At 39.9% G+C, this 220,206-nt stretch overlaps 1 protein-coding gene and 1 long non-coding RNA gene across 2 annotated transcripts; one reads left to right on the top strand and one right to left on the bottom strand.

Annotated features, from left to right (window-relative positions):
- The first annotated feature begins 5,776 nt into the window (after window positions 1-5,776).
- On the top strand, window positions 5,777-190,975 carry ADAM12 (ADAM metallopeptidase domain 12). The gene is made up of 23 exons (XM_075026605.1): window positions 5,777-6,013; window positions 22,991-23,124; window positions 53,164-53,237; window positions 109,199-109,277; window positions 112,770-112,846; window positions 124,379-124,562; window positions 128,947-129,012; window positions 129,922-129,993; window positions 131,731-131,900; window positions 133,103-133,187; window positions 138,408-138,556; window positions 157,557-157,734; window positions 162,570-162,659; window positions 164,069-164,264; window positions 171,718-171,826; window positions 171,932-172,130; window positions 174,597-174,674; window positions 176,698-176,806; window positions 180,464-180,599; window positions 181,237-181,345; window positions 181,806-181,988; window positions 188,160-188,287; window positions 189,579-190,975. The coding sequence occupies exons 1-23, from the start codon at window positions 5,896-5,898 to the stop codon at window positions 189,637-189,639; spliced, it is 2,784 nt and encodes a 927-aa protein (XP_074882706.1). The 5' UTR covers window positions 5,777-5,895; the 3' UTR covers window positions 189,640-190,975.
- LOC142030434 (uncharacterized) lies at window positions 185,144-192,003 on the bottom strand. Its single transcript, XR_012650191.1, has 3 exons — window positions 191,927-192,003; window positions 186,104-186,188; window positions 185,144-185,235 (listed from the first exon to the last, which is right to left on the bottom strand). It is a non-coding gene; the product is annotated as an uncharacterized LOC142030434 (long non-coding RNA).
- Between the last annotated feature and the right edge of the window lie 28,203 nt (window positions 192,004-220,206).

The following is a 220,206-nucleotide window of genomic DNA, read 5'->3' as shown; positions in this document are numbered from 1 at the left end:
ATGACCGAGGGTTTATGCTACAGGAAAAGAATGTAACCAGGGACCGTGTGAGGTTTGGGTTTTTGTGTTTTAACTGCTGAAGAATTTAGGGGGTTGCTGTTGTTGTTGTTAAGGTCCTGTATCCTTGGAGCGGTGGGTTTCTTTGTTTGCTCTTGCTTGAGCTCCTCCTGGCTTTTTCACCCTTGGCCCTGTTACAGCAGCCTGCAACAGTCTCTGTGTCGTTTCCCTATAAAGTAGTATATCGAGCTTAATCAGCATTAAAGCAGAGCTTACTCCCCTGCTTTGTTAGAGGAAAGGAGCTGTTTTCCAAAATGATGTTGCAGTGGAGTGGTAGGATGAACTGGACAGAGCAGGCAGGGGGAGAGGAATGTGATGAGCATGTACCACTCGCCATCAGCCCTGCTATCCTTCCTCCAGGTAGAAAAGATGCTGGCAAGCTGTGATCTCCGAACACGGCTTCTTGGAAGGGGCTTGTTCCCTCAGATTACGGTTCATCCCTGAGACAGAGCGAAAATACTGCATCTCATTTATTAAATGTATAAATAACTTCAGGATGACTGGGTCAATTTTACGTCTCTCTGAATATAATAGCGCTTTATCGTTCAAACAAGGTAGGGGTTGGTTTAGTTTCTTCTCTATCAAAAAAAAAGGTATCCAGAAACATTTCAATTTGGGAGTTCTGCGTTCCATGATGAAATTAATTCAGTATTATATCCTGTCAATCAGCTGTAGCAGTTCAAGGTTCTCTACCAGTACAAAGGACCATGTTATTTCAAATAGCTCACAGATAGGTCTCAGAAAGAAACAGTCTCCACTCAACAAAAACCCAACTTTATAAGCGTGTCCCTTGCATGTGTGCAACAAGGAGACAAACTATGTAAATCCTTGGTTCCCAAAGTCAGGAGAAGTCTATCGCCCTACTTAAACTGAGCTCAGCTCCAGCTGCACTGCCTAATTCAAACTTTGGGACAGAAATGTCGGATGAATTTGATATTGTGGTACCTTTAGGACAGGAAAAGAAAAAGGTCATAACCAAAGCAGGGAACTGCAAGGGGAGTGGAGGGGAAGGTAGGACTATATTTATTGGTAACAGAAAGGTAAGATTGCTGACCTTGCACTGCATTTTATGGGCTTAACGACTTGGTTTGGACTCGCCGTGCCGCTCAGGACAGCGTGCCGGCCGGCTCGGCACAGCGTGCTGGAGCGTACGCTCGCTAAAGAGACGGAGGATGGGAACTTGCCCTCGTAGACTAGGAAATCTATAGAATGCAACTTCTCTCAAGTATGTGCAGTAAACAATATTTACAGCCAGTATTTTATTTCAGTGTGCAGAGTTGACGGATGCTATTCTCGGGAGCATGCTATTTTATATCTGAGTGTTGTGACAGAGGTCTATAGCAAAGCTCTGTGGCTAAAGGTCACGCTGTATTATGCTATATCTATGCCTGTTAATTATAGAGGACTGTAATCTGCCACTGCAGTCACAGTTCAGCAGGATCTTGATTTTGCAGAGAGTTAATGAAGTGAGGGAGGACTGGAGACACAAAGTCTCAGCAGCTGACTAGGGGACACACAGATTTCAAAGGGAAAAGCTTTTTTGTTTTGTTTTGTTTACTCTAAGAAGCAAAAACTTCAGCCTGGAGGCCCCAAAACTGGAGATCCCTGTAGCTAAGCCCAGACAAGTCTTCATGCATTTTGGCACATATGGGAATAAAAGGACTTGGATTTCTGGATAATACTCGATGCTGTGATTACAGTGAGGTTCCCTGGATATCCAAAAGGAGATCATGGAGATCTGGGAAGATGTGAGAGCAGCGTTACAGAGGTGCTTTCTCCCCACCAGAACCTCTTATCTTGAAATTGTTCAGCTATCTGAGGCGGTTTATCCTCTCTTCATTTAACTCAGGCTGTAACACAGCGATGCAATTCCTGCTCTAGCAAAGAAGGGTAGCAGACATAGCTTTTCCTCTTTTCCTTTTCTTATACTCCATACCCTACAGCATACCATGATTCATCTCACAAGTGCCATATAGTTTGTTACAGTGCCTTCCATCTAATGTCACAAAAGCATACAGTATCATAGTCTGGAGGTTTTAAGCTTAATATATGTTCTCTCTACTCCTCTTTTTCTTTTCTTTTTTTTTTTTTCCCCCCATATTGTCTCCATCAGTCACTAATTCCTTCTCAAAACTCCTTCTTTAACCAAGGGGAAACTAATGGAAGTTGATGTTTCCCTCAGCACATCGTCCTCCTTTCTGGTGTCTGTACTAACCCATATGTCAAGCTTGTTTCAGGGTAAGTTATTCCACACTGCTCTCTTCTGTATCATTCTCTTCTGAATTGACCTTTTCAGTGCCATGTGAACTAAAGCTCCTGCATGAATTAGTAATTTGATTAACTAGAGTCCAAGCCAGTCATACAGTCAAATATTAACTGTTAAAAATCACAAGTGCTCTTTCCGTCAAATTATTTTCATATGTAAATGCAAACTGAATATTAAGCTACTTCAACTTGACCTATTAAAGTGACACAGTGACACAAGTCAGAGGCAGGTATAAGAGTTGGAGACAAAAGGATGCGTAGCTGTAGCCCCGCTTTGTGAGTGACAAGAGGTAACGATTAATGCAGGACACATTCCTGAGCACCCTGTAAGCATTATCAATTCTCAGCGTCCTGCTGAAAGAGGCATGTTAAATGTTTCCAAACCACTTCGCGGGGAAGTGGGGGTGCTGCAGTTGAAAGACGTGCCCGAAGAGGGGTCCTGATAGGATCTCAGAGATCCTTGTCACTTCATTCCTTCAGCTTTCCTCCAGCCACAGGTGACCCAGAGCCGCGGGGTGAGATATTTCATCCGCGCATTTCAAAGTGCAGAGATGCTACAGCAGTGGGGTCTGTGCTCTTCAGTTTGTAGCTAGTGGTTGGCTCGCTTTCCCTGCAGAGACTGAGGCTTAAAGCCAAGTGCAAACCAAGCTACCAGCGTGTGCCACCCTCTCTCTATAGTAATAGAGAAGAAACAGCAAAGTGTTAGGTTTCCCTTTCCCAAGGAGATAAAAATTAAGAGCAAAAAGACCATTTAGCTGTTCATGTGCTGTTTCTATTGCAGGGTAGCCCTAAACTAGTGTAGGGTGGAGTGCATGCTTTGGAAAGAAAAGCTACTCGTAGTTGAAGTAAAGAAAAACTAAATACATAGAGTAAGGAGGATAAGGAGGATCAAAATGGGGGTGGGGGGAGAAGCATAAAGAAGCAGTAGCAACAGATACAAAGGTGAAGAAAACCCCAGAAGCAGTGAGACACCTCCACACAACACCCCCTACCCACCCCCCCATTCCTCTCCCCCCTGGCAGAGCTAAAGAACAAAGCTGGGAAGGGTGGATGGAGAGCCATCGCCCGCGGGAACGCGGGAATAACCTGGAGAATCGGGATTGTGGCCCCCTTTGAAGCAGCCACACAACCTGGATGCAATTTTCATTTCCTGCAGGGAAACTCAGCCTTGTTCTTCTGAAGTGGATAAAGCAAGCCTCGTAAAACTAATTGTGGGAGGTGGTTTGACATGAGAAATTAAAAGTCAAGGTTTGGCCTCTCTTATGCATATAGTAGTGAAGCAGGGGCACTTCAGATTATTTTCCCTTTTCCTTGAGGAAATCTTTTTTCCCAAAGATTTTTGAAACTGCTGTGAAATTGCACTGTTGTTGTAGCCAAAGGTAACTAATTCAGCAACATTCCTATGTGGATACTGTTAATAAAATATTTGGGGCTCTTTTGTGATAAACTATCAATTTATCAACTTCAAGCCCGTAAAATTAGTGTGGTTAAATGCAAGTGTTCTTTTCTGGTTAAGTTGGGGGGAGGAGGAGGAACTCTGATAATATCTAGTTCATTCATGCTAGTGAATGACCAAGATATAATTGGCTCCACATTCCCTGTTAGCAAATATTGTTACTCAAAATAAAAATACTACCATTTATGTGAAAAGCCGTATAGGATTACCAAAACTCCATTTAGAAGTCTTTAGTTCCCTTTGACTGAATTTTTTAATGGGGAAAATACTTTCAAAGAACAAAGATGTCTACATGGCTTTTACGGTGGCCTTCCACAAACGAGTCTTCTGTTTTAATTTTAACATTTTTAACCAATGTGCTGTGTGGAGCACGTATGTCTTTAATGAGATAGTCGATAGAGTTCATTAGTTTATATTTTAAGGGATGAAATTTTGCTGACTATAGCTGTTAAAATGTACTTGATAATGGCTGAGCAGGGAGAAATTAGCATTTGGGTATTTAACGCTATACATAGGATAATCCCCCACTGCTCGCAAGGATATGAGATTTCCTGGGAAGGGGCATGGTGAAGAAAACGCATACTGCAAGGTGAGACTTGAGGGGTAAAATGTAGAGAGAGTTCGAAACTCAGAGCAACTGGCGCTGAGTCCATGGGTCTAGTTTTGGGTGGAGGGGTAAAGGGAGAAAATGTTCTTTTTAACTGTGAAGCATCCCATAAGAGGCCTTTCTGCATGTGCTTCCCGATCCCAGCTCTTTTCCAGGTTTATTTGTGCTGAGACGACCTGACATCACCACTGTGACCCTGGGGATGCGAGTGTCCCACCGGGCTGTTCAGAGACACTGTCAACGGCACGAAGCAGGCACAGTGCAGGGCACCCGCTTGGGAAGAGCAGCATTTTGCACCCCTTGAATTTCTGCTGGCTCATTTATCCTCCGAGCTGGGGAAAGGCATAGTCGGGATCACCGTGACCGGCTACCAGCCTCTGCTCCAGAACAGACCCAAATCCATAGTTCCAAATTCAATTTTTTAAGTGGGATTGCATGGCTGTTGTGCGTGCCGGCGTGCGGACGCATATTAGGCCAGTTTTGCCAACTGTTTCATGCACAAAGAACATGGGGCCAGTCTGCAGAATTAAGTATTGATATCCAAATGGTGAGATTTGGGAAGGATCTTAATAAATTAAAAATAAAACCGCACAATATAAGTCCGTGAGGATTTACAGGATCAGGTTCTTTCTTTCTACTGCTCTGCAGCATTCTGTGCAACATGTAGGCATTGTATGTATTTCAGTGGTAGGTTAAGGAATAGATGATCTGTATTTGGTTATTCTCCCAGACAGTCAGTAATAATAATTTGAATGAGGAAGATTTTAAAAAATGCATCTGGCAACTCGGTGGGTGTGTTGTGTTTTTTTTATTTTTTTCTTAAAAAAAAAAAAACCAAAAACCAACCCAACAATATAAAATAAGTCGGAGGCACCAGAAACAACTCTGAAATAATTATGAAACCAATAAATACTCCCCGAGCTCTAACGTACGCAGATGACTTTCCAGAGGCAGCAGCCAGGGCTGCGTGTGCAGCAAAAAAATGGGGGAAACCTTGGCAGAGGAGGGGGGGGGAGAGATTCCCAAGCCCTCCCCCCCCCCCCGACCCCTCCGTCCCTGCGCGGTGCTCGGCGCTGCCTGCGCGGCGGCGGGCGGTAGGACCCCGCGGAGCTCATTTGTTCCACGCTAAAGGAGCGCGGCGAGCGCAAGCCAGCACGGACGGGCTGCTCGGTTATTGCAACGGTCAACGGAATTTTCCTTGCCAAAAAAAGGAAAAAAAAAACCCAAAACAAAAAACAACAACCAAAAAACAACCCCCACCACCAGCCCAAACCTCTTTAAGAAAAAAAAAAAACAAACTTTTTTTTTTTTTTTTTTTTTTCCCCTAAGAAAGCAAAGCCCAACTCATCAGCAGCTCATGCAGGAGGAGCAGGAGGGGTTTTGGAGTTAACTGCATGCAGGAAATCTCTCACATCCTGAGTCCCAGCTCGCTCCTCTCTGTAACTGTATATTATGGTGCTGCTCTCCAGCCCCAGCTGATGAAAGTTTGTCTCCCTCAGTCTGGGCTAAGATGTCAAAGCGTCTCCATGCAGAGCAGCAGCGCTTCCCTCCTCCGCACCCCCCAGCCCAGATTTCCATGCTGCTGCTGAGCCTCAGCTGGCTCTTTTTAGCATCCCCCAGAGCTCAAGGTAAGTTAGCGAGATCTAAAAAGAGCTTCTTTTTTTTTTTTTCTTTTTTAAATTTAATTTCATTTTTTTTTCCTGCAATACCTCCTCACCCCACGCTCCATTTTAAGGGCACCAGCAGCAGAGAAACGCTTTTTTTCCACCAAGCCAGCGCACCCAGCAGCGGCCCCCGCTCCCCCCCCGCCGCTGACTTTGCGCCCCCCGCCGCGTTTCTCCCGCACCCCCCGTCCCCGCTTCGCTCCGCCGTTGCGCGGGGGGGGGGGGAAATCTCGGCGTCCCGGCACCGGGCTGGGACCGCGTAACTCCCGCTCCTCTGCGCGGAGTGAGGATTTCCAAGCCTTTCCCGGGAAAAAACTCAGGTTTGCAGCCCCCGGCACCCCCCCCGCCAGCCCCAACCCCACTCGTGTCCGTGCTCCGGGGGGTGCCCTGGGGGGGGTCCCCGCTGCGGGGGGGGGAGCAGATATCCCCTAAAAAACACCCCCCCCCCTTGGGCTGAGGCTGAATTCAGGGTTTGAGACGATTCTCAGAGTTTGGATTCTTGTTTTCGGCTGGGAATAATTGCCCGAAAAAAGCCAAATACTGATGGTAAAAGCGTTCCTGGTGGGTAAAAGTTGAGTCGCCGCTACGTTCATTCAAAGGGAAGGCAAGTCAGGGATCGGTGGCTTCAGTTTTAGGGATGTTTTGCGGTACTGGCTCTGTGCTCTCCGTGTTACAGATGGGGGAACAGCCTAGAAAAAGGGACTTGTCTCTTTGTACAGCGAGGCTGGGGCTTATTCAGGAATCACTGGAGGGCCCAGGCCCTGTCCTCTTCATTAAGCGGCAGCTGACAGCGCATATTTTATGCGAGAGAGGGAGGGAGATTCTCCTGTGTAAATATATGTAACGGCGCTGAAGAGTACGCGTGTCCCTATGTGTTACTACAAACTCTTGTCTTGAGTCTTTTTTTTTTTTTTTTTTCATTGTAACTTTAAACTTTGTAAATGTTTGCTTGGCTCCAAATTTATGCACAGCAACTTTCACTGGGACTTTGGCTTTGGACTTGCTAAGAGAAAGATAGAGATATACTTTATCATGTTAGCCAGCACGTTGAAATCCTAGGGTAGATGGAGCAAGCTGTTGCATTTAATTGAGCACCTAGGATTTATGCTAATGAATTAACAGGAGTCGAAGCTTTGCTTTGCCCTTTGTGAGGGGGTCTTAATTTCTCTTTGTCAATGTTTGTATTTACACCAAATCTGCATACTGGGGATCAAAGCTGCAGAAATCCTTAGGTAGGTGAAGAGAACTAGGTCCCCAGTTCCCTGGTGGCTGTTCCCTTTGCGTGGGCGGAGGGTGGGCTGGTTTGGGTGGAGGCACCACGTCCCCCTCCTCTGAGGGTGGGAGCCACCGGGGCTGGCCAGGTCCCTCCACATCTCGGAGGTGTGCTAGGAGAGGGTAAACTTGAGTCCGCATCCAGGAAAATTTGAGATAAGATGCTTCAGGCATTCACGTACGACAGAAATGAAGAAATGAACATACCTCGAAGTAGTTGTCCCTGCAATAAAATAAGAGGGCAGGCTGTAGGTGGGTTAGATCTAGCACAGAGATGAGAGAGCGGAATGGTACGTGGGGGTGGAAATCCCGTTACCTGTGTTTGGGGATTCCCTGAGAGCCAAGCTGAAGCTCTGAGGTTACGTTTGCACTGAGGGATTAAGCTCTTTGTAAAGTTTGCGTCAGCTGCTCATCTTTATGGTGCCCGTCTTCAGATGTCTAAGCTTGAGCAACAGCGGTACTTGCTGACCCTCGCAGCTCAGCTGGATTTTGGGTTCGCTTTGCTACATCTTTCCTACCCCTTTCCATAATGCGCGTACAACTTGCTCTTTTGCATCTGCAGCCAGTGTGCTCAGCGAGCATCCTCTCCTTTAATTCCTTTTTTTTTTTTTTTTCCTGTGGAAGTAGAGAACAGCTTTAGCTTTGCCAGAGCATGTGCTGCTTTCTTGGTCGCAGAGGTGCTGAAAGTTATAGCCGTGTGCTTCTAGACCCAGCAAAGCTGCCCGGTGACGAAAAGTCCTCCTAGCTGTGCTGGCACGCGTCTCGACCGGGCGTTTTGAAGCTTTGCAACTTCTACCTCAGCTGGCTTTACTGCTGCGACTGCTCTGGGCCCGGTGTTAGTGATTTGAGGTGCTGCCAGGACATCCTAATTTTTACATAAACACTTGCTTAGTGATTAAGACGGGAGTTTAAGTTATGATATGCCCTGAAAACCGGTTTTGAAACGTGGCAAGAGGCATGCATAATGTGGGACTGCCCTAGTAGCAACTCTGATGTTAAACAGAAGTTATCAGGTTATGAGCTAGACAACTTAAAAGCAGCCTTGCCGCTCACTTTTAGTTTCCTTTCCAATTTTTATGGTTTTACAATTGCCTTTTCCCATTTCCAGTGTTGCTAGCTCTTGGTTGCTGGCTAAGTACCTCACGGACAAAAAGGAAAATTAGCTGAAGTTGCAGCCTCAACGGAGGCTTTCCTATGTTGGTGGAGGATAATATCTAGTAGGATAAGCTCTGATCTTACAGATTTAGTCAAATGCCTTAAAGTCTGTATCTGTATAAGCTTTTTGCAGAGTCAAGGCCTTCCTGTATCTGCAGGGCAGACAATGAAAGTGATGGTGTATAAAGGTAAACTCCAAATTAGTGTGCGTGTAGAAACTCTTAAATCTCTTTTGGATATTAGGTGTTAGCTAGAAGAACAGCAGAAAAAAACAAAATCCTAAAATTGCTATTGAAAATTCTGTACCTTCTATTAAAATAACTTTTCTGTCAGATTTCAGTTTTGTTACTGATTGCAACTGCATTGGCTGTAATGGAGATAAATTACAGAAGAAGAAATCGTTCCTTGTGTCTCGCTTCAAACCCGATCTCTCCAACGCATTCCGTGTTTTAGAGCTCGCTTTCAAATATTGTCTTCTTTCAAACTGTTCCAGCGTTTGTGGCAGATATTTACGGTCTGTGCATAATCACCTTCTTGTCTGACGATTATCCCTATCAGGTCCCCTGCAGATAGCCTGGCATGAGCTGTCACTGTCCATGGGGCTCCACAGATCCATGCCAAAATCCACCAGCTGAGGATATTTTGCCCACTCTTCAAATCACGTTCGCACCATTAACTCTCCCACTCGCTGGGGAGCTGCCGGGTTGCTCGCTGGTGTTTTGTCGGGCATCTCATGCCTTGCTTTCCTTGAGATTTTTGGAAAGGTCGCCAGCCAGCCTCAAAGAGCATCCTTGAACTAATGATTGACAGGCTACGTTTTGGGCGGCTTTTCATCCTGCTTGCGGCGCAGAGGCTGCCCCGGTGGCACTTCTCTGGTGACACGGGAGCGACTGCGGCGGCTCAGGGCTGTGTTTATCTGTTACTTCCACTGAGGCTGTCAGCTGCTACCGCTGCTATTGATCATGAAATTCTGGTTTTTTAAAAGGCTGAATTCACGCAAAGGCTTTTTTGGTCCTCCACCAGCCTTGTTCAGACCTCGCACATCCTAATCCTGACAGATTTATCACCGGCGGTCCCTACGTTTCTAACATATCTCACGCTGCCAGTGCAAATCACCCGAGGAGTCCAGCTGGGCAATTAGCATTCGCGTGCATCCTTTTGGGCAGCACCGTTTGCACTCCGGGGCTGCGGCGTTGCATGCGAATGGCGAGCAGCAAGCTGCGTTTGCCAAGCAGGCAGCAGGATACGGCTGGTGTGGGATGGAGGAGCAAACCCCCGCGCGTGTGTCCAGGGTGTTTTAACCCAGCTTCCACGGAGGGTGCTGCCAAACCTCCTGTCCAAGAACCTGACTTTTGGAGACTGCGTGTTTGAGGGTTGACGAGGTGGGTTTTCCGTCGACTTTCGATGTGAGAACTGTTGTAAACCAAGAAGCGACAGTTCTAGGGTGTTTGCAGATAGGTCTGAAATCCCATTACGTTTGTATGGCCAGGCTCTGCTACACCAGCAGGCTCTCCCCAGCTCCGTATCTCACGCAGCATCCAGTCCTGCTAGGGATGCCAGGCCCTTCATGCTAGTCATATTGGAGGGATTTTTTATTTAATCCTGTTTTTTTCTGATGGCTTTTTTTCCTCTACAAGTTCTTGTGGTTTACTCCACATCATCTCAGATGTTGCTCTTCCTGTTGCATGCGCATTGTACATACGTTTCAAGCAGGTTTTCCGATTACTGCTAGGACAAAAGCACATAATCTCCAAAACTTTATGGCACTAAAGACCTTAATCACACCTGCAGAGGCTTCTCGTAGGCCCTGCTGTCTCCAGGGCAAATCTATGACAAACTAAATTAATAATCCAAGCCTTGAGTAAGTCTGTTAGAGGGTTGCAGTTGATTCTTGATAGGACGGTGCAGTCCAAAAGGACAATCCCTTTTGTTTCTGGCTAACACAGAGCAAAGTGCTTCAATTGTACTAAATCTTTACCTTTTTGATAAAAGGGTCACACCAACTGAGAAAAGGTGTTGTTTCTTAGGAGAGCCCTGCTCCAGGATGTTGACCCTTCTCTTTTTAGTTGATATCGAGTGTGATGTCGGCATCGGTGACAAGAAAGTGACTTGATGAACTGCATCATCTAATCAGAAATGCTGACTCCTCTGCTAAAACACTTCATGTTGTTTCATTAATTTTTTACACCCCATATAAATTAGTTTGCTGTTTTCCATGACTTGGAGCTAGGATGACAAATATTTGGTTAGATTGAGGGTGGGGGATTGTCCATTCACAAGGTCAACATGATGAAACCATTGATTAGATGAACACATTCTTTCTTGTCCAAAATATATGATCTAATAAGGGAAGAAATGAAATGTTTCATGACCTGTTAACCATGCTGGATGATAAACAGCAAGACATAAAAAGCTGGATGCAGAATTTGGCACAAAAGAATCTTTAACTAGTTTATTTTGAGACGTTTGTTAAGAGGAATTTTGTCAGTCCCTGTAAATTTAGTCTAATAGTACATGTCATATGCATTAAGTGAAAAACCTTCTTCTGACAATGGTGAAATTTCGCTGTTTTCTTACTTCTATTTAATGTGTTCTAATTCTGAAAACAGCTCATCAAGCAAGAGAAATAAACCTCATGTGTGACTGCTTACCTTTGAAAGAATAAATTAGAATATAAACTTCACCGAATCCAAGTGTTTACAGGATTTCATTTTGATATAGGCATGTAAATAAAAAAAATTAAAAGAATAAAAAACCTGGACTTTGTCATAATGCTACATTTAATAAGGTGAGCACGTGGGCCTGAGCGTGCGTGGAGCTCAGCATCCCCAGTATCTTTATTCAGCAGCACTGTCTGTGTGCAGCGATGGTAGTGTGCTGAAGATCCTCTGTTGCTTCAAGGATTAGAAAACGTGAGGAGGAGAACTATTCAGTCCAGGTTATTTAAGTCTATATTGCATCCCTTTTCTGCCATTGAGAGCACTGCAGTGACAGAGCCACAGCTGAGAATAAAATGTGGCCTCTGCAGCTTCTAGGGAAGGATACAGCATCTCACTTCTGATCCGTGTTCCTTTTTGAATTGGAAGGCATAAAACTGTATCCAGGTTAAAAACCGCTCTTGCATTTTGACAGGGTTTTTAAAGCATGAGGTAAGCATTCCAAGTGAAAGAGTATTTATTTCTTCATCTATTGCCTCTTAAGTGAGGAAAATGCACCCCACTGAAGATACACTTTGGGTAAATACTTGTGGTTGAGGGGAAAGGGCAGGGTCATTGCAGAAGGAATCTTCACACTTTAGAAAGAAGGAGCTTGTCTATTTATTTTGTGTCGTGTACGTTCCTTGTCTGTGGGTCTGATCCTCAGCTGGGATCAGTACAACCTGGTGCTGATGTTCTGTGCTATTCATTTAAAATCTGCTTGACAGGATCAGAGGCTAGATGAGCAAAGCTGTGTTAGTGACCCGGGGAGATATCTTGCCCTGAGGAAACAATAAAAATAAATGTTCATTGCTCCTGTAGCTTATCTCCTGAAGAAGCCTGTGAAAGTCAGGAGTTATGGACCGATCCAGTGCTGATGGTGATATTTGTTGTAAGGTCGCACACATAAACCTGAGCAGGATAGGTGGCTTCAAGAACATTAAGTAACTCTAAGTTTTCTGTTCATTCACGTTTCAAAAAATAGGAGGGCAAACTTCAGTGACAGCTTATGTTAGTACAGGTGCAGTTAATTTTTCTTTTTCTGCTGTTGTGTAATGCGAGTAGCAGGTATTCCCCATACAAACAAAAATGCATGATGGATGATTAACTCCCCAGCCCAGTAGCTCATTTGCTAGGCTTGGGAAAGAACTACAAATCATTTCCCATGCACATTTACCTAAATTAATACTGAAATTTGCTTCAGCTGGATTTGCTGTGTTTTCGGTGTGATTTCCCAGAGAAAGTCTGAATGAAGGATTTGTGTGCATGTGACGAGCACAACTCAAACTCCCACTCAATAGTTTTTTTCACCGATGATTGTATACGGGAAGGAACATCCCTCAATACAGCTATGCTAAGGGTTCCTTGTACTCAGTGAGGGAGGCTAGTAAATCATTGGGGAAAAGGATTGTACTGTACCTTTTAAAAGACCGAGAGGAAATTGTATTTTGGGGAGTAATTTTGAGTTTTGTTCAGTGGAAAGCGGCCTTTCTCGAGGATTTGAGGGGCGGAGCTGGAGACAAACTCTGGATCTGGATGTCCGTGTACTTATGTGGACTCACTGCTAAAAAGTGAATATATTCTGTACTTTTTTCTTTGACATTGGAGCTCTATGGATTAGTTGTGTCTGTGCTTGTAAAGCACAGGTTACTTTTTCTCTTCCTGAGTAAGTGTTTTTCTTAGGTGCTGCCTTGCTGATGCTGGCTGAGTTTATAATCCACAAGAGGATCTCTGGGACTGGGATCCTTTGGGGAAGGAGCAGCTGTTTAGAAAGAACCAGATGTGCCCCAGTAGTGCCTATGCTAGGACGATGCTGGGGTGATGCTGGGTTAAGATGAGACATTCCTTCACTATGGCATCCTGGAAATACCTGTGGGAAAGACATTGTGAAACCCTCGGTATTTTTCACCTGTTATTAGTCCTGTCCTGCTAGTTTTCACGAGAAACATTGGTGCAGTCATTCTCTGTGGTGTGCATCAGGACTTGGAAAAGAAGCAAGCTTCATACAGGCTCTGCTGCAAGAGGACAGAAGTTCTCCAAAGCCCTTATGTCGCTTACTTTTCAAAGCTACTTTGGGTTTGAATCTTGCATTTACAACTCGCCCTCTTCTGTGAACTCCAAGCACTGAGCTGTTCCATGGGGGGAACCTCTCAATATGTACCCATGACCTGGTGTGCCGAAATGCCCTCCGGTTCAATGCTTCGCAGCTTTATTTCTCTCATATTTTGAAATGTTCTCTTCTAGGAAAAAAAGACAATGTTGTCTTTGGACTGGCCCTGAATAGTAATTCTTCAGTCAAACATAACAACATCACAAATGAGGCCGGGCAGCTGTTTCCCAACTATAGTATATGTATATATTCTATACACGTAATAAAGCTTGGTTTTCACTATTTGAAATGTTCTGCAGTTTCCCTGCCCCCTCCTGCAGTCAATGGCAAATGTTGTTCTCAAAACTCCACTTGTCACATTTTGTTCTCGAGAACAGGGAGGATATTGAGATATACTGGCTTCTTTCCTTGAGTGCATTTCAATATGTATTTTGTATAATGAGAGCCCAAATCCTTCTCACATTACTTATGCTTTAATCACACTGTGCTCTCCCAAGATTGCTTTAATCGCATTTGCATCAGCAGGAGTAACTCTGTACGATAAGCAATATTTCATCTGCAAACAGAGGGGACCGATCTCGGGCGTGTGATGAGGAAGGAACTGGCTGTCCTGGATTTGTTACAGCGCAGCTCTCTAGCAAAGAACCGTGTAGCATCCTGATTCGGGAAATAGATATTCAAGAATTAGAATGAACAAAAGCTATTTTTACAGTTTTCTTGAGGACCTGTCAAGTGTGATAGTTTCCTTTTAATTTTCTAGTAAATGGCTTTTTGGCATGTGTTAACTCCCAAGAAGCGCGATGCTGCCTAGTGCAGCAGACATCATTTTGTACTTTAGCCATGACATTACCGTATATGAGAACTGAAAAGTTATATAGATATTACACCAATATATAAACCATGTGTGTTAGAAAGACAAGTTCAGTTTTGAAATATTTGACTTAGCTATGCTTTTCACTTTCAATCTGTGCCAAACATGTGCTTGAATGACTGATGGAGTCATATGGTTCCCTGAATAAAGCACTTTATTGTGCGCAGACTTAGAGCCTTCCAACAGTTGTATTACAGAAGCTTGAAGATTAAGATGATCCAACTGCTTAGGGGGTATGTTCCACAATGAACATTTTATTTTTCTTCTTTTCCCCCTCTCTCTCTATTTTTTGCCTTAAAATGTGTCATTAGTTTGTTCAGCTGGTCGCACAGTGACACTGACCGCAGAGCCTTTGGTGGAGAAGAACAGCAAGTTACCTTCAAATTTAAGCTTTCACTCCCATGTCCATATTAAAATGTTGAACACATGACTTTTTCCATGGAGTTTATGGGATTTTGTGGGGGAGGGGTGGGAGGGCTGTTTCCTGTCGCAGATTATTTCATCAGCAGAATTAGATTTAGGAAGGGAATAACTCATGCAAGAACAAGTGATGACAGGAGATAGTTCTTAGAATTATAAAACTGAAATATTAAAAAGCATGTTTTTGATGCTGTTTAGTTAAAGGGGATCAGTGTGTCTCAAACTCCTCTTTCTCATCCGAGCAGTCAGGGCTCGTGAAGCTGCTTAGTGTGAAAGATCAAGTGGACGCGCTGCAAAGTTGTACACAGATCAGTTCAAAGTTGACAGACCTGTCAAGCTGGAGAAAGGATCTTTTTCCATTAGAAGCAGAAAGAACAGAAAATTAAATTCAGAAATGCGTGGAGTGGTCTTGCTGCTGCCTGTCCTCAGGCTCATCAAAGACCTTTGCTGACTTTTGATGTTTTAAAAATTTTGTACGAGTAGTAATTTTGCAATGTGAAGGAAAAGACAAGATTCGAGCTTAAGAAGATCCATGGAATTAGTTGCTTTCCAAAAGTTACTTGTGCTTAAATGCCTGAGGTCTTGGGTTTGGGAATGGGGGAGGAGTGAGAAACAAGTAAAACTTTGTGTTTAGTTAGGTGGCTTGCCTTTTTTTTTTTTTTTTTTTTTACAAAAGAATTATTTTCCAGGCAGGCCATGAAAGGACTAACTTTACTAGATTTTGTAGAAAGACTCAATGATGTACTGCTTAGATGTGCAAAGGTTAGTTGGAAAAATAATTTATGATTTTGAACTAATAAAAACTTTACTGCAGGAGATAAGATTTTTATTTTATGCACAGTCAAATCTTGCCCAGACTTTTGTGCTTACACACAGATGAGGGCAGATTCTGGCATGTTATGTGCTGTCTTTTTTAAAGCTGTGTAAATGCTGTCAGTGGGATAATGGGATGTACCTTATCAGTGTGGTGGAGTTTCTGATTTTTGTCCCTTCTTTTGAGAGGGTGTCTGTGTTTTCAGCTGGTGGTTAGTGTAAAATTTAAGATGGATGGATGGTTGACTTTAAGGCAAGCTATTGCTTATTTGATCCTATGCAAGTTACTGGGCTTTCTTTCTTTAACCATTATGCACTGGAAATTGTGTACTGCTTTATTTTGCAGCATTTTCATATTTCTTATCAGATATTATTATATTTTGCTTTTTTGTTGTATTAATAAGTGGCAGTTTACTATTTTTCCTGTCAAATAGAATGGGTACCATTCTAGAAGGTGGTTTCAGCAAGATCTCTGCCTGGATAATGTTTAGCTTGGGTAATGTTTTGGCTTTTGCTAGAAGATGGAGTGAAATAGAGGACTGGAAGCACACGTCCCCACTCCTTGGCCAGATAGTTGGATAGTTGACACCTTTTTTTTTTTTTTTTTTTTTTGGCATGATATAGTCTGAGTCCTAATGTTAACAATTTCCATTTAAAGCAAGTTGATGTTTAATTTTTTTTCCCTTGATACACAAGAGCTGGATGCGATCCTCTTTGCTCAGAAGTTCTATACTGCAATCCTATCTAACTCTATGTACAGCCGCTTTATAATCTTTCCACCTGTAAATACATCAGCACTGGCAAGATAAATACCAAGAGGTATATAAAGCTAAAGGACAACCATGGGTCCTGTCATCTTTGGTTTTCTAGATTATGCAAAACAATTCTTTTAGTTCCTTTCTTGTAGTTCAGTCTTTCCACTTCCCTGCTCACCCTGGCAGCCTTTCCAATCCACCAGCTCCAGGCTGAATTAATCTTTCATGAATGTAGGTGAGGAGAAATGCCCGTGGTATTCCAGATGCGCTTCTATCGCTTACTCTCAGGAGTAACTTCAATATCTGATATTCACTGGAAAAAACCTCTTTTGACTCATTGTTCCAGGACTGTCTTTGCTTCATGTGACATCAGTGTTACACTGAATAGCATGTATGGGTCTTTCTGGTGTCGTTTGCCTTTGAAGATTGCTGCTTAGAGCAGAAAACTTACTAGTCCCTAAGGGTACGACCCTCCATTCTGTGCTACTTGGCTTCAGCCCTTTGCTCCAGCCTGCAAGTTATTGGATTCTTTTGTAATATTCCTGTCCTTCTCTGTGCAGACATCGTCTCCTAACTTGGAGCACTGGATTTCAGGAGGACGCTCGGGCACATCGAGTAAAGGTTGCTGACAGAAATGCTAAAACTGATCCTAATACGTTTTCTTGCTGAACTTTGATGGAAACCTTCCGTTACCTGGTTGGTTAGCGATGTGCTTGGTGGGTAGTCTCTACTCCTTACCCAGTTTCACCCCCTTCTTAAATTTCCTAAGTTCACCCCCATCTTGAAGGGCAAATGCTTGGTCCTCCTCTCTCAGTGTGTAAGCTTGATCATTTTGGATTAAAACGTTCTGCTTTGAGTCTGGAGGTGATAAAAGAATTGTCCCGACTAAGACATGAGAAAAAAGTGACCGACGAGGGGGATAAAGCTCTTTCCCATCTGATGGGCATCCCTGCCAGCAGTAGTGGTTCTATTGGGATTCCTGCCCAGCTCGCTGGGGCTGGTGGCACAGAGCAGACCCGACCCAAGGTATCCTGGGCTATGGGGAAGCTGTCTGGCAGCAAAACTAATTGCCGATGGTCCAGTGAGTGCTGGATGCAGCCACGTATATTGCCCTTCCTCCGTAGGAAGGAACCATCCAAATGACCTGTCCGAATCGTGGATCCCACTGACTGTGAACTAAGCTGAGGAAGCTGAAGACAACGAGGAGGGAAATGGATAAAGTACGCCCTTTCTGTCTTCCACGGCGTTGCCAAAGCCCTGCGATACTGAGCAGTGCCGTTAGCTGTTTTCAGTTTGCAGGAAGATTACTCAGTTCTATTATTCCTTTCTATCCTAAGATTATTCCAGTGCATTCGTGTTTTTTTGCAGAGGAAAAAGTAGACAGGCTGTGACTTACAATTTCGAGCCCATTTGTAATATGAAAGGTAATATAATGATAATATAATTTAATTTAATTTAGCCTTCTTTAGTCCGCCGCTAGTGTTATTTTCCTAACTCGGCAGTAACTGCAGCGGGTGACGTGAAGGGTGTCTGGGCGCGATGTGCCGGGGAGAGGGCTGTGGTCGGGGCTGGAGATGGGCACCCCGCGGCGTCGCTGGGGCTGGGGCCATCGGCCCTGGACTGGGCTTTAGTGGGGTGCTGGGGCTGTAAGAGCCCTTGGGTGCCTCGGGACCCTAAAAGAATCATGTTAACGTGGGTGGGACAAGATGTGCGGATGGGACTCCCGGAAGGCGCACATCCACAGTGGGAAGGAAGCACAGCATCATGTGTTGGCTTTGTTGTAAATCTGTAGTTCAGAGATGGATGGTATTCATAAAACTCCCCCAGGTCTGACTCCTCTTTCCTGTGCCGTGCCACGGGAGCAAAACCAGCACTAGCAGGACAGCAGGGATGTGCAGCTGGGGGGTCATTTTCTTTTTTTTCCTTCCACTTCAGCCTATTTTATCCAGATCCACTCAGTATTGAGAGCATTCACCTTTTTGTTTATCATAAGGACAAATAAATTGCACTGCCTGGCTAAAAGCTTATTAATTTTAAGTAAATGCAAATCTGAAGTGTGTCTGGGCTTCTTCAGGAGGCAGCAGCCATTAAACAAAGATGTCACGTTGCATGCTTGGAGTTTATTTTGCACGGAGCTTGGAGGAACTGAAATACAAAGCAAAAAGATGAGAATTATTTTTAACTTCCTTGCCAACAAGTCCTTGTATGATACTGTGCAAAGAAGAAAAGTTGTAGAAGTACATGGCAGATGAAAAATATTTAAGCCGCACAAAAGTCACTGACAGATAACATCTACTCATCTCACCATTTGTACAAAGTATCTTTTATATTACTGAAAAAAAAAAAAAAGAATAAAGGGCGCTACATCAGCTTGTGGGCTGCTTGTGGATCAAAAGCGTTACCTTCAGTGCAGGCTGAAAATAGAAAACAGATAGACACAACTGTGAAGTTTTTCATGTGAAAAAGTGGGAGGCGAGCTTGCGTCAGGAAGAACTGGACAGAATTTCACTGAAATGGAAAATAAGTAGGTGAGTAAGTAGGTGCATGTGACACAAAAGATAGGAAACCTGGGTCTAATAAAAGTTTCTGGTAATACAGATGGCCTGATTTTCTTCCCCTCTCATGACACGTTACCAAAATTTAAATTCTCTGATTTCAATTATTACACTATTTATATTGCTGTAATACCAAGAGTCCCCGTAGAGAAGAGGCCTCATTATTAATGTAATGCAAACAACTCTAATGGTTCCAGCTTCAAAGAAATCATAATGAAAATGGGTAAAGGAGATGAAGAGTGGCAGAGAGGAAATACCAGCACGTCTACGCACATGAAGAACTGCAGCACTGGGAGCTCGCGGGATGTGATCAAGGTGATGGAAACCCTTCGTTAGGGCAGATGTCCAGTCCCATCCCGTCACGTTCCTCTCGCGGTGCCCCTCGGATGCTCTTTGGGAGGGCTGGGCTTACGCTCAGAGATAGGTGGCCCGAAACCAGCAGAAGAAAACTGGGAGCGTATTTGGTTCGGCCATTGTGCGAGAGGCTGGGTGAAGTATCCCTCACTGGGGTAAATTCTGCGGTGTTTCCGACTTTGTCCGAGGCGAGGGCTGTGCGTGCCGAAGGTTCCCAGCAGCCTTTATACGTACCCAGAAGCCCACACCGCTGCTCTGGGGCTGCACATCTGTTTGTCCCATTTTTATAAAGTTCCCTGCACACTTCAACTTCAGTTTCTATGCCTGTGGGTTTTCGGCCTGAATCTCTTACGGTTTTTGTGGTTTTTTTTTTTCTCCTGACTTAGAGTCTTCCTCTACGCATGTCTCTTAAGTCTGTGTCCCGTTGTTCGGTGAGGCTCAGTGGCCCTTTAGATGCCAACATCTTTCCCATCTCAGATGGATACGTGTGGGTTGCTCTTTGTTGGCTGTGATCCCTTATTTTCTGCAACGAGTTCTTTGAAGCTTTGCAATCAGCTGCAGAATCCTATTTAAAGGATTTACCTTTTTATCTTCCCCCTACTTTTATATTTAAAGACTTATCTAGAGTTTACCTGCCAGTTATACAGGTTTCTTCATTTTGTAGTCTTTCAGAAATATACACAGGATTTAAATATAATGATGTTAAATCAGAAAAAACGTCATTATTTGATTTACAAAAGAAACTGTGATGTGCATATATCACACTGAGGACAGTTGGGAGTTAAGCAAGTGCATAACATTAAGCATGTGCCCAAGTGCTCCTCAGCATGAGGCCCCGTGACTGGCTTGCAGTGCTTTCTCTGCCTTCTGCAGGAAGCTGTGATTTTTATCACACCCAATAATTTAAATAAAAACATTCAGATAAGCAGCAAAATATTTGGCTGAAGGAAAGCAACTAGACAGAAATTGATCTCGTGTTTTATAAATACTATGGCTTCAGAAGAGTTTGCAAACCCTAAAGCTTGTCTGTTTTGTTTCCCCCAAATAAATTATCTTTTCCAATAAAGATATAACTGCTGCCTATAAACCTGTCTTGATGTCTGTCTCCAGACTATCAACACTTCTGCACAATATGCATTTTCAGTGTGCAGATAAATAAGCATGTGTGTAAGATTAAATTTGCTCATTGTAACCTTGCTTTGTTATGCACAGCAAGCATCACTTTGTCGTGATGGAACAGAAGTAGGAATGGCAAAGCTGATCCGCACTTTGTGTAGATATCGTTCCCTTTTCCCATGATATTTTTATAGCAGTTGCACTTTCTGTACCATGCCATGTAATGAGGGAATAACACATCTGCGCACAAATGCTGATCCCTCCTCCTCCCCTTTTTTTTCTGTTTTGGGTAATGTTGTGATGTTAATGCTTTTCAGAATTAATAAGAAAGGCAACTTGCACATGTAGGAATACCAGAATGACTTTGATGTTTCCTGATATCTAGCTGCAGCTCCGTGGTGTAAGACTGTGTGGAAGAGATGTAGACAGTGCATCTGTGGGAGGAAAAGTACGCTCATAGGCTTTCTTAAAACTTAGATCTCATGAAACTTTCAGAATGCAAATCCTAGAAAATAATAGAAGGGCCTGAGTCATTTAATTCATATAGCTGAGACTGCTCTAGTGAGCCAAGAAAAAAAAAAAAGAGGGCTAGAGCCAAACTTTTCTCATTTCTCTGAGATATGCTTCATAAATTTCTGTTCTGTGCAGGGAGCTTCATGCCTGATAATCAGAATAAAGAGCTGTGAGGTTCTGTCTAGACCCTCCTAGGCAGATGAGATGGTATCTCATACACTTCCACAGGGGTGAACCCCATCGTGTGCAGGATTTGGAGCATCCCTTTCAAGGGCTGCCACTGCGTCCTCCCAGACCTCTGGCACTTGGGCTTGGGCTGCGCTGAGGGTGGGTTGAGAACCCTTTCTCTACAGGAACACCCGTATAACAGGCAACTTTCCTCTCCCCAATATGCTTTACCTTTTTGTCTTGGTCTTTTTTTGGTGTCTTAGGGAAAGTGTCATATTTTTAAAAGCATGCTGGAAAATACTGAACTTGTCTTCCTCTCATGTCGGCTTAACCGTAATGACTGCATAGATGTTTTTAAATTCATTCTAACGGTGACTAAATTGGGGTCAAAACATAGCTCTTGGTCCTCAGGTGACCAAAGGTGTTAGGTGACCAAAGAGGGTAGGTCAGGTTGCTGGGATGGCAGTACCGAGCACTGGGCGGTGTGGGCAGCTCTGACCCTACCACTCTTCTCCCACTCCCACGCATAGTTCAGCCCTGAGCCACGGTTTAGGTGCTAAAACGCTGCCCCGTCGCCTTCCCTCTGCACCTCCTAGCACAAAGGCAATAGGGAGAAGGAGGAAGAAAGGTAACGCTGGACTTTCTCCACCTTAATGGATGGATACCTCTCTAGAGCAGCAGCGAAGACAGAGGTGTCATCCTCGTGGGGTCCCAGCGCACCAGAAAGTTCAGTGTGATGGTAGGTCCAGAGCGTGGCGAATCCCACTGGCATTTTGGCTGTCCCACGGCACCTGGAGCCATCCCTATCTTCTCTTTAAGATTTATTCTCAATACCATTTCCAGCTCTTGTACTATGATACTGGGTTTTAGAACTCCGCTTTGACAGGCGCAATACCATTAGTATGTTTAGTGAGAGGAAAAACACTCGATAAATGTTGCATGCAAATAGCTTTTTGACATTGTAGTATGAATTGAAGTCATCTGACTGTGTGGGAGTAGAGCATTAATTCAATGAGAGTTTATATTCTCTTCCAGACTTTTTTTTTTTCTCACTAATGAGAATGTGCATCCTTGATGTTATGGGGTTCTCGGTACTTTGTGACCTTGTTGCATGTCCGTATAGAAATGCTGAGGCTGCTACGTAAATATCCAGTTTTTTGTTGTACACAGTTCAGACTAGTTAAAATGGAGTACAACCTTACATATCTGTGGTTAGCAGAGTAAGATGGTGCTTGGGGGATAAGAAGTGTTTGGGGGATAATAAAATACCGAGGATTAAACATGGTAAATCTGCTGCGTACAATAAACCTGGAGCTTTCAGGAACCCCAGACGGGGTTGCTACGTGACTATGCCGTGACTCCAACTCGCAAAGTGTGAGGACCAGCTGACCCCATCACAGAAATGGGAAGGACGTAAGGGAAAATCTGGGGTCACCCCCTGCCCTTAGGGAGCCCGTGTCATGCAGCTGCAGGGTTTGCTCAGGGAGAGCAGGGCTCCCGTAACACTCCCGGGGGCACTGTCTCCCCCTCCTACCACCTCCGATTTGAGTCTGATCCAGTGCGATGGGGAGAAGAAGGATTGGGGAGTAGAATGATCAAGGCTAATTTCTTACCTTAATTATGGAAAAATAGTCCTGATAAAGTATTATCTCTTTCAAATCCCTGCAGCTTGCTTACCCTCTTAATGATGGCACTGAAAAGATAGCCACCTACTGCATTCCCCCCGTTATCATCTTCAATGGAAAACAAAATCCAAACTCTAATATGGTTATCAATTTAACACTTTAAATAGCGGTGCCGATACCTCTCCAAATTTTTTTATTTAAGTCTTGCATCCCAAGTCTTTAGCTTTGTATCCTGGTATCTCTACTCCTCATGTGCAGCCTTTGTCTTCTGCTGCTACAGAAGTGCACCATCTAATCAACAGTGGAAATCACCTCGACACCTCTCTCCCAGAACCCCAGCTCTCTTAGAAATTTGTGTAGGTTTTGACACCAACAGCGCGATCCCACAATGTTTTAATGTTTAATTCTTTTCCTGAACTATTTCCTTTTGAAATATGCTGCCAGGTCCCTTAAATAACAAGGTTCATGTTGTCAGATGCTGTTCCCGACTAACACAAAGTGCTTCTCCCTGTCCCTAGGCGAGAATGTGGACAGCAAATTGGAGTCCTCCAGACAGCAGATGCCAAAGGACCAGTCAAAAGATTATGAGATAACAGTTCCCTTCCTTTTGAATGGAGAACAGTGGAGACCAGTAAATGGCATTTATTCAAAGGTTAGTCTTCATTTTGCCTATTATTTTATTGTAAGATGTGTAACAACTGGAAGGTGTTAGAGGAAAGTAAATGCACAGTGGGGTTTTTTTGTATTTTTGTACAGTCTGTCTAAAATTGTTACTTACCTAATTTAAGAAAATGGATAAAGTCTTTGCTTGAAATGAATACCTTTCTACTGTAAAGTGACATTCTTATTTCTGATGGCATAAATGGAAGCTTGAAGTGAAATATTTTTTTTTAAAGAGGCTAACATCCATTGCTTGAGATTGTATCACACGCAACAGCAAAACAGCCCCAAAACTGAGGGAGAGGCAAGTATAACAAGCACGTTTGTTTGATTAAATACAGTCTGACAGCAAGAACTTTAAGGAAAAGTGTAAATAATGTTGCTTTCTTGACTGCAGCCTGAGGCATTACCTGGACCCATCGTGGGAGATGGCCCCCAAATGCAATGGAGGGCAAGTCTCCCTTCACACTTTGCTTTCCTTTTGCCTAACAAGGGGATAATCTGTCACTGTTCTGACTAAACTGGGATTGTTACTCCCTCTTGACAGGCTCTGATAAGCTTTCCTCTTTTTTTTTTCCCCTCAGACATTGGCTGATAATACAGGTAGCTGATTTTAGGAGAAAAGGGCTGTTTTCTGTCTCCTTGGTCTCCTGCTTGAAGTATGAAGACAGGTTGTTGTTGTTGTTTATCACCAAAGGTATCATGGGAATCTCTTACCCAACCTTTTTAACTCAGGTCCTGTTTTGTTCCAGCTTACTTTTTGTATTGTTCTTTTAATTGTCAGAATGAGGAGAAAAAAGTTAAATTTTTAAATAGTTTAAAAAAACACACAACCAAGCAAAAAACATCACACACAAACAATGCAAACAGCCCAGACAACCCATTAGAAACAGCTTTATTTACTGCATTGGAAAGTGTTTCATGGAGAAATCCTACTTGACTACTGCCACCGTTTGCAGGACACATTTTTGAATCATGCTGCTGATTGACAGAAGTAGGTGTGAAAAGAGATTTCAAAACAAGGGATCTGACTTTAAAAAAAAAAACATTGTCTGGATTAAAATTTTCCTTCCTTTTTCTTTTTCCCTTCCTAAATGGGAAAGAAGGGCCAGTTCTAGGTTTGAATATCTGCAGTGATGAAAGGGATATCATTGTGGGTGTATAATGGCTTATCTTAGAGAGATAACACAGATGGCTTGGTCCTAGATGTATGTGCAACTCTATTTTTAGATCATTTAATTAGAAACAGGCATTCTCCATATAGAGTTCTTTTAGCTACTCACTGTAGCTTTCTGAAAGACTTACAACAGAGTATCTTTATGTGAGTAATGATAATGTGATTTATATCATTAATTTGTTTCCCAGAATTGCTTTCAGTTTAAGATGAACATTAGAAAAGATTTGTGGTTTGGTAGAAAGATCCACGTGCTGTATCAGCACTTTTTTTCTTTGAATACTTCTTTTCCATGGAAACTGTTATGAATTAAATACACAAAAGTGCAGATCAGGCTGTGGGAAGAACAACAGCATTAAACTGGTAGAGGAGAAGAGTAATGAATAGCTTGTCACATAAATATTGATCAAAAGAACAAAAGTTAAATACTGTTGTATTTGACGGTTAAATAGGACCTATTTTTCTTCAACTCATTTCCAAGTGTTCCTCTGTTTTATTTTAATTTTATATGAAGTAAAAAAAAAGTATGAAGTACTGTGTACTTGTAACCAGGGGAATGGTATTGCAATAGAATACATAGTAAAATAAATAATGTGGTGGTTATAAAAATGCCAAAGTATTAAAGTTATTTGTGTATAGATAATTGCCTCGCAATGATAGTCCCATTCTCCAATCCATTGATCGTAAATACTCCTGCTTAACAATTAGTCCCTGAGAAACCCTGCTAGTCATTTTGTGCAGCCTACTCTTTCTTTTCCATCCTGAAGATAAAGCTGTCCTTTTATTTACCCCAGGAGTCACTGCAGTATCTGTTGGAATATCTCGTTCAGAATCTGTCAGGAGTTATTATTAAGCTAATGACTTTCTTGTTGAGGGCTGTCTATGCAGTACACTGTGCAGAACAGAAGCAAAAAAGCTGAAACTAGTCACACTGTCTGGTAGCACAAACACACAGGCCTGCTATTTCAGCAGCAATAAAATTACATTTACGGAGAAGAAAAAAATAAAAAAGTTACTTAACTTTAACCTGGTTTTACTTTAATACAGTTAGGGTGTACTTTTTCCAGGACATCTAACGATTTACGTACTTCCTAAGAATTACAGTTCAAATAAATGGTAAGAAAAATCCAATTTTAAAATCAGACATGTAATCAAATTATATTTAAAGAATTTGGGTTTCCCTAAGTATAAATGTAGGGTTTTGTTTCTGGAGAGAACCTATCATTTACCGGACAGTTCAATTTTCTCCCCACCCTCCCCACCACAGGTCAAAGCTCTAAGAGACTAAGACCAGGATCTCATTGTGGTAATATGATTTCAGAAATGCTGTTGCTTCTTTCTTGTTTAAAAAGGTGCATATGCTCATGCGAACACTTTATATAGTGAAGCACATGTAAAAAATAAAATATGTATACTTAAGAGACGTTACTATGGAAATGCATGTATGTTTTTGCAACTGTACGATGCTGATCATTGAGTTAGTATTTGTTAACATTTCTCTTGGCATCCTTTGTTGCATTCAGAAAACTTAGATCATTTTCAGTTGGAATATTTCAATGGTGCCCAGTTACATTCTTTTATTAACTGCATATAATATTCTGTTGCTAATCCTGAAAATGCTGCTAAAATTAGTGGCTACTATTTTGAGTACCCGGCTGTTGCTAGTCAGGACTACTGATGAGTAACTGTATTTGTGGGTGTGTGACAGCGAAATCAGGACCCTGAAGTGTTGTGCAACGTTGCTCTGTGCTTTCAAACAATAGCTGCCCATATTCGGTGCAGATGTGATTTCTGTCTTCGCTGAAATTTTGTGGGCATTATAGAATGTGTTGATAGGTCATTATACATTACAGCTCCGGTTCTCCTTCCACTTCTCTTTTTCATTTGTTCATCACTTTGCATTCTGTGTCGATTTTTTTTCACCAGTGCTTGGTTTAAACCCAAGAGGGTTGGGTTCTATTTTTCTTAGATTTTTTTCTAAGGCTTGAACAAAATTGTTTCATTTTTATATTATTCAAGTGCAGGAAAAAGACTCTTTTCCCCGCATGTTTCCAGCTAAATATTTTTCTTCAAACTTGGCTTGGGACTTGCAAATCAAGCCAAGTTTGATGAGAGTTGGGTAAGTGATGTTTTAGTACACAGAACACTTTAGGGAAGATTTTTAGAAGACCATCTGTTTGGCTTCAGCTTTTATCCTCACACCCTGTTAGGGACACACACTGGTTAATGTGTGCCAGATCCCTGCATCGCAGGAGCTGTAGGTCAGGTAACGTTGGTGGTGTTAGACCGGAGCCTGAAGCACGTGCCTTCTCTTGGAGAGACAAGCGCTAGGCAGGAAGCATTTCACATGGGCATTAAGGGTTTCTTGGCTCCATTTCTACGCTGAAAAGGTTGTAACTGTGGGGAAACGCTGCCTGCCAGAGACCATCCAGGGCAGACATGACATAGCGGGAATGCTGGGGGGGATCCCAGCGTGGCATTGCGCTAAGCTGACATTCATTCTCCCGGAGTGACACGCTCATTAATGAAGTTGGCTTGGTACCCGGGGTTTAGTCCAGGTCTTAAAATGCATTAAGTTTCTGGGAAATTGAAAGCGTTTTGTGCATACATGATATGATCAATTATGCAAGTAAACACAGAGTCCTCAGGTTGTGGCATCTGTCACTCAGGTGTGGGGTTTTTCTCTAGTCCTGGCTGTGCTGGCATCTGTAATGCCACGCCTTGGCACCTACAAGGACTCAGATAGAAACATGAGGCTGATCAAGTGCTTTGAAAGATTTAATCCTCTTTGGGTTCTAAAAGCGTACGAGCAAGTTAGGTGCAACTCTTCTCACTGGATGATGCTTTGCCTCTTTTAATGCTAATGCACATACTTTTGTAATTCCAATCTCTGTATCCGAGTGCAATATTAAAGTGCTCCATACGTAGGTGTATGCTCCAGTCAGGCTACGATTGCCATTCGTAAAGACAAATTTGAATGTAGCTGAACCTGGGCAGCTATTGAAGGACCTGTAGCCAGGCAGATGGGGCTCAGCACGGTTTCCCAAGAGCCACATGAGAAGCTGGAAAGCCCCGAAATGCTTCAGGTTGCTTTGAGTTTGCAAGTTGCCAGTCCAAATTGCTTTCAAATGGTGCAGAGAATTTTGGCTTTTAACATTAAATTTGGGTGATGTATAGAGGACAAGGAGCAAATCTTGCTCTGTAACTTCTTAAAAATAATTAACCATGAGAAAATAGATGTACACAACATACCTGTCAATGGGTTAGACCCTTCATCCACGTGAACCATAGTGAGTCTCACTTGACTCTTTTAAAGTACTGCCACCGACCTCAATGTATAAAAAGTATATTGGAAAAGCAACCACTGCCCCACCTTGCTGAGAGTTAGAGCTCTTGTTTGGTGGCAGATGCTGGATGGCTTTCCACACACCAGGAGATTCGGATCTGTTGCTGTTGGGGTTAGAGACAAGCGAAGGAAAAGAAAGATGCTCATGGTGGGCAGACCTGCAGAGGGTTCCCTGATTAAGAACACCTATGACTCCAACACCGATGACTTTTAAATCCAAATAAATCAGAAATTTGTTTCCCCTGGGGGGAAGGGGGGACTGGATTCAGAAAACATTAAAACTGCTGCACCAACTTTAAGATTTCAAGGCCAGATTCTGAGCTAGTGTAAATCAGTTTCCTTCTTTTGGCTGGGCTGGTATAAATCAGGTTTGCAAATCAAAATCTTAAAGAAGTGTTTTCAAAAAAAGGAGAAAAGAAAGATGAGAAGACAGTTCCTTTTCCTGTAGCACACTCTTTTTTTCTTTCTTGGTGTTATGTTATACTTTGAATATAAACTTTAGCAATGAAATGCAAAGATAAAGATGAAGGCCAGCTATAAATATATACTTAGACCATATTTCTTCTGTTTTTTAACTGTACGCTTGTCACAGCTCAAAAGATTCTGCATGTAAGGTGGCAGAAGATTACCATTTTTTACTGCTTAGCATGCATTGCATCTCACTGAGCTTGCAAAGAAGTAGCTTTTGCATTTCTGCCCGCCTCATTCGTGAAGTATTGTGTTATGGATTGCGTTCATAAACAAACATCAGACTCTTGATTATCTGTATGTCATTCTGGACAATGATTGCTTGAATCTCAATGTGAAGTTCTCCACTATCTGTAAAAGTATCGTGTGCTCTGACAGTTGTTAGTTATCTTTATGGTTCTCCAGATTTATCAAATGTATCAGATATTACACTGATTCTTTTCAACTTTTTGCAGTTTTTTTCATGCCTTCAAAGTAAGGGCCTAATTCAACAGCTATTGAAATAGGGATTTTTGCTATCAGAACAAAAAATCATTGGGAGGAACAAGAAATAACTTTAAATTTATTAAAAAGTCACAGGGATAATGCTGGAGATTCAAGAACATACTCGAAGCTGCCAGGCGGGGATGAGCCTTACCCATTTGATGCTATCTTTATGCTCTTGCATTACTGCATTTCTCTTGCAAACTGGCAGAATAGGCACAGTCTATCATAGTCCAGTCTATCATCCGGAGCTAGGGTGTGCACGCCAGCTTCAGTATTGTTGTGAAGTTATTGGTGCAGCCATTAGAAAGACCCCAATTTAACAAGATCTCGGTGGCGGTTCACATTTCCCCTCTTTGCTGCACCTCTCGGCATTCTCGCGTGACTCTGAGATAGGATTTGATGCATGGAGTACAGCTGAGAGGCCTGCTATGTCACATAATTAATTTAGTGCTCAGTGTTTTCAAGAGCAAACCCATTCAAGTTTATTTCATAACTGGCATAGCCTTCGTGCAAGTGATAATTGTTTATATTCCCTTCAACAGAGCCTCCTGCTGTTCTTTTTCATTTGAAATAATTACCAAAGTTTAGACTTCCAGACAATTGTATTAAGAGGAATCATACAGCGCTGCTTAAACAAGTCTTTGAAGACCAAGAGGACAGCTTTCATAGCTCTTTTACATAGTTGTTTTACATATCTTAAGAGAGAGAGGCATAAACAGAATTTATAGTCCTCTCCATATTTTTATGACTCATGAGTATCAAATATAAGAGGCAGAGCTGTGCATGCTGTTAAGGCTGTGTCATCAGCTGGGAATGTAGCTTGGCACAGACAGCCTCAGCGGTGTGAGAAACTGCACTAATCCTCGATAAAATTCTCTGGGAGATCTGCTCCTTGAGCCTTTAATTAGTAACCTGGTAGTCATTAATTTAATAGCCTAGTAAACAATCTGTTATTTCTTTTGCTTTTTATTATACCTATACCCCTGCCTTGTAAGGCCACTGTGAGGGCTAATTAGTTCAAATATGCTCTATTATTTAATAACTCTTCTCCATTTGTTTAATTCTGAAATAGCATAACTTTTTCGTGGAAGCTGTTAGGAAAGGGAGTGTGTCACCTCCTCTGGTACTCGGTTGAATTTCTGTTGACTGTGCTAGTAGGGCTGGATTGCTTCACTGGGTGAGCAAAAGCAGCTTAAAGCCATCCCTCCCACCTTGTCTTGTGCAAGAGGAGGTCCTCACGGCAGAAGACACGTTCCCTTCTTCTCAGCCAGCCCCATACCTGTGTTTAACCAATCGATCAATCTGATGATTTCATTTATGAAGTTTTGTAGAAATGTCAGTAGGTGTATCCTGGTTCTAGGGACTTGCTGGATCTTACATAGCGACTGCAGGCTTGAGAAATTCCTGGAGTTGGGACCACCAATAAAAACTTTGTGTTGGTGATTGAGTAGGGGAAATTCTTTTCTCTGTCTGCACTGAATCAGTGCCCTAGTTTCAACTAGATATACTAGTATTCATTTCCTGCCTGAAATGCTTGGGCATACTGGGAAGTGTTAAGCAATTGGGATTCATCCCAGAAAACGGCCCATTTCATTTTTAGCTTAAGTGATACAGTGTGTTAAGTTTGTAAAGTTTTGTGCGATAGTTTATGCACGATATAAATAGCGGATATTATTGAGCGAGATTGCTATTTCAATAAACAGAAAATGTAGAGTTTTATATTAACCATCCACCAGACGGTCCCCCCCCCCGCCTTCCCTTAGCATCTTGGAGCCCTCAATAGGGTGAAAGTCCCTTTCATGAGCTTGTATCACGCTGAGCTGCTGGGAGGAATTTTGTCATACTTGGCCAGTAAAGATTGCCAGTGATATAATAGTCTTGGGCGAGCTCTGTCTCCCCGTACCACCCGGCCTCCCTCTGCCAGCAATTGTGTAGGATGGGATTCTGCAGAAGTGCTTTGTTGCATTTGCTGCCTGCGACCCACCGGCTATGAGGTAGTGTCTCAGATTTGAGCTTGAGGAATCCGTTCATGTGTTCCTCTGTAAGGTGATGGGGCTGAAGCGATGTTCTTTGACATGAGTTTGCAGACTGGTATTTAAAAAAAAAACACAACAAAAACACCCAAACAAGCAGATCATTCTTTCTGTAATAAAATGGAAAAGATATTTTGATCTTAATGATGCGATTAATGCTAGCAACCCTTTAACGTGATATTAAAACCTAAAACTAAGTTCTTGCAATTATGCAGCATTATGCTGGGTTTGTAAAGTGCTTGTACGGAGGCATTTCCATATTGAATTAATTTAGCTTATACTTGGCTATTTCATGTCTCTTGCAACAGATCTTGCAAGCGTAAGGTATGAATTTCAGTGTTGGATTAAAATAATACTTTGCTTTCCAGCTATGAACATGTGATCATTTTTTTTACAGGCAAAAAGAGAATCTCCCTTGTTCTTAATTCTTATTGTGATTGCCTCGAGTCAAACTGAACACAACGCAATTCCTATGGCAGGGGAGCGTTCGGCTCCGGCAAGGAGTCGTTTGAGGGCTTGCAGGTAACAGCAGAAGCACTTGGGGCCCCTCCAAGGACTAAAGTCCTCTGAGCAGGGCAAGACCGTGGAAACTAAGAGCTGCTGACATACGCTGTGATGAAGGCCCTTATCTCGGGAAGCCATAGTAAATTGAATTGTACTCAGTGTATGTTTCAGGGATGAAGAGGTAAATTTAGCTGGTCGATCCACTGAGTCCTATTGTTAACAAGCCTGACGCCTTTGTTGTTGAATTATAATTCTATTTCAATATGATTTACTCAAACCCCAGTTGATTTACCTCTTCTATAGGACTACTTCTCATTTCTCAGAATTCTAATGAGAAATCGTAGAGGTTATATGCAGTTTAAAGCTTGATAAGAAAAAAATAATTAGGATTGATTTAATAAGCTTTTTTTTAAATGCAAAAGTAATATCTTGACAATAAAAGGGTTTCAAAGTGTTGCTATTTTTCTAGAAATAAAATGACTGCCAAAAAATCTGCCAATTGTTTTTGAAAAGCTCATGTAGATGAGGAAAAAATGATCTGTATCATTTTGATATCATAGCAGAATGTTTGTGTTCCATTTGTCTCTTGAGGAAATTGTGTGTCCCTTTTGTGCACTGTCTTTCCTCAAGGACACGGTTTTAAAGTATAATTGAGCTTTCGAAGCTTAATTTAACAAAACGATTGCAATTTATGGCATTGTAGATGCAGTGGAGTGATGAAGCTTAGTGAGACTGGAGAAGAAATGCATTCGGTGATAATTTGTGCGACGCGTTTCCAGTTGTATGATGCGTGGCGGGGATGCTGCCAGAGTCTGCCGGCGTTTTGCTGGACTTGATCTCATCCCTGTCCCGCAAGGATGTGCCGGTGGTATTTCTGGTCAGTGTAACGACGAATCTGCTAGCGATGCTGGTGGCACTGGAGTATGTGTCTGCTCACCCTGATGCAGCAGTTAGACACACGCGGTCGCTTTGACCGGGACGCTGAATCCAAGGAAGGGTCTTGTCGCCTCTCGTTGCTCCTCAGCAAACCAGAATGCATAAAGCCCTGTTTAGGTTGGATTTTGTCATTGCCTTTTCATCCTCCGCCTCAAGTCCCAGGACACTAATATGTTGTTTCCTCTGAAGTTTGAATCACTCTCAGGAAATGAAGTGCTCGTAGGTCCTGCCCTCATTCCTTGGCCCTTACTGTGTCTCCTGTCTTAGGATCAACTTTATTTTGCTTCTGCTGAATGAATTTGGTCCCCTTTCCTCTTCTGGCCATCTCCCTCCACCAGGATCGACTGGGCAGTTTCTTGGCAGGCTTCATCTCCTCGTTTGCTCCTTCTCTCCCCACTGACCGCATCCTTTGAGGAGCGCTTCAGCAGACCCGCGCAAAAATGGTCTTTTTGGGGCGAACCTGCCAAACCCTTCCCAGCCAGTCATCACCGTCTGGAGTGATTTGCCTTCTTCTGAGGTGGCAGCATTTTACATTGTGTGTTTAAAGTGAAGTTTATGGATAATTTTAATATTCAGGGGAATTGTATTTGTTACCTGAGCCACTTAAATGGGCAAAGGAGCAACTGTTTTTAGTCAGAGCTGCTGCCTAGCTAGGGGAGGGTCAGATCTTCATTGAGATGCCTAATTTTTGCACGTTGTTGGATGCTATTTTCTGGCACACTTCATTGGCATGAGTGATGGAGATGGCAGGCTCCTTTGGGCAGCAATCTTGGATGAAATCCTACACTGGTGTCTCTCAGATGACATTATTTACTTTAGTTTCACCCATTCCATCATCTTTCGCTAGATGTTTTCGCATTGAGTACAGCTTGTACTGAAAAAGAAATGCTGCTGAAGGAGGTCTGCTTCAACTCCTGGCAAGTGGTGATGAGACAAAAGCTCTTAGATGTGTTAATCTAAACAGCCAGAGTATCCCTGCCCCAGAAAGGACTGTTTCCTTGGCAGGTACTGAATCTGCCGTTTTCAAAGGAGAGGGGAGTTTCTGGAAACGAATCTGTTGCGGGAAAGGCCAATAAGAGGAACTGTGTCATTTTGTCCTCAAAGCAACTTCTAGCATATTACTCCTTCAACATTGCACACTCCCTTCTGCCTACGCTGACACGGTCAGGGTGCGTTTTCAGCAGCAGAAGAAAAAGTGGGATCCCTAAATCGAGTATCTCCAACAGAAACTGCCTTTCTCTTGGTTTCAACAGACAGAAACATTGTCTAAACCAGACTTTTTTTGGCATTTACTGGCATTACTAAGAAAGAGTTGGCAAGGAAAGCTGGCAGGAGGAGATGAGTTGGATAAGCTTTAAAGATTTTTTTTTTTTCTATAAAATGAATATCCAGAAGCTGTGTAAATGTATTTTTTCAGTTTAAAAAGTGTATAGAAGGACAACATATACGCATTTTTGACTGAAATAACATCTAAGCTGGCTGTGCCCTCCAAATTCTTTTCCCTCAATTAAAAAAGATGGGGGGGGGGGGGGGGGAGAAAAGACAAAACAAAACAACACCTCAGGAAATCCCTAGAATGTTTATTTGGGAACAGACCAGCCTGTTACAGTCATTAGTTTGCAAAGGTATTTCTGTTACAGTCAGAGGGCAAAGTGAATTTTAACCTTTTATTGCCAAGAGATGTCATGTTTGTTAGTGAAGTAGCTATTGAGATACATTGAAGCATGTAAATTACTGTGAATAAGTGAGTGGCATGTGTAAGAAACAAAACCAAACCCGCAAAGTACGCCCTGCAGAGAGAAATTAAAATCAGCTTAAATGCCCATAATTAAACATAAATTACTGTATTTCATACTTTACTGAGTTTCTATTTTTTACTTTAACGTTTCTGGTTGTAAAAGGCTTCAGTTGCAACAAAAAGATATTTCAGAATATTGACCTCCTTTTTTCATTGCAAGTTTAGTGCAGAATTGCTTACTGCCATAGTATGTTGATTATAAAGGAAAAAAGGGAATAGGGCTGGGCTGGTTTAAACTGTGATCTGTGGGAGCCCTCCAGACCAAAGTGGTTGTTTCCCAGGATCCCCATAGGAGGGAGAGAGGAAAGGAAACCGCTAGTCCATGGAGACCAAGCATCAAGAGCCTGGGAACACTGCAAGTTGCAGAGGGCAAATTTAAGATACGGGTAGAAACAGTTGGGGGTTTTTTGAGATGGAAACCTAAATTGTTTTCTTTGTACAGTCAAACATCTCCCCTTTTATTGTCTTGCCCTTTTCCATCTATAAAATGGGAATAAAGTTTAATCCGAGCCGTGGGACATCAATTCGAGTTTGGTATTGGCCTTTTCAGATTAGAAGCGTTATTTGTGCTCTTGCTGTACAACTTTTAGGGAGCAAGGATTTGCTGCTCTGGGGGTAAGAGGGATGTCTTGCATGTGTGGATAAATCACGCATGTGTTGTCAGAACAAGGGAACAAATATTTTCAAGATTTTAGTTCTCAAAGAATTAAAGAGGAGGAGTGTTTGCAATGCTGCGTACATGGATTTTCACTGTTGCAATCTTGGAGGCACTTTAAGAGCAGCTTGTAAGTACTATGAAGAACATTAATTGGGATTTTTATAGTGTGTGATGAGCCATATTGATCTCCCAAGTTTAGCGTGATCACCTTTCTTTGAAGGAGATTAACACTGACGTGAAAACATTTTATTTTAAACAACATTTTGAGAAATAGTATATTAGTGTATTTTGTATTTTTCTTTCATGGGTACATTTTTACTGCTCTCAAAAATGCAAGTTAATCATCAAGCATCAATTTATTTTTAAAATTGAATTTATTAGTTTTTAACACACTTCCATCCATCTTTTTATTAACTAATTTAAAAAGAAATCTCTATGTGTAGAATTGAAATCAACTCTATTTTCAGCCTTCAGAGAATTAGTATTTAGCCATTTCTCCAAATCTGTGTGTTTGAGATGGACAGAATGACAGCTAGCTTTGTGCCATTTCTTTAAAAGAGATTCCTGAGGCCTCCCCACCGCATTGCTGAATTTCTCAGTAGGTATATCTGCATCTGTATCAATATAGTAGGTATATCGATATCTATATTGCTATCTATATCTAAATCATCTGTATCTACACATACATACAGATACTCTGTTTCCAACCTTGTCTCAGAATTCAGCTCTTAAATCATGGTTTGAAAATTTTTTGTGACAATATGTGAGGAAAAAATGGCTGAATAAGGTTACAGCAAGATTGTGTGTTGAAATCAAACCATAAAACCAAGTATTTGAGAGGGAAGATATATACCATCAAGTGAAATTCCTATCAATGTTTCCGCTTTGCTAGGACGTGTTATTAGGAAGGAATTACATTTAGAAGCAGCAAGCTTGTCAGTGTGTCCTTGTAACATACTTGCCAATGTCATGGACTTCATACATGTAGATAGTGTCATTCTAATTTTAGGACTAGCCAGTGGGGGAAAAAAAAAAAGCATATTGTAAAAAAAAAAACCAAAAAACAAAACAGTATTCAGTCATTGGAAGTGTGGATATTTTCTGTGTCATCATTAAAGAGCTTAAAAATTGCAACAGGATCAGCTGCCACAGACATTTTTGGTGATGTATGTGAAATAAGTGCCTTGTGGGGCTCCTCCATTATTGTATGTTAGAGTTGAACAGTATTTCCTATAATTCTAATAATATGGGGCAAGTAACAGAGGGAAATTGAATTTATTTTTTTTTCCACAGAAAAATAACAATAATTCTTTACAGCCTTCAGTACTAAACAATTTAGATGAAGAGTCAAGTCTCTGCTTCAGGTCTTCAAAGGCAATGTTGGTTTGTTTTTCCAGCAAAATCTTTATCTTTCTCAGTGAAAGACGAATCACTATATCAGTGGTGAAACACAAAGCTGTGTCTCGCCAAGGTATATTACTTAAGCTAAATGCGAATTCTTACAATCAAGCCAAATGATTTGGAAATACCAGGGTATGCTTTGTTTTTTCAGCAGCCACCATGCCATTTTACATTTTGACATTCTATATTTTTATATTTTATGTGTATATTTTCTTGTCATAGCAGTGAGAGTTTCAAAAGTTCCTCAAGAGCAATAGTGAAACTACTTTCATGGTCTGTTCTTTTGGTGTGCTGTCTGGCACCTGACAGTCTACCGTGAGTTAGTGAGAAATTTATTCAGCATAAAATAAAGTCATACAGCAATTTATTGCTGTCTTTACCTACCCCACAAAATCATTCCTCTGCATCTCTTGGAATGTACAAATTTGCGTCTTCAATTTTAGGGAGCTGTATCTTGTCTGTTGATGCAATGTCACCGTCACAGCCTTAATACATGGAAAGGAAATAACTTTATTTCCCACGTATTTAGCCTAAGGTAAAGTTTGTATGTGCAAGGGATTCTTATCTGTGAATTTTGATTTGCAAACTAAAATTTGATTGAGTTGGGGGGGGTGCAGTTGATACACCTTCTTTATCAAAGGTATCATGAAATTTAGGGTTTTTTAAAAACAGTCTCTATGTAAAAGCAAATAACTGTTGTCTGAGGGAATAGTGCAGCGTCCCTCAGCTAAGGCAGTCCAGAGTCCGTTGCTCAGGCGTCCCTCAGGGGACAAGTACACACGTGGCATCTTTGCTCTGCCTAATTCTTTGTTCAAGTGTAAGCAGTTCATTCAGTCCTTGAGTGTTATTTTCTTGTGCATCTCGATGAGTTGTCCACCTGAGTTCCTCTCTGAACCTCTTCAGTCTTCTGGGGAGCAGGACTTCTCGTTTAAGCTTTGTGATAAGGCTCTAAACTGCTTCTTCCCACGTCATCTCGGGCAATCAGCACAGTAGGGGGAACCCCCGCAGAGCCCTTCTCTATTTATACGTTGATAAGCCTGGGTGAAAATTTCCAAAAAGACTATATATACTTTTAAACCTGCCAGAAGACTCTGGCTTGTTCCTGTGCTTCAAAGTCCCGCTCTAACTGTACTGTGTTTGCTGACACTTGGTGATACAACGTGGTGGTACCCGTATCTGGCAAACACTCGCTATTTATAGAGACACTAATGAACCTTTCCAGAAGCCTTCCTCTTTGCGTTCTGTTAACTTGTATGACTCAAGAGTACAAACCCCAGAAGTCTGGTGCAATATGTCATGTTTTAACAGGCAAAGTTTCATGCACTCGTGTTGTTGAATTTCATTTAAATATGCAACACGGTGCAGCATTAAGACTTTTTTTTTTTTTTTTTTTTTTTAAAGGGCTGTAAAGGAGTGGTAATTCAGTAGTTTAGGTGCATACCTCAATGAAAGGTTGGACTTCTCGCTTTCTGAAAAAAAAAAAAAAAAAGTGTTGAATGGCTCAAGCGCAAGAGTGGGGTTCAACTAATAATCTGGTGGTTGGAGTACTCATGAGTGTGGGCAGGAGGCTGTGGATGGGGATCAGACCACTGAGGCACTGAACCTCACTGGAGACCGCAGCTCTGGAGACTGTATGTGTTTCATACTAGATCCTCATGGAATGATTGCCGGGAAGGAGAACGGCCATTAAAATAAACGAGGGGAGAACGCAGGAAGGAGAGCAGAGAGTGGTTGGAGGTGTGAAACCGTGGCCCACGGTGGGGACCCAAGAACTGGGACTGTCAGTCGAGGGAGGAAGAGGCTGGGAGGAGACATGATAAATCTTCCAGTATGTAAACGGCTGCAGGAAAGTAAGAGGGAGTAATTAGTTTCTGTGTCACTGTTAGATATGCTCCCTGTCTCGCAGGGACAAGAAGAATGGCCTTACAAGGCAGCAAGTAAGAGCTCAGTAATGAAGATAATGAGAAAAGGATGTATTTACATGCATATAGTGAGGAAGGGAAGCTTTGAAGTCTCTCAGAGTGCGCTTGATTTTCAGAAAAGCCAGAGAAACAGCTGCTAATGAGAGAGGTAGAATTGATCCTGACATGGGGCAGGAACCTCTGAGGTCCCATAAGCCCCATTTCCTATGATTTGATGTACAGTGGAGACCATTATTTCTCCTTTATAAAGACCTGCTTCGCAAACTTTTGCCATCTCTACTTTTCAAAGTATAAGATTATTTTTTTAATTCTGAGTTTTTGAATACCTAAAACTTCAGAGGGAACACTTGGATTTCTTGCCTAAGACTTTGTTGCCCCATAGCTTTTCTTTCTCTTCTAATTTTTAGTTTTGCACAACTGAGAATCTGACTCTAAATAATACATAGACAACTAAAACATTAACTATAATCTTGTCTCAGCTGGGCAAAGAGAAAATGCCCTCACAGAAGTTGAGCCTTTTGTTTGTTCTTTTAAATTTTATTATTAATTCAAGGATGGACACTGAAATCACGGAGGCGGATCAGGATGCTATGGAGATTGGGATATTTATAACCTGAAGAGGTTTGGTTTAGGGAAGAAGTAGTTACGGCTCTGGAAGGACTTGTTAAATTTTGTGCTGTGCTGCAGAGTTCCCATGTAATCATGGACAAATCAATTAGCTTTTCCGTGCTGTAGTTGCTCACCTGCAAATGGAGATAGTGGCACATCTCTGCCTCAGATGTGCTTGTCTGCAGCAGTGAGAGAGGCTCTTGTGAAAATGCAAGATGGTTTTAGCAAACAGTAGTAGACAGCCTGAGGAAATCCTTTCTTTGAGGAATTTTGGAGGCTCAAGAAGGAGATGTATAAGCCATTCTGTTGAGACAGGTTATGAAAAAAGACAGTGTCCATGTGAACTGTTGACTGTGTCCTGTAGTAGCACTTTCCTTATTGCCTCTTTCCAAAGTGTATGCTATAAAATGTTGTAAACAAACCTTGCATGGGGAGATTAATCTTTTGAAAGCTGGGTGAAGTCCCTTCTGTATCTTTTTCTGGATTTTATGGAAAACTTATTACACAAAAATAATCAGGCCTCACCAGAGACCCTTCCATGGCTTTCTGGGAGTCTAGTGCCATAAACAGTGTTGGGTGGCAGCAGCAGACTGGGATCTGTGTCATCTGTTACTTTGAGAAGCATCAAAGCTTCAAAAGATTTTCAGGAAGGAGGAGGGGAGGAGAGGATTTAACTGCCGTGCATCATAAATAGACCAAATCCTGAGATGACAATTTCAACTGTTTACAATAAGCATGAAGTAATTCAAAACATATTCTGGGACATTCGGGTAGCAAAGTCCTGGTAGATCACTTGGGCTGTGTTGCAGAGCTGTCTTATTTTTAATTGGCAGTGAACAGAGACATGGTGATGGATCTGGGGTTTTTTTGGTGTTTGGTTTTTTTTAAGGATCATCTGAATGAAAACATGTTCTGTCCAGAGCTGGTTGTGAGTCTTTTTTTTTTTTCCTTTCAGTACCTTTTCTGCAGTTTTGTGTCAGTAGCTATGAAGGAAGTAGACGGGATGCAGAGCGTGATGTGTTTGGGGCAGATAATGCTGTGGTTGGCCTATTGTTAGAAATTTTCAGGTGTTCAACAGATTTTTTCACTCAGTGTTCCTCAGTAATATATCTCTTTTGTGGTTACCCACTCTTCCCAATGCTAAGCTGGAAAATATGATTTTTCTGTTTCCATTTTATCTTTCCTTTTTTTTTTTTTCCTTCCCAAAAAGGATAGTTGGTTTGTAGGTCTAGGTCTAAAAGGAAGGCTCCCCTGTGTCTAAAAGCGAGAATTTTCCCTCAGAAGACAATAAATCTCCAAAGCTGATGGGAATTCAACAGCATATGGCACACAATTCATCTAGTGCAAATACCTAAATACTCTCTGTATCATAGCCCATCCCTGGGGAAACTCTTGTATTTAAATTTCTATTGGGGTCTAGTCCTGGGGGAAAAAATTCTCTGAAACTGAAATAAGAAACAGAGAATTTGAGATTATCACCAACATTTAAATCAGTGTGTTGTCAGAGCTTTACTGTGTTTGCTCAGGCAAAACCACATAAAACAGACTTGTCTCAGGCAATCTTTATTATTCTGTCTTACCTGTGCTAATCCACTGGCTTCTGCTTTTGGGGAAGGCATGCAAAATAGAGCAGGACTCATACCAGTAATGGAGTGACAAGAAGAGAGGGAAACATTGTAAAAACATGCTGGAATGATATGTTAACATAAAAGCAACTGAAAGCTGTCCAGAAAGGCAGATAGACAGTCTTCTCCCGTGATGGGATGCTCTGGTAGCCTGGGGTTTGCACAGGCAGATCCTGGGAAGAGGTTCAAGATCTTGGAAGATCTTGAAATAGAGTTTGCAGCATATAACTCCACTTGCTCCTCATCTTTCAGCTGCATAAACAACTGCTGCTTTCCTCCATACTTTCAAAGCTACCTAGATAAGGTCTATTCTCCCACAGTCCGTATGGGTATTTGACTCCAGCATCCACTAGCTGAACTGAAAAATATTCTTGCTTGTTCTGTTTTGCTGCATTGGTCCATGAGACGGAAGTTGGGTAATTGGAACATTTGACGAGCCTTCTGCAAAATTTTCGTTTTTCTGTTTTCTAACCCTGTGCAGTCAGTTCAGCAAAGAAACAGGAATATTTTTGTTCCTTTACAATGTATGGTAGAGCAGCTGAAGGTGACAGCGGACTTTTCTTTATGCTTTTATCACACGTTGCAAATGCCTTTGAGATGTTTCTTTCTTTGTTATCTCAAAATACTGTGCTATATTGATTTTTGTTTTTTTCTCTAAGGGGCTGAAAATTTCAGCACTAAACCTGAAGCCAACTGAAATAATTGATTATCTGTTTTTACCTCCTCTTCAGTTATTTACCTCATGCCCTTCAATGGAGAAAGGGTGTGCTATTTCTAGACAATTTAGTGTAAAGCAGATCTTTGCTGAGCTTTAATATCAGTTTCTACAACCTCGATACAGGGGTTATTTTTTAGACCCACAAGTTTATCTGATATGTCATGAGAGAGCTTGTTCTAGAAATATCATTTTATAGCTTGTTCTTACTGAACCTATGAGTAAGAAGAAATGAGACAGATTTTCTATAAGCTCAGTTAGCAATTGAAAATACTTCAGCAAATTATCTACAGGAGGAATTAGATGCATATTGGCCTTCTATAATCTAGTTAGATATCTTTTAATATGCATTTTATAATTAATAGATACATTTTGTTTACAAGTTTTTGTTTATATATTAACGACAGTGGCATTTTCATTTGTGCTTTGTCTTTGCCTTTGTGGCAGGAATTAATGCTGGTCATTAAAACTTTAAACCTCTGGGTATCATTCAGAATAAAACATATGTTTTTGTTCTAGGGAGTACTTTCTTAGATAAGTTTTCTGAGCTTTCCACACTACTTTTTGTCATTTATTTTCTATGAGAATGTAAATGTATAGATGGGGTATCTGTAAGTCTCTTTCTAATTAAGCAGAAAAATGTGAGATGCTGCCCACAGGTTTGCAATATCATTTGCTTTACTAGGAAATCTTCAGATCCTTCTTTCTCTTAGGGCACATTCCAGAATATAAAAATGATTCATGTGTCTTGGAAGTACAGCTTTGGAAAGTTTGTCAAGTTATCTTGAGTAGCCCAAGAGTGGGGTGAAATCGCCCCTTCCATTAGTTTAAAAAGTATTAATATTTTATCTGTCTTTGTATAACTCATTCATCATCTTCAAAAGATCATCAGAGACAAATTACAGTTTGAAAGACTGGAAATTAGATACCGACTCCTCACTTCTGGTTTGCATTCCAGTATTTGTGATGCAAAAGGGAACTTGAATCCAGAAGCACATCTGTGATTGCAATAACAAATTAGCGAAGAAGATTTAATCTGAGCCACATAATATGAAAAGATGTTTAGAGAGAATGAAGTCTGAGCTCAGAGATCTTGGCACAGGCCTGGTGCAGTGGAGCACTGTGATTAGAGGGGAGCGGGAGGGATCTGAAAGTGAAGAACAGCATGTGAATTAAGCCAAATAATTAAGTGATTTAAGCATTAATCTAGCCAACCCTCCGAGTTCATTCAGAGAAGCAAAACATATATCATTGCTTCTCTGGAGATTGTTGCATTGTCAAGGATTCGGTTCAGCCAGGACATTTAGACCTAGCCTTTACTTGCATTAAAAAAAATTCTTAAATTTCTCATTGTCTGAAACTGATTGTATCTTTTTGCCTTTCAATAAGTTTCATTTAGTTGCAATTACTCTGGCTTCAAAATCTTGAAATCAAATGAATTAATGAAAATGGAAAATCAGAACTCTTTCCTAATTAAGAACTGAGCTTTTCAAGGAATATGAAAGGATCTAATTTAGAGAAAGATGTTTGGAGAGCATGAAATGTGGCTTGAAGGAGATACATGTGCATTTAATATAATTTACTGAGCCCAGCCAGATTTGTATTGACGGGAAACAAAAAGCATCTGAAATCCTCTTTCAGAGATAGAATAATTTATGGGCTTTCTTGAAGCATTCTGAGTTGACTTTCAGTTCAGTGAAATGGGTGGCCATCTCAGTTTGCTTCTCGGTGGACACAGTCACTACTGTATTTTTCATTATTTCTTTCCACGTTACTTAGCTGAACCACGGAAATACTGGGAGGGAGCTGACTATGGTTTTCGTTTTTGCTCTTCAACGGCTTTGTAACCCTTCTGTATGGATGTGCAGAAACCTCCATCCCGGGACTGTTGCAGTCGCAGGGGGCTCTGAGGATGCAGGTGACGCTGAAGGGACATAAGGAGTGGGCAGGTGGCTCAGATAATGTCTCTAATGGGCACGGTTCAGAATGGACTTAATTTGCTATTGGCCCTGAGACACAGTTCTCTTGACCTGCTGCTTCCCCAGCACACACAAATCTGTTGTGCAGACAGTCCCCGTGCAGAATCCGTGGAGCTCATCTGCTTGCGTCCTCCTCAGCATGCCAGACAACTCCCACTGTGGAGAACATATTCAGATATGATCTGGAGGACGTGTCATTTCTTATCATTGGGAACTTAGAAGTAATTATCATCATAATTCTTATCTCCCACAGCGCACAGCACATTGTGGGTTCCCCGCAAATGTACGCTGCAATAATTACGTGCACAGAAGAAGAGATGTTTCTGAAGAGGGTCATGTTTGCTGCTCAGCTCCAGTTCTGCTGTAACACAGTGGATGTGTGAGTGGTAAAATGTAGAGCTATGAGATGGGAATACTCACAGAAAGCGTAGCAGGAAAAAGGGAATAAGGTGCGTAAAATATAATGACAGTGGGTAGCCAGTTGACCTGCAGTCTTTGACACAGTCCACGCTTGACCTTGATTTTTTGAGTACATGGGAAGAATATGATGTTGTAATCAAACTTGTAGTAAAAGGAGGTCACAGTCCCCAGTGTCCTTACAAGAGCAGGAATTTTACTTTTAAAACTATGCGTAGTTTTAAACCCAAATGGGTTCTACTAAATTTACACGGCATAGCCCTCAAAGAAGTTTACGTACGTTTTAAATTGGCAAATATCAACAGCTGTTCATTCACATTATAATTACCCAAATTGCAAAGGACCGTCTGCAATGAGTTCTGTTCAACAACTAAGACTACCCAGACCCACTGCAATTGCTTCCTAGCTGCCAGCTCTATTAAGTTTTGTTTTGTAACACTTTACTATGGAACAGACATGTTTGTTTTCTTTGCACAGCCTTCCACGAAGCATTGTTTAAGCAGCACATAATGTATTCCAACAATGAGGTACGTTTTGCTCCCATCTGTTTGATAGCAAAATGAACAGTTGTGATTCATACGTACAGTGTAAATACTGTATAATGACTATGGGTTTACTTTGAGCAAATTCCAGGTTATTTCATTCCTGTGCCAGGTTTTAGTCCATTTTTGAGTCAGGGAAGAATTTCTGATGTTGGGTCTGAACTTTTCAGGTGTTAAACATCCCGCTAACAGAGTGACCCACCATCGTCCAGAGGTGTTAGTAAAAGGCTGCCACGAGCAGACCTGACAGGGCGGCAGATACCGCGAGAATGAGCTGCCACGTGCTCCTCGGGCCCCCAAAGCTGTGTGGTATCTAGTTGCCTTTTCTGAATATAAGGCCACGCAGACACTCCCCCAGAGACTTACAGGGCTGTGGGTATTTCTATTTTAACCTTTTTGGGCAACACAGTAAGGAAAAACAATGTAGGGAAGGATTTTATTATTTTTTTTTTAACCACTCTTTTAACCAGACTCTTCAACAAGTTTTTTTTTTACTATTAAAAAGACCTTTATATTTGCAGGTCTTTCAAAAAGCTAAAATCTGCATAGGTGCAACCAACCTTCCGGCTGACCTCTTCGGCGAGGTCATGGTGTGTCAGAGGACAGGCAGGGCACGGTCTTTCCAGTTTAGGGAACGGGTTGCGATAGCAAACAACACACCCCTCCATCAAACTTGGATTAAAAAGCACTACTGCTCTTGACCTGCTTCCAAGCTAAGCGCCTACCAATCGTACTGACGGTCTGGGTGGGAAGTCCTGTGCTCCATGAAGTCAGAAGCTCCATTCAGTACCTGAATGACAAAATTGGGTGGCCTTGGATGGATTTGTGGACGTAGTCCTTCAAAGGGATGGCAGGCAGCACCTTAGGCAGGGGTCTGTTTGGGATACATCGCAATAAGTGAGAGCTGGCTAAAAGCATACATATTTTTTTATTATTTTTATTAGTTGTTCTTAATACAAAATTGAGTTCACAGTTTGGTGCAGTCATTTCCATTCGGTCAAAACCATATGTTGTTGCATTTTCCTTTCTTCTTTCCTTTGTGATTCGCGAATCTAACGAATGACCCGCTCCCAGATGCGGAACAGACTCCTTGCAGGTCATCAGGCAGGCAGGGAAGTGTAATAAATACACACCGAGTGTTGGTTTATGTTGGTTTGCATCCACCCTGCTGCAAAGATACAGGAAGGGCTTCAAGACCTCGCGTTGGCTGGTTTGTGTTACAGCACGCATCCTTCTCCCAAACCACATCCTGAGACAGAGGACAGCGGAGCTCGCTCCCGATCGGCTTTTTCAAAGCGTTGGCAACACCAGTCCCCTTTTTCATAATTCACTCGTGTTTGTTCTCTGAACTTGTTTTTAGGAATCTTTGAAAGATTTTTGTTTCAAAGTTTGTCCTGAAAAGGGAGTATTGATTTTGACCTATTTTTAACCAATATAGTTGAGCAGATAATTGGATAGCTGCTTTGAAAACCAAGGCTGCCCTATTTGCAGTGCTTAGATTTAATTAAAAAGAAAGGAAGAACACATTTTACATTTCTCTTTTTAATGTGTAAAGTTAGGAATTTTCTGTTAATCCCTGTTTAGCTGGCCAAGTGCACCTAAACGTGTTTTAGTGCAACTTCAGTGCCTGATAATGAAAATACGGTGTAAACGTTGAATTCAGCTTTCATGCCTGACTTTTTACTGACACCAAATAAATTCATAGCATAACAACCCAGCCTCAGAAGATACAGATTTCTCTAAAACATCAAACTGGTTATTTTGGATTTGCTCCTGAAATATTTGATCCATAATGTTATGGCATTTTGAACATGTTTTAGGTAGGTTATTCTTTAATTTAAAAAAAATATAAATCAGGAATACCTCACAAAAAGGATGTAGCTAAATTGTAAGAATGCTTTCCCTTTCCCAGAGTAGTCATTAGGTTTGTATTTCTGCATGGAATCCAGGAAACTGTGCGCTAGAGCTGTGTAGTTTTATTGATTTTGGTCTGGCACAATTAACTTCTCAGTTTCCTCTTTCTTGAGCATTGTTTGCTTGAAATTTTAACTCTGGATAGGGATCCTGGGACACCAACAGTGAGCAAGGAACTGTTAGTTTAAATAGTCCTTTATAGAGATTCATAGGAGCTTCAGCAGATGTTGCCAAATAACCTGATGGCCAGAGGCTGGGACTGCCAGTGGTATAGAGGCAGTGCACCAAAACTTTTTTTTTTTTTTGGTCCATTTTAATTGAAAATCTTTTTGGCTTATGAAGAGAAGTCTGCTAAAGTTGGGTCATTCCCAAGGTTGTCCCGTTACTCCTATTTTATGCGTGTCACATGAGCTCCATGGGGAGGTTTTCTATTCCTGTAAGGAAGCCAGGGAAGGGGCAGAAGAGCTGCTGCCACTGCTCTGTCCCTGCTTTAGGACCTCATGTGTGATGGTTTTTGTTATGTCGTGTGGTGGTTGCATAGAGCTGACTGGCAGGGTAGGATGCAGGAAAAGAAAGAGGGTGGAAAAGCATGAGTACCTCCAAGCCGCAGATTGACTTGCTATATGCCGAGGTAAGAAAAAGGGAAAAAAAAAAAAAAAAAAAAAGAAAAGAAATTTAGATTAGAATTATACCTTCCTTTTAGAAGAATCTTGCATCTATTTGTACAGTCAGCAAGACAGAAAAGAGTATGATCATGCTGTTTTCAAAGAATCACTTCATTTTAAAGTTGAGAACCAACTTGGAAGTTCTTTGGTTTCCTACATTATTGGAGTGGCTCAGCCAATTTGTTAAGGGGCTGTGATTCTTTGCTACACCATTAAAAAAAAAAACCTGCAAAACACTCTGTTCTCTTTGTTGCTACTCATTATATACAGCCACAGGGATACATGCTTGTCATTTGACAGTAAGGAAAGCACAGCTGAATTCACTGCCCTCAGGAACTTGCAAAACAATATGAATTAAATGTTTATACTTTTCAAGTCCGCATGAAATATCACTTGGTTTTGGAGGTGTTTGCAAGAAACATCTTGTGTTCGCTTCTAAACTAAAGCCAAAAGAAAAGGAAGAAATACTTATTGATTTAAAAGCAATGCATGCAATTTATAGTATTCATTGCCGAATGTAATTATCTTAAATGTATATACTTTGTAGACAGCTTGCATTTGTTGGATTAAATTCCAGTTATCATGGTAAGATTCCCTAGGTGGCTTTATTTCTTATAGATTTCCCAGCTTTTCCCTCTTTGTGTATTACAGATAGTAGAGGAGTAATATCAGCCCAAAGATCTGATACCTATAAACATACCTTTCGGCTTGTGAAGGCACCAACACAGAACGTCAGTCCGAGATAAAGAAGGGGGAAAAAGGTATTTTCATACAGATATCAGAAAATGGCATAGAATTTATCCCTACTGGAAATAATGTACTCTTTCCTAGTTACGCAATTTCTAATTCCTGATGTTAGCTCTTCAGGTACAAGAAAAAGCATCTAGATTTGTGTGGAATGTAACTATCTGATCTATCTCAAAAGTCCTTCGTCTCCAAAGCTATGCTTAAGAGATAACATAAACTTCTGACCCTCACTTTTTTGTGTTGGAATTTCTGTTTTCAGGACCATAGAGGAGAAAGTAAGTGGGTCTTATCCTTAGAGTAAATGCTGGTGGTTTTGCAGAGTTTAAGAACCTGGATTAAAAAATACCCCCAAATTATCCCCTGGTAGAGTAGTACTTTGACTATCATATCATGGAGTCTGGTTTGACGTGTGTTAAAGCCAGAGGAAACCAGTTAACCGAAAGGCAGCAGTCCTCGTTGGCTGTCTTTGGCCTTTTGTGAGTGGGTAATTTCTGCATGGATGGGCTATGTATTTAGTTTCATTCTGGATACCAGCTGAAGTTTCAGAAACATACTCTGGTTTCTCCATGTTATAACACCTTGTATAACACCACCGTGTTAAGCTACCATCCACAGCCACGTACATATCAGAGCCAGGCTGGCTCTGTGGTAGCTGGTCAAAATAAATGACGCTTGACTCTTGCATCTTTATGTTCTTTATGCATCCTGTGCGAAAATTATACTGTGTTCCCATGGTCTTCCACAGGGTTGACAAGCTTTGTGCAAGGCTGGAGTGGCTTCCAGGTTCTCTTCTCCTGCGCTTGTCAGTGATGATGTGATTTCTCTTACTTCAAACTAAAGGCTAGGCAACTAATTATTAAATGTGACAGTCTATGAGGTTTTGCTGCCTTTTCATTTTTGCTCCACATTGAATGTCGGGACCCTTGTTGCATACAACTAGTTGCACTCTATAGTTCTCCTTATAATTATTTTTTCCCTTACCATCTTGCCAGTTTTGACTCATTTTTGACTAGGAGTGTCCCACCAGAGAGCTGTCAGGACAGTTCATGCAAACCGTGGCCTGGCACGTGACAGGCACGTCGTGGGTGTTGATCAGCTTGACCACATGTGCAAACTTGGCCCTGTCGCAAGGTTGGCTTTAGCAAAGTTAATAGCAGCTCTGGAGGGACTGGAAACCATTTTGTTGGATTAAACAAACCTGCCTATTTCAGTCTACCATGTTAGGATATAATTTAAAACTTTGAAACCAGAGAAGCAAAATCCTCCCTTTTTGTTCTATTTCTTGTGCTGATCTCTATTCTCAAATACTGGATTTGGACATCTGATACAGCTGAAAATGCATTTCTCTTTCCAAATGAATGAATGCTGCTGTTTTGAGTTTATTTACACTCTTTCCCTTGTCTATAGATATTTCCTTTTATTTCTATTATGTAATTGCTAGAATATTTTTTTTATTTAAGTCTGTACATGCTAGTCTAACTCATGTATCTTAATCCAATAAAATCCTTCCTCTCTTATAGTGAGGAAGCTGCAAAGATATATGCATTAGGACTGTCCACTTCATCAGTTTTATGTCTCTTCACATGTAATAAGAAATGACTTGAAGTATTCTATCCCAATCTCAGTAGTCAGTATCAAGGGAAAAGCTCACAGCACTGCAGTGTGATCACAGTGCGTGCCAACTCCACAGCCCAAAGGAAGAGATGATCCAGCAATGATTAAGACTTTTTCCTAGATTACTGTGCAGAAAAATATGCTCAGTGACAACTGCTTTATATTCACAGTCCAGAATGGGCATCCCACCAAGGTGAACAAATCTACTCCAAATGGATAGCTACTAGTATTTCAGGCATAACAACTGATTTTTTTTAATTTTTTTTTTTGATGCTATCATACCATTATTATTAGAAAGTAGTCCCTGAAAGTATGAGGAGTTCAAAATCTGCTACTGACACTCTGTCTGGGTATTCATGGTGATGTGATAAAACATGAGCAGCTAAAGGAAAAAAAGGTGTTATTGCTATTTTTGAACCACTGTTCTGGTAATGCCTTGATGCCTTCACCAGAAGGAAAGTGCCTATTTGCTCAAATCTGTGTTTAGGAAGCATGCCTTTAAATCAGTTTATGTCTAAGTAGACAAAGACAGGAGGATGAAAACTATTGCTACGTCTGTTTTGCAGAGGGAGGTTGGAGGAAAGAGGTAGAAGGGGTAAGTGAAGCACAAAAAGAGTCGAGGTGTGACAGGTTGGCTCAACTGGAGGGTTTGGCTGTTTCCCATAATGAAACGCAGTTGTCCCAGCCAAGACGTAAGTCCATGGTGGAGCTGGGCTCCCAACACCGTCTCCAGGTTCACGGGGGAAGCCCTTCATCCCCAAACCATCCTTTCTTTTCTCTTTCTATATGAAGATCTGGAGATCAATGGGATTTAAAAGGGCGGGAAAAAAAATTAATAGTGCTTGAAAAAGATGTACTAGTTAAACTAGTTTTACCAGTGCATAGTGATTTTAATTCCATTGTAAGAAAACAAAAGAACTTTTCTGACTCAGAAATAGGCTACTGTCGCACCAGCTTCCAGTTGTTCAGGTAGTGCTTTATTCTTTTTTTTTTTAATCTGCTTTATCAGAGAGAATTCTTGCTTGGCCTTAACTTATTGTTTCACTGATTTCCTTCAGAATATTAAGTTTCACTAATGCCAGTTCAAACCAACATCCCTGAGCAAGCAAACAAGTGAGGAGCAAATTAATGGGGGAAATACTTTTCCTTCTCTGGTGATATAATTTGATGTAGATTTTGAAAGTAAATCCTCTAAATAAGAGGGGAAGGTTACAGAGAGTACTACTTCAATCATCCTGAAGTCAGTATTGCCTCTTAGGATGTCAGAGAACAGTTTGCATGCATTGATGAAATCTCTTATGCCACAAAAAACATTGCCAAAAGGAAAGCAGCAAATTGTAGTTTAAGAGTGGAAAGAACTAGAAAGCATAAGTCTACAGAGAAAAGGTAGAACCATACAAAATTATTCATTATGGTTTAAATAATGCTGCTTTCCTAAGGTTCACTTTACCTTCACATTTGATAATTTTAAAGGGATCAATGTGGGAATAAGTTGTGGTATCAGCATGGAAATTATTTTTTGTGGTTCTTAAGAAAGGCTTATAACAAGTGGTTCTTTCTGAAATGTTCTGAGCAGAAGAGTATGTGCTCTCACAGCGTGCTTTTTCAATTATTCTAAGCAGAAAATATAAAACAGCGATCTAATATCTGTATAGTAATTCCCATTTCATCTTGCAACTCAGTTTTGAAAATATTGATTGTAAGGGGAGAGTATTACGGTGCTTCATGAGATTCAAAATGAGCTTTTAAGGTCTGGTAGCAGAACAGTGCAAATACTTTAGGGGAGACTCCACCACCGCTGCAAAAGAAGTAAAGTAAAAGATCTGAGTTCATGTCACAAGTGTATACATTAAAAAAAGGGGAAAAAACCCCAAACAAAAACCCCACAAACCTAAACCGCCCTTTCTGAATGATATTTATATTTCTTTCACATTAGAAATGTATCATTTTAAGTGCTTATGTGTTTCCAATCACTATACCACCTGAGCAATGTGTAATTTTTACTGTATTTATGCTTATGACTGCCAGTCAGAATAAGAAAAAGTATAGTTTCATCTCTTCCCAAATGGCAAACAAGGAAATGAGCCATTCATTTGAAAGAAAAATCTATGTTAAAGCAAGAATCTGAACCTGGGTCTCATGCAGTGCAGTCCACCACCCGAACTGGGGACATTGTTGTGCTCGATAATAAGAAGTTTCAGCTTTAGGAATTCTGTGAGAGATGTTTTTGTCTTGTAACAGTCTGTTTTATTTTGCAGCTGCTTTTTTAACTTTAGGACTCACTAACATCAATTGACTGTCAAATAAGTACCACTGTGAACTCATGAATAAACATAGTTATCATTTACATATTAGCAGAGGGCCTTTAGCTGAAAAGGATCCATTTGTGCTACTGCAATATCTTAATTATTTATTGTGTTATATCGTAATTAATTGTATTTTACTCTCTCAAAACTCTATAGTATGTACATCTTACAGGGTTTGGAACCAATGCACTAATATTAAAGTGGTAATCAACACTGCTTCTAAATATTCATGCCAATAAATGACTCCCATGTGTTTGCTGAATGCCAAGGATAGTCTGAAGCATTTATTTAGCATTCTAGTGGGATCTAGTTTCTGCAAAGTTCACATAGATGCAGAATTTCAATATCGTAACTGTTTTGCGTGGGGAGAGGGAAAACATGTTTGAATTTGCACAAGCAGTGGGGCAGGACACTCAGAAGAAAGCAATGGCATCTCGCTCACAATCTGTGCTTAATAATGTCTGAGAGCACTGGGGAGTTGTCAGCTATTTTGTATTATAACAAAATTACAATATTGTTTAGTCTACGACAGCCTCCTCATAATTTCACTTTTTAATAAACTTCTACAATTTTCCAAATCATTTAAAAATCATTGCATTTCATGGGCGGGGTGCTCTGACTGGCACGCAGCCGGGACTTCATCAAGGCACTGCTGTAGCAATCACAGAGTCAGACACATTTCTCAATAAATCAATTAAATACTATAACCCTAAAATTATCCTGCTTCAGTACTGCAATTGGCTGACATAAATCTTCAGAAAAGCATATTGAGTGTACAGAGGAACAACTGATTTATTGAGCTACTGTCAGAATTTCAAAACAAGGAAATAGTGTCTCACAATCCAGTAAGTTTGTTTAATGAAAAGTAAGTTAAGTGTAAACAGTCTTAAAATATATGAGAGTCCAGCCTTTTGGATTAAGAGTAACTAGCATATCGTAAGCTGTGCTTTCTCCTTTGAAGTACAGTTTCAAGAGCCTGGATGGGTGCGCTGCCCCTTTCTGCAAACGACTGTTTGAGCCTCCGCTCCATCCCACCTCCAAGGGAGAAAGGATCGCCAGACCTTTCCGATGCTCTTTCACAGCTGCCCAAAACCCCGGTGGCTTTACCTTTGGATGCTTGAGATGAAAAAGAACTTGTTTTATAATCAGGGGGACGGCAATATGAAGATTGCACGCAGTTGTGATGGTGCTGAAAATGCAATCCAGATGTCCTGATCCCTGCTCCGTGCGGGAGTGCAATTGGGATTTCCGTGTGCTCTGCTGTTGATGTCTTGTTTAGAAAATTCTCTTATATACTTGTATATGTACAAATACTTTGTCTATTATTCTCACAGAGATGCTGGATGATACTGTTGACCATATTCCTAATTGCTTCAACACCAATTCTTTTTTTTTTATAGCTAAAACTTAATTATTCCTTATGAAAAGCATAAAATACATATTAAAATATTTAGCTGTTTGTAGGCAAAAACGTAGTTCAGCATGACTGTACTTTATGTTTAGTTTCCATGATGGTCTTAGAACACATGTGCAGTTCTACGTGTGAATATTTAGCGTATTCAGCCTGAAGGGAGAAAGCATTTCTGTTAGAGCCACCCTGCTGACTGTGATCACAGCACTGCAGGTCTGCTCTTAATGCAGGAGGTATTGGCTTTGAACGTGGATATCTTAAACTGAAAATGGACGTGCAAGCCCAAACCTGATTATCTGTACCTCACTTTAAAAAATAGTTCAGCAAGATCGAGCATTAATAAGAGATTATATTAGTGTTTAATGTAGTTATGCTATTATACAGAGAGGAAAAAGAGAAAATTCAAAACTGTATCAGATGTCTCCTGGAACTGATGTGTATGTACTGCATCGCTGCGCTTATCTTCGCAGGCAAGATGCACTCCGACGTGCAAAGTTGCAAGCGATGCAATTGCTTAAGGGCACCCCGTGGGGTCCAGCAGAGCCGGGTGTGAAATCCTGCGGCCGCCTCTCCGCGTTTGTTCGCGCTCGGCTGCGGCTCGAGGGCTGCGACGCCACAAACGCTTCTCCTTGTAGCTGCTTGCTTCTCCCAACAGGGCCTGATCCTGCAACGGCAGACACATGTCCAGCTCCCCGGCGGAGCGCGGTGCAGGACGGTGGGTTTTGGGTTTGGACTCAGCCAACTCTGTTTTCCTTTTTCAGAATCACCCAGCACTGCTGCAGTTTGTAATACAAGCTGAGAGTAAACATCTAGTCATCAATCTGGAGAGGAATGAGTAAGTACCCTTGTTGCATGTTCACTTTGTACTGGAGGTTCTCAGAGAAGGGTTATAATTATAAAATTGGTAGTTTAAAAGTAACCTGGAGCCAAGTCTGCTACTGGTCCTTCGTGGAACAGGCCCCGAACAAGAGAGTTTTGGTCCAGTTTGGAATGTGTGTGTTTGCACACTGCTTATGTGTGTGCAATAGAATCTCAGTGGTCATCTGCATTGATGTGAGACTGAAAATGGACCTGTTGCCTCTCAGTGTTTTCCTGTTGATCGTTATTTTTATTTGATTTGGGTTCGTCCTCCTTTCCTGTGGTAAGCCCTTTTATTTACAGTGATGTGCAAAATCCTACAGTCTTTGGAACGTTTTTGGGGGGACTCCTCCCTCCTAACGCTGCCTGTGGCCGTGGTTGCCTCCGTGCGGTGGCCGTTGGCGTCTGCTCAGGGAAGATGAGTCGAGCATTTGGGCTTAACCCCTGCTGGACTTGTGAAGAGGAGCTCTCTGGCTTTGCTGGCAAGGGGCTGATGATGGGATGTTGGTGCAGTTCATGAGGTAATCAAAGCGGAGCTTGAACCCTCGTTTGTGGGTTGTAAATATTGCATCTTCTTCCATGGGCTCTTGACAACTCCTGCTCACGTCCGTAAGCTTTCGGAGAGGGATACCAGGGGCTGCTGTAGAGAGGATCCCATGGGCAGAAACCCAGCAGAGTTTTTACAAAGGGGTACAGACCCATACAGAGATGAAGTTACTTCTCTGGAAGTACATGACAAATGGAACCCAAGTCATCAAAGTCTTAGTCTGCCTTCTCAACTCTCCAACCGCTTTTCCTCTAAAAGCATCTCAGGGATGTATTGTGGGAACCCAGATCAGGACAACTACGTGCTGCTTGTCAAAGGAAACCCAAGGATCACTCTCAACCCAGGGAAAACTTTTTATAAATCTTAGCAAGGATCTCTGTGTTCTGTAGGTTTCCCTGCTGTGAAATAAAAGCAGCAGAGGTATTTTTTTACTGTAATAGAGATACCATAGACGTAAGCGGTACAGCCTTATGTGTTAAGGGGAAGGAATGTGCATGTGAAAGCAAAAGTCCGAGGGAGGCCGGGTACATGCTGCCTCAGGCTGGTGATGGACAACTTCAATGGAAAACGATGGGGCACCTCTTTAGTCCTCTGTAGTAAAACAACACAAAACGCTTTTTATTTCCAGTCATTTGGATGAACCCTAACATTACCCAGCTGTAATAAAATCCACTTCACTTTATTATTCAACATCAGGCCCAAATCTTGAGGGTTTTTTTTACGTTATTTTTAATGCTCCTTAGTTGTTCATTTCCTATCCTTGAAGGGTATGTAGATCCCCCATGCATAGGTTGCTCTGTTTCAGTAACTAGAGGAGGATTTAACTCCTTTTGTAAACAGGGATTTAACTTTATATTCTCTTAATCTTTGTCAAAGGGTGTGCCTTCCTTCAGGAATGGGAAGTATGCAGCAATTGAGGAAACTATTTACATTCCATGTCAGCGATTAAAAGAACATAAAACTGCTAATACAGGCCTTGCTGAACATACCAGACTCTCTGTACCTGTAGTAAAGTCAGATTTAGAAAATTGTAAGATGCAATCTCCACCTCTTTTAGAAGTAGGACATGAAAGTACAGTAAATTAACTCTATGAGCATCTGTCTGACTAACCAGATTTAGAGATGTTGAGATCTGCTTCTTGAGAAATACAGTGTTTATCAATTATTATTTTTTAGTTTACCTACCTCTATGGTGGTGTATCCACCAGAAGATTTGCATTCTACAAGAGTTGCGTATGGTGTTAACAACATGAGGTTCCTCATCTTAGCAGGAGCTTCTACGTAGCATACGGGGCAGTTCATAGATCCCAAACCACAGAAGAAGTCAGTCATGCTTTTGCAAAATCATTTCTCCCTTTTCTCCAGTATTACTGACTTCGATTTTCAGAAGAAATAATGGTCTGAGTGTTGCAAGTCCATGCAGAAGTTGCATCGGGGGGTGTGTGTGTAGGTCTATTTGTTACCTGTTTCTGTAAATTACACAGTGCATCAGTCGGGACGACTGGTCTGTGCCCCCCAGGGCAAACAATCTCAAGGCCTCTGCATTTGTCTGTGGAAATTTTTGATTGCATTTCTTCTGCCTGTAATGATGGTTTGGGGTGTGTTGTCGCTGGCGTGGAGAGGCAAATGGCAGCAGAGGAGGTGAGGCGTTTGAGGCACGAAGCAAGCAGCGTGGACGCGTTGCCGCTTCCAAGGGGTCCTGCAGGTTCATGGAGTGAAAAATAATGTCCAGGAGAGAAATGAGAGAATGCATTTCTGCTAAGCAGAGAATGGGGAATAACAGCTGGTGGCAGTGGGCCAGATTGGTAGATTATGGACTCCAGAGGTGCGAGAAGGTCCTTGCATACCTGGAGAAGGTTTCCACACTGCAGCTCCTGCCCGTGAGTCTCCAGGGCTGCAGAGAGGACCAGCAGACATACATACAGACCCTGTCTCCTCCAGCCTGCTCCATCTTCCTGAGGTTGGCATGAAACATGCAGCTCAAATGCCTTGAAGGCATTGATGCTCAGCATTGGAGCAGCCATTAAATCGGCATGCTTTAGGTAGAAGTAGAGCGCTAAACACAAACATCTTTTCCTGACTAGTAAGTGACAACACATATCTGATGTGTGTGCTGTTATTTTACTGTAGTTTCATGTAAAGTATGTTATTCCTTGGAGAATGGTGGGGGTGGAGGTGGATGGGACCCCTAAATTACATAATTTCTGCATTGGGTTATGCAAAAAAAAACTGGATGTGATTTTCCATGGTTAGTAGAAACAGCTGCTTTGAGTAGTCTTGACATTAAACTCCATTTATTGAAAACCTTAGAGATTTTCCAAACCTTGAGTTGTATTTCAAAACATGATTCAGATGCATTAGGCAACCCCAAGTGGGGACTGATGTGTTAAACCATCTGTTATCTATGGAAATATTTAATGTCAGTTTGGTGCTTTCTGATATTTAGACTCAGCAAGATGTGTTCATATGTACTGGGCAAGATGTTAAAAGTTAGTTCTGGAAGAGTTACTGGTACCTAACTTCACAGCTTAGGGTTTAAAATCTTCTCTATGGTTTCCAGCTGTTAAGATTACTTTTGTACATATTCATTAAACGCTTTAGTGATTAATTTTCAGGCATCGCACATTTGGAATTGCAAAAACAAAATGATTTGCTGTGAATTCAATCTGTCAATCATAGAAAACCTGTTAGCGAGCTTATGTTGCAAGTACATTTCTTACCATGATTTAGTTGCAAAATATGATTGCACTCTTGAGAACCTTAAGCTCTGTAGTACCTTAAATGTTTTAGAAACACTTGTCATTTCCAGAGATTTCCAGAATCAGCAAATCATCAATCAGCTGCAAAATAAACCACTCTGCAGAGCAGCTGACTGTACTGGTGTGCATTACATCAATAATACTGATGCACTTCTGTTGTGCAAGGGACAGTAATGTATGCACATATAAATTCCTTTAAAGTTGATTGCAGCACGTGGGTCTTAGAGGAAAGTAGGCTTACTATTGTGTAAATGAAACAAAACCCCTGTAAGATTAAATCTGAGTTGGAGAGTGGAACGGTATGTGACTACTGGCTGTTTTTCTGCAACTGGAAACATTTTACACTCTGTCAGAAATAGGTCTGTATACAGCAAAGTACTTAAGTGTTCTTTTAACTTTAAACATATGAGTAATCCAGGTAAAGTCAGTGGAATTACTTATTTTCAAAATTAATTTCATGCTTAAATGATTTGCTGACAAAGGTCGTAATTATGAATGTCAAAGAAATATAACTTTGAACAGATGTTAGAGAGCTTTTTCAGTGCTGACTCCTGTGTATACCTGAGTCTATGGCAGAGAAAGATAAAAAGCTGAGGTAAGTCGAGAGCATGTGAAGGCACGTATGGAGGTAGGATGGCTTTGCCCTCAGGACATCGGCAGCGTCTCAGGTGTGTCCCGGATGGTTTCCTTCTGCTGGGACTTCACTGGCCAGCTTTGCAGAGGGAGCAGTGAGGGTGCGATCGGTGCGGTTGTGGCTGACGGGCCATTGGCAGCGTCCAGGGGAACGTGGAAATGAAGAAAGAAAAAGCTCAAGTATTTTAGAGAAGCAGAGTTCGCTATTCAGTTCCCCATAACTTTACGCTCTTTTTCCTTGGGATTGTAACACAGCCTTTAAGAAAGCAGTATATAAAAGGGAATAGATGAGGTTAGATTGCTGCCTTTTATTCTCTCAGTAAAAATTCTGCTATTTTATCAGCAGGCAAAATCTACCCCAGGCCATGGTATAAGTCCCCATCTTATCCTTTAAATCCCCTAGGATTCCAGAGATCTCCAGAAGTTTAGAGCATCTCTGACCATCCCCCTTGCACATTTACCATGTCTACGTGGAGACACTGTACCAGGGATGTATTGGGATGTAATGGTCCAGTATTGGAGGTGACTTTGAATGCTTAGCTCCAGGACAGAGGAGGTTCCAGCAGTATTCCCTCAGTCTGAAAAGCAGGCAGTAGGCATCTTCATGCATAGTGCTGATGTGACCTGTTCCAATGAGGCTTTAATGCTCAGAAATCTTCTGTACTCTTTTTTGGTTAAAAAAAAAATAGTAGTGCGCTCTTCTTTTCTGCCTGACCTTTCTGAATAGGAGCACTGATTTGTGTGCAAGTGACATTCTAGCTGGATTAATTTAGCAGGGAAACAACCCATTTCCAGTGCCAGAGAAAATAGCTGACAAAATTTGTTAATGAATTGACATGCTTATATACAGTCAATGGCTTGAAATACAGATAGAGGAAACAAATCTAAACAAACAAATACCAAATGGAGAAATGGGACCTCTCAGAATATACTTGCTATTATAATTCTGTGCTGTAACTTAGCCAAAAAAACTGTGACCCCTGACTGTTTTATCTGCAAATGCTGGAGCTGGCAGATGTACTGCGGCATTTCAGCATGAGCTGACAGTTGGGATTTTGCTTTAATTGAAGCAAAAGTTTCATTTTAATGGCAGTAACAATTTTTCCCTTCCATAATGGCAATAGTCAAATGGTCTAGACCGCACTGAAATGTGAAGAATCAGCTCTCGCAGCTACAGTAATGCTGATATCAATCCGTGGCTCTAAAGGTACAGGTGGTTGATGTAGCTTTGTGGTATAAGGATGGCATATTTAGTGTGGGCGTTGAGACACCGAGATTTGTTCTGGAATTGAGAGAGTATTAGCGTAGGTTGGTATTAGCAGCGGTAGTTGAGACTGTGTGGTTGGGGCTACGTTTGGCTGTGTCGGTTTGGAGCTGTGTGTTGGAGTGAAAGGGTTCAGCTCCAGCAGGAGAGAAACTGCTGCTTTCTTGATCTGTTTTTCCTCTCCTTACATAAACACGCCAACAGAAAGGAACAATGAGAGAAGGTATTTATATGCTGATACAATACGCTGGCAGCGGAGAGGATAAAAAGACTGGAATTTCTATTCCGGAGTCCTTCCTGTGGCCGAATGTCATAATCTCTACCACAGCCAAATTTCTCCTCCCGTGCCCCATAAAACAGGGGGGCAGTGGGGCTGTGCCAAGCGCCCTGGAGAGCAGAGAGGACTGTGTCCCCTTCGCAAACCCCGGGTCTGGGGGAGGACGTGGGGTCAGGAGAGCCAGTGCTGCTCTGCCCCTGCCCTGCAGCCGTGGCACGCGTGAAGGACCGGGGCACTGAACCCCTTTCCCAGGTGGGAAAACTGAGATATGGGGAAGTTTAACGTTAGCTGTATGTACCGCAGAACTACAAATGCTGTTCGTATAGCGTGCAAAAAAAATTACTGCCTGATGGGTAGGACGGGTACTGTTTTCTCTGCACAAATGTTTTCCTGAGAATAGTAGTTTCCAGAGCTGCATCAGTCGACAGCTTTGAACCAAGTTAACACAAGGTTTTGCTTGTTCAGTGTCTGTCAGTCAGAGCAACCCTAGAGCTGTACCTTCCAATTAAATACATAACAGTAATGGAGAGGGAAATAGACTTGCTGGTGCAACAAATTTCATAAAGAAGTGCCTGTGCTCTCTACATATATCGCAGCAGTGGAATGTTAGATTTTTCAGAACTGTGTTTTAATCTCCCTTTGTACTGCGGAATGTGAGGTTTTCAGCATTTCATTTTGACATTGCTCAGCAGAGAGGTCGGGGAGGAGAGCTGGCTATCAGAAGGCAATAGGAATGTGCGCTCCCTCCCTCCCGCGGGTGGGCTGGAGTCAGCTCGATGGCAATGATAACGAACGCACAAGCGAAACGCAATCATCTAGGACCGTAAAACAAATAATTAGGGGAGAGACGAGAGAGAAAAAACAACTTTCTGGGAAGCTCGTCACCTCCCGCTGATAGTCATATGCCAGCCCACGTGGCGCAGAAGCGTTCTGCGCCCGAGGAGCGATGGCCTCGCAGCCAACACCGCGACGTTCTGCAGGTTGGCAGGCGAAGGACGGGTGCGTCCAGCTGGACCCCGGCTTTGCTCGCAAACCTCCTGGGTGTTCCTCACGTGTTCCTGCTGTCTGCTCCGAGGGCAGGTTTCAGATTGCTTTGGTTTGTTGGGGTTTTTTTTTAAAATTTGTTTCTAACAAGAGCGAGCAGCGTTTCGATAGCAGCAAAGGGGAAGCACGGAATTCTGCTTTGCACCGTCACGTGCCCAGTCATTACCCGGGATTTACGGTCTCCTTTTCAGAACACATGTAAAGATACCAGGCCAAAACCAAGAGGATTCTCCTGCTTTCAGAAACATTTGTGGATATTGCTTTCTGGCTTCTGAAACACAGGGAGGACTGTAAATGAGTTTTCAAGTCAAAATTGAGGCTGAACCTGCTTTTAATTAATTTTCTATTAGATATTTTCACTTTGATGCTCAGTCCCAGGGGTCCAGTGTCTTTGAATAAGAGCAGGTATGTGACAGTACGTCCAGTGTCTCTAGAATTTGTCTTCTTTTTGCATCTAGTGGCATTTTGCTGGCACACGCTTGATTCCTAGGATCTGAAATTCTCCTGAAGGCTTTGCAGAGAGAAGGACAGTGTTGCCTTCATAAAATTCTATAGGGAAAGATGCCAGCTATTTAATTTGCTTATAGTGTTCAATGTTTCATGTATTTATTTTTAGAGGGTTAGTAAGTACGGAGTACACTGAAGTACAGTTCCTCAGATGAATTCTCCATTATTTTATGTTGCATGTGGAAGTGAAGTATTCAAAAGGAACAATTCGGTTCTGCTCATAATCCCTGTCTGGGAACCTGATCAGCATCCCCACCAGGCATGGGGCTGGGCACAGCACGTGCATTCCCAAAGCACAAACTACCCATCTGCGAGGAAGAGGTACACTTTATTGTTTCCCTAAAATACCGATATTTTAATATGGTGGACTATCTGTATGTCAGATTGCTGCTGCTATTGGCACCTGTTTGTATGGTGGTGCATTCGGGAAATCATCCCTTCCCTGAGTTCGCACGCCTAGGATTTTAGCTGGGTGGTGGATGTAACAGAAGGGAGATAGCAGGAGGAGGGTGACCCGTGTCCTGGCAATACATGTCCATGTCAGTACAAGTGGGGGGAAAAAAAAAAAAAAAAAAAAGATGCAGGTATTTGAAGTTCTTTTTAACATTCTTTTTTGTTGTGATACTTAAGATACATATCCTCAAGATTTTCTGCTCCATCATAAGTTTAAAAAAAACCAAAACAGAAACACAAAAACCCAACAAAACAAACCCCAAACCAAGCCCCTGATAATATTGTCACAGTCATGGTAAAATCCAAAGGTTTGGCAGCTTTGCCATGCTGTGGGCATGGAGTTTAGATACATGAAGGTCCAAGAAGACTTTTTTTTCTTCCCCCGCACTCTATCCCAAGTGATTTGTGTTTTGAGATCCTGGGACATGGTTTTACATCCCTGTAACCTTAAAAGAACAAACCTTTATGAAGCACTGAGTGCAGGAATTTTTTTAAGGGGCTAAAGAGAAATTAGTCATCCTGGTCTTGTGAAGAGTTCATACCTTAGTTTCTTTTAAAAATCTCAGTCAGGAATTGAGTGCAGCAATGGCCACATAATTTTTAGTCTAATCTGGCTCTCTTTTTCCTTTTTTCTTTTTTCCTTCTCTCTTTTTTCTTCTTTTTTTCCTCTTTTCCCTTTTTGCTGTTTTTTGCCCTTTTTTGCCCTTTTTCAAAACTCCTTTGAGAGGGATTTCCAGGTGTATATGAATTTCCATAGACAAAGTGAGGCAGTCTTCAGCATTTCATGCTTTTCTGTTCTGTCAGGGGTGCAAGTAAGGAGACCGGTGTACACAGACCCCCGGTCTAAAAATATTTGTGTCCTCCTGTCTCACAAAATATGGGGAATGAGGAGGGGCAGCGGGAGGAAGAAATTAATGCCCCGCATCGACAGGAGAAGAGTATGATCCCTGGATGTTTCTTTGGGCAGAATCTGATTCAACATCACTGATGTAACGGTTTCTTTTACATTTTTTGAGAGAGGCGTATGTGACTCAGGCAGCAGGCATGTCTGCAGAGCTGCTTGCTGCAACAGCTGTTTCTCTGCATTTACTTATGGAAGGTTTTCCTCCTCCAAAAAAAAAAAATGGAAAAGAAAAGAAAAGGATAGAAAAAGAAGAAGAAGAAAAAAAAGAAATTAAGAAAGAAGAGAGAAAAAGCCAGATGCAAGGTACTTAAGGACAAGAATCTTCTGTATAGGGCTGGATTCAGAGGAGAAGCAGATACTTTCCTGGACGCTAAATTTGAGGCTCTTTCCAGAAAATGTCAGTTCCTGTCCAAGTGACAGAGCAGTTTCTCAGGGCTGCAGAGGATGGCAGAAAGCACTGCCGAAGAAATCAATACCCGCTCGCAAAGCGCGGTGGGGTGGGAGCACGCGGCCGGGAGGTGCTCCCGTCGCATCCAGCTCTGGTAGCCCCCGGCCAAGTCAGCTCACCTCCCCTCCGCCGGCTGCCCAGCTGGGAAATAGGACTCACGGTATTTATTTATTTCATTTCCTTCGAGCGGAGCCTTGAGGATTAATTTGTTCACATTTTGAAGATGAAAAGCAGCATATGAGCACTAAGTGTGGCAATATCGGCCAAGAGGGATGATTCAAAAAGCAGAGTCTATATGAAGAGTCTGAGTGTGGAGGAAATACATATATGGAAACATAAGCTTGGCAATAGGGCACTCTTTTTTCCCCCTCTTTGATGTCTGGCCTCAGTAATCCAGACAGATTCCTTCAAGAAATTGGTCCAATTTATTTCTGTGCTTTTATCTTACTACCTGCTACTTGTTCATTTGAAGTAGCTATGAAAAAAAATTGAGTACCTGGCTGTGTGTAGAAGTATGCTTTTTGTATGAATAAGGTAATTTGAGTACACTGTAATACTCCCCCTAAATGGGACTGTTCTTGGCAATTTATGCTTCCCGAGTCCTCTCGGGATGAGGGCAGAGCTTGCCTGTTCCTTCATCTGACCCACATATTTGCACTCTCTCAGTGTTGTTTAGTCCAGTAAAAGCACACTGTCCTCTTCCTATCTGATGCTCTTTTTCCCCCCCAAGGAAAAAAAAAAGAGTTATGTGCAGTTACAGCTCTAGTTACGGTTCAGTTTCAGTGCAGTCTCTATCACATTACGTATTTTATCTGACTAGCATTCTGGTATCTGTGTTTTGCTAGTGATTATGTATAAAATGATCATATCTTATTACAGTTCTTCTGTCAAAAGAAAGAAGAAGAGGAAGTATGTATCTCCTGCTCTCTGATCAAAATAAGTAAACTTTTGGCTTCAGAAAAGTTGCATATGACATTTAGAAATCAGTTAAAGCAGGCTTCCTAGTCAAACTTCATCAGAAATACATATATGCAGCCCACTCTGACTTCAGGGAAATGGTTGCTTATTTACATGAGAAAAGAATTTGATAGATATGAATGTTATTTTTATTCTGGATATTAGAAAAAGGAAAAAAAAAACCTGAATGGGAATTAGGAGATGGAAGTAGAGATATTTTTTACAACTTAGCCTTTGCTACATCTCTGAAAACCATGGCAATAACAGGTTTCTTTACATTACATACAGTCCCTCACATATAGCCTAGAATTTTTGTCTGTTTCCCTCTGTCACTTGTATTGATGCGGTTTACAGACAGGTTCTGCATTTTCTCCTCGACATAGGTCCTTGCTTGCACTTTGTGCTCTCCATCTCTTCCCATTCCAAGCGATAGGTAAAGCGAACTCCACATTCTCCTCCCCACCCCCCAAAATCATTTATTCTTGTTATAATTTAATACTAAGGCAGTAAATGCCTTATCAGTTTTGAAACAGCGGTCTGGATAATTCCAAGCAGATGTGTCCCTTTCTTTAATCACAACATCAGTTATTTCTTGGTCAGTCTTGATTAGCTGATTCTTACATAATGAGAAAGTATAGTTAATGGCCACTTATATGTGGGTTGAACACGCTGAAAAGAACAGCTTAGCCCCTTGAGAACAAGAGGCTGATGAGCCAGTAAAATCAAGCTAAATGGAATGAGTCTTCATTATGAGTCATTAGAAAAGATGACGCTTTGGCTAACAGATGAAATATCTTTGATGAAGACCAGTTGTAAAAGCACAACTTAATGCTTAATAAATGTATTGGGGTGACTCATAAATTCAACATACACATTTGTTTCTTTGCAGTACGTGTCAAGTCCGGTGCAATACTGTTTCCTGTATTAGATGTGTCCCCTGGCTGGATATGGGCTTTAAAAAAGACACTCTCACAATCACTGGATGAAAGATGACTGTACGATAACTTGGCAGAGGATTCAAAATGAAAATAAGAGTGTGCAGACCCACTGCATTTGGCTGGAAAATGGGCAAATCTCCCCTTACGGACTGGCTAGTGCCTGTTAGGTGTATCATAATTTGATTAGATTTGAAACTAATCTAGTTGGAGATTGGATTGGGATGGATTGGATTGGATTGGTGGGAGCTACAGTAGTTTAACTTGTTCCACAGACCCATTGGATAGCTTATGCAGTTTTAGTTGGACAAATAAAAATCTAATTTATGAAACAGCAGGGGTTTTGAATGCTACACAAGAAATGAGAAATGGAATATATCTCTTACCCCTACATAAACAGCAAACCTCCCCCACCACCCCCCCCAATACAAAGTAGATAATGTCACATTACTCGCTGGGCGATAGTGTTGAGGTAGCGTAAAAAATGGCAATGAATGTAACATAAATGCTTCCAAAACAAAACCTTTGGAGAGGAGAGGAGGGAATGTGATAGGAAATTTTTTTGGTTTTGTTAAAGAAGCGGGTAGCTATTAGTGTCTTCTGAAAATAAAGCAATCAAAAGCAAGTAGCTACTATTTTCACTTGCATTTGGGTTGAAGAATAGCACAATCTTTGTTCATAGAGGAGTTGTATCATCTTTAAAAGCCTTCATCACTTTATTTTGTGGATGTAAATTGTGGCAAATTAACGTCTTTCCAAATTATTGTGGGGCTAATGCTCAAGTAGGGCATGCATTTGACTCTTTGAACTCAGAGGCATAGTGATTTGGTATAATGATCTTTTTTAAAAAAAAACCAAAGCAGTTCTTGTTAAAATATTTTTATTTAGTAGCACCTGTTTGACCTTTTTAATAATAAGTGCTGTTATTTTCAGAAAAAAAATATAGATTTTTGTATAAATTTAGAGGAGTATCCATCAAAATTGCAAGCAACAGTTCCTTGAGAGGAGTCACAGATGCCTGAGTGTAAAGATGGGTTTATCTTGACGAAGTTTGCCCAAGCTGTTCTGCAAGAAACAAACATTTTCCCTTAGCTTAGCAATTCCTGGAAGAACAATACTCACCGTCGTCTACGCAGCATCATAGGGACTGCTTTATTTTTCGTTTTCCAGGGGGTGAATTAATTTGTTTCATTTCCACGCCTCCTAATAATTTAATTCAGATCAATGGTGCAGTCCCAAAGACTTTCAGTCCCTCTTGCTACAGCAAGACTGACATTGTTATGGACCCAAATCCTTCTAATAATAGGAAGAGACATGCTTGCATCTTCAATTTTCTGCCGGTGCTTGCGGTGCCAGCGCAGTGCCTTCTCCTCCCCTCGCTGCTGGATGTGCCCCACGGGCAGCATCACTGCCCCACCAGTGAGCCCCAAGGTGTCGGCGTCCAGTGGTGAGTCACTGGGAGCAAAAGGGCCAGCAGCAGATATATATTTTTAATAAGTAATGAATTCACTTAGTAGGAAAGGGCAGAGTAGAGAATGAATTGTTTAACAGATTAATGTGAATGTCTTTTATATTTTATAAACCTCTTAAGTCCCTGGTGTGCTGAGCCAGGTTTTGTTTATGTACATGGAAACATGAAATCTTTTCCAGTCCCTGTGCAAATAACACAGAATTGGACTTCATTACATTGGCTAATTTAACAAGTCCTAGGAGGCTTTTTGTTACTCAGTAATAGAGGAGGAGCCACAAACCCCAGAACTGCTGCACCAGCACAATCTCTTCGAATGAAATAATCTTCCTTGCTTTCTAAGCACTCCGTGAAGAGTTTGCCTGCGAGGCCTGAGTTCACAACGAACAAAGATTTGGGGCGAAACCCAGGTTTTCTCCGGGGCTACCTGAACTGCTGAGCAGCGGGCAAGAACTCTGGTGGCAAGTTCCAGCCCGGGTTCCTCCTGCAGCATACTCTCGTATTAGTTTCCCAAGAACTAGTTGGAAGCATCCAATTTTGGTGAAGCTATGAGCTTTAATGAAGGGTTTGAAGAGCTTTTCTTTATAATGAAAAGCATTAACATTTTAAATCTGGGAATTTATTTATCTCTCATAACTGGTGGATAATCATGTGGTGCTGAGGAGTGAAGCATTTTAAACTGCTGATATTATTGCTGCTATGCCCGTTAAATAGAACTAATGCAAGCATTGCATAAATATTTTAATAGCTTTTTACAGTGTTTCTTTAGAAAATGTTTAAAGAGCCACCTAATGTCAGACAGAGATACTTCCTATGTAAACCCTTGTTAATTCTCTTTTAATGGCTTTATTAACATTATTTAATTGAATATTGATACATTTAGCAGCCCTTTAAGCCTCCTATTTTATTGAAGTTTTACACTCACATATTGATAGGTAGCACAATGTAAGAGCACTGATTAATTGCATCTTTGCTTAATTCTATTTGAACTAGTTCAACATGAAAGATGAAAAGTAGGTACGGGAGAGCTCTCTTTTTTATCAACTTCATGTATTTTATATGTGTAGTTTGTACCACTTAATTTAGGTTCATTTTGATTCCCAGTATGCCCAGTTAGCAGGAGCATGATCACACTCTCAGAGCTCGGGGGGGTCTAAATATCTTACTCTGTGAAATGTTCTGTCTTTTATCTCTTCTGGTATGAATAATTTACTTGTTGGTACAGCTTCAGAAGTGACTCCTCTTCTGCAAAAGCATATATATTTTACTGGAGAAAGTGAGTATTACAGTGATATTAGCTTTCTCCTTGGAAACTGTCCTTACAATATTAGAAGTCTGCAGAGAGGTGGATGCCTTGTCTTGTGTTACTTGGCTTAATAGCCAGCTGCTTTTCTTGTATACTTCCACAAGAAGCACTGGCATTACCATACATATTTAATCCTAACATGGTTGCTTTTCTCATCTCAAATGTTCTTTGTTACTTCTTTATACATGTTTTTTACAAAGTTCAAGCAAGGTGAAAATCACTTCAAGAGCAGAGGGACTGTGGGAGATCATGTAGTGTACCGAAACCACGTCTCTAGGGCTTTTGCTGTTGTCGGATTTTTGCACAGGTTTTCTGCGCTGGGGTGAAATCTGTAGGGTTTCCTAACATTTACTCACCCATTGTTAAGACAGTTAGAGGTGGAGCATTTTTATTAAATTAGTTTTTCTTGCTTATTTTCATTCACACAGTCAGCTGAAACCATAACACCCCTTGCGTTTGAGCAGTCTTACCGGGTAGGTTTTGAATGGTCTGTCAATGTCTGAGAGTTAAAACAGAGCAGGATGTGACCTTCCCTATTTTCAGTTCAGCAGGAAAACTTTCTCACTTCTGGCAGTAGAACTGAAAGGAGAAAATCCCTCTTTTGTTGGCTTTCCCATACTCCTCTTATTAAAGGAAAAGCATGGCTTTTCCATACAGGTAGACTGTGGGGAGAGCATTCAGCCTGCAGCACAACATGTTTTGCAAGAGACTCATGTCCTGAGATCTGATCTCAACTCTATGGATTTTGTCACGTTTCCTGAAGACGGTGCAAGGGCAGGTATGTCTGTAAAAATTCAGCAGGTGATAACTGAAATCCCCAAGAGCTGGAGATCCTACAAGATTCCAAAATTTTGCGTTACTGTATATTTTTTGAGAAATCCATTTGTTTTGGTGATTACGGTCTACAACCTGAGCTCTTCCTTACCTTAAAAATGGAGTTAATCTTAATTCCAGCCAGATGCAATTTCTTCCTCCTTACTTTATCTGAAGGGATCACCTAAAAGACTGCTACTGCTTGTGACAGTTGCCTTGAGCAGTACTCTGACACTGCCGTGGGGTTGTAAAACACGGTGTAGCGCTTGTGCGTTATTAGAAGCGTTGGAGGAGGAATACGAGAAAGGACTTGTGCGTAGGTTACACACGAGTTGGAGTACCAAATTCTAAGCAAATGCGTAAGATGGGAATGTGGGATATAGGCAGTCTCTTTAGCTGTGATTATAACTTCATACCAATACCAAAATGAAACCGCTGCCACTGGGGCTGAGGTTCTTCATTGATAGTCACTGCTCAGGAATGCCATCCTTGGCTCATGTGTGAAATATTGGATTCACGGTGCGGTGGCACAGGGAAAAATTGTTCTGATGGTGAAAGAAACAATCTAAAATTTAGCTTTTGCGTACTAAAGCGTTTGGGTATTTTCACTTTGGGCAGTGTAAAGCACATAGGGAGTAACTGAACAGAAATGCGTCTCCATTTGGATATAAATCAATAATTCACTTTAGACATGGGCTGGATCAGAATCCAGTTAACTCTTCTGGAGCTCTGCATTGTTAGCAGAAATATATTTGGCAGAAGTTAACTAATGGGAATATCAGACACAGAGCAGAAACTCATTAAATGAGACTGTCATGTTCTTTGTTTAATGGTGCAGTTGAGCAAAGGTAGAGAAACAATGTGGTGGAGTAGTGACGAAAGAGTCTGAGGGAGGAACTGGATGTAGACAGAGAGCAAAATTGATATGGGTAAGTCTTTTGTGGAAGAAGGAGTAGGACTTTTACCATCATTGATGATTTAGGGGAAAAGGGGAGAAATGGAGAGCCCTTTGGTAAAGGTTTAGCACTGAAATGTAGAGGTCAGTAGGAAAAAAACCCTTGATACTATTGACATGATAAAAGGGGGGAAAAAAGAGTATGTGAAAGAGAGCTGAAGGTAGTAGAGAAGTTGTGATTAACAGTCTGGAAGATCGAAGAGGCAGTGCTGGTAGCATGAGGGTAAGGAATCTGAGCAGATTCAGTCACTCCGAATGTGGATGGATTTGCTGATGTCACGAGATGACAGAATTAACGCACCTAGCTTTCACACAGGCATGAAATCATGCCATGAGGTGATTCCCGAGAAGGCATGAGAGAAGGCTGTGATTGCAACCTGGTTTAGGTAACACAGCATATATGCTATGGGGTTCTCCATCCTGGACGCCACTTCTAGCTGTTCACGGCAGGCCAAGGAGAGCTGGAGAGGCAGATGTATGTTTTGTGTAGGTGATGGCAGCAAAAAGAGGCTCGGATAAGCTCTATGCATAGGAATTTTCTACGGAAAAGCTTTCTTGCGCAGCAAGGTTGCACAGGAACTGCCGTTAATGAAAACAAGAGTCACTGTGGTGAGCCCTGGAAGTCAGGAGATCACCTATGCACCCAGCTGGTCTGCCGAGACTTGTTTTGGTTTTCACTCCTGGAGGGATTCTGAGAACAGAATTTATTAGGAAGGGATTATTGCAATCCAGAGATAAGGAAAAATTAAGATAATACCTCAGTCCGAGCAAAGGAAGAATGTCAAGTATGTGATTGACAGTGCAACTATTGATAGGACCAAAATATGCAAATTACTTTAACCCTGGAAGTTGCCCACGAGGTACAAGGTAGAGTGCCCAGCTGGTATTGGAAGAGGATGTTGGGAAACTGTCTTTCCCCTTAGGAAATTATGTCAGGAATGAAGTATAAGGAAACCGACACGATGTGATAATTCCTGACTAAAAATTGTACGGATAGAATAGGTTAGGTCAAGGGGACACATTACTCATTTAAGGTCATCTTAATTTGTAAAGCTGTAATAGTGTCAACCATGAGCAGTTCCTGTGTGTTCTCCATTTCATTACTTTCAGTTGCCTAAATGAAAAGATGTTTTCAAAGAAGAGAAGAGGTAGAGAGAAAGAGAACAGGTAGCAACGGGGGAGAACAAATTGGTCACAGGGTACGTTCTTTGCTTTACAAAACTTATGTAAAGAGAAAACTGCTGGAAAATATGTGATAGCAGAGAAGTAAAATGAAAACTAATAACTTAAGAGACTTGAAAATATGCTGATTCTATACTAATGTGTAATTTTTAATTTTCTCTGGGGTCTTGAAGAAACAATTTTATTGACACCAGAATTGGCTGTCTGATTTTGATTGTTGAAGCTTATACAGAACAGGAAGCAATCCTGTTTTCTATAGGAAAATAGAAAACCCTATATTTAGGAGGGATGGAAACATAGGATTCAGAAGCATGGGGTTTTCTCAAATGGAGCACAGACAGAAGGCTTTGCATCCACTAGCAAATGAACAAACACTTGAGAACGGTGTTGAGGTGAGGTCCAGTCAAGGAAAAATTAGGAGGTTTTGGGCTTAGAAAGAAGCTTAGGATGTGACTTAAGTTTAAGTACTAAAATAACCCACTTTGGAGCTTGGGTACATTTGTGCTTTGTATCAGCTGCACGCGTTTGGTTCAGAGGAGAATGGGAACTCCACTCAGACATGCTTAGAGAAGAGCTAATGTAGTCTTCAGATATTTTAGTGAAAGTCAATTCTAATTTATTTCTGTGTATTACTAATGTCATTGCATGAATCATTGCAAAAGATATGGAGATGAGAATCAAAAAAAAAGTTAAATTGGAAAGGCCTAGTATTTTTCATACCTTGTCAGTTATGACATTTAATCTTAATTGTGTCTGAATTTGACTGATTTTCCAATTGCCTGAGTTTAGCAAGAGTTATGTTGTTGCTAGGACACAGCTACTTCATGTGATACATCTATCTTCAAAGTAGAAGAAAGATTTCAAAGACTGATTCTTATATTTACACTCACAAGTATATTTTATGCAGCAGTATCCTAAATGCAGAAGGACCATAACACCCTTATTCTGAAATAAAGGCATCAAGCAGTGGTTAAGGAATGTTTCATTTTTTAATCTCTCCATGGATAAATAGGAAAGAGGAGCGTGCTCTACCCTTGTTCTTGTTTCCTGTGATTCCTTAGTCATGGTTTGTTTATCATTTTCATGTTCTCAGTAGTGAATTTGATTTGTTCTGTTTCTGTTCTGTTGCATGTCAAAGGTACCCTAGTACCATTCATTTCTGCCACTGATTTGTTTCCTCCTTTTGAAAATTATTCATTAATTGTTAAGAACAGTCGCAGATACTGTGCTGGTTCCGCATTCCCTCGCAAGGTATCTCTGAATTTCTTTTTTTATTATTGTCATGGCATAGGGGAATTCACTGTATGTGTTCATACGGACCCTGAATCATACATGTAGTAATTCTGTTCTATATAACAGGTACTAATTACATAGGGGTGACTTCCAAGGCCAACTTTTGTAACATTTTTATGGAAAGATTTGAGACTGTGATTTTTCAGTGGGCCTGAATGAACTGAACACCTGTGTCAGCAGCAGCAAGTTCATTTCTGACTTTCTTACCCCTGAAAGGCCACAGTGAAATTTCTGTAATGATGTAGAATAACACCTGTGAGGTCACTGTCATGTTTGATTCACGTCCCTAAAGCCCACAGAAGCTCTGCAGGCAGCTTAGATGTAGAATTGCTCCCTGAAACTATATTAAATGAACCTCTATACTGTTAATTGGTTTGAACTATTTATATCTCTGACCCAACCGTTACAGCATGTCACAGCTCAGGATGCATTTCAAGAACCAATACTTTGCTCTTGGTGACCTGACAGTTTTCTTTTTAATCCTGAGAGACAAGTAGCATGGAAATAGACTCATTAAGACTCATCTATTAATTAGAAGTCTTCCAGATTATGGCTATGTTTGGGTCCAAGTAAGTTCACACCACAGCCTGGCCACAGGATGAACTAGCTCAGTCACATTTATGATCACTACACAGTTAGTAAATACATAGGATGGCAGCATGGTTACAGGAGCAGGGCTGGGAGATTTGGCTTCCAATTTTTCTGTTCTGAAGACAGGTATTTCTGGAAAAGTCCTCTAGATCCTATTTTTAGTCCTGAGAAAATACTTTGAAGGAAATCATTTAGCCATTCAGTCAGGAAGGAGGAGTAGGTAGTGTCATTAGTACAACAAAAATGGGATAGCTGGACAAAACCCTCAAGTTAACAAATTAATCATAGAGTGTATGAGGCTCCAAAATAATCATGAATTTGAACTGAATACGGCACACATTTTTACCTAGGAAATAAAAGGGCCATTTTAAAGCATGTTAAAACATTTAATGTCCTGACTTTATAGAGCATTTATTTCAGAACTGCTAAAACTTCTGCTTGATATCAGCTTTTTTGTTGGAACTTACTGTTTCAGCATGGCAACACAGTGCAAGGCCAAGGCCATAGCAATGTGTTATGAGAACAGTTAGAATGTCATTCATCTTCAGAGTTCATGAAAAACTGAAAGAAGTTTGAAATTTATGATAGTAGAAGACAATGACTATTTTACTAGGGCCATTTAGGACTGTCATTTGCATGAAATTAAAGATGGTCTCTTATAAATTTATGTATGAAGTTCTGACAATCCACATCATTTTAGAGACAAAGATTTAGAATGTGATACTGGAATAACATTTGGTAGATATATTGCTAGATCAAAGTCTGTTGATATTAATATGAAATCTCAGTTTTCTTTATCTTTTACAAGGGATTTTTTTTTTTTTTTTTTTTTCTTTCCTGAAGCAGTCTCCAGTAATCAGTGGTTCAACAGGACTTTAGCATGCCCTGTGCAGGGAAGGGTAGGACACTCTTTTAGCACTCTTTGCTGCTTGATGTGTTTAAAAGGTTTCTCCAAATGTGCCCATTTGAGGTGAGAATTCAGTGCAGGGAAAAAGCTTCTTTATCCAATATGAAAGCTCAATATGCCAGAAGAACAGATAGACATTTAATGATGTACAGAGAAGCTCTTGTGCTTTGAGGGTGGAGTAGCATGTAGGACCATAATACAAATTCAGATGCCATGAAAGAATGTAAGCAGTAATGTTGTATGCCAGAAAAAAATAAATGGATGATGTTCTACTAATAAAATATGCTCATGTTATCACCCTTGGCTAGAATTACTAACTTAGCTTGGGTTTTGTATTAATTATTGAAAATTGTGTGTCTTGTGCTCCCCAGAAGAGTGCTTTATTATTACAAATACAGCTGACGTCTTGCAGCTGCCAGCACCTTTCTTAAACAAATTCCATCTTCTTACTTCTTCTGTGTTTTAATGTATGCATCAGCTTGCCAGAATGACACTGTGTTAGACAGCATGACAGGGGCAGGCAAAGTAAGTAGCGTAAGTTAGGCAAAGCTGAAAAATAAGAGCAAGGGAACCGGTAGAGTAGATCTGTCATTGACATAAAATCAATGGCCCTACACCAATTTATCTGAGCTATGTTGATTTACAGTAGCTGGTGATCTCGTACAACAGGTAGTAGAAAAAGCTTATTAGAGCAGATGTAATGACCTAGCATTCATCGTTAGGTTAATGATTAATTGACCTAATGCTCATCTTTGGTTAATAAATTTATAATCATGATTTCCAGAGGTGTCCATGATATCATTCATGGCCCGTAGCCATGATAGGCAGTGTCCTCCTGGCTGAGACCTCTCAGTATGATTGCTCTCTCCAAGTGTCTATGGCTACTGACGTGGTCTACATTTGAAGACCTTTGCATCATGCTGTGGTCAGTAAAATGTGCTCTAGACATCTAGTTTCACTCCTATAGCAATTAAAAACACAATAAATCATAGGATGTTTACACAATGTAACTATCTCTATAGTTACGGAATGTAAATATAATGAATGATTTCCAGAACATCTGGATGGACACGGATAATGATATGCAACCGTAAACTATTTGGATGCGACTGTAACTTATCTGGATGCAACTGTACTTAATTTAGGATTAATATTATATCTAGATGGTCGTCTGTAGAAATATTGTTTGAACGTAGTATTTTTTATTTTAAGAATGTCTATTTATTTTGATAGTCAGTAGCAGAGGATTTCCTCTATAATATGGAGTAGATGAGCAAGTACAAACGTCTCCAGGTAATTTAGCTGTCTGGGTGTTTTCAGCTAGCAAAACTGTTGCTGATGGAGGGATCTAAGACAGTGGCAACACCTTTGATCTCTCCTGCTGTCCTCCTGTGGCACAGGAGTTTTATGGCTGCTGGGCTTCTTTTCTGAAGGCTTTTGTTGTATTATGAGATTCTGGGAATTTTTCAACCTGAGATGAATGGAGCTGATGTTATATACACCCTTCCAAAGTGAACATTTATTACCAGGTCATTCCTTCTTGTCCTGCATTCCTGTGATTCTTTTGCAAACTATTATGTCATGTGATTTTTATCAAGCAACAACATAATTTAGTCATTTGAGGGTGGAAATGTGAAATCAGGGACCCAGGATATTGGGGGAACCTTTGTGGCCTGTTGAATTTTAATGCTATCTGAGCATATAAAAGTTAGGCTCCCTGAAAGCAAAGCTACAATCCAGTTTTAATATATAATGAGGAGGCCTTACCTGCTGAATAGAAAATATTACTTTATCAGGTACAAATTATCTATAGATGGTGCTTTAAAGATACTGCCAATATTAACATTTTGGTTTTTCAACTCATCTTGAACTTAACTTTCCAGAATGACATTTAAGACCTCAACTTATACTGCAAGAAAACGTGCATGCAAGATTTGATTGATATTCCAGTATGGATCAGTGCTAATGATGTTAACATAGGAAGATAAGTCAGAAAAAAAGTTAAATTATTTTTGTTTTTGTTCTTGTGTTCGTGCAAGCCTTGTGTAGTGCAGTGACTGATTTCTTCAGGGGAAAACTATCTTTGAACATAGTGTTGGATCAGTTCCCTGCAATCTGTCTAAGTCAAGCTTTCAATATAATTTTCAAGCATGTTTCTTTGAAGAAAATATTTGACCTAGTAGATCATCATATTTCACTGTCACAATTATCATTCCCTTGATAATTAGCCATGTTTATCCAATTTTAGATGTTCTCTTGTGCTGTTCCTCACTGGTAGGAAGCTGATGCTTTGGAAATGCAGTTCTGGCAGGGCATTATGGGACCTGGAAGGACAGAACTCCAGTTTATGTCTACCTGCCTTTCTCCAGAGGCCTTTTCTAGGGTTGACCAAGTGGAATGATGAATTGTCCTTAGTCCAGGACCATTCCCTTCCTGGGGACCACATGGGCACAGAGTGGGGAATCCAACCTACGCGCATACGGTGGGCAGTAAATCAGAGCCTTGCAGGGAGGGCTGGTCCTTCTCTGTGCCGGTGAAGTCTGTAATTAGAGCGGGGACTGGGGTGTACGGCATTACCGAAAGGACATGGGAATCGGCATGTCACTGCGTATCAGCGATGGGACGAGCCAGGCCAGAATGGAAAACTTCCATGAAGGCTTTGGAAATAGGGGCCTGATCTCCATGACGGTTTTGTTATGGCTTAGGGAGATTCAGCAATTGTGTGTGGTTGCCAATCTAAAGTGGTTTGGATTCCAGTGTTTTAATTTGTTCCCTGAGCTGAAAAGTTTGTATAACATAGCTGTAGCTGAACTCTCAAGCATGCGAAAAGGCATAGCGTGAAAAAGGCTTGGAAGAAGACCCAGCTGTTTAACAACCCGTCCGAATCATCAGCTGTGAATCCTTTCGTTTGCCTACAGAGGAAATAATATCAGATTAATAAATGAAGCATTCAGGGTCTGGGCTGGGAGGTATGTAGGATCGAATAACACATATTCTAGGCAAAGACAAACTCAGACTGTAAATGCAGCTAAGAAACCCTCTGAGTCTGAACAGTGCGGGCTGTGTTATAACCTGATTTGGTCAGGGAATTAGGAATTGATCCTTTTAGGGACTGACACTGAATTGTTGACACTCGTATGTGTCCTCCAGCAGCTTTTACGTCTACGTGAGACTTGTTACACTGCACTCTAAAATATCTTAATCTAAAACTCTATTAATGTTGGGCTCTTTTTTTTTTTTTTTTTTTTTAAAGGAAACTTGTTACAGTGAGATGGTCTGAAAGACTGGGACAACAGCAAAGATGCATTTGCCATTTTTTTGCAAGCATCACAGTTAAACTCTTATGCTGTAAAGATTGCACAAAACCCCAGCTAGGGCAGTAAAACTGACTTTCCTGGTTTGCTCGTGGAGATTCAGAATTATTCCTCTTTCTCTGGGGATCACAAGGAATCAGTGACAGAATACAAAGGCTGTGCATGAGATTTTCCAGTACTGACCTACTTCTTCTCTCGTTAAAATCACTTTGAGTTTTACCATTGACTTTTCAGGCAGAGTCAGGCCAATCATGTGTGCTAATGAAACTGCTTTCCAAAAAGCTTCTTCAGTAGTTGTGTCCAATCGTTCCAAGCCATGGGTCACAATACGATTTCAAAAAGACTGAGGAGCCCGTCAGCATTGTGAAACATATTTCCTGGCGCTGGGTGCCTCAAATGTGCATCTCGTAGGCTGTGGCAAGAAGGAGAAACCACAGAGAGGGCCCATTTCAGAAGAATCTGCTTGTGCATTTGCCTCTGTGGTCTCCCTCTTCAGGTCTGGTGGAGCAAAAGCATTGTGAGGAGGAACCTGGCAGGAATACGGAGGGGTGCTGCAGTTACCCCAGTGCCCTACACAGGGGTTGCATAAGACAGGCAGCCTCAGAGAATTCATTGCTTTACGATTTCTATCCTGTGAGCTTTAAACATTTAGGAAGAAAATCCCCCCCCCCTTTTTTTTTTTATTAATTCTTTTGTAATTTGCACCATAGCTCAGTGTTTCACACTACCTGGACGCTTGGCAGCCAAGAGAGCTCTGCCAGAGGAGCTCAGGCATAATGAAAAGGATTTTCTTTGGGGTTCAATGCATATCCTTAAGAAGAAGCTTTACCTGAGTCAGGTTTTTCTCAAGTATCTAGAGGAAATGCTGAATAAGCATAACAGCCTAACTGGATAGAAGCCCAATTTTCCTAATATTAAGGGTAGAATCAGAGCCAAGGATTTGGTTTTGGTCTAAATGAACTCCAGGATATAAAGCCGAGACCAAAAGAAAAACACAATTTTAAACTGTATGCTTTAAAGTTAATGAATAGTTACACTGTCTGGAACGCTACACAGGAAATAAAAATGCTGGGGGTTTTTTTGCTTTTTATTTGGGGGGGGTGTTTTTTTCTTGCACAATTTGGTAGTCGGAGATCTATAAAAGGAAGAATTGTGCATTCAGATAATTTAGGGAGATAATTTTTTTTTTTCAAAGGAAAAAAAGATTATCTGTCCAAAAATTTTTGTGATGAGCCTGTGAAAGCCTGAGAAAGCAGCAGCAGTGTGCCCTCCAGTGACAGGAGCTGCTACAGCAGTGAGAATGACTCTCTTGCAAGCTCTCTGGGGACTTTGCTGCACAGGGAAGCTCGGAAAGTTAAGATGAATTAATCAAAAATACAAAGTTAATACAGGCTAAGTGAAAATATCTACCTTCCACTCTCACCACCCCCCCTTCAGCAGATGCTATCATTCAGATGTGAAGTGCCCTTAATTTGCTCTAATCTTCAGACCTTTGGACATTCATAGAATTGTTTTTGGCTTGTAGACTAAAATACACCAGAAAAAGAATGCAGTTTCCACATACATAAGTAGCTGTCAGTTGCAATAATTTTATATACTTTGACGAATAGTCTTGCAGGAACAAGGAGCTTTGTGCCCTGTGGTACACAAGACCTTGGTTTTGCAACTGGATTCCAGAAGGAAGCCCACTGGTTTGGGACAGGGAGCTGCGACGGAGGGTGTTGGGCATACTGCTCTTCATTGCGCTGGAATTTCTCCAAAGACTGGGCCCTGAAAGAAAATAGGCTGGCTTGCAAGAGAGGAGAGAAAATGTGGCATTTCCACTGTCCTCAGGGCAAAACACTTGTGCTGGGGGGAAACCAAAAAGACCATTGCAAATGCAGGGGTTTGTGTGAAGTTCTGCAGTGTTTGGTGGTTGCTCTAGCACCTCCAACCTGATGTTTGTTGGTGGGGGACGGATGTTTCTTGCGTGGCATACTGCTGCCTTGGTTTTACTTTTCTGCATCGAGGCAGTGTTGTCAACTTGACTGGTTTTACGGTGAGTGTCACGGCTGTGTCTTCATTTAGGATTTCAGCACTTGCGTGCCCTAAGGGCATCCCCAAAAGACGGGCATTCAAAAGGTAAATAGAGGTGCGTTTATGTAAATATGTAGTGACTTCAAAACTGAATCTTGTCCTTCTGCATGGAGGGGATATAACCACCGAGATGACAGGTCAGAGTGGGCAAATTTTTCTGGCCCCTCTTTTGTTGTTTGAAGTGTAGGTATTGATGCAAGACTCCCTTGCCCTGCCTTTCTGTTTTTCTCATGCACATACAACTGTATGCAGAGAGAGAGAGAAATCCCAGAACAAATGGGAAACCAAGAAAGGAGAATGAAATCAAGAAAGCGTAACAAAAGGCAGTGGTTTTTAAGAGTCGTGTTTTGTTGATCTGGTTGATGTGAGCAGAGATTTATGAGGTTGTTTGAGCAAAAGTTGAATTGTCTGTCATCTCACACTGCTGAATAATCATATTGCACACAAGGTCTGCCTTAGACACAGGAAGAGGGAAATCCTTGCTCTCCAGTGAAGTGAACTGATCATATGGAGAACTGCTGTAATTGAACGAGATCTTGATTTAATAAAATATTATTAGTAGTGACACTACTTTACATTGTCATGGCAACTCTTTGGAGTGGCACTCAAAGTAGTTGCCAGGTGGGAATCACTGACTTTTTAACTATTATTTCGTGGCTTTTTTTCTGCTCTACTTTTTCAGAAGGGGAAAAGTACAAAAAGACCTCAGCTTACAAGTACAAAAAGACCTCAGCTTACATAGACTTAAGCAATTACCTTTTGCACAAAAAGAGATATTTTGATAAAAAACATATTTTGATGAGATCACTGTAATACATCAACTTCTTAACTAATATTTTTAGAGCTTTAGAGTGCAGCTGTTTGCATGTTGTTTCCATACCTCATGTAATTTTGAACAGGAATAGTTGGTTTACAGAGTAGAAGAAATAGTTGGTTTGCAATAACTATGTCATTGAAGAGCAGATGCAAGTACACAAAACCACCTTGGGTTCTCAGATGGTGGGAATAATAGGGTTCCCTTCACTTAAACACTTCTTAAAGAATTAAATAATTTGATTTTTAAAGTATGTCCTACAGTGTGCAAGTTCTCTTTGGTGTCTATAATTGGCCTACTTTTTAATGAGAGTCTTCTATGATAAAGAAATAATGCTCAGAGATACTGATGGAAAGCTGTGTAGGACTCTTTGTTTAGTTTGTTTAGCACCAAGGAAAAAACTATTTCACATGTAGCCCAGGTTCCTTGACTTTATTTTCAAAGTAATAATTAGTGATAGTAGACTAACACAAGCAAATTTCTGTAAAGCAGAAAAAAAGTCAGTATTTTGCTCTATTCCAGTCCACAGTACCATATCCTGTTCCAAGCCTGCAGCTTGTGCAAACCCTGAATATGTGAATGATGTTGATTTCAGCGGTACTTTTCCCACACTCATAGGTATGCACACAAGTATCTAGTTGGAGAAGGCAGGCCTAATATGAAAAAAATTTCTGTGCACTCTTCCACAACCAGATTGGTTGATGACATCAGCAGGTACGACCTGCAAAGCTCAGAGAAGTTCAGCTTGTGCATATCTGTGTGCTTAATACACCTTATATTATTTAATTCCTGATCTGATTTCTTAATTTCTGCAGTCTGAATCGTATAGGCAGATCTTTATTCTTTGTAATCTTACCGTGTCGATCAAATTTTGGGTTGCTTTCAAGGTGTGTAGGTGAGGGCATGGAAGTGGAGGCATCTGCATGCACCTATTATGGATCTAAAATCTTAAAACTTACTTGGCACTGGTGAATGCATTTCATTAAGGAAGAGGAATTCCGTTGCAGTGGCAGTTCAAAAGCAAAATTATTCATTTCTGTATTTGCTTTAAATTGATGGAGCCACAGTAAAGTTCTCTCATTTTATTTCAAAAAATATGCAACTCTGTTTAAATGGATGCTAAAAGAAAAATATAAAACTATGAATAAAAAATGTACCAGACATGATAGGGCTAGTAATTCCTGATTAGAAATCACTGCTACAGTTGTTACTGTTGTAGATCAAATTTACAGCTGTCTGAAGGTGTTACATTTAGAATAGTCTCATTTGGAAATCATTATCAAACTTTGAATACACTTTAGGGGGTTTGCCTTTTTTTTTTTTTTTTTTTTTTTTTTTTTTTTTTACCTTATTTACAATCAGCATGTTGAAACAGTTCCTATTTCTGTTTTTCTTGTTTACTTCCTATTTAGTCATTAGGGCTGCAGACTTTTAAAAGCAAATTTATTCATTACAGGGGAGGACCATGCATAATATAGAATTCATGCTATTTATCAAAGCCTGAAAAATAATTACGGAATTTGTGCATGAAGGAATAGAATTTACACATGTTAGTAGGATGATATTGTTGTTTATCCACCAGAAAAAAATTGTTTGCCTGAGGCCAAAAAAGTGTAATATTTTGCAAGACTCACTTATCAGAAGCCTCCTAACTTTGTATGAATTCTTATATGGATTTAACTGCGAGCTATGCTCTTCTCTGAAAGAAAACAAAATAAAAATAAAGTAAGAGCCTTCGGTAATTTTTTTCAGTGGTTTTGAGGTATTCAGCCTCATTCTGACCTTTCAAATAATTAGAGATCTTTTGGAAGTAGCTTGTCCTGGTGAAGGTGCAGCTCAGCCAGTCTGGGACTGTGCTGAGCAACTATTTTGGGTATGATGGCTATCTTGAAGAGAAATTATGCTGTCTTTGGGTACGTGGAAAATTTAAATGCATGCTAGACTTCGCTTGGTTTTCAGTGGAGGTTTTTGTTATGAAGGTTTAACTACAGCTTTAATTTTATTGTCTCCATGAATCCGCCTACTGAAAGTTGTCGTTTGAAGCCAAGTCATTTTTACTCAGTTGCAATTCAGCCCTGTTTTATTTATATTTGTAAATATTTCAGAAACCTAGGGTATTCCTAATTACTTAATTCACAAATTATACAGCAGAAGGCTTTAGACCGAATCCTCCTCTCCCCCCAAAAACCCAAGCATTCCCGAACAATAAAAACAAGAGCACAACCGCAGCCCATGGTTAGCCTTAAATGGGTGTTGTAGACATTGTTTATCCTTTGTAAACCAGAATTTCAGTAGTGTTCATTCAGTAGGAAAAAGTAGAAAGAGAGGAGAGAGTCATGTACCCGAATGCAGCCCCTTCCCCTGTAAAACTACCTGAACAATTTCCATCTGCATTAAATCTCTGTAGACTTTGGTCATGACAGACATCATCCCAAGTATAAGACATTATCCCAATTATATCCCTGAAGGCGTGAAAATAAACCACCAAACCCTCTGCCTTCAAATATTGTCACCAGCAAGGGACCTTAAAACTTCAATCCAAATGTTTGCATTTCTTGGAGACAAAATGTATATGTACACAATCTTCTAGTTGCACAACAGCTAAACTAAAATGAATGCAAAATGCTATTTTATGACTTAGGTAACCTCCGGCTGTTTAACTGAAAAATATATGCTATTTTATGCAATAGCAATTTGGAATGCTATAAAAATAATTACTTTTAAAATCTATACTGCACATATGCAGATGGTTAACAAACTGGCTCACTCACCAGATGAAAATGATATTGGGAAAATCCATGCTCTAGAGATAGTGCCATTCCATTATAAATGTGCAAAGTATGCAAAAACATTACATCTATATTGTTTTCCAGAACAGACTGTATCTTAATGCCAGATGTTTTATTCTTTGCATATCTTGTTATAAAGTAACAATTACTGTTCTTTGAGTTTGTCCAGACTAGGAAAGGAAATGTGTATTTTAGATGCGCTAGCTAAATGCTTGTCTGGTACAGACAGAAGACGTTCTACCTAGTTAATCTATCTACCAGCTCTCTCCTGGTTATTCATATTGCCTTAATAACACATAATTCATTTTGGTTTGTCCGGGCTTGGGTTTAAAGCATGGTATTAGTTACACTGCAAAACCACAGCTCTTGTGCCAGTCAGGACAACAAAGTCCACTGGAATAAATGGGAGTTTCTGTCGCCTGGAAAGAGAATGGCTTAGGCACTAATTAGCTGGGTGAGCCACTTCTGCTGGCCTCATTAGTCCCGTTGATTTGTCTTGTAGCCTTTGCCTGAATGAAAGTTCATCAGTGATAGGAAAGACCACTTGAAAATTTCCATTGTTTTATAGGTCCAAACTTAGATTTTACTGAACTGAAATTTGTAACATTTGAAATTAAACGTTTAGCCGCACTTTTAGAGAAAATTAGGATCTATGTATTCCACAAAACTACCCTTTATACGCTTCCCCAAAACCTTCCCTTTATACGGGATCATTGCCAAGGGGAGCAATACCGTTTCATTCTACCTATAAGTAGCATCATGTGCATGAGACACTTAACAGCTATCCCAGCAGTCACATTTTTCAGTGAAATCAAGATTTTAAAAGTCATTTGTTCAGTTAATACTGAGTGATCAACAGTAAATCCCCGGTTTTCTTTTTCAAAGATGGCTTTTCCCCAAATTTATAAAGCACAAGTATATTCTGCAGTGTACAGAGGGATTTTTATCATGAATTAAATCTATTTCAGTTGTCATCCTTTATCCTTATTACTGGGTTACTTAATTAGTAATTTCTGAGAACAGCCATAATAACTGTCACAGATATTATAGGAGAGTCATCAACACCCTGCATGTTAATAAAACTTTAGAGTTTTGTTAGTTTTCCAAGTGTTCCTGTTAAGCACCAAATGCTATTGCCAGTGTTTTGCCCACAGTATTTCATAATTGAAGGAAATCTTCCTTTAAATAAGTATGGACTGCAATTGTAGGAGTCTTCTAAACTGCAATACATATTCTGCATAAGTATGCATTAGGAAAAGAATCTAAAATATGGTTTAACAAGCATGTGACAATAAATTAAGGAAATACATTTTGATATGTGAGAAAAATTGGTTTCCACAAAAATACTCATCTCCTCCTAGTCACAGCTGTGACTTTTGAATATGTATTAAGCTCTGCAAGGATAGCTAAGCTAGGAATTTGGCAGTAATAGTATATTCATAAATATACATGAAATGTGAAAAAATAGTTTACAGAATTGAAAGTGAACATTGGAAAGGGTAAGCATACATACCTTGAGATAAAAATTGCAATTCATTGTCAGCATATGAAGCCTTTGCTTTTAACTTATGAATGTTATAGTGTCATTAGATTTTCTCATATATGCTGCATTACTTATAATTGAATAGTGTATTAACAACTGAATGGTTGTTTCAGGGAAGAGAAAGAACCTTCTACCCAGGCAGTTTAAGTTTTAATATCTACTCTCCAACAGAAACAACTCATTTAACATTCAAAGAGAGATCTTGGCTTTTTCTCTCAACTCACTTTACCTCAACAAACCAGATGGCAAATGTCTCACTGAAAGAGCCAGTGAAAACAGTGTCTGCATCTGCCCACCCTCATGTTTTTCTTGCCAGGAAAGGGGAAACGATATTAAATTTAGGGTCTTCTATTAAACACTTGTAGCTACATTTCTAGTTTTTCCCATTTTGCATTCTGACACTTCATTGGGCCAACCTACAGACAGATTTTACTTACTCTTATGTTTAGCAGGGAATGAAATGTATTTATTTCATGTGACATCTTCCAACAACGAGCAATTGTGTCTTTGACTAGTATTTGATATTTTCCTTTAAATGTTTCACTTATGTATGTAGAGTTCTGTTCATTTCCAAGGTGATCACCTGTGACTTGAAGGCAGAGTTATCTTGTAAATAGATGTTTTTTATTTTTATATATATATATATATACACACACACACTTCTGGAAGCCTTGCATAGCACAGATACTAGCTTGGTTTACCAGTTTTACAACATTTAAGCTTTCATATTTAGGGTAGCCAGAAAACAATTGAGATTATTTCTTTGGGGTTTTTGTTGCTTACGTCACCACTGAGAACTTTTGAAATGAGCATCACACATTGCCTTCAGATTTCTGGGTTTTTTTCTGTGCCCTCTCAGCTAGTAAGAGTCAAGAAACAGGAAGAATGGAGCATATGGAAAATGTTTTCATATTTCTTCCTGTGAAATCTGTTTGGCATTAATATTATCACATTAAGAATTTGATTACTGGCTGATGAAATGAAAAGGGAGGTAATAAATCATGTTTGCAATGAGTTCATGTAGGAAGAGTTGGTGTGTTTTAAAGGACACATTAAATTATGACAAAACTTACAACAGTACAAGAGTTTCTGGTCCACGTTGTTGGTAAAGGGGAGATCTTTAGAAAGGAAGGATATTGGAAGAGGGAGGGTAATACACCAGCAAAGTAAATTAAACTATTGAGTCGGATTGCATTTAGTAAGAGCCAGTGATTGCACCTTACTTATTTTGTATTGCACATATAGATATTTTATTTAACTCTTTTTTATTTAACTTGCTCCTTGGTGAATTTTGCAGTGGAGAGGTATATACTGCAACACGGGTCTGTGGTTTTAAAATATTCCAAAAAACAGATAAGGAATATGTTGCCGAAATAAGAACGCTTGAAAATCACAAGTGAACTCCGAGCAAGAGTAGTGCTTTCATGGACCTTTTCCTGAAAGCACCACCACTATTTTCAGTAAGGGGAGGGCGGGGGGAGAAGAGGGAAATCAGATGGTTTTGATGTTTTTAGATTACACTTGAGATAGAAAATAGATGTGATCTGTTCAGAGAATCAGTGTAGATTTTGTTCGCATAAATTGTAGCTGCTCTACATACTTAACCTTGAAAGACTTGGGTCAGAGAAATGCCATTTTGTTAAAGAAGTATCAAGTCTCATGCTCTGCAATATCTCATTACACTGGAATACCTTGCATTCCCAGGCAGGCAGCAGGCCCTCTGAACACTATTATCTGCTACTTGTCCATCTCAAAAGCAATGTCTAATTTGTTTATCCAAACAAAAAATGGTGCTTGTGGTGAATTCATATTAATTCTGAGCAAAAGTCCTTATTGGAAATTAATACATGGACTAACTGACTAATCGTATTTTCGGGCCACAGTATAATTTAACAAAATATATCTGTATTTAAAAAAAAAAAAATCAGCTTGTCCTACTGTATATTTTAACCTGCATCACAATAACCTGATGGATGTGTAGTAATTACAGGCAACATGTACAATAGCGGTTGAGAAGAATTCCATTAAATTCTAAGAGGAAGGATGCCTCCGAGTAGGCGCAGTCGCCAGATTTATTGCCAGCAATGCTCCTCATCTTTGTGTTCTCTGCATAAGAAATTTGTAGCTTTCAGAAGGTCAGGTATGACACAGAAGTTGAGATCTCACTATTATGAGCTTTGGTTTAAAACATTGGTGCTTAGTAGTGTCATAAGCGCCTTGGTATTCTCCAAGCCACTTAAAATGCTGCTGTCTGTCCCCTCCATGGGTACAGTAAAAAAGGCCAGAGCATCCTATATCCACGATTCCTAATTCATGCTGCGTTGCCCTGGGAGATGCTTTCCCAGCAGCCTCTTTCTCCTTGAAATATTTTTGCATCTAATCTCTTTGTTCTCCTTCTGCCTCCATGTTGGACATTTACACACAAACGTGTACAGAACACGAGGTCCAACTGTTGTATTCTCTAGTCTGACCTTTTATTTATTCCAGACTACTGGATGCTATTCAGTTATGCCTGTGCTGGAGGGGTTGGCAGAGTCAGCTACCTGGGACGTGCTTTTAAGTTGGCAGCGCAGTGCAGATCTCCCTCGGCTGCCGCAGAGCTCCCTCACATGCCTGGTGAGATAACTCAGACCTTCCAGAGAATCCCAGTCTAGATCAGAAGACTCTTCCTTCAATATTTTTCTCTCTTTTTTTTTTTTTTCCTTTATGAAGCCCTCAGAGCTGTTAAGCTGCCTCTCTCTCTCCTCTTTGCTGTATTCTTAAAGGTCCTGTAATTACAGTTTGAACTACTCACCAAATTGTCTCTGTCTTCTGCTATTTGGGGGCACTTTTCCCGATTCTCTCAGTTTTGGGTCGTTCTTTCACTTGGCTGCTTTTTCTCACATCCAGAGACTCGGATGGCTGATGTTGTTACATACAACCCTGTATTCTTCTACAGCGACTGCTTTCCGAGAAAAACCTCCTCTCTTCTTTCTCGCTACTCTGTGGGTATATGCTGCATCGTACTTGTTTAAGAAAATCAAACCCACCACTGATGTGGAGATGTTTCTAATGGATCAATGCCTTTGTATTTTGCTGCAGTAATAGACAACTTCCTTGAAGTGGCCCAATTAACAGCGTAGTGCTTTCTTTCTCATCATATGAAATTCCTTCCAAGTTTGAGTAAGCTGCATATTTTATGTTTACTTCAAAGTTGTTGATCGCAGTGCGGAATAACACAGTGCCTGCTACAAAAGCCTGTGGAATCCCACCAGGAACTGAATAAGGGCATTCTTCACTGACACTCATTTTTTGAATTTTCCTGCTTCGTTAATCCCTGTTTTATTTAGCATGTCTTGTACATGGATCTTTAGTCAGTACACTGTACAGTACTAGGTCAAATGCTTTACAGCAGTTTAAAACATGTAATCATCTTTATAAAAACAAACATGTAATCATATCAATAAATGAAATCAGGATTCCTTGACACGACCTATTTTCCTCCAACAGTGCTGACAAAGATTCAGTTACAAAACTTCCTTTTGCTTATTATTGTTTTATAGGTCTCAGCCTTTTTAAAATGCTAGTTCAGTGGCTTTCTTCCTGAATCCAGGTTAAACTCTTACGTTCTTGATACTGAGAGTAGCTCATAGTGAAAACCCCGCAGGCGTACTATTATAATATTGCTCCATAAAGTGGCATGGGTGAGCTGGAAGTCACTCTTGGTTTGGTGTTTTCTGCAGCCATCTGATAATGGGGGAAAGAAAGGAAGGGTGATTAGAGGTATGAAATATGCCCCGAGAAAAATAAAGCACATGGAAGCCTCTGTTACTCTGCTTTAAGAAATTATATGCAAGGACATGTTCTTAAGTTAATGAAGGCTGGGATATTAAACATCCTGGATTTAATATAGCCCCATCTAAATTTCTCCTGCTTGTTGGATTAGACTCATTAACATGTTTGACATTTGAAATACTATTGTATTATTATCATTATTATTTACCTGTAACTTTTAGCCTGCTGAGTAGTGCCTCACTGGCTCAGTTTAGGATTTTAAGTTGTACTCAGCAGTTGATCAAACTCTGAGCCCTTTGGTATCAGTGACAGAACTTCCATCACGTATTCCCTTTTAAAATCTCAGTTTCCTAAAATGTGAAGCAAATGGATGCCATTCAGGTAGACACAATAGTGAATATGTGAATGGAAGAAAGGCTGGAATACAGCTGAGGAGAGTAAAATGCTGAAGTTACGAGACAGAGAGTACAATGGGAAGCTGAAGAGGTCTCTTCGGAAAGATGTAGCCAAGGCGATAAGATCACAGAGTCTGTGACTGCAAGAACAGGCAAAGTCACTTTCTATAGAATCATTGCAAAATTCAGAGCTGGAGAAATAGCCATTAAACGTGTCAGAATCCAGGTTTGGCTGCTTTGTATTGCCTTTGTATTGCACATGTCTGTACCTTACAAACCACTTGAAAGCCTTCTCCTCCTGAAGAACAGGGTATGATTTTAAACATGTATTAAAATACATAAGATAGGAAAGGTGAGTTATAATTTTAATGTATTTTAGCTGGTTATGCCAAATTCTTCTCTAGGTTCTCCTTCCACCTAGATGTTAAAACTAGCAGCTTAGGGATTATATCTTTGAAAAATAAATGACTTTGCAAGATTTTTTGATTTTTTTTTTTTAATACTTTATGTAAGAATAGTTTTTACACTTGAAAAAAAGTTGTAATTGTTATTTACCTGTAACTCATCCCATGAATCTGAGCTTTGCCTTTTGATGAAATGGGACAAAGGTGATGGATAAGATTGTGAATGTAATAATAACCTTTTTACATGAGTGCTTGGAAACTTACTGTGACTGAGAACAAAATAGAGCTCCTTTACTGCCAGCTTTTCGTCTGTGCTCACACTATTCCTCATTGTTTCTTACTGGCTAAATAACTTTTTTAAAAGGTAATGAATACTAAGGATTTTAATAGAATATAAAACTGCTAAAACATGAGTATCTGATAGCAGAACATCACAACATGTTGTTTGAAGACACATCTAACAAGATTACAGTAGAGTTTTGTTGGAAAGGTAGAGATCGATTGCCTCACCTGAGCATGGAAGTTCCTCACTTCCATGTTTGTCCCCTAATACTGCTAGATTTTTAGTTTTATTTTCATTAGTCTGCTCTTGAAGTTAAGCGTCTGAATTATGCTTCAGTTTTAATTAGGAGTTTTAAAGATCTTGCGTCAGAAGTCGGATGAAACTAGCCATGAAACACTTCAGATTGGGTAACCCTGGAACTATATATGTCTTTTAGCACCAGACTCCATAGGGCTACGTGATATAAATGGTGAAGATGTACAGGTACAACTGTCTAGTCTGCAGTACTGGGGCATGAGAGCGTAACTGCATTTCACAGATGAGGAAATGAAGGAGTTGGACAAATGAAGAGAGTTCCTGAAGGTGCTTCAGCATAGAAGAGTTAGGTGTAGAGCCAAGAGGTTCTTGCTGCTCATTTTTCCCTTTTGTCTTCCTCATTACTGTCTACTCTCGAGTATTATTTTGCATGTTTCTTTTAGTTGACCTTTAAGTATCAGATGGGGTTTTTTTTCCCTTCTTCATCATATTAAGGAAGCTTCAGGGTGTGTTTCAGGGATGGTGGCTAGTTATTCTTGTAAGGGATGGAAGGGTTAAGTCTATCCTAGCGCTTCTCAAAGTATAACCAAACCTCAGCAGGGACTGAGAGTTATGCCAAAAGACATACTCTTCAATTTCCTTAGCAGTCTTCCCGTAAAACAGCAAAACTCATTCACCTTCACACTGTGAGATACAATCATAGTGCAATTCCATAAATGAAAGTCTGCCAGTTCCTCTTTATACTTTAACCCTTTGACTTATTTCATTTTATAATGATGGATCAATACCTTTACAAAAGCCTTTACCTAGGATGAACGCCCTCCCCAGTCTATAGCAGTTAGACTAATGGCCTTTCTTGCCATTTCCATTCTTTTCTTTCTTTTCTCATGCTTACATTGAAAATCCTGTTCTGTTATCAGTTGATGTTTTAAATCCATTTACAGTGACTCAGCACTTTACAAACCCACACAGAAGTCTAACACTGTGTCACAGTATTATTGAAGCCTGAGATATTACCGTTAGAGTGCAAAGCGGTAAGAAATAGTGAACTAGCTGCAGTCTCACGTTTAATTAGTCATAGTGGTTGGCTTGAGCTGGTTATGAACATTTTGGAGGCCACATGGAAAAGATGCTTGTATTCTGGAAATTGTGTAACCACTGACGCCTCGGAGTACAATTTGGACCACTTATATAAGATAATGATCCTCCCTCGTACCGTACCACAATTTCTATTGCTTTTCTGCACTGCTTGGCTTAAGATGCTGGAAAGGCTGGATGTCATGGGGACCACTGCTGGTGCAGACTGCTTGGTTAGCTAGCGCCTGGTGTTGGCCTGAAGAAGACAGACAAGTCTGCTGTAGAAGCAACCCACCAATTTCCTGGTGCAATCTCCAAATACTTTTAAATCGCTATAAATAAACTGAGAAGATTGTAAATTGTGCTTTATCTCTAAGGCTTCTGCAGTCTTCTGATTTTTCGGAGCCATAATCCCTGTCTCTCTTCCATTTTCTCTACATGTATTGAAATTTCTCCAGAGAATTTTATTGGATTTCATTCTGCGTGGAGTACAGAAGCTGCTGATATTGGAACTGTAAATAGCATGGTGGTTTCTCTTTTCTATAGTTATCACTTCTTTTATTTTAATGAAGATTTTTGTACTGTTTTCCAAACTCATATGGGAGTTAATCAGATGTGAGACAGAAAACTTTTGATACTTATGGATGACCATGAATACCTGGGGGAAGCAGAAGCTGGCCTCGTGTCCTGTGCTGCAGAGATCCTGCAGCAGCACAAAGACCATTGAAACCGAACTGCTGGTGACCCATCAGCCTGATGTTCAGCAGCTCAGAGCCTGCCTGGTTTTTGGGAGGCAGGAGCCAAGTGGTCAGAGGACACTGATTTCTTAGCCACTTAGGCAAGATACCTAAAGATAGTTGGGGAGAGAAAAGAGGTGAAGTAGCAAGAATAGACGTGTCAGATTATGATTTTCTTCTAAATGTTTTTTTTTTTAATGAAAGAACTTTTTTCTTCCCTGTATTTGCTGAATGACTTTGCTAAATCATCCATCTCCCTCCCTGATAGGATAGGGTGGCACTTGTCATACTCTCTTCTCTTGATGTTTGATTTGCTTTCATGCTCAGAGGAGCCAGTGTTTTCCTCTCTATTCCTGGATATAGGAGCTGCTGCAGTCTAAATTGTGGTCTCACGGTTTATAGGTACACTGAGTGCTTGTACTCTGTTGTTGCTCTTTGTGTCTTACGGACGATTTCTTTGTTTGTTAAATGGGCCACAGTTAAGAGTCATACTTCTGTCTGGATGTTTTCAACAGTTACTGTACACAAAGGAGATGAAGGACAATTCTTTTTTTTCTTCCTGTTTGTTGCATGTTGGCTTTCTAGATAGAGAAACATCTTGGCAAAACGTGCCCTGAGCAACCTTAGGCTTATGTGCTGTACAAGTCCCAGTTAACACCTGCACACTTGAGTGCTGCTTCTCTTCTGAAGGGCTTGGTTACTTAACATTTACTTTTATCAAGCAGTTAAAAAAAAAAAAACTTAAAAAGCTTCAGCCATGTGCTTAAAGACTTCTCTGAAGAGAGCTGGAAATAAGCATGTGTTTTTACTTAAATGGGTGCTGAAATCTCAGCTGGATCCCAGCCATAATTCTGCAGTTTCCTATTTAGTTTTGGTAGGCTTTACCCATTGGGAAGAGGAGGAGATGTTTTTCAAAACAGGAAGATGAAATTGTACCCCCCCACACACAATTGGCAGGCGAATAAAGGGAAAAGAGAAAACTTGAAAATGCTCTTCACTGCAATTTAAATCGACTAGACTTCATTTTCTTGGCGGCAGTCCACTGTTGGGATACTTGGTGCATGTCTACCTCTGTAGAGACACAATTTAGCTCTCCTATGTATTATCTGATATGTTTCTGGATGTCTGTCTTAGATTGAGTGCTGTCTGCTGGCTTCTTCCTTTCTTCTTCTACCTACAGATAAACCATATTGCTCTAATGATTTGAGTGAAATACTGACTCTGATGAAGACAGCTTGGGGTTTGACTCCAGCAGACAAGGTTTTTATCTTGTGTGTCAGAAAGCGACTGTATGACCTGTAGCAGCATCTACACCAACCAAGTGTGAAATCAGCTGTGCTGAGCAGCTAGTACATTATAATGAGGAAATAATTTCTCTGTGGAAATAAAATATTCATGCTATGGCACACCTGTTTTTTTAACATAGAGACATACAGCAAGAAAGAGGATTTGTCAGCCTTTCTTCACTGCTACCCACAGCTGACACCTTACAATAAATACGCAGCAGGTTCAAGGCTCTGCTACAGCAAGAGCTGTGTCTTCATAAAAGAACAGGATTCCTAAACACTGATGTTTGCATAGGGAAAAAGGGGTCTGAACAGTCCACTGAGAGCTGCATCAGTGAATGCAGGCTGACCTGTAACGTGTTTGTTACATGTGGCAGCTTTTTCTGAATTTCCAGCCCTTAGAATGACAGTTTCCCTTCCTCCCCCATCTTGGATGGTTTTTTGTAGACGTGTTTAAATCTGTATTACTGGAAAGGTATTGTTTTCTTGAGGCTTTCTCTGTAAACTGTTATGTTCTTCACCTCTGTGATTCCAGGAGCAGATAATTATTAGGAAGTAGCAAAGCTGAGAAAGAACATTGCACTTTCCTAATTTTGCTGGTGGGCAAAAGTCTGCGGGTAGTCAGTCGGTCTGGACTGCAAAACGAGTCTTTCTGTTACCTTGGCATTGATGCCGTAAGCAAAAGGTTTTCTTCCTTTAGCTGTGAAGCTTTCTATAGCAACTCAGCACATAAGTGCTGTGATTTAGCAATTTTACATGAATTTGCCTTTCGGATTAATCTTTGACATGTTGAATTTGGTATTTTATGGAAAAGATACACTGATATAGAATGAATTAGTTCTACTATTGCACTGACTGCAGTTGAGAAAATAGACTCATGGCTTTGAGAGGCCAGAAGAGGAATATTCTGGGAAGTAATTTGAACTGATATTGTTGGGAGGGTGATATTGCTTGACATATCCGTTATGACAGCTGAAGATATGCTGAGGCACGAAATAGAAAAGGAAAAGACAGTTGTTAGGCCAACGACAAGATGAAACCATACTACTTATGACAGCTGTTGGCAGAATGATATCACTGTCCTCAAGCTTTCTACTGATCTGGAGTATTAGAAACTTCAAGATCATGTTCGTTGTGTGTTTCTAGAGATCTTGTTAGGGGTAATGCTCTCTGACAGCAGCCAACTGTAATTGGCAATGGGGATTCTTCAAATACAAACAAACATACAAAACGTCAACATTTTCTTGTTGATCCTTTCATAGGGTGGTTGGTCATTGCTTTCCTACTGGAACCATTCGCAGCTCAAAAAGTTGTAAGGCTTTCTTGCGTCTAGACTGTCAAAGAAAAAAATGTATGAAGAAATATAAACAAAATCAAGCTCAGTGAGATGCGGAGGGGCATTTGGGGAAGTGGGGGAAGCTTTGCCTTCTGTTTGTTGGGGTGTAGAGTCACAAGCCAAGCTGATATGTTTAGAAAAGCTTTCAAGTAAACAATATCTTTAAAACTCTGTAGATATCAGCAAACTGTCCAGCAGTGAAACCTCATGGACAACTGATGTTCCTGTGTCCTCCCGCTTCCAGCCACACTCCTACCTATTTTTCTGCCACCTAGACTTTCCAGGTATTTTTGCTGAGGATCTGCTACCTTTCCAGCTTTTAACCATCAGGAAGCTGAGACAAGCCAAATAGTCTCCGGTCAGGTCTTGTTAAAGTTTAAAATGCCTTTTTGGCAGCACTCTCTGTATCTTGGCAGGTTTGGGTTTCTGTAGCTGCAGTTACTTTCCTGTTTCAGTGACACTGTACTTTGAGCCTCTCATCCATCAGAAAGGATAAGAAAAATTTCCTCTTAGGAGAGCAGATTTCTAGAATTCCAGTGCTGTGATGGTTTTTTTTCTTCCTTCATAAACTACAATTACTGTCTTGCATTGAGTTCAAAACTCAGCTTCATTTGTTTGCTGCCTGATTTTAATCAAAAGACCCAGTCTCTTTTGCATTCTATTTTTTATTGTCATATCTCTTTCAGCTGATATGAATCGCCATAGCTCAGTAGGAGATAATAAGGTTCTGCTGATTTGCACTAACATTTATGAAATACTGCTTCCTGTGCATTTTCTAGGTGTGTCCAAAATATGCTTATGAAACCAAGTATGTACATTCATCAGTTGATGCACTTTTTAAGAGTAAAGATTTCTATCAGATCAAGGTAAAGAAATGAACTGCTGCACTGAGGACCATCTTCCAAGGAAAACTTCCTTATAGTTCTTGATGCTGAAAAAAACCCAGTATCTTGGGCTGCAGACCAAAGCTCATCTCTCTTGGTGTGTTATGATATGGGGAAACAGCATGTCGTAGAAGGTCATGCAAATTGCAGGGCATTGCACTTTCTGAAGTACAGCTGGAATATTCATCCTCCCTGGAGCATGACGAATTGCAGCAGTCCAAGGGGAAATCCAGGACCAAGCAGTTTAGTCTTAAAGGGCAGAATCAAGTAGCAGTACTTCATTAATGATATCTAAAAATGTTAGAGCTATGATAACAGTGTTTATCATAAAGACTTCTACCCTGCCTAAATCTGTGGCAGGGCACATGTGGTTTATTACTGAAATGAAGGGCCTGAGTCCTGTGTGGAAAATTAGGCCAAAATGCGAATGCAATTAAGGTGTTTTTTTAAGAAAAAATAACCACTCCCCATAAAAAATAGTCAGGAGGAAGGGAAGAAAGCATTCAAAGCCATAGAAGGATGTCCCAAAGCATTACTGACACCTGGACAATGCCTACTAATGTTAAGGAAAAATGCTACATACTTCTTTGGTGGTTGTTGCTTTGATTTTCCTAGGTGTTTATCTTTAATTCTGTTTTTCTTTTGTTCCTTTTATTGCATTAGTTAGCTGTCTGAGATGCTGGACTAACATCCCTGGGATTGAGGAGTTTTGCATGCAGAACATGTAAGCCAGTTTTACTGCACCCGTCGATACCCTGCCCACTTCATCCACCTCGGTCGTGCTCTGCCTCCTGTCTCCTAATAGCAAGAGAATAGTTGGGAATTTATACGGTATCTCCTTCCTGCTCAGACTGATAACAAAAGAGGCAGTTGGCAGAATTGAGAGGGGAAAGGGGAATGTGGCTAGATTGAGTGTATTGTACTATGATATCACTATCTAATCTCAGACCAGCTCATTTTTTGCAATCTACACATCAGCCATCAGTTGCTAAAAACCTTTCCATTATTTTGGACAAGGATCTAATTAAAACCAGAAGTCTGGAGGGGAAAGGCTCAGTATCCCATTACACGTTTCCCAAATTGTTGAATTCCCCGCTTTTTTGTTAGTAGCTGTGATTGTGTCTTCTCTTCCCTCACCTAACTGAGCTGGGTTAGAGCTTTTTTGTTCAGTATTATCTAGATCTCCCTGACAACCTGGCATCTCTTCTGTAATGTGTGCTTTCTCTTTAACCTTTATCGACAACGCTGTTGTAGGCTTGTCCGGCTTTGGGTAGCAGACAGACACACGAGTGGTAGAAAGCCTCCGTGCACCTTCAGTGCATGCTGCATTGTTTGGGCAGCTGGCACGGCGCTGATAAAATTTTATCTCCTGCTTTTCGCTATGGAAGCGTTGCAGCTAATTCCTACGGTGCAGCACAGTGTAACATCTCTCGTCAAGTAAAACAGCCTCATGGTTTCCCTGCTAGTATTGACCTAATGGCAGAGCTCAGCTTAAATAAAAAAAACCCCACCCTTTATTTTAGGTAGAACAATCAACAATAAAATATCGTATGTATTTTTGGGGGACATATAAATAAATTTAAAGAGTAAAAATTCAGCAATGTGCAAGAAAGCAAACAGATTTTTTTGTGTGTGTTTGCAATGCAGCGGACAGTTATGTATTGATTACCTCAAGCCTCTTGTAGTGTCTCAATGGTTCTCCTTTGGAGAACTCTTTTGCCGGGATTTACTCTAGGGGTTTTGTTGTTTCAGTTCTCTGTTGTTAAAAACAATCTCTTGCCTTATCCGATACTATCCAACACTAAAACATGGAGGAACATGTCCTGGCTTGAGTGCAACTGAAATAAAATAAAGATAATTCTGACTGGTTTGGAAATAACCAGGAGATACAGCAAAAAAATCCTATCCTTTCATGTAATTAACCTTTCTTTTGATATTCCAGATGTGAAAGTTGCAAAATTCTCCTTTTGGATACGGACTGGCGTTAATGTATGTCTCCACATTCTTCGGGTTTAGGTTTCTCCAGTTTGCAATGTGCTGTTCTGGGCAGAGGTTTCTGTACTGCTAGCACAGCCTGATCCAAGGCACTGCTTTCTCCTCCTGTTGTCAGGAGGAGGCAAATTTAAGGGGTAGGATAATAGAGTCTGATCTTTTCCATGCCACAGTCTATTCTTAAGCCTGTTGGCAAAACTTTTACCCTTATGAATTCCTTGGTGATGAGTGCTGTTTCTTTGACTGATATGCATAGGCAGGGGAACATTTCTACATCACTGCCCAAACTTTCTAAAACATACTTAAATAATTTACATAAAATCCAAATCTGTATGTGAAATATTCTCATGAGTCAAGGGCTTATTCACTGTGAAATCATTCTGTGAGTGGGAGGAAACCTGAACTGTCTTGGATAAAATGGCCTTTATAAAATATAGATCTATTTCCTAATATTTATGTCAGATTCTACTCATTATATTTTTTTTCCTCTTTCTTACCTCAGTCTGAAACTACCTCACCAACCTCTTTGCTAGCACTGCTTCACATGGATGTTAATACTAAATGATTAGAGTTTCTTCTGTGCCTGTGTCATTAAATAGTCTCTCTCTGATTTACCAGAATGCGGATTATAATAGAGGCATTAAAAAGGCATGTATCTGTAATTGCTTTTTAATGCCATTGCTATTTATGGGTAATTTTAGTTTCAAAGTAACCTGGAAAGTCATGTAAAAACATAAAGCATTTGATGATAAAGGTGTGCCAAGGAAAATCCATCATACATGATGTTATTTAATTGAAGTACTGTTACAGATCCTAGAATGAAGCAGGTTTCTAGGTGCAATGTATTATACTTATGCAAGTCAAACTCAGCATTGTACTAATTATTGCAAACTCATAAACAGTTAAAAAATATCACATGTATGTTTTCTGTGAGCATTATTCACAATTATCATAGCAGTTTCAGGTATGACAGACATAACCTGATCCATGAATAGTAGAAAAAAATATTTAAACTGATGTTAATTCAGTGCTGTGTGGAAATGCATGCCCTACATTTATCAGCAATCCAGCTTTTTATATGTGAATGACATAGTTCCCAATGCAGAGGAAGCTGAGTTAGCTCAGAGGTCTCCCCGTGGGTTTTACATCACTAAACAACTTTCAATATATCACTTAAAACTTAGGTCAGGAAGGATGGCTCTCCAGAATCCTGTTGAACAGTTTCTCAACAGATTTGTTTCTTCAGTCTGGGCATCTTCTAAGTCAGTAACACCTAGATAAAATAAAGCAATGTGCTGCCAAGACTGCTCCACTCATGTCTGCAGTAGTAGCGTCCATATGCTTTAAGTGTTAAATAATTCTGTGCGGTGTAAGATGGTGGGGCATCATGTGCATCTATTTCATATAGGTAACAGATAAATATAAGTATGACAAACATTTTCTAGAGGGATTTTGCATGTCCAACTAGACCAAGTGCCTTAGAGAAGATTGATTTTCAGAGGATGGTTACCCATGTGTCTGAAGCTGTGTATCTGAAATAGCCATTCACTTTTAAGACTATTTTAAGTATGTGCAAATGCATATAGTGCTCCAGAGTATATATGTGTGTGTGTGTGTGTGTGCGTGTGCTCATATCATTTCTGCATGTTTGACTCATGTCCGTATATATGAATAGTTTGTGTATAATCCTGTGGAACTTTGTTTTCTGGCAGAGGAGTCTACGTTGATTCCTAAAACCCTGAGCAACAACAGAATTACTTTGCAGTGTTAGGGGGGAAAATATTACAATAAAAATGAAGCATACTTTTAATTATCTGTAGTCATTTGGATGAAATCTATAATGAGCTTGATAAATGCTGATGCTCTAGGCATCAATTTTTCAAATGACAGTAGAACCAAAAATATCTGGAAAGGCATTGTTAGCTTAGACTACACAATATTTTTGAGGTCTTGGTTAGTAGGAATAATTAAAATGACTTATGTAAGATAAGTGTCATATCTCTGTCAGCAACTAAATGTTAAATGTTATTATAAACTAATTACTTCCTTGAATTGAAAAGAAAATTATAATTTTGTGTCTTAACTGTTAAAAGACAGTGTCTGATCCTTCTCTCACCCAAGCTGTTTACCAGCACATCTTCAGTGACTTCAGTGCAACGAGATGCCCTTGAAGTGGGTGAGAAGCAAGTTTGGACCCTTGGGCCAGCAAAAACCTTACGGTAGCAAGAAGTCAGAATCTGTTTCTGACATTAACCTGTTCCTAAAGAAGTAAAAGCAGAAGCAGCTGATGTTGTGGGGTTTTTCATTGTGTTTCTGACCACAGGTTTGCTCTGGAGTGGGGAGGGGGGATCCTCATGCCCCAGCCCCACTGCCTGCCCTTCCTTCCCACGGCCGGCTGCTGCAGCTCTGCCACGCTCACCTAGCTAAAGCCACATGTTTTCCTGCAGTCATTTGCTGTTGAATTAATGTGTTTAATTGGTTCAGAAAGGGTTCTGACACATGGCAGGCTCAAGGAATTAGATACAGTGGAAGCGTGCAGCAGAGAGAGGTGAAAAAAACAAAGAAAAATCTAAAAACCTAGTTTACCCTTACCCCAGTGTCCTGATTTCACTGGCCATTCTTCCTTTCCTGCCTGAAAAACATGAACATGGAGCCTGATGTGACAAACAGGGATGATGATCTGTGTTACCTCCGTTAGAGGTCCCACTGAAGTCACATCTTGTAGAGTTGGTTACCTGGTGCCCTGGCAACTGCCAGCCTCATATACCGTGTTGTGGATTTGAAATTTATTTAAGAAAAGCACCAGTGTGGTTGTCTCGCTTTTTTGTGTCTTGCTTATTAAGAAAAATGTATCTCCTCTTTAATAGTGTAATAAGAAACATAGGCATGTAAGAGGTGATGAAAGGAGGGCTATGGAGGAGTAATGTGAGGAAAAGGAGAATGGAAAGGTGATGAAGAATGGCTAAGGTAAAATGCAGGGAATATAGGAAAGTAATTAATGGGTAAGAAAGAGGAAAGGAAGGAGGAATATTTCAGCCCCCGTCCTTTCTCTCAGATACCTCTGCCCTATAAACTCACTCATTGCTTGATACCTCAGGCTGATGCTTTTGTTCTGCAAACACCTGAATCGCCTCATCCCAATTTCAAGTCATATGTTGAAGCAGAGTTAGTTGGAAATGAGCCATCATCCTCTGAGAGTATAGCCTAATGTTACTTGAAAAATCACTCCAGGCTTTCCCAAATCACCTGAAGTGCCATATGCCAACAGCTGATGCAGCGTTTGGGATGCGCTCCCCTGGTGCAGGGGCTGAGGCAGGCGGTACAGGGCAGGAGCAGCCCACCATCTTCAAGCCTGAACGGTGGAGGATGTGCTTGTTTCAGAAGTGGTTTAGAAAATGCGCAGTTACACCTTCATGCAAGAAATGATGCTGCTAGCAAAGCCAGGAAGCGATTGTATTTTCATTGGATCAGAGTAGTGTTAACAGGAGTCGGTGATCTCACGCAGCTTTGCTTGCTCCGGTAAGAATAACCCTTACAGACTTGAAAACCACATGAGCATTCATAGTCACCCTCCAAACAAAAGCATACAGGTTACTGAGACAGTGGGTATCTTGCTGTTTTTCTATCCCAGTAAAATTCTGCTAGGCACCGAAGTCAAAAGCCTTACCCACTGACTTCCATGGGAGCTGACTTTCGAGCACACCACACTGTAATCGCTGCCATTAGCCTTAACTTGTTGCCTGAAATCTGCAGCTGCAGTCTTGTTGTGTTACCAAATTAATTGATCTTCATGGAAGTCACTGCTTTAATTGGAAAGGACGAGTGTCAGCGGAGAGTGAGCTCTTGCTTAATCTCAGTCTCGACCCCACGTTTGTCCCTGGCTCATAAAGGATTTTGAGGCAGAGCAGGAGCGGTATTTTGGAGAAATGTGGCACACGTGTCCTCTTCACGAGTTATTTCCCTAGTATTGACCACTGCTGGAGACAGAATATAGGACTAGGTAGACCTTTGGCCTGACAACCTGCAGCCAATCTTATGGCTTTTGCACCTACTTAGCTTTAAATGAGCGTGTGTACCAGATTTGTAGGCTTGAGACTTAAACACAGATTTTGCACAAAGGTATCCTTACACATCTCTGCCCTCTTCATCCAGAATTTTAAAAGCTTAGTGAGAGAGACAGTGAGGCTTAGGGCAAAATGAAGGCGTATCTGTAAAAGTCAATGGTGTTCTGCAAGTGAAATATGAGTAAAGCCTACTTAGAGCAAATGGCTCATTCTTGTGGCAAGAAAAAAATTGTGGGTTTAAGTAAAACAAAAATACTATTTTATGTTTCAACAAACTGGCAGAAATGGCAAGAGAGCTTCATTTGAATTAAAACTGCAAATGCAAACCTACAGGCACACACTCAAAAGCAAGAATAAGATACAGAGAGGATGTGATTGTTGGTTACAGTCTAAGAATAAAACTAGGCTCAGTGACTTTTCATTAATGTAAGAGCCTGGCTTTCTAAAAGTATAGCATATGCTTGCATATAATCTTTTGTAATCCCACAGCACTATTTACATTTTGTTAGTTATATTTTAATAAGTTCTGATTTTTCATTGGAATTGCTTAAATTTCTATGTTTATAAATTTCCCATGTTAGGACTAGTTTTCTTGGATGTTTTAAATAGAATTCTGAACTAGTCTGAAAATGTTTGGATGAAAGTACAGTTAGACAATTTGCCCAATGACATCTGTTCAGCAGCGTAATTTTACTCAGCTACAAATGGCATATTTAATTGAATGAAACATTTCAAATAGAATTTGACAGCTTTCCAGCCCAGTATCTCTGAACTTACTATTTAATGAAAATAGGCCATCCTAGAAGTGTTACAGGGACTATAAAGCATTTGTTTTATGAAAGGCAGTACTGTGATGTTAGAAAACAATGCATTAAAATATTATGTCTGCCACTTGTGATATATGTACTTCTTAGCTTCTGAAACATCTCAATGTTTTCTAGTCAATCTTTTGAGCCATGATTTTACGGTACTGTCTGCATTGCCTACATCTGTAACTCTAATGCTGTATTCTGCATGCAAGATCACAGTGTTAAAAAAAAAGCCCCTAGATTATCTTGTACAAGTTTTAGTGGAAGCATTATAATAGGAAGTATGCATTTCATCAGAAACCACGGTATTGTCATCTGAGGAACAGATCCATGGAAGGGGAGCCAGAAGTTTCAGAGCCGTGTTAGTCTTTAGCCAAAGCCATTTCGGAATACTGAGTTGCATAAATTTGTCTGGGTTCAGCCTGCAGCGTAGCAGCGCACATTACTTTTGATCTTTGCCATAGATACTTCAGAGGTGTAGTAGTTCTGTGGTTATTTCCAGCATAATGCTTTACTTTTGACATGTTGCTTCAGGGTTTCACAGCCGCTTCCATTACTCTAAGTTAAAACTACTTAGTACAGCTCACGCAGTAAAGTATCTCAAAAGCAGTCAGCCTCCATAGCTTGCCTAAATGTGCAGAACTGTATTTTTCCATCAGAAATCAGTTCGTTAGCCCGTAAGTGCTGTCACCTCTCTGTGGCAGACAACAGTTTGTGGGCAGTGTTACTCTGGAGCCTTTACTGAAGGTGTTTGCTTTTCATGGCATACTGCCCAGCTGAACCGATAACATGATTTCTATTATTCTGCTACACAGGGAAGCTCAAGGAGGTAATATAAAATATTCCTCACAAGGAGCTCTCCTAGGACAATTTTGTGAGACAGATGCTGAAAACCGTCGAATGCTGCTCTGGTATGTTGGAGCTGGCTGGTGAAAAACAAGGTCAGAACATCTTTGAGGTTAACATGGGCGGGATGCTGGGAAACCTGTTCCGACTTTGCCTTTTGGTGCGCGGGATGAGCAGTTTTAGTCAAAGCTCACAGAAATAAACGATGCCATTTCGTCTTGTGCCGGAGAAGTTTTGCTGCGTCTTCGAGCTCCCTTGCGGAGATGGAGCGAGCCTTGCTGGTATTCTCCTCATTCCCCCACACACGCCGTGTGAGTTGCTTCCTCCCTTAATGACCACCTGAGGTGCAGGGTACCTAACGCTGTCCCATTATGACTACCCTGAGGGGTTTGGCCAAGCGTGAGCCATTTTGGGGAGAGAACTTGTTTTTACCCATCTGCTTTGTTGGAAAACGTTGTTAATCTTGTTCCAAGGGAGAACATGCTTTCCCCGCAACAGTGGTTAGCAGTAGTCTCTTCATTAACGTTTTGGAATTAGAACGGTAGAATGCATGCTACAGTTTTGGCAAGTAAATGTTTGCCGTAAACATTACAATGAGTGATGGAAGCAGGGTGTGCAGCCGAGAGCCTGGAACAGCATGGGAGGCCACTGACGTGCTTAATTTCATTTCAATCTTTTTCTATTGAAGTTCGGGGAGGTGAAGTTTATGGTTTATTTTCCAAGCAGTCAGGAAACAAGAAAGCTCTCAATCACGCAGTGATTGCCAGCTGGGGAGGTGGTTTTCTCCCTTAGTTGTTAAGATTTGTTTGCTTAGACTGTTCTTTGCTGTGTTCTATACAGTGAAACCTCATGCAGTGACTAGTTCTGATGACGGGATGCTTGTAGGCTTTCAATGCTGTGCTTGTCCCTCTCGTCTCCCTAGCCCCAGCACACCAGAGAGCAGCTATCGCTGAGAGTACCTGTGTTTCCACACACTGTCTAGGGACAACGCAGAGCGTGGCTCTCGCTTTTGGCATCGTAGCTTGTGTTTACGGAAATTTGCTCTTTGTGCCAGGTACTGTTCCGCTCGTGCAAGGGGACGGGAGTGGGGTTTTGACATGGACTCCAGTACATACAGCATTATATAAACTTCTGCATTAAAAGAACTGGGTAGAAGTAGAGGGACCTATTTTTCCAACGTAGTGTATGATCAACTCAAATCGTCTATCTACAGACCATGTGAAATAGGCCAGAGGCTACTACCACAGAGTTTATACTGAAACTTTGGATGCTTGGTTGATTTCCTAGCTATTATAGTTTTATTTTGCTCCCTTCTTTTCCTCAGAATTGTTGTGCTAATTAAGCTCTGCAAATTTCAATCTCTCAGGTTCTTCAATTATGACATTGCAGTCCCTCTATGGCAGCACACTGGAGTGTAGCAGATAGGATATTATGAAGTGGAGACATTCAATGGGAAAATGTCCAAAAGCATTTCAAATCACTTAAGATAATTAAACAAGGGGAAAGAATGTGGCGTGTTTAAAGAATATGTGGTAGTTTTGCGAATAGGATGATGTTAGGTGCCTGTGCATGGGAAACTCATTACCCATGCTTCACTCATTCGTTATATTGTAATGAGAAAGAAGAATTGAAAAACGCCTCTGTGAATATCGCCTTCGTGAATATCAGGAGGTACTTGCACCGAGACCACCACCGCAGAAGCAGCAGGCTTAACAGACTTGTTTATTCCTCTGGATATACCTGCGAAGAAATACGGCAATTGAAGAAATAACAACTAATTCCAGTCTAAAGGTCAAACTGACCTGAATTGAGATGCTTAAGAATTAATGGAGTATGCTGGTGTCTGCAGGCAGAGGTTTGGATGACATTTTTTTCTAACCGCCAATATGCCATCCTGTTTCACTCTCCTCGCCTCCCCCGTTTGTAGGCAAGGTTTAAATGCATAGCCGGAGGGCTTTTAATACGAATTTGTCTAACAGAGTGAGGCAGTACTTGGATGGGGGAGAAAACAGGCACTTTATCATTCGGAAGGAGGAGAAAGAGTAACAAGTATAAGTAAAGGTCAGGTGTCTGTCTGAGCTGCAGGCAGCGTATCTGAGGAGAAGGGAAGCACCACAGCCTTGCACTACCAGTGGCTTGTTATGATCAATGCTCCCACAGAGTAGGTAGAGCAGCTGACTGTTATCATTTAAAAAGTCACAGGAATATTTAATGTTCTTCCTAAAACACCGGTTCTTAAAGTAGAGTAACTACACTGACAAGTTAATCAAAACCAAAGGTAAGCAGAAGAGCAAACTTAAGGGCGTGAAAAGTGTGTGTTCGTCTCCAAAGCTCAATAGGTTCACAGCACCTTCTCTGTATCATTAAAAGCAATCTGTGCAACCTCCTAACCAAAGAGCGCGCTGCTGTGATGTTGGACCCCAGAACACAGATGCCCATGTGTGACTGTATTTGAAACAAGATTTAAGGGGAAGATCAAGGGCTGCATTTCCAAACCTTTCTACAGGATAAGGAGTTGCATAAACTAAAATCAGATCATACATCTCAGTGCTGTGAGTCTTGCGGTGTATATGCAGATTACCCAAGATTCATTCCTAGGCATGTCAGACCTCAGAATCAAACAGTTGACAATGTTCTAGTTCAGATTTGAGGCTGCTTTACACCTCCATGAGATCCAAAAGAAAAGACAGTGCTGCTTTTAGAAATTGCTCACGGTGTTTCTGTTTCAGGCGTTTATTTTAGCTAAGTGTCCAGTTCCTGCTTCACTTTACCCCATCTCAAAGTCCTCGCTAATGCTTGATGGTAGTAGGCAGATGACGCCATATCCCTGGGAGTGCTGCTGGGTTTGGGCTGTATGCCACAGAGCGCCAGCCCAGGAGAAGCAGCCCAGGTCTCTAGCACTAACAATCAGACAGTGCTAGCAGAAGCAGGGATTTATTATTGTAAAAACTTAAGTGTCTTCTGCCAGCCCTGATTCCCTACTGAAGCAAAGGTCAAGTTTTATGCTCCATGTCAGGCCAGAGCAAGGCATGGTACTTCTGAGATGTGTAACAGCCAGCCACATACCACCCAGGATATGTTGAAGAAATGAGTACCAGACCATCCAGACATCATTTCGTTTGGCTTTAAAGCAGTGCTGTTGAATCTCGGTTGCTGGATGTCACTTCAGTCTTACAGAGCAGCTTTGAGAGATTTGTAGATCATTTGGATGGATAACAATGTTGGTGTCTTCCCCCAGATGTATTGCAGGGGGATGACCTGGAACAGGGAGGGCAACCAAAGAAGTTTCATCCTAAAAGACAGATCGAAAAACAAGCCTGTGTACTGTTAGAAAGAGATTTGCTCCTTAGGCTTTTGTCTACCAGTTTCTCCTATATCACCAAGGGAAACCCTGGTGTCTGCTCCTACTGTGATGATGCTTAGATTTTTCCTGAGTAACACTAACATGAAAAGTACACAGTTCTTGTCATTTTTTATACCCTGATATTCTATACTTGGCATGTGGATGGTTAAGGGAGAATTTGATAATAATCTGCACCTAACTGAATGCTATATGTACCAGGAAGGAAAAAAATTGTTTCAGCTACTGGAAGAAGTGTAACTAGGAAAAACTAGAAAAGGCTGAATCTCAGGAAATGCATCATGACAGTAACAGCTGTTGGAATGCAAAGTAATCTCCCGTTGAAAGTGGTGGGATCAGCATTGCTTCTGACATTTGAAGCTCGACGAGACAGAACCTAATTTGATCTACAGCATACTTGGCTTTCAGGGAGACCATCTGTACGATCCACTAGATTTTTTGCCATCTCTAACTTCTGCGACTCTGTCTTTCTGACTCTCCCTGGGTGATGAAATATCATTATAACCTTTTAAAATAATATATTGGTGCCAGGAGAGCAGAGACTGATTTTCTCATTTGCAAGTGAGAGGCGGTGCATTAAATTACTATTCCTGTCATTAAATGGATTGAGTAAAAAATGTGATGTGTTTGAAACAGGACATTTTCCCCCTCCCCAAACAAACCACCTAAGACTTCACATTGTGGGCGGCCAGGAAGGTGAGAGTTAGAAGTTTAAATAATGTTCATCATATTCCCTGAGGCTTAGGTTAGTGGAAGCTACTTGACACCTGAAAATGTTTCAGCAAATCTGACGGGTAAGCTTCCTACTGATTTACAGAGGATGATGAAGCCTGTGCTGTGTCTGTCATAGATGAGGAGGGATAAAACTTGTCTTTCTGGGGCATCGAAGCTTCTACATGTTAATTTGGCTCTGGGAAATGTGAAAAAATCCACGGTGCTGACAAACACAGCAACTAAGTACATAAGTAATTTAACTCAAGAATTGCACTTTTGCATCTTCAGAGACTAAATGAGAAAGTTGTGGTGTTGCTTCAACTGATTTTTTTTTAATCGTATCCAGCAGTTGATCTGGTTCTCAAAAGCATTTGTTTCTGCTTCTTCATGCAGTGCAAAAAACTGATAATCATCTGGTACTGTTGAGCCTTGTAGCTGACAACATTTGAAACTCCAGACATGGTGATGAATTGCACTGTGATATATTAATGTTATTTTGATCCCTGCTCTTTCAAAACTACATTGATCCAATTAGGTTAAGTAGCTTGCCATCTAAATTAATTTACTTTCCTCTATTAATCTCCTTTACTGTGGGTCAAAAACAGAAAAGTAAATCAATCTGTTACTTTGCATATCTTTGGGGGGTGGGGGGGGTAATTAAATTACCTAATAGACACATATGTTGAATTCATTGTTTGGTATGTTAAAAATTATTGCCATAATTGGAAAGTGAAGTGGCGCACACTCGGTTGTGGAATTTGAGTGCTTGTTACACTTAGTTTTCATAGCCTTTCAAGACATGCCTTTACATGACTTGCTGTCCCTGGATGCTAATGCTGTGTGCTTATATGGTTATACAGCTTTTAAGCTATTAGGCATTTTGAAAGTGGGGATAACAGCTTCTTTCTCTCCCAGAAATTGTTGGACTCCCTGGCAACATGTCTCGTAGAGGTCCCCAGCCTCTACAGTGCAGAGAAAACCTTTCCTCTGTCTTGCTCTCAAACTAGTACTGGCACCGTACGTGGCAGGAAAACAGAAGTCTCAGCAGTGATGTCTTAGTTACTAAACTGAAGGAGTGTTAATGCAGACTTCTGAAAAACTTCCTCATTTTCTTAAGAAGGTCCTTCAGTGGTACAAGAAAGTTCCGTGATTTGAAATCCTACTTTGGCTTCTACATCGGGGCATGCTTTTTATTTTATTAGGTTGGTCCAATAGTGGGACTCCATCAGCTTGGTGTTCTTACCAGTCTTTTACTACTCATGCTGGCAATTCTTATGTTCAGCTGGTATTTCATCAGGGTAGACTGCAAACTTCCATCCTGATAGGGAGACTGAGGACAGCTACACCAGGAATTTGTTTGCCTGCAATATTCCCTCACTTTGGCAAGTAGAACTGTCCCTGAAAGACTCAAATGAAAATGAAGCAGTGATGGAAGGGAATGAGATCCAGTGGCTGGAAACTGAATGTTGATACAGTCAATCTAGATACAAAGTGCAGTGTTTTTACATTGAGCTTAATTAACTGTTAAAAACTTATCAGGCTTGTGATAGCTTCTTCATCATGGGAGGTCCAGACAAGGGCTTTATACAGTAAGAAAATGGATGTGGTTCCATCACAGTCATCGTACTAGAAGAATAATTCAAGTCAAATGGCCTATGTAATGCGGCAGGTGGGACTGCTGATCACAGCGCTCCCTTCTGGTATTAAAATCTATGAATCTATGAAATATTTTCTAACTCTTTGCCTGAGGGTAGAATGAACAGAAGCAGAAAGGTCACCTTTATCATCACTGCTGTCAAACACTTTGGAAATAGCAGAGCACAAAGCAAGTATATTGCTCAATCAGGTTGCCCTTATGCTACATCTGTTACCATATCCCTTGCCTGTATTTTGTCCCACTAAATAAAAATCGCTCTGGTATCCTATATAAAATCCCATTTCCAAAAAGTGCACAGCAGAACTCTGCTGGCTTCAGCAACGATGGAATCTTACCTTTTACCTTTACATAGGTAATTAATGCCTGCTAAGCGCAGAACTTAGCATTGTTGTTATATAAATAATAATGATAATTAAGAAAGCAGCTGCTCTTTGTGATAATGAGACAGTAGGAAACATGGACACAGCACACTTTGTTTCAGGCAGGCCTTCTAGAGGCTGCAGGCACAAGAGGGGAGATAAACGTTGGTGTCAAGTGCCCTCCAAGACACCACAGGGGGTTGAGGTGTCCCCACAGAGCTGGTTGGTGAAATATAGAGAGTATTTAAATCAACGCTAGGTGCTTGGCTGGGCAACCAAATCCTGCTCTAGGTGTGGTGGTTGGCTGAGATCCAGAGCAGTTCCTCTACAACCCACCAAATGCTGCAGTGTTTTAACATTCGGTATCTATTAATATACTAACATTTCCCACAAGCTGAAAAATGTAATGTGAGAAACTGCTCTTGAATACTCATTCTCTTGGGGCTTTGCTATCTTCACCTTTTTACATTGCCGTTTCCTTCCTTTTTTTTCCCCTTTTTTTGTTTTGGTCTTCTTTCATCTTTTTTTTTTCTTCTACCTTAAGATAGAAGCTTTTAAAGATGGGGTTTCTCTCTAATAAGTGTTAGTACAGTACCTAGCACAAGCAGGTCCTGATCATGACTGAGCCATTGGATATTAATGTGATGCAAATAAATCAGTAACGAAAATTAAATGTTTGTTCATGTTCTAGTTTTAATGTTTATATAAAGTGCAAGAAATGTGCACCTAGACTGTGTGCTAGTTCACACTCATATATATGCAAGAGCGCAGCATTAACCAGCTTTAAATAAAAGGGCCCGGTTTGTTCAAATGAACAACCCAAGGGAGAAATGTGTCTTTGAAGTGGAACAGAAAGAACACTGTGAAACTCTGTGCCAAATATTTTCAATAGTCCAAACTCTCCAGTTTTCTGAAGGTGATGCTGGCATTTATGTTTGGTTTCTTCCATATTGTGCTTTTGCATTTCACTAGCATATTTGTCAAAACTCAAGCACGTTTGTGTTGAGGAGCATAGCTTAAGACCTATGTTAGGAGTAAATGTGGAAATGTATTCTTCCTTCTGGCCTTGTTAGAAATGCTCTTTAGATAAGGAGTTGAAAAACAGATCAATAGCAAGATTTCTTTTTTTTTTTTTTTTTTTTTTTTAAAGGCAGATGCTGCTTTCCCTATTCCATGAGTTTACTACAAAAAGAAAAGTTTTCATAGCTGTCACGCAAATGCCCTTCTCTGGAGATTTCTGGAAAATGGCAATTGCAAGTCAAAATTTTTTATATCATTGCCAAAGGCAGGAGTGGAAGTGTGGAGAGAATGAGAACAAAAATATCTCATCACAGACATGGTCTTCTACCAACTCCTGATCCATTATTTCAAGTTGTTAGATTTCCATTCATGAATATCCTTTTCAGATGATCGGAATAAATCCAGTTCTCTAACTTCTGTAATGTTCTCGGAGCGTTTTTCCTTGAGAGTCAATGAAAAAATTTTTTTTCATTAACCAAGAGCTAAACTAGTCTCTGGGTGGTCACTTGCTGATGAATACAATACATTATATAGTAAAATAAGTAACACAGGGAAAACATTTTCCTTTTCCACAAACCACCATTACTTAACAATACTCCAAATGTCTAGAATTCAGAATGTGTTGAAAATTACATAGAAGGTTCAATACTGAAATATGCTGGCATGCAGTCCTCATTTGGAAGAGAAAGCAGTCTGGAAACTTGTAGTCTTTTTACAATTAATGAAGGAAGTGTTCATGCACTGCAGCTTCAGTATTTGGAGTTATATTTTCTCTTATTTCGCACACAGCCCCAGTAGTCATTGTATCGTTAATGCTTGGCTTTGATCGCTATCTCAAACGGAACCACTAAAGGACAAAGTCAAGGTGACGTGGCCTTAATATTACGTGTGCTCTATTTTTTTCAGGGGCCTGTTAGCCAGCAGCTTCACAGAAACACATTATTTGAAAGACGGCACTGATGTGGTTCTCGCACGCAATTACACGGTAAGGTTGGTGTTTCGTGGGTACATGATGCTTCATCGTTAAAACCCAAAGTGCTCTCTGCCAGGATCTGAGCCATGGGATGAAACAGCTCGATGTGTGATCTTTTTTTATTGTTGCCTTCAGTACCTTTTGACTGCTGTGATCCTACACATGAATTTTTGGAGAGAGACTTTAAAGGCAAGCTTTGGGGTTTCAACCAGGTGACTTCTAAAATCTGTACGATTTATTCAGCTTCTTGGAAATAGACCCATTAAAATTTTATAATAAATGCAGTCATTGTTGATCAGTTATGAAGGAAAGACCTGGTTCAGTTAGGAAGAAAGCCCTAAATATCTGATTTCTATAGTGCAGAAGCTCACATCAGAGGTTTTGAAGGCTTGGGTGTCTTTCCACATTGGGGAAGCCATGGCTGAGGTTTGGGAGAGAGGGTTCATTGTTTGGGTTTATTTTTTAAACCAGACCCTAAGACTGTTATGGATGTACTTTATACATACACATATGTATATATGTACGTATGTGTATGTTTATGTTTATGTGTATATATAAAAAAATATGGCTACTATGACCCGTGTTAAAGTCAGTAGTAAAAACCTGCTTTTTATAAATAAAAAAGGCTTTAAGGCAGTAAGGTTTTTGTCCTCTGACAGTATGAACGCCTTAATTAGAAACAATGCAGCAAGCGATTTTAATTACAAAGTTTATCTTTTATCTGCCTAAGTGCTGCAAAGTATCTGTTATGTTATGTTATTTATTTATTGACACTGTCAGAAGAGTCATCGTGCTTTGTGTTCCTATCCATAATGGGCTTTGTTGGTATCAGTGAAAGGCATTATTTTTATGCATAACATCTTACTTCTGAAAAAGCATCTTCATTATAGCTCCAGACCTCCCAAGTAAAGCAATCATTGTGCAAGCTTTCAGTGTTTTCTTTTTTGCTGGATGCTCATATCTTCTTCAAAATCAGCTTAGTAGAAAATAGCCATTTGTTTTAGAAACAGGAAGGCTGTATAGACTCCTAAAGGAAATAAAAGGAAAGAAATGAAGCACACTAGTCTTTGACAGATTAACTTACGTTACCGTGAATATGTGTACAGCTAATGATAGCTAGGCTTTCCCTTACTAAAAAAAAATATCTGTTTTCATAATGGCAGTAAGTCATGATTAAACTGACAGTGCATTTTGCTGCCTAAAAGATTTTTTTTGAGAGATCAGTGAATTCATTTTTCATTAAATGCTGCAATATGGTTTAAAAAAGATAAGTCTCTGTGATTTTATTTTTATATCTCTTCTTCACTGAGGACATCAATATAGTCTGTAGTTGAAACCAAATCCAATTTCCCGTTGAAAAGTTGCTTAGTCAAATTCTGCTTGGAGGTCAAACCAAGTCAGGTTTGTGGAGCTGTCATTTGGGGAGTTTCTCTAGCATGCGAGTCAGTGTCTAGGTTATTTTTCTGGTTTATAGCACTTGAAAAATTTGCAGTTGTCAAAAGCTGTTTTTTATTAAATGATCTCAAGTAAGGGTAGAGTACTGTTTTAAGTATGACAAATCAGCCATGGTAATTATTTGTTTTTAGGGGGTCATCCATTTTATATATTAGTTTACAGGTATAAAAAGATGTGATAGGAAAAAAAAAATAATCCTGCAGTTCAGTGGAGTTACTGAGCTAGAAATCAATTTTCTATCAGTCCAATTGCAGGCCATGGTCTGATAAGTTTACATTTTCAGTATTGAACTTTGGCATCACATAGCATGTGGATCTCAGAGAAGTTGTGAAATGGGCCACAACAAGGAGCTCAAAGTTAATAAAATGACAACTTGTGTGTGGAGAAGGAAAGAAATCAGGACCTTTGCCATAATTCACTCTTTGATAAAGACAGCTAGACCGCAGCAGCAGCCTGTGTGGGACGAGATATCAGCTTTCCCTTCCCCTTTTAACTGGGAACTGTGCTTAACACCGGTGATGCTAAACCCCAAAGACTGCCTTCGTAAGAGCTCTGAACTACGAAGTGAAATAGTACACTTAGACCGAAAACTTTGACATCCACAGCAATTGTGACTGAAGCAATCAACCCCCAAAAATTCAGTCTATGACTTCCTCCCTTCTATTGTGGCTTTATCCTTGCTAATGTGTTACTGACTCTTTATGAGTAGTGATGATAAAAATGCCCAGGAGTAAAACACTATTACGCTGCTTCTGTCATTTCTTTCACTGAGAAAAGCTACTGAGATGTGTATTTAGAAAGTCAGATGTTGCTGTTCTGTGTTCAGTTGCTCATGTTGGAAACACAAATGCTCTGAATAAATATTTTTCATGGTATAACCTTATTTGCAGAAAATTCATATTTGAATTACTCCATCTTGCCTAGCGTTTTCATGGCTATTGCTTTCTTTAACAAAATCAAGGTGGTCTTTAGCAGTCTGTAATGTGAGGCTTTGTAAGTCAAAGCCATGCCCCAAAACTGAAAAGGTTAATTAATGCAGCTAGATGGATGTGAATGAACCAAATAATAAAAAGGCACGGTGAGATGACTGTCAGGTTGAAGCATGAGTGATAACTTTCCTTTGCGCTAATAAGATAGGAACCTTTTACAACAGTGTTTTCAGTTTCCAGGTGGCATTCAAAGGAGCCATGAGAAAAGAAATGCTGGACATGACACAGGCATTGCTTTCCAGCCAGTCACATAATTGGGAATGTAATATAACCTTTAGTCAACAATAAAATTAACCTTGATTCCAGACAGATATGTATATGTGCTGAGAAAGTATCTCTGTTGTGGGTGCCTTTTGCAAGCAGTAGATTATTAAGGAAATACAATAACCTAGCCACAAAATGAAATTGGATTATTGCCTCTCAAAATAGAAGACCCTCTTATTCTTGGTTGTTCTTAATAACATGCAGCCACTCGGTTGGGTAATTCAATAAAAGGTTTCCTTTCCAACCTGTTTCCCTTTCCCTTCATCTGCTCTGTGATTTTTTTCAAACTGTAGGGTTAGGACTGGCTTTTTTATACTTCTCTTTATACATAGCTACCTCTTATAGACATACATAGATGTGAATGACCTTGAATAAAAACGTGCCTCTACAGAAAGTAACGAAATGTGTCAGCTGATTTGTTCACCTGATTAATTTTATAAAATATTCCATATTGTAGCTTTAACTAAAATAACACAGAAAAAAGTGGTCAGTCATGCAGTTTAAACACCATCGACCCTCTTTAAAAAAACACAGCACCAAACCAAACAAAACAAAAAACCCACTCCCACACTTTGGGGTTTAAAAAACACCCAAGATTTCCATTTAGGAACCATTTGGACTGTTAAGTACAGTGAATATTTAGTGGGGCAGGAAAGGTTCTGTCAGTGTGGTTCTGAATGCTGTAGCCTGAAATTGATAATCGCTTTGAAATATAAGGGATGGAAAACCATGAGAAAACTAGAGAGCAAAGACCATTTATGACTATTGAAATGTTTTCTCTTTTTTTTGCCATCAGGGTCACTGCTATTACCACGGCAATGTACGAGGGTACCCCGACTCCTCAGTCAGTCTCAGTACCTGCTCTGGACTCAGGTGAGCCAATATTTCAGTAATACTTGAGTATTAGCAGTACTTGAGCTCCTTAAGACAGCATCCTAGTACCCGCTGAGTTTTTGTTTTGCCTTGTAATGAATGTATCAATATCCATTTTTCAAATGTTGGTACAATCTCTGTAAAAATGTTTTGCCTCTGCTTGCTCTGAGGAGAAAAAAAGAAGTAGGTAATGCAGTCTGGGGGTTTTCCATGATTTCCCTTCTCTGTTGCTGCCCACCCTTCCCTGTGCCCTTTTGCAGCAGCGCGGTGCTTGGCACATTTTTGGGCTAGCAGTGCCCGGTGGCCCTCCAGTCCTCCTTGTCCTCAAAGCTGTTTCACCAGTGATGACTGGACTGCTTTGCAGCTGCGAACCCATGTATCAGCCAGCAGTTTCATCATTAGGAGAGATTGCTTTGTAAATATGGCTGTGGAGCTCAATAAATTGCGTTCGTGGCAGGTATGATTCTCAGCATTAGGATTTTAGCTACTCGTTAACAGAAGAGTAGCAGATTTACAGTGCCGAAAAGCAAACCTCTTCTAGGTTTGAGAAAGGAACAGGCTGACAATATTTTAAATACACAATGGACACGGTTCAGGAAACAATTATCTTCCTTACTTGGACAATCAGAGACGGGTATTTACTCACAGAGCTGTTCCAAATCACAGTAATTAACTGTAAATTGGCTCTAGTGTTCTCCCTGGAAAACCCAGTTTTCCTGTCAGATTTCCAGCGATCTCAACATTTTCTGGATTTGTTTAATTTTTCTACAAACAGCACGAGTAGCTGGAGTCTTTTCCCCTTGGTTTTGCATTTTGCGCAATAGTGGCATTATCAAGGCTTTTACGACAGAGCTCTGGGACAGACAGCAGCAGAGAGAGCAAACAGTTTGTTACCAGGACCCCTCGCCCTGTTGGAGGGACCCATTTGCTGTAGTGGATGGGATTGCTGTGGCTCATTCCCACACAGAGAGGGGTTTTACGGGTGCTTCGGTATGTATCTGGCATGTTCTGCAAGGTTACTCTAATTAACCCCTTGCATGGACCATGGCAGTCTGCATTCACCAGTCGTTCTCGCAGTCTGTAAAAATATAATGCAGTGCTCTTGGTATTTTAGTTAAAGGGGTTGTATTGCTGCAAGGTCCACGGGGAAGATTTGCACCCTGTGGGACAGGGTCTGCTCCAATATCTTGTTCCAGAGCTACCTAAACATTTAAGAACCCTCAAGAGAAATTACTCTTCTCCACATTAAAAGCATTTTCTTTCTTCCCTAATGTGCTCTTTTTAGAATTCTTGAGCTCACAGAGTTGTTTCCCAGTTTTAGGTAGTCAGGTACGTCAAGGCAACACATGCTGGCAGTGACATTTTTCTCTTATCTGGCACTATTGCAGATAAATCCCCAAAGTGCATGCTGACAGTATTAGGCTCCTTCCCCACAGGAAAAGTGTAGCAGCATCTTTTTCAGTACAAAGTTTCATAAGTTTCCTTGCCAACGCGTGTTTTGCTCTAGCGGGAGAACAACTGAGGACGTATGTCAGTATCTGTGCCCATTTAATCGCTGCATTCGCCGCTGAGGTTGGTTAAGAAAGTGTCCATGAGCGAGAATGGTTTGTGATAAGGATGCCTGTTGACTTACTGCACAAAACTCATTTCACAGCCTGATAGCCAATAGTAATAACTTCCAGTCATTACCTGTGCTTGATCTGAGCCAGCAATGTCTATTTAAAAGGCTTCATAATGCACTGTCAGCTCCTTGAACCATCCAGGCCCTCTCATTAAAACTGGTTAGGAATAAAAGGCCAGGTGGTGTGAAATCCCAAGTAGCTGCACTGAGGTCCTGACAGCACTAAGCATCTTCCAGAATCAGGCCCACAGGTCACCGTATACCTCTGCCACCAAAACATTACTGTGGCAATACATCCCTTGAGAATTTGAGTGGAAAGATCGAGTTGAAGATGTCTCTGCTCATTGCAGGGGCGGGTGGACTAGATGACCTTTAAAGATCCCTTCCAACCCAAACCATTCTATGATTCTGTGATTTACTGCAGGTGATCCAGTCTGAAATAATATGAGGAGAAATAGGACAGTTCAAAACTACTTCATGGCTTACTTTGCTGGCAACTTCACTAGTATGAGAATGGTTATGGATAGGGTGGGATGGGATGGGATGATATGCTTGCCCACCAACTTGCTAGAGTAGGGACCCTGTTTTTCCCACGGCATGACAAAGACTGCAAGCTGCAGGGGCAGAGACATAAGACATCGTGTGGCCGTGGAGCCCTGGGTGAGGAGAGTCCCTAGAGCAGCCGCTTCACTTGCAGCAGCCGGTAGAAGGAAAGACTGGTCTTGTTCTCAGGGTCTGTTACTGGCTTCGTGACAGTTTCTAAGTGAATTGGACAAATTTCTCTGTCTCAGTTTCTCCATCTGTGAAATTCATTTAATGATTCTTACCTACCTCACGCAGCTGTTGCATGGAGCTGAAGTTTCAGCGCCTGAAAAACATCTAATGAGAGGAAGTGCAAGCTGTTAGCTCACTGAAATCTCAGAGCACTAATATTCTCCCACTCCTACTAGACAGGCACCTTGGGCATTGTTCCACGTGTGGATGGGTAGGGACTGCGTCTTTTCCCCCAGATTAGGAGAGTTCATTAAAAGACATGAAACTAGCCATAAAGAATAGGTTCCACATTTTAGTATGCTCTGAAGCCTGAGTGCTCAGCAGTAGTCAAAGAAGCAAAAAGGATCATAGGAATTACTGAGACAAAAATAGAGGATAGAACAAAAACCCTCATTACCACTTTATAAATCCATAGTGCACTCACATCTCGAATTCTGCATGCAGTTCTTGTTTTCCCCTCCCCATCCTCATCTCAGAAAAGGAAGCATTATATCCAGAAAAGGTACAGAGAAGGGCAAAAATTATGATCAAAGGTATGGAACAGCTTTTATCCAAGAAGAGAAAATAGACTAGGATTTGTCACTTTTGAAAGGAGATGACGGAGAAAGGGGTATGATGAAACGAAGAAGAGGGGACAATTACTGAATATTTTTCATAACCCCAAAATTAGGAGACATCAAATGAAACTGTAGAGCAAAGGAAAGTACTTTTTTATTCACCACATAATGAAGCTGTGGAGCTCACCGTCACAGGTGGGTGTCAATGTAAAAAGTTATCAGTAGATTCAAAAAAGATAAGACAATTTGGGGAGAGGAGCTGGGGGAGCCTCTCCAGGGCTGTGAAACCCAGAGATGTCCCTGACACTCCTGCTGTCAGAGCTGGGGGTACCAATGGGGGTTGCTTGGTATGTTCTTATATCTTACGCCTAAGTACCTGCTGGTGGCCAGGTCCAGAGACAAGGTGCTGAGCTGGAGCAACCTTGCTCTGACCTACTGCAACCATCAAGTTCTTACTTACAGTGCAGCCATGTGGCTGAGCGTTTGAGGTGTGTTATTAGCCTGTAAATATGACATGATTACTCTACGATGAGCTACAGAAAGAATCAAGAGTGAAATCTGCAGACTAAGAGGGTTTTGACTAGTTTACGTTTTTCAGGCAGATAGAGGGGGTAGGATACAAAGATAGGGGAGAAGCAGGCTCACCACTCTCACACACAGACCCTCACGTATTCCAGCTATGTTACATCCTCTCAGACATAACGTTCCAGTGCCTCCCTTCACGTAGGATTACAATGGCATAAATAGTTGGATTGACACTGATAGCTGCCTAAAATGCAGGTTAGAGGAGAATATAATCATGCCATAATCTGCATCCTGCTGGCTCCTCCAGAGGAGGAAGAGCTGAATGGCAGAGAGGAGACAGTAAATGCTGAATGTGCAAAATGGGAACAATGGGTAATCAGGATTTCCGGCGCTTCCATCTGGATAAGAAGGCCAATTAGACCGTCAAAGCTTGTGGGAAGGTGAAGGTACGACAAAGTCAAGTCGTTTCCTTCCTGTCCTCAGGAAATACCCTTCTGTTTATCTAGCTCGGAGGCTCTTCAAGTTTTTAGCAAATAATTTTGGCCTCTAGCCACCACACGCATCTTCTGTGATAAATTTGTATAAACTTGAATGATTTTTTTTTCCCCTATTACTTTCTCTGCAAATGCAGAACCCAGCAAATACCCAGGAAAATGCAGCCTGAAGAAGAGCACAATCTCCATGGTCCAGGGGCTGGCAGAGGATGCTGGCGCGGGGATGTGCAGCTACAAAGGCATCCGCAGTGACCTCTCTGGGGGGGAGCTTGAGAAGTGCTCTCAGAAATGCCTCGGTAGTTTAAGGATACAACTCTCACAGGAAACCTTTTCTTTCTGCAACACTAAAATGCTCTTGAAAATCCTAAGAATCCCTCAGAGTTACCCAACTGTTAGATAATAAGCCCTTTCTCACATACAAAAAGTATTCCGTCATTGTCCAACCTCATCAGCACTGTGTCTACAGTGACAGTGATGGGGATAAGGCCCCAGAACTGAACAGACAGTCTTTTTTAATGGGATTACATAGTTATGCTACACAAGGCTGCCAATACTACAGCCATCCATTTTTCAAATGGTCTGGCTGAACCCACTGCACCCCAGACGCAGTCAGCTGAAGAGGGGATTTAAATATGACACTCCAGACATCAACTATTTAAAAAAGTCATGGAAGTAGGAAACCAGTGAGAAAAAGATTTAAATTCCTCCTGACTCCTCAAGCATGATTTCCCCCCAGACGGGGAGATTTCATCCAAAAAAGAAGTTAGGAGAAAATCCCAGCTGAGAAAAGCACTGGTTTGGATGTGTGCTTTTTCTCCATACTTTCTGAAGAGCTTTTAGTTCATATAAACATCTCACATGGTTTGTAAGTTATCTGACCGTCAAACTACTGGAGGTTTTTGAGCTTAATGTTAGAAAGCATTCAGCTTCTGGGGTTTCATAACTTCTGTATTCTGGCTGTTCAAGTGGTAAACAGCTCTTGAATCACGATCACCTCTGTGATCTGAGATGAACATCATGTCCATTCTTTGACAATTATGTGCACGCTGTCCCCAGGTGCTGAGTAATCCCCCAAGCATCACTACTACTGCCAGGAGAAGTATGAGAGATAAACTGTACCCGGCTGTTTGAGCCTGCCCCTTCTCCATCAAGTCTGTGTCTGACAGCACTTAATTTAAAAAAAAAAAAAAAAAAAAAACCAACAAAAAAAAACCAACCAAAAACCTAACCCTAAAACTATTTTTATACATTTTGTGACTTGAAAAAGCATCCTATGAGCCTCGATGTGATGTGCAAGTTTGAATCAAGCCTTCTTTTATTGCTACACTGTTTGCTGCACAGTGCTATAAAATGTGCTCACTAAATTGGCACTGATGCTAATGCCTCTTCCCTTCTTCATTTTTCTCTGCTTTCCTTGGTCTGTCTGTCTTGTCACCCTCCCAGTTGAGCTCGCATGTGACACTTTCTCTGATAACACAATTACTGTTTCTTGCAACCCAAATGCTGGACATGAAATTGCATTATTGCTTCCAATTCAAGTAACTCCCTGCTTAAATTCCAGGCATCAAAGTTGCAGACCAATATGCATTCACTCTGGACAAATCTGTCTTGCACTGAGAAAGGATTAAGTGCGTGCTACAGTAGTCTCTGGGTATGACTAAATTTTAGACACTGTGCTATAGAATATATTTTCAGGTTAATGAAAGGCATTGGCTGGACTAAAACTTATTTGACTAATGATGTGTCTGCATGAGAACACCTCTACCACTACTGCAATATGTAAAACCAATAATGCTACTGCTTTAACCTCCCTTTGAGATGTTGCCCTTTGTTGATTTGGGTCAGACTTGTTATTTTAATGGAATCCTGATGTGCAGTATAGTAGGATAATGGCATTACTTGGGTCTTGTGTGATGCTTTTCATCAACAGATAATTATTGTCTGTGGTTACTAAAATTTACCTCATTTTAAAGGTGGGGAACTGATGCAGAAAGAGGTGAATCGCCTGTCCAAGGCTGCCCAGAGGCGGTGGTGGAGAAGGCAGTGCTTCTGCCTCTGGAGTCCAGCTCCCATTCTCTGTATTTGCCAGTCCTTTAAGTTAAAGAATGACCAAACCGTTTTGAGAATATCTAAAGATCACCTAGCCCATTAGAAAAACAGTCAGTAGATCATCTTGTTCATTTATCCCAATAGTATTCATCTGCAACTTATTAAAACAGACTAAAAGTGAAGTTTTCATTCACTACTCCATTATTTTTCCTCTTTTTTTTTTTTGGTTGCCTGCTTACTTGCCTGGGAATTTGTTATACAAAGTCCTGAGAATGTAGAACATATAAGAAAAATAAACAAAAATGCCCTATTACTTTATGGATCACCTTCTGATATCATGCACGTTGAGACACACTGCAGTGAGTAACTGCTATACCTCTATCACAAGCTTCACGAGAACAACAGTCCAGGGCCACAAGGCTCCAGTTCTGTTATCTATTCACTTAACGATTCTCACTGAAATCGGTAGTACAGCTGTGGGATCAGACCCTTTACTTTTGAAGCTGTAGCGTTAATTATGAGATGAAGGTTCTGTAGGTTTTTAGGTGGCACATGAGTACTGCGCAGTCTTTCGCTGTGTCTGTGGGCAGAGACAGACTTAATGTGAATATGTGGTATGTAAGCATGACAGCCCTCTATAGACTAATTAATTTCTTACAAACTGAAAACATCTACATTCCTCTTCTAGTGGTAATAGAGCTTTTTATTATTATTGTTTAGAAATGAGTATAACTTTGAGCTTCATTAAAACCAAATGTTTAATTGCTTTCATGGATATCAGATTTATTGATTTACTTAACTTTCCCTGTATAGTACAGCAGAATAATATATAACAGTTTCATATAATGCTGTCCTAGCCAAGTTTTACTTCAGCATCACAATTTCTCAGACAAGTATGCATTGATGGTTTATGTTGGCAGGGCCTTTGCTTCTGCTGACAAGCTGGAAAAGAAAAATCCCATTTATATTTTGAGATTTCCTAAAGCCTGTTGATTTATGAAATACGACTGGTCTTGCATTAGGTTTTGGTTTGGTTTTTTCTTTTTAAGAGAAAAAAAAATCATATTTTACTTTATCGACAATGTAAATAGTGGAATTATTCCACCAAATTGCATTTCCCTAATTGAGAGATTCCTGGCAAGTTAAACAGCTATTAATAACCAATTAATTATTTAAGTTATGTTTAAATTTCTTTTTCTTTGAGATGGAGAGAGTTCTCCCATCATAGGCCATCTCATGTACACATTCCCCATGTGTCCCTATGGCGTATAATGGCGTACGGTAGGTAAATACCAATGAGTCGCTCATCTTTAGAGCTGATTAGCAGCAATGTGGCTGTGGTTTATATGGTGCTGACCACCAGACACGAGCAGGGTTCAAACCCTGTTGAGAGGTGGAGTAAAATATTAGCTCAGGCTCAAGACCACACTGAAGCTGCTTCCAGTTGGCTTGGAGCCTGTGAACTGATCTCTGGACATGCTGTATGGTATAGATTTTTTTTTTTTTTTCTCTTCTACCAGTGATGAAAAGGACAACCTGATAGTTTTAGAGCTTGAATTGTCTCTTGTCTTTCCTGCCTGGCTCATTTGCAAGATCTTTCTGACTTCCCAGCATCAGTATAGTTTGGGACTGGGGAAAATACACATGCTGTGAATTAGATACCTGGCGATCAAAAAACGTATATTTTATATTGCATTTTTCCCAAAAATTTATAAGCTTGGGATTTCTGGTAGTCTTTTGCCTGGTAGAGGTAATGGTAGAAATCCCACAGATTTCAGGAGAAGTTGGTCTTAAAGAATAGCCACTTCTGGAGTACTCGCAGAGTTGCTGAAATCCCTTTGGAGTTCCTTGTATAATTTTTGGCTGAGGATCTGTAGTTGAATATACTGTCTATTTGCCACATTGGAAAACATTATATTATTTAACACTAATGTCTCCTGAAAAATTGAAAAGTTGCACCATCTTGTTCTTTGGGGAACGTAGGCTGACTCCGGAATGTGGGAGAACCATGTTCAAGAGAATGACACAGAAATGGTGTAGGAGTAACGGAGGCTTTTTGAAACACGTGACAAAAGTGGATGGAAAAAGTAGTTATGGATTTATTTTATTTGCATCAAATTCTTAGTACTGAATGACTGGTAGGTATTGTTCATCTAATCCTGCCACACCAAAAATGAAAGAAACCATAGCTTTTGACTGGTTACATTTTTAAGGTGCTGTGCTTGGCACTGATCAATGAGAGAAAAATGCAATTGTAGGAAAAGAAAATTAGTCAAAACCAGAGATCTGGCCAAGAAAATTCATATTTGATATTCATTATCTTATTACAGATGGTCACAAGCCAAGTGCTGATATCCTGTAGGCAGCACTCAAAGGATAAGTGTGCATTAAATGAAAAGTATATTTTCCTTTCTGTCGAATCTGCGGATTTTTTTTACCATGGGATTACTTCATATGCAGAGGTGGAACTGTTCTTAAAGGCTCATGCTGTCACTTGGGCTGGGAGTCTGAGTGGCAAGTTGAATAGGCTGCCCTCGCTCTGGTGTGCTCAGTACAAAACAAAATTAATCACTCTGGTATCTGACCATTTGTCCATATCCTCTGCAGCTAAAGAAAATGAGGGGTAAAGAAATGGTTATTTAGTTATTTTAGACAGTTGCTGGGTATACAGGGGGTACATTGGAAACCTGGCATGGATGTGGCATGTTTTGGCTATGAGCTCTTGACAACAAGATGCTGGCTTCTGAAAAAATTATTTAAGTCTGTATTTTTTTAAGTTAATGTTCTAAGCATGATACTGTTTAATGTTAAAATTAAAACCCTTCATGGTTTTACGTTGGTTTTGAGTTGTCAGTAAAGGGAGATGGTCAGGCTGGCCCATTTCAAACAGTGACTGATGGACTTCTGCCTCCATTTATGGATCCAGCTGCCTCCAAAATTAAATGATTAATTGCACAAGGGAAAGACAACAATCCTTATTTGATTGTGCTGATTACAGAGCCGCTGATTATCGGAGTAAAGGGAATATGTTGTCCTAGTTTCCTAAAGTCTTCAAGGAATAAGGCAGATCTGAAAATAATTTAGAACTGTAGGGTGTAAGGTTACTCAAATCATGGGGTGACCTGCTCGGAGGTCTCTCATATGTCATGCAGGCTATAGTGTATCCTGGCTGGAGCTACAAGGGTTGCTGTGATAAATCAGTCCTGCTTTTCTAACTGTGATCCATCATACACAGCATGCCTGTGCGATGGGTAAATAATATATCTTACCTGATTTGCCAAGGGTGCTAAGGAAGCTACAGATGAATTATCTGACCCTGATTCTTGGTTCAGATCAGTAACGCAGGCAGTCTTCTGTGAATGCTTTTGCACAGCCTTTAATATCACGGGTTTCCAGTCTTTTTTTTTTTTTTTCCTCTGGGACTTCTAGCTGTTCTAGTTAACAGTAAAATGGTCATGTGTTGCCTTGGCTGAACTGATGCTAATGATGTTTTGTAGCAAAACTGTGCAGTCAGCTTGGAATGAAAATTTCAGTTAACTGGTTAAGAAGCCAAAAACTTTGAGCTGCTTCATCATATCTTGCTAGGAATAGAATAGCTAGGGCAGCTTTTCCCTAATAATTTTACTTTTTAATTTTAAATCAGTCTTTATGGTGTCATTAACCTGCTTCTGGGTCCTTCCTCTTCTTCCTTTTTTTTCTTTTTTTCTTTTTTTAACTTTCTGCAGAAGAATTGTATAGAGACATGTATCAGTCTCACAATGGTTGTAGTACCTTACCTTTGTTACGGTACAGACAGAAATAAAAAGAGCAGACACTTCCTATACACCAAAAAGACACGCTAATAAAATATAGCCAGCTTTGGGCTGCAAATGATTGCTCTTTAATAGCATATATAGACAGTATAGAGCAGTTTAGAGGAGGAATTGAGGAAGAATGCCTTTGCCAATTAAAAGTTTCATGGAATTCCAGGTAGGAAGATTGTATTTATTGTTGCTGAACCCTTGCCAGTGCTTAAGGATTAATGCCTTCATCATTTAAAGACAGGAAGAAATTAGTAATGCAGTGCACTATTCAGCGTAGTGGTTAATAGACGAATGCTTACAATACCCCATAAGCAAATCCTTATCCTTAGTTTAGAAAAAAGAAATGGTTTTTAAAGGGTACCTTTCTCTGGTCACACAGTTACGTGACAAAACCTGGTGTCCAGCTCGATGCAGGAATTATGTAGGACTCTCCTGTGTGCTTGGCAGTATGTGCTCAGGATGCAAGTTATACATTCGCAAGTTAGGCACAGAATAATAAATTCCTTTCTCTTACAGTAATTTCTACCTGACCCCTGTCTGTAAACCTACTTCATGCCTTTTTATGTTGTGCCAGTCCTGATGTACAGTAGAGCAGTCTTCTTACTCTGTGGTCCTACAGGTGTGGTTATAATTACTAATTACAGCGGTATTGTTGGAGATCGCCCTACTTTATGGCATACAGTACCAGAAATCCTATTCCAGCATGGGCAGACCATGGACACCCATACCACACTGCCTATATTTCCTGTGCTGAGCTGAAAGAACAGCCTTATTGGAAAGATATTCAACCTTTTGTCAACTTTGTTTTACTGTAGCAGCTCAGAATAATTGGGCAGGACCCGGCACAAGAACCCAAGCATGGCTTTTATTTGGTGAGTTGTCTGGAGTATATAGGGGGACAGGTTTTTGGTTAAGAGGCGGCACCTGAAGCCCAGAATTGGCTACATATCCTAGGTTCTTCCACATGTTTCTTGGAGCAAGGTAGCCTATCTCCTCCTAAACCCCTCTTTCCTCTTTGCATACTGTAGCTTCAAGTAGTGCAACAAGAGTGCTTTCATTGATGGAAAATCTTTGAGATCCTCAGAGAGCAGGTGGTATTGCTGTAAAAATTATTATTTGGGGTAGTAAAATGAGTTAAACAGGAATCCACCAGTTCATGTATCTGAGCTTCGGTCTGCTGCCCTACTGTGCAGTATTTAATAATCCATTTTGATACTGCAACAGCTCTTTCATCTGGCAGAATTGATGCTTGCATCAGCATTTGGCTTAAAAGGTGTAATGTACACTGCAGATCATAATGAATACTTTCACTCCGTAGCTTTTCTTACAAAAGCATTTCACCATGCTTTTGTTCATTACTGTTTGCCATGGGTCCTCAGAAGCACACACATCGTGACTCCGCTCAGCAATGGCAATGCATCACTGGGAGAATGGAAAACACATAAAACACAAATATAATTTTGCTCTGCAGTACAGCACTTCAGAAGAGGAAAATTTTCTTTGAGCCATTGCTTCTTTTAAAGTATAGTGTACTGCAATGACAAATATACAGCTTTGATGTTTCATGCTCCACTCGACCATGACATTGTAAATCAGCATTTTGCTTTTTCATACTCCGTCATTATTAAAATTTGTTATAACTTTGTTGTAGACAAACATACATTAGTTCCTGAAAACCATGTATCTTACTCTGCTCTCTTCTGTAACAGGGGAATTATTGTATTTGAAAACAAAAGCTACATTCTGGAGCCATTAGAAGGTGCTACAAGTGAACACAAGATCTACCGAGCAGAGAATCTGAAAATAGCCCCAGGATCTTGTGGCCACCAGCTGGACGTCTCTGCCATGAGAGCTGGTGACAATGACACATCGCACCATTCTCAAGCTGGCAGGGTAGGTGGGCGACGCGCTTTTATGTTTGTGGTTTGCCGAGTACATCTCTGGTAGTATTTCCATATTACTGCCTGCCGTAACTCTTTGATACAAAGAGTCCCTACTGAGCAAAACTTTAAACCATATAGTCAGCTTATGTTGACATCATGTGCTTAAGTGCATGCTTAAAATTAAGCATATACTTACTTGATTTGCTAAAGCTTTATTACTTTTTCTTGATCCTGCATGCATAGCTTGCTTTTTATTTTCTTTTTGGTAATGAGATGGCACAGAAAAGTTTATGGTTTCATATTGTGGTAATATATTTTGGTTCATGTATGATTATAGCCAGAATTTAAGACCCCATAAAAACACTGAGCAATGTTTGGTAAAGTTCTTGCCCACCCAAAATGGAAGAGGGCATGATAACTGTGATGTTTTGCTAATATTGGGTTTTGAACCTTTACATTCTAGTAAGAAAGTATCTTATGCAGACAAAACAAATTCTCACTGTATTATTTTACAGATGTTATTATTGTAGTTGGTTTTATGTAGGAAGAAATGCGCTTAACATGAAATACATCTAGCTAATGGAAACCGTAGAAAATTAAATGAGCTAAAAATCAGGAAGAGGAAATACTGTAATAAGTTCATCTGCATATTGGATGAGGATTGTAGAAAAGACTGGTTTAGGTGTTTGGAAATTATACAAGGATACAAATCTGCCCCCAGCATTTATTAAATGTCACATATTGGGATTTATACTTGCATATACTACTAAGCCTTTGCATCAAGATAATTGTTAAGGAAAGCAACCTAAATGGCATCCCTAGATGTTATTTATGTAGCAGAATTATGTTATTTTACATTTTAGGAATAATAAATATTACATCTAATGCATTAGCTTTTGCATATAGCATTTTATGGGCTAAGCATATTTCTAAAAATGTGTGTAGGTTGAAAGCATTGCAAAAGTACTTTTCACAGCTTTATTAAGGTTCCCCCAAAATCTTTCTGACTTTTGACTGAATTTCACTGAAGTAATCAAGGTAACACTAGGAAACTGAAATAAAACGTGTGCATGCAACTAACTGATACAATCAAAGCAATTTTACTATTACCCTCATGGTTCTCACATTTTGTTGATGGCTTCAACTATGAGCCAGAATACACCTTAAATATCAGAAAAATATTTTTGTTGTGGTTCAGTGGACATAATTATAAAACCTGTCAACAGCCACATCATATGGATAGGTACAATATATATAATGAGTATGTTGGTTACGCTTCTAATGTATGAATTTTGAAAGTTGTCAAATGTAATGTGTGGAGTGAGTTTTCACATTTCAGTCTTGTCATCAGCTAAGTAGGCTGTCAGGACATACTGAATAAAGATGACCTGCAAAGTGTGGAGACATAAGGCTGCTCCAAATTACACTGGCTGACAAAAGCAAGCAGAAATCTGAGGTTCAGGGCATGATGAAAATTTTTGGTTTCTTGACAGGTTTGGGAGAGTTTTTTGTTTGTTTTTTTTTTCCCCTGACCCTTCACTCGACTACCTACACTAAATTCTTACTGAGCAGAGCTGAGATGTGAGATCAATATATCACAAAGTTAGACTAGCCTTCGGGTTAGATTTAAATACAGATAAATGATGGGACAAACAATAGACTCGGCTTCCCGGATCCAAACATGAGATTTAATAGAGCAAGTCAGATAATGTAGCAGATGTGTGCAGACATGTTTTGCCCCATTGGAGCTGGGTCTCTATAAATACTGGGTCATTTCATAACTCAGTGGACCCTCAAATTGCAGCAGAGAGTGTTTGTCAGTTGAGCTCCGTTGAGGCAGGATCCTACGGAAAGCAAGCCTGATGCATAAGACAGCCCTACAGTATGGCTTTTTCTCTGTAGCCACACAAAAAAAAGCCATTTTGGTGGTGCTGGTGGACCGCGGATCAGGCAGGTGAGCTGTTCTGGGCAAGTGGATCACGGAGAAAGAGAGAGGCTGCAACATTGCAGTGTGAATCCAAGCCATGCCAATTCCCAGGCAGGGAAGCATGAGGAAGGGCTACAGCAGCATGGGACAGCAGTTTTGTGATAGGATCAGGTGTGGCAGGAGCAGGTGAGAAAGACAACGGTCAGCGGAGCAAAGCATATTGTCTCCCATTGTGTGTATCTATCACGGCTGTACTATTGACTCTTCATTTTAATTCTGAAGGATTAACTCAGTCAGTGGATTGTGCGTTGATGTAGTTGGTTGCAGAAAGCAAGCTGAAAGAAGTCATAATTAGGTATATTTTATAAATAAATATTGTATCCAAGGAATGCACATAGCCTTGGGGCAAATCACAGGAATGGATTTGTTATGCAAGTTAGTCACCAGAGGCTTACATGATTATAGCCTGCTAGCCAATTTCTCTCAGGCTAACTCTCTCCAGCCCAAACAGTTTTACTCTTGGTAAAAAGTAAATGGTTTAAACTGACTGATGTAAGAGAGCTCTTCTTATATCTTTGTACCTGGATTTTCATGTCTCATCTTTTACCCTTCATTTGGAAGAAGACTTGAGGCACCTTGGGGGTACATCTCTGGTCAGGACTGCATAATAAATTTCAGGTTTATGTAAGGTTTTTAGTGTCCGAGAGATCAATTCCATCACAAACACCACCCACATGGTCATTTGCCTTATGTGGCATCTCACTCATGTCTGATATATTTTGCAGGGAGGTAAATCGAGCTCTGCCAGAGCAGTGTAGGTTCCGTTGACATCTACCGAGACATGGCAGGCCCTTTGATATTGCATCTGCTGCTGTTCCAGGAGGGGAGATGTTGTCTCCTTGGTGTCCTGGTTCCCAGCCAGCATATCACCGGGCACTGCCGATGACCTGTGTGGCAGACGAGGCATGGGAACGTGCGCCAAATCTGTGCACACACCGTGACCCCATGCCGGTGACGGTTGCCTCCAGTAGAGCCCAAGAAAGTGACAGAGAACCCCAATACCAGGAGAAGGTGTAAGAATGTCTACCTGAGCTCATTTGCAAGACCCCCTAATAAGTGTATGCCCGTGAAGTGTTTGTATCGTTGGTGTTTAGTTCATTAAAGATAGCTTGTATTGCTTTCTCGGTTCATAAATGCTGTCCAAATGGAACTTAACTATTTTCCAGTTATTGTGGTTTGAAGGCTGTGTAACACTATTAAATATCAGTTTAAAAGTCAGAGTTACTAAAGGTTACATCTGTCACTTTAAATACAGTGCTGCTTGCAAAACATACAAAATCATTAATCTGCAGATAACAAAGAGGAACACTTTGGTAATGTGAAGAAAACTTTGTGAAATTTGGCTGGAAGGTGATGTCCAGCACTGATTTAGCTTAGGGGAGCACACAGTTTGCCTTGGAGCGGTTTACTTTGGAAAGCTTTAGTCATGTTTTAGGTTATAGAGCATTGGGATAGTTCAAGACATTATGCTCATTAGTAGGTCATACACTTGCTTAAGCTCCTTAAGTTCTGGCATGAAGATCAGATATACCGCTGAGCCCTCTTTTCCCTGTCTTATTCCAGAAACAAGGGAGGAATGACAGAATAGATGCTCAGCTGCTGTAAATCACAGCACTTTTACAGGCATTATAGGTCACTTAAATTCAGGCTAGCAGAGGAGCTGTGCTATGATTAGTACTATTACAGAATAATTTCATTTTCTTCAGTGATCTTTTTGCAGCTAAGCATTATGATTCTTTTAGACCTGCATTTAGAGCTGCAAGTAGCATGACCAGCTGTTTTATATGAATATACAGATAGAAAATGAAGTGTATGCCTTCTGTTTTTAGAGTCTTAGTTTTCTTCCCCAGACACTGACAGTTCATTCCATTTTCTTCTGCAGTTTTTGTTCTTGGGTTTTTCTTCCTACATAATTTATCAGTTGACCACTTGATCTCTTCTCTGCTTCACTCAATATCCCTTTATCTCTCATTTTTCTTAGTAGCCAGTTTGTCTATCATGCAAAATCTTTGCTAAAAGTCATCTCATCATTTCTTTAAATGTGCCTTAGAAATAGCAAAGGTCTTTCTGCTAGAGATGATACTCTCCTGTGAGGAAAGATAGCTCAAACATTTCAACTGCAGAAAGCTGAAAGGTTGAGAGAGACTTTGCACCACTTTCCTGCTTGCTGTGATTAAATCCTGGGGGTTTTTTTGTAAGTGCCATGTAGACTATTTCTGTTGTAGTAGATAAAAGGAAAACTTCCATGAGGAGAAGGAACACAATAAAAATTTGTATGTAGTGAAATCTTTGGAAGTCTGAGATGTTGTGTATCTCCTCTTGCAAGCACTTTGTCGGACTGAGGCATAGCTGATTCCAAGGGTCACTTACTGCAAAAACAAAATACTATTTTCATCTTTTTTGGCAGTACAAGAGGGAGACTCTGAAGACAACGAAGTATGTGGAGCTTGTTATTGTGGCAGATAATCGTGAGGTAAGAAACTTAAAACTAAAATGTTATGGGAAGCATGGGTAGGGAACGGGTAGCTCAGTTCAGCGACGGTGGTATTGCAAGCAATGTGCTTCAGACAGTAATATGATGGTTTTCAAAAGTAAAGCTTCTTCCCTAATTAGGCCTAAGCAATGGAAGGCACTATTAAGATAGAACAACACTGGTAGTCAACTGTAAAATTTCTTGCAATGCTTCATAAGGAATTTGACTCTTAAATAACTGGGATATCTAGCAATAACTGAAGAAGAGGAAAATATGAATTCACTGCTCAGGATCTCCTTGAGCTAGTTAAGTCTTCATTGCTATTGACTCTGCCCTCAGCGGGACTGTCACTGTTTGGAAGACACGGTAGGATCCTGCACTTGCTTTTGAAGCAGTACTTTACCATCACATTGCATGAAGCACGACTGCCTTCCTGACGGTTTGCAAAGAGAGCTTCAAAGCGAATAACCAGGACTGGCTGTAGAAATGATCCAGTGTGTTGAACGGCAGCCAAAGATCTAAATCTTGGTTTGAATTATTTTGCCGCTTACGTTTTTTTTGTCTCCTTGAACACTGCTTGTTAGGGAATTACAATCACTCTGCTGCAAGAGCCGAAACAGCTAACAGAAGAGCCTTTTCTTTTTCACAAAACAGCAGTCCCTGAAAGATCCTGATGTAAGACTTAGGGATTTTAAAATCTTTCAGTGAGAACCAAAATCCTATCCCATAGCCTGTGGTTATTCTGAGGCAGACCGTGGTCCCATGAAGCCAACAGGAGTCTGGCAGTGGCCTTTGGTTGCACTGTGTAATTCCCAAAGGTCACCAACCATGGTGGCAGAGTAAGGTGGCTGTTGGGGGGAAACTGTGTGATATTTGTGCTGCTAGTGCATTGATCCTTTACATTCCAAGTTTCAGAGGCAAGGCAAGGATGTGGAAAAAATTCAGCAGAGGCTGATAGAGATTGCAAACTATGTTGATAAGGTAAGAACATGAACATTATTTCATTTTTTCCAAACTTATTACACTTTCTGAAGGATGTTGCTGTGAAATCTATGTTTCTCTAGTAGTAAATTAAGAGAGCCGCAATGCTCAGATCCGCAGCTTTCACAACCTTTGCCAGATCTCCTTATCCACCCAGCCTTCCAAGGAGTTAACCCTGCTGCTTTCCTAATACTCCAGTATTTCGGAGCAATGCTCCTCTCCAACCAGTAAACCTCCACAAAGTAGACTTAAACTTTTCATATGCCCTTCAACATACTGAGCTGTGAGCTCTGCTCTGCTACATATGGGATGCATATATCTGTGGAAGCACTATTCCTAAGGAGAAGTACAATTTAGCTCTAGGATTTTATTAACCTGGGAAGAGTGTGGGGATAATCACATATGGAACAACCTATAGGAAAATGATTATTTTGAGGAGGAATTTGGAGAACATGGTCCTTTGCAGCAGCAGGGGACGGTCCAATTGTAAGGCCAACAAAGGGCCTGCGAAGACACAGTCAATAAGATATATAGCCCAAGGAAGACAGCAGAATTAAAAATATGCAGTGCTTAAGGAAGCAGAAGTTGATGGCTGAGTGAGAGCAATAGGAAAGAGACACACACTGGATTTTTTTGTATTTTAAGTAATTTCTTGACAATAAACAATAAAAGCTAAGCGTCCTCTAGAGTGTCTTTTGAAAAAAAATAAATTTATTTTTGTTGTGCAGTATGGCCAGGAAAAATTAGAAGTCCAGTAGTGAAATTATAACTGAGGGAGTCTTAATTTAGCTGAGAACTTATCAAGTGATACTTCAAGGGCAATAACTCAAGGAGAAGCATTCTTGATTAAAAACAAGCTGCTGAAGACACCTCCACCTCTTCCATAATTGTCTTGCTGACTTATTACTGGAGGACAGGTGTTTATATGTTACCTGCTCAAAATTAATTTTGCATGTTATAATATATTTATGTTTCACGCTTAATTTATGCTCAGCAAATGCCAATGGTATCCAAATGACTGTAATGCATATAAACAAGACAAAGATTTAGTATATGCTTTTCTCAGATTGTCAGCCAAATCCGAACTTGATTGATTCTTGAATCCTTCTTCACGTTAGTCTCACATTAGAATTGTTATCTCCGCTCCATTGCTAATGCTGCTCCGTCTCCCCTCTTGCAGCAACTGTGGCATTTACCAGTGGCATAATAGTGTCTGTAGCCCACAGTGCTAGAATCACTTGTTTTTATCTGCTCTGAGCAAGACTTGATGACTCTGGCTGCATTTTCAGCTACTATTTTGAGTCACAACCGTAGTACAGCACAGCTGCCTCTACCTCTTGAATGGCATTGGTGCTGGTGACGGAGGGCAGCCATGGAGGGAGTCATCTGCCAGAGCAACAAGTTTGTTCAGAAGTGAAGGACCTGTGAAGGTAGTAGCAGCGTTCCGTCTTGAAGGAAGACACCAAACTTGGGTGGAACATGGAGAAGCAGCATATCTCTGAATGTCTCTGAATGCCTTATGAGTATTTAGTCAGGTCAGAACTGTTTTCTGTAAGTCACGGAAATATTTTGGCTGAGTCAGTCCTGTCAGGTGTTCACATGTGCTCTGGAGAAGAGACCATTTAAGCCTCTGCAAGAAAGGTTCATGTGCACATTATGCTTCTGCTGAAATATTCTAATCCAATGTGGTCTAAAATGGGGTTTAGAGACTTGTTTCTATTTTTCTTTTCTCATCAGTTCTATAGGCCACTAAATATTCGAGTAGCCCTGGTCGGAGTGGAAGTATGGAATGACATGGATAAGTGCTCTATTTCTCAAGACCCTTTCACCAGCCTCCATGAGTTTCTGGACTGGAGAAAGCTAAAACTACTACCTCGTAAAGCCCATGACAATGCACAGCTGATAAGGTAGGTTCACACTCTATTTAATATCCCCGGGATTTCAGTGATTTGAGAATAGCTCTACTGAATTCTTCCCCAGTTGCTAAGCTGTTGGGAGGAACATCTGTGCTCCTGAGGGTTTGTCTTTCCCCTCTGCAAACATCAAACATAATAGCCTTTTGCAGAGCCTTTCAGCAGATGCTTCAGATTAATTTCCTTCCACAGCTCTGCAATAGCTCTATTACTTGTAGGCTTTTCCTGAATACAACTCATGTAGAAGTGTAGATGCATAATAAGCTGCTAAATACTTAGGGTATGAATTTACAAGTGGTTTAAGCTGATCTCAGTCTAAATTGTTACTGAAAAAGGCAGTCCTGCCCTCACCCCAAAAGTAGAGCTAAGGGGGCACTACATGAAGCCTGTTTGTTAGTAGAAAGACCTCAGTAAACTTTAAAATGCAATCTAAAGTGGACAATTCATTTGCATTTGTGACTTAAAAATTAAATCATGCGCACATCTTTTACCCTGCTGCTATTTCCTGGGTTAAAGTAATTGAGTAAATATGCTCAAAGTAATAGCACTCTTAAAAAAAAAAGTGAGTAAGAGAAGCACCTCTTTCTTGAATCAGGTATCATTTTGATCAATGAAGTATTCTTTATACTATAAAGATAAAAATACCTGACATCTTAGTAATTAAAAAGAGCTCTTTACTCGTTACATCGATATTCCTACATTAGCTGTGTAAGAATAAAGTGAGCCCTTCCAAACTGTTCCTCATGAGATATCTGAGTAATGTCTGTGTATAATACTTTGCTTGGAATGATTACATTCTAGGCTGTGTATTATAACAAGTAGCATATAAACTTCCCACCGCCTTAAAATAACCCTTCTTTGAGCTAGAGACATTATTTTTATATTTGTACTTCTATTCCCAACTTCAGTCGGGGAAAAAAGAAAGGAAAGAGGGGTCCTGTTGTAGTAAACCCAAAGAACGGTGATCAAATGGATCCTTCTCGTAGCAGGGATGCTCTCATTGTCGGTCCAGCAAGTCGGCATGACTAATCTGTGCTTTTCATCGTTTCAAACCTGCAAATGTCTGGAGCTGACACATTTGAAATGGGATCTTTGTTTGAGATTGGCAGAAATACAAGAGTGAAAATAATAGGGAGGTGTCTTGGCGCTGAATGGTGACTCTGTGATTCCTCTTCTCCTCTCCTGCTCTCCTGCAGCGGGGTGTACTTCCAAGGGACCACCATTGGCATGGCGCCCATAATGAGCATGTGCACTGCAGAGCAGTCTGGAGGGGTCGTCATGGTAAGTGGTTAAAAGCACGGGACCTGAAACTGGCCCAACTGGTGAGACACAATCTCAAGTATTGCAGTACTGTATTCTGTACCAGAACATCAGCCCCATTTGTCCCATTTTCAGCCTTAATATTACCTATACCTACATGCACATTGCTTGTAAATGATAGTTTCCATAGTGAAGAAAATCAAAATATTTCACTAAAGTATAGCATGACTTCTTTGCAAGAATCCTCTACTCCTAATTATCATTAAATCAGGTGCTGAGGTGCTGTGAAAGATGAGAACCAGAAGATGTATTTACTATGCACTTGGGTATACTAGTGTTACAGGCAACAACAGTCTATCCTGAATCTTTTATTATATTGATTTTATTCTGTATTTACAGAGTTTCCCGTGTAAGGCCTTATTTTCCATTTTTGCAGCACAGTGCTTTTATTACATTGCCAGACAACGAGAACAAACAATGGCAACATTTATTCTACCTGAGCCTCTCTCAAAGATACATTACTGGTAATGCTGTTGTTAGATGCTAGACACGATGAACATACAAGTAAACATCTTAGCCAATTTCTGGACGTAGTTCTGGAATATTTTCTTTCAGGTTTTTTTTTTTTTTAATTTTTAACTGTTTTGTGCAAAAGCAGGGGGAGGAGTTTTGTGTTAACTAAGCTTTGCAGTAGAAGTACTTTAAATAAAATTAGATGTGGACTCCCAGAGCTTGCAGGCCACTTCCAGCCTCAGCTGGTGACCTCAGAGCTCAAGCCCAGAGCAGAAAACCAAGGAGCCCTAAAAACCTCTCAGATATTCTCCGAGTTCAGCCTGCACGTGCTGAAAACCTTTGTGTTTCCTAGAGCTTTGCCCAGATTTCCAGCACCTTAGGTGATGCGGTAGTTCTCTCCAGCTCTGCTGGACACCTGAGCTGTAGATTCCTACATAAATGAGGTGGGAGCTCAGGAACACACAACGTTCAGAATTTGCATGGTCTCAAAGCTCCCGGTTCTTCAAAGCCCCTTGAAGCTCCTGCATCGCTTTCCTTCTTAATTAGCGTGAGGTCGGTCCGCAACGCAGGGCTCCTTTGTGGTCTCTTGGACAAGTGGGCAAGAAGCCAGGCTGGGGTGGTGTGTGCATTCGTGGAAGATGATGTACAGATGGTTCAGACTGGGAGGATTTACGAGGTGAGCAGGGAAGCTGAGGTACAGGAAAGAATGGGAAAGAACAATCAAATCACATAATCTGGAGAAAGTCATGTCAGAATTGTAGAAAAGACAAAAGCTTCAGTCTCTTGGTAGCTCTAGAAGCTGAGTCTCTAATTGGTGTTACAGCTTTTCACTGGATACCTGGGGGATAGGTACAGAAGGAAAAGGAGGAAAAGAGGATGAAAAGGCTGTAGGAGTCTCCCAGTGCACTTCCAAATCTTGGCAAAAGCATATATGAGGCAGTCAGCCCCATCGTATCCGTTTCACCCTCAGGCCAGCAGTCGCTGCTTTGGCTTTATCTGCAGTCAGAGATGCCCTTAATGATGACTTTTTTGTCCTTTAAATTTTTAGCATAAGCTTTAAAATGTGCTACAGTGTGTTTTACTGCAAAGTCAGTCCTATTCACTCTGGAAACTGTCATTTTAAACAGAAACAAAAAAAAAAATAGTTCATTCCAGTAACAAGAAAACAAGAATCAGCATTTCTTTAAAGTACTCTCAGGGCTCTGACAGAGGAGAGACTGATTTATATGTCCAGGAGAAACCCAGTGTCTGTGTATGAATCATGGGCCAGGCTGCAGCTTCAGTCATGCAGGGGAGCGCAAAGTTTCCCAGAGACTCCCACCTCGGTGAATTGAAACTTTTGAGGTGCAAATTATCTCAAGGCTTGCACAGCATAACTAGAAATGTTTGCCAGTTCTTTAAGCAAATCCTCAAAAAGGAGCCAAATCCCAAACAAGCAAGCACTCACCTTCAAAACCCAAATGGGCAGATGCCCAACCTTCCCCCCTACGTAACAAAGGCCAATTTGGGTGTATACAGAAAAATTTTACACATACCAGTACCTACAGAAGAAAGCTCTAAATTTGGAAGATACACAAATGAAATAATGAATAGCTGTTAACCTGGGAAGCTGTAGCGCTCAACCATCTCAACACTGGGCAACTGAACGTTTGGCCATCCTCATAATTCAGCCAACCTCTTACCCATCCCACCCCAAACACTCAATACCAAAAAGCTCCCAGTCTCAAAACCGACCTGAAAGAAGAGACGATGGCTAGATTGCATGAGAAATAACATTTGAATACAAAAACTGGAGTCATCCTTGTATGATCTGATTTTCCTGACTGGTTTTGTAGTTACTTGACTCTACTATATGATCTAAATTCCTCTGTCACGCCTCCCTGAGAGCCTGCCCCTCTCTACTTTTACATAGGGCTGAATTCTCTCAGTGGTAGGTGACACCCTGTCTTCCACTAATTTTAAGAGAAACTCAAAGTGGGGAGAACAGGCATATGAGCATGAGAAGGTTTTGGTGTCTTAAAAGCATTACCATTTTACTTTACTGTGATGGTTCTGTTGTGTTGTAGAAAGACCAAACAGAATTTGACATTAAAGCAAGTCTTTGACACGTGATTCAGTCTTCATTCTGTTTCAAAAGAGTGCCCACTAAATTAATGGGTTTAAAAAGTAAAATATTGCTGCGTTGCTGTAATGTAATGTAGTATTCTCACTTATGCCAAATTTCTATTGACTTTAGTTGGAAGTTAGGCTAAATGACAGGTGTGGAACTGAGGCACTCACATTTCAGTGAATTGCTTACATGAAATAGAAGTGTGTTTTAGGAAACTTATTCTTACAACAGAGTGAATCTGCATGGAAGCACCAGGATTGGGGCATTTGCCTGTTCCAGCTGTAGGTGACAGTATTTTATTATTACGATTTGATCTGGGTCTCAGTGGAATGAGGCAGCGTCCAGCTGAAAGCAGCTGCATGTTTTGTGCAACCGCTTGTAATGTCTTAATGGTTGCTTATTCAGTGGTTGTGAAACTGTTTGGTAATGACTTTTACTGCTCAGGTTAACTTTGTTAAAAGACCCTGATGGAATAAATCAAAGTCACATTGCTATTCATTTCTTTAGTCCTTGTGGTACTTAAATGGTCTCAGTATCAATGGGACATGTCAGTGTTTGTTTTGATAATCTTCATTTATGCTGTCTTCAGATAACCTCTTTTGCTGAGAAATCACATTCCTTGTTTTAAAAACCCTCTCTAGAAACTGATAAAATTGCATTCCAAGTGGATCTGAGCAAGTAATGAGAACTGCATGGGCTGTAATAATTGTTTGCCTATTCAAGACCCAAATTACATTTCAGATCATTTATTGCTCTAGTTCTGGAGCAGACTGTGTGAATTCTTGTTTTTATTTTTAATTGCCAGTTTTAGAGGTCTTCAGATGAGTATAATCTCTGTTCAGTAAGTAGAAGAGATATGGGCAAAATAAAGAAAAACTGAGCTCTGTCGTCTGTCTATGTAGCTCAAAGCTTGGAGGAGCTTCTGTCTTGACCACATAGCCCCCATTTCAAGGCATCACTCCAATGTGTCACTGGTAAATTATATGGAATTATTTCATTGTCCTCTTGATCTTCGGTCCTGGTTTGGTTTCCAGTTGAGTGAGAGGTTGTGCTCTTTTTATGACAACAGGTTTGATTACATTGAATTCTCTAAATGTTTCATAAATTACTGTAAGTATAAAGATAAATCAATCTGTATGTGACTAGTATCTAGATACCTCCTTATGTAAGCATTGTGCAGGAGTATGTATTTTCTTGATTATTACAGATTATTTTGCTACATAGGTTTACTCTATTGTTTCTTTTACTAGGACAGGTTGTACAGCTTCTTTCAGCAAACAGGCATCTTAGAATATAACTGCACACAAACTGGCTGTTATATTAGTCACAAGATTTTTATATTAAAATTTTAAAATTCCGAAAAAACTAAGAAGAAACCCTTTGTTAAATGATAAAATTCTTTTGAGTTTATTCCGAATGTCAAGGAGTAGTTTTTTGTTTTCAGAATGGCTGTGTTCTCTTTTTTATTTTGTTTTCTGTTTGAGAAATGATTTACTAAAGATATTAGCACAGAGAGATGAAAGAAGAAACTCTTAAATCTACCCCAAGTCACACATTCAGGGCATTGTTAATATATAGCTAATGTTTTAGACAGTTTTACCTTTCCCTTCTTTTTAGTCTGAAGGTTGGCTTAGATGATACTAAAAGAGTTATTTAAACTGAATATATTCATATACGCTTTTAGAGCAGGCAGGTGTACATAGTAATTCCATTTACTGACTGATAAATAGTGGATCATGCATTTATATTACATGTTTCTGCCTTTAGGGAAAGCTTTCATATGAGTACAGTGGATTTTCTTTTCCCTCAAGGAAAATGATCAATGTGGAAAGGTCTCTTACTTGTGGTTAAGCCAAAACATCAGTCTGATCAGCAGCCTGTAATCAGATCATGCAGTGAATTTCTCAGAAATAAGTGTCCCAAAAATCAGCATTTCAATGAGGATTAATGCTAATATTTCAATTTGACACTTGCAAAATTTAGAATATTCATAGGTGTTAATAAGACGCCATCAAAGATTTCTACCTGCTTTGTCATTTCATTTTAAAAAGGAGGTTTTTAAAGGTACTCGTTTTTCCTAAAAAGCTTGTGAAATCTTGGACTTCTTGGTATTAAAGAAACAGTCTGAAGAATATTAAATAGACCAAGTGAAGTCTCTTGCTGCATTTGTAATTTACCTCCTGACATGAAGGATCTTCTCACTTTTCCCTCATCCCACTCATCCTCAGCCATAAGTGATTGCCCTTTCCAACACTCCACACCTGGGTGACTGTGTTCTGCCACGGCCAAGTCTTGGGAGTTTGGGGGATTTATTGGGCAGGGGAATTTTAAGCCCTAAATAAACAGATGGCCCAGGTGTTCAAAGCTGCCAATGGTCTCAAATGTCTAATATGCTGGGGAAACTGGATGGCCAGGACAAATAGGCTGTCCTGAAATTCCCGGTCTGCACTTGGTAAATGTGGACGAATTTAAAATTGTGTACATTTAACAACAGTGTAACTACAGCTGGTAAGTTTATAAAACATTTCAAAGGACAGGCAATGGGACCTTAGAGGGGGAATGTGTGTTTTGAATTGGTTTTATATTTTGACTTGACTAGTTCTTTTGGGTTTTTTAAGGATCACTCAGAAAACCCTCTAGGTGCAGCAGTCACGCTGGCTCATGAACTGGGACACAATTTTGGAATGAATCACGATACATTGGAGAGAGGCTGTAACTGCAAAGCATCTACCGATAAAGGGGGTTGCATCATGAACCCATCTACTGGGTAAGTGCAAGAGTAAGCACTAACAAGTTACAGTTATAGTGGAAAATTTTTAGTTTCATTTGGTGTCTCAGGAACATTTAAAGGGAAAAAAGAAAAACCTTTTCAACACTTGTCAAATCTTCTCGCAGTTATCCCCCTCAAGCTGAAACAATTAAACTTGTTATCAGAGCACGACATGTACCTTTGTACATTTCTATTTCCATGTTACCAGTGGGAAAGACAAAAATGCTGTAAGCAACTGGTTAATTTAAAATAAAACCAACAAAGCAAACTGCATTGCAAGTGTTGAATCAGAATTTCACCTTCTCTCATTTTGCCAACTAAGTATCAGTCATAATAGGAAATGAGCAGCATCCCAAGGCCAAGAGTAAGATGAATGTGTAGGAAACAAAGTAAATGCAGGAAATATATTATTAGACTCTCTGTAAAGCCTTTGCTTGTGCAGAGAACGTTTTTAGTTTTGCACAAACTTTTGCATTTCACCCCTTGTTATAAGAGTGTAGAAGTTTTAGCATGAGCAAATTAGATCTGTAAGGTCAGTCAGGTTAGGGCTGTTCAGTGGCTGGAGGGAGATCTTCCAAGAAAAGATATAAGCCACTGTGGGAAATAAAGCCAGTGAACCCATGGTCGTGTCTCTGAGTCAGTGCTGAACAGTCACTCTGCTGATGATAAAGGTGCTATGTTAACAGAGAAGCACAGTGGTTTTGTGGACACAAAAAATACAGGCACCGTGACCAGGGTAACTACTTACAGCTTTCTTCTCTGTATTTTAAAGTACTGTTAGAAACTGAACGATATAATGAATGAGTTCTCCGTGTCCATATGCAGACAAGAACTAATAGGATTAAATTGCAATGAGAGAGAGTAGATTTACCAAAGCTTTCTAATCGTAAGTGATGTGCTGGACTGCACTGCCTGCAGAAATGTTACTGCCTGTGACTGGAAGCTGGTAAGAACCGGTCGGACAAATATCTGTCAGCAGTGTCTTATAGGTACAGCTGGATTTGTCTTAGGGCAAGAGGATGGTCTAGATGATCTTCTGATGTCTCTTCCAGCTCCAGCATTCTCTGCATGTGCTTAAACTTCAAAACTCTTCTGGGAGTTGTGATCAGCTCTAACCTCTGCCTTCTCCGAGACTGCCTGTTTGTGGGAAAGGAGGAGAGCGATCTGGGAGAGGCCAGGGAGTGTTGGGCAGGATTGCTCCCTGCTGGTCAGCCTAACAGCAGCCTTGGCGTTTCTTCAAAGGCATGCTGTCACCCTCCTTCAAGGCAGAAAAAGGGATTCTGGCCAGAGGCCAAGCACAGCACGTTAAGAGGCAAACAAAAGAGAGTTGTGTGTGCGGAGGAGAATGAGAGTGGTTTCTACAGTTTGGAAAGGAAAAAGAACTTGGCTCTTCTAAAACAATAGGTAGTAAATATCCGTATGGAATTGCATTCTGCAGCACGTCAATGCTCATACGCACACTGCGAAAACAAACTGAGACTGGAAACAGGGCTCTGAGGTGAGGTGGTGTGATAGCTGGTGAGCAGTGGGCAGACAGGTCTGGGCTCTGAGCTCCCAAAAGTTCTCAGTCATCTCAGCTGAGTTACTGGTGGGGCATCCAGTTACTCCGCTTTTGGAAATAAACACGGGAGATGCTCCCAGGACAGAAATTTCCAGACACTTTCTGAACTCATCTTGTAAAGGTATCTCTAACGTGAGATTAGATAGCTCTTCCCTGGTCCTGCCACCTGCACCAAAGTCCTTTGGGTATATCTTTTTGTGTAGCCGCTCTGCGTATTCCTCAGACATGAGTCCAAGCAGCTCAGCTCACTTTATGTCGGGATTTCTGTCGCACTTTACGGGTTAAAGGCTGTGCTTCCTTCAGAAACACCGTGCCCAACTCCAGCACCCCACAGGTTTGACAGTTTGGGGAGGGGGCCATCAGGTACACTTCAGCTTTGTAACGCTCTCTTTGGATTTTTACCAAACTTATATACAACTTGTGCCTGAGGAAGCGTTGTGGCATTCACAGAACTGAGTAGGCTGGTTTGTTTGCAGTGATTATTGATTTATAAATGGAAATTTTAACATCAGGTTTATAGCCCTAGGCTTTACCTTCATACTGTGCTGTCAATCTGTAATAAGTATTCCGGGAGAATACTTTATGCCTTAAGCCAAACTGCATTTTACCAATTTAAAATTAACACTTTGAATATTTGCCCAACATCTGACCAACGGTAGTATTCCTCTGAGCACCATTATTCAAGGAACACCGAAGAGTTTTCAGCTCTGGAAATACGTGTGTGTTAAGGCAAGGCCAAGTGAATATTCCCTACCTGAAATACATTCTTAGACTAGCAAAAACATCAAAACAAAGAGCATCCCAGGGAAGCCATATACATTTAGAAAGACAGCTTCCTCAGTATACTCATCGGCACTTACTCTGTGGTCTTCTAATTTCTGTTGGGTTTAGGTAGATTTAACAAGCGCAAGAAAAAGTCCTTGGGCTGAAGCTAGTGTAAAAAGTACGAGCCCCCAAGAAGTCCTTATCTGATATCTAAAAAGAATAGGAAATATCTGGGTTACAAGAGAAAGGCCTCTGTAAACTTAATTTTGGAGTCATTTGTGTGGTTGTGCAGCAAAAGGGAATGTTTTATGGCTTTTTACTTAAAAGTGATTTCATTAATTACTGCCACTTCTTTCAGTTCTTATGTTTCAGTCTTTGAAGAGGTCTTGGAAATTACTTCTCGGTGGAAAAAATCTCCAGGGATCAGTGTGGAATTTAAACTCTGTTGGAGCTATCCTTTAATGAGCTTCCTATAGCTTTTACTCTTAAAAGATACCAGCAAGATGTGTACCACTTGTGTGTGAGCTACAAATGCCTCCAAGACCTGCTACTTTAGCAAAATATATTTTGTGTAGCATGGAATTAAGCACATAAAACCTAAAATTTGAGGCACTCCAGGCCTTTTAGAGATTCAAATATCTGCTATGGAAATCACATAAATCCCACTGTAGAAGTTTGGGATTTTGCTGTAAAAATAGGATCAATAAGGAAATATTTAATACTAACACATTGTTGCCTTTTTTATGCATATGTTTTAATGGTATTCTTCCAACTCTTTTAGATTGTTTTGACCATAGACTGTTCCAAGAGAAAAAGAAGGATATAAGGAGTCTTAAAGAGATTTGCAAATCTTTTTACTGAGTTTGCAGTATCTGAAAACTAAGGGACTAGGCTGAGCCAGTGAGGCCATTTTAGTATTCCACTTGTTTTCCAAGTATCTCCCTAAAGTTTCCACTCCTAGGAGTGAGAATATTCTTCCTGACAGCTAGATAAATACAGAAGAGTTCTGGTGAAACCCAAGGCATTAGTCTAGATTTATACCACTGCAACTAAAAGCAGAATTTAGCACAAACTGCAGAGCAAAATCATGCCAATTAACAGTGCTGGTTTACTTAATAATTTTGGAAATGCACTTTTTATGTGCTCCTTCATCAAAATTGAGCACAGGTATCTCCATGGGGGTTGAAATCGGGTGAGTTGCCCCAAAGCAGTTGAAAGCTTAAGAGTTCATATATGCTTGAAATTTCTTGCCAGCCTTAAGGGAAGGAAAATTTTTATAGTTAGTCTCTCCCTTCCTGTAGGCCCACGGATTTCTACTTCTCCTCACCCGCACATCTGTGTCCTTGCCAATAGCACGCTCTTCTAGTTTATATATAGGTGACTTACACAACTAACTCGCCGTCGGGGAAGTTGAGCATACTGGAAACACGTTCTTCCTTCCCTCTTACAGAAAGTATTCCTTGATGCCTTTCCGTTCCCCCCCATCCTAGTTTAGGTGTTAATGAGAGACCAGGAATCCGCTAAGGACAGCTAGTTTTACCAAGGTCATTCAGATGCTGATCCTACTGTAGTCTCCATCCCTTTGTGGAGTCCCATGACTTGCTATAAGGAAAGCTTCTTCCACTGTCCTCTCCAGAAGTGTACTGCTCTTACCAGGATGATTTCTTGTTGCTGGAACATTTCTTGTTGCTGAATCATCCCAGCCACAGCTAATTGAAATGCCAGGCAGGCTCCTAGGATAGAGCCATTTGTTTCATCTCTCTTTGCACTTCTGTAGACAGAAGCAGGTTTTTCACCATGCCGATAGAAAAGAGGATGACGGGAAAGGGCTGCTTTGTAGTCTCTCCTCCAGTCCCCTTTGCACCTGGCTATGGGAATGAGAGACTTCTCTCCAGCTCTGTCCTACTGCCCACAGCCCGTTTCTTTCACTATCCATGTATTGTGAGATGAAATACCTCATACTGACCTGGAAGGGTATATGCTTTAACCATAGGCTGGAAGCTATCCTGACAGCTATAAATCACGGGGACTTCTACACACCCATTCCGCAGACCCCACTTACCCCATTGCACTGAGATTACAAACGGAAAATGCAACCGGCTTGGAGTTTGTCCCTGCAAACAGGTACAATAGTAGGAAGGCAGGGTGGGCTTGTGCTGAGGAACCGTGACGGTGTCTGCAAGGTGCCTTCAAATGCCCTTGAATTCTAGCATCAAGCACTGTCACTTTGTGCCCAGTCTTCCAAATGCTACTGCACATCAAACGCAGTCTGGCAGCAGGTCGTGTAAGTCTGCTTTGACTCTCATTTCCACCTTGGGTGTAAATTGCTTCTCCTCAAAGACCATGAATTTAAAATAACAAACCTTTTGGAAAAGAAAAATGCTGTATGAGCGATTGTTTCAAGACATGAAACAAGTGGTATATACTTAAGAAGTGCAGAAGCTGATGCATGAGGGAGGGCATGGCCATTGCTATTTGCTCAACAGACTTTTGAATGAAAGAACATCTCTTCAGAAACTTTGATTTTAATCTAGGTCCCTAGTAGACCTGTTTTTCCTCTGTTCCAAGAGTTCCAAGGCATATGTAGGTTTGCATCCCAGTGATGGCATGAAGTGTTAGGGACAGAAAGCCATTTGGTGCCACACAGGAAGGTCTGGGCCAGTAACATAAACAAGGAAGCAGCTTTTCTACGATAATTTCACCGCACAACATCTCCTCTTTGTCATGTTCCTTTTAGTGTGATGTTCCTTTTGAAAAGTCAAAGAATGAGTTGAATCCCTCTATGCCTACGTTTCTTTTTTTCCTGTTCCTATCTTGGATTTTGTGTTACCATTTCCATTTTCACAGCTAGAATTTAAAGTCAGTATTTTTTTCTGATTCAGTCAGGTTTTAAATTCAATTTACTCAGATAAATATGAATGCATATGTTACAGGGAAGTGGAGGTTGGACTGTAACACTGTGACATCGTGCTGGTGGAAATGCTTGTGTTTTGCCTGTGCTGCAGAATAGCTTGAGGCTCTGCTCCAGCCAGGGGACTGGGTTTTGTGTACTGATCATAAGTGAAGAAAAAGGAGAAATGGAATTAGATCAATTATTTAAACTCTCAGCTATTGATCATTTTAGAGGATTTTTATGGAACTGTGCCTCTCGGTAGAAAATAACAGCTATTTTTGAGTAATTGCCTTTCAGTACACAATTTCACTTTAATTATTGAGTTTTTGGAGGCAGGGTTTGGGGAGCAGAACAATGAGGAACACAGAAAGAGCACATAGTAGAAATTGTACAGAGTGTGTAGAAAACTACTCGTTCATTTACTATTGAAATTGGGAAAAGCCTCTTTTTTTTTTAAACCAATCAAAAAAATACCCACTGTTACCAGTTTGTTTTTAAGTAAAATTGAAACCTTTACATTAGAATTCAAACAGATAGCCAATGGGAAGATGCATGTTTGTGACTAAGAGTGAGAGCAAAACATGATCTGTTAAGAATCAGCTGAGTGACAGTCCCAGATTAAACTAACTGACTCTATCTAAGTATTGCTGAGGAGAAATGGGGAAAAATTAAAGATGGGAAGGACCATCAGGTGGGCTTCTTCCAGATACTACCGAAAAAGAGCATTGGTACGTACTATATTTTAATTCCCTCTAGGAACAATTAGGTCTTCTGCGCTGAACACTGAGTACATTATTTACAATTAAGGCTAAATAAAATATTTAAGTAGAAATACAGCACTTTTTCCTGAGGAATAGTACCAGATGTCTCCGGGTAGCTAAAAAGCAAGACTACGAGTTGCACAGAAGATACTGTAAATGTGAACATTCCCATTTGCCTTACTGGTGATAAACTGGTCCATAGGTTCATTATACAAGTGGCCAAGGCATCCAAGGATTAGGTTAGGAAACATCTGTTCTTTGTTGCATGTTACAGGCCACTTCCCAACTGTTTTGAAAGCGTAGTGCTGTATGATCTGGGAGAAGAAGTTATGCTTGAAAGGCAGCTGTCCTGCAAGTGAGAAACAGTTATATTTGACACTTTCCTTTTATGTGTTAAGTTCAGTGGCCAAGGGAAGGTGCAGTACACTTTAGTTTGTGTCATTCATAGCATCCATTTCTGCTGGCAAAGAAAAATTGGTTTTATTGTCTACCCTCTACTGACAGCCCTTTGTGGTGGCAAGTATATTATCAGACATCTAAAATAGCTATTTCTTCGCTTTCTCCTCTTCCCCCCATGCCCAGTTCATGCTACTTTCACATGGTTGAAGGTCTTATTGTGTTTTGTTTCCTGATTTTCCTAGTGTAAATGCTCTGATTGAGATTCTGCAGTGCTCAGGCTTTTAAGACTTCTCCAGTGTTCATGCTCAATGTAAGGGTAAGGGCTAGGAGAAGTTTTAGTACTTGCATGTAGCTGGTATTTCAGGAGTCCAGCAATCGGTACGGTCCCTCTTCCCCTGTTGGGGTCTAAGGGTGCTTCTGGAAATGCTCCCCAGAGCCACTAAGGTGTCACAACTTGGATTAGGTATTTCTTCTCCCTATTAAAGTAAAATTAAATGGTAGGTCATGGGCATGTGAGTTATAGAATCTATATACAGGATCTCTATCCAAAAGCCACCAGATATTTCTGATTATCACATTACACCCACAGCAAACACCACGAAATAGGGATTTGGGCAGAGAAATTGGCCTGTGGATCTAAACCGCAACCTGGTTTACTCCTGTGCTGCAGTTTACTTCCACCTCTGGTGAACTCAAATAACGTTTTGGGGGGCTACATGATAATCCAGATGATGGAAATCATCCAAGTTAAAAACAAGGCTGGTGGAGGCAGAAGAACGTATACTAATGAGGATTATTTAGTGATCTGCCTGGCAGTGGGCAGCGTCTGGGGGAACAGCACCCTGTCCTTAAAGTATGTTACACAGCTGATGTCCTTTGGTGCTGCAGGTCTGTTCTTCCCTCGTGTATCACCCATTATCATTAATGAGATTTAGGACTGCACATCAAAAGAAGGCAAGTAACAGTAATGCTGATTTTATAATGCATAAATATATATTTGCATGATAGATGGGTGGCTGATGTCTCCTAGAGAACCGTTCTGCTCAGTAAGGTTGACTCTCAAAGGCTTTTGTAGGAAGCCTTGTTGTCATCTGCTTTTGTTTGATTTTTGTTTTTAAACTGCCTTCCAAAAAAAAATATATTAACTACATTATAAAAATGTATGTAAATAAATAAAACATAGTTAAAATCTATTAGGGACAAGTTAGGAAAGTACTAATCATATGTATCGTTTACTGTATTAAGTATTAGTTTCAATCACATTTCTTCTTTTTGAAAAATGATCTCAAGGAAGCAGGATATAAGGTCACCTTGATTTTGATTATTCAAACTCTGAACTGGAGGCTACCAAACTGGGCTATGAAAACATACACCCTCCAGAGATTTCCAGCATGCTAACTTCAGGAGACAGTCAGGTGTGCCATGCAAACAGCATTTTGGCTTTGGTACCAAATCAACTTGAAGTGAAAACCAGTTATTCCAACACTTCACAAGGGAAAAAAAAAAAAAGAAAAGAAAAAAGCTAAGAAAAAAAAAGGGGGGGGGGGGGGCAAAAGGTCATGCTAGAAATGGGACAGAAATCAGAAATACAGTGTAGGAAAGGACACTTTAATTTACTGACTGGTTCTCTTTTCTTCTTTTTAGACATCTCACAGCATCTTGTAGCTGCAGAGCTGTTAAACGTTAATCAAGCCATTATTAGCTAGTGCAGTGTTTCCTGACCCCTCTCAGTTTGTTTTCAGCTGTGCAGACCTCACTTTGCATTTTTCAGTCTGGCAGCTTAAAGACATTAAACTGTGGAGTCAGCAGAACTATCTGGAATTACCTCTGTTACAATTTGAAGAAAATGAAATTATCTTTAAGATGTAAACAGTTTCTAATTAAACTCTGAAGCTGTTTATGTTTCCAAACCAGTCTGAGCTGAGCTCTGCACAAAGACAGACTTCTTTGTTGTCTTTTTCTTTTTTTAATAAAGTTGATATACCGATGTAATAAATTGCTTGTGACAGAGCTAGGTCTGTTGTGCCAGCAGTGCAACTGCTTTTTTAAAAAAACTTAAGCAACGTATCCCTGTGCCCTAGTAATTTAGCACATTGCATTCTGGTCCTTCCTTTAGTAGGAAACAGCCATGAGATTACAGAATAGATTTATGTCAGTCTTTCACTTAACTCCAAGTAGCCCCATGTCTTAATGGCATTTGGCATTCCTTTTTGTTAATAATTTCCATACATTACAGATATATTTAATTGTTGTGGTAAATAAGATGTGCGTTGAAGGATGAGTACCGTTGGTTGAAATATCTTGCACGTTTCCCAGTCCTTTATAGGAGTGGGTCACTGTTAATAATTAGCACACTGAGCTACGGGGCAGGTCTTTAAAGAAAAGATAGTGCTTTTTATTTCAGTTTAGTCTTTCACATTTCAGTAGATGTGCTGTTAGAAGTGAAAATATTTGGCTTTTCTGGTGTATTCTAGAGGAGAACTCGTACAGATTTACAGCATGCATTTTCTGTAAGTGAAGCTGACAAGGAGAGAGGTTACTTCTCAAATGAAAACACATTTTACTTCTGGTGTGATTATTTATAGCAGATACTTAAGGACAAGTCGTGGTTTCTACTATGTGATGTATCCAGAATGGGTACAGTTTTACTGACTTGGATGCTGGTATGTGAGAGCTCAGCTGCGTTTTGTCTTGTCGGTGTAATATCCATAGAAAATATAGCTCTGTGAGGGACATTTTTCTCCTGCAGTACTGCTATTGCCATGACCCATGAGAACAAATCATATAAGGACATTTCCCTTTATCTTAGCTTTCTGGTTCATCAAAAAAACTTTTCAACCTGCAGGGATAAATCTGTAGTGCAGTGCATGGAGAATTAAACACACAATGTCCAGTTTTAATTGGTGTTAATGAATTCCAAATTCCCAGAGTATAAATGGAAACATACCTAAAAGGGCATATTCTTAAGGTCACATGAATGCTCCTTTTTGAACATGTGTTGTATGCCCCACAGCACTTTAAGGAATTGATGTTGACTTGGAAGGCTGAATCACTGTAATTAAATGATGCCTACAGCTGCATTTGCCACAGTTGTCATGGGAATCACAGAGTCTTTTTGTGCCTGGGATAGATGTGCAAAATGTTTAAAATTCAGTAGAAGATGTCCATTTTACCCCAACAATTGCTTCCTGCAAAGTCATTCTTTTTCTTTTCTAACGTCAAAGCCTATTACAAAGTCCCGGACGCATTTACTGTGGGATTCTTGTGGCAGAAATGCACGTAGGCTCCATTTCACCTTTTTAAAACTGAATGGCACAGCCCCAGTGGTGAGATGAAGATAAGCAACCACCTATTTTAGTGTAAAGTCACTGAAAATAAAGAGGTGAAATAACGGGTGTCCTAGGGAGCCTTTCTGACTGCTTCTAACATAGCATGGAGATTGCGCTCATCTTCGTCACTGATGTTCTCCTGGCAGCCAACCAGCACTGGATGTGAAATCCAGGCTCCCTCAAATTTGGTAGAAAAGCTCCTATGGACTTCAATAAGGCCAGGATTTCGTTAGGATACGTATGGATTCCTTAAGATTTCTCAGAAGCCTTTCATTCCTGTAAGTGAAAGTTTAAATTTGCTCCCTTAAGGATCTCTGAGTCTCAGGTCATGGCTGGGTCCATTCTTTCTTCATGGCTTGAAATAATGGTTACATACAATGCTACTACTAATTAGTTTATTTTCTTTGTTTGAGCTTTGTGAAAAAGAAAAGAGAAGCTAGAAAAAGTGATTAATTGTTATTTTATATTGGGGGGGTGAAAGAATTCCACTTCCATTTGTCTGAGGTGATTTAGGCGATATGGGATAAACTGCTTTTTGCTCAGTGTTGATCTTGTAGCAGAAGAAAGGAAGGTGGAAATGCTGGGGGAATGCAGTCTGATTTCTGGCATTTATCTTTCCTTTGGATCTTCTAAAAGAAAAAAAAATTAAGCCATGCTGCTTGCAAGTCTGATGCTCCTGTCTTGATGTCCTGATTTATTAAGAGACCGGGTAGTACCGATGTTAAGTGAAATCAATACGAGCCTGTCCCCCAGGTATATATTCTTTCTAGCTTTTTGCAGGGCTCAGACGTTTTTCTCTAGTACCCATGTCTCGCCGCCTGGCATTTCCACAAGCTTCATTCTCTTAGTGCTTCTGCTACTGCTTTTCCCATTGCCAGCTTCTTCACATACCTTGTCCGGAGAACTGCTTCCCAAATCTCTTCTCCCTGGCCTGGGTTCCTCCTTGTTTAGCCCTCCTCAGAGTCCTCTTCCCTTAATTTGCTGTCATTTGATCTGCTGACCTGACGTACGGGCTCATCCTCGCCCAAATCCGTCTGCTAAGGCCAAGTACCCACAGTATGGCAGGTTTTTAAATCAAGCTGGTCACAGTGATGACAACATCAGCTGGGAGGATAACCGTGTATACTTCCTTCATTCTATAGGGTGCAGCATATCACGAGTTGTGTTTAGGATACACACAGGCAGGACAGGAGCTTGTACTGGTGAAAGGGGGAAATGTCCATAAATAAATACCATAGGTTGATTTTTCTGTATTACAATTTGGGTTCAGTATTCCCTTTTGTTTGGTCTGCTTTGGTTTTTGAAAAATTATTTTGTTCTTCTCCCTCATCCAAACATGCTCTCTATAAAGTCCTTCTCTCAAAACAGTTCCCAAAGTCAGATTTATTTATGTTTTCTCCCAGTCTGCTCCTGACCCATTTAAAAAACAATTCCAAGATTTTTCAAGGGAAAAAATCAGAACATAACTGCCTAAAACAAAAGCTGATTGCAAAATCATGTTGGGAACGAAATGAAGCGTCATCATGATGTCTCGCTGCCCCAGCCTTTCAAGCCAGGTCAACCGGTGCCTTTTATCTAACCAGAAATCAGTAGGGAGCTGATCTTCAGCAAGGTATTTTGAGCAATGGGATGGACCATTTGTCTTTATTTGCTCGTCACGTGCTGAGGATGTTGTCTGTTGTGTGACAAACTTAAACACGGGGAATTCTGGTTGTGCTTCTTCTCTACCCGTTTTTTCCTTCATTGCTGGCAACTGCTGGCAGGCAGGGTCCGCCTGCTGCCCTGCTTTTCTTTAGCCTGGGACCAGACCTGACCTGGCCTTTTCATCCCTCCCTCTGCTATTTGTTGCTTTTTCACTTTTACTGTAGTCAGCATTGGATTAACCTCAATTTCTAAGTAGTAGATTGTGAAACCTGAACTCTGGGCAATCCAGCAAATTTTTATTAATGAGGTAGTGGTCTAAAAGGAAACGGAGCAAAAGATGAGCCAGAGGCAAATTCAAACTGATTATAGCTACTTTCCTTGGCTGTCTAGTTTCCAACAGGAAGAACAGTTGTCTGAGTTCAATTCCCATAGAGCTTTTGCAATGCAGATAACTCCAGCATATAGTCAGAATACTGTCAGGATTGATAAATTGGTTTAGTATTGCTTCACCCCCAGAACACAGAAAGGAAAGTCACAATAGGCCTCTCAACAAGAAAAAACTTCTCTGACCACACATTTGTCAAAGTAAAAGTAACTGCTAATAATGTTTTACTTGGCAGTTTTGTGACTGCAGAAATAGCAAGCCATGACAGTGTATACTGTATAAAGCCATTAAGTGTTGTTCCTTTGCAGAACGTACTTTCCTGAACCATCCAGCCGTTTGTTTCATCGCTGCTTTCTGCCCAGAAGTCCCACATTCAGTATTATAAATCTGCCTTTTTGAATATTTCAGGTAGTTAAATTTTCACCTTCAGTTTAATGGGAGAGGTCAAGTCTCAGCTGGGGCCATGGCAATCCAGTCTAGGCACCTGAAGTGAGATTACTTGAATGCATTCTGGGAATCTGCACTGTCCCCAGGGCCAAATTAAAATGAAGCTAAAGCATTTGTGTATGAAGTTTAAACATTTACTTGGAAAGACTTTCTTTTCAATAACCCTGGAAATTTCATTGTAGCACAACAAGCCATTGCCACTACATATCAATTAAATTAACCACTAGTGTGACATATTCACAGTTATTTATTGGAAGTGTAAAAACTACCATGTAGTGAACATGACAAAAGCTGTAGGAGAAATTTTTAAATCACTGACCATGAACTCAGACAGCAAGAGCTTTGATGTCATGTATAACTACATGGCCCAATTCCGTGCTCTACTTTATTGATGCTCTAGGGATTAAAACTATAAAAGAGGAGCAAGAGAGTGAAAAATAGGCTAGAAAAATAAGTATGAGTTGTCAGACATCTAGCGCCTTTTGAAGCAAACTTCCCATTTCAATACTTATATATATATAAAACCACTCTACATCTTTAGCTGAATCCTTCCAACACTGCTGAAAAAGATGTGGCCCATCAGCTCTGGGACTGGTGTCTTGTACAAAGCTCTATCATGCGCTGCTTGCAAGCGCCTGCACGTCTTCCAGGAGCACAAAGAGTCCTCCAGTTTACCCCCTCCTCCCAGTCATCCTGGGTGTTTGCCATTCGCAAAAGCTTTGGGTGGGAGAGAATCTGCAGATACCTTTAGGGTCTCCCCTTATTGTGCTTGGGGGATCTACTTTAAAACTGCGTTTGTGTCGTTCTCCCTCAGAAGTACTTACAAATGAAGACATTGTTTAAATAATAGATTAAAAAGCCCTTCCATATTATGGCACTTACCTAATTTTAAACAATTGCTATTAAAACATGAAGTGTATGAAATAAGGTGTAATGACAGAGCTTGATACACGAAGGGATGTGTAGTATTTGAACACCTATTTCAATATCAAAGAAAACTGGATTTTATCTCCTGCTTAATACCTAATTCTGTGAGGTTCTTTATGCTTACTAATTCATTAACATACATGCTGTACAGAATAGCTGAAGTGTCAAAAAATGTCATCTAATAGCAAATTCAGTTTTATTCTAGTAGGCTCATCTCTCTTAGGAGACCATAAAAAGTTGCTTTCAAGAGATGGAAAGCAGTAATAAAGTCTAGAAGGTTAAAACCAAGGGGGCTGCCTTTTAGTGGGAAAGAATTATGTCAATTAGATCGGGAGTTAGAGGAGGCTGGAAAATTGTCATAGTTTCTTGAAATCAACACCTCACTGGGGCTAGAAACATTCATGTCGCTTCAGCTTCCACCTTCTAGAGGTTTATTCTTGTGTTACTCTCTACTGCTGACATTTTTTGCATGGAAAAATAACTTATACCTCAATTAACAAGAGCAACCCTATCTCTATTTTTTAAGTTAACACCCCCCCCCCATTTGTAGGTTCCTGTGTAAGACTGGGATATGCAACAGAAAACCTTCACATTTGTGCGTAAGTCATTCTTGTAGAGTCTGAACAAGAGGGAGCTCAAACTCACGTCACCTGCCTCCGATAAAGGGATCTGAGTTGCTCTCCTCTTCTCCAGTTGTGAGCCACTGTGCAGCCAAAAACTAAGAATTTTGGAGAGTAAGTATTCATATTTATGAACCTCAAAGGGTCCCAGGTCGAGACAGACACAAAGAGACACTGCAACATTCAGTTCAGACAAGGTGTTGGCATGGAAAGTGTTGGAAATTCAGGTTCTTGACTAGTGAAATTTCCAACTCAGGGGACTGGGACTCAGCATCCCTCTTGTCCTTGGGCACCTTCGTGCTCCTAAAAAGCACAGCTGATACCGTAGCTATTTCCAGATATAGCCTCTCAGGCTTGATTTTTCAAGCATTCTGGACAAAGTCCGGTCCCAGTTTTCTGCACCTTTGGAAATCAGCTAGTCAACAGTTGTTTCAATAAGTATGCTCTGGAAAATCAAAATGCCCTTTTAAAATTAATATAATCTCCAATTATCATATTACCTTAGGGAGGAAGGCCTGGTGGTACTTAATAGAGCTCTTTGGGGCTGTTGTGCATTTTAATTGAGTGAATAATTGTAAAACACTTCAGGGCCTTTTGGTAAAAGGCTCTGTACAAACATTGCCATAATGCTGAATAATCAGGTTGCGATATGAACTGGAATAAATGAACCCTATAAATAGATACATAATTTATATATTCACATAATGTATGTGTGTGTATATATACCAACATTTTTGAGAGAACAAGGCGGTTACTTTATCAAAGTTGTGCAGTTCTTGAATAAGAACAAAAACCTGAGATTGGATAGCGATAATCATAATAATCAAAATAATAGTTTTCAAGATATTGTGAACCTGCAGTTTATCCTCCTGTGCAATGCATAGAGAGTTGCCAGAAGCATTGATGGCATCACCAGTTCAGTGATGCTTCTTGAGAAACAGCAAAATATGTTGTGTTTTATGGTGGAGGAACACAGAGGAGGTAGATCCAAAGTACTAAATGTTTAGACACCTAAAGAAGTAGATAGACATGGTTTGGAGGAACCGGGGGAATTTCTCTTCAGCTGGCTTTCCCCAGGTATTGCTGCAATGCAGTGGTAGGGATTGGAGTGGAGCAAAGATCTCCTGCAGCCCGAGTCAGTGCCCCTCCAGGCATTTTCCAGATGGAGCAATGGGAAAAACAGCGATGGTGAACGTGGCACACCAGCCTCAGCGCTGGTATCGGTGCTAGGTCGGTCGCTGACCTGCGTGAATCAGTAGCCACTCTGTTTCTCCTGGGTGTTTTGGCTGTCTGATCTCTTAAGACTGTAATTTTCTGGGGCAGTGACTCTCTTGCTGTGCTTGTACTCTTGTAATTCAGCCCGTTAGGAGGGGGAATGACTCTGAAATGGAGATGATGGAGAGGAACTTTTATAGTTCAGGCAAAAAAGGTCTGTGCTGGGCAACGCGGTGCTAGTACAAAGAACTCTGTTCTTAAAAGGGACTTGACGCAGTGATGATGCCACTTCACTTAGTTAGTGAAAGGAGCCATCTAATACAGGCTAAATGCAAAACTACATAAAGGAAACTGGCATTTGAATGGCTTGAGTGCTTGAAATATAAATGAATGGGACAAGTCCAGACTCTGTTTCTAAAGGAATCAATTACCAGGCATCCTCTTACTACTGTGAGGCTCTCATCTGCAGGAGCAGTCAAAGCTATTTTTGCTGGGAACTAGGATATCCGTTGCTTGAGATTAAGTGCATCTTTTAAGCACCAAGAGACACTGAGGAATGCTGTGGATTCAAGAGGGTTAGAAGGACTCTGAAATTATTTTCCTTGCTGCAAACCCACTGAAGAGACTGATGTAGTGCTAGGCACCATTTGAGTTCTGTAGAGTTGTACCCACGGCCAGAATGGTTTGACAAAATGATCCATTGTGTATTAAATCTACAGATTGAAAGAGTGTAGAAAACGTGTGGGCTATTCAGCATCTTAGAATAGGAATTAGGTTGGACTAAAGTTTCCTTTCTCTTCCCAACTGTGGAAAATAAGGATCTATAAAAGAAAATGTCTGGAGTGAAGGATAATGGAATACACTGATTGCTAATGAATTTTTCACCTCTGGAAGGTTCTCCAATGGCCTATATTATCTGGTAGTTGAGGTTTTTTCCAATAGGATAAGTGTCTGAGCTACCACGGAAAGCACAAATATCCCTGTTTAGCATGTTACTGAAATCTTGGAGACAGGTCAAGGACTGACTTCACTGTGGAGACCCCATTGCCTTTTCCCACCAAAGGTAGTCCTTCCAGGTGAGGTCTGAAGCCTCTTAAGAGGGTAGCACATGGAAGCTTGCTGTGTTTGTTCAGAGGACGAGTTTCTTTCACATAACCATTACTTCGTCATTTTTCCCAAGCTCCAGATTCACTTAAACATCGTGCCTAATGCTACTGACATCTGGTATCTATAGCTTCCCTTCCCATCTGCCAGGGATTTCATGCTTCTGATGAAAAAGCTTTAAAATTGCTAAGAGCGCCAAAATGTAGCCTAAAATCACAATGATCAAATGCTGTGGCTTTACATAGGATTTTTTTTGTCAAAAAAATGAAGAATGGTTGTATGTCAGAATATGGCGGTATTAAAGATCAATTATGTTTCCAATGAAATACCAACTGGCATCAATTGATGTGGGATCTTCTCTTGCATGGTGTGGTTACCCTTCGGTTGCTCTCTGTTTCCACTTGTTGGGTTCATGTCTGGTTTTGTGTTGCTTTATTTTGGGCTTACTTGGTAAAGAAAAAGTATTTTCAGAAAATTTCATCAAATAACATGTGCTGCACTGATGTCAGCTGAGGAAATCAGCGTCAAGAGCAGGAAAAGCCAGAAGATGAATGGATCTCTTAGTTCAAAATAGGAAACAGCTTGAAGTTCCTTTGGGGGGAAACAGAAACCTCATTCATTAACAATGACATTACTTCACCTCTGGTACAGAGTAAGGATTCTATTCTCCCGGTGATGGACAGACACATCTCACATTCATGCAAATGACCCTGAGCATTCATGGATACAAAGGAACAGCCCTAAAATATTGACAGTTTTGACTGGTGAGCTATTCTCATGATCCATGTGCGGCTGAGACATATGGCACAGGGAAAAATGCATTATTTGTGTTCCTGAATTGATTTCAGTCTGTGTAAGGTATGCATGTCTCCCTGTCTCATCTCAGTGGATATCAAAGTAAATCTGTGTCACCGAAGTGAAGGGTCTTGCCTGGATGATGCAGTATTCATTTATTCATACTTTGATACAAGGATCATGTCTGATCAAGCACTCATATATTTTGTGCAGGATTTATCAGTCAGATGTATCTGGGTTTCTTGAGTTTTTTTCTGGTGTTTGATGGTAGTGTACATCCATCTACTTGTTCATAGTCACGTACACGAAATTTTGTGGGGTTTTTTTTCCAATCAAGCTAAGAGTAGGACAGGAGTTTGTGGTGTCCTGTTAAGAACATCTCCAATTGCTCAATATAAAATGGTCAGTAGGAAGTTTCCCAAGTGCCTTTATTTTCTATTCCATTACTCCTAGTACCTTCCCTGTTTTCCCTTGGGGCCCAGAGCTGCAGCTAGCAGCCTGACTCCTACCTCACGCTATTCTAAAATTTCTTTGTTTATCTTAGACTCTGTCATTTTGCCTCAACATTGATGTTTTCCAGAAATCAGTTTTTTAAGTGGAGATGCCTATTAACTTTCTGAAGTCATATGTCAGTGAATCACAGAACTGTTTAGTTTAACTAGACAAGCTCTATAGTGATACACAAAAATTATTTTCTTCTTCAGAGTCCTGTTTATGTTCTTTTCCAATGGGCTGGCTGTTTTATTGCAAAAGAATCTGTAAAAGACATAATTTTAAATAGGCACAAAATAAATTCTGTTCCGTAAGGTACCCATAATGTTTCTAGAAGATCCTAATTAACCTCCTTATGTCAGCATAGGAAGCTCTATTGCATTTGTGATTGTCAAACCTTTGGTTATTTTAATAGAAACCATCCCTTTCTGATACCTATTGGCATCATCATTCACAAAGCAAGCTTTTCATTTCAGGATATTAGAAACAACAGTAGATTAATCGAAGTCTGAAGTTCAGCAGTGCAGAACTTCCATCTATTATCTTGCTTGTCTGTAAAGATTACGCCCTAATAACGCGTGAGTGGTACAAAGCATTTAGTGAATAAAGTCCAGTCATTACCAGGTTGGCTCCCTGTGCTGCCATAATGTTGAATTACTGCTGGACCACAGAGCAGCAGCGACGAAGGTACCAAGTCTTAGGGGAGATGCTGGTTTATGACTTAATTGTGATACAGATTTAACATAACCATGTGCACGTCCCAGTGCAGAGAGGGCACAGCAGACTTTAGGACATGACACTGATGGCCAGACCCAGGTGCCACTTTGTCTCATATCTGTGAGTCAAACTGCAAACATTCATTAGTAAAAATGGAATTAAGTCCTCCAACAGAAAAACACAAATTACATGGTGATATTTGTACTACACTGGATCATCTTGCTAACATTGTCTGTGTGTTTTGCAAAAGAAATCAAAGCCGCTATGTACCTGCACAGCAGGGCCAAATCCTGCTCTCAGCAGTGTGAATTCAAAATATGGGTGTCTTCGGTAGCGTCTTAGAGTCATCCTGATTTAAAACAAGAACTGTATTTGCTTTAATCACGCAGTTCCTAAGCTCGATTTTGATGAATTGCAGAAGCAGGCTCTTATCAAGTAACTCAGTGTTTTTCTCTGTTGTTTTTTTCCTGAAAAGAGCAGGAAGTTTGCCATACTGCAGAGCAAGATGAATGAATTTGCCATTCGAGGCTAAATTTTTCAAGAAGGATTAGGATGTTTTGCAGTCCTGTAAATGCAGGAATCCTCCTTGCAAGCCTAGCATTTCTTTAGGATGGTGATCAAAATTTGCTGTATAACTACATATGCAAAAGAGGGAGAAGGAATTCCAAATGTGAACACTTCCAATCCTTAAAAGCCACTACAAATTTAAGTGAAAAAGTTGGAAATTCCCTTACTCATAGTCAGAAATTATTATAAATGTGTTTGGCTCAATTTTACCGTGAATTGCTGTATCTCAATCCTGTGTTAAGGGGTTAAAAAAAAAATGAATGCAATCTTCTTGTTAGTGCACAGATGTGCTAAAAGGTCACCAGCGTGACAGGAAAGAGACGTTTTCATCTGATAATACTATCTGTCTTTTTGTCGCTGTGTACTTTTCTTCTAGCTATCCATTTCCCATGGTATTCAGTAGCTGCAGTAGAAAGGACCTGGAAAACAGCCTGGAAAAAGGAGTGGGAATGTGTCTGTTTAACTTGCCTGAAGTCAAGGAGTCCTTCGGTGGACAGAAGTGTGGGAATGGCTACGTGGAAGATGGAGAGGAGTGCGACTGCGGGGAGCCTGATGTAAGACACCACCTGAGAGTTACTGCTCACCTCCTGCCTGCAGGTTTTTAACAGTAAAGAACTGGTTTGGCATGTTTAACTCTATTTAGTGTAAAAAAAATATTTCTCCCTTCTCTGCCTCTATCTTATTATCTTAAACCTTAGGCTCCTCAGAAATGCGGGGAGTTTCTGCTTGACTTGCATTTGAGTTGCTAAAGTTCAGGCAGGGCTTTAGTTAAGAATGTGCTTGGTTCACCATTAGAGAACAAACTCTCTCGTGGCTTGTCCAACAGGCTAATCATGACTAACTGTCATGTTCCTAACAACAGAAATTCCTTTAAGTACTAGCTAATAAGCTAGACTCAAAATAAATTTGTTAACATTGTTGAAATTTCTCAAGATACCATGCGTTAATTGAAGGTTTGTTTCCGTATATGAGAAGCCACTCGTATATTAATATTAATATAAATATAAATAGCTACATAAATATTAATATTGGCTAGGTATTTTTTTTATTGCAGACAGCTTCAGTTCTTAGGTACAAGACCTTTCCCTCCTTCACTATGAGATTTTTCTTTGCCTCTAGCCAATTACCTTACTAACAGAAATAGTCTTTACTGCCTCCCAAAAAGAGTGCTACTACTTCAAAGATCGTTCCATTTAGTTTAGTGAATGTGTCAGAGGACTGCTCAGATCAGGAGGAGATAGGCAAAACCTGGGGGTCAAATAATATCTGAGCCGACATCCTTATCCCTTTGGCATCCCAAGCTCATTGGCTGTGTTGAACTCCTCTCAGATTATCTGAATTAAATACATCAGCAGATGAGGCATTTGTTTCCTGTGATAAATATGGTTCTGCAGACAAAATAGATCGGGGCAGTTAAAAGAGCGAGATATTGCTGTATCCTGTCTATACAGTGTATTGGATTTACACAAGCCATAAGGATTTTCTGACAGTTCACTCATTCTTCGGGGTAACAAGGTTGGAGGAAGCAGGCTTATCTTCTTGTTTAAAGTCAATAGAGTGCAAGCAGCTTGCAAATGTCTTTCTAACCCAGTTATCTTTCTCATTTTCACTTTTGAATGTTAGCAATACCTTTTCAAGTCAAAGCCACTTAACGTCAGCAAGCGCTGACTTGATTTGCCTCTTCTTTCTATGTTTTTCCTTTTTAATTATATTGGAAAACTGCAGCTTTGGCCCAGTGAAATTAATTTGGAATTTACTGCTATAATCTGAGTTGTACCAGAAAACCCATTAGATTAGTTAATAATTCACTGCCCAGTCATTTATACCAGCTGACTTTTGTCAATAGCGTTGCAGTACTTTATGGCACGGAGAGCTGTACAATAACATATGCTAGTTTTCTTTTGTCAGTGATCAGAATTAACTATCAGTCTGAATATGTAGATGTAGGTGGTTGGTAGGGATATTTCTCCTTTACCCTAAGTCAAATATTGGCCCCCGTGTTGAGGTCTGTGCTCACCGACATTCCTTAGCAGTAGGACAGCAATGGACTCATGAGAGTGGAGAGCCGTGACTGTAGCCCACCTCCCACCCTTCAGACAACTCTGGAAATGCTAATACTGTAGGAAATGTTTGATCACCTCCATCCACACTACGGCCTCGTGTGCATCAGGCGCTGGTCATCTTCTTGAGTATAATGTATGCCGGCATGCCCGCCACCAGGCCAAGAGCGTAAGACCTGACCAAGGATGATATTGCCAATTAAGCTCCAACTGCATTTTGGATTATATTACCAAAAATGTCTGACGTGCTACGGTGTCTGTGGAAGGAGGGTTAAAGTAGATTACAAATGGGAAGATAGTATAAGGCGAAAAAAAAAAAAATCTTTGGTCCCTGAGAACTGAAAGGTGACAAATGTGGCTAATTTTATAATAGGCTGCAAGGGGGAATCAGAAAACTACAAATTGGTATATCAGAAGCAGACAAATTACTTCCAAATGTAATTAAGAGCTAGTGCCTGAACAGCTGTGACATGCCAGGGACAAGTCAACACAGCTTTTGTGCCAGGAAATCTTGTCTTACAAACCTATCACAGTGCTGTGAAGGACTTAACAAGTGGATGGAAAAGGACGATGCTGCTATTGCAGCCTGTTAGGAGTTCAGGGAGGCTTTAGACCAAGGCCTTTCACCAAAGCCTCTTTAGGAGACTAAGCAGCTGTAGGACAAGAGAATATTGCATGGGTGAAAACTGGCTTAAAAGATAGGAAATACAACCAGGTAGAAGTCGTCCATTTTACGCAGTGGAAGGAAATCTGCTGTGATGTATCCATGAGATGTGTCCTGGGGACTACATGATTCAGCATATTCATAAACAGTCTGGGAAGAGGAATGGTCTTGAATTTGCTGGTGATATTAGTTAGGATGGTGGAGATGAAAGCTGGCTGTGAAGAACTGCAGAGGAACCTTCTGAGACAGCTGGACTGATCATTAAGATGACGAATGGGATTCGGTGCGGAGTGATGCACATCCCAAACATCACATATAAGATGATGGACTCTGAGCTGACTCTGACCATAGAGGAACAAGACTTCATATTGCAATAAACAGTCTCATGAAAATGTCAGCCCAGTGCTCAGGAGTGGTCTAAAAGGTAAATAGGCTGTTAGAAATTACTCGGGAAGAAATAGGAAAACAAAACAAAGCACCAGTAGGCCTCTATAAATCTGCAGCGTGCTGCACCTGAAACTGCATGTGCAGTTTTTTCCTACACCTCCCTGATCTCAGGAAGGATGAAGCAGAATGAAAAAGGTTGAAAGAAAAGCAATAAGGAGGTTCAAAGTTTTGGAGGGGCTCTGGCAGGAAAAGAAGAAAATGAAGGGAAACGTGAGAGAGGCTGATAAAATCGTGAGTGAAATGGAAAGAGTGAGTAGGGAGCGATTGCTCCCCAACAAGAACTGTGCATATAAAATTAGAAAGTGGCAGGTTTCAAACAAGCAGAAGGAGCTGCTCCCCAGACTGTGTCGATTACTTGCGAGTTCCTTTCCACTGAATGTTAGAGGTGCTAAAACTGTCCGTGGAGCCAAGGGAAAGGTAGGAGACTAGGAGGGTATCATGTATGTGTGTTCACATTCTTGTCCTTAAGCATTTTCTGCCGGCTGCTGTCAGGGGGACACGAGACTAGAAGGGTTATAGGCTGGCCCAATGTGGTCTATCTTGTGTTCTTAGAAAAAAGGGGGTGAAAACAAGATGTCCTGTCTACAGTATCTGGCTTCATGTAGGTGATGCTAGAATTGCTGTTGTGTTAGTCTGTTTGAGATGCTCTGATGAGCCCAGGACACCTACACCAAGAAACCCAACTCCCATCGTTGCTGTTGTTACCAATAATAACTAATAGCAATAAACGACAGCACAGCAGTAGTTTTGGGTGGCAGCCTCCGGCCTCCAAAAGCCTTCTGAGCCTTTTCTGTTTGCTTGCCTGTTTGTGTTAAAACCATTCCTGACAATTTAATAGCCTAGGCACAAAAACTATTTACCAAGCTCAGTCCCTACAATGAGTAATAAGTGAGTGAACAATTGGAAATTTCAAAGGCTGCAGTAACATCATTCAAAGGGCTGTGTCTTTATCCCAATCTGCCTGTGGAATGCCGATTGCTTTCCATGGCTGGCTGGTGTAGGGCCGGATGATGGGGTATAGGAGCTGACTGTTTCAGAAGTACATTAATTGGACTGACAACGCTTTCCTCCACTCTGCTTTTCTCAGATTGCTATTGAGGTGAATTTATAAAATGTGCTTCTGTGCAGAGGAATGTTACTTCTTAAATACAGCAGCTGCACAGAAATATTTGCATAGCCTGCTGCCTTCTGGCATGATCAAAAATAGGTGCAGGAAGTTGTTCCACTGCTTCAGAGCAGCACAATTAGCTTTGTATGTTCAGGCAGATATTATCTAAGAAAACAGTGAAATGCTGAGAATCATTTTGCTCTTTATTTGGGAGTGCAGTGGTAGCCCTATCTTCCAGTTGGAAAGCTTTACAAAAGCCAATAAAGTAACAAGAGGCTGTGAACATCATTCTAACCCACTTATTTTTCCTGTGTTCCCTATGTTGTTAGTGATCCCTTGTTAAATCAAACTGACTTAACACAGCTGAAGAGCAATTTTATCTGCTGCTATTTTTGTTAGAGAGGTGAGATTCCAGCGCAGCTGATGTAACTTGCAGTTTGTGAGCATGATCTGGGAAAAACAAATCCATTATTTTCTGAAACTTCTTACCAGCTCTTCCTACTGAAAATAAAGTTTGCAAAAGCCCACACATGCCACCATCTAATCCATAAGTGTGAAATTGGGATGTATCAGTTAGTGAGAATGCAATTCATACTCATTTCATTTCTCAAAGCTCTATTACTGGCATACCCTGATAAGAGATGACATGGAATGGTGTCATCATCTTTCTTTGTGGCAGCCACCAGTCTCCATGCGATACAGAAGCCTGGTGAGCAACTATCACAAAATAGAGAGCTGTAGTCAGTAACTGCAACACGGGCCCTGGATCCTCACTTGAGGCAATGGCATCATTCCACTGACTTTTGTGGAAATAAAACACTGTACTACTGTATCCGGATTGGTATCAGCACACTTGAGTAGTTTGTGATATTTGGGATTGGATCCGTAGCTAGAATAAACCAGCCTTTCTCAATGACTTCTCTGGTTTTACTACAATTATTGCGCTTGTTGAATGTAAGGACAGACAAGACTGTTTGGATCAAGTTGTAGGATTTCATGCATAATTCATTATTTTATGCCTAGCTTTTCTTGGCGGAGCTGTAGGCAGCCTCTTGATTTACAGCTCATTGTGACTGAAAGTTGTCTGCTCTAAATTTCTCCTCCATCTAGGAATGTACGAACCGGTGCTGTAATGCAACTACCTGTACTTTGAAACCGGGAGCGGTGTGTGCACATGGACTTTGCTGCGAAGACTGCCAGGTGAACCACCGGGAACCTTTCTTATCTCCGTGGGGTGGGCAGAATTCCGCAATCTTCCCAACTGCAGAGCAGTAAGCAAAGATGGAGAATAAGCAAATTGGTATCATTAAGCGTTAAGACACTTGCATTTCATGTAAGCAATTAAAAAAAATTCTCAAATTGTTAACAGTTATCGAAGGAGCAGATCGACAGACTTTTTCAGTGGTGTCTGTGCTATTTGTAGCCATTTCATTTGCTCATGCAAAACCTCTTCTTTTTTAGGAACTTTTGTATGCTTTGATATTTTTCATGCTTATATGGATGTTTCGCTCTGGCAAGCAGTCATTAAATGCTGGACCCTCTTTTTATGGGAAGACTCTTAAAATATTGATTCTATCAACAGCCTATATATTTTTAATGCAGATCATCAGCTCTTGTGGATTCCTAACATACTATAAAAAGCCAACTTGCCACAGGCATTTACCTTCTTGAATTCTCAGACCATCTCTTGCATATGGGCTAATAAAGCATTCAGCAAGTTTCCATTGTGTCTGTGGCAACCATCTGCCTAAAAGCTCAGTAGCAGCGAGCTATCAAAACAGCTAGCAAACGCTTTTTAGCAAAATCAATCTTCATGTCTTTTTGCTTTTTACCAAAGGCGCTGTGGTGATGCAGTTAAAATTCAGTGCTGCTCCCAGAGCACACCCATCTTTTATGGTTGTTGATAAGTGAATGTTCAGATTGCCGTGTCCCACCATTACCGACTAGTTACTTTCAGCTCTGAAAAAAATGTAGTTATCCAGGGAAATCAGGACAGGAACACTTACATGGACTAGCTGTATAAATAAGTTGAAGAAGATCTTGATGCCTGTGACAGAGTGACATTCCCACGAGGACATGCACCTCCATTCCAGGAAGCTGTCAGGGTCCCGAATCCAAAGGCAGGTGGGCTGGTGGCTTCGTGAGCCGTAACATAACACATAACATAACGTTACGTGATCAGCTGGCTGCCCTGGTCACTGCTGTGTTGTTACGGCTGAAAAAGTTTCTGGTCTGACTTTTGGTCAGTGCTACAGAGCATCCTTTGCAGTACAGCCCAAGCTGTTTCTGTGCCTGTGGTTGCAGGAGGCACTCTGAAAACTTTGGTTTGTATTTGAAAACTAACAAAAGGCTGGATTTACCTTCTGACCTGAGCCACGTGAGCCATGTTTGCAGCTGCAAGTTCAGTTTGGCCCTCCTTCCTGCCAAACCCTTTGCAACATGTGTCAAATAAATGCATTTAAAGAGCTGCATAATTCTTATACTGTCCTCTGCGGTCAGTTGGTGCAGAGCCAGTGGAAAAAGCTGTTCGTGCGCTGCATGGGTTATACCGCTGCATAACTCTGATGGATGGGAATTACAGCAGTTAAGGGGTTTTGTTTGTTTTGCAGTTAAAACCAGCGGGGATTTCTTGCAGAGAGTCAAGTAATTCCTGCGATCTGCCAGAGTTTTGCACAGGAGCCAGCCCTCACTGCCCAGCTAACGTGTACCTGCACGACGGGCACGCGTGCCACGGAGTGGACGGGTATTGCTACAACGGCATATGCCAGACCCACGAGCAGCAGTGCATCACGCTGTGGGGCCAAGGTGAGTCTGAGAACCAGGAGATCTGTTTGTGAGATAGACTTGGGAAAAAAAAAAAGCATGGGATTTGGAGGAATTTTATGCAGTACCAATCTGTAGCTATTCTTTTCTGAAACGGAGAACTGAATAATGAGGGAATCATTCCGTGATTCATTTTATCCCTGATGTGCAGTAGTGTTCGTTTCTTGCAGCAGGAGGTAGAGAGCAACAGTAACTAGGTTCATTCTGCAACACTGCTGCAAATGGCTAGGTGAACTTAGACAAATCATTTAATATTGACTTTGATATGGCCTTATGTCATCCTACGAAGTGCTGAATGCTCTTGACAGGTTGAAATTGCATCCTTTTCCAGATTGGTATGTAAGCTTCTAAATTGCTCATCTGTGAAACGTGTATGCCGGTCTACATCCCAAAACAGAGTTCAGTATTTGACATTAACGTCAGATTCTTGTATCATTGTGTGTGTTTTATTAATTGGTGTTACCCTGTAAGCCTACCTCCTGACAGTGCTCTTAGCACAGTACGTAGTCAAGCAGAAAGAGGTTTTATTCTCCCGTGGGAATTTACTTCCTTTTTGCAAAAATGTAATAGCATGAGTTCTTGGGTTATCGGAAACATGATATCCCAGGAAAGCTGTTCACTTTTCTGTAATGTCCTATGGCCCTTCCACCGAAATACAAGCACTAACTCAGCATTTTGCTATTGCCTCCCACATCGCTGGGGACAAGTCATGTCTCCTTCAGCATCTCACTCACCCCCTCTCTCAAAGGGGAAAACCACTTTTACCTCTCCTGAAGAGAAGCATTATTTAGAGCTAGATTTAATTATTTCTTTTAAACTAACTTTTTTTTCAGCTCCCTTAGCCTCTTCCAATTCAGTATCTCTCTGCCTTCAACTCTGTTTCAAAACTTATGTATCAATATAATGACACACAGATGTTTCCCTTGGTCAAAACCCTCCTATTGAAGGATTTATTTTTTAACTTCACAGAGACTTGGACCGTTCACAATTTTTGTTTTAGCGACCATTAAAGCATCTCAAGAAATAATGGCACTGATACAGATAGCAGGTTAGCTTCGTCATGTGGGTATAAGAACAGGTTAGAGGAGTTCCAGTTCAGGATTAAACTCCCCACATGGAACAAACCATGCATCTGATATACTCCTCTGAATCCCACTCGCGTCGTAGAGTTAATATGAGCTCATATCGGCATGTACAATTATAGCTTCCAGTCTTAGTCATACTGGGATTTCTAATCCCCTGGATACAGAGACATTTTCTCTTGCATAAAGCAAAATCTCCTTATGAACCAGTTTCCCATGCCATGGAAAGTTACTCGGTCAGACTGTTAATAATTTCAGTGGCTGAGAAAAATTCAGCTAAAGGTCAGGGAGCTGAATTGCTGCAGCTCCGTTGCCAGGTCTGTTTCCTAACACAGCGAGTCCTCCAAACCCCCCAGGCTCCCCTAATTCTTTCTTGTCTTCTTTCTTGGGACTATTCAATATGGGCACTGCTGTGCATGGAGACTCCAGTGGTCAAGGCTATGGGGGGCTGCTCATGAGAAAGATGACTTTGTTAAGAACAGAGCTCAAACAGACTTTAACTGGAAGAGCCTTATTTGTCTTGGGAGTACCCAAGGATAAAGGTTTTGAAAGGGAGGTTGAGACATTACCAAACCTGAACTGAAAGGCTTAATTCATTTTTGGAAGTACAGATTAGAAATAATGCCAGTAAAGGAAACCTTCACACAGTGTCAAACAGTGTAGCAGATAGGGTTCAAGCAAAAACCAAGGCCTATATTCTGGATTTAAAAACTAAGGATGTGAATATCCACCGCTTGATCACACTTACATCTGGTTGGAGTATGAGCTGGCAGATGCGGGGTGGAATGGGAAGAGGGCTAGGTGGGCCGTGCAGTTGGAAAAATATCATGGTACAGCTAAAAAAACATTCTTTCCACCCTTGCTTGCAGCAGAAAGAGATTTGACATTCTAAGATATTGTCTCCGGACTTCTTATCAAAAAGATACATTTGAACCTTTTACCAGATTGTTGTAACTGATTAGAATTGTTTTTAACAACTGCGTGTGTTGGAATGGAGTGAAGGAGTAGTTGTGTAGTTTCTTTTGTAAAGAAAAAACAGATCATAGTTCATTTACATTAATTCCTTTTTTCTTACTTCCAGTAGGAGAAAGCCTACATGCAGAACAAAATACAATAACTTTTCTTAAAATAACATTCAGTATATTTAATTCCTTATCAATGTCTTCTTTTGTATATCTTTCTTATTCATCAGGTTACAGATGTCCAGTAGCCCAATGATAAACATCAATCTTAATATTTTTAGATCTAGTTAAAGAAAAATGATGAGCACTGTCAGAGCTTGTTTACATTAGGCTGAGCAATAGGAACCTGTTTCCAGAAAGAAGTATTTGCATTTCCATGGGGATTTTTTTGTCACTTTCAACAGATAAATTCAAATCAAATAGAGGAATATTTTTTGCTATTCCCAATCTGCAGTAGCATGGAAATCTTGGTGTGAAAAAGGGGAGGAGCACCTTGGGACAGTCTCCGAAAACACCCATAAATTCCTCTTAAAGACCAAGTTCATTCCAGTCTGCTCCCAGAACACACAAATTTCTCTACTCTCTCTCTCGCCTTCATTCATGTCATTTTTATCCTAAAGGAGCAACATGCATGAATTGCTTGTGACCTTTTTGTTTTGTATTCAAAAATATCAAATTGCACTGATCTGACCTATTGATAGTAGTGTGACTGAAAAGTACATCGATAGTAATGCATTTGTGTGATGTCTAGTACTCCATTGGCATTTTCCCAGAGCAACTAGCTACGCAGATAAAGCCACTTAAGAGAGAGAAATTATTGATTACCAAGGAATAGAAGGTTCTCAGCTTTAGACTCATGGCTTTTTCTACGTTGACAAGAAAATGACTCTTTAGGGAAGGAAAGGAGATGTTTGTCAGTGTGTTTTCCTACATTTCCTCAAGAGGGAAAAAAGCAATGATTTGGGGGAGCAAATGGCAGGCATTGACTTAATAATTAGAACATACTTAAACTTGTTGCATAGACATGGCCATTTGTTTAGGCAGGAACAATCTTAATTTTAATGTCAATATATGTTACAAAGGCCTGTAACTGGTGTAAGAGGTTTGCAGTTTTTTCCAGGTACAACCCTATAGGCAAAATAGATGGGCTTCACATCTAAGCTAGCTGACCAAACCATTGCTAACCGTTGGTTGTTTTTGTTTTGGTTTTTTTAATTGCAAAAATACTAATCTATCCAAGCATCGTAAATATCTGAATTCAGTAAAATCAAACTATTTGGATCACCACACATTTATGATCAGGCCTTTTCTTTTGGAGATGTGAAAGGCATTAAGCCATATTCTCAGAGGTAATAAGAGCTAGCATACTCCTTAAATGCAAAAAAAAAAAAAAAAAATCTCAACCCCATCTCACTCTTGCACAGACTTAACAAGATGAAGAGAGAGGCCAAGGGAGCATGTGGAAAGCTTGCTTTGCATCATCAGTGCAGTAAAACAATGAGATATAAAATCCAGGTGCAAATCACATGACAGAGAACTGTATTTTTATGCTTATATTTATTTATACAGTTGTTCGTGGTGCTAGTTGGCATAGCCCGAGCAACAGAACTCCAGTCTGTTACTCAAAGGTTGGGGTTTTTTCCCCTCCACACCCATAAACACTGTATATATATATTTATTTTTTTTTTAAATAAGTCTTGAGACAATGTTGGGAACTGAATTGAAATATCTTTCTTTTCCACTGTCAGCCTGATAACGGGTGTTTCTCTGTTCTTGGAATCAGCACCATGGTCAGAAATTTCTCTCTTCTCTTTCAGGAGACCGTGACGGTATTTTCTCATTGCAGCAGGTCTTGCACTGATCTGAAATGACACAGCATTTCTGTATTGCTTCCAAAAGTGTAGAACATCTCTTTCTTTGCAACCGTATAGGGAAAGAAGTGGGCTCATCAATATACATACACAATTGGAGAAAAAAGAAGTCTCAAGGCTGACAACTGCAGTGGTGAGCTTTGACCTTCTGCAGTTTGAAACGGCTGATTTAATCCCTTGAATAAGGCTTGGCGTGGAAAGGCTGACAGGACCTTAATTACAGGGTCACGATACTATAATTATCAATAGCAAAGTGAAATAAACTCTGTTTATCCAGCTCAAAGCACTTAATAACCACTGGAAATCTTTCACAAATCATTTTCCCTTTGCCTGTAGAGGTAGCAAAATAGAGAAAGACAGGACTTTCTGCTTCAGTTTATATGGTGCAGTCATGATAAATGGGTTTCCTCCAGAAACACAACATTACAATTCTCTACCTTAAGCATCCTCTGAAAACCTCCTTTTAACTTGGTAGCTCCATCTGTTCAGCTTCTTACACTCTGATACGTTTTCATCTATTAAAAAGTCCAAATATTGTGAGAAACAAGTCAGGAGAGGGAACAGCCACCTGAATCCCAAGCAACAACGTGCTTTGGTTTGATACCAAAGGCAGAAATTGAAGCTAGATTTTGGTTTCCAAGCTGCAGATGATCATTGGGTACCAGGTGTTTTCATACACAGACTGCTCCGAGCCTGGCAGGGGAGCATTTTTTTGTACTCTGTGAGATCTTTTTTCTTGTCAGGCATTATTGTTTGGAGTTATTATCGGGCTGTCTGAGCCCTGCAAGGATGCTGCAGATGTGTTCTTCTTCCTGCAGGCTTCTTTCCATCATATGTAACACACTTGATTTCTACATTCAAAAAAAACAACCAAACAAAAGTTTTTCACCAGGTGAAAGAGGAAGATAAATACCTTAAACTCTCGTAGTATTTCAGTAAGCCCTTTCTCTTTTTAACACCAATTTTTTTAACAATTCTTTGTTAGGTCACTTACAGTCAAAGCACAGGTCATGAGCATTCATTTTGCTTTTGGCTGCTTTTGGAGCCAGACAGCACTCTGGGGAAAGTGTGTCTGTGCTCAGGGCTGCTGCTGACACATCTCCAAAGAAGCCTCCAGTCATTGCGGTGATACACCGTTGGCTGAACTAGTTGGGGCTCAAAGCTCTTGGCCAAGAAAAAGATGAGACCCATAGCAATCGCATATGACTGTGGTAGGTGGGTGAGGGCTTATTCCTTTGGCGAGGTGGGTCTGAGCAAGTTGGTCTTTGCAGATGTGGGAAAAAAAGCAGTTTTATTTGGCCTCCTGCTTACAGCATGGGGTTTTTTTTTTCCTTCCCTCCCCTTCCCTTCTAAAGCTGGCATAGTATATGCACATGTTAATGTTTGTATCAAGCTGAATAGTTAATGTGCCTGCCCTGGAAAGACGAGGAGGAATCTACATGCTGAAAATGGAAATTTTACTTTAGCTTTTTGCACAGTGCCTTGTCTGGATGCTTTTGTTGATTTTTTGATTATTGCTTGTGGCTTAATGAAAAGAAGTGAAAGAATACTGTGTGAGTCCTTTTTAATAGTTCCAGATTTGAGAAATATTCTGAACTCAGCAAGCTTGATCGTAATCTTCCAAAGAATTTCAAGCTCTTGTCCTGCTCTCCAGGGAACCAACAGCTCATACTCTGTTCCTTCTGTGCCTTTCTTTTGGAGTTCTCCAGTTTCAGTATGTAAAAATGTTAGAAGGAAAAGAGAGTGCCATCTTAAGCCTCTCCAAGTTTTAATATTTTGTCCTTAATAGCATTAGATTGCTGTTCAGCAGTATATAGTATTAGTCAAGCTTCTAACTGTGAAATGCAGATAATTAATTGAGGCTTTAATCTCTGACTTATTAGTGAAAAGATCCACACTAACTGGAAGTTTTACAGTCATATTTGTATTTTCTTCTCCAGGAATTTAACCCCTTTTTTAAAAAAACTTTCCTCCTCTTTGAAGGCTTTCAGATGAAATCTTCAGGTTGGTTTAAATAAATGATATGTTTTACCCACAGTTAGAGGCATACACACTTGGAAGTGGCTCAAAACATTGGAAAAAAATGTAACATTAACTCAGATATTCTGTCTCTGTTAAAGATCAGGGAACACTGTAGAAATGGTATATTCTCAGCCTTTAGGCTATCACATCATTTGCTGCCAGTTCTTTTTGTTTTTGTTTGGCTGATCTATCAAAAGTAGAAAAATGTATCCAGCAGATATCTGTTAAGAGTCTTAGCCAGCACAGCTCCTTACCACCCTGTCTCCTCAAAGCAGGTCTGCGTATTGGAGTAGTTGAAATGTTGGCAATGACTTGGTTGTGCTTTTAGTTATCTTCTGACTTGGTTGTGCTCTTAGTTATCATCATGGAAAGAAAATATGGGGTAGTAAAGGGCCCTAGCAAAGGGCCCCTTAATCGTGCAAGAAGCAGCAATTACTGGCTGGAAATAAAAGCCACGCTTCACAATAGAAGAAAGGGATTAAATTCTAATAACATGGACTAATTAATTGTTGCAACAGTCAAACCAGGGAAGTAGATCCTCCACCTCTTAGACATTTCAGATGACTGCATCTATCTTCCCGTAGAAGATATTCAATAGTTGGTCATAATCTGGGGAAAAATGGACAGGAGATTGTCTGTATAAGACATTAGAATTGATGTTCTAATAGTACCTTTTAACTTCTAAAATGTAGGGATGAGTAATCTGTCTGCACAAACATTTCCAGTACTACTCCCACCAGGGAAGTTCCTTTGCTGTTATGATATGTCTCCATCACAGAAGACTACAGTAGATAAGAACCAGATGCTGCCTGTCTTCCCAGATTCCTACTTCTACCACCATGGTAGAAATGACCCTTCTTTCAAGTCAGTCTTTTCCCACAGGAGGGGATTTACTGAGGATTAAGGTGGGGATGGGTTGCCTTCCTCTCCTCAGTACATTAGCTTGAGCTAACAGCGGCGTATTCTCTTTGCCATGTCATGTGCTCATGTTTTTACAGACACATAGCAGTCTAGATTGCAACTGGATTTTTTCTGGTTTCTTCTTGTTCTGAATTGCACTTAAAAAGGCCTTTCTTGAAAAGTATTTTCTTTGGTTTCAGCTTTTGGGGTCTCGCTAGAGTCACATGGACTCCTGTAAAAAGAAGGGACTTAGCTTACCAGCTGGCCTTTGTCTTTCTTCACCAAACTAGATTTGGCATTTACTAGACATTTTTGTGTCCTAGGACGATTCACAAGAGGGATGTCATCTAGAGAAATTCTGAAAAAGAATAAAAGTTCTGCGTTGTCTATTGCTCAGCATTGCCAAGAGAGAAATAACAGTGGAAAACCCACACATTCGGGCTCTTCAATTAGCATGCTGATCCAGCACAACTGTTTTGTTGTGCTTCATCAATATGCAGATCGCATGCTACCTTCCCCTAAAGCATTAGCGGAGCTCAAAGAAAATTATTAAAAACACCTTGTATGAGATGAAAGTTCTGATTAGGTTTTGTTTCAGGTGCGAAACCTGCTCCTGGGATCTGCTTTGAGAGAGTCAATTCTGCAGGTGATCCTTACGGCAACTGTGGCAAGGACTCCAAGAGCTCCTTTGCTAAATGTGAACCCAGGTAGGGTCTCCCTACAAACACAGGAGCAGGTGCAAGGGTGGTGGGAGAGGGCTTATAACATTTAAAATTGTTTCACTAATCTTTGGGTTTGTTTATTGCCTTCAGAGATGCTAAATGTGGAAAAATCCAGTGTCAAGGAGGAGCAAATCGACCTGTAATTGGTACCAATGCTGTTTCCATAGAAACTAATATCCCACTTCAGGAAGGTGGCAAGATTCTGTGTCGTGGTACCCACGTGTATTTGGGTGATGATATGCCCGATCCTGGTCTTGTGCTGTCAGGAACCAAGTGTGAAGATGGAAAAGTAAGGTTCTGAAATACTCCCAAACAAGGAGAACATCACTACCCTCATGCTGCCAAGTATTTTGTACTAAACTGCCTGTTTTCTGCTTTGGGATTTTTTTTTTTCCACAAAAGAATCATTTCTCATGCTCACAGTGAGTCAGATTTTTACTCCCTTCTTTTGGCCACTGTTCTGGATTACAGATTTGCAGATGCAATGCAAGTTGCTCAAGTTTATAACAGATTTTTTGAGGACAGTCCCACATATCTGTCCATGTAGGCTAGAGGTTTTCTGCAAAAGAAGTACAGCAAAACACATTACAGGCTTGTTAATGAATTTCTGAGAAGTTCAATGTATTCACTTTCCCAGTGTCTATGGCATTCCAAAATTGTCATTGACTTCACTTTAGGTTTCAATATATATTATAACTGTTGATTATGGCTCCCACCCTACACACACACCCCCCCCCTTTTTTTTTCTTGCAGGAAAAGCAATCTCTGTATGCACTATTGGAAAAATATAAACCCAGTGATGTTCAGCCACCAAAACTGATTTTTGCCATCATATTTTGCAAACTTTGTGAGTTATCCTATGTGAATGTAATCCAAATTTCATATGGCTGCCTCATTCTCGGTTTTTCTTTTGTGAGAAAAGGAACAGAGAAAGATGGGAGACAGCCATGAGTTTAGAGGGGGGGAGGAATGGAAAGGAGTCCAAGAACTATTGAAATGAAGGTTTCTATCCCCTCAGTGGATTACTTGCAAAAAGAAAAAAAAAAGTGCTTTGATAATTTCTGGTAAATTCAAGTAAGCCTCTGAATTTCTGAATGCTTTTGAAATATGTTGGATTATCACACTGCATTGGGAACAGGTTTAAAATATGTCCCTAGTGAAACTACAGTTCTGTTACAGGAAAACAACCCTTACAATATTTCTAAGTCAATCTGTTATAAAATGTCTTTTCAAAGCAAATTCAACGCTGGGAAAGCACCCTATTATGTTTTACTAATGAGTATTTAATCTTTCTAATCTATCTAATCATACACATACACACTATAGAATACACACGCTAATACTTACGAAATTGTATGTTTTACTTTGAGGACATTAGTGCATTTGTATTATGGATTAAGAATATGAATTTAAATATTCTTGAGTTTTCTAAGCTGAAGATACACAATTTGAAATGCAGCCATTTTAATGTGATCAAAATTCTGTGTGCTACTGCACTATGAATATTTGAATTGTGAATACTGCTGTAATCAGACCATATTCTCTACATGCGTGCATGTTGATGCCAATTCACTCTAATTTCCTTTCCATTTTTCCTTCTCCCCAGGGCATAAGTGCCCTGATTAAGCATCCCTGTCGTCTCCTTCAACACTATTCCCTGCTTAATGCTAATTATTGTGACTGACTTTTAGTACTACTGAACTGAACTGCAGTTAAACATGAGCAAAATTGTGCAGTGATTTTTTTTTTTTTTTGGTCAACATAACATAGTAACAGTTATTCTAGTCCTAATTTCTTCTTTCTTCAGTTTTGAGTAGGATAACTTCTTATTACTGACATCATCAACAGTCATTTGATTGTTTGATGGTATTATTAGATGGTACCACTCTTGCTTTGCCTCAGTTTTCAGCTATATTGGCAGAGTAAAGTTTACCCGTAATGACTGGAGAAAAAAGAATTTGAATTTTATTTCTTTGCATATGCTATTTGTTTATTTCCATTTCCTATAAGATCATTATTACACTTTAAATATGGTTGGTTTATATGTGACACCAAAAAAATTGTTTAGCTTGGGAAAACTCTTAGAAAGGTCTCAATTTTGCTGAAGAACGATGATGAGCCCATATATACCAACGACCTCAGTTAAATATTCAGGCTGTCCTGAGTCCAGGTTCTGTACTGGCATGAAAAAGTATTGCACTATTGATATAAACAGAACTATGCTAATTTACCCCACGAGGGGACCTGAACCTCTCCTTGAGGAACCACCTGCTGCTGTGAAGACAGGAATGCAGCCAGATCAGGTACACGGAAGATTCCTGCTCAGTGCATACCTGGTCCTGAAAAAAATGCAAATTACCGGTTTTTAAATTGGCTTTAAAACCCCGCAAACCCCAGCGGCTTGCCACTAGTTCCACTTCAGTGAAACTGTGAGTGTTCATTTACACGAGCTCAGCATATCAACCCAAAATGACCTATGTCTGAAATTCCGTATTGGCCAGGATGCCGATCGAGATTCAGCTTCCCCCGATTTGGACCTGAAAGACTTAGAAAGGCATAAGAAGACGACGACACCTAATTCTGGTGTCCTTATCTTTTTGTCAATGTCATGTTGTCAATGCAGCTTGTGTATTGGGAAACCTGTAACTGCTAAAAGAACCACTGATGGATGAGCAGACGTATAAAGAAGGACATGATACCTTGTGAGCACCAGCAGTTCTGTGCCTGTTAAAACTCCTTTTCTCTTATTTTGCAGATTTGCCTTAATCGCCGGTGCCAGAATACAAGTGTTTTTGGTGTCCACAAATGTGCAACAAAGTGCCATGGACGTGGAGTAAGCATTATAGGAACAGGTTTTTTACAATCGGTCAATAAACACTGGACAAGAAATCATTTTGTGTAATAGCTTTGGGATCTCTGATTGTTTGTAATGTATCAGTCAAAGTCACTGCAATACTTTTTAATTATGTATTTCCATTTTCAGTGTCCCTTATATGAACTGCAAGAATGGAATTATTTTTATTTAACAAAGAAATATTTATCAAGTAGTAATTATCTTGTTCTTAATTAACAGTCTGTGATAAAAAGGAATTTTTTCATCTTCAAAGCAATTTGAAGTCTAACCTTCCTTCGTGAAGAATTCCTATTAACATTTAAAAAAATACAGTTTCTATGTAGATACAGAGAAGTTAAAATATGCATTTGAATTAAGAGTCAAATGGAAAAGCATTTCCAAAAGTATTAAAATAAAGCAAAACCATATTGATGAGTTTCATGGTACGAAAGTGGTGCAGGATGAAAAATTTGATGATATTAGTTAATAATATCATAGGTTTGAAACCTAGTTTATATTATGAAAATGTTAATTATGTCAAGCTATGCCTTATTAACCTTGATTTGCTGATGATCTATTTGTTTCTGTGAAAAGCTGTGGCAACCACATTGGAAGAGCCATAGGAAATTCTCTGTCCTCTCCTGAGAAGGGATTTTAATTTGCTTTAACTTATTTTATCATCCCGCATTTGAAAAACTGTGCAGTGTTGATGGTGCTGTGTGTTATCATTGTGCTGGAATGAGCATCAGCTTAGACTGGCATCTTTATCTCTGTATGATGGAGAACCTCTGATGACTCCTGAGTAGCAAAAAATGACCTCGTAGAATTGTAGATGGGAACTCCTGTAGTGCTTTAATTTAAAAAATAATGTTTAACAAATGATATGTTTAATTATCTTGCTGTCTTTGAAAAGTAAATCTTTTTTTTGTTTTGCATTTTACATGACCATAGCCAGTGTAAGCTATGTGAATGATATTTTAATACTCTGCAGACACAGTCAGTATAGTCTTTCTGAAATATTTATAACCTAAGCCCAAAAACTTTATTTAAAAATCAATTTGTACATTCACGTGAGACTGTGCCATCTCTGTCCTGTGCAACAGAATTTTTTGGCCTGTTCAGTTCATGTATTCTGTCGATACAGCACAGAGCTTTACGCTCTGTATTAGACATGTAGCCACTGCTTGTGGGGTAGCAAAAGGAAATAAAAAGCAGCCTTTTTTTTAATGGGTGTTTGGGACTGAGAGACCTCCTGAAGAAAGAGCCACGAGTCTCCCGGCTCCTTCTGCTCTGCGCAGCGGGAACAGGCTGATGTTAACGATGGGCTCCGGTTCTTTGGATCTCCCTTGTTCTGCAGGGAGCATTTGGGAAATCAGGTCTTGCTAGTTGTTCCTTAACTCAGATTAAAACCACCAGAACACTGAGGACTGGATCGTTGTAGACAGCGCAGGTGTGATATCAAAGGGAGGGTTTCCTCAGCCCTGTTTCCAGTTTCGCGTGTTCTTCCAGCAACTGGTTCATCTTAGAGCTGGCGGACTTGAGCAGTGGAAAAATCAGTATGCAGCCCAGTGCAAGCCCTTGCTGGATAGGAGTGTTCAAGTGGGCTGACAAAGCTTTACAGCCTTAAAAGCGTAGAGAGACTCTTGTTCCTATGAAGGCAGAAGGAACAGAAGTTAGAAAGCAGATAATGTTGCTGCTGGAGGCAAAGAGAGAATAAGACTTAAGAGGTGTGTGATTATCCTTATATTATTGGAGTTGTCAGCTGGTGCAAGTCAAACGATTACCTGCCAAATAAATAATGCCTTTTTTAGGATCCCTGTTACTCCGTGGTGTCTTGCACTCAGAGTCGCTCTATGCCATCTTAGTTGTGCCAATAGGCAGATACCAGTACATCTCTTTCCTTCTCTAAGTTTTATTTCTTTCAGATGTGTCACTATCTGATTAGGAGGCCTTATCAGCCAGCGCTGCTCTCAGATGTATAGGGTAATCCTTTTCATGTTAAGCCATTTGTCTTGTTTCGCAGGTCTGCAACAATAAAAAGAACTGTCACTGCGAGGCTGACTGGGCCCCCCCCTACTGTGACAAGCCAGGGTTTGGTGGCAGCATGGACAGTGGACCAATTAGGCAAGCAGGTTAGTAGTAATTCATGCTTTACCTGTTTTTTCCGTGATAAAGAGTGGGAATACAAGTCTCGTCCTGTAAGCAATGAGCTGGCAAGCTTGGGAAATAAGTCAGTAAATCAAATGGCTTAATCCAAACGCGTTGGCACCAACCTGAAAATTTAGTGAAGTAAAACCAAGGCAGGCTGAGTGCATCAATTTTCTTGCATAACTGAAGGCACAGTGGTCCTGGCGGGTTCTTTTCTTTGCCTTTCTTTGCCTTCCTTTATTTTCAAGATACATGGTCAAGTTTAGCAGCTCACTGCAATAAGTAGGAAATGGTATTGATTTAAGCCGAGGATGAGGAGCTAACTCCCACACTTGAGCAAATCCTGTTGCCATGGTAGATAAACGTTGCAGTACTCTTGGATTCACCTTGAGATATGCCAAGCTCCAGTGTTCTCCACTGAGTGCACCAGGATAGAAATACCTCATTGTACACACAACCTGCTTCTATAGTTATGTGCCTAATGAAGAGTGGATATTGCAATGATTATAAATGCAAAATTATTGCATAATCAAAAATCAGAAATCTATTTTACATGGTTCTTCTAAGGAGGATCTTTTGCATTGTGGAAAACAGCAGACTTCTGACCCTATCAGATTAAAACTACATTTTATAGTTAGCTTCCACACATTTACCAGAAGTTGCTCTCACATATGACAGTAGTAGGAGACGTGCATTTCTAGAATTTGTATTTCAATTTCTCCTTGTTCAGTCTGCAGAACATTGGCTATAGTATCTTACTTCACCTTTGGCCAACCTCAGAAGAAATTATTTCTACACATTGTGAATTTTATAGGATTTGATAATCATCACATGCCAATTTTTCTCCAGAGTACTGTAACTTTAGTGACTTCCATAGAGATGTTTCTGATTTATGTCTGACTACATGACAGAACAAGCAGTCTATTCACATATACATATATACATATAAAAATGAAAACTGGCTGGAAAATGATCTGCATGTTTTCATATGAATAATACTATTCAAAACCAAAATGTATTCTCTACATGCCAGATCCTGCAGTGAATTGTAATACTGGATTTATGACAGCACGGTCATTTCCATGACAAAGCTTCACATTGTGATTTCACTGTTGAACAATCTTTTTTTAAAATACCTACCAGTTGGTAAGATAGCAAAGAAACTGTGCTCAGGCACTGAACAAGTGTGATTACTTGTGTGTTAAATGTTTTCTTTTAAGATTTGCTCTAAAGCATTATAGTCCTTTTTCAGCTTACCTGAAAGCTAAGTATCTGGGGAGCTACAAAATGTATTATAGTACAGTGCTGCATAGACAACGCTAACTGGGGAAGACAAATATAGGAAATCTTTGATAATTCTTGCATTTTGCTTTTTGGAAGCCAACACTTCAATTTAACAGAAAATTGTTTTAACGATAGTTAAATATAGTGTGGTAGTTTCACCATTTTTCTCAAAAAAATGGTGCTACATTCAATAATACTGGGAATAAACAAATATGGAAATTGCTAGAGCCTAATTTTCTATTGCTAACACCTGGATTTAAATATGAACACTTGATGGGGTGGTTTGGATTATGATCCGAGTAGTTTGCACATCTCTAAATCAAATTACAGAAGGATTAGCTCAAGAAAATATTTTCATCTTAGTCAAGCAAGGCACATGGTCTCATTAGTATTTAGTAACTGATTTTACCCCTCCCACCCCTTCTGCCCCCCTCAGCCTCCTCACTGGTGGGGTGAGGAGCAGAAAAGCCCTTGGCTCTGTGCAAGCACTGCTCAGCAGTAACCAAAACATCCCTGAATTATCCGCACTGTTTTCAGTACAAATCCAAAACCTAGCCCCATACCCACTACTATGAAGAAAATTAACTTTATCCCAGCCAAAACCAGCACACTGACTTAGAACAAATGTGTTTGACACTCTATATTTTTCTTACAAAGAAGCCTTAAATATTTAATTGTTAGGTAGAGAAGTTAATTTAAATTGTGTAATCTTGGATTATTGGTTTTTATTAATCTTTTGGAGATGGTGAGGGATTTATTATTCTGCAGCGCTATAAGGTAAAAAGCATAGCACTTCATGCCCCATGAAGCCCCATGTGTAGTTTGTTCAGTCAGTGTTGCTGACTGTGTTCACCAGCATCGGAGTGAGCTTAGGCCAGTAGATGAGAGCCAGCTGGCTGAAAATCAATCAGGATAAGGCTGAGACAGTGATGATGGGTTACCCGAGCAAAGATTAAAGATGTTTCTCCTACTGTGGGAGGATGCACTTTTTAGGTCAGCAGTTCTGATGAATCACAACATCCTCTCTTCCAGGCAATGATCATATCACATACCCATAATGATCGGAGCTGCTGCTTACTTCTTCCTAAAAATCATAGAATCATATGTAGAATCATAGAATCATTTAGAGACTTTTAAGATCATTGAGGCCAACTGTCAACCCAACACCCCCATGCCCACTAAACCATGTCCCTAAGCACCACATCTACATGTCTTTTACACACCTCCAGGGATGGTGACTCCACCACTTCCCTGGGCAGCCTGTTCCAATGCCTGACAACCCTTTCGGTGAAGACATTTTTCCTAATATCCAATCTAAACCTCCCCTGGCACAACATGAGGCCATTTCCTCTCATCCTGTCACTTGTTACTTGACAGAAGAGACCGACCCCCACCTCACCACAACCTCCTTTCAGGCAGTTGCAGAGAGCGATCAGGTCTCCCCTCAGTCTCCTTTTCTCCAGGCTAAACAACCCCAGTTCCCTCACCCAGTCCTCATCAGACTTGTGCTCCAGACCCCTCACCACCCTCGTTGCCCTCCTCTGGACACGCTCCAGCCCCTCCACGTCTTTCCTGCAGTGAGGGGCCCAAAACTGAACACAGGACTCGAGGGGCGGCCTCACCAGTGCCCAGTACAGGGGGACGGTCACCTCCCTGCTCCTGCTGGCCACGCCGTTTCTGATACAGGCCATCAGGCTTTCTTTTAGCTGCAAGTCGTCTCGTCAGGGTTCATCTCACTATTGTGCCTCACTTAGGTCCCAGGAAGGTACTTAAAGCAGCTTAAAGCACTCTGAAAACTGGAACAAGTACCGAAGGCTGCAGTGCATCCCTCTGAGAGCACACAACACCGTTGCTGAAGGCTTTCTTTCGGCTCCTCGCTTGCCTCCAGATTCGACTTGACAGCCATGAGGGCTGGACCACAGTAGCCCAAATTTCAGACTGTTTGCCCGGTGCTAAAGCACAATGAAACCCTTAAAATCTGGTTCTAAAGGAGCGAGGGTTACTGCTTATGTTTGAGGGACAGAATATTTAAGAGTTTGCACTTTACCAGTGCAGATGACAACCTAAACAGGACCTGGCCATAGATGCAGAGAGAGTACATGGAGATGTTCATGTTTGGACCAGAATAGAATAGACCAATTTTTCCCCAGTGTTAAAGAAAACTTCAAAACAGGCCAAAATTCAAGCATCAGGCTAGAAGAAATAAGAGTTTATTAGTCTTTAATTCATAGTTTATTCACTTCACCTGCATTGCAGTTAGGAACCCGGGCCAGGCAGCAATGTCCTCCTCCATATACACAACACATTTCAGTAAAGATGGCTCTTGATAGAAGTTAACTCAATGTGTTTTGTTGCAGATAATAAGAGTTTAACCATAGGAGTGTTGATAACCATTCTGTGCCTTATCTTTGCTGGATCAATCATGTATCTGAAAAGGAAGACGTTCATGAGATGGTTGTTTACAAGTAAAAAGACAACAATAGAGAAGCTAAGGTATGATCGTTTTCCCTAATTATATTCTAATAGATATTAGTAGAAAGTAGCTGTAAACATGGCAGCTCTCATCTTGACATTCATCACAGAACAGTGTGAATATGTTAGAAAGAGCCAGCCTTAACAAAAATATTCACCAAGTGGTAACAGCGGTGTTTTTCCTGGTTTAGTTTAGCTTTATTGATTGTCAGTAAATAACGTAGGTTTGGGGTTGACTATATACCTCTTTTGTGATAAAAGATTAAGAAGTAAAGGAAGTATTGCCTTTTTTTTTTTTCATTTGCTTGAAATAGTTTCATTACTTTGCATAGCCTTTTATCTAAACTCAGTCGAGTGAGCTGAAACTTTCATATTTGTGGTCATTACTGTTTAAATGCTAGATTCATTAGAATAGTCTCTTGGGTGTTACAAAGCTGCATTTCCACAGATTGCAGAAGCTAATTTAACAGGCTACTGGTTTCCAAAAAATCAATATTTATTTTTATTCTTGCAGGAGCACTAAACAATTTTAACTTTCCGTGTTTACTATAAAAAGTCAGAAAGTCCTTGCAAAAATCTCATTCTGAAAAGAGGCTACTGTTAAAAAAAAGTTATAAAGCAGAATGTTGTTTTCAATAAATATATGTTTGTATTGCAGATCTGTGAGTCCAGCAAGACCTTCCAGTTCATCTGAGCCTAATCACGTTCATACCAGGTCTCTCAGTAAAAATCTCATCATGAAGCCACAAAATACAAACATACAAAAAGTGAGTCCTTAAATAGTTTAAAAAAAAAAAAAAGAAGAAGAAAAAAACCCCACATATTATATAATTTGGATCTCATTTAAGTAATTTATTAGAACACAGTTATTACACGAGCTTGATATCATGTAGAACTAACAATATGTAAAATGGGAGAAGATGTAGGCTTCAAAATACATTTATGGCTTCCGAGTTCTAGACAGGTGGAGATGTCAAGTGCAGAAAAGAAATAGTTTAGTCTCTAGGATAGAGCCAGCCAGCTTGCTTACACCAGAACACTATTATCTATCTGAATGGTGAAGGATTGGTGCTTGAGTAGGACTCCAGAAGCTGTTAATTGCTTCTCTGGTTGCAGAGGTAGATAAAAGCAGAGTAAAAGAGAAAAGTAAGCAAATAACATAGATTTTAAAGTAGCAATGCTTATGTCAGCTCTTGAAGTTTATAACTTTTGGGGTTCTTTTTGCAGAGAGATGGTCCAAGACGACCGCTGCCTTATCAGATCATCGACATTAGTAACCCTGTGAAGACACATGATTTGCCACAACTAAAAACCCCGCAGCGAGTCCTACCACCCCTTCCCCAACTGCCATGTCACCAAGCTGTGCCTGAAAGACCCTTGCCAGCCAACCCTACGCTGAGGTTTGCCCAGGTACCCATTGATTTGCTTTAAGCTTCTCTTCTATTTAATATTTAGTGTGTGAGTATCTGCAGGCAGTGAAGAATGAATGTTTTCCCATCTCTCATATTGGCCTTTTTGCACAGTATTTCCTTTATACTTTGTACATGTTTAGAAACGTGGTGTAGATGTACTGGTTTATGCCAACTGAGGCTGTGATCCTAAAATTTAGGATCCTGAACTCTCTCTTCACTACTCAAAAGACACACCAGTATAAGCAAGCTCCATATTACAGGCAAACACAGGCTCATCTTGCCAGCTGCCCAACCGGAGGGAAACTGTATGGTTTGTTAGGAAGGTGCCAAACCCAGTGATGTAGTTTAGGAAGTCAAGTTGCAGATGTCTTGTGCAAGAGCAAAAGGTATATTAACTTGATGTGCTTCTGTTCTGCCAAGGGCTGTATGAATTGCATATTTTTTTTCCAGCGCACAGATCTGAAAAGCAGACTTGTAATTACCTACAGTATTTCATGTAGGTGTACCTTTCATTGCAATGTTTAAATAGAGCTGGTAACCCTTGTTTTTGTAATAAGATGCATCTCAAGACAGTATTCAGAGTAGATTAAGTTGTCTGTGCAGTCGTCTGTATTAGATATTGTCCATTTTCTTGCTTTTCTGGTCACTGGCTTCTCCCTTTTGGTTGCATTTGTAGTGTGACTGTGTCTAAGCAAAGGAATCAGGCACCCAGCTATTTCTGTTTTGTAGACATTATGATATTCTGGATATAGTACAAGATTAAAATGAAGTGAATGTCATTATTACCAAGCTATCTTAAACGAGTATCTGTCCTGGTTTCAGCTGTGATAGAGTTAATTTTCTTTCTAGTAGCTGGTAGAGTGTTATGTCTTGGATTCAGTATGAGAAGAATGTTGATAACACGCTGATGTTTTCAGTTGTTGCTAAGTAAGTAGTGTTTAGACTAAGACAGGGATTTTTCAGCTTCTCATGCCCAGCCAGCAAGAAGGCTGGAGGGGCACAAGAAGTTGAGAGGGGACCAAAGGAACATTCCATACCATGTGATGTCATGCCCAGTATATAAACTGGAGGAGCTGGCCTGGGGCAGGAGGGGGCAGATCATTGCTCGGGAACTAACTGGGCATCGGTCAGCGAGCAATTGCATTGTGCATCACTTGTTTTGTATATTCCAATACTTTTATTATTATTGTCATTTTATTATTGTTGTTATTATCATTATTATTTTCTTCCTTTCCGTTCTACTAAACCATTCTTATCTCAACCCATGAGTTTTACCTTTTTCCTTCCGATTCTCTCCCCCATCCCACTGGGGTGGGGGGGAAGTGAGCGAGCGGCTGGGTGGTGCTTAGTTACTGGCTGGGGTTAAATCACGACAGTATCGCATTGATTTGGATGCAGTTACTGCAAATCCATACTCAAGCAGCCGTGTCTTGAGTGCTTGTGTCTATCTGAGCTGGGATGGCCAAGGACAGAGCACCTTCTTCCCGCAGCAACCTTGTGAGCTCCTCCGAGACACTTTCCCAATGATTTATAGGAGGATATGGCTATCAAACAGTTGCTGAAGTGCAGTGCTTTGAAAAGTGGTTGTAAAAATAACACAGAAATGAGAAGGGATGAGACAATGGTAAGCTGCCATGTCAGTGTGCTTACGCATTATGACAGCAGATAAAATGTATCTAGTTTTAATTTTGTCTGTCTGAACATTGAATCACTCAGGTTAGACCAACTTTTATAAGTGTGGCCAGTTCACTAATTGCTTTCAAAGTATTTAAGATTTTTCTTCTTCCCTATTCCATCTTGCTGGTCATTTATTTTCCTTTTCAGGGGAATAGAAAATACTGATTCTTTCAAAAATCAATTTTATAGGAAATCTGAAGTAGTATTGGTTTGTGTTGCTTTTGTCTTTAGCTCCAATGGTTTCGTTGTTTATTTTCTTGCATTCCTTAAAACATTCTGCATATTTCACAGTGGTCAAAGTTAAGATTTTAAGTGCAAGTGCTTTTCTGTTTCTTAATCAAATGACTCCATTAAAAAAAAAAAAAGAAGAAAAGAAATTTCTTCTGTTTCTTCTTATCTAGCAACTTTCAAGCTTACGCTGTCTCCCACTAGCAGAAGACAGATGGAGAGAAGGCTTTCCAAGAAAAAGTAACCATTTCTCATTCTGATAGTGCACCTGTACCTGCCCCAACCTGTCATCGCACATCAAAGCAGCCCAATGCAGCTCTACAATTCATGTTCCTAAGTGCGCTCCCCTTCAAATCCCACATGAAGTGCAAGGTAGAATACCAGATCTCTAGTACTATCATTACCAAAGACTGACAGATCTGAAACTGCCAAAAAGCTTTTCAGTTTGGCAGCTCAAATTAATTGTGATGGTTACTCCATCAACCAAAATATTGCTATTTTCAATTTTCAGTTGCTGCACGAAACAGAAATAGGGCAAACAGGGGATCAACTCAAGGCAACCCAGTGAATAAGGAAGAGTGGCTTCTTTCAAAATTATGTCCATAACATCAATTCAAGGTTGTCAGAAACAGCTACTTTTTATACCCTAGGGACACAGAAAACACTGTATGGGAAGAAAATCTTTTCTTCCAAAGTTAACGATTTTACTCCCTCAAAGCTTGGCAGAAGTAAATTAACTTGAGAATAGTTTTGGTCTAGTTTATATAGATACTACTTAATATCTTGCTTCAGCACTCTCTTGGAACTGCATCCATCAGGTCATCAAGAGGAAGCACTTTAAAAATCATTGCTACATTCATAATATGATCCAGATGCTCAGTACTGCAGTATAGTGCTGAAGAAGAGTATCTGAAACCATTCACTGTTTCTGTGGCTTCACAGCTGCCTCCTTCTGCTCCTCCCTTCTGAGAGGTGTATTTAAGCACAAGCTACTTTCCTGCTGCCTCTGGGCTTTGAGCAGTGGATAGCTAAGGCACAACATACTAAATAGACTTTAAGACAACTTTTCCCCTCTAGTGGCTGTTGAGACAGCAATAACAGATTATTAATTTGCTATAAAATTTCCTTTCAGATGTAAGTAAAACAGTAAAAAAACCCATGCAACAAAACCAACAAAAAAACAAACAAACAAAAACCCTTGGCAAATGAACCATTGACAAGTTTAATATTTACCAATCTTGACTGATAAACAGCTTTTTCTTCTTTCAGATGCTCTTGCAAGGCAAACATACTTTATTTACGGGCCAGATTCACAGTCAATATAAATCAGCGCAGCACCACTGAAATCAAAGAAACAGTGCAGGTTTATACTAACTATGGCTTCAGTCCACGCGTTCTGATTTGATCACTTCTGCTTGGTTTTGTTCCTGTTAGCATTCAGTGTCTGCCTCTGATACTGTCATCATCTTATTACCAAAATATATCTCATCTTTTACAGGTCATCCTTATTACAGGAAATATAGCTTTGTATTTTCACTTCTCCCCTAGTAAAACTGAGCTGGGCTCACCGTCCACTCATTCTGCTACAGTTATTCCTGTGAATTCCTCTCCTAGGACACCTCAGACTGGCTTTAGACACAGAGGGCTAACACAAATTAAGTTCCCATCTACATAGATTAAGGAAGACTATCCTGTAATCAGTTTCGGGGATGTGATTTATTTCTTCAAATATTTTTTCTTCTCCTTCTAAGGATGTGCGTTTTCCTGGTGGCATTTTCCAGTGCTGGCATCTCCTTTCTATGAAGTGCTCCTCCATTTTGCTTCATCTCAGCCATTACACATTCTCCATCCCCATTTTTATCTGAATTCCCTTCCCCCCCCCCTTTTTTTTTCCTTCTTTTACCCTTTCTTAGGCATCAAAGATTATCTTAATGCTCAGCCATGAGAAGATGCTCATTCCATAGCTGAAGAGCTGCTCTAGATCACCACATCTGGATTAGCCATTTCAGCCAGCTTCCCTTGCAAAAAGAGGGGGAAAAAAGGCAACTGATAGGGTCCCATCAGTACTTAGCTGCTCTGAGCTTCTCAGAAAGTCAATTTTTCCCTACTCTGCGGTGTTGCAGGTGGTGATTAGACATAGGGCACAGTTAATTAACACAAACAAACAAACAAGGGCATTTGTCCTCTTTTTTGTTCATTCATCCTTACCAGATCTTCAGCTCTTGAGACCTTTGTTTCTCTGGACTGCTGAGCCTGGATCCATTCCTCTTCCCAATGCTGGTACCTAAGCGTTCTGCCAATTGAAGAGTAAATATAAATCATGCAATAACGATTAGGGGCTGATCAAGCAAACAGCTAAATACTCTTGTGATCAGACTAATTCATGTGATTAATCATGTAAAAGTACTTGAGGGAAAAGGCCACTTCCATGAAGGCAGTCAAGGGAAAAAAGGCTTTATGGTGTTCAAAGCTGCATTCCTTGTTTGCTGTCTTTATAAGGCTGATGTTTGTGTGTTTGTTGCAACTTTTTTTTTTAAAATGCTGCCACACTTGAGGCAATGATGCATATACTCTTTCATGGAATAAACATTATGACTTTCAACAAAATTATTACAGAAGCAACTTAAATTTCTATTTTACTGTAGGGATAATTAAGTTATTTTAAAGGTATCAGTTTCTGCTGTGATCTAACTTGTTCCAAACTGGTATATTTCACTTCAAAACACACAAACACAGCAAGATTTCATTGTGCAAGAAACTTAGTGCACAAAGTAAACTTTGGTTAAGAAATCCTGATGGTAAGATTTTTTCTCTTAACAGTTTTAAGGTTCTAGTTCTGTATCATGGGAAATGATCATGTTTTGAAGAACTTCCTTTGCTAGTGTTTGATTAAACTCTGTGACTTTCAACAGGATAGACCTGAGATAAAGCTACATACAGTATTTACAAACATGCTGTTTATTTCATCATTTTCCAGGCCTACTTCAAGAATATTTGCAATTATTTTTACCCCCAAAGACAGAGCTCACAGACAAACTTCTTATAATGAGATAAGTTTATCTTGGTTTATAGAGGAAGTTCTTCTGGATGACAGTTGAGACTAATTTTTATACTGGATATGAGATTTGGCTATAACAATAAGTTAAAATAGGAATTTTTTTTCCTGTTGCTATTTGTGATTCACTCAAGAACTAGTACACGTTATGCCGAGAGTGAAAAAGAAGAGAGATGTTATATACAGCTTTAAACTGTAGTTTGTTGTAAATTTGAAATAACTATATATAAGGTTTACTTAGCTCCCATATTTTCTCCTTTATCAAAATGCCTACTGATAGTCAACCTGCATTTCATTCTTGAAAGAGCAAACATTTGCCATGAAAAGTAAGAAAACAAAGGGATGCTCAAAATGAATAATGAAAAGTTGTATTTTATTCATGTGCAATTCATGCCTATGATTGCTTGTTTTGATTACATCTTTCAGGGGATCTGTAACTAGATTATTCTTGTAAGCTCTTCTTGTTTCTTTTTGGTCAACTTTACTAATGATAGTTATGGCAAGCTAATAATAAAGAGTAAAATTCCTTAGAAAAAGCACAACTATGCAGTTCAAATAGTAGAAGGACCCAAAGTGAGTTTTTGGATATATTGGAGAGTTTTGTGCCCTGAGCAAGTCGCTTAATCTAACCCAGTTCTTCCTAATGAAGACCACAAATAGACATGTTACCATGTTTGCAGTGTTTCAAGGACCACACAGAAGAGACATTAGCTCATGCCTGACAGCAGATGACTTCTGTTCTTTATTAATGAAACATTTAATTCCACAGAATGAAAGCACAGCAGCATCTCTCAGAAAAATTCCACAGATGCTACCAATTCAAACTGGACTTGAGCAGTTTGTTTTTGTGGTCATCTGAATTTGCATTTCAAAGTCATTTCTATTATTTCCAGCTTTCTATATAACTGCTTTTACAATGTTATGTATTCAATCTATGTTGTTTTCATTTACCACCAATTAATCATTAACTCCAGTATAGATGCACACAGTATTTCTAGAGTAAAGAATCAAAAGAAACAAAATCATTAAAATACAGTATTAAACCTTTTTTTTTAAATATAAGTGCCTGTTTCTTAAAAATAAGTTATGGCTTACTCATTTAAATATATCTGGTGACAACTACTCCGAATTTATCTTCAGTTTGTCTCAGCTGTTGCTACGTTAAGTACGTTATGCCAATGACTAATACAACTTTATGTTTTATAATAGGAAAGCCACAAACCAAACCCTCCTCGGAAGCCTCTGCCAGCAGACCCTCTGACCAAAGCACGCTATAACAGCGCCTGCACAGCGGTGCCTGGACACACAAAAGCTCTGCCTCCCGTTACTCCTGTAAGGTTAGTTCGGATCAAAATGGCTTGATATATAGTATTTCCTTCAATGACAGGTCTAAAATGTCTTCGAGCAGATCCGCTGTGCTCTGAGTAACTCTGTTCTGCTGTAACTTTTGCTGAGAGCTACACGACAACCATTTTTTCTATTTGCTTATAGAAAAGCACCCAGTATCAGAGTGATTCTCACTGGGAGTATACCAGCACAATTGCACTGATTTCCACAGAATTAGGAGAATTTATACTGCATATGAAGGTTTGACTGCAAGCACCTGACTGTGTATTTACAAAACCTGCCCACTAAATACAATTCCTTGCAAAAGAAAGGAGTTAATAAGGACCAATTTCAGGAGACACAAAGCTCTTGCACAAAAAAATTTCCTACTCGGACCACCTACAGAATTAGGCTGAGAACTGAATGCTGTTAAGATCAACCACCAATAAAAGGAATTTTCCGTTCGCACATTTCACAATGGAACATCAATTTATATCATCTGAAAATAATACCCAAAACATTCAGAAAGCACACAAATTGTACACGTAAAAAAAGAAAAAAAAAAAAAAAAGGACATTGAAGAAAAATTATCTGGAAGTGAAATAACTATGCCTAATGTTAATGGGCATAGTCAATAGTATTTTCTTACCTAATATTCTTCACTTTCCTATGAATAAAAAGTGAGCTCCAAGGAAGATAAAAGTAGTATTTTAAGTTACAAGAACTCTACTAGTGAGGCACTTAATTGCTCAGAAAATTAAAAATAGATTCAAGTTAGTTTCCTAATACTGCTAGCAAAAAGACTGCAAGGGTGAACTTTGTTTAAGCTCCTGACTGTCTATTCTAGTAAGATATTCTGAAAGTAATAATATTTCAAGCTAACTAGTACAACTTTTTGAAACCAACTGCTATTCCACAGCATTAAGTAGCATTTCTGAACAGGTGCAAAATTGATGAGCACACAAAGAAATAAAGAATTTAAAGAACAACACCTGAAACATTGAGCTAGCTTATCCCACTGGCAAGGCAGCAATTAAAACGTGAACTGGGAAAAAAAAAAAAAAAAAAAAAAAAAAAAAGGAGTCTGCTGGTACCATTTACACTTCTTGATGAGATTTGTGTATAGAGTAACATGTCTGATCTCCTCCCAGTGTGAGAGTCTGATGTTACATATCTGACATTAACCTGGGTAACTCTAAGAGGTTTTACCATTCATCTTCATGCCTCAAGCATGATGCTGGCAGTGAGAACTAAAAAAAGTTTAAATAACAATTTGCTATTTATTTTCTTTCTTTCCAACAGACCTGCTCCTAAGCATCCACCACAGGTATCCAGGTCCAGCAACACTGCTGATATGAAATGACCAGAAAATCTGACACCTTTATTTTAAAAAGTGAAGACAGAAGTTTGCACTATCTTTAAACTCCAGCTGGAGTTCATTTTTATGACAATACTTAAGATTTTTAATGTTTAAAACAGCATTATTTTTAAGAATTCTGAGCTACTGCCTTTGGTGCTGTGCTGTGCTATGGTGCTCTGTATACTTGCTCAGGTACTTGTAAATTATTAATTTATGTTGAATATTTATTACAGTGCAGTGCACTGTAGTAGATATTTTTACCATAGCTGAGTTTTCCTAAAAAGGAAGCCTTTTTTGTAATATTTCATTGAACTTGAATAATTCTGCTCTATTGGTCCTATGTAGAGTTTTTAGTTTTGATCTGTTCTTAAAGAGTGCTGATACTCATGGATAAATCAAATGTATAAACAACTCAATCTCAAAGGTTCATAACAAACTGATGAATAAAGATGTCAGGGTAAAAAAAAAAAAAATCTCTTCTGGAACATGGTGAAATGCCCGATATCTGCATACAGATGCGTAACATATATATTTAACCAAAGGATCCCTCAGTGTTAGCAGGTGTACTGTAATTTCAGTTTTCAAGTTACTGTTTGAAATCGTCGAGAAATCTGTGCTGAAAGAGGATGTGTTCACTTCGGACAAGTTCTCTTACTGAAGAAGTACTGTATATCATAAAACTGTATTTTTTTTAACCTCATTTTCCTCAAACAGAATATGGTTAGTACATATTAATGCAGATATCAGGCCTCCCAGTGTCATTACCTTTTTGATGCTTTGGTAATTAAATTCAGCTATACTGTGTAAGGTAGTACCATCTCACTATGTTGCATAGCTGTCCTGTTTAGACTGACAATACATTACACGCAGGGGGTGGGGGGAAGCCAAGCATTACAAAGAATTACATTTTAAGAATCAACTATTATACTAATTTCTTTTGCCTCATTGCTCTGCTTATCAACTGTATTTTGCATATTTACTACTGTTTTGTATTTAACTTCTAAAATATTGTTCTGGATTTCTTAATTTTCAAATCAAAATGCGTATTTTAATACATAGACTTTGGTTATCCTAAGACATGGGAAAAAATTCATCTCCTCCTTTTTACTATGTGGTAGCATTATATCTGATCTCTTCTGTACCTTCTCAGAAGCACTGCTGAATACAGTTGTTTCACCTATGCTGTAATAAAAACAATTTTCAAATATCAGTTGAAATAGAGGGAGAAGGAACTATTACCTTATATAGGTTAGTTTCCTCATTGCTTGTAGTTTTTGTTTCTTTAAGCAAAAATAAAAGCATTGATAGAAACTTGGATCGCATTTCAGTAAGTGTAATTGTATTTAATTTTCCCAGTTATTCTACATTGTAGCAACATAGCACTCATGTTTATTGATAAGGTGAATAAACCAAAATAAACCGTAGTTTAGTTTGTTGCTGAATAGCAAAGTAAAGGCTTCACAAAAGCATTTAAATTCTTAAGGAAACTCTAATAGCAGCAACAGTGCTTTATATATGGGGAATCACTACAACAGTAGGATGCTAACTTATCCTAGGCTCAGCAATGCAGTTGAAAGCAAAATGATGCTTTTTATGTATTTTACATACTTTGTATTTAAAACATTAATTTCTTCCTGTCAACAGTAGCTTTAAACCTAAAAGGGGGGGAGGGGGGCATTTAACTTTGACACATGATCTCAGTTTGCTTGTTTGAATACTCCCATTTTTAGAATGGCAAGTCATCATGCTGTATCAAAATGTTTCTGATAACAGCTGAAAATCATAAGATGAAACTGTAAGTAGTAAAAGAATGACTAAATGACTAAAAAGTTGGTATTATCTGCATCAGAATTTAATGGCACCAGCTTAAGTAAGACTTAGCACGTGTATAAACTTACAGCCTTAAAGTAACTTTTAGGTTTAAAATAAACGTGACACACCTATGCAGTCTTACAAGTATAGAAATACCCATACAGGGTACCCAATCCTACCCCCATAATTGCAAGCAGCCATCCCACCAACTGTCCACGGACCATCTGTTCTGGGACGCGAGCACACCAAAGCTAGAAAGCTTTTCGGGCGATGCTGAGAACCTGCTGAACATACAGGTGAGTGCCTCTTCACCCCTACAGAAACAACACACACACGTGTTCCCGTATGGAGGGAGACAGCAGAAGAAGGATAATAAGGACACTGTTGGGTGTCCCCAGTCCCAGCACAGTGGAGTTTTTAGATTAAAATGCCTGGATGGTCTTACAAACTGGCTTGTACCCTTCAAAGAGCCCCATACCTGGTTGTTAGCGTATTCCTGAGCTGACAAACGGTACAAGCATCCGCTGATATGCTGCCTGGTATCACATCTGCTGTTGCTGGAGGAAGGCAAAGTCCAGCAATCCATCATGGATGAGGTGTGAGAGGACATCCTTGGCTTCTGCAGCGGAGCAGTGGAAGCCCAGAGGCAATGGGGCATCGCTAATATAACACCTTTTACTGCCTTCAGTTCAGAGAGAGAGAGAGCACGCAAGCTGGGAAAAAATATGTTTAAACAAGCTGTGAACTAAGTAGATTACTAAGCTGAAAAGTATATGTCAAATTTATTAACTATTAACACGTTTCTAAAGAAGATGCTGAAGCATGTGTATCCAGTGATGTGGAATGTAGTCTTACAGCTAAGAGTGTATGATTACCTGTACAATATTATCTAATGGAGTTACTATCTTATGTTAGACATGGCTAAAGCTAGAGTTTTCTAGCTGTTTGGAAAAAAATCATAATTCCCTATCTGAAACATGGGCAAGCAACCCCAAATATCCTGTAAAAATTCCATTACTTTAAACCAATACAAGCTAGTTGCTGGCACACTACAAGCTGATTTTTTTTTCACAGCAGAACAGGCAAGTAGGTGCAATGTATATAAGAGTCACATAATCTGGAATCCTTCCAATTAGCAGATATGCAAATATATTTTTACATATTCGGATGAAAAATACTACAGGCAGAAAAGGATCTGTAATTTGGGGGGGGGGGGGGTGGCGCAGACCAAACAAGCAATCAAATACGTCTTTTGTTTTGGTGCAATTTTTTTTCCCCAGGATGTGAGTAGTAGCTGGCTGTGTGATGTTTTCATACCAAATTAGTGTCTTTATGATTAGACATGCAGATGTCATGTAAAATTCCATTGTGAAAACCAGATGAATGGCTTTACATTCTTAGGGACAGTGTAAGCAAACAAATTACCACAGGATACACCAGGATGTGAAATTTAGCACTTGCTACCCTGTGGTAGCTGCTCAGTGTATGGACCTGTCGTATCTGGTTTCAAAGAAGCGCTGTCAGCACAGGCTTTAAGTCCTGTCATAATATATCCATCTATCTCTATGCTCAGCAAACTTTAACTTTTAAATCCCCTTTAAAAATTAAGATACATCATCCTTAAAATCCTCAGGGTTTTATAGTGTTCAATTTATCTTCATAGGAGAGAGCTTCTAAAGAGACTACGCTGATGTCTGCCCTTCCTTTCTCTCTTCTTCTTCTCCCATACACATATTTCAGCCTCCCACCTACTCAACATCAGACACTGGTACAGACAAGTCCCCTTCCAGAGACAAGGCGAGAACACAGTATGCTCTCCCAAAAGCACTGCATGACAATGCTGCTATTATGCTAATCAATAGAACAGTAAGTACAAAACACCATCAAAGAAAACGAATAAATATGCAGTAAACAAAAAGAAAATTGCATATTTACCCTCTTGCTCCCCAACAAATCTCTTGGGTTTAGCATTCCTAGATTTTTTTAAAAAGCTATCAGAGTAGCAAGATTTTTTTTTTTTTAATTTCATGGAATAATTTGAGAGCCTTTTCAAAAGCTCAGAAAAGAAATAGATACATAGCTTTTTTCTTCATTTTAATTCTGATTTCTTCTGATCATTTGAGTATACAATATTAATCCTCCTATTAACTTCCAATCAAATAATACTATTTTTTAATTTAACTGTAAATTACCATGTAACAGTAAACAAATTCATTCTTTATCTCATAAGCATTCTCCAAAACACAATTTTCTAAACTCAGGAATGCTAGAACTCATTCTGCACACAGACCATCCTTCCAGATAACTACACCACACATTACCAACAATTTAACGATGCCCCATACATTACAGGCAGCTGCCCTTTTCACATAATACTTTTAAGAGACAAGCTTTAAAAGCCTAGAGCATATTGAAATAAAGTTTTGAACTCTTGGAATCTAGAACTCAGAAATCAAATACCCAACATCATCTTCAGGAGAAAGATTTGTTTCTTTTCTATTACCCTCTTCCCCCCCCCCCCCCCCCCGCTTTCTTTGAAGAAGTATACAGGTATTGTCTGTCTGTACAAATGAACAATAAATACTTAATGCTTTACTACGTGTCTAATTTTTACATACCTAAATTTATATCCTTCAACATACCTATGAATACACAACTTTCTGGTGCATAGCATCAGCATAAGAATAATTTTATATAGTTTTAAATATAACATTATAAAGTATTTCCTATGATTGTAAACAAACTAATAGAAGGAATAGAAAATTTTTAAAAACTCTTTAAGGCAGGCTATCTAAAAATACAAAGCATATTTTTTATTTGAGAAGGTGCTATCGTTAAAATAATTTAGGACTGGTGAGTAATTAACTGCTTAATACGTCATCACAGACTGTTTGTGGCATGAACGCAGATAGACCAGCATACCATTTTTATGAACCATTCATTTACAATCCTTCAGTTAAACTTCAGTTTTCTAAACTTTTCACGCTCTATGCCAGTGGGTTTTTACCAGTGCAGCAGGTTTTAACTTACATGTGCATTTCTAGTGGAATCTTCCACTTGAAGGTGCTTCAAGCAAACACAATCTGGTAATTCGACAGCTGAATTATCTGCTCATTCTTAAGTACTCTCTCTCAATAAATATACTCTTCATTATATTTGGTGTTTTGCCTATGTAATTACCCAAATGGTTATGAAAATGCCAGAGTTTCCTCAACATAAAATACAACATGCTAAGAGAAAAGAGCATCTTTCTGTATGTACAGTCCCATGTATTAAAAAAAAAACCAAACCAACTATGCAATAAATTGCCTTTTTCTTATACCTTTCATTGGCATGTCACTGATGTTAATATGTGTAGATATTCCTAGGACATTTTCCTTCTGTTAAACAGAATTGAAAAAGGAGAGATTTGCTAAACAAAAGAACTTCAGTTAAACCAAGAAAAGCATGCCATTTAGAAAAAAAACCATTAGCTGCATTGGCTATCCTGCAAACTGAAGCCATAGAAGGAGCATGTTGTAGAGACCCAGAATATAAAGCGACTACCATTAAGGAGAAAGCCTCACACAGCAGCCTTTGTTCGAGTGATTACAGAGCAGAAATTTAGAACTGCAGAAGTAGTTTACCTGCTTCTCCATGGGCCAGAATTAGCTTTGGGCAAGTAGACTAGACAGGTCACTTTTCAGGATTTTAAGTATATGGCATTGAATGGCCTTGCATTAGCTGCGTTTCAGCTGTGTGTGAGCACGCCAGCAATTTTAAAAAGCTTCCAACTCTTTGCCCTGCAGGTTTTGGCAAATTTGCAAGAGCAGGGGAAACATTACCTGCAGACCCTTTCCCCTGTAGAAAATGTAAGCAATGTGTACATACTACTACTTTTATTTTATGTAATTTATGTGTGAATGACCCTGTGGGGAAAAAATAAATACCTGATTATGCTATATATAAGAGTATGCTTTATTTGGAAGAAAGGACTGTATTTTTTTTTAAAAAGCAACTTAATTTTGCATTTTTCAGTGCTTGACCTTGCAATCTTAATGATACTTAATATAAAGAGATCCTAAGACTACTTTTTACCTCCAAACCCATAAATCATACCTTATGGCATACCTGACCATCCTTTTTTGTAAGAAGCAGCAGCAATAGATGGGCTTCCAGCAGCAGCAGCAGCGGGTGGAAGACAAAGCGTGTATTTGATTATCAGCGTCACAGATGTTTGCTGCCAGCAAACGGACCACAGAATCCTGCACCTCGGCTCCATCACAGCCAGGCGGACTTTTCTGATTCCCTCCTGGTCGATCTCCGTGACCCAGACCCAGTCTCTTTGCCTGCCATTCCCAGTTCCCAGGCAGCAGGTTTCTCATCTCACTCACATCCTCCTGACTCATTTCTTCCCATTTCCTCCTCCAGTCAAATTGCACCCCCTTCTCCATGTCCAGGTTTCTCTGAAAACTTCCTGAACTGCTGTAGTTTGAAGTCTGCATCACATCAAGAAGAATTAACAACAAACTGGGCTCCATAATTTGCTGTGGCTTCTTTGGAAAGTTGTGGTCATTGTTTTTAAAATGCTGAGTTAACAGTTTTCCTTGCAGATACTATCCCAAAGTAGAAGAAATGCTAGAAATATTTTCTGATTTAAAAATGACCTAAAAAAAAGGAATAGATGAAAGCGTATCCTAGAAATATGGTCCTTTTTCTAAAGCCATCTATACATAAGAAGCAGATAGTAAAGTAATATCACAGGGAGATACTAGTATATTCCCCAGCCAAGTAAAATGTTTCTGCAACAATTTTAGAAGCTTTCTTCTTGTAAAGTGTTCAAGTAATTTGTGCAATTATTTTTTAATTGTATTTTAATTTCCACTTTCAATTTTCAATACCATTTTTCTATTAATGTATTTGTTGTTCCGGCAACTTGTCCACATCATGGCTTAAAACAATGATGTGTTGAGGACTGGTAGAATAAGCCGTATAATTAGAATAAAAAGCAGTATAAAATAAGAAGTAAAGAGAAAGCCGCATTGCATTTTTCATTATCGTGAAAGGTAACAAATATAGATTAGAATTTATCAAAAAATGAAAGTTACTTCTTCTTGGAGCAAACTTTGTATGTTGACATACAGCTACCCCTGTAAGTTTGTACAAGCTATTCCTTGGGTGCCAGGTAGCGTGGCCATTTCAAAGCAAGTACCTGACAGCACTAGAACATTTCATTTTACAAACTGGAAAGAATTACAGTGCATTTAAAAAAATATTTGAAATATTAGTCTGTGCATATTTTATGCTACAACCACCAAATACCAGCTATGGTTAAGATGAGTTAATGTACAAATTCTACACCCTGTTCTCAAAGTTTACAGTGTCCTATTACTTTCTACATAGTCCTCCCACTGTGAAAATTAATGCAATTTGTATTAAACTACAAATATTCCTCACCACTCTATAGGAATTAACCACCATTTCTCTTTCTCTGCAATCGACATGGCCTCTTATTAAAAATGTGTTGATATAAAAATACCATTTCCTTTAAGGTTTCAGAGCAGGCTACATGCAATAATACCCTACATACAATAATGCAGTAATTCAAAGTAAATTAAGGCATTATTTAATACCAGGCTAGCTAAGTCAAATGCCAAAAATAAAGGTTTTACATCTTTAAAGGGAAGAGTATCTTTTTCTGAGTAGAATTGGACATTCTTACCTTCCCATCAGTGTCACTGTCACACAGGTCTGAAAAGACCTCAGGTCATTTATATCAGATTATTTTACTATTGAAGTTGTAAATTACTTTTTAATTCTGAAAACCAAAAGCTAAAGTATATTTTTTTTACAAAGAGACATCAGGTTAGCTGTAGCCTAATACACTTTCTGAAAGAATTATTAGATGCCCTAACATCTTGAATCTTCACTTCTAGAGCTGAAGCTAAATTTGCCGCACAAGCATTTTGCTCATAATTTGAGGTAAAGAAGCATCTCCTTGGAAAATTTAAAGATGAGTATTAACAAGGTTGGGTAAGAAATGCTAATTTTTTGTTTACTAAAGGGACAGTCATGAAAGTAAAAAAGGTCTTGAAGAAGAGAGGGAAGCAGTAGAGAAGAAAAAAATAATTCAGCATTTAATTTCCAGCAGCTTAAAGACAGTTTGCAATATCCTCAGGGGAATGCCAAAAAGTATGTCTGTTTATTTGAATTTCTTGCTTTACATCTAACTCTGCAGGCAAGAGGGTTTTGGTTTTGTTATAAGAAAACAGTGACTGTAAATCCCACAGATACACTTAAATACAGAAGAACATGCTGAAGAGGAGGCTGAGCTCCACAATTTAACGAGTGCCAAGGACCTAGAAAACTGAATACTAGAGGTGAAACAGGCAAGTTACAGCATTTCACTGAGGTCCACTATTGATATTTTCACTTTTGTGGTGGAAAAAACCCAAAGTTATCTGAGTCACCTATCTCTGAGCTGGAATACAGGGAAATAGCAGTTTTTCACTTTTTTTTTTTTTTTTCTTCTTGTCTGCTAACAAATTGACCAAGCTCCAAACAAACAAAATCATTAAAAATGGAGAAGGAAATACATTTAAAAAAATATACCCAGAGCCAGAAAAATCAATATATAGAAATTATTCATATCCGCCTGTGAAACCTTCCACTCTTCCAGGAGTCCTTTATAATACCGAAAAGCAAAAACAATAGCATATTCCTTTTAACAACAACAAAAAAAAGAGAGGCAAAGCTATGTTTACTTTAGCTATCTCATTTTTAACAGCAGTTTCTCCTCCACTTTCCAGCAGCAACAGAACAAGTTCTCTCTTATTATGTGGTACTGACACCTGTAAGTCTGATGAAGAGCACTTTAGAAAAGTTGCATTACATTACTTGCCACGTGCCAACATGCATTCGTACCGTGCAGCCCCAGGCATGACTGCAGTCTTGAAGGAGAGCCATAATAATCAGTACTTTGCAGAATCATCAACATTAGAAATAAGATCCTAAAAAATACCTGAGAAAACAATCTCAATAGCTAGCTGTTGCAGCTGCAGGTCTGGGGACTTTCTCCTGGAGCCTGAGGAGCACATACTGAAACAATAACCCTAAATCCTGTTTGAAAGGTCTAATCTACGTCCTATACCAACCTAATCCAGGGTGCTGGTGGCTGGCATTAAAGTATGGACTGAGGTTTTATTTAACAAAGCATAAAGTACCAAAGCACTTTAATACCCTCTGTTGTTACTTACAGCCCACACAAGGATGCAATGCAGTGTCATTACATTGGTACAGAAACCATTAATTTGATTTTGGCAGTAAGTAAAGCCTAGTAAGTTGGAAACTGCATCAAACAGATGGTCTGGAAGAATTTTTAGGTAATGCCCAAATAGTCTGCATGAGTCCTACATATTTATATAAAAACACAGGTCAGGAACAGCTGCAAAAATTAATCAAACTCCTCCTTCTTTATCACTAGCATAATTTTGAAGTGCGTTAAGAAAGTACGAAAAATGTATGCATTTGATGAATACATACAGTTCTTACAATTCTCTTCCCTAAAACTGTATTTTGGATAAATTTTGGACTATTCCTTCCTTTCCAATTATTTTCAACCTGTTACCTTAAATTATTAACCTAAATTAAAGACAAATAACAGCTCCAAAGACAGAAGATGCTCTGGATTTACTAGCGCAGAGATTACATAAAATTCCAATATTCTCAAGCATTCAATAAGACGTAACAAACTACGGGACAGCAGCTTTAATGTGATTCATATGTTTTTAACCTTCTGAAGCTTGCATTTCCACTTTCAAGCATGGGTATCCTTACCCATCGCCGGAGGGAGAGCACATACTGCAACCCGGAGGTGAGCGCGGAGATAGATCCCCCTGTCTCAGCAATACCCACAGAGCACATATGTGCACCTTAGCAGCCCTGCAATAAGCACATTCACACTTGCATTTTGCTATTCAGTTCTCTTCAAGAAAGTGTGTAATCTCAGCCCTTCCACATCCAGCATACCCATTCTTCACATATTCCCTCTTTATCATTTTTGGATCTTTCTCTGTCATTCATTCCTTCTTTTATTGTATCCCCTTTGTGCTCTGTTGTGTTTTTGACAGACTTACAGCTCCCCTAGCCAATCCTCTAGATGAATGAGCTTCTTTTTCCCTTCTTATTTCAGCCAGGCCTGTCTTTGGAGCATTATCTTTGTTTTTCCAAGGCGTGTGGATTTGAGTTGTTCCCACAGCAGCACTGTGCCTGGCTCAGATGGTACACACACTTGGTATTTCTGGGAGTGAGAGGACCCCCAGGTCCCTAGAAGCACACTGTGGGTACAACTCATTTGCTATACCAGGCCAGAGGATAAGGCCAAATTCCAGATTTACTACTTGAGTAACACCCAGCTTTCAGCTCCAGAGTACAGCAGCACAAATTTTGCTGCCAGACAATTTTTTTTCAGCCATTCAAGCCAATCCCAAACCTAAAGGTGATTACAAAGGAAGATCTTATACAAGCCTCTCTAAGGAATCTCTTCTCTCCCCCCCCCCCCCCCCTTTTTCTCTAGTTTCTGCCATGAAGCTTTGCAATCACAGATGTACATGTCCTGGCTTCAGCTGGGATAGAGTTAATTGTCTTCCTAGTAGCTGGTACAGCGCTATGTTTTTGAGTTAGGTATGAGAAGAATGTTGATAACACACTGATGTTTTCAGTTGTTGCTAAGTAATGTTTAGTCTACATTGCAGGATTTTTCAGCTTCTCATGCCCAGCCAGCAAGAAGGCTGGAGGGGCATAAGAAGTTGGGAGGGGACACAGCCAGGACAGCTGACCCCAGCTGGCCAGAGGGGTATTCCATACCATGTGATGTCATGACCAGTACATGAACTGGGGGGAGTTGGCCTGGAGGGATCACTGCTCGGGAACTAACTGGGCATCGGTCAGCGAGTGGGGAGCAATTGCATTGTGCATCACTTGTATATTCTAATCCTTTTATTATTACTATTGTCATTTTATTAGTGTTATCATTATCATTATTAGTTTATTCTTTTCTGTTCTATTAAACCATTCTTACCTCAACCCACGAGTCTTACCTTTTTCCTTCCAATTCTCTCCACCGTCCCACTAGGTGGAGGGGAAGTGAGTGAGCGGCTGCGTGGTGCTTATTTACCGGCTGAGGTTAAACCACAACAGTCCACTAATAATCTCCAGAAGCACTATTACAAATCACAGGAAAGAGAGTTAAATGGATTGATTGGAATAGATGAATTACACTTTCAATACACTCACATTTCAGATTTCTCTTCTCCTACAGCTTTGGCTTTTCTAGACCATTGAAATGCCCTGAGACCTTGTTTCTTCATTTTCCGTGGCTGCACCTGAACACCATCTCAGCACTGACTGTTTACATTCCCCCCATCTGGAATATACTGAAGTTTCTGAAGGCTGTAGCCAAAACTTTTTTTTTTTCCAATGAGAGGTCTGGTTACTGCTGGAACTTTAACTTAACCTTATTCATTTCTTATTTCACCACTTCAGCCAATGATGACTGTTGACAATTCCCTCTGTCCAAAAAACTTTATTATTGCAAAGCTGGTACTTTTCCCAGCATCAAGTTCTAATCACAGATGCTTTAAATTGTTTTTTGTGTGGATAAGGTCTCCTCGAGGGCTCAGTTAGTGCCAAGTAAACATATTCACCAGCTGACTACATTAGAATGGATACAGCTACAAGCACTCCACACCAAAAAATAAGGACCAACTTTTCCATAGAAGTCTATGATATAGCCAGAGTGCAAGTCAAAAGTCATAACAATCTCAATCCTGAGTGACTGTATAGTCAGTGGAGTCTCAGAATGCTTTAAATACAGTTACAAAATTGGTTCAGCAATTTTATTAATGATGAACAGAGCTCATCTCATCAGATACCAAACAACTTCAATGCCTTTCTTACAGAATGTGCTATTCCAAGTACCGAGGATACAGAAATGCAACAATAAAAACATTATGGCTGCAAGGAAGTTCCGGAGAAAGTGGTGAATCTGGTAGTTTTCCAATTGATATTCATCTCCAATAGCAGCCCTAAGTCAACCACAGTACAACAAGAAAATGGGCCACAGCTTAAAGAAGAAAGGTTATTTCCCAGTGCAATACTGTTCTTGGAGAGGCACTATCCTGCACCTTGCCCTTCCTCTTCAAAGTCTCTTGTCTTTTGAGGAACAAAAAACATTACTGCCCTTTATACTCTGGAAACAGCATGAAAAAAAGTTAAGACAAATGCCTCTCAGCAGCTACTGCTAAACACGAAGTTTTCCAAACTTCCCTTCTCAGGACATGTTCACCCACAGCAGAATGTGTCCAGGGGCAATGCCTCTCAGAGAACTGCACTTCCCAGCAAATAACTTCTCCTTCCTTCTCATCTAAAAGCATCAAACCATAAGCATGAATAGCATGTTGTACTGCACAGCATTACAAATGCATTAAGTAACAAAAATTATATAACGGTAAGCACCTTAGCCATAAAATTACTAGCATAACAAATATCCAGCAGGATTAAAGCTATTAGACAGAAACTCTGGTAACCTAAAGACAGCTGAGAGAGTAATACCTGGTAAATAATGAAGGTACTCCATCCTGCTCTCCAGAGCTGGGGCATTGCTACATGTGCCAAATCTCCATTGCATAGTTTACATTCTCCTACCCTCCTCCAGAGACAGTCAAGCAGCATTCCTCCCTCATCCCAGAGAACCACCAGAACTGAGTAACCATATGCTACATTAATGTTGGGAGCAGAGTGATGTGAGCAGAGGGACAGGGAACCTCATCACAACTCACAGCTATCAAACGAGACAGCACTTGGAAGAAAGGGGATTTGTAAGGGGAGAGAAGAACCCAGCCTCACCCTCAATTCTAAAGAAGGGCTACAAGACTAAATTCTATCCCACAGTATACAAGTTTTGAGTGACACCTATACTATTAAAACACATATTATCCTGCCTACCTTTAAGAAAACCATTAGACAAACATTAAGCTTATCTAACACGTACCCAGTCTTCTCTTGCCCCTTGCTCTGTCTGCACTCCTGCAGGAGCCTTTGTCAATCTGATTTTTTTTCTTAATCTAAGCTTGTTTTACAGGTCATCAATTTAATTTCTTAGTGCTTTAGGTTCTCCACTATTCTCAATTAGAATAACATTATATCCATCAATCCTCATCTCTGAATCTTCAGCTTGTCATTTAGCCTCCCAGCAGTCTTGATCAGAGCTTTTCAACACCTTATCAACTGCAACCATGTTGATTAAATTATACCATCTATTTGCTGATATTTACTGAGCCATTACTAAATATGTCCAATTTTGTTTGCTAACACACGTTTGTGTCTATGACGTGAAACCAAAACCAGGCAATGCTGCCTATCTCCTGTTTCATGGAAACCTGCAAGTAAAACAAAATATCCTGCTTTTATTAAACCTAAAAATGTACAATTATAGGCAAGGACAATTCCCTATTATATCCTGTATCAACTACTAATTAGAAAATTTCCTTACTCCCTGTTCCCTATTAAGGAACTGTTATTTTCCCATTAATTAAATATAGCTAAAGAAGAGAGATCTAATTACAAAATCACTACCATTGAAGCATCACTGTCCTAAAGACTTAGAGGTTATTCTATTTATTGCTACCATATTAGTAGGGTTTTATCCACTCCTCCATTTTTCAGCCATTTTCACAGTTCTTCACTCTTCTGAACCCCTGCCATTGTCATCATCCTTTCAGGCAAATAAGTTTCCATTAAGCAGCAGCACTCCTTTGCCCAAAGGATTCAGAAATGTATCAGTGCAGGACTAACATGAGTATAAAAAATTAACCTCTTCACATTTTGGACAATGCTGTCTTCTCTGCAAAATATATAGATGAAGAACCTACATTACAGCCATCACCAATCATCCATTCAATACCATGACAATGTCCTCCGCCTGCAGCCTGGTGCAAAGCCATACGGCCTCCCAGATCTCTGGCTTCCCAAGAAGCACCTTGTGATCTCAGGTACGTAACCATATCCAGGTGACCAGCAAAAGTAGCTAACATGAGGCTGTAATATTAAAAATACAGAAGAAAAGGAAATTAACCTGCTGCAAAACCAGGACATCATTATCACTGTTAAAAAAAAAGAATTTGTGTGCTGACTACCATGCAAATTTCTGATAAATAAGAGTAAAAATGTATCAATGGTAGCCTAACTCTAATATGCGAGAGAACTGAAAATATTTGACCTTGTGAAGGCGAGGTGTTATACCATAAATATATTTTAAAAGCTTGATGCCCTCCTAAGAGCTTTCTGAAACCTCTTGAAGGGTTGCCTCAATTCAGAGGAGGGAAAGAGGACAGACGAGCACAGAAGCAAGCGCTGAGAAATCCACATTTGAATCTCAACTCTCCTACTGCCTTAACTATCCATTAGTTCAGAAAGGGGATGACATTACACCATCTTCATTTTACACCAAATGTCATTCTTCTTCCCACTGAATTCTCAATTCCCACTCTGGTGCAAGGGTGTGACCTTTATATTTCCAGATATCAGCTGGAAACTATTGAAACCTAAAGGACCTGGACTTATGCCTCTATTCCAAAAGAGACAAAGTGTGGCTCTGAAAATAGGTTTCCTTCTCCTTGGGTAAATTCTTAAAACGCCCTTCTCATGTTTAAAAGGCAAAGGTATTTAAGATGCTTTTATTCTCCAGAGGTTTGTTACTGCATTTCTACACCACCTATTGCTGGAGGTCAGTGGCACTAACCACTAAAATAAAACCAGCAGGCAGGTCTCTCTGATACTTCTTCACATGCTTCAATACAGTCATGTGTGTGTGCCTGGAACAGCTTTCAGCAGCTGTTTAACTTCTCCATCAGCTCTCTAGTTAAGCATTATCTCCAGCACAAATGGTAAGATCTTAAACTCTGCACCTTTTCTTCAGTGAATGTCTAGAACTGCCTTCATCGTAGGATCATTAAAACTGGCAGGGACCTCAGGAGGTCTCTGGTCTGGCTCCTGCTCGAAGCAGGGTCAGCTCTGAAGTCAGACCAGGTTGCTCAGGGATTTATCTAGTTCAGTCTTGAAGACTTCTGGGGATGAAGATGGGGCATAACCTCTCTGGGCTACCTGTTCCACTGTTCGGCAGTCCTCGTGGCGGAGAGCTTTTTCCCATATGCAGCCAGAAACCTCCATTGCTTCAGTTCTTGTCTGTTGTCAAGCCATCGGTGGACTTTAAGCATCTATAGGATTAGACAGACCGAAGGCATTGGGGAAGTTTAAAACATTAGACTAACAAGTGTTTGTCTTGCATTTTCACTCTCATCCTTTCTCTCTTTTTATTGAATAATGTGCTTTGGATGCTCTCAACATCATTAACTGTACTAGCCACACCCCTGGTTCTTGGATGATCCACTTCATTTAGTTTAAAATTATTCTGGTTCTTAAAACTTTAACCATAATAGCAAATTAAAATAGATACAATTTAATAAGAAATAAATAAATAAAATAAAATAAAAGTATGGTGAAAGAACCATATAATATTGTAGCACTCCAGCTAAAGAAATATCAGAGATTATTCTTTTGCTTATTTTCTTAAATTATTAAAATATCAGATGATTGTGTTGATTTTCAGCTGACATCCCTCAGCATGGTTCCACAGCACCTCTTGTGATACTATATATTTATAGATAGTAGATATATTTACATGTACATGTGTCTTAAAATTTATGAATGCAGGACTTAAAGAGATCTTCCAGGTCATCAAGTCCAGCCTCCTGCTATTACAAGCAACCGTATTATTTTATGCCTTTCAAAAATTTAGCACATACAGTCCTCAGTGTAATGAGAATTTTTCCACTGCTAGCTTGATAGCTATTCCAAAAATCTCAACATGCTGATGTGGAAAACCTTCTTTTTTTACTGAGACAGTTATCTTTTTTCGGTTCTCTGTATTACAGTCAGACTCAAATCTGATTGGTGCTTAATTATCTGCATTTATCTCTCAGAGGTTACAATTAACAAAACTGTAGGACACTCTCAACTAATGAGTCTTCAATGCAGTGCTTTGCCAAATAACATTTCTGTGTCAGTCAAGTCAAAACCAAGTTCCAGTTACCAATAGATGAAGTTTTCTGTTTATTTTTTTCATTTCTAAATGAGAAACCATTTATATTTATCACAGTGCTTTTTTCCAAGTACTAGGATATATTTATCCCACTAGTAAGCAGACCAGCCACCATGGAAATGAATATGCAAAGAGTCAGCTACACTATGGTTAAATTCGCATTAAAAGGCTTGTTGTCTTGTATATAGCAAAGTATACTGTGATTCAAAATACAGTACTATACTGGCTTACACAGTCACTCATATAATAATTCTACATCACATCAATATATTTACTAAATACGTAGTTAAAATGTAAATAAAGCAAATTAAGCCGAAAGCAGAATGCAAGTGTGATCACTGTCCATCATCCTCAGTCAGCTGTAGAGTCACAGTCCAGCTGACACTGCAGTGAAACGGATTTGTAGAAAGAATTGCACATGAGGCCCGAGGGACAGTGTTGAAAGCATGTCATGTACCCTGCTTAAACAAGCTGGTTGAGTGGGTAAATGCAATTCACAATTCAGAAAATTAGTCTACAAACATTATCTCAGCAAGCAAAAGTAACTATCCTGTTTTACAATACACTGTTACCCATAGAATGTAGAGTTGCACAGTAATTTTAGCTAGAAAACCTTAAATACTTTATAAGCTCAGAAAGTTTTTAAACCCTGGCTCCTTCGTTGCAAATACGTACTTTGACAGAGAGGAAAACATGATGCAATGCATTTTTTTTTTCAAGCAAAGACAGTAAATCATAACATCCACTTCTTCAATGAATGCAGAATAAAGCTTAAAAACTTTGAGACAATATGTATAAGAAAATATATATCTGAGAGAGTGAGCCCACCAGTTCTTGAAACATTTTAAGCAGTCCAAGAATGATGGGCAGGACATGAAAGAAACCAAGCAATGCCATTCCCTCCTGCACAATTTATCAAATTTCCATGCAGAACAGCACAGCTGCATGTGGGGCATAAAGCTGCCCAGTAGGACCAGCACTGTTTACCAAAATAACAGGAAAATCAGCAGAAGGTAGTTGACAGACACATGGATGCTCCAAGGGAAAGACCTACAGAAGTTGTGTGGCTGTCCCACCAGAGAAGTAAATATGGCAACACTGCAACAACATGCACACGAGTTACTTCCTAAAGAGTAGCAAGCTACAGTTGGGAGAAATAACTTCTGTGGATCACCAGAGCCCAGGGAAGAAAAAGCCAAGACGGTTAACAAAAATCATCAGAAGGAATACAGGTTCTAAGGGTAGGATTGCTGGAGGTTAACAACAATTTTATCAGCCTCCCCACGATCATCAGTTCTGTGATTGCCAACCACCAGGGTTGAATAGGTGTCAAACAATGCAGCAATCAGCACACAAGGATTTTTATGGATTTACAGCTTAACTAAGAAGCATCTGCCGAATCCCTAAAGAAGTCTGTATGCTGAGGTTCTGTAATTTCTGGACTACCCTAGCTGATGCCCTTTAACACATGGGGTGGAGGTGGTGTTTAGTAACAGCCTAGAAATAAAAGACATAATTATCCACCTACAGAACCCTAGACCTAAATTGACATTATTTGGATGGTACCCTCTAGGATACAGAAAATTCCTGAAATTCTGTAAATGAAGAGCAACGCCTAATGCAAATTAATTCCGATCTACCTCCCTCTTTCTTCAGCATTATGCTTTTAAACAGTGCTTCTGCACATCCAGCACACTGAACTCACCTGCCTAAGTGACTTAACTGCAGCTGTTTAATCCTTCAGTAAAAGGGACTTAAAAACTGACCTACAATAAACAGAAACTGGCATTTGACTACGTACTGGAGCTTCAGTGAAAACAGCATAATAATACTTCCAGGGTACAAGGGAAGGTAATCAGCAGGACACACAGCACGGTGTACAGTGATGTACAGTGATCGTTTGCTTTTGAATATGGAGAAATGGGTTTTCTTCAAGCAACTCCCTCACAAAATGTACGTGAAGCAGAGAGGTCTGACACAGAAAAGGATGCCTGCTTTTCATCTGGCAGTGCTCCCATGTTATGTGGAAGTCTGCTGTAGTTTAGCTTGGGACAGCCATTTTTAAAGAAAGATATTAATTTCATTTGATTTCTTTCCTTGCAAATCTACGAATGCACACATGGATTAGTGAAGGGGGAAAAAAAATCACTATTGATTAGAACTGAGTACATACAGACCTTCAGTAATACATAAAGAATACATACAGCAAAAGTTTCCACTCTTTAGATCCCACGTAAAAGACATCACTTCTGACCTACAACGTTCAGTGCTCAAAACTGAGGCAAAAGCGGATTGTCAAAGCCCCCCGGTTTCCCGAACACCACGGACATGAAGGCAGAGACGCACAATTGTTCTATACACGGCTACAGGGCTATTATCCCTCAGCTGCTTGATACCAATTCTCTGGCTGGTGATCATCATCCCCTCCAGAGAGTCTGCAAGGAAACTCTAATCTGCTTCAGTGCAAGTCCAACCAGCTCCAACCACACTCACTGGATGTTAAGCTAAGTGGTTTAAACTAAGCAGATGAGAACCTGCACCCTAGGCATGGGCTAAAGGAATGGTAACCTCCAGCCAGGGGTCTGAATGGGCATTTAGTTGTTTTCAACTTCAACACCTACAGCAAAATCTGGAAAATATCAGACAACCCAAGACAAAAATCAACAATATATTTTTTAACTGTGATCTGAACTAGATGGTAAATCACAATCTCCAGATATGAAAAAACAATGACATAAAAGGTACTTCATATAATTTAATACAGATATTGATATCATTCTAGATATATACAGCAATATTTATATGTCCTACAGTCTCTATGTATCATATAGGAAATATACTCACTCTATACCTGTCTTTTCCATTTCCATTCTTCTGTCCATTTTTGCTTCAATATGAATGCTTGCAGAGTAAGTTTTAGCTAAAATCTGCAAATGTAACAGCTAAGCCTGATATAAAAGAAGATACACTGATAATTGAATTTTGAAAGTACAATAGTATGTCATTTATGGTATTATAACATTATAATGGCAATTATAATGTAAATAACATTTACAGAACATTGTATAACACCATTATTAAAGCATTTAAATAACATAATAATGCTATTTAACACTTCTAAATCTCTTCTTTTAGACCCGAACATTTTCTTACCCTCCTTGAAGAATGTAAAAAACTGCCTTTACACCATTTACACTAACAGCCAATGGCATTGTTCTCCATCCATTGGTTCTCCTATAGGAAGTAAAGCACAAAGCATTTTTTCCAAAAAAGAGTTGGACACATTCATTTTAGTTGTACAGTATTAAGCTCCTGCTGGTAGATTATTAATCTTCATGTTTCACAATACAATATTCTGATATCTTTTAGCTTCCGGTTTACTTACTCCAACAACAGAACGCTTATCACAATTTTCAGTTAGTTATGTTTCATGTAATATATTATTCAAAGTTGTGATAAGATCTGATATCATTAATATGACAAAATATTTCAGATATAGCCTTCTTTGGAAACTTTTAAGTGGCTTCAGAGTCTGTCTTAAAAATACCTTCTGAAGGAAACAAAATAGGATCAAATGAAGTCTTTGTATCCTTTTGCTCACCAATTAATTTTAACATCTTTTTACTAAAACAAAAACAGAGGTTATGTTTAGATTTTGCATGTTTATAGTTCTTTGTGTTTATTTGCTAGGTAAGCCAAAGCAAATATTTTTCAGGTAAATACATAACACTGGAGTAGTCCCAGAACCATGTAGAGAGGCCCCTAACAGCCATCCCACGTATGAAGAGGGGAAACAAGGGCAATGAAAGCTCAAAGAGACAAGTTGCAAAACCAAAATAGGAAGAACAAAGCTAGAGGCAAGGGCAAAACAAAAGATATGAACATAACAACTGAGCACAGTGACAGTGCTTAGCTGCAAAAATTACTTGCAGGGAGGAGGAAAAGAAAAGGAGATACAGAAGGGAGCAAGACGAGAGAAAAAGTATGAAAGAACAGGAAGGAAAGCAGAAAACACTCAAAACTTTTGTCAAGTTGAAGTCTTGTATTTCACTATGTTACACTTACTTGGAAAACGTTGCAACTCCGCTGCAAACCTGCAAATCAGCAGTCAGAAAAAGGGAGCAGCACAAAATCCCAACCCAAAAGAGGAGCTATAATTTAAAGTAACAGAGAGCTTATGGAAAATGAATACAACTAAATAGAGACTATGGAGAAGAGGAAAAAAGAGATAAAGGCTGCCCCCAGCTCCCAAACAGAGGGTGCAGAGAAGATGGAGAGCCTCTTCCCTAGGTACACGATGGATGCTTTGGATGATGGGAAATTCTGACTTGATATAAGGAAACGATTTATTTTACCGTGAGGTGGTAAAACACTGGAACCAGAGCACAGAGAAGCTGTGGGATCTCCATCCGTGGAAAGCTTCAAAACTCAACTGAACAAGGCCTTGAGGAACCCGCTGTAGTTAGATCTGATCTGAGCAGAAGGCTGGACTGGGTGACCTCTGTGGATCCCTTCCAGCCCACAAGAGTCTGTGGTTCTCCACAAGAACCCATTTTCAGAGTGAGGAAATCTTCACAGTCTGGTATAATTTTTAACAAGAAATTAATCTTTTAGCTAGGGAGATTAAATACGTTTTTTCCCTTGGTTTCACACAAGAGATCTGACCTTTCACAGGAAATGTGATTATTAGACGAAAGCAATGAATCTGTGAGGGTGAAGGTCACATATTTGTCTTTTGAAATGAGTTCTTCATGTATTATCTGAGCTGCTCAGTTGCAAACGTGCAGGCAGTCATATCGCATGGTGATAACACCTTTATGTACAGAATTTACCAAAAGCAGTGAATAAATGACAAGTCCATTGGTGACGACGTTCACCAATTAACAAGCAGCAGCTGTTTGTCGTCTTTTCTTAGGGTACAATTGATTAAAATTGCACGCTTCATTTAAGCAGAATTCTCTTGTACTTTACCAAAGGGGGAAAGAAAACTTCTTTCAAATAGAGCAGTTTATTTTCTGATTTATTGAACATCTTTCCAGCTGAATACAAATTAAAAATCTATTTTGTTTTGTTGTGTGTAATATGTAGACACTATTTGAAAAATCAGAGTTAAAATACTTTGAATATTAAACAAATAAAGTATAACAAAAACCAGCTGGTGCCACAAGTTATTTCAGGCTTAAACTATACGTCCTTTTCTATTTAGTCCACATGTATATGTACACAGATACACACACAAACACACATATGTAAGTTACATATATGTGTATTAGATTGTATGAACTGACATGTTAGCATTAAGACTTTCTGGATGTTAGATCAAGCTGAGGACTGCTTGAACCAGCACGGTCTAATCTGCAATGCAACCAACCTACAGCAAAACTACTGAAAGAGATTTCTGCTTTGTGCAGTTATGTAATATAAGAGCTTGAATGCAGTTAGAAAGTATCTAAAACCCATGATGACATCTCAGCTCTTCAACGTAGTAGGCAAAGGCAGACTAAGATGCATCGACTGGAGCCTTAAACTAAGGAAGTATACACCAGAAACAAGGTGTACCTTTTTAACAGGGGTAATTAATCTCTGGAACAATTTACGTACTACTGTAGTGGATTCTCCACAGTTATTCCAGTTCAGCCATGAGCAAGAATTTGAAAAAAAAATCCTGTTGCAGATGTTATGCCAGATATTAGATGCTGCCTCTAATGATCTGGGCAACTTGCACAGTAACACTTTTCAACTAAAAAAAAAATATTTTAAGGAAGTTCTGATTACTTAAAAAGCTGAAGCTTTGTTATAAATGCAGGAAGAAATGTCTCAGCTTTGGAAGAAGTGCTTCCAAACAAATGAATCTGCTTAAGTTTACTGCATCTAAGTCTCTCAAATATTCTATATAACAATTCTTAAACACTACCAGTTTTAAACATCAAAAGCATCCATAAAAACACATGTTCACATTTTAGGAGTGCTCTCCTTCACTGTGGAAAAAACTACTGCAATGCCAACTTGGAAACTTAATGAAAAAGGCTCATGGTAAAAAACTAATTCCTGAAGTAATTTCAGGTGTTATCTAAAAATATGCGAAAATAGAACTTCTGAAAAACTTGCAAATGAGTTGCCTGATTCCAAGTAGACGTTATTTAAGCCTGAGAATGTTTATTAGAAAAAAAGTATTTACTATTTCTATCGTTAATGATTTTTATATTATTCTCATGATAGCTAAACATCTGCCAGTTACAGAAGGTAGTCTTGATTCTGTCTGCTTAAGAACACCCTTTATGTAGTTGGTCTCATCCCACTGGACACCTCCAACAGCAATTTTTAACAACTTTAGAGGCACAACATGTTCAAGGCAAGGTATTCACTGACCAGGGTCTCAGACACCTGAAAAGAAATGTCACTTATATTCTCAATAAAAAATGTTAAGTAAGTCACAGGAAAGAGCATGCATGTCTACACTTTCATTGATAGAATCATTTCTGGTATCACAGTCATATTTTTCCTAAATCCAGCAGACATGAGATAGGCTATGTAAAAATTATGCAGCTGTTTTTCCTCTGGTTTACCATGAATGACTGTTACTTGGCTAAGGAAAAAAGATTTTCAATTTTTTTTATTTTTTTTTTTAAAAGGAGGAAGGAAATCAAGTAACCTTTTATTCTTCATTTTTAAAATTATGTCAGAGAACACTCTAGAGACTATTATAACTACAATTTAATCTACACAATAACTTTAGTCTATATTAGTTAATCTGAGTGTTAAAGTAAAATTATGTGATTTTCCTAATGTCTGCTCAGAAAACACATTTTTTTAAGCATTCCTTTTTTTTTTCTTTTTTTTTTTTTTTGTAAATCTGTCTAAGGAGTCCTTGAATTAGTCATTTCATTATAATTTAAAATCTGTACTACTTTCTAGTAGGGAACACAGAGATAACTGGACTATAAGCAAAAGCTCCTTTAGGACTAGTGACCTTTAATCAATATCTTTAGGACATTCTTGGCTCACAGCCACCTACGACATGCTGTGTAGCACATCCTCTAAAAAGAAAAGAAAGTCTCATATGTTCCTTCAAATATTCCAAATACTTTCCAAACATTTCAGCACATAGCAAGTAATCAGAGATGCTTCTACAATGTTTTCAAAACATATGCATTATCCCTCAAAATAAAATGTCCTCAAGTTCTGCATCACTGCTCCCATACTGATGCATCTGTCAAATCTAGGCACCAAGATATAATCTATATTGCAACAAAATTATTTTTTTCAATATAACCTAAGTCATAAATTAAGACCAGGATACAAGTGCTATAATGACTGTTTTTCCAATTAGAGCACAGCTTTTTCAGTTTTGCTTGTGTCCCCAACTAAAGAGATTTAAAATTGTCCCCCACAGGAAAATCCTACTTTGTAAGTAACCCTAACTGTGCCTATGAATTAGCTGTTCTCATATGAAAAATGGCATTTAGAGACAAGAAAAGACATTTGCACATATAAGTACCTCAGCTGCACATGTAGTTAAAGCAGTATCTGAATATTATACATCTCTGGCAAGCACCAAAGGGCAACAACATGTTTTCATTTACAGATCTACAAATTTGAATACTAATATACTTCTAAAATGTGGGAGTGAAGATTTCAGAAGAGCAGTTTTTATCACAAATCCAAAGCAAAGTATTAAACAAATATTTACAACAATTCTGAAGTCCAGCATATTATACCTGCTATTTTAAAAAAAATACTCCTTCAAAAGAGCTTCATTTATTAGAATTTATTTTAACATTTAGATATTTTTGAATGCTGGGTATAGTCAAAGAGGTATTTATGGAATAGAAAGAAGCCAACTGGACAAATCATAAAAAATGTTAGTACTAATACAGTCTCATTCTGCCACCTAGTGACAAACTCTCCTACGTAAATTTTCGAAGGACATTATGTGTCACTAGAAAACACAGTCATCTGAAGGAAAAGGACAAAAGCATGCAGCCTTTATAACCAAACCAGCAAACTCGAATTTTACTACCACCAGCTCTTTGTATTTAGTTCAAAGGCAAGGGAAACAGAAAGACTCAGTACTCATTTGTGACTACCTAAAAAGCGAATATGTTATCTAAGCATATGGAAAGTATTGTTTTGTTACAGGTGACTCCAGAATTGTCAAGAGCTTATTTGGGAGATACCTAACACACAAGCAAGGTGAAAAAACCCAACATCCCCACTGAAGTCAATAGAAGTTGTGCATGTTATCCCCCCATGGACTGACTCTCTCTACATAAGAAATCACACCATGATAGATCAGAAGAAGGAAGACATGCCAGATTACTAGGTATGGAATAGCTCTGAAATTATTCAGGACTTGCAATGTCCCCTTCTGAAAAAAATCCACACGCAGCAGAGTAAAAAAATATTCCATACTAATATTTACAGTAAAAATCATATTATTTCAGATATGTATTAATAAATTACTTTAAATGTTAATAATATAATGCAAAATTCTAATTTTACATTTTACTTTTGCAAAAGATACATTTACAGCACATATTCAGCATTTCAATCACTCTCAGCTTCAAAATGCTTTACAAATTTGTAGACAGTACCACATTAACTTTGCACCTACGTATATATGACTCCGGAAGTATGCAGCATTGGATCTCCTTTCTTCAACTGAATGTTATAACCATCATCCTTATGATCTTCTTCCATCTGCTGCTTTTTCTGGGGCCCAAAGGAACTGCATATAGTGGTGTGTCACTTCTGTAACTGGAGGATGTGGTTTATTGATGGTTCTTTTTCCTAAAAATGAATAAATATTTCAAAACATTACTTTTACAATATAGAAATACTTTCACGTATGAGAAAATGGATTTTGGACATTCAATCATAAATTATGGCATCGTTTTATTTAGCACTTGTACCTATAATAGGTGCTTGGAGAACCACAAATACACAAAAACCATGCACAAATTTTGCATCTATATCTAAGTAACAGAGTCAAATTTTAAATTCACTATTTGATGGAGAAATAATATCTAAAGTTATTGCATTGGATTACTTTGGAAATCTGGCATGGTTGCCATATTAGCATACTAAGCCTATGCATTCCGTTTTAATGCAGTCTCTACTTCTCAGTATAAACCCTTCTATACACACAGAGCTCCTCTTACTGAATTTCTTTTCTACAAATCTGACATACCACATGTTTGCAGGAAGGCTTTGAGCTACTGTATATCAACATGCAGCTCAAGTCACAAAGCAAGCAAATCTAGGAAGCAAAAAAAGACCAAAAATTTGGAAAAACAATTCAGAAGTTCCCCTCTATTTTTCTATTGGGAAAAAAAAAAAAAAAAAAGGCATATATATATATATATATACACACACACATATAATCTGGACAGAAGAAACCTATTGGTAGTGTAATATATAATGTTAAAAAATGATGTAAATCATCATGCACGTATGGTCTACAAAGTCTAGAGAGAGCTGCTTAATTAACCAATAACTGCTCAACCTCAGATACTGAGTTTCTTGGCTGTATAAAAGGAAAATCTCTATTTTCGTGACAACAACAAAAAGCAGAGATGGTCACCCTCCTGCATTTATAGCCTGGATGATGAAATACATGGTGCCCTATACTTGCAAAGCACTGCTTTACAAACACACACCCAAAAAGTGAGGACAACAAAAATCCGTATGCAGGAATTTTAAATTAGGCAAGACATATTCAGTTAAGGTAAGCAATTTTAAAACCCAACCAGCATTTTCATTTCTGGTTAAACTGCTTCCAATAACAACAATCAGGATATAAGAAAGATAATTTTGAAAACAAAACGTGACTCTTGGTAAGCATCGATATAATGAGAAAAATACATAAATGAGATAAATGTCTGTGCAAACGGTGAAGAGACAAGGAATGTTGGCATTATACATCTTCAGGGAATACAAGATCCCATAAAAATGGCAGAAGAGTGGAAGATGCATTTCCAATGCTAAGAAGAGGAAAACCTCTGATTTTGCAAATTATTAGGATGTCTGACAGTCAGGCTGGCAAGAAAGTATTTCTCAAAAAGCAAGCAGGTGAAAGAGACAAACTCTGAAAACACCCCCACACCCCTGAGAAGCTGGGATGCCCAATGATATCAACACTTGCAGCTGACTCTAAAAAATGCCATTTTTACATAAATTTCCTTTCATAAAGGAAAAAAAAGCAAACTCCAAAGGTGTCAGTATGATAAATATTACCTGAACTCCATAAAAATATTGCTAGGTTTCCTTAAGAAGTTGCCATTTACAGAGGCTGTGAATGGAGTAACCTTAAAAAAATTAAATTGCTCTTCAGTTATGTTTCAAAACATTGCAAGATATACTTACCTGTTTGAAACTACTGTGAAAAAGCCAGTAGTGTTTTCTGTGAGCTATACTACACTGTACCAAAACAGTATGAATACTGTATTTTTTTAAGCCAATGACTAACATAAGTCCTGTTGCATTTAACAAAAACCACTCATTATTTATTCTCCCTCTGATTCACACTATTCTGCACTCATTCCATTTAAGCCTATATAAGCTAAATGTCAACTCAACTACTTCTCTTATGACAAAAAAACCTTACAAATGTATTCTTAACATGTTATTAGTTAATTATACCCCTCGGCTGTAAAACTTCTATCACTTTTGTACAACATGGTAACCACCAAAAGCGCTGGGCTTAGACAGAAAGTAACTAGGTTCAGCAGCATCCACACAGCATAACTAACGGATTTAATGTTCTCCACCCAGGTGGTATAAATGCTTCGAGCAAGTCTTCACATCCTCTCCGTGCAAGACATCCATTTTTCAGGGCACATTCCCTTTCAACACACAGTCTGAATTATTACAGTGTCTAAATTTCCCCTTGTTAGAAGGGCCTGAGCTATCGTGGCAGGTGCCTGCTCTTTTGATAAAACGGGTTTCATTTCCCTGAAGAAAAGTTGTCTCTCATTGCAGGGCCATGAAGCAGCATTTAATTTGAAGGAAAGTCCTCTAAGCTTCCTGTTCCCATTTTACTTTTACACATTGTCAACTACAATTTGCGTAGTTTCCAGACGCATGCAATAGAGAATGGTATATTAGCAAACACAAGCCTTTAAGACTTACTACCACCTTCAGAAATCCTAAAAACCAGAAAAGGAGCAACCTCGTACTACATGAACTGAGCTCTCCATCCAGCTAAGTTCTTTGGCCAAAGCAGCCTTCAGAAAGAGCTGGGGATCACATAATCCAACCCCTGTTTTATGGTTACATTTCTGCTGCCAACCTCTCGAGGTAACTAGGTCCTACTCAAAGGAACTTAAAAATTCAAACATTTCATGAATGATTTTCAAATCCCTTCTTCCCTCTATTTATTTTTGGAGCACAGAGAAACAGTTTAAACTGTTTTATCAGAATTAGAAAAAATCTTGTCATTTGAATCAAGGAAATAACATTTTCTATAGACGATGAGTGTCTCAGAATTTTCTACACTTTAAACCCACTGAATAATAGTAAGTGCAGGAGAAATAAGTCAATTTTAGTCCATTTTGGGCACTCTCTCTTCAGCAGCCTCTGCGAGCAGAATTTGCATTTTGGCCCTAGGCACAGAGCAAAGCAAGCTGGATGCAACACCATTGTTCCTGCTCTGGAGATCAGAAATCATACATTAAGGTGGGGAAAGGGGTTGAAGGATGAGTGTGTGGTTTGGGCTTTTTACCTCAAATTATTCCATAATCTGGTCACTGGATTCCCAATCTAAGAAATCGAAGCATATCTGCACACAGATTTCAATGAGTATGATTTTAGTGCTTTAACTATTCTGAGAAGCTTTTCCCCACCACCACTTAAGTTGAATCACATTTGTCTCACTTCACTGTCACTTCATCAAACATGCATTGCTCTTCATTAAGCCCGAAAGCATATACAACACACTACTTAGCATTAGATATATTTTACCTACAGGAGAAAGAAACAGACAAAAACCACTCCTTTATACCTTGCTAGAGCCAAGACTGTGATATATTGCCCCACTTGTATAAGATTGTTCTTAATGATTTATACAATAAGGGCCATGACTGAAAGTAACTGAAAAGCAAGAGTGCAGAAATAATGAGTAGGTGAATTTCAATACTCAACAGTTCATTCAAAGCTCATGGAAACATGTGTTGTTCTTGAAAATAAACAATACCATTTTGTCCATCCAACTATATTCTGATGTGTAAACCAAAATACTACCTTTACACTCCTACAAAAAGCAAAGATAATACATTTGCCTCCTGTTTAAGAGGTTCTGATTTTTTTTTTTAATCTAAGTATTTATTATTATAAGAGATACCAGATTTCATTACCATGACCATAGAGCCCTTCCTAACATATTGCAGAAAGGTTCTGGTGCTGCAGTTTACTTTAGCACTATCAAAGGAAAAAGTCAAAGCTATCTTTCTGGAAACTTTCAAAGTTAAGATGACATAAAAGGTGAAACTTTCACAGAAGGAGCAACATAGTTACTGAGAATGAAGAAAAAAATAATAAAGCAGGTGTTTTTCTTAATCAACATGTAAAATTATATTTTCTTTCTTCTACAGAGGTAAACAGAAATTCAAGATCAAGGGATCACTCATTATGTAACATTTACTTTTTTGCTTGCATCTGAAAGCTATAATGAAGTTTGACCTCACATAAAGGGTTATTCTACCTTGAGAAAATAAGCTACATTTCCATAATTCTTTTAACCACACATGTCTCTCAGATACATTAACAACATTTTCTGGAAGAAAATTTGGCTTGATTTATATCAATGGCAAAATTCCCATTAAATTCAAAGGCCAAAAATTTAGTTCTGCATCTGTAATGAAGCAGACATTCACACTAAATATTATCTGCATATACAACAACATGAAGGACTTGATTTGGCAGAGTATAGCCATGCCAATTCACATTGACTTCCCTAATATTTTGGCTTGAATAATGACTGTAGGGTAAAAGCCAAAGAAGGAAGACTGACTCCATTTATGTCTGCAACAAAACTCCTACTGACCTGATTAGGCTTGGAACTTTGTAACACCTCAGGCAAAATCAATGCAAAATGGTGGCCAAAGCAATGACGTGGGAATTTCTGGGTCTCGAGTTGATGATCACGGCGTTACGACAGCTCTGTAAAGAAACCCAACAGTGACAGTGACCAAAAGCAGCTGAGAGGCACTGAGCCAGGGCAGTTTCACATGAAAACAATCTCCTAACATTAAAACAAAACAAACTTTTATTTTAGAGCACATTGATCCTTGCCAGTTCCCAGTGACAGTAACTGTGTGACCAGAGGAAAACAGCCATGTCAACTTCAGCTCAGTTCAAACAGTAATGGAAAAAAAAAACAACATTCAACCACAGCATGCAAAGTCAATCCTTCATGAAGGCAAAGTTCTCATCCTTTTGACTCAGTTTTTATTTGCAGTACTGCAGCATTGTGTTTTGCAGGAGCGCAGTATTCGCTTATCGGAAGACATCTGTAATGTGCAACATTTTCACATCTCATGCTTCATTAAATAAGTTATTAAGTTACAAGTTCCTTAGAAGTTAGTAAGGATAAACAAGTACTAATAAATGAAATCTTTTGGAATGTGAAACAAATCAATAAAATTTGTACTTACAATAAAGTAGCCACAAAATACTTTTTTCTTTTTATATTAAGAAATAAACTAGACTAACTTTATGTATGCATTTTCCATTCTGCGTGATCTAAAGCATTAGAAATCCATACCCACAGAGAAAGGAATAAACCTCAGTGTAGAGAAAGGCAGACACCTGCGACATAACAACACTTTGGGGGGCGTAATATATTTTATTGGGCAAATATAAAAAATAGCCACATCACTCAAATCCTAAAGAGGCAGTTGGAATATCTTAGAATACAGAAAATTAATTCTAGAGTAAAGAGACTTCTCATTCTATCATCCATCAGAGGAGCAATGACCACTCGGAAAGTTTCACGCCTGCTGCCAAAAGTTGTAAAGAAAACTGAAGCCATGAATTCACAAAACAACTGCTCAGCCACACTCTGCTGACACAGCAGGTCTGCTCATCTCTGCAGTAACCTCTTCTACAGTTGGAAACATCTTCTGAATTTGAGGTAGGTAATCTGAATAGCCCACATAACTCCTTCTCAAATTCTTTGGGTTAAATCATGGTTCCTTTTCATTAAGTGCAAAAGCCTGCTGACTGCTGGGTGACTAAAGGTTTGCCTTCCACTTGATCCCTTGTCAGCTGCCTATAAATCTATCACCACCACTATTTACCACTATCTGTAAAGGCTTCACCTTGTTCATTTTCCATTACATCGCACAGCTTCCTCTTGCATTGCTGAACATCCCTTCTGTATGCTCCACTTAACCTCCCCAAAACCCAGAAATTCATATTCCAGGCCATGAAAATATTTCAGCCTTCTCATTCAAATTAAAATAGAACACCACCACTGATATTTTTACAAACATAGTTCCCAACTTGTCCCAAGAGACTTTCCAGAGAATATTTTTCATCAGCTTATAAAGCAAAAGCACTCTCTGACAAACAGCCTGATGTTTCTCTATCCCTCGCACTGCTACAGCACTAGTTTTTGTTGC

The sequence above is a fragment of the Buteo buteo genome, chromosome 4 (genome assembly GCF_964188355.1).
Source record: "Buteo buteo chromosome 4, bButBut1.hap1.1, whole genome shotgun sequence".
Classification (NCBI taxonomy): domain Eukaryota; kingdom Metazoa; phylum Chordata; class Aves; order Accipitriformes; family Accipitridae; genus Buteo; species Buteo buteo.
This window is presented reverse-complemented; position numbering and strand designations above follow the sequence as displayed.

Bases quoted from the DNA above. Each gene is read 5' to 3' on its own strand.
- ADAM12 (XM_075026605.1), top strand. From the start codon at position 5,896: ATGTCAAAGCGTCTCCATGCAGAGCAGCAGCGCTTCCCTCCTCCGCAC. The intron at 53,238-109,198 runs GTAAGTACCCTT...TATTTTTTTCAG, and splicing joins ATCAATCTGGAGAGGAATGA to GGGCCTGTTAGCCAGCAGCT. The intron at 164,265-171,717 runs GTGAGTCTGAGA...GTTTTGTTTCAG, and splicing joins CATCACGCTGTGGGGCCAAG to GTGCGAAACCTGCTCCTGGG.